We start from the raw sequence: 288,358 nt of genomic DNA on the forward strand, positions 1-288,358 counted from the left end.
GTCAAACAAACTGATTAGTGCCCATGCTGGTTCTCCCTTGGTTATACTTTTAAAATTCACCTGTTGTAAGACAATAAATTTAAAGTCAATAGGATTAAAAATTGCTGCTTTTCTTGGACTCTTTGAAAAAAGTTTGAGAAATTTGTGAAAACATGTCTGAAAATTTTAAAAAGTGCTGAAGATCACATCTACTACTAAGATGTAGTAGTCATTTGGTAGTCAAGAGGATCTGAGATAAAATGAGGGAAAATAAAATAGAATTAGGTCTCAGCCCAGCAGAGACTTGGGTAGAAGTAACCAGTCCTAATATATTTTTATTAGAATATTACAGGAGCACAGGACTGAAAGAGCCACCTGTGCTGCTGAGCTCTATTCCCAGAAAGTGCAGGAGCCACATGTCTAAACACATCCAAAGAGGCCAAAAGCATCTTACACATCTCTCCATAAGCCATTTCAGTGCTTTCTCACTGCAGTAATGATCACCATTCAACATCTTCCTATTTGAAGGAAATAGCTTTCTCCTTTAGTATCATTCTAGGAAAGTTAACCTCAGTAATGCTTCTTTCATGAATCTGCCTTCATTAAAATTGCTGCTTATAATGAGAAGAATAACAGAGAACAAAAAGAATTTTGTACCTAAATTCTGGCTGAAGGCATTAATGTCAGCAAAAGCATGATAAGTTTCTGAGAGCATACAGCAAACCTGATAATTTTTAACTTTAAAAATATACCTTGTTGTTTGCACACACAGCATTAATAGCACTCCACACAAACCTCTCAAAGTAACAAAGCATCAAATTGTCAGAACAGTTTTCCTTGATCAACAGTTTTTGTCATAACACACACACCTTGATGTTCCTGTGTGAGGTGGATGCAAGAGTGGGTTGTGCTTTTCCTAACAGACACACAGCTCCAGGAGCTGCAAAAACAGGCTCTGCACGACTTACAGCAACAAAAGTTGCTTGCAATTAAACTATTTCCAGAAATTCATTCAGAGCCAAGGACAGCACACAATGCTGACAGGAAGATACACAATGTCACAGCAAAGCAACTAAATCAAATAAATGTTTATGGTACAATACAAGACTGAGAGCTTTCACTGATGTTCACATAGTTCCAAGGAACTTCTTTCAAATGTTTCCATACTGAAAATGTAACTATTGCATCACACAAAGAACTACAAATTGATTTAAAAGCTACTTTATTTAACACGATAAAATACTAGTCTACCTACATGTGTGATCTTTTGTACAGATTTTATTGTTATTGAACAAAACACAATTTTTTCCTTCATGTATTTTGAATATATCTCTGTGGATATCATGAGGAATATTACACTGTACATAGTAAGCACCAAGAACACTAAATAGTAAGAATGATTCCTTCTTTATACTGATAGATTGTTTGTGAAATTAAACAAGTACTAACACTGTAGTAATAATAATAATAAAAAAATCAAATAAAGTGTTCCTTAAGTTAACTCAATTCATTATAATCCTTTAACTATTTCAAAGCTTTAGTTGTTGATTTTAATAACTATGGCTAATAGAATAGCTAGAAACTCAGCATTATTTACTGAGGAATTTCTAAGGACAGTCGTTGTGGTGAGGTGAAAGCTGTTTCCCCTGTTGTTCTGACAGCATCCAGAACTAAAGTCATTGTTTTACTCTCTGACCACAGGGAGAAGGCTGAACAATGCAAAAAGGAGACCACTTCTGCATTTAAGGATTCTACAACTGAAATTAAATAAATAAGTATGAAATGCAACGAATTAAGCTTGCATTATCAGTGACACCAGTCTCTGCATCTGCTCCCATTCAATCTCTGGAATGGAGGAGGGAAACCAGCAAAGCAAGGCAGAACGGTGATGTGTGCATTCTCAGTGTATACTCTGAAATACATTGCACTGCAGATGGAACCAAACCAGGAGATGACTCCTGTCCTTTAGAGAACCAAGCCTGTAATTCAAATCTGAATCATAACATGAATTTTATATCCAACTTCTCTAGTACCATAACTGATATTGAATCCAAACTTGTCACTGCAGGGAACAAAACTGAAACCTGCCTCCAAGAAGAGCACTTGAGTCCTTGCTGTGGCCAGAGTGCTGCTCAGAGTGCCTGAGCTGCCCTGCAAGCCCTCAGAGAGCCAAGCCAGCCTGCAAAAACACAGATTGGGTCTGTAACAGCCATTCTCTTACACTGATCCCAGTTCCCCTGCTCACAGAAAGGTGACAGCCAGGCTCAGAGATCCAGTCTATCAAGGCAAAGAACAGAATTACCTTGGGAAGGAAAAAACTCCTCTCATTACAGGAAGTGAAGGCAAGGAAAATTGTAAAGCAGGAACATCTATCACATGGCAGTCTTCCCCTCTGACTGGTGCTGACAGGGCAGCAATGCAGACTTGTCAGAAAAATGCTTTTCTCGCCAGGTTTGGACTAAAAACTGTATGGTAAGCTTTGTGTCAGGTGGTGATATAAAGTTATCGTTGTGGGACTGAAATGAAGGGAGAAGAGTAAGAAAAGGGAGAAGGAAATAACAAGTGAAAATTATTCCTACTGTTCAGGTCTTGACTGAAGAACAAGTTTTTAACATCTTAATTCACTGCACACTGCCATACTCTCCCCCAGCTGGTGAAATGAACCATGAAAGTCTGCTGTCTTTATAGAGTCTCTGAGGAAATACCAACTCATTGGTTTTATTAAACCCTTGTGAGAAAGCCAAGTTTGAAGCTGCTGGGGACTTGTATCATTTCCAAGGCATGTGGAGAGGGGGTGAAAGGAAACGTCACTTGAAAGAGATGCTTGGTATCGAGCATCAGCTGTGGAACCTCCTCACGGTTGCTCAGCAAACCCTGAAATCAGAACAGAAAGAGCGTGTAAACATTGAATTAAGAATCAAAGCAAAAGCAGTACATTGTTTTCTTCCCACTGCAAATCTTGCTTTTGCGTGATGTTAAGCAGATTTGTTTGCATCACTTTCAAATGGCTAGAAGATGAGTACATTAGTAATAATATGATGTAAAGGTCAAATACAACTACAAAGCATCAAAACTCATGTGGATGAAGCATCCTGTTAAGCTGAATATTAGAAATAGCAGCTGCAGCTCTTACCTGGACTTTCCGAACAAATGATGGAGTCACTCTTTTCTCAAAGTCATCTATTGGAGTGTATGAGTTCAGGATCTTAACTATCTGCTCAAATCACAAAAGACTATTTTAGTGTGTCATAAAAAGGGAGAAGACAATAAGAAGAAAGCCTTATTATGACATTCTTACTGATATTTAATTAAAGTTTCAGTAAAACGTTTTACAGTAAAGAGAGAATTTTGACTTGTCACCTACTAAGTTGTTACATATATGGTGATTGCTATGACTCATTTCCAGAGGTGTCAGCAGGATCAAGGAAATGTAGAAAAGGCTGAATTGATTAAAGGGAAACAATAAAAACCCCCTGTGACATACTAAAACAAAACAAAAAATAACCCCAAAATCCCACCCAAAACAACAAACAAACCAACAAAAAAAACCCACTGCGGAGCAAAAATGTGGGATACAACAAAGCAGAGAAGTATTCACCACAGGAGCAGTTAAAATGCTCAAAACAACCAGGAATAAAGAGTTAAAACTTCAGTTTAACAAGTGATGATGTGGAATGCTGAGGAATGCCACTTTTATGAAATGAAAGTCCAATGGCTTTTTATGATGACTCTGGCAATCAGTGCTGCCAGAAGAAAGCAGATGGTTCATTACCTGCACAGTAGAAAGAGATGTGCAGTGTTCACATATTTCCTTGGCATCATCATCTGTGATCTTTTTAACCTGAAGGAGCCAGGCTGCTTGAGACAGGGGCTCCAAAGTTTCTTTGGCATTGCTGCTTTGAAGATTCTTGTCCTTAAGCCATTCTTCCAAATAGCTGATATTACATCTGGGTTAAACCATGAACAAAGAACAGAAATGTCAGGTTCCCCTTGACAAGCAAGTTACTTTCATGACTTCTAAGGAAGAAATACTCTAATGCAGTGCTCAAATTAAAACATTTTAAGTTAAAAACAATACCCGCAGATCACAAAAATCAAACAGTTAATAGCTTGTTGAAATATAAATTAAATCCTTTGTATATTTCAATTTCTTTTTTTTCTTCATTTTTTATTTTTTAAAGCATGGCTAATAGAAAGCCAGTTATTAGTTTAGCTGTTGTTTACAGAAAATTACTAATATACACTGGCATTGCCTATTGCACTGTATGGCATCAAAAACCATTTATTTACAACTGAGCATGTACAGGGAATGGGAATAATCTTTGCCTGTTACAAAGCAGGGCCAGGCTTATAACTGATGGCCAGCTTTCTTCTGATAATGTTCCCATGTGGGCCAAGATTTTACTGATTTTCCTTCACCTGAGTCTGCAGTCTGACTAATGGCAAACAAATGCACTGTTTCTTCTGCTAAAGAGCTAGGAGCATGTTTCCCTGGTGCTTGTAACAGCAGAGAGGATGCTCAATGTACATCCCCCAAGGCTCTGTCCCAGGGCCTCTCTCATCACAGAGCATGAAACATGCAAGTCAGCTTTTGTATCTCTGCCAGCCAGGGGACACTGCACCTGTTTACTACAGTAAGAAAGAATTAAAAATACTGTTGGTCACATCAGGGATGAGCTAACATGGAAAGAATCCGAACCATGTCTGACTTTAAACTTCAGACTGTAATTTTCTCTGCCTTTTCCTCCCCTGGTGTTTCCATGCAAAGAACAATTTGTAATTGTCACGTCGAGAAAGCTCAGCCCAAAATACAAAGATTTGCTTTTCTAAAAGGAGTAAAAAACAATTAGCTACTTCCATCAGAATGGTCACAGAATATCCAGTGACTTAAAGGACATTACACACAAATGTTACAAATTCTTTCTGGAGCCTGTTGAAACTTTGCTGGCATTACCTTATCTGCATTCCTTTCCTACAGGAGCACATGTCCTTGCGCAGGAAGAGACTATTGAGGGTGACAGCTCCGATCAGAAAGAAAAGCTGCTTCACTGCCTGCTTGAGAAGCTCAGAGTCCAAGCCATTCTGACACATAGTGCTATAAAAATAGCTGAGCTGCTGCAAGATAGAGGTCATTGTGTAGGTATCAGTGTCATCTATACTAGAGGAGCGCTTGCGGAACCCCGTAGGTTTCAAGCCAGAAATTCCTTGAAGGCTTTCGTACTCCAGCATGCCTGGTACTGAAATACAACAGAAAATAACTGATAAAATCAAAATTCCTGAGGCTCCTTTCAGTTTCATTAATTATTGAACACAACCTACTTTCAGGATATTTTAGAAGTTAAATTATACAAGAAAAGTAGCCTTGACGAAAGCTTCCACAGCATGCAATTTTAAAAAAGCCTTTTTTTTTTATGATGTTGCCCAGATTCAGAGCATTATCCCACACTAGGAAGCATTTTGAGGAAAAAGTCTTTCCAAATCCTGTGGGGATATATTCAGTGAAATCTGTATGTGCAGAAACACACATGCAGGAACACACCTATGTATAAATATCAGGAGAAAGGAGTCTGTCCCACGCTTTGCCTCCCTGTACAATCTTTATTCACGTCCTTCACAAGCTACATTTAGGTCTGCTTGGATTGCTGTTGTCTTACCAATCATGTGCTGAATGTTGTTCTCCATCACAACAATGAATTGGTGATATATTCGAATGGCCAAATCACTAAGAATTTGTCTGTATTCCGAGAGATCAAAATGCTTCAAACAGTTCTTATTCTGACGTGGAGTGTTGAGCTTTGTAAATTCCTACAAGTGAGTTGCAAATGTAATTGTTAGAAATCACATAGCCTGATCATTATAAATTCTTATTGCATTGTATTGGAGTTACTCATTCCATCTCTGGCTGAACAGTGTCTCAGAATGACTCAAAGTTACAGCTAATTTCAATGGATGCTTCCTGTACTTAATTTTCCCATTTATGCTGACGTTTGCTCTGCTCCTAAAGCCAAAGGAAAGACATGCATAGATGTCAATGAACTTTGGAGCAATTCCTAGATCTCTCAAACAGAAAGCAAATTCTCCCTGCTCTCCCTTCCTCTCTCACACTACCCACTCCCCGCAAAAAACCCCCCAAAAACGCGAAAACAAACAAAAAACCCCCAACAATGTAGTTGTTTCAACTATGATGGCAAACAAAAAAATTTACATTTTTCTGTTGCAAGGAGATACTATTTTCTGATTTTTCATTAGCAAAGTTCTGATTTCAAAAGCCTACTCTGAATCCTAATCTGTGTGAGGTATTAAATATTCATTAGAGTCTAGATTAAAAGTAAATTCTGGATTCATAGCTTTCCCTCCTGCTGCAAGCCCAATTACAGAGTGCTGGTAACGAAGTTTAACAGGTTTGGGTTCCGTGTGGCTCTGGTGTGGCCACGAGAGGGAGTTTCTCTGAGCCAGTTCAGGCCACCTAAGTCTATAAAACCTCATCAAAAAACACAGTAAGAGGTTCCACTTGGAAAGAATTAAAAGAACTTTGAATCTCAGGATGAGATTTAGCTTAAAAATGCAAGTGAAATAAGGGAAAAACCTGAACATTTTATTGTTTTGCTCCTTTCCCGAGGTTTTCTTCTATTTTGGTGGCAGGAGGTATTTGAATGGTCCTAATTATAAAATAGTAAAACTGTTTTATATTTATACACAGCCAGATATCTGAAGGCCAGCTCAAATTAAACTCATGTGGAATAATTCAAATTAAATAGCAGTTTCCATCTCATGTCTTTAACCTACTTTAGCACTTTGATTTTCCTTCATTTCCCTTGATCCATTAGTTCTACACTGTCTTATTATTTGTATAAGACACATAACACCAGTGCAGGGCAATGTCAATATGCAAATACCTGAAAGGAACAGTGGTGAGCTGGTGAATAATTAGTAATTAAGGCTATTTTAAATTCCACTTAAAATCGGTCAAAAGTAATGAAATTATTTTATGAAATCAATCCTACCTCTTCCCCGCTGTACTGCTTCAAACAGTTAAGAAAATAATATGTATTGGAAAGCCAAAAGGACAACATCTCAAAGTCTTCTGAATGCTCCTGAAAATGGTAAGTAAAGCAGCCTTACTATGGTATTGTGCCATGAAGTTAATTCAATAATTAAGCTTAAGACCAGTACAGCATTGGTGTAACAGAGCCTGTCTATGGCAGAAGGAGCTCAGAGCATCTGTGAGGTCCTAGCTGAACAAATCCTGCTGTGTTTTCGGGCTAATACAGAGAAAAGATCCCTCTTTTGTTTGGTAAATACTGCTTAAGTATTCTTATAGACAGACAGGCCAAACATTGAGCCTGAACAAACAGTTTTACAATTCCTGTGGACATGCAGTGTGCTGGAGGGCTTCCTGCAAAGAAGTGTGAACAACACCTGCATTCACAAATGACACTGAACTACATATAAACACAATTCTAACTATGTATTTTGGGTTTTTTGTTAGCTAAGTAAACACAAGCTTCTCTAATGGATAAACTGTCCTACAAGTTTGTGAACTAACTATAGGCATTCTCTGTACAACATGTTCAGCTGCACAAACCATAGTCCATTCCTGCCTGTGCTACAAAGCACATCTGGTGTTTCATTCCATTATAAATCCTTGATAAAGCATTTACAGTTCTGAATTTGTTATGTATACAGGATAGCAATTTTAGTTTCTAATTTAATTTTGTACACTGGCTGGTAATTTGATTTTAATCATTGGGTTCTAGTGCTGCAGTACCAGATGACATGCAGAATCACACCAGCAGCCAAGTAGTGCAAAAATCTCTTCAGATTCCACTACCTGCTTGCTGCCAGACATACCAACCCTAATTTCTGTCCATCTGACTTCTACCAGTGCTGAAAGCACAGGTGCACTTCACCTAATTAGCCACTCATTATAAAACGTAAAATATTTTAAATTATTTTGTCAACAAGATCTTCAGATAAAAGTAACTTATGTTAATGCTGTGGATTCTGTGTTCAGCACAGCAGAGCCTTACCTGGAGACTTTATAGGGATGCTACTACAAACCTCAAAAAGAGTGTCACTACTGATTATCATTCTGTTATGGGAATATCAGCAAATGGACGTGTTGGCATTCCCCAGGCACCATGCATGCACCTTGTAAACCTTGTGTTAAAAATCAAAAATACAGGAAAGTACAATCAAACGTAACTCCTACCTTAACAACCTGTTTGATACCATCAATGGTTACATTCATGAAAGACTTCAGCATGTCAGCATCGTTCAGGTAATCTGCATACCTCACACACATGAACAGGATGTGAGCTGGAAGGCCAGGAATCATATTAACTACAACTCCACGTGGCTTTAAATCTGCACAGAGGAAAGTAATCTGGTTTATTATGTAAAAATTCAATGATTCAATGTATCATTCTGAAAAAGACAAGCACTGTGAGGCTCATTTCTGCAGTGACCTTTCACTTGATAATTGACTTACTGGTGGATTGCTTGTTTCTGAAAACTTCTGTAACACTATTGCTCACATATGAGTATTAATTACATTTCCCTGAGGGGTAGGAGAGCATTGTAGCAAATTCTAAGGTCCTGCATGGGCTATGCCAGGCAGGACAATTTCAAAATGCAAATACCTAACTACCCTCTGGATGCCACACCAAGTTCCAGCATTGCTTAAGGCCACACTTCTGTTCACAAAGACATAAACATTCACAAGGCTGAAGGAGGTGAGAATGAAAGGTAGGTAATTTAATAATGGTATTAATGTACATAGAAAATTTGTCAAGTTTACTATTAATTGTAAGCTAATGAAATAAGCTGGTTTGGCAGCAAGACTGATATTGTAAAGTAGCTCAGAGGAAGGACAAAATCCTTCTAACAAGAGATACATGAAGTACAGTTCCTTTCAGTGAAGGGAATGATATGGAAAGGACAGACAGGAGAGTAACCATCACACATGGATATAAGCACAGTGACTTACAGACTTACTAGATGAACAGGAAGAGAATAAATTCAAGTTCCTAGTTGTGCTCTTGAGATTTATAGCTTTAGAGGTGGATAAACAATAAGAAAGATAACAGAGTCAGCATTAGTCAGAGTCAGAGAAATGAGTTTTACACAGATAAAGCACTTCTGTACTTGATACATCTGGCAGTAGAAAGAAAGCAATATAGAGCCTCCAAATTGTATTGATGGCAAGGAAAGGGGGGAAAAGGCAACTTTGAATGTAAATTAAATATGGTGCCTTGTAGTTTTTATTACGGTGTTCTGAATATTGTTGATGACTTAAACAATTTTAAATTTGACTAAAATACCGAGAATCAGATTTTGAATGATCCTTTCTTCATCCTCTTTTTTGTACTCCATCATTCCAATGTACTCTTTGGGCACAGTTGGCACATGGGCTTCAGCTGTCAAACACAAAACCACTGTTACTTCCAGGTTAATGGTTAAGCTAATGGTCATGTTAGAACAAACTACTGGAGAAAAGCAGTTTTCTCTGTAATAAAGAGAGTACAGGCCCTGCTCACACTAATGTTCTCAGCTTATGGATCCAAGCACTATGAGTTAACTAACATTTCTATTATTCATAAATAGTTTCACTGGATTCAGTGGGATTACTTGCAGGAATAAGAAAAATAAACAGCAGCACATTAGACACCTCTGCATTGTTTTCAAGAGTATCCTATTGTGAAGAATTCTTCTGTCTAGAGCTTTGCCTGTTCTTTAGCTGGGGAAAAAACCCAAACAAACCAGGAAAGGACTTTTATGTAATTTGTGTGGATGATTCCCCTGGCACATTTTTCTGAGGTTTTAAATTTCTAAACCCAGCCCTAGCTCCACCTTTTAAAAAATATATTCTTCTTCAAACAGACACTGAGCATTCAAAGCCATTAAACAAAATAAATCACATAACAATATCGTACCTTTTTCAATAGTTTTGGTCAGAGTTTTGATCTGATCCTCCAATTTTTTTATTATTCTGTCTTTCATGTCTAGCTTTTCTTCAAGATCCTGCAATAATCCAAGTCAGTGAGTTCAGAGTAAACACAATTAAAAAGTGTTTTCTACTGCTCCATGTTATTTCCACAATTAAAGTGCACTATGATGTGCTTTTACCTATATTTGGTGGAAGAAACATCTTCATATCTTTTTTCTCCCTCAATTATTTGAAGAAACATCCTATCCATACCACAAAATCATTATTTCATTCTTTTTATCCTGCATTTCAGGTACAGTTTCTTAATGACAATTTCATTTCCTCACCATGTTTTCCACAGCAAATTGAGTAGTCACTTGCTTTATCTTGCTTTGTACTTCATCCTGACCTTCATCTTGCATCAAACCATTGCTCAGCCCTTCAATTCCTTGGATTGTGTCCTTCAGACTCTCTTTTTCTTTTAAGTCTACTTCACTCTGGGCCTCTGCAGTTCTAAAAAGAGAGAAGAAGTCTTGTCTCAATCTTCTGTGAAAGCACAGTCAGATCACACTTGTCCATTACCCATTAACTGTACACAACACTCAAAAGCAAATTTTAAGTAGGATGTAATACTTTAAAAAGTTTAAGTGACTCTGTTACCACAGCTTATAGTGACTATATTTCTTAAGTAATAATTTTAAAAAAATTTTAAAATTACCGTCTTTGTGTCCTATCGCGCTCTAGCTCATAATGCAGCCGATTTGACATCTCTGCCATGTTTTCAGTAATAAACAGCAACAAAACCCAAAACAAAACAGAAACAACAAAATGAAAGGTATTTACTGTTCAGTACTAATACTCAGTAAATCTTTCTTATACTCACCATTTTGTTTCATCCAATGAAATTTAATGACCTGCCCAATAATGTATCAGAGAAATATGTGACTACTCCATAACCACACAGAAATTATATGGGATGAAGAATTTTGATACTGCTAACTTCTTGCAGCTGGCAGTAAAATTGCTCATAAATTTAAAATCAGTTGCCTAGGAAGACACTGCAGTTAGAGAGACTCCAAATCCTCAGCAAAGTATACTTCCCTAAACTGAGAACTTTTCCTTGTCTGCCACTCTGAGTTTTTCAGCACTCTCTGAAGTTCCACCTGACAGAGTATGCCTTAAGTTCCAAATCATCTTTCCTTTTTGTGATTGCTTCCAAAGGACACATTCCACTCCACACCTTCTTAGCAGAGCTCCACTGAACACATTTGCAGACTTCCAAACCAGAGAACTGAATGACCTCAAAAAGGTAAAAAAGCATATATTTGCATGTATCTTATTCTTTAAGAAGAGATACAAACTATGCAACACGTTTTTTTCACTGTGTTTCCTTCACTTAACTGGAATAAGGAAGAAAGTAATAAGGCAATGAAATTGTCATGGAATATTACTTCACCTTTTAAAAGTTCAGTTCTAGAGAATTCATCATGTTCTTCTCAAACAACTGGAAGACTAGGGACTGTAGTGCTACTTTACCTTTCAGCTTCACAGTCTGCTCTTGAAGACGGTTTTCAAGATCTAATTTTTGATTCTCAAGTTCAGAAACTTGCTGCTTGAGGTCTGGGATTACCTTTTAGAGAATAAAGATATTTGTGTAGCTCAGCATCTTCCTTCTTTTAATATCTTTGCAATAGTTCCTAAGTCATCCTATGACCCTCAACTGCAAACAGTCCAAACCAGAGAGAGACTGAGGAGGTACTGCTGCCTGCTTGCCCAACTTGCTGCTGGCCACTCTTAAAAACTAAATAGTGAAATAATCAAACTGTTGGACTGTCCCAGTACTACTACTGTTCTGCTCTAGTTCAAAGGAAATTACACCATGGCTTTAATTTACCCAGTTCAATTAACAGTGAAAAAAAAACCCCTCAACATTCCATAAAACAATTTAAAAAAGAATAATTTTATAAAGCACTTTTCCTTGTATTTTCAATTTTTGTCACTCTGTTTTGAAAACATGTCTTCAATTATTTTTCAGAAAAATGACATGGCTTATGCTGTCTTCTGGAATAACTGCTCCTTGTGAGAGACAGTTTTGCCCAGCACAAGGTGTCAGGCTCTCCAGCCATGCCCATAGTTCCTTGGGTATCTCTTGGAATGTGTAGCTGCCCTCTGGTGGGGAGAGCCTCAGAACTTTGAAGAGGCTTCTGAGAAACATCTCAAATCAGGTTTATGCAAAGGAAAAGAGAAAAGTCTCTGTGAGGCTGCCCCAGCAAGCTGGACACTCAGACAATAAATTTGTCTGTCTCCTTACACACTACCCCAGCAGGCAGGGAGAGAGCCTTATGGATGTGCCATGCCTTATGGCCCCACTTGTTTGAGCCTGGAGATTCCAAAGGCATGACCACAATATTTTGAGTGCCACAAACACATCTGGATTGTACTTCTATACCTGGACCTTACCAGATTTTCTGAAGTTAGCCTGCTAACTTCAAGTCGAATGCCATCGTTTATGTCGTTTTCCTCTCGGAATAATTTCTGTAGATGATTAATGTCTTGACTAAGATGTTCAACTTTAAAGTTCAAACCTTCAATCTCCTTCTCATATATTTCTTTCTGAGACTGGAAATGAGTTTCCAATACTCTGTTAAAACAAAAGGGAGAAAGAACATTGCAGATGTAGAATGACCTTGATTAAATAGGTCAAATTTAATACAAAGTGAAAACAAATTACTGTGATTAACATAGAGATATTCCATTACATCATCTGTGCATTAAAGGAGTTGAAAGTTATGCATGATATCTCAGAGGAAACACATTTGCCTGACTGACACATACACACATCTCACTGGCTTAGTAGAAGTTTATTCAACTGATTTTAAACTGCTCAGTCCATCTTATAATATAGTGTTTGTTCATTTCCTTAACAGAAGTTCCATATTTCACTGTGAAATTAATCACCCACTGATCTCTTGATTTATTTGCTAGATCACAGCTTGAGTTATGGAAACATTGAAGAACTGAACTAACCTTGTGGCTTTTTTCAAGCCCTCGTAAGCAAACCACAATTCTCCATCCTCATTTAAGTGTTCCAAATCCTCTGTAGAGAGTCTACAATACAAAGCAGAACCATTAGTGTGCAGGTGAACATACAGGTTAATTTTTTAAGCTTTTTCGAAGAGACCTCAGAACAAAATTACCTGCTTCTTACATCTTCAAAATCATAACTTTCAAGAAGCTGCTGTGTAACTTCTGACATCTTTTCTGGAAAACAAACCCCACTAAGTTTATAAAAGTCAGTATTTTCTCTGCATATTTCATGTTAAAAATCAAACCCTTCTCTTCCTAAATGTACAAGGTTCTTTCCTGGTAATCAGTAAATATATCTGATTTACCACAAGAATACAACAAGGGATTCAGTTCTACTTTGGGACTTGTAGGAGCATTTGGGTTTTTTTCTAAACACATCAAACTTTCAATGCAAAGTTACATCTTTCTGGTCTGAATCTGGGCAAATCCTAGAGCTGTATATATGGTTTATCATCTCATGCATCTACTGCAAATATAGGTTTGCTCTATGCCATTGTTCCCATTAAACAAATTTCACAACAGTAGTGCTTCTTAAATACATTTTCCCAAAGATAACCCAACCCAGCAAGTTGTTTAAGCATATTTGACATTTTTGGACCTAGGACAAAGCACAGGATGAATGAAAACAAGACAATGTATTGTTTCTGCATTTTTGGGTCTCAACCAGGTACTTGTTAAACTTCAAAAGAAGTTGAAATTCTAGGTGATGTTTAAATCATTACTATCTATTTCCAAACACAAAGGAGAAATGTCTGAAACCAGAGTTTCCTCAGAGGGGTACCCCAGATCTCAGAATTCAGTGATCACTTTATAAAACTGTGTGTATGTATGAACAGCATGAAACCTCAATGGGATGGAAAAGAGAACTGGAGTTTTGTCAGAGCTGACATAGAAGAGATCAGTTTGAACTGCTCTGGCTCACACTGTAGTTAGCAAGTTCTCTGCTCACCTCTCAATTCTCGCTTCTGTGACTGGGCTTGCTTTTCAACATCCAGTTTCTGTGTCTGAAGCAGCTCAATTTCCTTTTGCAACTCAGGTATTTTCTGAGTCAGAGAGAAATCATATACTGAGACAAGGAGTGAAGGACAAGGGCTGAGTATCAGTTAAATCGTAATTATCATTAAGAACAAGTTAATATGGTGAAAGGCTAAAAATGTGTTGTGTTTAAAGCATCTGGTTCTCAGGCATCAGAGCAGAACAGTCATGTGATGTACTGAAAAAATAATGTTTTTGCCATGGAATTGACTCAGAGAAAAAAATGTGACTTTACACAAAAGCACTATTTTAAAGTTCAGTTTATAAACTGAAGTAACAGAAAATCACCCAAGAAACCAATACTTTTTCAGGAAAAGGAAGGAAAAAAGATTTATGTATTTAAGTTTATAAATATTCAAGCACAATTACTCTTGAAAACATGCATTTGTTTCTGCGAGCAGTAACTTGCATTGTCTACTACATGAAAACAATGCAATATAGTGATGTATCAAATACAGCTTATTAAATACAACTTCTAAAAATGCACTGCAGATAAAAAAGTTAGTGAAGATAATCTGTAAACAAAACATGCACATTCTCTGCTTGCTTTATCTAGCAAAGACTCCAAAATTAAATGTGTCATGCTTCACCTGTGCTTGTTTTGTAAGCTGTCCTACTTCCATTTTCAAGCCATCCTGAGTGGTAATTTCTTGCTGAATTTGTTGCTGTAGCTGAGTTTTTTCTTCTTTCAGAACCTTAATTTCTCCCTTGAGCAATTCAATCTCCTTTTCGTAGTCCTGCTTCTGATTTTGGAAATTTTTCTCAAGAATCCTAAAGAAGACAAGGAAGTGGTAATTTTATTTGTCTGCATTCATAAGTGAAGAAGTGGGCTTTGTTTCAGTTTTAATTTGAAGGACATGCTTCACTGAAGAACATTTAAATGAGCTATAATTACTTGAAAATGCTATACTACATCCTCAAAACCCCCCTGCATAATGGATGATAATGGGAGAACATCCCTGGATTTCCTTACATATAATATAATATAATTATAATGGCATGGAATTCAATGCAAAACTGAGTTTTTTCCACCTAAAGGCAAATTCTCTAACTCTGTGAGTTAGCCTACCTGAGCAGCTTTCCACTACATTTCTGGCCACAGTCAGCACTGCAGAAGGACACAGCAACAGCAAGCCCTTCTCAGTAAAACATTGCAGGAAGCTTTCCATTTTCCACCAGTCCCTGCTCGATTGGACTGGCTTCAGCATAATATAGAAAATGAGAGAAGTGGAAAAACTAGCAAGAGAAGTCCTCTTAATATAGTCTGAAGTTATTGGCAGCTGAAATCAGACAGAGCTGGAGCACCACAGAGCTTCCAGCCCAGCAGTGACTGATTGCTTTCTTCACACTTCAGACAACAGCATTGCTCTGCTGCTGAAGGTTCTCTGTCTTGTACTAGAAAAGAGTTATTGGGAAATAAACACTTGATCCAAGGAAAGCATGCTGCAAAGCAACAGCCATTTGTTGATAAAGGACAGGACTTTTATTGTAAATTAAATACCCAAGTGGGGGTGGGGATGTTCTTTCCCTTATATTTTTAACCAAATATCCTTTATAAACACTGCCTTTCCCTCACAGCAAATCTTTCAAATCTGTCTTTCACATTCACTTCACAGGAGTTCTGACTGGTATGGCCTTCAGCTGCTCTTCCAGTCCTGACCAGATTCTGAGGATATTGCAAAGAAATCAATGCAATCAGAGTTGCCTTTCAATTCTCAGAAAGACACATGAAAAGACAGGAAACTGCAGAAGAGCAGTCTCAGGATAACTTCCTGCATATGACTCACCCCCAAACAAGCAAGTGCTTTTCCTAAACTCTGCATGAAGTACTTCAGTACCAGCATTAATGTCCAGGAACATGGGCAGATTCATAAGTGATGTCAGCAGATAATACATTTGCAGAAGGAGAAAGAAAGGTAGAGAAAGAGAAAAAACAAGTGCTGTTTCAAAGGAATAAAATTTAGATTACATACATTCGCTGATTTTCTTCTTTTTGTACATCATGGAAGAGTTGCTTCGTGAGCTCATCCATTTTCTCTGTCAAAAAATATTTCAATATTTCAAAGACCTGCATGCAATTCTATACATTTATTAAAAAAGCATGACCACAATGAGAAGTTTTGTTTTAATAAGTAATCCTTAATATATTCTGAGACTGAAATTACTGTCTTAAATGCCAGAAATTATCACAATACATTTTATAAGTAATGCTATAGAAAGAAAAAAGATTCTGAAACACCAAATTGTTACTCCTCTATAGTATAGTTGATCTCATGTGCTGCCTGTGTCCTTTGAAATTCGATTCCTAAAAGGAGAGTATTAAAGGAACCAAGGGTGAAGCTACACTTTGAAGGAACACACATGTGTGTGAGAAAGGAAACAGAACAGGAGGAGAGCTTCTGCTATTGAAAGAACAAATTTAATTTAACTATTAAATAAAATGCATTTGTACACTTGCACATTCTAAGCAAGAGAAGCTTAGGACCAACTTCCAATTTACTACAAATTCAGCATTTATATTGCTTTTATTAGATTAACAGTAATTTGTTGAAAACCTGACTTCGCCCCACTATAACTCCTTTGAAACTCCCTTTAGTTATTGTACCTTTCATTTCCTCAGTTTTTTCTTGGAGCTTTATTTCTAAGGTCTCCTTCTGTTCTTGTAACTCTTTATTCTGATTCTCAAGTTTGAAGATTTTCTGTGCACACAAAAAGTAAGCATAATATACAAATTACAAAGGAGGAGGAAATAGGTCACAGAAGATCTTACATATCAACAAGTATATGTGGACTCCCTGCTGCCTCCCCCAAAAAGAGAGCATAGTTACTTAGAAACTCTCAAATAATGCATTTGATAAATCCAGTAACTGAAAAAAATATTTAAAAATAAAAGCACACTGATAGCAATTATAATTTACCTGTTCACTGTCCTCTTTACATTTTTTCCCTTTCTCTTCATATGTTCTCTTTTGGAGAGTTAATTTTTCGAGTTCTGATTCAAGTTTCTGAATTGTATCCACATCATTCATATGAGCTGAAGCCAGGTTGGTCAATCTTTCCAGCAAACCATGATTTTCTCTACTCTACAATGAGCAGGACAGGTTAAGAGAAAACAGGAAAATGCACTGAAATGGTTCAACAGAATTTTAAAGGGAGCACCTGACCTACTTCTGCTCACCATCCCATCTCAGTCATGATTATTTCAACCCAGGACTGTTTCCATCAACTGAATTAAAACTACCATTTTAAAGACAATTTGTCTGGAATGGCTCTCAAAAATAAGTTGCAAAATAAACATAATGTTGAATTGCCAGAAGTTACAAAACACGTTGCACCAGAGCAGTATCTCACACATCCTTCATCCTAACACAAGTAACCCCAGGCAGAGATTGGATGGACTAAAGACACAGTAAAAAACGAAAAAGTTAATTGCAGACTCTTCTCATTTGCATAATTAACCCAAAAATATAAGGAAACCCTCAATGATTTTTTCCACCCTGCAAGCCAAGTAGTTTACCATAAAGGACCATAACCTTTACATATTCCCCTGTCTTCTCTATTCAACATCTTTGACTAGAACAGATACAATAAAAAAAAACAGTACAACTCAGAAGCTGATTGCTTCCCCTCACCTGTTCTTCTATCTTTTTCTGCAGCTGCTGGACTCTGTATGAAAGCTGAATATTCAACACAAACCGCCGAATATTCTGGAATCTGCGCCTGGCAAGCCATGCACGGGCATACTTCTGCAGGATCACAGCCTTCTGTTCTTCACGCATCTTTAAAAAAAAATATTGTCATCTGTCTGTAATTAGCTCAGTCCACATCAGTTACAACAGTCTGTGAGTCTACATACACCAATGAGGACAATGCATCTCGTGGAAATATCAAAATACTGAAAGATCCAGGCTGCAGATACATTTGAGCCACTGTAGTAATCACAGTAAATGGTCTGCACCCAGTATAAACTAGACAGCGTTCTTGTTAAAAAAAAAATAAATCCAAAACAGAGCAGAAGATAAGAGAATCAGACATGGAAAAGGTAAAGCATTAGGGATAAATACCATTGCCTCCATCTTTCTTACAGAGCACAAGCTGTTTCCAGTTACCAAAATAAAATTTTTGATAGGCTGTACCTTCCGATACTTTTTTCTTGCCAGAAATCCTCTTGTGTAAGCTTGTATTGTTACAGCAGCCACATGGATGAGCTGGCAAAGCCTACGGACCAGGTAACCCCGACAGTACTTCTGAATAATTATAGCTGCCCATGTTTCCTTCAGGTTTCTTGCAGTTATAGCTTGCCTTAATTCAAAAGACAATAAAATCACATTGGATTTCTCATGTTCATTCCCTTGGTTGGTCAAATTACATACACACACCAAAAAAGAGAGAAGATGTCAAAAAGAGGCATCCACTATCAGAAATACAGCTTGTCCTTCAACCAAAGTGAAAGAGAGGGAGCTGTCCACAACTTTTGAGATCTCTCTACAAGTATTTGTTCTGATGGTCTCTTTATGAAAACCTCCAAGCCTAACAGAGCCATCTCTCAGTCTGCTTTGGGAATGACTGGTGCACTTTCTTTGAGTAATTTGTCCCTACTGATTCATAGACCCCTGATTTACTGTCTGGCTCTGAAGCTCAGCAGAAAGCCCCAGATAACAACTGGGTCACACATTATCAGCTAAGGACTGAGCTCACATGTAGACAGACCCCTTGGGAATCTGACAGACAACATGGAAACCTGTTGGAGTATTTTTCTCACATCAGCCGAATAATTTGAACACTTTCAAGTTCACAATTACAATCAAGAGGACATGGAAATACAACCTGAACTGCTCTTTCATAAAAACACTTTGGGCACCGGCTGGACCTCCTGTGAGCCTTCAGGCAGAGCCCAAGAGCCCATTGGTAGCTCAGCCCAAGTACCTGACGGTGCGCTGCCCCCGAAAGTATTGCTGCACTGTGACTGCTGCTCTCCTCATGCTCAGGAACCTCTTCCTCTGCAGCCAGCCCCGCACTCTCTTCTGGATCAGGATGCATGCACACCTCAGCCTGTCTGACCGAAGCTTTTCTAAGTAAGCAACCTGGCCTGCTCTGAAAAAAATTTTTGTTCTCCCAAACTGGTACTGGTTATGGTCCTGAAAAAAGAAAACAGTAGGTATGTTGAGTTTTTAGTTTATTTTTGTAGACCAGACGTTCTCTTCCTCTTATAAATTGTCACTTCAGGCAAGCTTTTCTTCAAGATATGATCTTCCCAAATAGGAATATCCTTTCTGCTTTCTTTGTAGGCAGGAGTATGCATAGGGGAACAATCCACTTGGCAGGAAAGACACAGAGAACTACAGCAAAAGTTGTACACTCATCATCTAAAATTCAAGGGAGGCTCTGGACTTATCATCAAGGCCTTAAACCTCCTCAACCCCTCCTACAAGCCTGGTTCCATGAACTCAGCACTACATTTTAGTGCACATTTCTAGCCTTGAACCAGTGAGCTGTGTGAGCAAAACACTCAGGGTGAGGCTGATTTTGAGTTGCAGCTCTCAGCCTTGGCCTGGGCCAGAGCTGCTCAGCAAGTGTGCCTGTGTTTGGTGTCACATCCCTGACCCTGAGCTCAGTCCTGACATGGTCTCTGGCTCGACTGGGACCAGCCTCACCACCACAGGCTCATCAAACAAACACAAGCAACGTGCAAAATAGCACCTTTTTAGAACAGCTCTCCAACATCCTGCATTCCACAATCAAAATCCCTCTTGTGCTTGTAATACTTGACAAATGTACACCATGAACTGTTTACTGGTTTATAAATACAGGATATCTTCCATTTTGCAAGTGACAGTATTAAGCACAAAGTGGTTACATTCTCTTTGGCCACATCATGAGTGTGTCACAGCACAAGGTTACTGACCCACGAGCCTGTGTACAGCACAGTAAATCAGGAAAACCAGCAATAATGCAAATACCTTTCCCATCTGAGGAGAGATACTACTCTTGGCAAAAGAGACCTTTTCTTGCTAATAGATGCTGTAATACATCTATTGCTTGGTGCAGACAAACCAACCTGGATTAGACGCTGCAAAACAATCTTGCAGATCTGTTTCTTGTCATTTATGGAGAGTTCCTGCTGTGTCATAAGAATGCTGTAACGGCTGAAAAACTCAATGTAAGTCCACCTGGAAAATTAGAAGTTAACAATTTAAATTCATTCAACAGACAGCTACGTATTTTTTGGCACAGGGAGGCCCATTGCTATCCCTACCTGGATGGGTAGCTCTGTGCACTAATTCGAATAGTTTCCAGAACACCACATGCTCGCAGCTGCTGAGCAACTCTTTTTGAATCAAACCTAGAAAGAAGCAGTGTTATACTTTACATTTCTGCTGGGTTTGGCATACTGTAGTAATTAGAATCATTCTGCTAACTGGCTTTGTATTTCTGTTCATAGGACACAAAGCTCCCTGCTTCTTATTTAGTGTCTTACTCCACATCACATATTTAAAAAAACAAAAAAAGCAAGGAAAGCAAAACTATCTGGGTTTTCTGTTTCTTTCTCAAAACCAAAGGAAGACTATATTTATATCTCTCATGAAAATTCCTGTTTCTTTTCAGTGTTGACTGTGAAGTTCACAGCAGCAAGTGGTAGAGAACAGCTCCACTCTCAACACAAAACAAGCACAGAAATAACCCCCCTCAGCAATCCACTAGGAAGCAACTCTCTAGGTATTCTTTAGCCCATTCATTATGAACAAACCAGGATTTACTCATTAATGCCTGGGTTCAAAATTAGGAACACAAGGCATGGAAAGGCCCTTTCCAATTCCAGACCAGAGCTGATATGCCCACGGAGCACAGCACCAGTGCCAGCCACAAGATTCCTGTGCCAACAGGTGACTGCACTGCTCTTTCAGAAGCTCGTGGTGCACTCCTCTAGGCTAATTCTGACATATTTTTACATCACCCAAGCTATTTCTGCCCTCACTGCAGAACCACTAGAGCTCACTGCAGTGATGGTGATGGAGTATCATCAGTAATGTGTTTTGCATGCAAAGATTTTGTCTGGCTACAAGAAAATGAACTAACATACTTAAAAGATTTAATTTAGAATCAAAGTTGGCCCCATCCCTCCTACTCATCTATGATAAAAGCTTTAATTTTGTTTGCCAGTGCACTGCCTTCCAGCTGGAAGTTCTACATCTGAAACCAGAGTGCTTCCACAGATCTGCCCACAGAAGAGACCAATAGCTGCATCAAAGTTAACTCCTACTCACAGGTTAGTGGTTATCAGTCTGGTCACAGGAATTATGAAAATTATTTGCCACATATGATTGTATTAAAACATTAAAAGTACATGAAATTTGAGGGAAAATCTGGGGCTATGTTCCACACTTTTCAGACCTTTTCTGACTTATAAAGCTCTTTTAAATATCTCTGCAGAAAAAAGGGAAGTTTGCAAAGAAAATGGCAGAGGTTTTTATTCTCTTTATAGGAATTGGGGTTAATCCATACTGTATAAGAGCTAACACACCTATACAAAATATTCATCAACTTAAACCAAAGGTGGACAACTTTTATCCCAAAAATGTTCTGACAAATGCATAAGCACTAGTACCTAACTTGAAAAATATTAGGTTAAAGAATTTTTAAGGTAACAACAACGATACTTAATTATTCTATTTTTGTAGGAAGGCAATGCATTTTTTTTAAATTCAGCTCTCTGGAAAGGAAAAATATGTTCTGCATGGGAAGTTTCTCAGCAACAAGAATTCAGCTTGCTGACACACCACTACAGTGAAATAGAAAACCACAGCTCAGCACCACCAACATACTTACTCAAAAGGCAACTTCTCATCGTTTGGCTTTATGCATCTCACATAATGAGGAGTGGTTGCATTGAGTGTCACCATAAGTAAAGACAAAGAATTTCGGAACTAGAAAATACCAGACAGAACAGTTTTGCTAATGAAACATTTCCAGTAAAAGGTCAAATTTTTGTCTTTTAATTATCTGTTAGGTTTTGGCTGGACACTGGGAGATATCCTTAGTGTTTAGATCTTAAATGCAGGGAATTGAAGAGTCTGGCTGTACCCAACAGCCTCCTATATATAAAATAAACACACCTACTATATCCAGACCTGGAGCACTGCTCTGTGGCTCCTGCTGTCCCAAAAACTGGACAGTCCCCCATGGAATGTAACAGAATCCAGGCTCAGTCTCAGACTGCCCAATACTCCCCAGAAAGCACAAACACCATGGAAGAGCAGGCTGTGCAGTACCTTACTGCCAACAGTCGTTCGGAGCTGTTTGTTGGGTGATTTCAGAACAGGTCTGGCAGATTTGATGTTTATAGCTGAACTGAAAGGTGAAACGGACACTGGACTGTCTTGAAAAAAATTTGCACACAGATGAAACTAAAAGTGTGGTGAAAGAACCAGAGTTAACCACTGTGTAACTGCAGCGACATTTAAATCAAAATTACATTTACTGTAATATAAAACACAAACTCCTTAATGCTTAGGCCAGGTATTGCAGAACTTGGAACCATGGATTTAAAGCACAAACAAACAACAACTGAAAAAAGAGTTGCAATGATCCTGAGTCTACTGAGAAGCACTTACACATTTCACACACAAAACTCAGCAGCTGTGGAGTCAGCCTGCAAGAGCTATTCCAATATAAGCAAATATGGACATAAACACAGAGCAGAGCTAAAAATAAGGCCACTTAAGGCTGTATTTTCCCAATATGCAATTTAAATCAAGAATATATTTTCAGGTCAGATGAAGTCAGCTTTTTAAGAGTAATCCTGAAGTCTCAAGGCTGCAGACTTCAAAGGGCCAGGGCCTCCAAGCAGATGGGAAGTGGCACACATCAGACACCTGATGTTTTCCTTGCCCTGGAATTCTCTTAATCTCTTTTGAAGAACAAACAAAGGCAGCTGTTAATGATAAACTACCTATCAAAGCTGCACGTAATGACTACAGAAAAAAAAAAAGTTTTTCAGTTACTAGCATTACAAAATGGTCTTCGAGGGAGATACTAAAAAAAAGCCAAACATAACTAGCAAAGTAAATGCACATATATGAAGAAGGTGAACACTGCATTTTTTCATCTTGTATATTAGTTCATGTTAAAAATATACACTTGTATAACATTAATAAAAATTAAGACTAAATTAATTGATTCAACCTATTAAAAATCTTTAAAATATCAGAATAAATATTTTAAAATCAGATCTGAATTAATTCCAGTAAAATCAGGTATTCATAAAATTAATCATCACTGTTTGTTCACAAACCTTGCTCTCTTTCAAGATTTCAATCAATACTTCATGTACTGTATCTCTGTTTTTTTCCAGAAATCCTTCACATTTATATTCTACCTGTGCAAACATGTGAAATCATTAACTTTTCAGCAAGACACAAACAAATGGCAAAACAGTAATTTTTACTCTCTCAGCTGTGGTAGCCAAGAGCTCTTTATTAGTTTAAACATGATGGCTGAAACTCTGCTTTTCCCAGTTCCATTATCTCAAGATCACACACATGCATACTGCAAATCTAGAAATAGGACAAACTGCCAGGATCCATTATCAACTGCAATTTCCTTCTGCCTTCGCTAGGAATTCCTTTTCTCCTTTCTTCATTATTCTGTGATTTCAAATCAGAACACCAAAAAGGAATACTACATTTGAAATGGAAATAACTGAGACTAAACTACAACTGTAACTGTTCTATTTATACATTCTACTATTTTTCTGCTTTTTTATCTTGATGATTTATTTTTATACTCTCAAATTCATTATCTCAAGCACTTCTTACATTTAAATGTGGTGTTACAGACAGTATTACCAATAAATAAATAGCACTATTTATTTATTGAAGATCGATTTTATAGAAGTTCCAAACAAGAGTGGTTAATATTTCCTATTTCCTATGTTTGCTTTTTTTCTGAATGAGCTACTGCTAGAAACATGGGGAAACAATACTGGGTTGTTTACACTCTACCTTATCAGCAAAGTGTTGAATGATGAAAGAAGTGTTTGACATCCTTGGCTTCTCAAAGAGTGCGTTTTTATTGACAAAATTATTGTATAGCTTCTGAAGCCAGTTTTCATCTTTTCCATGAGGCAACTGTAGAAATGAGAAAGGCAGTCTATTTAACTCAGTTGGGCTGTTAGAAGCAGCAAAGCTGCTGCTGCCAATAAATACTCTGCATAAAACATCTTCAGTGAATTAGGAGGACTGATAACAGCCAGGTTTTGACCCTCAGACTCACCAGAGGCTCCCCACAGCAAAATATTTTAGGACAGAAGGTTGTATTAATCCACAGATCTTTGTAACAAAATTAGTGATTTATGGAATAACCTTACTTTAAAAATATTGGTGAAAGAGACCCCTGGAGACTGAATAGTCCAAATTCCTGTTTGGAGCAAGACTACCAGCAACAAACTGCTGCTGGAACTCAACTGCAGGAAGTGTGAAAGGATGAGAATCTGCTGCACTTCTGCTGAGCTGTTCTGTCCCTGCATTGCCCCCCCAGACATCAGCCCCAGCTGCTGCCTGACCTCTAGAGGAGAATCCCGTTGTAGGGTCTTAATTCTATTACAGGAAAATAGACTAGTAATTTACAATCAAAATTGCCAAAGAGAAGGCAAACATCTATGTTCCTTTTATGAGGAAAATGTTCTACTTCTCATTGAAAAGGGCAAAATATGGATTACAAGCCCCAGTTGTAAAAATCTGTTGTTTTTTTTTTTCCTATGAGCTCTAAATGCAAGATTTTTTAAATTACCAAGCATTCTTCATCCAGAAGTTCTAAAATTCCCATTTTTGCTTCAATAAGGTCAATGACAGGCTGATTGTCATAAAAGTCTATTAAAGTCCATGGGATATCTTCCTTCATATATTCTTCTTGTTCAAGCTTAAAGACATGCTGGATTTGCAAAAATTATGAAAATATAAGAAGGTTACAATTAAGGAAGAAAATAAATATAATGTGTGCATGTGCATAGTTGTTGTTGTATATATAAGATAGAAAAAAATTATATTTTGGAGTATATTACATGTCTGTAAGAAAATTAACTTAGAAATTTTCATTTATATATGTGTACCTGTGTTTACATGTAAAAATAATTTTTTTTTTATTTATCACTGGATAACCATTATGCAGAAATATCCATTACTAAGGCACAAATAGCATTTACAAATATCCATTCTGAAGTAAAATATGATAAAGAACTGTAACAAAAAAAGAACATACCAGGTTAAATTGCTGCTGTAGTTTTTCATTAGCATAATTGATACAAAATTGTTCAAAACTGTTCACATCAAATGTTTCAAATCTGAAACATAATTCAAGTAAGAAAAAAATCTTTTGACATCAAAATCAAATGGTAGCATCTCTGAAAGACTTTGGAGCTAACCTAATGTTTCTAAGATAATGAACTAACCGTAAGGGTAATGAAGATATTAAGGAATTTCAAAACTTCTCTAGAGGCGAATATTACCAGACAGAACAAAGCTGAAAATTCCAGAGTTAAATCTAAAAGTATTATATCAGAAGGTAAATTTCAACCTCATCTACAAAAAATTCTGCTATTTGTAGTAGCTGAGTATTTCCACTAATCTGGATGCTAAAGAACTTCTGTGACCATGACCTCTTAGGAAAACAAGATTTCCCTCCAAATTCATTACCAGCACAAAAAAGTGCCTCTTTTATCTACTCCAAAGAAAAGGCACTCTGTTTCCAGAGACATCCTTACCCATAAATATCCAAAACACCAATGAAAGTATGTTGCTTGCCAGGGAACTGCAGAGCTTGGTTAATTCTTTCCACAATGAAGTCAAATAAATGAGAGTAGATCTTCTTTGCCAGAGCATCCCTGGCATTGCCAGCCTGAGCCTTTGTCATTGGCTTGATCACAGTCTCTGAGGTGGTGACAATCTTGCGGTGGCACAGCCACCGAGCCATTTGGTCACTGCTTAAACCCAGAAGCTCACAGAATATGTTGAGATGTTTATCTTCCGTCTTGAAAATGACAAATAAATGTTATTAGGTTACATCTAGTACTTTAACTGTTGTCTAGACAGTGAAATCCTTGCACCACTGACATCAAATTATGATTTTTATTTCTGGATAGGCAAGGGGCTGTGCTTACTTCTTTGTCTGGCAAAATAGCAAGACGAGCTAAAGCAAATAAAAGTGGATAGAATTCCTGATAAAAGAGAGAAAAACTTGGGCTGGATGAGATGCTTTGGGTTAAGACACTGGAAGAAAGTTACTATAGCCTATGCTTAGGAGCTCTTGCTTTTCAGGCTCACACAGCTTGCTGGGACACATTCTGAGCTGTTTCCTGTATCCTGCAGAGAGTGCCAAAATGGCTTTTCCAACAGCTGTGGATCAATTGGATATGGGGCACTCTCAGCCACATTTTGCCTTTTGTTAAGACTTTCTGAACTCAGACACAGAACAGCATCTGTGTGAACACTTGCTGGGATTCTGTGCAGATGGAGATGGAGAAATCAATCAAGTTTAGTACACCAAATTTAATGCTGCTCTGAGCCCCAGATATGAGAGAAACTCCTGCTAAAGAACTTCTGGCATAAAACAGAACAGAAAATGTTGGTATCTGAATGAGCTACTTCCTTACACTGATGGATGATCTCTCATCTCCCACAGCTGCTATTTCCACATTGCCCAAGTGCAGGATTGCTGCCAGCATTTTAAAAACATCCATCTGAAAATCCCCCTTCAGACCTGAAAAAACATTCCTTGATTATTTGAAACACGCAGAAACAGCACAATTAATTAAAGTAGAGCAATGCTGGATTACTTGCTTTGTTGTGCAGCCAAGAACTGTACAGCATCTCTGCAGGGTTCTGTGCAAATCCTTGGTTCTGCCAATTTTCTGCCTGTCTGATCCCATGACAGATTAGGCAGAAGTTCCTGTACCTCCCCAAGTGCCAGCTCAAGTCTGATTTAGCTTTTTCATAAGCCATCCAGGGGCAAAGAAGCTTCCAATTCCACTTCTGTCACAGCATGTGAGTTTAAGGGCCAAGAAGACTGCAGCCCTCAGTGATGCTGACCAGTAACAATTAACACCAATTGCTAATTGCTCCTGCCCAGTACTGCAAAACCAGACCAACACCACAATGGACAAGCTACGAAATCAAGTATTTTGGTAATTACTACTAATGTTTTGGATATTTCAGAAACAATCCACCTTTGCCCACTTCAGGGAAAGAAAAAATCTACTGCAAATGTACCCCCAGGAATTTACCCAGTAAGGTAAATGTCTTCTGAGTCTCCACCATATTTGCTCTGTCATCAACTCCTTCTATTACAGTGCTGCCACCCATTCGTGTGTAGTTAAATTCTTCTGCACTTCCTGTTGATAAGAAGCAAATCTTGTAATCCTGCAAAAATTAGGGACTGGGGATAGCTGCTTGTTAAAACTGTTATAACACCAAAAAATTAAAGATGCTGTCAGATGACAGCGTTGCAGTGATGAGCTGGAGGTCCTCTTTTTCTGAGGGAAATCCATGTGCCCAACTCACTTAAATGACATAAATTAGTATTCATAATTCCTAGAAAGCTGAATACTCCATCTAATAAACAAACAGGAATGGAGACTGAGTAAACATATACCTAAAGTCTGCTTCTCTCAGCTTCTCTGTAGATAAATGAAGCAAGTCAACATGAGAATGATGAGAATAAGATTTTCAAAGACATTCAGGTACTTGATTGTGCACTGTTGGAGTTACCAGAGATTTGCCACCAACTTCAAAACCAGCAGGATTAACAGCAAAGTGCTGTTAAAAATCCAGGTTCTGTTTTAAGGCTGTGAGATTTATGCTGTAATGCACTAAACATCCTAGCATTTGAAAACCCAACCTTAAAACACTGCACTGCCAAAGTGAAGAGCAGGTTATTTTCTTGGGACCTACCCAATTTGAGATGTTCATATTCAGGTTGCATAGCAGATGCACACAACTGATAAAATATATGGTAGTTCCTTTCATTCTCTGACTGTAAAATAAAGCAAGGAGTAGCATCACAGAAAAAAAAATTAACAACAAAATGAAGAAACAAACAGAAAAACATTTGATATTTAACACTATTGCAAAGTGATAATGATAACTGAAGGCTAAATTCTGATGCAACATAGTTTAGCAAAGAAATTGCTTATTATTAAAATGGCACATCTTAGACTTCAGCAAGAGCTTTATAAGTGATACATTAAAATATACTTTATTTCCATTGCCAATATGCTGAGGTCTTTCCCCAAGGATGTTAATAATTTCTACAGCTTGAACAACCATCAGCCAATAAGAACTGTCAAATACTGTAACACAAAACTATGTAGGAGTGTCAGCTAAAACACTGCCCTGTGGGAACTCAAAAGCTCTCCATTTTAAACCATCCTTCAGGCAGAAGATATACAGAAGTATTTTTCAGCTTACTTTAAAAGTTACAATACTACTAAAAAAGAAACCTTTGTAAAATCCGTTTTATAAAATTAAATACCTTCTTTAGTACATTATTATAATTATGCCATGACACTGTAGGGACAGGAAATAAGCCCTAGCCTTATAAATTTTCATCCAGTTTTTTACTGAGACTCTCTCTGCCCTGTATATGCTGTTCCTTCCCAGATACAATTGACATCTGTTACTGCTGTGACCACAAGTCACAGATTTCTCAAATATTTCTTGCACTTATCTCAGGGAATTGTCCCTGAGCAGCATTCTTCCCTTAACATAAGGAAGACCATGGAATAAAATAACTTTTTATCCTAAATAATATTAGCTCCTGTTAAAAAATAAATCAAATGCTGATTAGACACACTATTCAGAACCTCACATAATATTTTCTATATAAAACTAGTATAGTGCATTAGTAGCTATACTGACATTGACTATTTTAGACTTTATTTTACCCACCTGGAAGACAACTCTGGATTTCTCAAGCAGGTATGTTCTCATGTTAGCACCAATGATTTGGTAACGCTGATCAAAACTGATTTCAGTGTATTTTCCAAATCGACTGCTGTTATCATTCCGTGTGGTTTTTGCATTGCCCACAGCCTACAAAAATTATCAACTTTAACAATTTGATTTACTTGCCTCTCTCATAAGAATTACTTTGTCAAAACTTGGGTCAGTTACAAGTCTCTAAAATCAAAGGTGCTCAGAGGTCGACCTCAGCATTGAGCTGAGTTATTTAAATTTGGAGGCCCAAAACTGAAGACAAGCCATCAGTCAAATGCTACATAAACTGAAAATTAGACAAAGTATGTCTTTCTACCATAAGGATCCAATTAATAAAAGCAAACAACTTTTTCAATATTGTTATATCATCATCTAATTAGGTAATCAATCAACACTCTGGAGGCAAACCAGCACCTCCAAAGGGTCACTGGTAAATCAGACAGGACCAGGGAGCTCCTGATGCTCACCACCTCTTTCCATCAGCACCATTCAAAGGCTGAACTTCTAATTTAGATATCTACCTCACAGAGATAAAGCATCCCAAAAGATTCCACGTAAAATTACCAAAAGCTCTCAGAATTCTTCCCTTGATGAGTACAGACTTGACAGAGACTCTCCAAAACTCACCTCAGTTATCGGATTGGAAGCCAATACTTTATCCTCCACATGTGCATTGCTGCTTGACTTACTCACTGTGGCAAAGTATCTCATGGTATACCTTGCAGACACAGTCTTTCCAGCTCCTGATTCTCCACTGACTATAATGGACTGATTCTTGTTATTTCTAAAACCAAAGAATCAGAGAGATTGTATCAGACATGTCTAAAGTGCATGTATAAATGTAGGAATTACACATACAAAATGATGTTTGAAATCACAGCTGTGCCCCACTCTCATATATCAGTTACATATTTCACCTATTCTTCTCTTACTCCCCTTCAGCTGCAACCTCTAGGTTGATGTCATTGCTATTCACTGAGCTCAGCCAGTGTTTTACCCCTCAGCAAGAATGAAAATAGTGACGAGTTCTAGAAATTCCTCAGCTGCTTAAGGAAGTCCTTCTCCTCCTCTAGTTCAGCTACATGTTCAAAGGCATTCCTAATAGCCAGTGGCACACACACAGTTAAATTAAATGACAATTAACCCTTCAAGAATTATTTATGGACATTAAATAACATACTGAACCTTGCCATTTGCTTGTATGCTTCTTCTGCCACAGCAAATATGTGTGGATCCATGTCCCCCATGTTTTGCCCACTGTATGCATGGATAATGGCATCTCCATATATTGGCAACTGCTTATAGGGGTTTATTGCAACCAAAATTATTCCTACAACCAAGTGAACAAAACAAAAATAAAACACAGGTTAGTTACATGAAATGCCTGGTTTTGGCAGTGACAGTTAAAATAATACAAAGTAGATGTATTTTCTAGGTAGAAAATACTGATGAACAAACAAGTCTATACTCATATATAAAACCAGGTAACATGAATTAAAGTACACTTCAGGAAAACATTACACACATCATATTGCAAACTGAACCAAGATTAATGCTTTTTTAAAAAAACCCTTAATTTTACTTAGCTTACCACTATATGTGTAGATAAGTTTAGACTCCACAAAACGAATTTTCAGATTGTGTAGAACAGCAGGTTCGTGGAGGTAACTGAGTGCAGTGAGATCATTTTCACCAACAAGTATGTCAGGATTTCGCAGTGGTGGCAAAGCAGCTGGATCAACAGGGTAGTTCAGTTCCTGTCAACAGAAGTTACTTGAAAAATCATAAAATGCATTATGTTTGCATAAACAGAAATTCATCTTCTACCTCTACATGAAGTTACAGAGTTGATGGAGCCCTGTCTCATCTTCTATTTCTTTGATTCCATACATCCCACTGAACTGGGGGGACTTGGAGCTGTTCGTTGCTTATGAAAAAGGAAGCCTCATTCTCTTTATTTACAATATTTTGTACTGAAATCTCTAAAATGGGAAATGTGTTTAGCTCTCTAAACATATGCATATTTCAAGTACAGAGGAGAATGAGAGATCAGCTGCAACTGAAGGAAAGCAAAGACCTGGCTGGAACTAAAGTCAGCTCTGTAACTACCCTTACTTGCAACCCTTCCATCTTCTTTACAGAGAGTTTAAAACTCACTTCTGGTTCTTTCAACAAATCCATTTAATCATGCCTTTAATACTTGTCTTTATGGAACAGGAATGCAGAAATACAGAAATGCTTTCAAAGTATTAAATCTGCAAAGAACTTGGATACTAAAATTAACAGATCTTACATAAAGCAGCAACAAAAGCACCAGCTGGTTCTGCGAGAGAGAACTATGCCTGCCCTGCACTTCTGATTTGCTTCAACTAAAGATGAGTTTCAGGGCTTGTTTCAAAAGTGATCCTTGACATATGTTCTCCATACTAATGTTATACTCCCTCATTTTTGGGTAGCAGATGTGTACTGTACGAATTTCAATATGATTAAAAAAAGGAAATATGTGTGTGTTTTTTAGATCCCATAATGGTGAGTCCTGTGTTTCTACATAAACATATCTCAGCAAACCCCACAATAATTCAGGCTTTTCTCCTTACAGTTCCATCTTCTAATTGCACATGGAGAAAACGGTCTCCAGCTTTGTAGTTTTTGGTGATCTCTGCAGACTGCCAAACTTCTTCATTATCAGGGATCCAAACTCTATTGTACTGCAACAGAAAAACAAGACAATAATTAGCTTAGCTACTACCATAATACTAGACTAGCAGGAAAAAATATCTTTCAAATATCAAGTGCAACCCAAAAGCTGAACTGGATGCAGGGACTTTCGGGGATTATTATTAGCTCTGTACAGCAGGATATATTTTTTGTGGTTTTGTTATTTTTAATGAAAGTACAAAAAAAGAAAGCAGACTCATTAATTTCAGACATGCATATTCTGCTCCTGTTCAGTGCAGGGTCTGCAGAACAGCACAGCATGCAGGAAGGTGAACAAGGGCCAGACTGCTGCCAGATACACTTAAGGGAAAGACCTGGTTTCTAGAAGATTTCAAAAAAGCAAGTTCCAGACAAAGCATCTCATTTACCAGAATTCAGATAATCACTTCCCTGAATTCAAGTACAGGACACCAAACTCGCAATGCATTTTGCCATGGGCACACTGTCATACCCAAGAAGTTCCCTTCTGCACAGTTCCCTTTCTTTTAATGGGACTGAAGTGCAACCTCCAAACATCTTTCCCTGCTCTAGGGAGGATGACTGCTGGCAGGTTTCAAAGACTACTGGCAGGTTTCTTTCTTTGCCAGCAATCAACTGGCTTAGTTTAGCTCCATCCCAGCAAGGTATCCCTAACCTTCTGAAGCATAAATACTTGGAAGAAAATATTTGAATGTAAGTTATGCTGTTTGAACCATTTAGTCTCCTATGCTGAAGTTAAAATGATGAAGCAAAAGCAACTTCGTTAAATGCTCTGCCTGAGAGGCTACAGGAAACAACATTCCTTAAAAGGACATAACAGAGCTGGAAACCTCAGGGAATTACTTTACTGATATGGAGTGTGTCCTTCTCACCTTGACAGGGTTGGACAATGCAACATCATCTGTCCCTACTTACACAAGAAACTGTGATGTATACTCTTCCAGCATCTTTCTGTTTTGATAGCCAGAACCCTTCCTTTAATTCCTTCACCCTAGCTATATTCATGGTCAGTTGAAACAAGCTGTTTAAATAAACCTGTGAGAACTGCTGCAGCTGCTTACTTGAAAAATTGACATTAGTCATGATTTCATGGAGTGCTAGCAGACCCACAGATACCTTGGGGAGCTGTATTCCTTCTCATTTTGGTGCTGCAACTGCTGGTTTTGGCACAAATTACTTTTTCCCCCTCTAATTTGGAAGAAGCCTTAGAAGCTCCAATAGTTCCCCAGAACATGAGGGTCTCTGCCCCAAGAACCTCACAGAACCATGGTGGGTGCCTACAAAGGTCCCTACAAACTGCACTGTACAGCCATAGCTTCCTTAATTCTAACCCCCAAGGATCAACAGCAAACAATTCAGGGTAAGAGGGACTTGGACAAGAACATCCTGTGAGTTAGTCTGTGTTGCTCAGTGACTTCTCCAGTTTTCAGTATCTCTAAGGACAGAGATTGACCTTTCTAGAGACACCAACCTGCTGCACATCAGGGCATGAACACCCTGCTGCACATCAGGGCATGAACTCCCTGCTGCACATCAGGGCATGAACTCCCTGCTGCACATCAGGGCATGAACAATGATGACCATTGAAACCTCTTTGCTGGTGCTTTCAGCAGGATGGCATTTCTCACACAATATCCAAAATCACAAAGGTATTTTCTAAACAGCTCCAAACCACTATAATAGCAATGTTTTCATCTCTCTGACAGAGGGGACAAAAGCCCAGCTCCACAAGTATCTATTTAACGGCCACATGAAAGATATGGCAAAATTAGCTTTACTTTTCAGTTTTCCATGTGTATCTAACTATAAATTGTTATTTGTTATCATTCCTATACTATGCTGATCTCCTGGCTTACAAAGAGCTCTTGTTAAATTGAATTCTTTGTTTGCTGTTATTCTGTGTGAGTTAGAATATCACCACCAAACAGCCTCAGGGGCACAAAGCTTGTTCCCATGTAAAAAAATCAACTGCACTAGGTCAAGGACGACAAAGGGAGGGAGAAGAATGTGATAAAAGCACTGATTCTTCAGGAATGGCCCCTGGAGTTGCAGGAACTGGCAAATGCACCAGCCTAGAGAGTTGGCTGTCTCCAAACCCTGCCTCGCAGGTAAACAGACGGCAGTTTGCTCATTTCCGTGTCAGGTTACACCCGCACTCCTTCCCCCTCCACCTGCCTGACATTATTCCTGAGAAAACTTCTTCCAGTGGCACCAGCACCAGGACCCAGCAGCCCTGCAGCACCAGGCCCAGTGCGAGCAGCTGCTGTTCAACAGATGAGAGACACAGGCTAATAAATCACCTACATACCCATGTTGGTTTTGTTATTTAAAGCTAAGCAAACAAGTGATACGTCACAACACTCCGGTGACTACAGGAGAAGTGGGAAAAGTTGTGCAAAAGTTTCAGCAGGCGCATTAAGGAGGAAGAATCTTTGTTTCGGGGCCAAACACACATTCTCTGCCACACACATTCAATATTTGCCCAGCAGGACGCGCGGCGCTCCGAGCGCGGGGAAGGGCGGCTAATCCTTCAGGTTGCCTAATCACTGGCTGGAACAGCGGGAGCTGCTCCTGGAAGCCTAGAGGCTCAGAAAAGGAGAGTTTCTCTCAAGGTGTCTCCCCACGGTGCCCTGTGCTGTGTGCCCGCTGCCGCTCCCCGCGCTGTCCCGCACGGGCAGCTCCGCGCTCTGACCGCCAACCGCGGGCGCACCGAGCGCTCCGGCGCAGGTCGGCTCGGCTCGGCTCGGCTCGGCTCGGCTCGGCTCGGCTCGGCACGGCCCCAGCCCCGCAACCTCCCAGCCCCGCTCACCTGCGTGTAGAGCTCGGCCAGCGCCATGGGGACACGGCCGCGGCACGGAGCAGCCGCCGCAGGTTCCTCAGGTGGCCGCGGTCCGGCCGGCCCGCCCCGGGGCGTGGGGAACAGCCCTGCCCGCTCCCCGCCCGGCTCGGCCCTGCCCCGCTGACCGCAGCGCCGGCAGAGCGCAGAGCAGCATCCCGGTCCGTTCGGGCAGCCGAGCTCCCTGTTACCGCTGGGATACACCTTGGGGCAGCGGGAATGATGGGGGCTCCAGGGAGCAGCCCTGACCCAGCAGAGAAAACCAACAGAAACATTAATCACCTCCCTGCAAAGCACTGTAAAGGAGTTTCTGTAACAAACTCAAGATAAAAATTAACTCTGAATGCATTTAGTAGGCTTAAGGCACTAAATGGTAATACATTTAAATATTCTTTATGAGGAAGATTTTAATAACCACAAAGTGCCCAAGTTTTGGCAGGTGGATACCAAACCAGAGACCCCAGCCCTCCCCACCTGCACAAGGAGCTCTCATGGCACACAAGGTAATGGTTTAGTGGTTACTGAAATTTTATTTCAGGAATAGTTAATATCAGGTGACAATATATCTGAACAGAAACAGCCGAACAAAGTATTTTCCCATAAGCACAGTGGTTTATGGCACACTGCTGCTATCTGGGTGTGTATTTACACATCCTCAGATTTTAACCAACTCCCTTGGCAGTCAACAGCAAGCCTGCCATGGAGGCAGAGGGAAGGAAGGAACACTGTGACCATCTGGGGTCTATGCCAGCACACAGCTCATGAGCCACCAACCGACCAACCAACCAAAAAAATCCGAAACAAACTGTACAGTTGTACTTTTATTTGGACATTTTCCAGTGATAGCTATTAGGCTACAGTTTTTATGATGCATACATTTACTAAGTACAACATCAGACACTACAACAGATCAGAGCTCAGGTAATTCTGACAATGTTTTTTGTTTTTCATCTATGTACTGTAGTGGCATCAGGTGAAAACCTATGTTTAAAGGCTTTTACTCATCACATGAAGTATCAGCATCTTAAAAAACCCAAGTGTTTACTCATAGTTTTAGTATGGTATTTGAAATGTGTTCAGTTTAAATCACAAATTACATATAGACCTTCAGATTGCAATTGCTGGTGTTTCCAAGTTGGGAACAAAAGTTGCTGGATATCAATCCACTTTCAACAATGAGGTTGATGCTACTTTTTTCTGTGATAGAATAGATTAATCTCATTTAATGGACTTTAAGCACTTTTATGTTCCATCCCAGTTTGAACTGTGAGAAGCAATTTTTCAAAATTTGGATAGAAGACTGTGTCCTAAACATCAGAATAAAATGATCACTGGAATAAAAATACACCAAACTGAATGAGGTAATTATTGTGCAAAATCTGTAGAATAACTGTATATATTTCTAAGGGGTCTTTGACAAGTATTTTTCCAGCATCTGATAGAATCTATCATCTCAGTAGATAATAAATTAAAATATAAAAGATATGTCCACATTAAAAGAGCATAACAATGATTCAAAGGAAAAAAGAAGTTTTCAAAATAATTCTGCATTATATTCCATGATTAAAGAGATTTTTAGTCCTATGGTGAAAGTTATATTATACACTCACACTAAAGTTTTACCTCTGAAAAGTGCATGTAAAATACTGCCATGTAAAATGTTAGATGAATTACCAACTACACATCTATTCCAACTCAAAAATATTTTCCTTTAAAACATGTCAAGCAGCATATACTTTTAATGTGATATAAAAGAAATACCTGTCGAACCACTGAGTTTAAGGATGATACCTATAAATTACTAAACACTACTTTTTTTAAGGAAACAATACAATAAGGCTTTTTACAGGTAAACAAACTTTAAAAATAAACAAAAATACATTTAGGCATACATTTTAAACACTAACGCTTAGGTAATGGATACATTTCCTGATCTGCAGTATGAACATACTGTAATGCCAATTGTTTGCTTTTCAATAGGAGAAAGAAATTGGTAGGTCAGCATGTTCTCATGTGTTTTCTTTCCTAACCTTGTTACTGGATGTGAAGGCTTTGCCATTACATTCTCACAAGTACAGTACCCCTGACAGTCTGAAAATGACCTTACACCTTATCTGGAGCCACTTCACAGCAGCCAGAGCTTCAGAAATCAAGTAACATTTGAAAAAGGAGTGTTTGGTATATGGTGCAGAGGAAAACAATCCAAATCATTTAGCAAAGATCACTCAGAACTTAATTACAATGCAGTATTAGGTTCTTGGAAGTACAGGCATGATCCATCAAATGTAGTATGGGCCATTTGAATATAAGGTGACAGGAGCATCTTAAAATGATCCTGACAAAGGTTATGTTGTCTTTACTTCCAGTTTTAGCTACCATACAAACGGCATGTCTGCCTCTCAAGTAAAACAAAACTGAAATGTTTCAGTCTGCTTAACAGCAAATCTTTTCTCTGTGAATTTGCAGGCAAACAGAGGAGCACCACATAGTCTAATAGTGTACCTCTAGGTTATTTATCAATATTGTAAAATAAATTAATGTTAACACTAAGATGCAGATTATTATAATACATTAAAAATATTGCACAGTGCAACTGAGCAATGTGTGTGGCTTTATTTTTACATGTATATTTGAGCCACACACCACAGAACTGGAACCTTAAGGAAGGTTTCCACGCTTATGCCTCACATTGTGAAACGTGAATTTTACATAGCAGATCCAAGATATGTGAGACAGAAAAACCTTTCCAGTAACAATATCCAAAATAACTCAGTTTCTCATTATGCACTCTGGATTTCCAACCATTAAATCAGTATGAATCATAGTCAAGTGACAGCATCATAGTCAAAACCTACTTAACTTTCTTGTTAGTCAACCTTTCTAAGAATGAGAGCCTTGGGCTACTGCAGAAATATCCTATTAGAGTTTTTCCTCTCATATTCCAGTGTGAAAGAAGACTTTTTCCTGTTTTGGCTTTTTTTTTTAAGTGGCAAGAAATCAAAAGAGATTATACTCAAAATACACATTGTCATCTCTGGGGTCTACAAACAAAGAACAGCATTAGACAAACTCTATAATGTAAATAAATACTAAAATCATTACTGACTTCTGATCATTTGCTTCAAGATTCTGTATTTTTAGCTAACTACTTTTAAAAATAACATATAATTTCCAGTGTGCTACTTGTGCTTAGTTACCATTGTCCCCTACAGATGTTATTTGATACAATGTGCAAAAACCCAGTTAAAATAACAGACTGCAACAGACTAAATAAGGTTGACAACAAAAAATGAAGTATCTTATTTTTAGTGCTTAGTATGATACTGTCATACATTTAAAACAACAGAATATGCAGCAGCGATTTAGTTTGCCTGGTAAACCACAGTTCTAACAAATGAACACCTAAGTTAGAGCATATAGTCAGCTATAAGACTTATCACTACAGTTTATGTCAAACTGACATAAATGAGGAAGTGGTTTAAGAAATAATTTTATATATTGCCAGTTTGTGTTTTTCCATTCCAGTTTTTACAAATTAAATGTAACAGGCTCCCAAGTGACTGTGTGTTCTACTACAAAATGCCTCACTTTCAAGTCTTCCATCTCCAGGACTGTGACTATTGGTCCCCACCTACGAGAAGATTACATACGGATTTTAATTTACACTATTTAAATATGTTACTAAAGATCTAAAAATGTCTCTAGACAGCTGAAGACACTTTTTTTTTTTTGTCCAAGCCCGATTTCCATACTCTGCAAATGTATGAATCAGTGATGTCCTCATAAATGCAATGACCGAGCACAAGTGCACATCTTTCTAAGAGCCTTCAGCCTGTGGTGCTGCTGTGCAGTTTTCCAGCTACGTCAACTACAGACCTGGGCTTATGTAGGCTTTTGTTCAGAAAACGTGGGTTTAGTGGCTCGCTATGCTTAACAGGTAAAGATATCAGGCAACCAGTTCTCCACCTAACACTGACGGGACATCCTTGGCATCAGACACGTGAGATGAAGCCCAGGCCCAAGCTGGCTGGGATCTGAATGGTTTCTAGAGCCAGGGAGGATGGATTGAACGGAAAAGTGACAGGAAAGATGTGTTTGGCATCCATGAGCAACTGAGGAGAGTCCTTCCTGTCTCGCAGACGCACCTGCAAAGATAAGAAAGTGATGCCATCATCACCTGACTGATAATGATCCCCTTGCAAAGATGATCTGAGCTTACAGAAGTATGTGTGCAATCACACACTCTGTGCTACCCTGAGCTGACTCATTTACAACAACTGTGCCATTGAACTGGAGTTACTTTTACCAGCTTTGGTTCTGCACATCTCCCCTTACAATGCAATCTGAAAATATTTAGATTCTCTGCAAAAGGAAGATTTTGCCCAGTATCTGGTAACTGTCTTTTCAATATGTGGAATTATAGTTTTATCTCAGTTCTACCTTCCCAATCTCCCTTATCCTGCTATAATGAAATTCAACTTCAGACGAGAAAGTTCACGCTTGTTTCTTTTATTTTGCTCTACTGGCTGCCTCTCTTTAGAGTTTTCAAAACTGTTCATTTTCACCAATATATACAAAAAATAGAAAGTTTAAATTAAGAACTCTGGTATGGATACAGGCCTCAGTTTTCAAAGCACAGAACTTCACATGCAGACAGAGGTCTGAGTAAAGTAAATTTGCATATCTAAATCTAACTGCTTGAAAAGCTGTCATACAAGTGTGTTTACATACACAGAGATGTATAAGCACAAAAACCTCTCACCTTCTGAAAACCTCATACATACTGACAGGGAAACTAACACTTTCATGTAAGTCTGGAGGCAGTAACTTGTAATTGCTTAAAATTTTAAGGCAGACTTTACCTTTTCCGCACAGTGAAACAATGATAGCTAAAAACCATAGTTTAATTCATATTCTTGAGTGTATTTCAGGATGCAAGCTATTTTGGTTGCTCAGAGGTTTTCTTAGGAATAGTCAAATGGTTTTTGATGGAAAGATATAGACATACCTGTATTGTACGTATAAATGACACCAAGACTCTCTCTTCAAACTCGTTAACTGGAGTATACAAATTCAGAACTTTTACAATCTGTAAAGAAAGACAACCACCTTAGGATCATGTTACTGATCAATCAACAGATGAATCCATGGTTACTAAAAACATAATTTTTAAATTAGCAATTTAAAGTAGAAAATGATTTACAAGTATCTGTTATGTTTTGTTTTATTGATTCATACAGAATTCCATCACTTGCTCAATGCTCTGTTATATGACTGCCTCCTTCAGAACATGTGTTCTTTGGTGGTAGTAACTTTAAATTTCTATAAATGTGTGGAAAATACCAAATCATGGAAAAATTGCATGAGAAGTAACTGATTGTACTGCTGCCCAACCCCAGAAACATAATGTATTTCTCACCCTAATTTTGACCCTGTCTTCTGCAGACATGACCTTCTGTGGTCTTACACCTTTACTGTTTTTCAAGAGCGCAAGCTATTTTTCTAAAAATAGAGCTAAAACCACCAAAGGAAACAATTGCATAACAAAGACTGTAAATAATAATAAGGGTTAGACTTGTCAAACCTATTAGACATTCTCTTAGTTTTATTATCGTTCCCCTTTTCAGGAAACCAAATCACTTTGTTAGAAAGTTAAAATGCTTACAGCACATGGAATTCTAACTTACTCAGTAGAAAACTAAGTGATTTCCCAGTAATGTGAATTACTGAATTAAAATGGCTATATCAATGCAACTGCTAGTGCTAACACAACTGTGAAAGAAACAGAGAAATTTCTTCCTTTTCCTAGTGAGAATTGTTCAGTAAACACCAAAGACGCTTGGGTCCATTTATTCCTGTATAAGCTCTATGCAAATGCAGCATGGTTTGAAGAAAATGTGCAGCTTATCTGTACAAAATCTGAGCTTTCATAAACAGGGGTCTGTTTACTGAGATCCACTTGGTTCAGCCTTTGAGGCTAATGGGTACAGTAACTGAACACTTTTGTTTGCAGACTCAGAGACAACAGCTCTGTTAGAATTGTCCATTAACTTGGCTGGACACCAACTCTGATGGAAGAAAGATAATTTCCTACTATCCTAGGCATCCTGCAGTACAGAGATGTCTTTGAAAACTTTTCTCTAAGGATTTCCACAAACTGAGAGACTGTGTCTAGCACTGCAGCCTGCACAATCTATGGAGCTTCCTCTCATTTGTTCAAAACTTATCTCCAACAACAGACTCAAAAGGGTCTGGTCCTCTTGTCACCCCTCCAACTTCATCTGTTTTCGTTGTACTAATGCAAAACGAAGTGAGAAAGCTCCAATTCATGTGTGACAGCAGTGCTGGCAGGGATAGCAAACACCAAGAGAGCAGAGAGCTGCTCAGGAGGGACAGCAGGACACACAATGAGAGTTTGCTCACCTGGGCAGTAGTCAGTGCATTGCACATTGAACAAATGGCTTCTGCATCTTCATCTGTTTTCTTTTTTACTTGCAACAACTGAGCAGCCTGGATGAGTGGTTCCAGGGTTTCCTTAGCCCCACTATTCATCAAGTTTTTATCACGTAGCCATTCTTCCAGTTGACTCACATTGTATCTGTACAAAGAGGTAGGAGTATCAAGAATATTAATGCTTGGTTATGGCTAAATAGAAAGCATGTACAATTTCTCTTTCCCAGTGCTGCTTCACTGTCCTTACATGTTTTTCCTTTTGGTTGTTTTGTCTTCACATTTGTTTGCTTTTGATTTAGGCAGGAATTTTGATTTTCATAACAGTCAGAAACTATGGTCAAAGATTTCTACTAACCAGGTTTTCCCATTTGTTTCTGTTACTATTAATTGCATGAATGTGATAAGTAAAACAAGAAAGGCCAATGAGATTTCATCCATGTTAAAGTACAGTGAGGCTTTGGAAGGTAACTTGAGGGACTGGAATAAATTTCCTGACATATGCCAGTAGAATCCATTGGGCAACTGATGTGAAAAGCAGATGATTCAGATGGCTTTACCTCAGAATGCAGCAAACTAGCATGGACAAAGAGGTACCCACTGCACCACCAGTATACACAAAACCCCAGCAGGTATGTTTGCTATTCTCTAAAAGCCGAGAAAACAATTACCAACATTTCACCTACAGCTCAGATTCCCACTTGATAATGAAACACTTTTTTAGTTTGCTTCTACCACATTACCTTGATAATCAGGTAGGATTTAGCCTAAGTCAACCAAGCTCTTTTTAACTGAATTTCACCAGATCAGTTTAAGAGCATCTACACCTGTTTGTGCATAGAAAAATAAATATTCCAGATCTACCTGCAGCTCCATCAAAATGATGTTCAGCAACATCAAGAGCTCAGGAGGATTTCCAGCAGTGCATTCAAGAAAAGCACAACAAGCTTTCTCACCTGATCTGCATCCCTTTGCTCCACGAGCACATGTCCTTGCGCAGGAGAAGGTTGTTGAGTGTCACAGCCCCAATGATGTAGAACATCTGCTTGACAACCTGTTTGATCAGCTCTGGATCCATGCCATGCTGGCACATGACAGAGTGGAAGGAGTTCAGCTGCCGAATGATGGAGTCCAAGGTGTAAGTTCCCTCATCAGCAATGCTGGATGTTCTCTTCCTCAGCCCTGTTGGTTTCACCCCTGACACACCTTGGATGGTCTCATGCTCCAGCATTCCTGAAACTGCATGGGATTGACAACATTATTGGGATGACTGAGAACTGCTGATACACAAACTTATTGTGCAAGACAGCAAGACAGAGAGAGCAGGCTGGGCTTTCTGCTAGCCACCATTTATCATGATTTCCTAGTGTGTGTCCCCACTAGGTTCTGCAAAATCTAAGTTTACAGGGGTTTTACAAAGATTCCAGCATGTGTATTTGAAAGGACAGTCTAACTCCAGCTAAGGAAAGTTACTTTTTTCCTCCCAGGGTCCTGTGAGTAGCGGAGTCAGCAAACCAAGAGCTGTTCCATTCTTCTAAATGTTGTGATTGGAAAGCATAATGAAAATTTTTGTGGGGGTACTGTCTGAACAGAAAATGAAAAGTATTCTTAAGGAAAAAAACTTTCTCTGAAGCTTTATCACTGCCTGTGAGTTAACTCCTCGTTGCTGTCCATAATAACAGCTAAACATTTTCCTCCATGTTAATTTCAACTAAGAGTTCTCATGTGATTAAAGTCTAATTTTTCCAGGGAATATTTCCCAACAGACAGGGCAACAAATATCAGATTGTCCTGACAGCTTTTTCCTGCAAATGCCTGATTCATGACAAGCATGAATAAGGTATACCAATTCATTCTGGCACTGCCAGAAGAACCAGTCACAGTTCAGTTTTTCCTCTAATCCAACCTGCCCAGCATAGTCCTTGTAATCTATGAATAGAATACCACAAGAACTACTAATGAAACTCTACTGTTCAGAAAAAAATAGATACATCTACTACCACCATCATGTTTTTCATGTTGGTGCTATATTGTGAAAATAAGAAATTCAACTTTGCCTTACCAATCATCGGTTGCAGAATATTTTCCAACACTCGGACAAGTTGTTGGTAGATCTGAATAGCCAAGTCACTCAGTACTTGTCTGTATTCAGCTAAATCAAAATTAGTGAGGCAGTGCTCATTTTGACGAGGTGTATTATGCTTCATAAAGCCCTGAATTCATAAAACAACAGAAATTATTGCTTCAGTGGAGTACAAAAATAGTACAAAAATAAAGAGAAGCTGGTTCAAATCTTATATTCCCGTGCTTTCCACTGCTGTCACCATCATTCCAAAAGGTGCAGCCATTTTAAGAGACTTGGACTAGATTTTGGGATATTACAGGATTTTTGTTAAAGAGCAGTGCTGACAACAGTACTGGAGAGCAAGAGAAATCAGAGTAAGAGCACTGCTTACCTCTTCTCCACTGTACTGCTTCAAACAGTGCAGAAATCGGCAGGTGTTTGACAGCCAGAAGGACACTGTTTCAAAGTCGTCTCCCCTTTTCTGAAGATAAAAACAAACACACTTCAGCAAAGACTGGTAGGAGAAATAAAATAACAAAATGCTAGATAAACAACTAAGTTAAAACACACTTTCTAGTAGCTCCGCATTCTGATGTTTTGCAAAACTGTGTATTTCAGTAATGTGTTAGAAAAGTAAGGGTTTTGGCAAAATGCCATTAAACACCCTCCCTGTTTTCCTTAGTATTTTTCATGAATATGATTTCCTTCACAGGTATGACCTTTCTGTGTTTTACAGACCCATCCTAATTGCTCTGTGCAGAAATCAAAGGGCAAGGTGACTGTATTCCCAAAATACCCAGTGACTCTTGTGAAGAGCCCAGAGGGGAAGACTGAAATGATACAGAACCAGCAGGAGGAGCAGGGAACAATTCAGTTTTGATGAATGCCACTCACATCATAACCATTTTGGCAGCCTGACACAGAAAATGAAACAAAACAACAAACCCTTCCCACCAAAGAACACAGGATGCAGTATATGCTGAGTAGTTCTGGAGCTCCATAGAGTTCAACTCTTTCACTTAAAAATGTTCAAAAATTCCAACAGATATCTAAGCTCCTGCAGGATTGTTTACTAAGTATTTTTTCAAAATTTGTAGCTTGATTAAAGGCTTGGCTTTTGACACATCTCTCTCATTTAAAAAATAAAAATCCATGTAAGCATAAAACACATTTATGTCTTAATAATGCCTTCGAGATACACCTGGCCTGAACTCTCATAGCCAACTCATTGCCAAGACTTTGGGTACAAACATATTATCATCAGTGTAATCTGTAGGTGAAGCAAATGAGGGAATCTGTTAACCAAAACTGCAAATGAAAATTGTTTAATTAAGCACTCGGGAGAAGATTAACAAAGACTCACTCCGCAAACTTTGACTACATCCAAAATTCATAAGCTGAGCCTCAGAGGAGGGAGACTATCCCAAACAAAAAGAAATTAGTTGTTTTCCCACTAATTCGATGCATCTCTGGTTCTATATGGATAAAAAGCCAGTAATGTAATTTGTTGGTTTTCTAACACAACTCTTGTTACTGTAGTGGGAGTTCACTGATCACAAATCCAGAGCCATTAATTGAAAGCCTTCTCCTCATTTTTCTAACATAAAATCAACAGCAAATCATAAATTAACTTTTTTTTTTCTAAATTAAGCAGACTAACAAACCTTCAACACTTTTTTGATGCCATTGATAGTGGAAGTCAACAACGACCTCACTTTCTGGTCATCGTTCAAGTAATCTGCATGGCGCACACACATGAACAGAATATATGCTGGTAGTCCTGGAATCAGGTTGACAGCCACCCCACGTGGTTTCAGCTCTTGGGAAAAACAAACACACATTGTCTTGTTAAGTGTCAAGTCATTGGAAGATGTTGTACAAGGTAATTGTAACCTCCCTAGTTAAGAGCATATGCATATACTATATATATATATATATTTGGCCAGTAAAAACTGAGAGAAAAACTCAGGGCCACTTTCTTAGTAAAAGAACAGAATAAGAAAACATAATTGCCTGCTAAAAAATATTTAGGTATGTTAATATGTACTCTACTCATCAGGAAGGATAATTAAATTGCAATAGACATTTAGGAATTGTAGATAAACTGAACACTGCCAAGACCAAAATAAGCAATTAATTTCCTAATGCAAATTCTGTGTTTTTATCATTCATGTTTCAGAGTGTATGGGAGCATATGAGAAAGATGCTTACCTAAAATAAGATTCTTGACAAGTTTTTGTTCATCCTCCTTCTTATATTCCAACATCCCTTGGAAGTCCTTTTCTTTCCGTGGAATGTTAACTGGACGAATAGGTTCATCAATGATTTGTCCAGGTGATATGTTCTCCATTTGGCCCACTTCAGAGAGAAAATTGAAAGAAATATTACATTTTCCAGTGAAACCAATACATACCAGAAACATTTCTACAACATTTCTAAGGAAAGTCTTGGCTCCAACAGGACGGGGAGAGAATATTAAGAGCAAAAGGGAGAAAACTCGTAGGTTGAGAAAAAGGTGGTTTAGTAAGTGATGGAAAAGGGGCAGGGTGGGAGGCAGAAAGTAAAGGCAATCATTCATGGTAACTCCCCACCCTGAGGAGACTAATGTCCAGCCAGCCTCAAACAACAGCTACCTTGTGTGCAAAAAACCCTCTTGTGGTTCCTGACATTAGGAGGTGCACCATATGGAATATTCCTTTGGCCAGTCTGGGTCAGCTGTCCTGGCTGTGTGCCCAAGTGCCCTCCCACCTGAGCTTACTGAGGGGACAGACTGGGGAAAAAGAGAAAACCTTGACACTGTCCAGCTCTGTTCAGCAGTAGCCAAAACACTGGTGTGTTCCCAGCACTGTAAATAGCCTCCAATCCAAAACACAGCATCACATGGGCTGCTATGATTAAAGTCAACTCCATCCCAGTCACACCTACTGCATCTTTCTAAGTTAATTAGGCAGTAAACACAGACAAAACTATGTTTGCAGGAACATTTTCCCACTCTGCATTATGTATGAACATTACTGGGATCTTGTCCAGTGTAGTAACCAAACAATACTGAAAGATTTTTTATAAAAACCACTTAGTTTGAGTCCCTAACCTTCACGTTCAAAAGAAAACTGGGTAAATCATTCCTGCCTGGTTCATATTTAGTATTGCTTTTCTCTTGACAAAACCAGATACTGCCTTTGAGTACACAAACAGTCCAGGAAACATTCCTTTACATTTAAATAACTTCTGCCTTCAGAGAAACACCAATCTCCTTTTCTCATCTTCTAAACAAATCTTGTAAAGGTTCATAAAGGAACACACAGAGCTCTGAGCACATGTCCTGTTTCTGCAATCAACAGAGGCTGAAGCCACTGAAGACCTCAGGCCCTCACAACTACTAAAACAGATGGATATGATGACAATTAGATCACAAAAAGTAAATGAAAATCTTTCAAAATATAAAAGTACCTTCCAGTTCACCGATCTTCTTAGCAAATACTTTCAACTGTTTCTTTAACTTGCGAACAGTTTTGTCTTGCTTTTCCAGCTGCTCCATTAAATCCTGTATAGTAAAAGAAGGGAAAGATTAAGATATGAGAACAATCCTGGACCGCGTGCCAGAGACAAAAACAGTGCTGTTAGAGTTACAAGGCAGTGAGGAAAGCTGAACAGAAGTGCCATCCTCTGGCCAAGGGCTGTAAGCTGGTACACTGCCTATAACACAAGCCAAATATTGCAAATATTATTGAGTTATGTGCAGCATGACAAAGGCAAAGCTCTTAGGCAGGAAGATTCTGCAGACACCCAGAACTAGGTCAGTTTGTACAGCAGAAGACATTTTGCTGCGAACACATCTCCCTAATGCTTCCTCCCTGCTCTTCCAAATGCCTCACAGAAATTGTTTTCTTTATTATTTAACAGCTATCCTGTATTTCTGCATCATTTATTCTTGCCTTCAGTACTGACTCCTCATTCAGACCTATCAATGTTATGAGATAAGTAAGAAATCCCTAGAAAGACCATAACTTGCACTCAGATTTACCAAATCAAACATCCAAACACCATTTCTTGTGTTGCTCTGCCATTTCCCTTGCTGTCATCACATTTCCTTATACCAAAACTGGTTTCTTACATCTTTTTATTCTGCACCCAAACAACATCTAGCACCTAAAAGTCCTATTCTTTCAATAAACTTCTATTTTTCCTTCAAAGGAACACTCCCCAGAAATCTATCTTCAAATAATTTTGTGACATATTTATTGTAGTACATTCATAAAATAATCATAATTATTTAACTATTCATAATAATTAAAAATGGGAAAGTCTTTCCAAAGGAAGCAAAATCTCAAGCTCAAAAAAACCTGAAAGCCATTCCAGGTTAAGTGTGGGAAAGTAACTTAGAAGAAAAATTATCTAAGCATGATGATTCTTCAGGGCACTGGTAAGAACATGAGGGACCATGAACTCCCTGTATCAAAAGCATCAACTGGGAAACTACACCTCTTCTAAAGTACTGAAAAATTTTAGTGCAGTATGGGTAACAACTTAGAATTAGGCACAAATCTGAGTAATGTAGTACAAGAGTTTACAACCTGATATAACATACTTGAGCAGTAAGATATTAGGCCTGTTGACAGAACAGAATTGAGGCCACGCTTCACATCCAAAGCAGTGTTCAATTTTACAACAGAAATCCTTTTAATAACACTACATACTTGTTGTCAGATAAAACAATCTCTCCTGAAATTAATAAAAAGACACAGCTAAGTTCAACAGACAGTTTCAAATGTATCAGGAAAGGGATATGATTTCAGGAGAACCTCTACATGAGGACGAATGAAGTTTTTTCTATGGTTCCTATAAATAAATTTAACAGATTTCACATCTCATTAAGATCTGGAAACTCATAAATTATATTCTTTCAAGCTCACATATGGTGCTGTCTGTCCTTAATTACTATGGAAATATTTCCAATGTCATCCGTCATGTTTTGCACTTCTGAAAAATATTAAAATAAGAACAAATTCAGGCTATGACTGGATTGCTGGCATTATTCACCTTCATAAGGACCTGTATGATCAGTCCTCTACCTTGCTGAACTGAACCTAAATGTATCAAAGTTTTTAACCACAGAGTAGTTCTGAAAATTGAGCATCTCTTGCATCATGTACCTCTTTTCCAGTAATAAGTAGTATTCAAAAAGAAACTGCTTTGCTCACAGTGTAAGGCTTGTATTAGTAACAAAACTGTGCATCAAAAAGAAACACAGATTACACAAAGGACACTAAGACTAACAAAAAAGCAGTGAAGGAAGTAATTGGCATCGTGAAGCTCTCTGCAGGGGGATTTCCTCTGAAAGGGAGAAAAGGAGAGAGCCTGCTTTTCAATTAGTGCTTCAGAAAGAGCGACTGAGACAAGAGAGAAACAGGATTCATGTGAACTACATACAATCATCCGCTTGTAAAGGGAAATCCGGTACAACTGATACTTCTTGGGATCATCTGCATACAACTCCTCATAAAACTGCAAAAACAGGGACAGGATTGGTTTTCTCCCTCCCTTTGAGACACTGACACTTCAGTGAGCACCACACAGATTAAATCAGAATACAACAAGATCAAGAATCTCCTATTTTTAGGTAGTCTAGGCCTGAGCTGTGTTCATGCCAGCACCTCCCAGAGAGAAGCTGTAGATGAGCTGCAGAACAGTCAATCTTTTAAAAATGGGCTGTACCAGGACTGTGAAAGCATGGAATACAACCTCTGTGAGAACAGGGACAGGGCATTTTCTTATGCTAATCAAGATGGGATTGCAGTGAACTGCAATTCTAACATGGCATCAGGAAAGCCTGTGAATTGTTTCCACTGCAGGGCTAGGAGTGGAACAGAAATATACACCCAAGCTGGAGTTGACTTGCAATACTCAAACATCAGAAATGAAATACTAAGGAATGAGTCTATATTTAACAAGTTAAATTACATTCAGTGTATTTGAAAACAAAGAGAACTCCTCTGGGATATAATTACATGACTCTGTGTTGTCTTGGGAACACAGAATGTGACGAGTGCATCTCTGGGGGGAAAAATGGCTAAAAATTGTAACATATGACTGAGCAGCAGGAGGGAGCTGCTGAGACACAAACATTCACCATCTACCTTTGCTAGTGAGAGACTGCTGCTGCTCAGGCAAACTTGTACTTTTAGCCAGTTCTCCAACATCTATCAGCTGAATTATCTGACACTTTCCTCAAAATCTTTGGCATTAAGAGAAGAGCCCAACAGTGATAACTTCTGTCATGTACGTAAGCAGGAAACACTACACCTTGGCTTGTTTGGAGGAAGCAACAGCACTCACAGCTAGGATTTTCAGGTTGAAGTAACATTTCCCTTTACCAATAACAAGCCAATTACATTCCAACATGGAATCTCTTTGGAAGATTTCTCCAGAAATGAAGCAGCCCACATAGGATGAATATACTCCTTTGTGGAAGAAGGTAGGGAGTTTTGCCCAATCCTTCCTTCAACAAAAATGTTGTGCAGTACACATGGAATACCAACTATTAGCAAAGTGACTTCTAACCAACTTTCTTTTTATGGAACTATTTCTTTTTTCAAAACATACTGAATGGCTGGAGCTCATAATACAGTGAATTATCTGTGTAGCTTCAGGCAGGGAGGAGAGAAATGGGAAGATAAATTACATTAAATAATTAAAGAATTACATCACAGTTTTCCAACAAAATAAACATATTTCAGAGGAAACACCACTCCTTGGCACTAATAGTTTTTATGATTTCTCTGGATATCAACGTTCTATTTAGCCATGACTAAACCCATCAGCTGAAATCTGGATCCACAAGCTTCCTCCATGCCCCAAACTTCAAACAAATTCTCTCAAACATTATTACTTCAGGAGCAATCACAAGCCTCTCTCTCCCATTACCTTACACTCAAGAAAACCACTACCCTCATGCAATTTCTTTGCAGGAAGCTGCCATCTGCAAAGTGATAAGAACCCAGAGGTGTGGCAGGTCTGTAAGTGCCCTGGCCTGCTCCTGCAGCCCCACTGCTCTTACCAGGTTCTCATTAGTCAGCCGGGTGATCTCATGCTGCAGACTGGCTTCAATGCGAGCCTCGGGAGGCAGCTGCAGGTTCTGGGCCAGGAGCTGCTGCTGCCGGTTGTTTTCCTCCTTCAGACTCTGGATCTCACCTCGCAGCGACTCCAGCTCGTTCTCGTGGCTCTTCTTCTGCGACTGAAGCTGAGACTCCAGCAGCCTAAGGAGGTTGAGCAACAGTTTGTGTGAACACATTTGGGAAGTTACATCCCCAGTTCTCAGAGGGAGTGTAAAGCTTTAGCTGCTGCTCAGGAACAATTAGCCATGGCTTGCAAAGGAAAATGAAAAAGGCAGAGTACTCTTTAAACCCTTCAGTGTGCCTTCTAATTAAATTAAGCTTGCATGATCAAAAAGTGAGGAGAGAGAAGCTAATTGTGACACTGCTCTGCGTTTCCTTTGATTGAACACATACTGTGCATGGTGCCACTGTGGCAATAAATGTAAAGCTAAGTCTTCACAGATTGTCACTAAAGGGGCTTTAAAGAGGTTTTACCTCAAAACAAACCAAATAATCTAAGACAAAGATGATGCTGTTTTCACTTAAGCTAGCACCTTGCAATATTAACAATGGAAAATATTTTTAGAGTTAACTTTTTCAGTCAGAAACCATTTAGCTGCAAATGCACATAAATCATCTGTATTTTTACAATAAACCCAACATTTTTTAGAGGGCTGTCCTTAATGCACAGAAGGTCAACAACAGAATCAAACTCAGATCTGGAATCCAGGAGTTTTATCCTCACCACTAACTTGTTCTTCCCCCTTGGGCACAATCACATCTCAAATTCTTCTCACTGTGAAACGGGGATAACAGGTACCAGCCTCCTGCCAGGCACTGCTGGGGGATCTACTCCTGCTTGCAAGGCACTGCCCAAGTGCTCTGACTCAGAATTTGGTACATACACAGGAAATGACAATACTAGTGACTACCAGTGTTCAATTAGACAATATTTCAGGGTTTAAATATGCATAAGGCAGGAACATTTATTAGTAACTAGACTGATGAAGCACGCAAGGGCAAATAGTCATTTACCTGCAGTGCACTGCCATTTAACATAAAGTTTCTTGTCTCTGCAGTGCCAGGACAAGTGGCAAGAGGCACAGAGCAAACCAACTCCCATCCTGCTCTGCAGAACACTTGCTCTAAGTTAGATCTTCACAGGTTTACACAACAGTGTTAGGTGTAGAATGTGTTAGCACCAGAAAAGCAAAGATTTGAGTTAGTAGCACTCATTGCAAAATACCCCTCCTGTAGTTACTGCTACCAAATGCACACATGGAGAACATCAGCAGTGCTGAGCTACTGAATTAGCTGTCAGGGCAGGACTGGGAACCATTTTGGAAGTCAGGGACACAGATGAGCACACAGAGCCAGAGCTGCACTTGCTGACAAGGTGCCTCTTGCCTGCCCCATGCCCAGCACAGTCCTTGCAGAGACCACAGTGATCCCTCTGGGGCTTCAGCAGCACCATGAGGAACTAGAGACTACTTCTCTTTCTTGGTTATTTTATGACTTATATTTTGAATCTGGCATGGAGAAACATGAGAGAAGAATGTTTAATTTACTGAACTTGAGACACAAGGAGAGTAAGACCCATTTCTGTTTGAGATGTAAGAGTATGCTGAAGCTACTTAAACAATAGTTTTATAATTACTAAAATGATTGTACTTCTTTAGGCTGAAAAGCAGTAAGGAACATCAATTTTGAAACTTGGTGCAAAGGCACACAAATAGTACGTGGCTACAAATATTTTCCAGCTGAGGAGCTTCTGGTGTTTTACAGTCTATTTTTGTGCAACTACTCTTATGAATTATGTATTGTTTGTTGTGTCATCTTATCTTTGTAAATGATAAAACCTGACAAGTAGAAAGGTCTGGGGACTAGGTTTGAGGAAACTCCTTAATTTGTATAATTTGTGTTGAATTTTTTTCTAACTGTTAAAGCAATAGAAGTACTGTAGCTAAAGCAAACCCATAGCAAGGGGCACAGTCAGCTAGAAAAGAAGATGCAAATGAAGAAAAAAAAAACATTCTGAGAAGTCTGGTAACCTGTTGGCTTGTTTTAACCCTTCATAAGCCAGCCAAAGTTCTCCGTCCTCATTCAGCATATGACAGTCCTGGGGAGATTGCCTTCCAAAAAAGGTGTTTAAAAAAATACAAGAGATATATGTGATGGTGATGAGGTGACACGGTAAGGACATTACACACTACATTACAGTTACCATAAAAGAGAAATAAAAAATGTTCTAAAACAACATAGCAAATTTCTTTTCTTGTTTATGTGTTTTTCTTCTTAATGATGAAATTCAGCTGTCAGTGACAGCCCGACTGGTCACAGCATTCTGTGCTGTTCCAACAAATGCATTGCAACAGACTGTTGTGAGCACTGAGGTTCAGAGGTGCCAAACCAGCCTGGGGAATGGAACCCAGGCTGGCCAATTACAGGCTAAGGAGACGGAGATCCAGAAAGCTTCCTTTTACATTTCCCCATTATTTCCAAATCCTTTCAAATATTGCACACAACAATTTTACTAATGAAATTGAATTATAACCCCAACTCTGAGTGTTGTCTAGACATACATGGATGGAACTTACTGAACACAACATGCACAGTGTGTCACAGCAGACCCACCCGATCACAAAAAAAGGAAAGAGAACTTGTACCTGTTGGTTTCCTTCAGTCCAATATATGCTTGTGCTATTTCTCCTTTGTCTTTCATCTTCTGTACATCCTCCAAGAGGATTGTAGCATCTGTCATTGTATTCTGGAAAAACAATAATTTCCAGTAAATTTAACAACATAACTGCGCCTTGAATCCATGTTTTCTTCACTTTACCATGTGGAACATTAATCCTTGGGTAGCCACATTAAATTAGTGTGAGCAAGATATTGGTTCATAATTTCTATGTTCACTTGACTTATTTTTTGAAATAAATGCATACAAAATGGTCAAATACCAGTACTGTAAGTGGGTACATCTTAATCGCTTTCCATTTGTTCATCACATAAAAAGAACAAGATAAATTTCAAGAAATGTTGAATTTGCATTTTATTCAAGTTACCAGGAACAGCTGCTAATACTGAAACTGAAGCAGCATAGTTTTGCCAGCTTAATTCTATTAATATTTCTTAAACACCGCATTATATGGAGTCTTCCAAATCTCACATATTTCTCACTTCATGTATTTTAAATACTCTGTCAAAGCAGGAAAGAATTTACAAGGGCTTGAGATTTTCTGATTTACATAGCATTTTGTTTGTACCATTTTGTTTCTGTTTTGAAAGCTTTCTATTGCACTTTTGCTTTCTCTTCAGTAAAACTTGAAATACTTAATAGAGGTTGACAAGTCACCTTGGCCAGTCTGAGTCATTGCTGTGGAGTACCACAGGACTTCAATGAACACAAGAGATGGAATTCTGACTTTCTGACTTTCAAAACAAGCAGATGCTGTTTTCCTGAGCACAATTTTGCAAAGTATTTACAAAAACAGCTTTGTGGACATAAATTCTGGAGCCTAGATCTCTGTGCCTAGTATGATTCGTGTTATCTAATATGAAAAACAATAAAATATGTAAGCTTCTCAAAGAATTATTCCCAACATCTTTATGAGATCTTTGAGGTTTTTCCACTATTAATTTACTGCTGCATTTTGCCTGCTAAGATCTATCAAGCTTTAGCAGTCTGAACATCAATCATTTAGAGTCAGTTCAGTTTCTTATGCTTACATGTACTCAACTACATTTTCTAATCAAACATTCAGTACCTGCAGATCACAATATGAGTCCACAATGTTCGTTGCTTGCTGAGGACAGCAAACACTCTAAAGTAAGGAACTACTTCATACCATACACTTTTATTTTGTTGTGAAATTCATGGTTTTGTAAGTTAACAGAGGTCTGATCCCTGTATCACAGTGCTTACTGGTCCACTGTTCTTACTTTTCAAACATACTCAGCAAGAAACATTGACAGAGCTGACTAGACCAATTCCTAAATCTTTCATGTTCAGGTTGTCATAAACTAACAGTTCAAATCTGTTAAATCTGCTTGTTTTGAATTAACTTGTTTCCCTGCGTGGAGCATGAAATGGGGATGCAGAGGACACAGAATTATGAGAAAAGTTTTCCAATAATATCAAGGTGAAGAGCAAGAACAACTTCAAACGCATGTAGGTTACTTAAGAGGCAGGGAAATGACAGCTCAATATTGCTGAGAGTTATTTTAGCATTTAGGAAGTTCTGGTTTGTAACTGTAGGAGAAAATGTGTACCTTATCCTCCTGGCAATCAAATTGGCAGGCAAGAAAGAAGAAAAACAAAACATTAAAAAAATCTGTCTGTGCTGCAGCTGTCCAACCTAACAAGCAGAAGCTATCTGCAAACTGGCTGCTAGCCATCCCACAGGTCACCTTCCTGTTTCCCTCATACTCACAGCTGCTGTAAAATCAACACTTGCATCCCACCACTGCTGAGAACGTGTTATTCAAGGATTTACCACTCAAATTTTCCTTTACAATGCTCCAAATTCTACAGAAAAATGTGTTTTGTTTTCTTTATAGTCAATCATTTAAAGCAAGACTTACACATCTTCATGCATCACAGACTTGCAGTTTACTTAGGATAAATACAGACATAATTTTGCAGCAGCAAAGGAAAGATGACTTATCTGTTCATTCCTTGCTGCAGTTATGAAACACAAGATAGCTCAGTTCAGTGGAAATTACTAGTTCTTTGATTTACGTGATATCTTTTCAGATTAAATGCTTCCTATTTGCAAAGCTATTACTTCCCTAACTATCTCATCAGAGTCAGAGCTTTTTAGAAGATGTGCATTTCAGTGGTCATAATCTACTCTTCTTTCTATAAAAGTCCACATAAAAGCAATAATACAGAATTTATATATCTTCACAGGTAATCTTTATGAAACATTACTGATTTGCAATCATATCGATTTAGAAGAAATTGTTCCTTGTACTGACTATTAATTTAAAGGAATTACTGAGAATTCCTTGAAATTTTCCAGTCAAATCACACACTAGAGAAATGATACTGCACCCAATGAGAGTTATTTGTGCACTGTTAAAGGAGTCTGGGGGAATCACACCTTTGGCACAGCTTGTACATCTTTACATGATGCTGGTAGAGAAACCCCACACTGGTTTATTAATACAAGTTCCCAATTCAGACTGCTGTGATTTGTGCACTAATAATGGATCAGTGGATTACACTTAGAAAGCTTTTCAAACCTAGACCATTTTTCCTGCCATTTCAAGCACACTGTTAAATTCAAGCAAGCATGTCAGTGATGCAATGTAACTTTCCTTTCAGTGCATCTGCTGAGTGTGCTTTACCTTGGGCTGAATGGCCTCTTTCTGGCTAACAAGCTGAGACCTCAGGATGAGAACCTCTTCCTTGCGTACTTCAAGCTCTTCACTGACTGAGGTCAGCTGCTCCAGCAGGACTCTGTATGCTGGGGCACCAGGGGCAGTCACCTCAGGAGCTCGAGTCTCTGTGAGTGCCTTCTGCAGCTCATTCAACTCATTCTTCAGTTTTTTATTCTCAGATTCAAGCTCTTGGCGCTGCAAGGAACAGGGACAATTCTGTCACCCAGCAGCATTGCAACATGTCTGTAACTCACAGGTACAAAAGTATGGATAGAAATGGTAAAAATGATGAGTAACTGCAACAAATTCATCAGTCTCTCCTGTATCCCTGGCCTCTTGACCATAGTCAATAGTGTCAGGGAGGATTTCACTAACAGGACTATCCTTTTGTCTGAAGTGCAAAACCATAACACACAGACATGAATCAGACCTGATGGGAAAAAGGATTGCCAATCTTTTTTCCCTCTTAGTCTTCCCTCAGCAAAAAAAAAAAATTAAGTTTATAACAGACAGCGGTCAGCAGGCTAAGAAAATTCTGCATCACTATTAGGAAATATTTTTAGTTTTAGAGGTCTACAATATGCAGTAATTTAAATAATGTTTTCGAAAAAGAAGACTACATTCATCACTGTATTTTTGCTCAAATTAACTTGCAAGCTGTACTAAGTGTTTTAACAGAGAACTCCCCCTGATTCAGGGGATCTTTTTGTTCTGCAGCTCCAGCCACACATTCTACAACTCAAGAAGAGCAGTCCTACAATGAAATGACTGCTGGGGAATATTTGTTCTAGTTTCTCCAGCTACTATTTGGAAACAGGAGAGCTGAAGTAATTTTCTATGCCACCACAAACAACTGGTGGCAAGAGTCTCACTAGAAAATAACAGAAACCTCTGTTTTAGAATTACCTTGAGCGACTCATACTCCAACTCTGCACCTCTTATGGGAGGCCTTTCTTCCTCCTATGAAAGAATACAGACAAGTGTGAAAACTAAAAATCCTTCATTGAGGTAGGAAAACAAACGGGAACGGAAATTATTCTCATAATATTTTCAGTTAGTAAAACTGGAAAATGCTCATTCTGGTACTGCTAACTGCTGTAGTTTGAATATTGGCATTGTCTGCTTTACTTTTGAGTTTATGACACATAATTGGTTAATATAAATAAAATCACATCCTGTCACTGGCAATGAAACAGAGCAGGATGAATCCCAGCATGCTAAAGAAATTCACTGGTAGAAATGTTGTAAGAAACAATTACCAAAACTGGTTTCATAATTATCTAAGGACTTAGGGAGACCAAATGAGGAGAATTTAAATTACAATGAGCTAAATGCATCTAAGCCCAGTGCTTTGGGTCTACATCCTGGTTGAAACACTTCTTTGGCCTAAAATGAAGAATTACTCATTGTCCCCAACATTTAAGTAGATTTCCTTATGGCTATTCCTTAATAAAAACTGCCTTTCAGCTTTAAGTGAAGTCCAAGCACTTTTTGTTCCTGCTGTCTTCCATCAGAGGGTCTCAAGGACCTTGGAAAATTAAATAACCAGTCCCTAGAACTAAGTACCAGTATAAAACTTGTCATTAAACAAAGCAAGTGCTAGAGAAAGACAAAGATTTAGTGAAAGCCAGTCAGCATTCACAGAGCCACTGCTTCATAAGAAGGGACACTGGTGTCAGCATTTGATCAGCTGCAAGGAGTCCACCTTAGCTTTAGCACGAAGAGCCTGTTCTTCCTTTCTGTCCAGCTCATCCTGCAGGGATTGCTTCTCTTGCTCCAGTTCTGAAACCCGTTTCTGCAGCTTGAGGAACAGAGACATGTCCAGCGGTGCTTTTTTCTCACTAGGCTCCTGCTGTAGAAAGAACAGAGGCAAGTCAACAACTATTCCCCTCCCACAGCACAAGAAAGCACGACAGTGAGTAAAGATGGGAAACAGACTGGGGAAAGAGAGGAACACAGAAATGTTACTCCATTCTGAGAGTTGACTATCTAAAATATTTCATCAGCTATCAAACACTATTTTAGAAAAGGATTTACTAGTATAAAATGTTTCTAAGCCTAAAGCCTAGCAAAAGAAAGCACTAGAGACTACCTAGCAGACAGGAGGTCTATAACTAAGCATACCTTATATTCTTATTTGTTTGAAGGGGGTAAAAGGAGGAAAAAAAAGAAATCTGTGGTTAGACTCACCTGCAAACAACTGTAAATAAGGGCTTTCTTGGTTGTTTGTTTAGTTTCAAATTATTTCTATAGTAAGCTCTTCAGCTAAAGAGAAATCTTTCTGGTGATTTGCAGGTTAATTTAGTGGGATGTGACACAAAAAATAGGTACCAGGAAACATATTTTATCCATTTTTCCTTTTATGATGCTAATTATACAGCCTGTCCTGAGCGTAATCCACTGACTTCTTCACTATTTTCTGGGCAAGGACCAGTGTTTGCAATTTGAAGGGGCATTAAAAATTGTTCATCAGCCTTTTTGTACTTTATGTACTGAGAAGATGAAAGTATTTACTATGAACTGTACTATAAAATTTTAAAGCCTAGAAAAGGGACTAGAAAATTAATATTAATGACTGCAGCAGACAAGCAAGCACAGCCATTTCCACTTCACCTCCTTTTACTGTTGAGGGGAAGAGTCAAAAACCACACCAACAGCTCAGGAAAAAGAGAACAGACTTTTGAGTTTTCTGGCTTTACTGGTTTGCATTGAGGTGGGTCCTATTTTTTTAATGTGGTTTTGCATAATTAATCTATATTGTGAGTCTAGAGTCAAACTGGAGAATGTTAAGGTGTTAAACAAATACAGTGCTGCATTCATTCACTCTCTTGTGTGAGCTCATTTTTTCATTTATATTCTAAAACCCAAACCTGGCTCTAGAACAGCAGTTCACTAAGTCTGTCAGCCAAAGGAAAAGATGGCATTTGGCTCATATGTGAAATCCAATCACATGTAGTTGCACAGTCCCCTCCTGATTAGCCATGAATGAGCATCATGCTGAAACAATTACGAAAGGTGAAAACCAGAAGTGGGAAGGCAAATGATGAAAGAGTGAGCAGAGAGGCTGTGCCAACCCCAATGCGTCAGGATATTTGCATCCAGAGGAGAAAATAATTCTCTGTGGAGGCTTTCCAAAGCAGCAGAGACAGCCTGCCAAAAGCAGCTCTGGAGATCCCTAACACAGGTAGAGGGCAAACAGGCTGTGCTGTGCCCTGGCTCAGAGTTTAGGAGATCTTCAAAATGTACAGAAAAAGCTTTGACTCTAGGAAGTGCCAAGCACAGCCAGACCTCCACCCTGAGGGCTCTGTGTTTGCAGTCCCACTGTGCTGGGACTGGACAAAAGGGGGAATTATCTTGGAAAATACTATCAATGGCTTGGGGCTGCACCACAAATCATTCATGGTTATTATTCATTAGCTGAACCAAGTCATCTTTCTGAACATTTCTGAGCATCTTTCTGATAATTTCTCTGAACATCCTGGGATTTGTATCACTGCATATGCAAAGGAAACTCCCATTCTGGGAGTTTTATTCCTCATGAAAGAGAGAAAAACTGATCCAACACAAGCTGCTCACCCGTAACAAGAAACTCATTCCATGTAGCTACTAAGAATGCAGCTTGCAATTTTCAATCATTGAATATACAGTAGGGAGACTCCTCAAGAAATCTCACTGGTTTTCTAAATTCCCACTTTGTCCTGAATAAGTGATTGTGCTTACCAACACTGACAACCAAATGTTTCACAGATGCAAATCAGGTGGATCACCAAGTATCTAGACTATGCTTACTGTAATACAAGAAAAATTCAAAGCGTACTTTGACAAAGTCTTTTAACACAGGATCACAACTAACTGGGGAATCAGTGTCTTCTAAAAGGAAATGGAGAAAGTTTGATTAAAGCATTAGATATCTCAGTATAAGGATATGGTGCTCAGAAGCACTTATGGAAAAAAGGGATAGGAATGAGTTCAACCATGTATCAATGAGAAGTTGTGGGGGATTTTCAACGTTACCTCCATCCTCAATGGCAGGTCTTCTGCTTCTGTGATCTCAGAGCTGAAAGTATATTCAGATTCATTGCTACTGTGAGTTGAGTCAGTTCTTTTGTGCCCAGGCTTGGGGATGCTCTGGAATGCAAATGGGACAAATCAGTACCACCATATGTTTTTCCCAGTGACTGTCTCTCACAAACTTAAATCTAGCTTGTAGTATTTGGTGTTACTCCACAGCTATCAAAATGTATAAGAAAAGATTTTTGATTCTTGTTTCTCATACTACATAAAACCTATGAGACACAGTTAGCAATCAAATCTATGGAGATGGGTCAGATCCTCCACCACCAAAGATTGCTGCAGAAAGCAGCACCAAGTAAGGATGCAGCACTTTGTGGGAAAGAAATGCCCAGTTTACAGGGAGCACAGGCAGCAATTCTCTAACTTCCTCGACATTCTAATGAGGAATACTTTATATTCCTGCCACACAGAACATTCCTAGGACTATTTAGAATTTATCACTGGATGAAGGTGGTACAAACAACCCTAGCACATGTGAATAACTTCAGGGCAAAGTAAGGGTGGACAGCACGAGCAATGCCACCAGCAAAGTCACAGCAGAAATTTAGCCTTCTTCACAGCTGTGACAATCAAAACTATTGTTTTTTAAAAAAACCAACAACAAATTCAAAATGTATTTGTTTTGGCCAAACTAATTGAAATAATCAGTATTTAAAAGGACAAATTCTCTTTTCAGGTACAGCTCACCAACACACAGCTGACAGCAGTTACTAACTTATCCCACTGGGTACTGCCTAAATAGTTACAAACAGCTTTTGATTTCTCAGCTGTGGAGCCACTTACCACCATCAGGTTCATTTCATCCTTGAGGTCATCGTAGCGCTCCTCCAAGCGGCTGAACTCATTCAGCAGGTTCTGGTACCGTAACCGCTCATCGTTCAGGTCCAGCTCCAGCTGCTTTGTCTCCTCCACCAGCTTCCTTTCCATCGACTCTGCCACACACAGCAGGGACACAAAGTGAGAATTGCAGCCCTACCTACCATGCAGAGCATCCATGCTGGAGGAACAGGCCTGTGTTTGCACCAGAGGAACAGCTTGCCGTTTTGGGGTTTGAGCTCCTGTAGGCAAACATTATGACAAAAATACGAAGGGCCAAAGCATTATTGCGGCAGCCACAGAAGTGCTCACTCAATCAAGTTAGTTATTCTGCTAGCACCTTCTATTAGTGATTTCAATAGGGAGGAAGAAGGGGCACAAGCCCATTGCTGTGCTATGTAGAAATAAAATGTGATGCCTCAAGCATCCTGACCCTCCTCATCACAGCCCCCTTTATCACAGCTCTCACATCTAGAGTTATGCTTTCCTGGCTGCTGCCTACACAGTCACACCAGCCAGAAAAGTTGTAGCAGATAAACTGCATTAAATATCAGAGCTGTCTTTTAAAAATTGAAGTGTTTTGGAACAGTCACCCCCTCAAAAAAAGGCCTCAAACCCTTAGGATTTCATGGAAAATCAAATGGCAAATAATTCTGATGCTTGCAAATTCTTAAAACAAAGAAATGAATCCACAAAAAGGAATGCAAACTAAAGCAAATTAGCCCAATCTATGCAGTAGAGTGTTGCTTTACAAGGTAACATGAAGCAGAAAACCTGAATGAAGAGAACAGAGCCAACCTGTTATTTCCTTCGCCTGGTCATGGATGCGGCGGTTCAGCTCCTCCTTTTCTGTTTTCAGTAATGAGTTCTGCTCTTTCAGCTCTGACACCAGCTACAGAGATAATAAAATACTTGACTGAGAGTGCAGTTCATCTTTCATCAGTACGTCTAACAACAATGAAATCTTTGTTGTAACACTTCAAATACCTAAAGTGTTCTTCAGAGTGAAACTTGTGAACTAAGTTATATCTTCATTTCCAAATTACATTTCTTAAATGTACCACTGCAGACTTCCCTGTATGTTCTGCACCCCATTTCTGATCAGATGCTAAAATTGCCCTGAACCACTCCACAGTGGCATATATTTTTCAGTAAAGTCCCAAAGATGTAAATGGCACACTAAAACAGAAATATTCATAAGACAGTAACACATTTGGTAGTTGTATGGTAAATTCCATTGCACTGGGTAACACCACAATCTAACATCTTGCCTCTGCCCTAAAGCTGGGTCACTTTAACTGTGTTCAGGTTTGTCAGTTACTTGTCTGTCTCTGATTATGGTTACTATGCATTCCCTTTGCTTTATCAATTAATATTTCTCCTTATGCATATCTGACATTGAAATTTATCACTGCAGCATCATATAATGATGGATTGGCTCTTCAATATTGAAAACTTGCACCACTATCAGCAAGTACTCTGGACAAAAAACAACCTGTTAGATATGTTTGTGGTTAGCAAAGATAAGGGGTTAGCTGAAACCTGTTGAACTAGACTGTGCACATGTGTTGAATAGGCTGGCTGTTTACACGAGGCAGGATATAGCAGTACCTTTGAATACTGAAGATGGGACAGATTTCTGGTATCTGTGTGATTACTCTCTCTAGGCAGGTAAAACCATTTCTTGTTATGAGTGTGCTACCTCTGACTAAGTCAGAAAGTTTAAGGCTTTGCAAATACTTTCAGTACCGAAATCTGAATAGACTGGATACATAAACTTAAACACAATACATGGATTTAGCACATTCATCTACCACAGGTGTACCCATTTAGGTACCAAGCCTATTTAGGACTGCACAGCTATAAAAACCACAGTAAAACTATCAGCCACACAAGTGAACCAACTAAGCCTGGGCAAAACCTGAGCGTACACCAGGCCCCTGTAAATCCTCTCATGCATCTGACACCCCATACATGCCTGCTCAGTTTCATGTTTGTATTTGTCTGCCCGTTCCTCAATGCTCTTCTTCTCCGTCTGAGTCTGGTGCAGCTCCTTGCGGAGCTTGGCAATCTCCTCCTGGAGGCTGATGACACGGTTGGTGGCGTTCTTGGCCTCCTCCTCACTCAGCCGAAGCCTTTCCACATCGCTCCGCAGCTTCTCCGTCTCCGTACTGTACGTGATCTCCAGGTTGCTCATCTTCTCCAGCAGAGATTTGTACTCTTTGTTCTTTGCAAAACACAACACAGACAGAGTGGCTGTTGGAGTTCTGGTTTAAGGGAGCCTTCTCCTTCCCTACAGAATACACCCAGACATGGGAGCACAGGAGCAGCCTCCCCATTTCAAGAAGGTTTGGGTCTGTTTTTGCAGAATTGCTTAATGAGGTGGCAGAACAGTCCAGTCTCTAAGCCTGTACATCCTAAACTAAAATCAGATGGAGAGCCCACATACATCAGACACCATCACCCCACCTTCCCCTAAAACAGAGCAGCTGACGTGCTTCAAACGCAATACTGGCGTTAAGCGAGTGGGTGTTTTTTCACAGTTCTGCTGAGAGGAACAAATGGATGTTTGACTGCTCCAGTTCTACTCTGGCCTCCCCTTCTCTCCTATCACTCTTCTTCAGCAGAAAAGGGAACTGAGCCTTTGCAATGAAAATTCAGTGCATTCTGTGAATGCCCACAGTACTGAGAAAGGTAACCAAGGTTTTGACACACTTTCCCCAAGGCCAGGGAGCTTTTACCTGGTCATTGATCTTCCGCTGCAGCTGCACAATCTTGTTCTCCAAGCCAACGTGAAGCTTCTTGTAATGCTCCACGGAGCGAGCCTCTATCTTGAGCTTCTTCAGCTCCCTCTTGGCCATCATGCGGCGGTAGCAGCACTGCAGGTACACGATGGCCCTGAGCGTGCGGCGGTAGCGCTGGCGAGCCAGCCAGCCCCTCACGTGCTTCTGGATAACCACAGCCTTGTGCTGCCGCAGCATCTGCAGGGGGAGAGAGCAGGGCGAGGGGAGTTAGAGCTCCAAACCACACCTGGGCAGGGAAAAAGGTTATAACGATGGATATAGAGACAGCTTTGTCTGCAAAGAGAAACTTCTGGTGAAGAGCAACAAGAAATTTAATTTATTTAAAGAAAAACAAGAAGAGGGAAAAGAAGACTGGAATATGGGCAACAACAAGGAAAAAATGGAAAGAAACCAGAGGGAAAAACATGGCAAGAAGAACTGGAGGCACACTGAAGCACCAGGAATGCCTTTGTGTTGAGGTCAGATCCCAGCTAATTACAAAAGTATATGGTACCTGTTGGCAAGATCACAAATACAATCTTTTTTTTTTTTTTTTTAACTGCATCCTTACCTTGAAATGCTTTTGAATCACCGACATATGCTGCCTCAGATTCATCAATACAAACTTTAAAATTACCACATTTGGTATGCAATGCAGTCAGTACACACTACAACCCAGAGGAAATTGTAGCAGCTGTTAAAAGTCAGAGGCTTTTGGTTTGTGTTATTTTGTTTGAGGGTTTTTTGGTTCCCTTTTTTGAGATATCTTAGGCTTGCCAGCATGGAAAAGTTTTCATCTATACTAAAAAATTTACAGTGTAGTAATTCCAATTTATTTTATGGCAGAAATTTCAACCATAGCTCAGAGGTGAAAAAAACCCCCATAATATATTTTTAAAAAAATAATTTGTACCACAAACCAGTCAAGAATGCCAACAACTTGCACCTGCATGTTGACCAGAGGGTTCAACTAGGAAGAGTCTACCACTTGTTTTTGGATCCTTCACCCACTAATTCAATCAGAAATCCCCCAGGTCTGGAACACCTGAATTCAAGCAGATCACAGCTATGCATGGAGCGCCTGCCCAAACCCACCAGGCTTCCAGGACTCTGAGAGCTTTAGAGTTCACTTAAGAAATCTTCTGCAAATAAAACAGTTTATTATAAAGAACAACTTTATTTAATGTTTCATGCTAATGCTTGGAATTGATAGTTAAATATCAGGGACAGTTCACATTCTTACACTGATTTACCACAAAGTTGGTAAGACAAACTAGTCAGGTAACAATAATTTTATTTTCTTTTAGACTATTTAGCAAATGAACTGAAATGTGTTAGAAGCATTACAGTTCCAGATCAATTAATTTAAAATTCACTGGCAAAGTGGCAAGATTATAATATATACAAACTTTCTCCCTCAGCATTTATTCCTGAATGAAAAATGAGACTTGAAACAGCAGCATTCAGTTACTCAGCACACCAAAGTAAGGAAGCAGCTTTCTGAAAAGCACAGCAAAGGTCAAAAGGCAAAGTCCTTCTGACTGTACACCATGCAGTTGGCATTCCTGCCTCCTGCCTCCTTCTTACATGTTTCCTGGACCACTCCTTCAGCTTCCCTGCAGGTGCCTGAACACTTGAATACAACTAGCTTTCAACAACATTTTCACCTCAAGTTTGAAAGCAACAAGTCCTGTAAAATACCTCCATCGCGCAGGGATGGTCCTCATCTGCCAGTGAGTTCTCACATCCATGCAATCCAGAGAGGAAACAAGCCACTCCAAAGTCAGGTGAGAGGATCACAAAAGTTAATTAACCAGGCTTATCCCAGGAAAGCTCATGTCAAAGCTATGGAGGAACTAAACTCCTCGTCCAGCCGAGAAGCCCATTGCAATGTCTCAGGCAGGAGCTTTCCCCAGGATGTGTGAAACAGATGATTCAACCATACTAAATTCCTCGTCCTGCCCACGTGACTCAACACATGCCTACAACAACAACAGGTCCCTTTCACAATCCTAAGGAACAGCACGTGTACCACACATCACTGCAGGCAGGGCTCAGCCCAGCTGTCCTGTCACAGGGCAACCTTTCAGTTTCACTCGTCTGCAATCATCACCAACTCCAGAACAACCGTGTTTACCTTCCCACAGCACACAGAGCTCTGCTTCCCTCTCTGGCCATCCCTGTAGCTCAGCTTGAGTAAAATCCCACCTTAGGAGCACAAGACAAACACAGCACACCGCAGGGGCACTTGTCAGACTGTCATGTTTTACTGCAGTGAACAATTTACAGCTCGAGGGGGATCCTCCTGACAGGCAGGTCTGACCACCCCTTCCAGGGACTCCTCCAGGAACCTGCCATCTCTATTAAGAGGGAATATAACAGGTTTATTAAACTGTGCTTCAGGACAGATGTGTGTTACGTATGCGACTGACAAAGCACAGAGAAACATCTCCCATTTTCCTAAAGACTTTAGGCCACCTATTGCTGTGACCCATGTGCCACTCTGCCACATCTGTCAGACCACTGGTAAAAACACATCTTGTTTAACATAACAAATATCGTTTGTATAACAAGAATGCTAAGAGTTCCAATAAAAAGTGAAGTGGATACCCACTCAAAAGAATAGCCAAGTAAAGCACAGGGCTCTTACTACTAAGAAATTCTTATCAAGGATTTTTTTTTCCAATTTTGTGTTTAGCTTATGTTAGAATGCGACAAATGACTGTGTAGTAACTTTTATACAAATGAAAAATATACAGAAACTCTATTATAAAAGAGAAAGATATGGCACATAAGCATCAGATGGCTTTTGGATGCATGCCCTTAACATCTACATGCTTGGGAAAACAACAAAACTCCCTCAGCTACTTTTTCGGTGAAATATAGGCTGACTTCTGAGCCTGGTTAAAACAGTTCTTGTAGATGGAAGTGCTATGAAATATGTTAGCATTTTGCAGTTTGAATCATAATTCTGTTTCCAGCCCTGAGACCACTGAAAATGAAATTCTAATTTCTCAAATGAATAATTTATTATCAAGTTTAATCAAGAAAATATTATCAGTATCATTAGGACCGGTTTGTATCAATTTATCCCCAAACCAAACCCAACATACATTAAAAAAAAGAACAAAACAAAAACGCCCCACCCATGGATAATTTTCAATACCCTATTTTTGTGGGTATCTCTTTGCTAACATAAGTCTCCTGCAGTATATTCCATCAGCCATTTCAGAAACACTGAAACTAAGGATGGGAGAGGACCAGTAGTGAGTGCATCACATGTATACTGATGGAAGCAATACTGATTGGAGTCATGGAGGTAGATAAAAGCAAGGCCATTTTCAGTATTTAAGTGCCTTGACATTATACATAACAAATGAAAAGGTCAGAAATGCTGTAAGCTCCTGCTGGATTCTCCACTGGCTGCACTGAAAGTCCAAGTACATCCATATTAGATGACAATGAGAATATGTCTAAAATGATACGCTGATGGGAGTATTATGTATTTCTAATTTCCAGATGCTGTGTCCCTCAATCCATGCTCTGGTATTTTGTTTGTGTATCACACCTAAGAGCATGCACACAAAACATTTCAGATTCCCAAGACAACACCACAGAGCAGCGTTGTCCTGAAAGCATATCGAACTGAAGGTGGAGTGAAAAAGTCCATTATGATTTCTTACCATTTGGTACCTGTTTCTGACCAGGTAACCTCTGAGGAGAGCCTGAAGAGCAATGGTAGCATCTCGCATGCTCTGGTACCTCTTGCGCACCACATACATGCGCTGGAACTTCTGAATGGTGATGGCAGCTCGTGTTCTCCGCAGGAACTTGGCATAGCTAAGCAAGGAAAAGATTGCAAATAATACCTGTAATTATGTTCCAGTGATTGAATGCTTACTGGTTTTTTAATCTTCTTTTTTTTAGTTTCTTCTTAATGTTGTCAGTGGCACAGTATATTTACTTGCTATTCTGCTGTGTGGCAGAACAACAGAATGACAAATTAACAGAAACCTTGCAAAGCTTTACAGGGAAATGCTTTCATTTCCCCTAAGAACTGTACTATACAGCTGACAAGATAAACTTAGCCTAATTTGTCATCACCTCTTCAACCTGAAAGCTGTTTCCACTATGTCATCTTCCAGATCTCCTCTCCTAACCTCAACTAGTAGAAAATGTTTGCTTGTTCTTGGCTCTTGCAGTAAGACAATTACAAAGCATCTTGACATAAGGTTCTTTCTGAAGGTTGGTGATTATAGTCTTCATCACCACCTTGTCTTTGAACAATACCACCTGTATTCCTGCCCTTCTCTCTGGGCCCACAGCCATCCCTCAGAAGTCAATCCAAACAAATCACTGACTGATGTATGTCCCTTTACAGCTGCACCCTTGATGAGGAATGGCTTCTCCAGCAGGGCTGACCGAGCCAAGAGGGCACATGGAAACTGGGCAATAAAGACTCAGACAATCCTGCTTTACCTCACCTGCAACACATCTCCTAGTACTACTTGTTTTCTGCATCATACAGCCAGGGTACTACTGTCCTCTCAGAAAGGTCAAAACCAGGCAGGACAGACACCCTCATTATACTCAATTTCCTTCATTTCCCTGGAAAATCATTTCCTCTCAGGCAGTATAGGAAGGCGAGAACAAGTGTATCACATTTAAATGCCCTACTTAAAGGGCTCTGGGCTGAGGCTGGTGTGGGATTTCCCCTGAGCAGTGCTTACCATCGTGCTTGGTACCCTCTGACATGTCTCTGGATGGTGATGGCAGCCTTCCTCATACGCAGGTACTTCTTCCTCATCAGCCAGCCCCGGATGGTCTTTTGGATGCGGATACAGGCAGCTCTCAACTTATCTGCCCTTATTTTTTCCAGATAGGCTACTTGACCAGCCCGGAAAAATATTTTTGTCTTACCAAACTGGTACTTATCCTTGTCCTATTTTCAGAGGTAAAAAGAGGATAAGTTACAGCATTAAATGTTAGTGCATAAAAAAAGGCACGAAGGGCTAAATGAAAGTACAGTTAGCAAAGAGGCAAAATTATCTGTGTAACATTTTGGGTAATCTGAGACTTAAATTAAGTAGTGGAGAAAGATATTTTGTCTGTATGATTCTGTTAAAAAATTAATACAATAAGGCCACCAGCATGGCCCAAAGGAGCAATGTGAGACTTTTGCTTAGATGAGAATGCCATGAAGATAATAACATGGAAGGCTACAGGAGGTGACAAAGGGGCCCAGAGAATGAAAGCAATGCAGGCAGTGCACATATACAATTTTCTGCTTAAATTGTAGCTGACCCCTCTAAATGGTCCATCTTCAACCACATTACACAGTGCAAACAAAGCAGCTGGGGCTTCAGACATGTACACATCACTTATTGCATCAGGACTAAAGCAGAGCAAGGCATGCTGCTGCTGCTCAAACACATCTGAAATTTCAGAACTAAACCAGAAACAGAATAATATTTTATCTCTACAGGCTGTAGTACTCCTTTGAGGGAAAATCTGAGAATGTACAAAGGCACGTTGGAAAAAACTAATTTTGTTGGCTGTTTGATTCTAAGTTGAAAGGAACAGCTGTCAAAGAGCTACAGCTTAGGATACATCTGTGGCTTAGTACTTTGCAGAAGTACTAAAATAGTGTGGCTGTGAGGGAGTAAGAGACACTGCCTTTGTTTCTGCAGATTCCAAGTGCTCTCAGCACTAAGTCCAGTACCTTAATCAGCTTCTCCAGAACATTTTTACAAGTCTGCTTTCGGTCACCAAGGACATCCTTCTGCTTCATCAGAACACGGTAACGGCTGAAGAACTCTTGGTACGTCCACCTGCCCCAAAACCAGAGTGTCAGTCCCAACAATGAGCCTTAGCCTAAATAGAACTGCAGCTGCAAGCAATCCAGAGAGAGCACACACACCTGGAGGGGAAGCCAGCTGCACTGATTCGGATGGTCTCCAGGACACCACAAGCTCTCAGCTGCTGCACTGCCCGCTTCTCATCAAACCTAGGTAGGAACAAAAGGTGGGTGTGGGACTAGGTCTGCATTACCTGGGGCTCCTGGTTGTGTGCACACCCAGGACAGGGGTGGCACAGTGGGGAGCAGGGGTGGGATGTGATGGGTGGTGAACAAGTCCTGAAACTCAGGGGTAACTGAGGACAGCATGGCCAGAGAGCTGTCAGAGCCCATTGGCACTTCCTGCTGGCCAGCCCAAGAGCTACATGAGTCTGTGTGCCTGGGTTTGGAGAAAAGCTCTAAGCAAGTTCATATACAGAAAAAAAGGTAAGGAAAAAGGCTTTGGAATCTGAAAAAGAAAATTCCCACAAATTTCAAATGAGTTCAAGGAGTGCAAACCGCTAGTTACATTTAAAATTGCTAGCAACGAAAAGTTTGGAATTTTTTCTCATATATTGCCATAAACAAAAAAATGCTATCAAGAAGTATTTCTCCCTCTATTCATCCCCAAACATCTGCTGTAATACACACACACAATAAATCCATAACCAGAGAAAGGAGACACAGCACTTCACTCCTGAGTGAGCAAGGTTTAGCAAAGCCTTGATGCTTGGTGGCCCTGGGCAAACCCCTCCCAACACAGGCTACTCCAACCACACAGGAACATTCATCTTACGTGAATGGAAACTTGAAATCATTTGGTTTAATGCAGCGCACGTAGTGTGGAGTTGTAGCATTCAGGGTTTCCATCAGCAGATGAAGAGAGTTTCGAAACTTTTTGAAAAACAAAATGAAAATAAAAAATCAGGGAATAGCCTCGATAAGCTCAGTCATGTTTGAGATAACCTCAAAATGCGGACCTGATCTGCATACTTTTAATTTAATTATGGCAAAGATATGTGGATATTTTATGTTTGGCCCATTGATAACTTGAACCAAGATTTCTAGGGAGTGAACCCCACTCTTTTCCAGACAAAGTGGTACATGATCCAAAAGACCCAGTTTAAGATTTTCAAGCCTTCTCAGCATCCACGCTAAATTTGTTTTGAAAAGCATCAGGGGTTTGGCACCACAACAAGAAATAGGCCCCCTGAAACAGTGCCCCACAGTGCATTAGTAATTAGGAACTCTTTGCTCCAAACTGTAAGTTGTAATAAGCTGCACCTCTCAAAATCACAAGGGATCCCAAGAGCCAGCAGCACGCCTTGGGACCTGAGACAGGACGTAGAGATTATTTAACAGAGCTGCATCTTCAAACTCACCTGATGTCCCACAGTTTTCTTATGCTCCTTGCTGGCTTGCCCTGGCCTGGCCTTGGCAGGTTTGATAGGCATTCGGGACAGAGGCACACGCCCTGAAGGGGTAGCTGATGTGGGACTGAGGACCTTCTCCTCATCCTGGAATAACTCTGGTAGCAGCTTAAACTGGTGTAACAGCATAAAAGACATAAAGATGGTAAGAACCCAGCAAGTGACTGCACCTGTTTGTGTTTAAGGTTAAATTCCAGGCTTAGTTTTTTTAAGAACTGCATTTTTGTTGAACTTCACGGGGACAAATGCAAAAAGCAGACAAACTAAGTGGTATAGCAAGTGGGCCATGATTTAATACCAAAATTTTTGATCAGTGAGTTTCCTTCTGAAGATAAAATTCTGATTTGAGGGTTTTTTTCACATAGCCACCAATAGCTCCCATGTGAAACAGTTAGATACTGACAGCAGTTTCATAAGTGCTGGTTGCAATTATAAATGGCTGCTTTGATCTAGGAAGGGAACAACAGGGTCCTCTCATATTCCAATGGTGCATCAGTCTCCTTTGTGGCTGAGAGCTATCTGGGACACTGAATGAAACAGCAGGCAGCAAAGACGATTCCTGCTTTATCACTCCAAATTGAAATAATTATCTTAAAAGAGGAACCATCAATTGAAGAAAAAAAAAAACCTACTAGCCAAATTTATCTGACTGAGATCTACTCCCTGTCAGTGGGAGTGGAGGAAAAACGTGAAACATCCTTCCAAATACCACCCAGGACATCCGGTTCCCTTTCTCTAATGGCTACAGAATATACTGATAGGTAACAGTTCCTCTGAAGTAACTTATAACTAGAAGTAACACCACCAGGTCTTTCTACTGACAACTACAGCACTTCAGAACTGTTACAAGAGTAAGAGAATCTGAACTTCTCTACCTGTCCATGAATAATTTTATATCTAGTATCTGTGCATTTTTTTCCCAAGAGAGAGGAACATTCATTTTTCAGTACTAGAAACTGCTTGGGCAAAGTGCAACCTAAAAAATTTAAAAATTGGTTTTGCCTTATAAAACTTGGTGAGCAGATACGATAACCAATGGAACATGACACACAACCAAATGGCACCTGTGCTCTGGTTGTGCCAGACGGGTTGGGAGAAGGCATCAAATGTTCCCCAGCAGCATCCAACATAGCACTCCAGCATAATAGAGTGACTAAGGATGCTACAAAGGGATCCTAAATTCCTGAACTTAAAAGGAAGCTTGGCTTTATCTCACCTGAGTCTACTTCTGCAGCTGGTGGAAGAAGGACATTTTCAGAGGGTGATTTACTCTTCTTCCACTGACTCAACACAGAGTTGAGGGTGATTGCACCACCTCCTCCTCCTTCAGCTGCCTGTGATGCAGTGAGTTGGTGTGCACAGGCATCTGAGCTACACAGCCAGGTCTTTTCAACTGTACAGAAACTTACTCAAATGTAAAATGATTCTTCTGAAGCTCCTGATGCTCCCACACACCAGGGATGGAAGTAAGAATGGAGTCCTCATTGTCTCGACTGCAGATGGAGGAGTTCTTTTAAGCTGTCCATACCTAAGTCTCACTCCCTTTCTCCAACCCTGGGAAAATCTGCCTGCCAAAATGGGCAAGTGCATATCAAAGGCACTGTTTTCACAGACACTGGCCCAGTGACTCCAAGTAGAAGAAAGGAACTATGTCTGGCCTCTCCAGTACAGGTCAGCAACAGTGGAGCAGAGCTGCAACAATTCATACTGCAGGGTTATTCCTGTTCCTGCTTGGTTTTGGGTTTTAGTATCTTACCAATTTTCTTTGTTTTGCAGAACACTAGGAGTGTTCAAAGAGAGGGGAAAACACTGATCAAAGGGTAGACAATTCACATGATAGAAAACAAGCAAGCAAGCATTTCTTCCCTGTAACTTTTTCAGACAACTTAACAGACATGCTGCTAACAATCTTACAGATCAATTCTTTCAATACAGAGCCCCAACAGAAGATTTTTACAACCATGCCAGTAGCAAGCACAAAAGCCCAGGATTGTTGTATTGCTTTCATGATACATGCATGGAAACTGAACGAGTTCAAAGAGGTTCTGTGGGTGGATTTACAGAGAAGGCCAAAGTAAATAGGTGAACTCTACAGTGCCTGCCAAGAGCAGTGTGTGTCATGCACTTTGGAGAGCAAAGAGGCATCCAAGCTGTATGTCAGAGTGGGCATGGGCAGGATGACAGATGACGCATTTAATTTAGAATTACCTTCTGTTGGATGTGCACAGCAAACCCAGAAAACACCACCACCAACAAAATAAAATTAAAATCAGAAATGCAGTTCTACTACAATTACTAACAAAGAGGCACTGATGAAAAATAGAAATGAAACATTCTTCACACTGGTTTTGGCAAAACTTACCATGGGGTAAAACCATGTTGGTTTTTAGTGTTTAGATTGAACTGCCTCAAGCTACACTCAGCCTGCCCAAGCTGCTGTCATGCTCTTCTGGCAGCTCTGTCCCCACTGCCTGTCCCTCAGTCCCTGGCTGACATCCCCCAGAGCACCCTGTCCCTCTGCCCTCCACAGAGTGCCTGATTGGCCCCTGTCAGCTCCCCAAAGATGCCACCTGCCTCCCCCTCCACCCCCAGCAATTGGCTTCACTCAAACCATTTCAACAGTTCTCCCAGTGGAAACTCTGCTGTGGTGTTTCATTATACCACATGTTTTAATCATTTAGCTTCATATTATCTGCTCAGAATAGAAACCGAAGAGAAAAACGTTGGTTTTCCTGATAGAATAGCATATTTTAAATAGCCTGTCCTTGATACCCAGCTTCCTGGGCCATTAGAGCTAGCAAATTCCCAACAGCCAATGCTGTACAATGTCAAGTTAATTGCCTTCACATTTCAGAGAGCACAACCAGCATTTCTGCCATTACAAAGAGCAGACAGTGCCACTGAAGGCCTGTTCTATAATATTCCTTCATGCAGTATTTTTCAATTCAGATGTTATCTTCCTTTCATAGATATCAAGGAGACAAGACTGTAAATTCTGGATTGTGTCCTTCGGGTCTCTGTATTTTATTCCTCTGTCATTTTGTTTCTGGAACAGAACTTGTCTCTCCTTCAGAAATTTTCTGCTCAGTTGTCATGCCATAGACAAGGAGCTTCTGTTTTCAGGTTATAAAATTAAGGGCTTAACTGTTAAGCCTTCTTATACCACTACAGTACATCAGAAGTCACTGATGCCTCTACAGAGAATATAGAAAAGTTTTGTGAAAAAGAAACCTCCCACCCAATCCTCTTTCCCCCCACTCAAAAACCCAAACCCAACAGAACAGCCCCCAAAACAACAACAGCAAACCACAAACAGGGAAATTAGTGGCTAAATAGACTGATCTTACATGGAAAAAAATTAGGATATAGGACTTTCTAAATTCATACAGATAATCAAGTTAAACACAAACTATGCTCAATTTCAGTTGACCTGATGCTAGAGGAGAAAGATTTCCTAGGTTTATGAGAAGTTTTATATGACCCTTAATTCAAGGACACATAACTGCAAAAGAAGAAAAAAGAAATCCTTATACTAACCTTACTTGATTTTAGGACCTTAATTTGTTCTTCATAAACTGTATCTTTATTCTTTTCCAAAAAGCCTTCACATTGATATTCCACCTGAAAGCCATCATTTTACAAAAAAAAGTGTTAGAATGATTTAGTAAGAATATTTTGTACAGAATTCACCAGCTACAACATTCACATTTAAAATGTAATTCTTTCACATACTGAAAATATCAGCTCTCATGTGCATCTTTGTTAAATATAGATTTTCCTCAAAGAGAGTGCTTTCCAGTAAAACACAGAACATTAAAATAGAGAGAGATGAATACTGCAATTGCATTATACCAGACATATTTCACTGCTGAGAGATGCTCGTGGTAAGGCAGCATGACTGAATGGCTACTGTAAGGGTGAAGAATCAAAATGTGTGTTGAGCATCTCCTTCACCGAACTTATCAGAGTGGCAGAGCTGCCTGAAATGCAGATGCAACTAAGAACAAAGTATCTCGTCTCATTAGCTGAGAGGCAGTAAGCACATCTGCCTGCAGCTTATTGTGGAAATGCCTCATTTGTGCTCAGAAGGACTAACTTTACCAGAAGCAATAAAATATCTGAATGTTGTGGAAATACATAACAATCCTCTGTCACAGGGCCACAGGGTCTCAAGGACCAAAGAACAGCCAGCATCAGATAAAAACCTACCACTTTTTTCACTGTCCTAATTCAAGGCTGAAAGAAAACCAAAACCATTGTCAAAAGCCCATTTATCAGTGCTTGCACAATGACACTATACCCAGAGCTGCAAAACATTTCGAAGAATTCCTAGAGGGAAGAGCACAGAGGATGTCCCCAAGGTCTCCACTCAGGGCACTCCGTGGGGCACCATCCCTGTTCTCACTGTGGAGGCCATGCCAGGAGAGGGCAGCAGCATCCCTGCCTTCTCCAGGAGCACAACGTCAGCAGAGCACTGCCCTGCCAGTATTCCTCCTCCAAGATGTCTGTGTACATTCACATAAGCACACTGAAAACAGAAAATGCTCAGCACAGACAGCACAGCAGAGCTTTTCTAGCACCTGCTTGGAGCTACTTTCAGCTTGCCTTGGCCCTTGCTGCTCACAGACTAAGCATAGGAAAGCTTTCAATATCAAAGTTTAGCCTAATGAACAGGTTATGAAATATTAATTAATTCTTTCTTGTTCTCTCATCCACAAAACAAAACAGAACTCGGGAATCTGAACAGTTACAGAGATATTCTTGCTGCTTTCATTAACACTAGATGCAAAAAGAACAGGACCCTTCTTCCACACATAAATTCAGGAGCCTGGGAGAAACCTAGTGGAGGCAGATAAAGGCCTCCAACCCCCCACATTAGCATGTGCAGACCTACTGATAAGAATCCCAGAGCTTCTTGAAGCCTTTTTTGACAAAGCTGACAATATTCTAAGGCAGCTTTTCTGTATAACAGGACAACTGTATTAAATGGAATTTTAATTTTTTTTCGTTTTAACCTGAAGAGTGGCTCAGTTTGACGAGCACTGTGGGAGCTGAACACCACATGCACTCCACTGAGACACCACTCAGCCAGCTTCCTAGAAATAGCTGTTCCCTGAGCAGCCGAGGCGAGGGTGGGAGCAACACACACTGCTCCAGCAATAGAAAAGGGTGTGTTAGCCTCTCTCCTCTTTGCACACTGAGATGGCAGCAAAAACAGCATTAATTCATTGCTGCTCTTTAGCTTAAAAGAGTGAGGTACAGGATTTCCTATTTGGTACATTTCTGTTGCATAACTGGAATCGATACAGTAATGCTGAGAGCTGCAAATGCACTAAGCTGCCATGTTTGGAAAAAGGATGGTCAGTGGTTAGAGCATGTGATGGGAGTCGGGAGCCCATCTGTGTCCCTGGCTCTGCACTGTTCACTTTCTTCTTCTGACAGAAGGAGGGAGAAGTACCAGAGGAGAAGTCCTTACCTTGTCAGCAAAGTGCTTGATGATAAAGGCCTTATTTGACATACGTGGTTTTTCAAAGAGAGCACATTTATTCAAATGAGTATTGTATAGTTTTTGGGCCCAAGAGTCATCTGAGCCTTTTGGCATCTATGGAAGAGAATACAGAATACACTTAAAATGTTTTGAAAACTTTTTAGTAGCGAAAGCATCTGATAAGATGGGGGACAGCACTTGATAGTTTGCTCTCCCATTCCAGCTCCTGACAGGACCAAGGACTGCACTCGCTATCCTCAGGAAAGGGAAAACTGTTGAAGTCCAAACAAAGTTGATGAGAGACCCAGAAACAAATACAGATACATGATGTAAGGGAAGGGGGTTTTCACTACTAAAACCACTTTTTCTCCTCCTGCAATTGCCAATTCTGTTTGCATGCTTTCCAAATTCTTGCACTAGCACTGTCAAAATGACAACTGTCTGCAGATGATTTTTCCCTGTGAGGCTCAAAAGCAGGACAGCTGACGACCTCTTTCCCTATGAAAACCCTTGAACACACACCTTGCACTCCTCATCCAACAGATCCAGAACTCCCATTTTGGCCTCTATGAGGTTGATGCAAGGCTGATTGTCGTAGAAATCAATCAAGGTCCATGGTATTTGTTCCTTCATATATTCCTCTTGTTCCAGCTTAAAGACATGCTACAGGGCAAAAAGAAAACAGTTTTCTGTGAAATAAAGTGCAGAATAAATACATTGAACTCTCAGCTGAATTCACCTTGGCACGTTAATCCAGGCTGTCAAGTGACACACTAGTTCAACTGAATAAACCCTTTAACAAGTGTATGAAAAATAAACTAACCTTTTTTCTTGGCCTAAAAGCAACAGTCTAAATTAAAGCACTCCATAGTCTCTGCAAATATCCTATCTTTTTACTATATTGTCCCACGATTACTATAATCTCTTTTATAAAAAACCAACACAAAATACAGTAAAAGCTTCAAGTGCAGGAACAGCAACCTATAAAGTGGGATGTGCTTTTATGATTTGGAAATTACGAACACTGCTCTATTTCAAGCAAAATTTCACTATAAATACTTTTGTGTTTCCTTGTAAAAGAACAAAGCTCCACTTCCTCTTAAATGGCTGCTGATTTATTTCTAAGATGACACACTGCATTAAAATTTACTCTTCAGCAAAAGCCTCCCAAGAATGACTCTAGAAGTATTAGTACAAAAAACCCTTGAAGGAAGATTCTGTGACAGATTTGTCTGCTAGGAAGATCAGTAACCATGTAGTTGTATATTTATTCAAATATATTATCACAAACAACCTGCACAGCTTGAATGAAATGTGCATAAGAGATGAATTAAAACTTCAGGAAAAAACAGAGTAAGACATTAAACAGGCAAACTGTGGTCTTAATAGAACAAGTGCTCTGAAAAACCTAAAAGACTGCTGACTCCAGTTATTTTTGATGATGTTTCATCCCCCATTTACATTTTTCTGCACACTTAATGCTGCTGTGGCAGGTTGGCCCACGCTGGGAATGCCCCACCACCAGCACCAAGGCTCTGGGGGTACCCCAACACCTGCACTAGGGTGCCAGCCCCAGCTGCCCCGAGCTCAGCACACATCTGCCAGGCAGCAGAAAGCTGCCCTGACAAAGCTGTTTATCCCTCTATTTCATTAGCTTAACACCATCCTTCCCAACACTTCGCTCCTGAACCGCGCCCGCGGGAGCCATTCCCACCCTGCACCTGGCAGGAAAGTCCTGGCAGCGTTCTGCTGGTGATACACATCATATCCAACCTAAGATCTGAAAGAAAACAGAAACCTGTTTTTTCAGCATGAAGGAACTAGCAATCAGGTGGTGAAAAATGCCTTCAGAGCTGATTTTCCCTGTGGGCAGTGGGCACCAGGCAGGGCAGGGTGGTCAGGCCACTCCCAAGCAGCCAGCCCTCAGCAAGCTGCACATGAAGGTTTCCTGGCTGCAAACAGGAATTGAATTTGAGGCAACCTCCACCCCGTGTGCCTGCATGGCAGCCCAATGGGTCCATGTTCACCAGCATTGGGTTTGGCAGCTTGGCAGGCCACCAACACCACAGCCCTGTCACCCCTGCTTCATGAGGCAGGTGCTTCCAGCAATGGCAGAGAGGGAAGGGAACAGGGGCACAGTGATCTTTAATGAAGAACAGAACCATTGCAGCTCTTACTGCAACTAGATTTTGCTGTACAGTTGTGAAAACTCCGAGATACCCTGTGCCCAGCAGTTACAACATCCCACTCATGGAGCTGAAGCCAGCCATGGCACTACCCACACAGAAAGGGCATGCCAGGGCTGGAAAGCTCAGCCTCTGCTCCAGCACTCTGCTCACTCCCTGACACACTGGCCTGAACCACAGCACAGGAGATCTGGTCCTGCGAGCACACAGTAGGTACAACCATAACAAGGGCTCAGAGCCATCCTGGTGCTGCAGCAGAGCCTAGCAACAGACCTGGCAGAAATAACTTGCCTCATCATTATGCAGGTAAGATATGTAATTGCAAACGTCACTAAAGCTGAGGAGAGAATCGTGATCTCTCCGGAGGAGGGGGAAGAGCCGCCTTCTGCCACACGTCATTCATCAACTTCAGCATGCAGCTGAAAAGCCTCAAAAAATAACCCCGGGGAGGAAGTGCGGGCGGCAAATCTCCAGCAGCAAAGCTGTGCTCCTTCTGCCCATCCAGGGGCTCTCGGAGGTTACAGTGACACCACCAACTCCGACTTCATCCACACGGTGCTCTCACTGACAGGCAATCTCAGGGTCTTAATTGCCAGGCACTGCTTCTGCCTTATAATTGTTACTGTGATCGGAATTTCAAATAGTCCCAGAGCAGCAGTTAGTCATAAAATCTATTTCTAGGAGATAGTCGATCTTTCCCCATCCCTCAAAGCCCACGGCCAGGACAGCTGGTTAATAGACTGGAGGAATTCATCCTAACCACTGGGGACCCAATTAGCAGAATGGACTTGGGTAAGGGGAAAGGGAAGAGGAAATGCCAGTCATTTCCTACTTACCATATTGAACTGCTGCTGCAGTTTTTCATTGGCATAGTTGATACAGAATTGTTCAAAGCTGTTGATTTCGAATGTTTCAAATCTAAAATATGCATATATTCAAAATTACTAGTGTACTAAAAAAAAAGATAAAATTACCCAAAATTTTTAAATTCCCTCCCTCCAGTTAAATTCATTGAATTATTTCAGGCACTAGTAACACAGTCAAGCAAGAAAACACACGGAAATGGCAAATTGCACTACACAGGCAGTTCAGTGATGCTCCCTCTCTAGGCAGGGATGAGGAACTCAGGGAAAGGACTGATGTTACTGGAGAGCACATTAGTTATCTTTGTCCTCTCTGTAACTGCTGCCTTGGAGGAACCTGACATGAAAATTGCCTTGTAACTTTCCACAATGCAACAGATAGATGAAATACCACCAGCAAAAATCTGAAATCCCACTATAAAAGTCAAAGTCACAACAAAGATCTTAGATAGTGTGTCAAAACTAAACACCTACTTCCTTCAGCTGGAATAAGCAGCTGCTAAGGTTTGGGGATTTTGTGTAATCCATGCAGCGCTAGATGATAAAGACAAAGATGCCCTGCAGTCAGATAGTTATGTAAGAGTGTCATATCTCTGACAAAAACTCACCCATAGATGTCCAACACCCCGATGAAAGAATGCTGTTTTACAGTGGCATGAAGGGCTTTGTTCACATGATCTACAATCCAGTTGAAGAGATTAGCATAGATATGTTTGGCAAGTGCATCTCTGGCATTGATGGCGTGAAGTTTGGAAATTGGCTTGATGTAGGTTTCAGTGGCAGTGGAGAGCTTCCTATGGCAAAGCCAGTGGGCCATCTCCTCATACTCCACACCCATGAGGTCACAGAAGATGGTGAGGGGCTCATGCTTGGGCTAATAAAAACAGGCTCATTAGATATTGAAACAGTATTATCCACAGCAAACATACAATCATGCAGACAGAGCTGCCTGCCTGCAGTGATCCTACAATAAGCAGCAACAGCAGCTTCCTCAGCTCTTCCTCCTTCAAAATGTGGCAAGTTCCCTTCCCACTTAGCACATTCACATTGCTTAACTAAATCAGTGAATAAGTTTCCTCAAAGGCATTTATTTTACTATACTTGTGTTCACCAAAATGCTTCACACAGGGAACCTGCAACCTTCAGAAAAATGAATCATCTGGCTTCACTGGGATGGACTTGGTATTTTGAATTTATACAAATGTCTCAGGCCAAAGGGACTGCATCTCCCAGGCTGGGCTCTTGACTGATCAAATCCACCCATGGCAGGGAATGACGGGCAATGAAGCAATGCAGCCCAAGCCAAGAGCAAGAGGAAGAAGTGAGGAAGGACTTTAGTGCTCTGGTCTCAGTACTTAACAATTTTCTCAGTGAATTCTGGGGACAAACACTAAGAGACTGCAGCACACAAATGATGTTCTCTAGCTCTCAAACGGGACTGTACAAGAGAAAAAACTGAGCTTTGTTTAACTAAGTAAAATCAACCAGCAAGGCTTGCATGCTGAGATGGGTATACAAGATTTCTGCACAAAAATCAGTGCAGTGCACTTATCACTCAATAAGACACTACACCTTGTGACTAATATGCAAACTGATCACTAGAAGTCAAGGAGGACAGACAGGTCTTTCTTCCTAAGGAACTCCCCTAACACTTCTTCCCCATCACACTCCCACTGCACCTGGTGGCTCAGCAGCACACTGACAAGCAGTGTTTTGACAAGGACAGATGGCACAGGACTGTTACTACATGTCCAGTAGCTTCAGGGTATAACAGCTTTAAATATTTCCACATCCTTCTGACTTCTCTGAGGCTTTTTCTAGTTCTTACAACATACAGAGGTCCCATGGAGTTACACATCCAAAATCTAGTTAACTGAGCATGTTTTACTGGCTTGGAAGACAATAATAAAGTGATAATAGCTATGAACACTGCACAAAAGAGTGTCACATTAGGGTTGCTCAAGCTGACATTAAACAAGCTGATTCATTGCCACAGCAGCCTATGGAGCCCTTTGCAGAGAACCCTGCAGCACCACTGCTCCACCACCACACCAGTGCCTCCCAGCAGAGCAGTGTGCATGGCACAGAGCTCAGTGGTGACATGGCTACTGCCTCAGAACAGCACAGCCCAGCTCATGATGCCACTGAGCAGACACCCACCACTGCCTGCCAGGCATTGTCAGGCCAGGACAGGGCTGCACAGGAACCTGCAGGTTTTTAACAGCTCAGCCAGTGGGATTCCTGCACTGGAGATACTCATCACAACACAGGCAAGCTCCTCAAGTCCTCAGGCTCATCAGCTTTCTACCTGTGATCATTAAATCAGCTTTCTTTGTAGTGAAAACCTTTATAAGACACAACAAAGAGCAAGACTATTGCTGTGGTTTCAAAGCAGCTGTTAGATCCCACAGACAGATGGTGTCAGACCAGGAACACCAATCACCCCTTGCCCCATGAAGGACCTGTTGTTTGAGCTCCAGAAACTGCCACTGCAGATTCTTGAGAAAGGGACTGACAAGTGACACAAGAAAAAAAGTTCTGCAAGTGTTGCTGTGATTTCAAGAGAGAGAAAGATGAAAGATGGCAGGCCAGGAGTAGACATTCAAGGCGAGGCAAAAGGAGAAATTGGTCACTCCAAATCCAATGAAAAGTGACCAGCCAGATCTGTTTTGTTTCTCATCTCCAGAATATGGACTTGGATAAGAAGCCTGGGCCCTCACCAGTGAGGAGGGTTTTTCAGATCAGACTATAGCCTTGTTGCTGATCTCCAAGGCAAAAAAGAACTGATAAAACCATGACACTTGGCTGAGTCACACAAATTATATCTGTATATCCTATGCTCATGGCTAGACACCCCAGAGGACTTTGCAAAGCATTTGCTTTGCAATTATTTAGGACACTTTGGCATTTAATGTCAAAAAAAACCCCATCTGGCAAAGCATTTACTGTGTGCAGGGAAGATATTCATGTCAGAATATGAAGATCTAGACACCTGCTCAGGACTTCAAAGCTAGCACGTCTGGTAGACCTTTCTAGGACAGATCAATTACAGTTATAATTGTACACCAATGTTATAATACAAAGAGTGTTGTCTAAAGCTCTAAACTGAGAACAGTTGAATTCCTCTGCAAAAAACGGAAAATGTTAGCAAGTTATAAATAAACACATTTCCATTTTTATGTTTTTAATCTTTTTCAGAGGAGGTCCCTGCAAACAAGCAGAAGGCAGACCTGTCAGAGTGCAAACCACAGCCTTCAGCTCATCTACTACTCACAGGAACAGTGCAGCTGTCAGAATCCCGAGATGCAAACTCCACATTGCCCAAGTGAAGGATGCCAGCAAGGATCCGAAAAATTCCCATCTGGTAGGTATCACTAATCCCTGAAAAAGGATGAATAAAATGTTTTGAATGGAGAGAGCTGCAGCTGATGAAAAAATCTATTAAGGAGAGAAAACCAGTGACTGCTGTGTGTGACTTTGACATTTGACAGTACTAATTGGCTCCACTTCTATCAAAAGCATTTTACAACCAGATTAAAAAAAATCCATTAAAATGAATCATTTAATTTGCTGTTTCAAAGTGCTTTGTCAGTGACCTCCAGCACTGCTACACCAAGGGAATCCACCATTTATGTTCACATAATGTGTGCTCCTCCTAGATCCATGATTCCTCTACAGTTTAAATACCTTCCACATGCAAGTACCTCAGTCCTGAAGTTTATCAAACTCTCCTAGTTTTAAACACAACAGAGTGCAAAGAAAATAGACACAAATAATACAGAAAACAGTTGCTAGTATATCAGATTTGGGATATGACTGTGATTTACCAATTACCTAGCAAAGTGCAGGCCTGCCTGGTGTTCACCATTTCCTTGGCATCATCAACACCATCAATCACAGGGCTCCCACCTTGCTTCGTGTAGTGAAAGTAATTTGCATTCCCTGTAATAATAAAAACCAAGAATTTTACACACATTGATGCAGAAATTCACAGCACATCTGCAAAGCTGTGTCATGATTAAGTTGCTCTTGGCAGAATCCATGATTTGACATATGTATATTTTTACCTTCTGGCTCATAAGACACACTTATTCTGGAGAGGATTTTTTTCAAGATTTAACAGTGGAAATAAGTATTCTTTAAGCTACCTGGTTCCTACAATAAGTCCTCTAACATATTCTCTGCCTAACCTTGGTTCAGACTTCCACACCTGGGGAATAATCCCTTTGGAAGCAGTTACTCTCCAAGTCTGAGCCAACCACCCAAGCAGTAGGCGCAGAGTTGACAGCAGCAGCACTTTGGAATTATGCAACAGATATTACTGCATCAGGATAGTGTATTTTGCCCATTTTCTTCTCTTTTCTAATTTATGGCCTGGCTCAGCCTTATGATCATCAGCCTTATGATCCATTCAGGCTGAGAAGTCAAGGTTGGAGAACAGATAGCTCCATTCCACTCTGGGGACAGCTCTGGGCTCCACTGAGACACCAGTAGCTCTCCTGTGTGAATTCCTATGGTTTCACTGGCCATGCTTCCAGCTGCACTAACAGACTCCTTTTCTTCTGATCAGCTAAGGTTCCAAGAATGCTGAAAGAGAAGCCTGCTAAATGGCTTCTTTAGTTATAATTACATCAGTTCCTTTCTTTCCTGTGCTAGCAGATGTGAATCCTAAATGTGCCAGGATGGTGCAGAAGAGCAGAGAAACACTGTAAAACCAGAACAGTATTTCAGAAACCAGGACAGGCTGTGCAGTTTTCCTATGATGAAACCGACTTTTAAAAATATAGACGAAGCATTGAAATTTATACTGAATTTTTAAAATGATGAAGTGATTGTCTATCCTAAGGCCATCATCATACCTTTCTTTTACAAAGCACCAACTCCTGTCAAATGAGAAACCCTTTTCTATCAACATTTTAATTTGAAAAAAGAAAAAAATTCCCTTATCTGCTTTTTGATCATGAGGTTTGCAGATATTGTAAAGTAATTGCTGGTAACAGCCCAAGTAAAAGTATGCAGATGTAAAATAAGCTTTTCAGGTGCTTATACCAGAAAGGGTAAAATTCTCTAGTGGATGGAGCAATGGAAAAAAGGTTTTAAAGAACTAAGAGAAGAGAATTTCACCCTCCAGGACACAGTAAGTCCTACTGATTGCAACTGCAGTATATCAGAGTCTGCTGAATAAACAAATCTGTTACTTTTATCAGAAAACCACAAAGTCTGAGGTCTATCACTTTAGTATTTGAAGGTTTAAAAGTTTAGAATTTAAAAGCCAGCAGTTATTCTTTTGCCTCTATGGCCCCAAAAGCCCAGAGATGTTGCTTTGTCTCTACAATCACACAACACAACAAATGTGAATGTCATACCTAACCGCAGAGTTTTAAACTCAGGCAATGCTGCAGAGGCACAAAGCTGGTAAAAGATGTGGTAATTTCTCTCCTCTTCTGCCTTTAAAAAGAAAGGAATTTGTTATTTTTCACCGCTTAAGAAGTGGCAGAAACAACCATGAGCAGAAATGAATTACTATGTATAATGCTTTTTCTAGCAATACATTATGAGCACAGAAGCCACATGGAAAAAAGGATGATAAACCAGCAACTATCATTTCCTTCTTGGTTAATTTAATCCATTTTGAACAGCAAGAAACATGCAGACATTTTCACTTAAAAGAAAAAAGTATGATTTCACTTTTCAGAACTGTAGATTACTATTAAATATAGATCAGGATTCTGTGGGTGGATGAAATGATCATACTCAAAAGTTTTTCATTTTCCAAAAATAACTAATACCGTTCGTCTCAGCATTTATAGTAAGCTGGTAAAGGGAGTATCTTCCTTGCCAAGGCAAAGCTTGAATTTTAAAATGAAGGACAAATACAGCCCAGAAGTTATGACTCATGACCAACACCGTAATTCTGAACTTAAGCACTCTAAATTTCAAACCTTCAAACCAAATAGGAACAAAAAATATTCTCTTCCAGCTAAACCATGTGCAGTAAGTCTCTTAAAACACACAACAGCTTTTCACATAACATCCCCACATGGTACAAACTGAAATTATTATTTTTATATCTTTAGGCAGCCAGTCAAGAATAAGTCTATTTTTACTGAGCTCTCAACTATAAGGTAGGCAAAGATGGAGAGGAAGTGTGGGACACAGTAGATTGGTTCAAGCATGAAAAAACAAAAAAAGAGATCAGCATTACCTGAAACACCACCCTTGATTTTTCCAACAGGTAAGTTCTCATGTTAGCACCAATGATTCGATACCTCTTATCAAAACCAATTTCAATGTATTTACCAAAGCGACTGCTGTTGTCATTCCTGGTAGTTTTGGCATTTCCAATAGACTGGAAAAAAAGGGAATATTGTAAAGGTTAAACAGCTTGTAGAAATTATCACATCTATTTAATCATCTACATGGCTCATAAACACTCCACAACATTAATCGTGTCCTGGTTTAAAGATAATCAAGAATTTAATGAAGAACAATCTCTGCCTGATCAACAAGTTACATCAAAATATAGTTATTTCATTACTGGAAGATTGGGAGCTGATCTTTCTAGCAATTATTTCACTTCCACATAGTCTGATTTTACAGCTAAAAATCTTTTATTGTTCTCTCAATAGGAAATAAAGAGTCTAACAGAAAGTTCACATACACATGGATTTCTTCCAAGGATTTATTAAAACTGTAAGAATTATTTCACCTGGATATATTCATATATCCAGGTGTACAGATATATGTGTAGTACTTGCAACCTCTGGAACTCCACCTATCATAAACCCACAGCCCAGTCTGTTCTGCCTGGCTAACAGTTTATTATTACTATTACTCTCTAACCACCACATTTCCAAACTATTTCTGCAAGCATATAATTTAAAATTATTTACCATGTGCCCAAGCATGATCTAAAAATTAACATGCACAGACTCGTGTCATTTGCCTGAAACTGAACCCCTTCCACAGCAGCTTGGTTACTGACCCAGAGACAGACAGCCCTTGCTGCTGCCCTGCATCGTGCTGAGCTTTCTCAGATTAACTCAATACAGCTTCACACACAACAAACAGTATTTCATGCATTTCCTCCAGATTACATGTCCTGGGATGCCCAGGGCAAATAATGGCTGTGGGTTCTCCATGGTCTTGGTGCAATTCTGCCTCACCTCATCAGCTTTAGGGCTCACCCCACAACAGGTACCAGCTGGATACATCAGAATTCAAGGCATGCAAATCACAACATGCTGAACTTCAAAGAGAAATATTTTCTCTTCTCAATTAGACCATGTTTTAGACATCACACAGCAGTTCACCTTCCGAAAATCTCCTAAAGTTATCATTGTATCAAAAGCATGGCGTTTGGAATAACTGAGCTGCAGCACACTGCCTTCCATCCCATGCCACTGTGTGTGTTACTGAGCCCTAAGTGCACTGCTGTATCTGTGTCCTACTTTCCCAGTCCACGCAGCATCCACTGGAACTCTGTGCTGAAATAAACTTGAGAAAAACAAATGACAGCAAGCAGCACTGCTGAGTATCCCCAATCTGCAAGCAAAAGGCCAGTGAATGGGTCAGTGCCAGCTGGTGCAGCCTGGAAAGTGGGATTAGAGTGTCACAAACCCCATGGGAGCAGCAGCACGCACAGCCCACAGAGCAGATGTCAGAGTGGGCATCAGATGGACAGCTGCAGCAAAGGATCTAGGAACAAACTGCATCTCTGTAGCTCTAAGAAACATCAAATTCATTCAAACTGAATTGCACTCTAGTTGCAATTGCACTCTAATTGCAAGTTGGCTCTTGTGTTTTAAAATTATTGCTACTGTGATGTACTTTGGTGGTGGAGGTAGCAATACAATACTATGATATTTTAGAAACCAACTAGTCCTTTGAAAGGTATTACTGATAAAAACAGAAAGACTTTGGGATTATAACATTGCTTGCCAGAGCACATACAAAGCTGTACCTTTGCATAGCTATAGAGGGTAACGAAAAATAAGAGGCAGGAAATTACATATAAAGATGTGTTTTAAGACTTCCAAAAGTCTGAACTAACATTCTGTTGTCGATTTCTACATTTGCAATAGGGAAACTGTGTATAGTTATTGACTACAAAAGTAATCACTTAAAGAGTTCCTAGAAATGTACAGTGAACTCTTGACATTACTGAGAATTTAGTAGGCTAAGATAATGTGATGGTAGCTCATAAAACACTGATGTTTAGCTTGTCCAAATAGAAATTCAAAAATAAAATGAGATTCTGCTCCTAAGATTTTACAGTCAGCTTAGCAAGTGAGAAGTTTCCTGTTTCTAAAATGAACTACTCATTTTCTTCCTAAAATATATGGGTTAATTTGTGTTTCCACTGATCTATCAACTGAAGAATTCAAAACATTAATTATGCTATCATAAGAGTCTGTCTCAACATCAAATTTTACAACACTCACTTTACAGCTAATTTGAAGTTCAAGTGTTGGAAGTTAAATGGATAACTTTCATCCAATTATAATAATCTTTAAAGCAACTGAAATATATATTTAGATATACCCACATTCACAAAATTGTTATCCCTAGAAAATAAAAAGAAAGCACCACCAGTGACTTTTAGTGAATGAAAAAGGTGTAGATGGAAAGCTCTTTTAGTCCTTAATTTAAACTTCCTTGCCTTTGGAAATTACCTCAATTAGTGGTGAGCTGATGGCCACTGACTGGGAGTGGGGCCCAAGGAGTGAGAGAGCAGGATGTTTGCTTTAGCCTTTGAGACCAAACAAAAGAAATGGTGCAGGGAAACCTGCAGAGTCTGTATTGCACCCAGCAAACACCAAGCACAGAGCTGTCCCTGGCAGGCTGGAGCTGAGGACAGCTGGACCAGGTAGCACTGCAGGGCAGGGCAGGAGGAGGCTCAGCACCCCAGCCCAATCACCACACCAAATGTCAGCGTGGCAAACCCTGGATGGATGTGGCATTCACTGCAAACCCTGAGCAGCACAAGGCTCTCTGGGCTCAGCTCCCACCTGCAGAGCTGCCACTGCTCCCAGGGCACACACAGGCTGCCCCTCAGCTCCTGGGGCAGCTCCAGATCTAGGCAAGGCTCAGTTCCCCTGCCTTCCTGCCATGGCTGCACACTTGGATCAGTCACTGCCCAGCACAGCACAGCCTGTTTGACCCAACAGAAGGAATTTCCAAACACCACACAGCACCACAAACCAGGCACAATTACCTTGAGACAGACACACACAACTGTGCTGGGGCAGCTACAGTGTGAGTATCATGAACACCTCATGCCAGGAGGAAAGGAGGAAAAAACATAGTTCATTTTTTAAAATACCTAAGAAAAAAAACAACGGCAGCATTTTGCATTTCACATTTCACTGCATGCACTCTCTTTCCTCATGATCTTTCACACTGCTGCCCAACATCTACCAAGGTATCAGTGGTCCTAAGCATTTTCCTAGGCTGTTCAGCGGCATGGGCATGTGTGTGCTTCTGTACAGTGCTACTTCTCTCCAGAAATTCCCCCAAGACTTTCTCTCTGATGAATCATTTCTTAACATAGTTCCTCAACTTCAGCCACAACTTGAATCTACACATGTAGGCAAAGACACAAGAAACAATTCAGAGGAGTCTAAGAAATTTTTTCTGCTTGGCTTTGATACCAAAGTTACAGCTTCCACTGAGCTTCTGAGAGAACAGAGACCCTGAAGCAGGAAGAACTCTCCATGTCCTCTCAGAGTCTATTGCCAGCATCTGCCCTCCCAAGCCAACAGCTTTGGGACTTCACTACAGTTAGTTACAACCATTTCCAGAACTGAAATATGAGTCTGAGCTAATTATGTCTTCTGATGTGTTTTTCTCCTCTGAAAGAAACTGTGTGTAACTTTGTTTTATCAGTCTCTCTTTCCTAATTTTACTTCCTAAAATTTAACATTTGCTTTACTTCCTTTCAGACTACAATCTACTGGACCCCATGTTTGGTGGGTAAAACCAACAGTTTTATCATCTTTGGAATTTTACACACAAAACCAGTCTTCTCCAATTGCATTTGGCCAGCAGCCTGGGAATTACCAACTGCAAAGCTGAAGAGACTTAAAGTAGCATTCACGTAGAAATTACTTTGTTACACGAAATATATTAACAATATTGAAACATGACTTCCTGTCCTCTCTCTCAGTGTTTCATAAATGTTACACAGAATAAGCCTAAAGCACCTCCTTGTAAATGGATTAAACGCAAAATTTTTAAAAATGTTTTTAAAAGGTATGGATTGCTCCCTCTACTGAATGCTTATATTTGGCCCAGGGCAGAAACTGCAGCTGGAAGGTGGGGTTTAGTGCAGTAGCTCTTACCTCCATGATGGGGTTGGAGGCTAAGACTTTCTCCTCAACATTGGCTTCACTGGCAGATCCACTGACTGTGGCAAAGTACCTCATGGCATACTTGGCAGAGACAGTCTTTCCAGCTCCAGACTCCCCACTGACAATGATGGACTGGTTTCGCTCATCTCTGAAACACAAACACACATTAATTCCCAGCTGTTCTCTCAAGGACACTTATGCTCTGCATCCCCAGCTCAGCAACAACCCTTCCACCATAAATGTTAGCAGCACAGCATGGATGCTCCCCCAGGATGGATGTTCCTCCAGGATGGATGCTTCTGGAACAGCCCAGCCAGCCAGCAGAGCTGCTTTAGAGAACCTGGCTATAGCAAAGGAGCTGTTAACTGTGGGTCACTATGTGCTTCTGCAGCTGCTTCTACCCAGAGTCTGTGGTACTCCACCAAATTATCAGTGTTCATTAGTAAAGATCAGGAATGCCATCTTACAGATAGAGAAACCATCAGGAGTCAGCCACAGAAACCTCTCACCCCTCTGATCTAATCACCAGATTATCCCAGAATTGTTCTGAATCTGAAAACTTAAGCAAAAACTCAAGCATGGCTGTTCAGGACACAGATAGCAGCTCTGGAGTGAAGACAGTTCCTTTGCGTGAAACAACTTCTTCTCATGTAAAAAAGAATTATTTCCATTTACTCCTAAAACAAATTTCTCTCGACTCAAAGAGAACTCTGCATAAACCCAACCACATGAGTAAACAACACATTACAAAATAACACAGAAATTAACATCTATAGAGCCTGAAACTTTTAAAATAAAGACCATATGTGCTTTATAAAGCTTTTACATTTTCAAAGCAAATGAAGTTAAAATGAATGATATTTCAAAGTATTCCTATGAGTTGGGTGAACTCTATCTTACACACTTCTATGAAAAGAGGCAAAAGGAGGAATAAAACTTTCCCCCAAAGCTTTACAGAGCTGGGGCTGGAACACAGAGCATAGCCAAGGCACAGCCCAGGCTGTCCTTACAGCACAGGAACTGTGAATGACATTTCAGGCACATCCACGTGCAGGTAGCACAGTGCCAGTCTGCAGAGCCTGCCAATGCCTGCTGAGGGCATCAGGAAAGGCTGTGCAGGGGAATCAAAGACATATGCCTGGAAAAACTACCTGTGGTTTCTGTAGGCTAAATGTGCTCCAGAAGGTTCTGTTCTGGAGTTCTCTTTCTGGCATGGTAAAAAAACTGCTAATGAAATAATGACATTATTTATCAAGCATGTATAAATTATATGTGTTCCTTTTCTGTTTTAAGTACAGGAGGCCCATCTACCTTAGTCAAAATCTGTGATTTTGTCTCAAATTGGTGTTACAGGTGACATGTCATGTTTATGAGCCCACTGGTATCCCTTCACACTGCCAGCCCCAAATGGAAACTGGATTGTGTCCATGTCCCTCAGCATGGCTCTGCATGGAGAGGCAAGAGCCCCTCCTCTTCCTCCTCCCTTCCTCTCCCTCTCCCAGGATGATCTCAATGTCCATGATAACCCCAGAGGTTGGTACCTCAGACACCTCTGGCTACACCTGGCCAGGCCTTCCCACCTAGCAGAAGAATGGTGACCACCTCTATCTCCCACCCTGGAGTTAAACACTATTCTCATCAAATCAGTTTGTTCTTCCACTGGTTCACGGTGGTTTTTGACGGAACTCCTGGCCAGATATTCTCTCCAAGGGAGGGCTGGTTTGTGTGGTCATCAACACAAACATGGTCCACATCAACTGACCTACTCTGTCAAATCAAGCCAATTTAAGCCCTGTCAGATATGAGGACACTATAAACTGGACATCACCTCACTGCTGTTACTCACCTGTGGGCACAGGCTCTGATAATAACTATTTACAGACTCCACTGCTCTTCTCAAGCTGCTACCTATCTTCAAAACCAATGCCAAGCCCTCAGATAAGAGCACAGCTGCAGCACTCACTTCATGCTGGTCAAAGCCCCAGGCTGAAGGAGCCTCTGGTTGTGTCACCCATCCCTGGTGACAAATGCCAAGGTGGCATTTGTCTAACCAAATTAAGGTACCAGTTGAAGCAGATTTTCCATATTTTGGTAAAAAGAAATTACTTAACACAGCTGAGTGCTGCTTCAAATTTAATAGCAAAGTGTTAAGAAGATCAAAGCAACCTAATTTTATGTTCTCAACTTCCATGTAACATATGCAATAGGTGTGAATGACTACAGCACAGTTCTCACATTCATACACACCAAGCTGTCAGTCTCAGTGGGAAAGTCGTGGGAAAGCAGAACTGTTCAGCCTGATAACCCAGGTTATGCAGTCCAGGTCACACAGACCCAAATGCCAGAGATGCCAGCCTTGGACACAAGTCTCATCCCACCATCTGATAAGACCTCATGTGACAGGGGCCATCAAGCCTCTGTGCAGGATCTCGAGGGAGGTTTGTGTGTGTGGGATGGCTTGCAGTGGCAATGAAGATTTCCAGCTGGAAAATGAAGAAGAAACATTCTTGTTTCTCCCCCATTCCCCCTTGCAGAGTTCACTGGTGGTAGACAGAGGTGTGTGGGAGAGAGCCTGTGGCTCAGGAAGCTGCGGGAGTTATCTGGATCCTCCTGCTCAAAGAGAGCAGCAGCAGGATGCAGGAGAAATCCAAGCAAATGCCTAAAATCCAGGCTTAAATGGGACAACTGGTAACAAACAATTTCCTTCTCCTACAGACAGTTCCTGCAGTGAATCAAAACCAACCATTTCTTCATAGGATTGGCACAACTCTCTCTTTTTTGCTCCTGTGCTCTTTCAAACAGAAGAAAACCCAAACCATGCCATTCTAAAATATGAAACTTCTGGTCTGATTTCAGGGGCTGCCTAACACAGGAGACAGGCAACAACAGAACAAGCTTTTCATTTGTAGATCACCAGCTGTTTAATGTATTAAATATATGAAGACTGAAGAAGCTCAAGTCTATGAAATGGATCCTCTGATGGTTGAGCTTTTTTAGTTCCCAAAGTACAAAAGGCTTTCAGAAAACCAAGGAATGTAAATTCACCCAGATTTCTGACAAAACAGACTTCTGACAAAACCACCAATAAAAAACTTTATTTCCATGTTCCTTTCTTTTGCCAGGAAAGGAACATGGAAATTCTAACTCTCATATCCCTGAAGGACACATGTGGGAGCACGGGAAGTGCACACTGCTTTTGCAGTCCTTAATCTCTTCTCAGGAGCTCCACTTTTACAAAGACATTAATGAAAAAATGAGTTTTAAAAAATTTCTCCTTAAGAACACTGTTGCTAATTAGCCAGAGTTTCTTTCCCCCATGCCATAAGATATGAAGACATGCCCTTCTCCTTAGCACACACTCATGTGCCCAGGAATAAGGGATCCATTCTTCTATTCCTGTGTAAGTACATACACACATACACATTGCATACATTGGACTGGAAGAGACAGGGCTTGTTCTGTGTGAGCTGCAAACATTGCTGCTGTCCCTCCTGCAGTGTCTGTCTGTGTCTGCAGCAGCCACCATGGCAAACAAAGGGCTCCCTCACTGGCTGCAGCAGCATCCTCTTGCCAGCGCTCTATCCACGCTCAGGGCAGCTCTTGTCTCCAGCAGTACATTAATCCATTGTTCTGCTTTAACACACTGTAGTGGCCATCCTCTAGCATATTATCCTTTGTGCTTTTTGGCAGAGAGAAAGGAAAACACAACACAACGCCCGAGATCGCACTCGGCATTTGAAGGAGAAAGGATGTGTAACACAAACCCAGAGAGCAGCAGGGGATGAGCTCTTAGTGCCACAGCCCCAGGGAAGCCTTGGCTTGTGGACATCCTATCCCAGGCAGCAAGATATTCAGTCTTGGAGGAGGGTGGAGTGGTCCTGCCAGGCAGCTGTGCCAGCTCAGCAGAAAACTCTTTAATGACATAGAACTTTAAAGCAACACAACGCCACATTTAAAAGCAAAATAACAAGTAAACTAGCATCAAAGCACTTTGGGTCATGTATGAAATGCAGTGAGAATTATTTTTAATGATTTGGTACAAGCAGTGGTCTGTCTAAAATATAACCTCTGTTTATGTCAAATGAAATTTTCATAATCAGGCTCCATTAGAAACAAAACAAAGGAAAAAATGCCCAGAAAACAAAAGTGACACCATCCAAGTTCTTTCTCAGCGATATAATTCACCTTTGGAGTTATTTTCAGCTAAATCATTAGCCCCTGACCTTTGACCTTTAATTTTGAGCACTTAACATGTCACCAGCCAGGAAAAAAAAAGCTATAATTAAAACTTGCAGCCAATGAAACAAGTAAGTAGGGCAACAGCTTTATGTGTGACACCACTTTGCAGCCAGATGCCACATTTTATGCAATACTTCATCTTCTTGCAGTTTTTTCTCTGCATAAAACATGTAAGTAGATGATTTTAAAATTAACATTACTTCTGAATGGAGGGAACATTTTAATTACGCTTTTGCAAACAGAAATGAGGGAAAGCAACCTGGAAGATGAGAGGTGGAAGAGTCCTCTTTCCCCCAAAGGCAGATAGCAATTTGATCCTAGTACACAGAACTACATCACAGTGATGCAACACCAAGCCAAATTATCTTGAAAAGATAAGATTGAAATAGTTTTACTGGATGCAGTTTACCACTCATGGAAACACCACATTATGTTCAGGCACTGGTCAGGATCACATTCAGCTTTTGCCATTTCTGAACAGTGCAGAAGAATAAAGGGATGACAAAACTACATGAAAACTGCCATTTTAAGATGACAGGTCCAGACACTTCACAAGCTGAAATGTGAAATGATATGCTGAGATTGCTTGCAGCATTAAAGGATTTGGTTCAGAAATCTTCTATATAAATTCTCACCGGCCTATCACTTGGGAATCATGTGAGGGTAACAGCTATTTCTTGATAAATAAAAGAATGTGAACATACTATGAAGATACTAACTGATAATTTTAAGTAGTGTTCTCTATCACAAAAAATACTGCAGAACCAGATTTTTGCATAGGCTGGTAATTTTTAAAGGCAATTTTATTTTAGCTAGAAAATTTTGTTGACAGGCAATATGTATATGAGGAAATTCACTGTCAGAGTGCCAAAACTGAATAAATGTAGTCTTACCTAGTTCCTCCTGGAAGCTTGAGATTACAGCCTACGTAGCAACAGAGGCTTCTTATGCTTTGAATAAATGGTGCAAAATTTAACACTGAAAATAGCTTCTTATCAAAGAGGGTTCAGCATTGAGGAAGGCAAAGGGCTGCAAACTGACTTGAGATACCTTACATACAGAAAAGGGTTTTGCAGATTATGAATGAAACAACAATGCACAAGAAACCAGCAAGTGGTTTTAAAAAAACCACCTTCCTTTCAAGAGGTGAAAAAACCCTTTGTTGAGGATCTGCATTTAACTTAATGCAATGCTTTTCACAGCACTGGCTACTTTAAATTCTGTATTTCATAAAAATATACGGTAGATGTTTTCAAAAGAGCTCAGTGTGGAGGAACTGCTACTCTCATGAGGTCACAGCTGTCAGATACATTGGAAGCAAGACTGTCACTGGGCACCTCCAATTTGTACAGAGTGCTGCAACAACACTGACTAATCACTGATAGCTGTCATTATCCAAGGTAGCTTTTAATGATTTCAGTTGACCAATGGAAAAACTGAGGCAAAACCAGAAAAACCAATGCAAGAAATGAAACATTAAAGTTGCTAATATTAAAGGCAGAGCTGTCAATTTTCAAACAATTTTCATTCAAGATCACTGCACCCACTTAAGCTGCTTCCCAAAAGACCCAAAACAGCTTACTGCATCACAGCCATTACTTCCACAGCAAACTGTCCAAACAGATCAGGATAATCAGGACATATAGACTGAAAAATCCTTACAGATATCTTTGTTTACTTTCCTCCTCTAGACCAACTGAAATTCCTTCTCTGAAGCAGGCACACTAAAAGTTAAAAACCTCTCTATCAATAAGCATTTCAGAGAGGATTAAAGAAGCCCCAAGCTATTCGATTTAATCATCAAAGCACACTTTTTTGTGCTTTTTTTGCTTCCTATGACTGATGCATCGGATGTATCACTTGATCTAGGCTTTCAGACTCATGACTCCACAGCAAATAATGTCAAATAAATGTATATAAGCACACCCCTCGCACAAATACCAGCTTGGGAAAGCAAACAAAAGGAATACAGAATTACTGACAACAAAAGGAATACAGAAATTATTGACATCAACCTCAATATTCCATTCATACCCAAGCTACCAGCATCTCTCCCTGGAAAAACTGTATCACTAACAGCTGATTTTCAAAGATTCAGATATGGACCTTCAAATGCTTGCCTGTGATGAACTACTTCAAAGTTGAGTTGTCTCCATGTCATAACACAGAAGAGATTGGCAGGGAAGATCAGAGTGAAATACTCTCATATATAATGAAGAAAGCAAATAACAGGGCAATTTGATGGGAAGAACATTAGTGCTTACTTTGCCTTTGATCCTAGATGGTTTGTGTTTGTTAACCTTGACGACACTGCCAAGGTGCTGATGCTTTTAAGGAAGCTTCTTGTCAGGGTGGTTTGAAGGCTACGACCTCCAGGACATCTTCCCTCTTACTGCTTCTGTGCTAAAAGGTTCATTAAATGTCCTAGCTTTTTTTCCCCCTCATTTTGCTTTGTTTCCCTCCTCTTGTGGAGGTGCTACTGCTTTATTCTTTTCTTTTGGATTAACAGGTTTAGGTTAGGGGTAAGGGCACCAACCCCATTGCATATGATGGTTTCATTTTTATTTAACTCAAAACAGCACAAACTGCTTCTAAAGGCCTGATCCTGTGATCTTCAAACATTAAAATCCCCTACTGTTTCAATGCAAGTACACAATAAATAGCTTTTATTTAATCTAGCAGTGACAGTTTGGTCTTTTTTATCTCACTACTATTTTCCTGCAGCAGTTCTGCGGTGATAAGATAGACGTGTAAGCCTGAAAGTGCTTTACATTTTCAAAACAGTGAATTTTCAATGATCAAAGTACCTGACATAAACTCCTAGGGAAGAAGCCTGTGACTCAGGGAACATTTGGGATAGATCCTGTTCTCAGCACACACACATAACTACCACTAACATCAATGTGCGTCACGCCCATCAAAGGCAGAAAAGTGCTTTGCCATCCTACAGCTGAATTATGGCAGCAGGAAATTCAACCCAAGGAAATACTTAGAAACTAATGACAGTGCTGAAAGGTCAGATAGGATTCACTCTGAAACACTGGCAGATTTGAAATCTTGCAGTGCTTTCATCAGCCGCAGCTTCTCTGAGAGCCATAGGATTAACCAGGGACCAACAAAACCTCAGTTTAAGCTATGTTTCATGTTTTACACCTTAAAGCAGATCTCCAGACCTGTCAAGGATGCACAGACATATATGCAGCTGACATGATTCAGTGTCTCCAGAAATATAAACAAATCTGACCTAAGTAAACATCCTATTTTTGCAATTAACCTCTCAGCATCCCCATTGCATATTTGTGACAGCATATGACCAAAATAACCTGCAATATCTACAGTCAGAACATTCACACATCTTTGTATCTGACAGCATGACTAAAAAAATCTGTTTAATAATGATCATTTTCCTCCCATGAGGCACTGATAACAAAACCAAAATAAGTTTACACAATGCACTTAAATCAGTGTGGAAGTGCTAAATATCATTGTAACTGCTTTGCTGATGCTCCCAAATACCTTAGAAGTACTGCTGTTATAGAAATCACAGAATCAAACAATAGAAAAACAAATTAATACTCCACATTTTCCAAACAGTTCATTCAGTCTTGGAATAATTACTCACAGAAAAGCTTTTTAACTCCTTTCTTGTGAAACCCATCAAATTTTATCAGGTATCAATATAAAGCCAACAGTTCTCTCTAGTATTGAATGTTCTGTGAGCTTCCCAGGAAGTAGATTCATTAACTCATTAAGAAATTTAGGAAGGACCTTGCCAGCTGCAGGTGGGCAGCCCCAGCAGGCTAAAGGGAGCCCTGTCTCCAAGGGCCTGGCATCTTCCAAAGCAGGAAAGAGGATGCACAGCTGATGAGTGCAGGCAAAAGAATAAAAGCACCAGAAAGATAAATCCATGATATGAGATGAATGAGGTTTTGCACAACTCATGTGAAGGCTCACTGTCAGTCTGATTTCCATAAATGTTAAAATAAATAGTGTTTCCTGAAAATACCAGTGATCGTAAACTTGAAACCAAAACACAGCCATATTTTTTTTCCCAGGACATTCTCCTCCTTTCAGCAGAAAATGTGGTTTCAGAGTGATAAAAGGACTTGGATTTTTTTTGCAGACTCACCAGCATGTGCTCTCAAGACCTGCCCTCCCAGTCCTGTGCCACACTAGGTCCCAGGCTCATTTTGGGGCAGCTGTGCTCCACTTTTCTGTGATGCACCCACTGTTACAGTTACTTGTTTTTCTAGAAGACCAAAATTGCTTCTCCACTAATCCTAAAATAAAAGGGAGATGTAAAACCCACCAGTGCTGGGAGGTTTAACACGAGTCAATGCAATATATTTAGCTTCACCTTTGCCTAAGGGCAGCGTTGTGTGGCAGCAAACAAGGCTGTGCATGCTCAGCTGCACTCCTCCAGTGCAAAGGCCTTGGAAACTCAGCCCAGGGCATGCAGCATCTGCTAGGAGCCATTATAGAACCTGGCAACTCTACAAACCCAGGATTTGCTTTTCAAACAGAAGTAATTGAACTGTTCGATAAATAAATAAATAAACCAACAAGAATTCATTCAGCAGTTTTCTAATGCTCTTGGACTGATGGAAAGCAGCAGCAGCCAGCTCTGGGCTGCCTTCCCAGCACCTCTCCCATTGAGGGCAGGAGGCAACATCTTGCCCTTCATCAACCTTCTGAATAAACTATTTTAATCACAAAGTTCTTCACAGCCTTAAACAAATTCTGTTACCCCCTGTTTCTGGATTTGGCTGGTGACCTCCTTAAAATGGTTAAGTTCCCCTGCTTTGTCTTCTTACTTTCCAACTGCTTCCAAGCCCACGCTGCACAAGCACACCTTGCCCTTCTCTGCAGCTGCTCAGCTGCTCTCCCTGGCAGGTCACCTTCCCTGGAGAAGTCTTCCCTGCAACCAGGCAGACCTGAGAAGTGCTCTACCTTCAGTCCTACCACCCTTTCCCTTCATTTTCCAATGTTTCCTTCTTGCAGTGGTGTTTGAAGAGCAGGCACAGCCCCTGTTTCCCTGCAGAGCCACGTCACCGTGGCATTCCCAGAGCTGAAGCCTCCAAATCCACTTGTATTGGCACATCCCAAAAGGTGTGGCCTGACACAGATAATTTATTTTTTCCCCCCTCAAAGGGCTGGTGTGTGGATTAACAAGGTAACTGCTGTAGAACACCCAGAATGTGGGAAGTGCTATGTAAACACCAAGGATTATTATCAGAAACTGCAGTGCTCTGAACCATTCTGCAGAGGTGTGATGGGGGAACAGGAAAAGAAAAGGTGAGTTACAAGTGTTTTGCCCCAGAAGAAAGCAGAGAACAGCAGCCACATTTCTGGGTCTGTTCCACCTTTACCTGTATCCACTGGTTTATTCTGACTATCTGGATCTAACATGCTCTAGGCTGACACATCCCAACCTTCACAGATGTCACATGTTAATTCAGAGAATACTTCAGCTGCAACCTTGAGTCACAACAAATGCTCCTGACTAAGCAGCAAATTAATTCCTTGTAAAATCATTCACTTTTAATAAGCATGAAACATCAGTCCAATAAACCATGTTCTTTAATCACATTTCTAAATATATTTCCAGTTTAACCTGTTTCTTTCAAGCCTAACAGCATTTCTCCCTGACATCTTTAGCTGCTGGAGAAAAGAGGATATTCTGAGCAAAGGAAGCTCAGTACTGATCCAGGTATGGCCACAGCACACCACCTCTGCCTTGTCTTCTATACAAGCAGAAATTGATACACAACTATTAGAGGAGACAGACTCTGGTAAGGCTTGTAAAGTGCCTGGAACACATGAAACCTTCAGTGAAAACAAATGTTATTATGCAATAGATGTTACCTGGCACAGAGACCCCTTAATGCTGCAGGAAAGGAGGGCATGAAAAATGCAGCATGCTCATTTGCACATTTTGTACATCGAAAGCATTGAACTGAAGTGAACTGTCAGTTACATACTCTATCCTCACATATTTTATTGTCAAGCTGGTGTCATCAAGGCCCCAGACACAGGACCAGCACTTCTGATACAGGGGCTCAATGCCCTCCTTTTGCCACCTTGGTGAACTCACCAAAGCTGCCCTCCCACTCCCCACATCTGCTTCCACTTATAAAATGGAAATAATGATGCTGATCTCTCCTGTAAAGAACTTTGGGATCTGCTCACAGAACATGTGAAACAAAGATGAAATATTATTATTCACAACCTGAATTCTCGTGAGTCTGTTCCAGCTACAAACTCAGCCACTTCAAAACAGCTCAAGTTCTTCAGAATCTTTGTTTCTCTTCAACAACAGCTTGGTAAAAGCATTCTGCAATACTCTCACAACCAGAAGATGTACTTTTTTTTTTTTAATTAGCAAAATGCACCACTTGTCATCATAATTGCATCCAGGAAACACAGCTCTTGATTGTAAAAATGTCAAAAGGTGAAAAGATAATGAATTGTCAGTAACATCTCCCAATACATACAAATGAAGAAAACTGAGTTCAGCACATGCTGCAAACCCATGACAGATTGCACTCCAGAGGAGCACAAAGATGAGCCAGCACTATGCAACTGATTTATCTAGGGATTAGTCAGAGGTCACTCCTGCAACAGTTTAGGAAAGCTCTTTGCTTAGCTACCAGCAGGACACCTCACATGAACTCCAGCTTCCAGCTACAACCATAGTTAACCCTTTTGTTGCCTAAAAACAATCTCTGCTTAGACAGGTAGGTCCCTTATATCAAACTGATCCCCCCATCTGCTATCTTGTACCTTTAACACCATAAAATGTCAAAGTATAAGAGACTACTCCAAAATCATCTCATCAGAAAGGACAATTTTGCCTTTGGCATCCCAACAATAGAGGCCCAGAAATACTGTATCTTTTCAAGGTAGATACTTAATTCAGGAAGTTCTGTGTCAAGGCTGTAAGTGGAAGAAAGCCATTGTATGTTTGTCCAGCACCCACCACAGCAGGCTCTCATTCCATAACTGGACACAGATCTGTGGCAGGTTGCTACTCATCCCTGCCTTGCCTTCTGCCAGGGGAAAATACAGTATCATTTTATCAGACACTCAGAAGCAAAGCAGCAGCTGATCAAATGTGCATTTTTATAAGAGGACATCATCTTGGGATGCCTTGGATAACTGGAGACTGTCAGTAAAGATGCTTTCAAAACACCTACTCATCAGCTCACCAAACTTCCTTTTGAACAAAAAGTGATAGAAAAATATCTTCCTGTAGGTGAAAGCCACCAGACACATGCTGAAAAGCTGACAAAACAGAGAGGCAGCCTGCTTATTAAAGGCAATTTAATGAAAAAGATGTGTAGTACCACAGAATAAATCACTATACTTTGTCCAAATAGAAAAAGCAAAACTTGGGAAATTGATGCTTTAAAATGTGGTGTTTTCCACACTGGTGTTTATTAAGGTTTGTATGGATCTCATGAGTATGCAATTCTGTTTGCAAAGGTTACTTTCAACTGGAGCAATGCTAGACAACTTTACTAATTACTCAGAAGGAAATCTTGAAGTTATTAAATTGAATCTGCTGTACCTGTCATGAACCACAAGTAGGATGGAACAAATCAGACCAACAAAGTGCTGATCAAAAAATACATTATCTTAATTACTGCAAGGTACCCTTACTAGGCAGGGGAAAGAATCCTGTGAAGGAGTGATTTTGAAGGTCTTTCCCTAATAGTGTTAGGAAACCGATAATCGTAAGTCTCATACATTAATGCAATTTTTAACAGTTTGAAGAGTATAATATAATCATCAACATCCTCCTGCAAACCATAGAGTTTAAAATGTATTGAATATTCTACTGAATATTACACAGAAAATGAGCTGCACCTGCTGATGGTTATGATCCCTACTGAAGTTGTAATGTTTTCAAAAAATAGGAAATAAAATGTTTGCCAACTGAAGCTTTCCCTCAATTTTCATAGTTACCACAGAGGTGTAACTAAAGACTGAACTTGGTTTTTTGTTAATAATTTGGAAATACTGACAAACAGAAGTTGCATGCTTTGCAGTTCAAAGGGTTCAACACATGCAAACACCCATGTGCTGACACTGAGGTTTATACTTCTGGGACTAAAACATATTCTTCAGTAATAACTTTCTACCTTTTAAACCACTCATCGGCCTTAAACATTGTCCCAAACCTGGATATATTCACTCAAATGGAGCAAACTATCCGTGGACAACACACCTATCAGTGAGGAGAGAGACCCTGAGCTCTCTCCAAAAGCACAGCTTGTTAGAGCTGTACCTGCAGAACCAAACCACTCTGCACAAAAGCCATGCAGACACATCCCCATCCCAGTGATCCTGCTCCCTCCCACCAGGACACACTCCTCAGACAGAGAGATCTGCTCCAAACCCTCACATCTGCAGTCTGCAGGCTCCTACAGCCCAAACCAATACAGTTACTGCTAAGTATGAAGCACTCATAACCCTAACACAATGTAAGTGCAGGTGTAAAACTAGATCATTGCTTATTTTAGGCACAGCAGAGGAAAGGTGCTGGAAACAAAGCTGTCAGTCTGTGCAGAGGAGCAGCAGGAGATGGGGAGAGAAAAGGAAAAAGGTACAAAGACACAGATGACAAGGGAGGAAGAGAAGGGAAGGGGGCAAAGAAAAGAAATAATCCAAAGTGAGATTAGTCTGAAGATCTGTGCACGTTTTCCTGCACCAAAAGAGACAAGAAGCTACCAAGCAAACAGTAACCACTCACTGCACTGTCGGCTATGGGTAAACACAAACCATGCTCCTTTCCACTAACCCTCCAGTGGAAAGTGGTGCCAGAAGTGCTGCTGGAAGAGGAATAAGGATGCTCAAACAGGCCCACTGCTCCCCAGCAGCAGGTACATCATTTGGCTCCCACCAGGCAGAAAATGTCACATGCAGAGGTATCTTTATGTGCTGCTTCATGCTGCAATTAACCCAAAACAATTGCTGTGTATCATTTCTGGTGTACAAGCCAGATGTGAGCTCCATCCCTGTCATTCCAGTGGTGAACATTTTGGCACTGTACTTCTTCTGAAAACACAATGCAAATATTTAATCACTGGCTTTCCAGATTTCTGCCATGGGCCATTTTCTTTGGCTGAAGAAGGCTACAGAGATCATTTAGTTATAACCATGGATGGAGCTTGTCAGCCGCAGTAGATGAAGCAACGAAGCTGGAAAGAACAAATTCTAAATCACTAAATTATAAATTAACAAGAAGGCCTAAGGAATAAATATTTAGAAGAGCTCACTGAAGCCTTAAGGATAGGAGCATCATGACTAATTATTCCAGTGATTATTTAAACATGGAGCTAGGAAAGATTAGGAAAGAAACAAGAAAAAATAAATCTCACCAATTACATACATAAATGCAGATTAATGCCATATGACTAGCTACCATATGAATATGCAACACACTTATTAAAGTGTTAATGAAACAGCCCCAGACAATCTGATTTTCATTTTTAAATAGCCAGCTGTAGAAATGCAAAACTGAACTCTTCTTTCTCTAACTTCATAATTCAGGAGTAAAAGGTTGTTTTCTCAGAGTATAGAAAATACCAGTGAAGTTAAAGGGTGGGATTTCATAACTGTAAGCAGCAATAGAAAACTAAATTCAATGAGGAAAACCAGTATGTTGTAATGACAGAAAAAGTTCTTAAAAACAAGCCAAAAAAACCCAAAACAAATAGAAAAGGAAATAAACACTGAAAAGCTAAAACAATTAAATTGTTACTTCAGTGTAGAGAAATTATTTTCAGTTGCATTGTGTGCCCAAATTTCATTTTGCAACTATGAACGTACTGTCAGTCATAAAAGAATAACAAATTGTTTATAACATGCAGACACAAAAAGTAATTAATTAAATAATTCAAAAGGGCTATTTAAGCTAATCTCCATAGTTATACAATTTCTCATCATTTGTTTCAAAAAGGAACTCCTACAGCATCTAGTTTGTTGTTATTCAGGCCAGCAGAACTGCCGGAGGGTGCAGCGAGAGCAGAAGAGCAGGTAATTAACGCAAAAAGGAAAAGCCACAGAGGAAACTCCAGCCAAAATCTCAGCCCCCTGAGTCTTCCTGATGGCAAAGAATGCCAGTGGTGGCAGACTGACATCTCCATTGCCCAGGCTCCAGCTCACAGAACACAGGTGACCCAGCAATTTGACACTGCAGCACCAGTAAGAGGCAAGCCCACTTCAGACAGTGGTTAGTCAGCCAGTGGAGATCCCTCTCCAACCTCTTACTTCCACTGCTTAATATTAAGAACAAAAATTCCATGAATTTGGATGACAGCCATCACTGACTATAATTTCAGGCCACTGTACCAAGCCTCAGACACAAGGTTAATAAATTTTTATGTTTCACAGCTTTTAGAGGGACTTGAGCACCAAGTTTTTTTAAAACAGCCGTGATGGAAGAGACAAAAAGAAGACGCGATTGTCATAACACACAGCTTTGCCTTTGTATTTCCACACCAGATTATATGGCTATTTTCTGGGCAGAAAGGAAGTAAGGCCACTCAACAGTGTGGGTGTGGAGCTGTCCTGGCTTCAGCTGGAATAGAGGCAATATTCTTCCTAGCAGCTGGTGCACTTTGGACTTAGTATGAGAATAATGCTGACACCTCAGCTGGGGCTGAGCAGGGCTTACCTGGAGTCAGGGACCTGTCGGATTCTCCTGCTCTGCCAGGGAGCTGAGAGGGAGCACAGCCAGGACAGCTGACCTGAACTGGCCAAAGGGATTTTCCACACCAAGGAACGTCATGCCCAGTATTTAAACTGAGGGGAGTTGGCTGTGAGCAGCTGATGGCTGCCTGGGGACCAGCTGGGCATCGGTCAGCGGGTGGTGAGCAATTTTACTGTGCATTGCTTCTTTTTCTTGGGTTTTACTCTTCTTTCTCACTTTCCTTTTCATTGTTATTATTGTTGTTGTTATTATTTTCTATTATTTTACTTTATTTCAATTATTAACCTGTTCTTATGTCAACCCATGAGTTTCTCTTCCCCATCTCACTGGGGAAGGAGGGAGTAAGCAAGTGGCTGCATGATACTGAGTTGCTGGCTGGAGTTAAACCCAGACAAGGGTATTTTTGAAACACTCGCCCTTTGCAATTGCCCTAAGTCATGAAATGTTGCACTGTACTGTTTTCTTTTGAAATTATCTATTACCTGGGTATTGTGGATCACTGTATTCACATATGCATGTGACAAACATTTTATCATTCTAGTTCTCATATAGATTCTTGAATGAACAGATAGCTGATTTCAAACATGAAGATTTTATGACTTTCAATCCATTCTCCCCTTGCCTCCCCCACTTGCAGTATAGCTTAAGGGCCATCACAATTAATCCAGAAATATTTACACATTTACTTGATTAATTGGATCATGAGCTGTATTGCCAACAAGGAAAACGATACCAATAGCTTGAAGCCAACCAGCAAGGATATCAGGGAGCATCTCGTTAACCAAAGACCACACAGTAGTCTAGAATGAAGCATTTCAAAAGCTCCCCCAACTGCAGGCTCTTGGGGCAAAGGGGAAGAAGTTCCTGATAATCAACTGCCCTTGGGTGACAAGTTCATTTTGACGCAACAGCTACAGAAATGAGGATTTCCTGCACAGCTGTTACAGTGTCCTTAGAGACTCAGTTTCCAGGAGCTCTTTGCAATCGTCCCTCTGCTCCCTCTTAATTCCAGTCAACAACAGCCACAGGCAGATTATGTAGCTGGGGCATTACTGACATGACCAGCAGCCTATAATAGCTCATAAACCCAGTGATTTCTTTTCTCTTGTCAGTACCACATATAAACACAAAACAGCTAAGAACTTGGCACTTTTCTCTTTAATGATCCACCTATGATTAAAAAGTATCGCCTTATTCGGCTAATCAAATTTAAAAAACATTATCATATAAAGCACAGGGCTAATTTTAGACCTAAAGACTGACGAGATCTGTGGTAATTCCTGGTAACTGTCAGTGGCCATGATCTCCACGGCATTTATAAAGCTTTTCTGTTCACTGACTTAAGCAATTTCTCCCCTTGTGAAATGTACAAAACCACTGGATAAAATACAGACATTGCAAAATATTTCACAAGCTATAAATTAAAGAGAAGAGCATCAGCCAGAAACTTTGGTTTATTCCTTTCTGAAAAACAATGACTTCAAGACTCTGGTCTACAAACCTGGCCATCTGCTTGTATGCTTCTTCAGCCACTGCAAAGATATGTGGATCCATATCCCCCATATTTTGGCCACTGTAGGCATTGATGATATCTTCGCCATAGATAGGCAGTTGTTCATAAGGATTTATGGCCACTAAAACAATACCTACAAAGGAAATTACACGAAAGGAATTATTAATAGTTGTTTCAAAATAAACCCAACCTAAAATGGCTTTAACATAACTGTTGTTCTAATCTTTCTAAAAATATTAACTAAAGAATAACAATCTGATATTACTGACTTCAAAACATATTTATTCTGAACACAGTTTTGCACACATGAAATGTCACAAGAGCTTACTTCTGTCTTGCTTTGGTAAACACATCAGGGACAACTTTTTACTTTTTCTTTCTATCTGCCTTTTCTAAAGCTAACATGCATAAACCAGAGAGATTCAGCATGAGTCGACTTAAAATACTGCCTGTTCAGTGCAGTAAACCAATGAACATGTTCTGTACTTCCCTGTGTGTTACTCTGAATTACCAAGGACGCTGTAATTTGTGAATTATAACTACTACATGGTCTCACTGACGGCTACTTTGGTATGTGAAGTGTGTTAACCCTTCAGCTGTTGTGAAAGAATAACATCCTCAGTTTTTGTAACAAGCAATGAGGTACAGACACGGTGCAATTTGGATTCCAGGGCATCTCTGCCAGCCAGGCAGGACAACCTCCTGGTCAAAGGGATAAGAAGAACAAACAGCAGACATATTTCATAGGGCTGACACAGAACAATACTCAGTCATGTCAGGAAATTAGGCAATTACAGCTCTAGAAGGCATCACATCACCCTCATCTGACAAATCTGTGTGTGTACTTACACCTCCCATTTTCTAGTTTTTCCATACCAATTAAACACATATTTGGGGTTTTTTTAACACCACTCATCACTACAGCACTTCTAAACTCATGCCATTCTTTTACTCTCCCTGCACAGGAAAACTTAAGCCTTACTCTTTACAAACTTCCTAGCCACAAACAGTGAGACCTCAAATGCTTTTGGGACAATTCTCTTTTTCATGAGAAATGAGGATTGCTCCACCCACGGGGATAATCTGACAAAGACTCCTCACACCCTTCTCTCCTGCAGCATTTACACCAGTTGGGGGACATTTATTTGCTCCATGCAGGGGTGGAAGCACTCATCACTGCCATGTGAGACCCAGCTGTGACAGGCATACTGTGCCTCTTGACATGGCAAGACCTCCTCACCTTGACAAGGCGAAAAGGGGGAGAAAGAACTCCTCTGATTTTAACTGTGGGCATTTTAAAACCAGAATTCCTTCTTACAGAGATGTATTTTGGTGCTTAAGTGTGCCAATGCAGTTGCAGATGGTTGCACGGTGACTACATCAAGCATGCTTTACAATCCATCCCTGAAGAACTTGCACCAGAAGCGTTTCCATAGCACTCAACTTGCTTCTAAATTTACTCAGAAATCCACTCTTACTCACACAGACTTCCTCAGTGCTGATTCCAGCTCTCTGCTCTGTGCAGATTACAGTGCTGTGATGTCTAAGAAATTTTCCATGGAAAAACTGGAAGAAGGGAAATGAAAGCATCTACAGTCTGGCACTGCTGCTGGGAGCATCAACCAATTTTTAAACCCTTTCATGCATCTATAGATCAAGCACAAACCATAGCAAAAACATTAAACGAGAATATGCTTTAGAGAGAGATCTGAGAGACCTTGATCTATTTCCTCAAATACACAGCAAGTTTTATGTCTCGACACGCCCATGTGAGCAGAGTCAGTGTTTTTCCATCAGCCACGACTTCACTGAAATGACTCAGGAGCTCCAGTGAAAAATCTCTATAAACATTTATGCCAGGTTCTAATGCTGTCATGATCAGCCAAAAAGTAAGAGTGGGGTTAGGGACAGGAAGCAACCTCAGTACTACAGCACTCGAGGAATATTTTCCGTGTCAATTTTTAACATCTGCCCTTAGAAAAAGTAGCAAAAAGTAAAATACAGCACACCACTGAGCTGAGCCTCTCAGGCTTGCAAGCCTCATCAAAGAGATGTTACAAAAATCTGTGTGAGACTTCCGACAATTCCCTCCTGCTTTTGGCTACGCTGGCAAAAATAAACCCTTGAATTGGGAACAAGCAGCCCCGTGACAAGTCTCCAGTATATTAAAACACTTAACTTCAGTAGCAATCTGCAAAATCTACAAGCAACTACCATCTGCAAATAACCGAAACAAGTGAGTTAGGAATTATTTGCTCTCTGTAGAACTTTGAAATCAGTCTGCCTCACAGGGCTATAATCCAGATTAATTTACATATAACTTCTATTTATCTCCACTAAATCATATTACTATTTTAAGAAATATGGCCTTTCCTAAATCAGATTTATGTGTGGTTTTGTTCCTACAATTACACTAAATTGAACTCTGGCTACTCTTTGTGCCATTCTTCTTCCATACGCCCAAAGTAAGTGTATCTAACTCTTATCTGGAATGTACTCACCCATCTGTGGCCAAACTGGACATAAACGTAAGTAATTTATTAATTTAAGCTGAAGTTTGCTCTCCTGCATAGCAGACAGTATTTTTTACTAGTCTGATCTAACCAGCAATATTCACTGAGTATTCATCACAGCCATAGTAGTTTTTCCATGTCAGCATTCAAATTTTCCTTTGTAACTTTTCAAATTCATTAATTCCTCATTTCATATTTCAAACAGTAAAGCAAAATTATAAATCACCTCTGAATTGCTGGTGAAAGGCTGACTTGAAATTAAGAAATCAGGAGGTTTTCTGTTTAAAATTTTGAATTACTTCAAAGTGAAATTTTAAAGAATTTAATACCCATTTGAAGAATTACACTAAGACAGTATGGTTGAATTCATTTTTAGGGCCCTGGACACCTATCCATCTATGCATTCCAGTTCTAGGTTCTACTGTTGAGGATGTTACTGTGATTCTCTTGATGGATTGAAGTGGTTTTAGTCTCCTTTGGGCTGCACAAACTGGGTTAGCTCAAACCACTTTCACAGGGTATTTAAACTAACCTGGCTAATGTGAGAGTCACATTAAGGAGGCAAATGCAGTCCCTCCCTCAGGCCAAGCTCCAAGGCAATAATCTCTGCAGAGGGGAAGTAACCTGCAGTCAGGATGGGAACTAATGGAGAATTTGAAAGGTGGAGTCTGTGGCCAAATGATCAGGTGTTCAGAGGCTGATAAACCAACTCTGTTTTCCTTAGCCTGTAAAACAACATACACCTGCCCACACCCCAGGTGAATAAATCCACTGCACACCACACTCCTCAGCAGTGCTGAACCTCCAACACCTCCTTCTCTTTGAGCACCAAGAACTCCCACACTACTGGATCCACACATTTCTAACAAGCACACAAGCAGCTCCCAGAATCACTTGGGTCTTGTTTGGAAGGAAATCAGCCAACTGAGCTCCACCATCCCAGGCCCTTTGGCAGACCCATCCATGGAGAGCCAAAGGCCTCCCAGACCCAGGAGACATGACAAAACCAGCCAGAACCACAACCCCAGCTGCACTGGGGAATACTTGAAATGTGCTGTTTTCATGTTTTCCCAAACACAGCAAAACACAACCACCAGACAGCACATTCCTTTTGAAAGCCTCTTAAATGCTGCTCACCACAGAGCCTGTCTGCACACAGCCAGAACACAACCCAGGCAGGCTGCCTGAGGGGAGGGGGATGGTGGTGTTAGGAGACCACAAAAGTGAGACTGAAAAGCCCTTCCAAGCTCAGGCCATGAGGCTCCAGTTGCACAAAAGCCCTTTCACACCTGAGCTTTGCCGTGGGGGCACTTGGGAGAGAAACACAGATCATGTCTGTACTGGGGGAACTGAGGTGGTTTCCCAGTGCTGGGCCCACAACATGCACCTTCAGCAGGGCTTGCCCAGAGAGGCATCTCTGGAGATACTCAAATACCCAGATCCTGTGACTGGTCCAAGCCCTGAGCAACCTGATCTAGTCAGATTTGTATAAGTAGAAAGCTTCACTGCAGACTTCCAGAGGTCTCCTCCAACCTAAATTATTCTGTGCTTCAACTGCATGATTGGATGAGATGTGTGAATCACCACTCACTCCTATGGGAGTGAAGTGGCTGCAAGCAGGGGATGACAAAGTCTGATCCAGTCCCCTGTGGTCTGGTCACTGCTGAGAGGACTGGGAACAGATGTGCTCTGCCAAGCATCTGCAGATCAGGAGCAGCCAGAGTGAGCCAAATGTGGCAGGATGTTAATGCCTCGGTCTGTCCGTCTCAACGTGTTTAACGTGCTGCTTGTCTTATTGAAGTTGTGTTAAAAGCTAGTACTGTATTTTGACTAAACACTGAGATTTAAAAGAAACACATGCAAAGAAAGAAAGCCCAGAAGCTTCAAATCTAAATTTGAAACCTAAACTACCTCACAATGTTTTTTTTTCAAACAGACCATTCTGTTGCAATTTTGCACTTATAATAAAGTGATCATTAAAGTAAATTTCCTCCATTCTGGCCATCTGAAAATACCACAGGCAATTACAAGTTTGGGTAACCTCTGCTGTGACTTAAATGTTATTTTTAAAACCAAGATCAATTGTAACTGTGCTAAGACAAGCATTGACTCATGAACTGTTACAAATTCACTTCTGTAGTTGCTCTGATACGAAAACATGAAAAAGAAAATAAACTGATGTATTCCAAAAGAGATGGAGGAGCTTAGTGCAGAGGTAGGCAATTATAGGTGGGCAACAAATCCACCAAAGAACAAGGCCAGTTCTTACACCTGCACCATGTGAACCCCTTCCCACCCACACCAATCTGAGTAAGCCTAAGGGGAACACCAACCAGACAGCAATCCCACTGGGAAGCAAAAATAGCTGAATAGACATTTTATAAACAGAGTCCATTGGGGAGCTAGAGGAACACACAGTGAAGTCAATTTTCCCTGAACCTCAACACCCTCAAGTCTACTTGATGCACTTAATGACCACAAACACAGGGATTTCCCTAATAGTCCAACATGCCTGATCATTAAATCATTTTAAGTTAAAGGCAAACATATCAACAAACAACTTTCCTTTCCATGCCTAGGGCATTCTCTGGAAAGATGATGGTGTGAAAAGACAGTACTTGCCACAATAGGTATAGATGAGTTTGGAGTCTATAAAGCGGACTTTGAGGTTGTGCAGGACGGCAGGCTCGTGGAGATAGCTCAGTGCTGTGAGGTCATTCTCACCAACCAGGATGTCAGGGTTCCGCAGCGGCGGCAGCTCCTTCGTCTTCGGATCTAGGCTGTACTCTAGGTCCTGAAAATCAAACAGACACACTTGCAAGACCTGCTGTTTAGGTTCCCTCATTCAGCCCCTCCAACTACTCCTTCCCAGCAAAACATGCCCAAAGTAAAAAAACACAATGCATGATTTCAATTTGAGTTAGCAGCTCTTTCTCCAAAAAAGTCATTTGAAGTTTCCCAGAAGGGTGTTCTACACATACAATGGGAAACTGTACAGAGATACCATCTTTTTAGACTATTACTTAAGCAAACCCCTGTGCTTTGGCTGCCCTATCTTTTTATTAGATAAACCCAAATACACTGTATCATAAATCAAACCAGCTTTTCTCTATTGTTTTCCTCTTGAGTGGAACAGGCAGAGGAAGCAGATTCCCACCAATCTATAGCCAGCTTCATACGCAGTAACACAACATGGGAACATTGACAGAACATCCTGAAGAGCACAAAAACTGAAAAAATGCTACACAGATTTTTTTTTCAGATATAAATTAATCTCTAATGTAGATGTAATTGCATCTGTCTCTAGAACTAAAAGCACTTTATTTACCTGCTATTTCCATGAAAAAATACAACTAGAAGGATGTGAGCTTTTCATAGACATGTCATCATTTCTCAACACAGTACACAGCATCTTTTTTGTAATGTCCTTAATCCTTGCCCTTTTCATCTTTATTAGTTTTATGATGGTTATGCTCAACTCAAAAGTCACAGTTCTTTCTCTGCAACACAGTTCTCCTAGCAACCCTGTCTCCCTGGAAGAGGAAACCAGGGTTGTAGGTTTAATGGCGTAAGTAGAAAGAGATGATGCAACTGAATATAATAGGCAGTGGATAAAAGCAACTGCTTTTTAATTTATTTTAAAAACAAGGCAAAATTGATTTTTGGAACTAAACAGTAAAATTCATCACACCAAAAAAATGCTGCAGGAAGTGACTGGACAAGACCAATTGCACACACTGAAATGCAGATACATTTTGACAATACAGCTTCCTGCAATAGACACATCAATCTGTGGCTGAGAACAAGAATATCAGCCTACAAACACACAGACTCACCTTGCCCTCTTCAAGTCGAAGCTGTAGGACTTTATCTCCAGGTTTATAATCTTTGAGAAGTTCTGCTGACTTCCAGACCTCCTCTGGATCAGGGATCCAAACCCTGGCATACTGCAGAACAACAGCAAAACATCAGTGAGCTTTTGTTGCGCTATAATTAAACCATCAATATACATGACGCTAATTTTTTTTAATACATGTTTAACAGACAAACCCTTAAGCAAGAGGCAAGTTAATTAGTACATCTGAGGTGAATAACTTATTCTGTTGATAAACAGCTACACAAGCATAATTTTATTGCCTATACAGGAAGAAAAAGGCATTTTCCATGCAAAAGGTATCCCAAGATACACGTTCAATGCTAAAAATCAACCAAAAAAAAATTAAAAACAATGTTTTCAGAATTTTACAAAAATTTGGCTATCCAAAAAAATTACTTGGAGTAACTCTTCTGAATAGGTTCTAAATGCATTTGTAGCATAACATTATACAGCCATTTTTGCCTTTCTTTTTCCCGGAGAGAACACTTTGGCCCATCTGTGTTAATTTAGGCAAAGCTGCCTGATCCAGTGTTAAAAGCTCTTTCCTCTGTAGGTACAGAGTAAGTTTAAAATGGATTATATCCAGAATGTCAAAATAAAAAAAAAGAAAATATTTGGTTGAAAAGGCCTCCAGATAACAGAAAAAAACCCCAACAAACCAAATTCCCCTCAATGACCATTTTCACACAAACTTTGTTCATAAAAGTAACACAGTGCAAACATATAGTTTGTTTTCAAAAACAGCAAAAATATTCCTATTTTCAAATGAGTGAAGATGCAATGGTTACCTCATATTCAAGAATCAGTTAAACATGTAGGGAAACCATCTGGTTACTTATACAGTCACATGGACATGCAAATACACACACATGAAAACTGCTCTTGAGTAGAACCAGGGAAAGGCTGTGACATTTTTAATGTATTAAAGCTCCTGAATCAATGCTCTTGCAATGCCTAGAGAGCACTGAGATCACACCACACCCACCACCTTCACAAACAAACAGCTTCCTGGCTCTGGAGGTGCAGTCATGCACCTCACTGCAAAACACTCTCACTCCACTAACTTATTTCAAAATCACTATAATGGATTTGTCAAAGCATGGCATTTGATGGCAGAGAAAACTGCATTTGGTCATACAGCTTCACTACCTAATCTTACACAACTTATTTTTGTGTAGCTTCCTCTCCCTCAAAGAATGCTGAAGGGTTTTTGTCCCCCTTATTAACCCAGTTTTCCCACCACAGAAAACTACAAACTGCTTGTGGCTACACAGATTCTTTCCCATGGGAACTTTTCTTTTTCTATGTTTTATATATAAAGATAAAGCTTTTATGTTATTGAAACAGCTTTTTGGATACAGGCCGTTCACACCTGAGCCAATCAGTCCCTGGGGGGAGGATTAAATTGGTCCAATCCAAACAGCCCTCTGATGTCTATATAAATTGTTAATAAATAATAAAATCAGACCTTTTGCTAACACCCAAGAGGTCTCGACTCTTCACTCCACTAGTGGTCCAACAGCAACATGTCCCCCTTATTAACCCAGTTTTCCCACTACAGAACACTACAAACTGCTTGTTTCTGCTAGGGATTTTCTGAAAGACTTCGTGAAAAACTTCATATTGCTTTCTTGTTGCATGATAAAATGTGTTGAGCAGTGTTTGGGGAGCGAAATCCATGAAGCCCCTGGCCCAGACAAGGGATGTTCACCTGCCCAGCTGGAGACTGCCAGGGAGCCCCAGTGCCTGGAATAGTTTTAAATTTCAGGAAGCAATTTGTTTCCCATACTCATGATGATCCTCAAGAACAGTGCACATGAACAGTACAAAAGCCTAAATCAATGCCTTTCACCCTTAACACATGGCAGCCTTTAAAGCCCTGCCTTCATCCCAAAAGCTCCTGAACTCCTGAAAAGCTCATCCCACACATAAACCAACTCTCTCTACTGAGTGAAAGGAGAAAAATAATGAAATAAATAAATGACAACTCACTTTCATCATTCCCACTAAACACTATGTCATGCTGCAACACCTGGCTTTTCTCCATCATCACTGGGTGTTAATGCCAGCCCTAAGAACCTTTATACAAAGCTTCATACAAAGACAAGAAGCTTTGCTCTGTGTAGCCAATTTATGCTTGTGTGGCTTATTTTTACCTTTGAGCTTTGTTGGTTTCATATATATTTGCTAGTATTTTCAGTGCTAAAATGCTGCGTTACTATGTTAATTATTTAATCTTTTCCCCACTCCACAAGAGATAAATTATTTGAAAAATGGAAGATCCCCAAAACAATGTTCAGTATGTGCTCCTATCACAGAGCACTGGATACAATGGAGGAAAGTAGCAGCAGAAGGCATGGTTTGGGCACTTGGATTAGCTGTTTTCAGCCCTTCTGTATCCCCAGTTCACAAGGCAAGAAACTTTGAGCTGAAACAAAGGTCTGTGCTAACAACTATATGTGCAATGCAAGTACAAAGCCAGAGAAACCACAAAATAATTCCAAAATAATTAAACAGAACTTGACAGTAGAGCTGCAGTATTAAAGCAGAGCAGCATACTAAGGAACAATGTTTTCTTTCCTTTCCATTTGGTTTTAAACAAAAGATACCCCGTAAAACTTCACAAACCATAAACTCATGATTTCATATACTACTAATTTCAGATCACAATTTCATAATTTCACATAATAAAATCCACAATTCATAAACTCCATATATCCTAACATACCACAATTACACCTGTTCACAGACCTCTTTTAGTCAAAAATAAAAAAACAAACCCTGAAACAAAACGCTAAAACTCAAAACCCTGCCAGAAATCAGGGAAGTTTTTTCAGTTTAACAGAAGATGCTCCAGCATCAGACACAGCTGAAGACTGAATCCATACCACACTTTGACTAGGTTCCATCCCCAAGATGCAGCAGAAGCTCCCCATCCCCAATACTTCTGACTGGATATTCCTTCCAAGGAAAATGAACAGAAAGCAAAGAAAATGTGAAAGAGGAAAGCATTTAAATGTTGTCTAACAAAAAGAACCAGCAGGCTGGTTTCCTTTAGGCTACGCAAAGCAAAGTTTCCTGACCTAAGAAAGACAGACACAAATGCTGTTAACCTGAAGCAGCAAAAGCTGCATAGCATTTTCTAACTATGTGATCCATGGCTGCATGAAATAGGCATCTTTAATTTATACAGCTAAAACTGTACATTTTCTACTGTCTAGAGAAGGGAAAGAGAAAGCAGAAAACAGATCACCATAGAAACTGAGCTACTACAGACAGCTGAACCTTCTGTGACATAACCCTACAGATATTAAAGCCATCCTATGAGCGCTAGGCTGCAGGTTTTCATCTCCAGCATCAGTGCCTAGCCTAAAATCCCTGCCAAAGAAAACACCTGGTAAAAGGAATGGGTGGGAGGAAAAAGAGAGATGTTCCTAATTATAAGTACTGAATCATTCCACAGCATTCTCACCTCATTAACTTAGCAGAATGGTTTGCAAAATGAGATTTTCATGTTATCTTTTATATAATCAGTTGATACTAAAATTCCTTGCTGCCTAGCCTTTACTGGGATCCAACCCTATAGAGGAAAACAAAGTACCAACACTGGTGGACAGAGGACCAAGGGCCTCTCTTGGGAAATACTTTACACTGGCATCTGCTATCCATCCCTCTTTATCTGCTAGTACATAAAATAGAGTTTAGGACAACACTAGAATAAGGCTAAAATTATATAAACTTCTAGACACTGATTTACAAATCAGCCTTCCAAAAAGAGAAGGAGATTTTAGTTTAAAAATGACTTTAGTTTAAAAATGGTGTCTAAAATTCTAGCACTGAAATGACAATATCAATTACAGCAAGAATCAAATGAACTTTAGTTAAATCATGCCTGATTATGATCCATGAACACATTACTCTCTGTGGTAGTTCAAGGCAAATTTTGAACTACCAAAATAAAACTTCTGACAGGGGAGATGCAAGTATAATTTACTCAAGGAAAGGTCATGAAATTAAATTTTACATAACTACCTTTCATGTCAGCCCAAGCTTACCACTCGTGTCACTTGCACTTATATTTCAGCACTGATTTGGCTCAAATAAACTGAGCTTTGCCATCCATGTATCATTGTTGTCCTTCCTCTGTGGGTGTGACTGGCTCAACACTGATGACTTCCTCTCCTCTCTGGAGGCGTCGGACAGGAAGAGGCATGAGGAGGACATGCAGTGTATCCTCCCACCCTACCACAAAGGATACCTCCAGCCCAGCAGCCACAGGACCACTGCTTAACCTAGACTGCTTTCAAAGTCAGAATGAAAATAGAAGGGATACAGATGAGATGCCCTTGAATTCAGAAGAAAAAATAAATAATTAAATGCATAATGAGAGGACTGTTTCAAATCACAGTTTCCTGCCTAGACTCTCTTCCAGCCTCAGGAGACCAACATAAAAAACCCAGCATCTCCAGAATCCCCTGGAAGTGTGGAGCACCATACTTCGTTCAAGGAAGGACAAGATGGGCAATAGTTTGTTGATATCTATAAAGCAATTAAAAGAGCAGAAAACAGTTTGTTTTCATGGCAGAAAACAAACACAGTTTTCACATCTTACTGGTGGGTCAGAAGGTTGGCTGGATTACTACAATTTTACATAATAAGAAAATACAATAGAAAATCACAGTATTCTGTCATACCTCATGATTTCATCTTAGATCACATGAAGAAATCAGCAGACTATAATAATTATCTATCAAATGAGACCATATGACTCACAAAGCCTCTCTTCTGAGATATTAACCTCTTGAAGTACTAATTGACATTGCTGACAAAACGGAATTAGCAATGCAAGCGGCTCAGCAGTCTCGTCAGCAGGCAAATAGTTTTCTACTTCCATTGCACAACCACAAACACAGAAGGAGGAGATACAGCTATCTTCCCAGCTCAACAGCTCTTTGGGTAAGAGCTGGAAGAGTTCATTAAATGATCTACACAGTAGAAAGAAAAAGGACATTTCAGCTCAGAGAAAGCTGTCCCTAGTTTTGCAGCAAGATCTACCCATACAGGTGAACTTGTATGATTTTCACTCCAGCAGAGATCATCTCTCTCTTTATTTACAAACAGCCTCAAAAGCCACAGTCTTTCACATGAAAAGAATAGGCTAGACATTGCCCCCCTCCCTGTCAAGAATGACCTCGGGTTTGGGTAGGAATAAAGCAGCTCATTTATGTCTGGATCAAAGAGACACCGTCAATTCTGGTGGCACTAGCTGAAGGAGCCAGCAGAACAGCAACAGCTGGTGAAAGCCAAAGCCAAATTTCACCAAAATTATTCAATGTGAACTTGTTGCTGACTGAACATGGCCAACTGGAGAGAGCAGGCTGCACTGTTGGGCTGGAAAAAGAAAAGTGTCTCTGCTAGGAAGGTATAACAACAAAACAGAGCACAAAGTCATCAGAGTTCACACTGCAGAAGTATTGAACTCATCTATGCAAAATGCAAAGTTATTACAAAAGGATTTCTGAGCCAAGGGATTTCCTTGGCTGGGGCTACTCTGAAAACACAATTTGATGCTATTAGAATAATTTCCTTTCAGCTTTATATTTTCCCCTATGCTTGGTTCACAGTGCCACCACCAAAGATAATAAAATTGAGCCCAGAAATACTTGAAATAGTGAAGTTTAGTTTTTATAAGATCTGCATAAGCAGACTGACAGCCAGATGAATAACAGGCAAACACAAGTCTTAACTTGACCAACCTGGATCTCCTACAAAGAGATCATGATCACTCACACAGGAGGTGGGAGGAGGTTCTGTTTCTTCCACTGCTGAAACCACTAAAATTTGTGCCACCCATCAGAAACAGCAATTTTTTCTGTGACTTTCTGTCTTGTTGCTCAGCAACAGCCATTTATAAACCTCTTGTTGAGTTTAAGGCCTGATATTTAGAAAAAATATTTTAAAAAGAAATTTTTATCATTTTATACAGGAAACACAAGTGACAATTCATATTAATGTTTTATCTGAACAACAATCCCACACAGTTAGCTCACCTCACAGAAAATCAAAAGCCCCATGTTATTCTGTCTCATAGGGATTCCCTGCCCAGCCAGGAGCAGAGCTCACATCACTATCCAGGGGACAGCAGTGACCCAGGCTCTGAGCTACCCCCTAAGATATCACCCCTATGAGTTTCCATACCCCTGATTTTGGGTTTGCAAATTTGGCTCAGTTATGCAGGTAAGGCACTGCATCCTTCACCATACACAAGGAAATTCCTTGAATTACAGCTCAATGAAAAAAAGTCTGTTGTACTTGAGTATTTCATCTACCCTATAAATATCCACTACATTTGAATCATAAGGGTATAAAAGCTTTTTTTCTCCCCCTCCTTCCTTTCCTTCTTTTAAGCATTTTTTGTATTTAGGGCCTGGGGACTTGCAACAACAAAAGCAACTTGTATGTCACTTGCCAAACATGCCTAGATTGTACAAGGTACAATCAAAAACTATCAGCATCCCACACAGAATCACTGCAGCAAGATCTGTATCTTCAGCCACTGGAAAAATGTCCACTGACATACATTTAGCTGAAACTTTACCTTACTTCAAAGGGATGCAAAAAAAGCTAAATCCCAATCACAGGTATCTACACACAGTGAAATTCAGAGAAAATTATCACTCTGCAAATCTACACCTTGGGCCTGACATCAAGGCCAAAAAACTCAGTGTTTTACTATAAATTATCAAATCTATCAAAGAAGAGTTATATTCCAAGGTTGCAATTGATAAAATTTTCCTAAGAAACATTTTTAAGGAGTTAAAACACATGAAATGTTTAAAAGCTGTGCATTTTCTTCATCTTTAAAAACACAGCTTTCTACATTTTATGCTGATTGTACTTGACCATCTCTTCAAAATGTCGTACAGAGGGAGACAGATGTGGTTTATAATCAGCTGTTATTAACCCAGACAATACTTCAGCTATCAAAATTCTGCCCATTCTCCCCCTGAGCTGCTGCATGCGGGAACAGCTCTTGTTAGCTCCTGTTGCAATCACAGATCTCCTTTCACAGGCTCCTCTCCACCCTCCCCAAGCAGCCAGCCATCCTCAGCCAGTGGCCATGGCTACCTCTTGTACTCTCTGGCTTACTGTGTGGTGCCAGCAGCACCCCTGAAACCCACAGCTGGGCAGTGATGGCAAGTCACATGCTTGGGTACACCCTGGATTTGCCTACATGATGCTGCTGAGAGGGCTTGATCCAGGCTATCTGATCAATTACAGAAAAATGAAGCATGTTTCTCCAAGTGGCCCAGCCAGTCTGCTAAAAGAAAAGCACATCCCTCCCTCTGTCCCTGCCACTGCCGTGAGGCTACCCAGGATGGCACAGAATGATGCTCCTGCACCTCTGCCCTGAGGCTCCCTAGCTGCCCACAGGACACCTCATATTCCAGCAGGCATCAGCAAACCTGCAGGGTAACAACCCACCACAAACCCTCTGTGACAGCAGCACTGCTCTCTTGTTTCCTGCAGTATGCTATTCTCGTTTAATTCAGTATGCTTCTCATAGAAAAAAATGTTCATTTAAAGCAAACAGGGCTTAAAAGACCATATTCACAGGAACAACAATGCTGAAGAAAATTTTGTGTTTGGAAGAGTTTTGATTTCTATACCTGTCAAAGGAATGAATGTGGCTCTGAAGGATCTTCAGAGGAGATGGCAGTAACTGCTAGATCAAAACCACCAGTGCTCTGGACACTGCTTGAGACACAAACCAGCTGAATAACCACAAGAAGAGCTGCAAAAACACTGAGCAGAAGTGTGACGCCTACCCCAGACTGAGTGACAGGAAAATACTCTGACTCATATAAAATTTCATTTGGGGTCATACCCACACAGAGAGGTGAATGTTGTATTGCATTTTGATCCATACCACCAGAATGAAGGCCAATGAGGAATTATACGCTACTGATTTCAAAAAGAAGTTAATTATAAGTCTGCCTTAAAACTCACAGTTCATCCAACCTGAAAAACATGTTACAAGAATTGTACAAGAGTGGCCACAAGAAATTTAAGGGGAAATGGAACAACTGCAGTTACCCTGAATATTAAGCTAATGAGACATATGGCACTGAAGAAAGAGCATCAGGAAAAGGATGCATGATTTCATTTGTGTGCTTACAGTGAACACTGCTCCAATTTAAAAACTTTTACAAAGCCTACACCTAAGAATACAAAAAATATTCAATATGTCACAATTATCTGTATGGGTATCTAAATTGAAGACTGAAGAACACAAATACTGTAAGGGCAAATAACACAAGTGGTTGCAGGATTTTGTTTTAACATTAGGATGATGCAAGTCATAATACAGACTTGATAGCATAACTAACTAAATGCAGAAATAGACATAATTTCCAGACTCCTGCTACAAATTCAGTCCAGACCTCCCTGTTTCTTCCGCATTTTTCAGGCTGATGTCAACAATGAAATGCTGATCTCACTTTGTCAAGTTCTTAGATGGATTCAAGATCTCACAGACGCTTTTTACAATGATTTTCCCCAAAGTTTCTAGAAACCTCCCAGGCAGAAGAGAGAATCCCTGGATCACTGCCCCCAGCACATGGGCAGCCCCAGTTTTGCTCCAGCTGTGGTTCACACCCAGCACCAAGCACTGCCTTCAGTCTCAGTGTCTCTGCCTCAGCACAGCCATCTGCAGTGCTGCCAGGACATTATTTGGGGTACCCAGTAGTTGCTCATGCAGGACGGGAAAAGCAAGGGCTGTAGTGAGCAGACAGATGTGCTGTGCTGTGCCACAGCAACACGGTTTGGAACAAGGACTTACTGAGAAAGGAGCAGTGGAGCCATACCTGCTCACCTGGCTCACAGAGGTGCAATAAGGCCACATTTGCTGCTATCTGTAAGACACCTGGAGCATGGACAATTGCTGACCCAAATGAAAGTTTAATTTAAAAGTTAAAAATGAAAGGTAATATATTTGATAGTAGATAAGGCTGTACTTCTCTGAGTGTCTTTCTGTAAAGTTGAGCTCAAGTCCAAAAGCACCATCTTGTTTTTACTTAATCCTAGCCCCTCAAAAAAGTCACATTTAAAGTAAAACACCAATTTAAGGTGTTTTACACCAATTAAAAATCAAAGATTAAATGAGTATTTTTTGTTAGGCCAACACAGAAGCCCCAGGCTGAGATGTAGTTGCATCATTAAAACAGAACTTTTACTGACTTGGCTTGAGTTATTCAGGGAGAACTAGTTTTACTTGGATAACCCAGACCACAGCTGTCATCATGGACCAGCCCACACCACAGACACCTTTCTGCTATGCTAGAACAGCAAACTGACTCCAGTGAAGCACATCTGATGAAGCCATATTTAGTTCTACCACCTTTTCATGGGAAATTAACAGTAATTAACAGCAAGTCGCCACACAAAGAAACCAGAGTGACCTGGTATGAATGACCCAGCAAGCTCAAACTCAAAACCAGTGAGCAGAGTTAAATCTCCCCAAGAGCTGCTCTTCCTCCACAAGAGCTGGGGGAAGCTGTGAAAGCAGAACTGGGGTTAGTAGCCACAGAGCTGCTCTCGGAAATTCCCCACAAGAGCAGCAGCAGCATTTCTTCCCCTGGACCTTCAGCCCTGCCCTTACCAGCCCCACACAGGCTGTGCTGGCTGTGAGCACCCCAGACACATCCTGACTGTTTGCAAAAATTCTGCATCAGCTTTATATTTCTGATACTTAGGACTGTCACAAGGAAAAAGTGCACTCTGACATGAAATTCTAACAACTTCTGCAAATGCTTCTCCTCTTGCAGATATTTTTCCAAGTGAGGCAATCTCCTAAACAATTAATTTAGCATCTGGCATGTTTGAAAAAGTCTTCTTTATGCACCTCCAAGATCGTAAGTCCAAACTCCACTTACCTTAAATCTTTCTCAATAAATTCTTGTACTGTAATGCTATGATATTAATAAGTACTTATATGCTTAGTTATACAGACCTATGTGCCTATGTTAAAATCAAGAAAACAACTGAACATATTCTACTTACTTTAACATACATACACTCTAAAACATCTGTTTCCATCCCATATCTCCTGCAACACAGATTTTCAGCACTTTCAGAGGCAGTTGGTGTTTCCTTCCCAGACAAAATAGGCTCAATCTCCACGGAACATATTTCCATATCTCTTGTGTTGGTGTATACTAACTCATAAGGCAACTTGGGAATCTCTCTCTCTGGTTTCCTCAGCAAAACAACTGAGGTCATCTGCTTTAAAGATACTGATGAATAACCCATGGAGTCTGCAGAGAGTAACGTGTGACAAGCCATGTTGGGGCAATGAATTCCCTCATTGTTAGACTGACTCATAGTATTTTTTAGATTATTTCTCTGGCTCTACAAAGCACAAGAGTGTCCTCCTGTAAATCACCAAGTAGTTGCAAAATTGTCTTGTCTTGTGATAATCAAAGGGAAGAACTCAAGGACGCCATTGGTAATTGGAGCAAGAGTTTATGATTTTTCATACCCATGGGTATGTACATCACTCAGATGAGAAGTCCCTGTTTTTCCTAATTTAGGACTGTCAAACTAGGAACATGCAGTTTACATCTACCCATACAGCAACCCTGGAAAACAACCAGACAAATCATGTGCCATACTTACCCTGTGTTAACTGCTACAAACACAGAATGAGAGCTCTTCAAAGCAATGCTGCTTTAGCCTTTACATTTAATCTTACAGCGAGGGATCTCATCAGACCACGGTGTAAGTAGCCAGGAAGAGTCTGCTCTCAACCCTCCCCACTGCCTCCTAAGAGCTAAATAACTCAGCAAGGCACATCTGCTAATTGCCAGGGGCAATATGAATTACCCTAACAGCCTTACCTACCTACAGCCACACCTGAAGCACCTTGAAAAAGCAAAAATGGAGGAGACTTGATGAGCAGTGAGGGAAATGCAACAGCTTTCAAGATGTTGAGAAGGTAGCTACAACTTTCACCAAACAGCATGGAGCTGACAGACACAAAAGTATAGCTGTATTCTGCATTCCTGACTGATTCTCTTCCAGTTTAATCTTCATATTGCTCCCTCAAATCGTTCATGATCATGGTGACTTTTCATTTGTGCTTGTTTTTTGGTGTTATGTTTGTACCTTCTTCTCCCTTAACACTTCAAGAAGCTTTACCCCAGTGCTGAGTGCCTCCATAGCATTATTATTCAGGGAAAGATCTTGCTATTGTTCCTGACTAGCAGGCCAAAGAAACTAAATCCATGCCACTAAGGAGAACAGAAGATGTAAAACACAGAACATCTCTGCTTCTGTAAGTACTCCATTTGCACCTTCTTCAAAATTTACATTAAAGTTTGCAGATACATTAAAAGTTGGGTCAGTATCTGCAATCCACAGACATTCAGGAGGGAAGTCTTTAAACTTCATTAGCAGTGCCTAATGTTTCCTGTGCTTCCCTTGGTGCATCTTAATACCCACAATTCAGCAAGGAAGGCACTTTCTAATGTAACCACACTAACTACTTAGCCTCTTAAAAAAAAACAAACAAAAAACCAAAACACGCAGAACACACACAAACTGTTTTAACAGCGTTGATCTCTTCTTTATATTTTATTTGTATATAAACAGACTGATACACAGAAACAAACTACTAAAAGCTGCAACTAGCTGCAAGCAGCAAGCAAAGCAGCTGTACTGCAAGAGAAAAGGTCCAGATTATGACCCAGATGACCAGGAAGATCCCAAAATCACCAAGAACATCAGCTCAGTAACTGAGTTTTCATGTTTGTGCAGTGCTGGGCAGTCCAGGTTATCCATCTCACACAGTGTTTCACATTAGGCTGATGCCTGGAGCAAACTGAAACTATGGACTGTGCTAAAAGATGAGTGGCACCATGAGATGGCAGGGTCCTGAAAGTGGAAGCTTCTGCTGAAAATACACTCTGCCTATTAAACATGAAAACTGGGGTTTAAGTAGACAGGTGCTAACTCATTGCAATGCTGCATACACAGAGCTTTCCTCAGAGAACTTGACAAGAGACATCACTAGGATGTTTTAGTTTGTTTTCCTGCACAAATCATTCCTAACAGCTATAGGACAGCAAAGTTATTTCCCTACCATAAGAAGAAATAGAGAATAAAAGGTTTGATCTTTCAGATTGACGTGCTCAATTTAAAAGCATAAGATTAAGCAATGTGTGATTACGCACACAAGATAAAGAGAAATCTTTGCAGAATCAGGCTTAAGCAAACTCAGGGTTAGGCACAGCCAAGGAACACTGAGAACAAGGAGGAAATGATGCAGTCCTAAGCAAAGGGTGGCACTGGCACAGGCATGCAGCACTGCTCTCTGCCAGGAGAGTCACCAAAAGCCTTGCCATTAGCATTGGTAAACAAAGCCTTAGCAACCCAATCATACAACTCTGCACTGTGGTTTCAGCTCTGAAGTAAAGCCAGCAATAGGGAAAGTTACTGTACAAAAAGCCAGAGAATTCAAAACAGTTTGAATTTTCTCTGTCTCCCGTGACTTTTAGATAACAGGTTTAATTTCATGCCTAATGCACTTCCACTTACTTAAAAGTTTTGATACCAATTTGAACCAGTCAAGCTCTTAGACACATCCCTGTTCTAGCATATCTTGAGTGAGGTTATGGCCCATGGAAATAAGCAGAAGAACACAATTTGATGAAAAAGTCAATGTCACAGACACCGTGCTAATTTCCAAGAATCATGGGTTTATTTCTGACTGTAACACTGTATTTTCCTGCAACAACAACCACCTATTATTAAGGACAGATAGGAAGCTCTTCCTTGCTGTTTCAGTGGCAGAGAAGACAAGCAGAAGGTGCATTCTGCTGCTTCACCTCATTCGAGTAGCCTGCTAATGAAGCATCAGGAACAAGCCTTGCCCAAACTCTGCTCCTTGGCCCTCAGCCACATGTTCAACACTCACTGTCAGAGTCAAGCACGGTGCATGCAGTAGTAAACACTGCTCCACTACGGTGAGCACACAACCAGAGCAGACAGAACCTCTGCACCTTCCAGCACACGCAACAAAACCAGCCAAGCAAAGAGGTCAGGCTCTGCTCATCCCCAGCTTCACACAGGCACACCGGGGTAAGGTGACTTTAACCAAGAGGCAGAAAACAAACCCCTGACTCACTTTTATCAGAGAAGCTCTTGGTGCTTGACAGCACAAAGCCAAACTGGGTTCATCATCTTCCCTCCAGCCAAGATGCCTTTCAAACCAGCAATGTCTGTGCATTTGCCCATATAAACATGCAGGGGTCAAAGGCCCCACTAATACAAGCAAAACTTCAAATAGTTAAATATTTGCTTTGTGTATACTTTGTGTTGTCAAGGAATGAAACCTGAATTCAATGAATGTGTAAAAATTACCATATTAATGTAATCAATAATTATACATTAGTGTGTATAAATATCTATAAATAATAGATAATTTAAATTTCACAATTGAAATTATTTTAATTATAAATTTTAAATGTATTGTATAAAATTATAAATTTATAATTATAAATAATTTTATAATTAATTTTCTATTAAATAATTATAAATAAAATCTTATCATTATAAATAATTATACATTAATGTGTACAAATATCTAAAGGAGGGAGTGCCAAGAATGGACAAGGTGCTTCTCAATGGTGCTGAGCAATAGGACAAGAGGCAACAGGTAGAAACTGATGCTCAGGAAGTTCCATCTGAGTGTGAGGAAGAACTTTACTGTGCAGGTGGACTGAGCTCTGGAACAGGCTGCCCAGAGAGGTTGTGGAGTCCCTCTTACTCCAGATACTCAGAACCAGCCAGCTGCAATCCTGTGCCATGTGCTCTGGGATGGCCCTACTCAAGCAGGGAGGTTGGCCCAGATGACCCACCCTGGTCCCTTCCAGCCTGACCCATTCTGTGACTCTGGGAATGTCCCTGAAAGCCACCCCAGGCTCCTCCAGGTCTGCTGCAGAGGCTAATCCAGGCACAGAGACACAGCAGAGCTGCCAGCTGCACACTGCCTTCCCTCACAGCAGAAATCATCTATGGTTAACCTCACTGTTGCTTCTTGCTTTTTTTAAATCCTATTAAAAATAGACCATCCAGAAACAGTGCAACCACGTGATAATGCACATTTGTGTGACTTCCTCCAATTCTGCTGGCTCAATGAGCACATTTCAATAACAAAAATGCTTTCTTTAGTCCAATAGAGACTAGGCAATGAGTCTCATACAGAGAGAGACAAACTACTTTGCTATTAGAACACATGGAGACAATTAAACTCCCAGAAGTCCCACAAAAAAACCCCTAAGAGCTAGGTACATCTGTCTATCTCTTACAACTCAACCTGGAGCTCTGTGGCCCAACAAAAGTCATTACAGAAATGTGTGCATTTTCTGACATAGCAGGAGCTTGGCAGCACTATATCTGATCATTTATTTATCTAAAAAGTAACAGTAATCCATTACTTAACCCATCTGGCACATGCTATAAAATCCCTGCAGTAGAAACAGAAAAAACTGCAAATAATCAGCAGCAGCTTCATGTACAGATATTACTATTCTGCATTGCCGGTGACAATTTGGGGGAGGATCCCACATAATCCACTAATATTAGGTAAATGTTTTAACATGATACCCAAAGAATTAAACAAACAAGACCAATAATTATAAATGGGACCTTCACAGTTCTTTACATGTAACAAAAAATTCATGCAACTTTCACATCTACAGAAAAAAGAACAGCATTTTAAAATATAAAGCTATTATCACCCCTTCCCAAAAGTAGCTCCCAACGATGCTACACTTTCAGTGTTTTATCTGAACTACAGGGTAAATCCTCTCAAAAACTATTTGTGGGCTGTGAGAAGCATTCACAAACAGCTTGGTTACCTCTTTGACCCCAGCAGGGTGGCATCATTTCCTCCTCCAGACACACTCAGCATCCAGGGGAGCAGCTCTGGTGCAGACTGGGCTCCAGCTTAAACCTTGGCTTGCCTTGCTTCCCAAGGCTCACAGTTTATTTCAACAACAGACTGCTGACATGTCACAAAAATGCTGATAGAAACCTAAGAGCTTCTGCAGCTTCTTAGGCTGCTGTGGTTAACATCTGATTACAGAGAACAGGTTTTTTTTACAAAAACATAACAAAATGTCAAGGTTGGGTTAAACCAAGTATTGTCAGACTGCTGGGTAATTCTACCCTCAGCACCTTTAGTTTAAAGGCAATAGGAATAAAATGGGTGCACACCATTGTGACTTGTCGCAGGCAGAGCTGCCATCGTGGTTATTCCAGTGACATAGCAGGTCCCCCAAGCAGAGAAGCAATTGAAATATTCCCTCCTCTGCTGCTGTGTTAAATTTTAAGAAGAGGCAGAGCACAGCTATAAAGCATCCTGTGAAGGCTCACTGCCCTGTGCAGATGCAATTCCTTAGTAGTTCACATCTGACTCTGCAAGAGCCTCTCTGCTCTGAGCTGTGCAACCCAAAGCAGATGTGCCTGGAGATGAACAGCTCCCATCTCTGCACTGATGGGCACCAGCATTCTGGAAGGACTAAGCAGTGACCTACTGAGACAAGTGGTTACTGTTTAATGCTTAGAAAACACTCAGATCACATGCAGTAGTTTTGTTGCAAAATGCGGAATATGTAAAATTTTTCCTAAGGATGTTCTTTGATGTTTGATCTTTGTATACTTTCAAGCCTAATCAACAGGAAAGGAGATTTAATCTGTGAAACAGATAGCAGCTAATAAGCTCTAAGTGATGTCCAGGTGCTTGAAAGACAAAGCATTAGCTGGTAGAATTGCCTTGTTAAGATTTAGGGATTAACATGCTTCAATGATCTCAGGCGCATGGGGAGGCTGACAAAGCCTGGGAACAAGGATGTCCATGACAGTGGACACACAGCATGCAGAATTTAGGGGGCTCAAGGACATGTGACAGAACCCCCAGACAAGGAAGAATCTAATAAAGGCAACTCAAGCAACTGTGCTGAAATCAGCTCTGACTGTGTAAAGGTAATTCCAGCAGGGGCAGATCCTGACCAACTCATGGCCACCAACCCAACAAACCACCAACCCCAAAGAAAAGAAAGACTGAGCATGCAAGACTTAGCATGAGAAGCAAGAGAATCATTAACCAATAGAAGATAGAATACTAATTAATAAGAGAACTAGGTAGTCAGTGAACATTAATGCCTCTGTTTGCTAAACTGTGCAAATAGTGAAAAGTTCTGGCAGTTGTGGTGCTGGCTTTGTGGATTTACCACTCTTCCTATGCAGAACTGTAAGTAAGTCAAATAACTCTGTGTGGATTGGCCTCTTGCACACGGGGTGAAAGAATCTATTTTAAAACAGCAGTCTGCACAGCAATATATGGGACTAGATAATTAAAGCAGCTTTTTTTAAATCCCCGGAAAAGCCCACAAAGAGGCACGGAAATTCTGAAATAGTTGTATTTTCTCACTTATGTTCAGGCTGTTTTTTGCTGAATTTCTCTCCCCGTGTAGCACTAACACACCCAAGCAGAGCCATGATGTGGTCAGAATCTGCCATTTACCATTTTTGCTTGCAAGGACCCAGCACAAGCCAAGGAGAAGACCAAGCATTGTAACACCCCTGGCTTCCCCCCCAGAGCAGCTGCTGCAGACAGCCACAGGAAAGCAAGAAAGAGCCACTTGCAATGCTGGGGACAGCACAAGCAGCTTTTTGTTCTATGCAGTCTCCTCTCACACTTCCCTAACTCAATTTATTGCTCATAAACCCTCAAACTGAACCATTTCAAGGTCAGCTACTGAGTTCAGCTTATCCAAGCTTTGCTCTCCAGTGAAAATTGTTTACTGATTTCTCTGTGTTCAAAGGAACACTTCCATTCACTTGAACTGAAAATTGGATTAGGCCCTATGTTAGGACCAAGCTAGCTGGAGCTAGCTCCCCCTCATCTCAAAGATAATGGACAGGGAGGAGCATATTGATAGCAGAAAGAATGCAAATAAATGAATGTCTGACTGAATGGATAAGTAAATAAATCAGTGCACTGTACACAGCCATACAAAAGTGAAACAGAAATCCCGAGAGGGCAAAGCAGCATGCTCTAGGAAAGCACAGCATGAAAGAGAAACAACTCAAACACAGGGGAAAATAGATGGGAACGGAGAACAAAAACGTCACCTCTTCATTCTGACTTTAAAGGAGGCAGCATAAACATAGTGTCTGATCTGTTTGATTTTTGTGTACAGGCAAGAAGAGCATGTGTTGGGGCTTGATTTCACAGCCCTGGAACTCACAGAGGTGATGTCTAACAGAAAACACAGCACTTTCAGCAGAGCAGTCAGATGAGTTCTAGTTCTAGGCAGAGCATTCTCACTTGTTCTTAATTTCCACAGAAAGCAAATTACACTTAACTAAAGCCAGCACATGGCCTAGATTGTCCCTGTCAATTTTTATGGGTCAGCCGCAGTAGGTATGTATCTGTTGTTCATCAACAGTTACTGAAATGCTGGTCAGCTACATCCAAGCATCACTCAGTGGTGCTACAATGATCCACAAACCACACCCAGATTCTCCTAAGTTTGTTTCCAAAGTCAAAGAACCAAAACTTTAAGAAATTAACTTCCAGCAGGACCACCAAACTGCTAGTGATACATATGCAACAGGACAAGGCTCAAAGGCATAATATTTTTAATAAGAATGCCTGAGATATAACCCATGGAAGAGATTCAAGCTGCTGCAGCCCAAAATTGAAGCTAAAGCCCTCAAGCAGAGTCTGCATTTGCAGTGTCACTGGGCACAGGAATACAAGGCCTGGCATGGTTTGGGCTAACAGCTCACAACTAGTTTGTGAGTGCACTCGAGCCACTCCTCTAACTTAAATCCAAATTTCCAGATTAACTACAACCATGTCCAACTACAAAGCTGCCTATACAGCCATCAAGTTTAGAAACACACCTGGCTGAATCAAAGCAATAGGGCTTTCACAGGAGTGGCATGACTTCTTCAAAAACCTGTAATTGCTGGTTTCTAACAAAAAATAATTCAGCTTGGAAAAATAAGAGCTCCTGTCAGCAATTTCAATGTGTGGTTGGGATAGTGGGTGCTGTTTTTATGCTGGCATGCAAACAACCCAAATATGAAGGCATAATATACTAGCAAAGCTGGACACACAGAGAGCCCCACTCCCCCCACCCCCAGCTGGAAATCACTCTATTCTCCCATTCTCAGACAGCATCTGAAGAGATGCTGACAACTTTTGCAATACTGGCCATCCAGTCATTAACATAACTTTAGCAACTACTGTTGTAAGTTACTCACACCAGCACAGCTACCTGAACAACACGGGCAAGCTGGGATGGGGGTCTCCAGTGGGTCAGAGAGCTGCCAGGTACTTTGCTTCAGAGCACACACACAGCAGCAAGGATGTGCTGGCAATTCTCACCTGACCCTGCTTGCCAGCAAAATATCTGTGCCAACACCATACAATTAAGAGCTGATACTCCACTGGAAGCTCTGGTACTTTAAGCAGCTGCCCTGAATGACAATCTCTGCTTAGCAGTTAAAAAAGATGTGAAATTCACTCTTTCTGTGCCTACGTATTTCTCTAAAGAGGACAAGAACAGCCTGTGGTGTGAGAGAAGCACAGAAGCAATCTCACTGGCCTTCATCACCCAGTAACTTCCTACTGCAGGATCATCCCTGCTCTTCTCTGACTTTGTGTTTGCTCTTTTTACCTCTGCATGCTTTGACCTTAAATCCATTATTTATGTTACCTAATCAAGGATGAGCTACTGAATGCTACTCAAACAGCATGCTGCCATTACTTGAGGAAAGAGCCAGCAGAGAGGGAAGACAGCAGAGAGTCTCTCTTGAACACCCAGCAGGTTTCCTACCCTGACCTGCCCCACTCTGAGCCAGGCCCTCCTCAGGAATTATTAGGGGCATTGAGCTTTCACAGTCCCAAGACAACAGCACACCCACATTCTTGGAGCAGCTTCTGACCAAAGGATTCAACCACTCAGTGAAGAGAATTCAAGGTCAGATGAGGTTGGAAATTAAAAAAAAAAAAAGAAGAAAGAAAGTATTCTGATCCACACTTTATAGGACATTTTAATTCCATAAGACCATCAACAGAGAGAGAGGAATAGAAAACACATTTCCAAAACAACTCTTTATGCAGGGAAGGTCTATTGAGTGCCTGGAAACAACTCTGCAGTACCATGGCTCTCTTGGCCAGAATGGTAACTTTCATCCCTTTGGGACAGTTCAAAGAGATACTCTTGCATGAGACACAAAACACCAAGGTGTGCCATATTATGAATGTGTTTGGTACTCTTTAGGGGGTGCAGGCCTGCTCCTCACCTCTCACATTCACTCTCTCCTACACAAATATGCTCTCAGATACAGGCAAGCCTGTTGAAGGGACTGTCCTGTTTGGTTTGTCCTGATGCACACTGTGCTGTCCCACCACTCCTCAGTGGGAGGACTCCACAAATAAGGTGACCTATTCATGTCTAAACAAAAAGTCTGTTTCCTTTCCTTCCTTGCAGAGTGCTAGACTGGGGATAATTCGGGAGTATTTCATCAAGTGGCTCAAGGATCTAGATGGCATGGCTTTCCTAACAATACTTTTGACTGCAAGGCTTTTGAAAGAAGGACCTGGAGTTTGCCATGTTGTACCACTATGCCCAATTCCAGTGACCTCTGCCATCTCTTCTGCCCTCAGAGACCTGTTGTCTGTCATTTTTTTCAGATTTATGCACTAGCTCAAGGCAGAGCAATGAAAACAATGCATTGCTAGGGGTGAAAACACTGTTTCAGCATCTCGATTCGCAGGCTTTGCCATCAAGATGCACAGGACAGTTACTGTTTCCAAGCAGAAGCTGACGAGATACTAACACGCAAGACTAAAAAGATTAGAAAAATGTCTGATTAAAGAGCATATGAGAGTCACGCTGCGCATCACTGCTGACTGCAGGGCTTCTGAACGGCCGCCAGAAGAATATAATCCAAAGGTGCAGTGTCACCAAAAAGCGTAGTTGAATATCAAAGCGCTTATGCCGTACAGCCGTTTCTCCTCCAGGAGCGGGACGGCGTTCCCGAGGCGATAACCGAGCTGCCCCACCGCGCTGCTGCCCGGCCGCGGCGCATCCCCGGCGGAGCGCGGAGCCGTGCGGGTCGGCAGGGCGGGCAGGGCGGGCAGGGCAGCCCGGCTCTCCCCGGGCCCGCCGCCCCCCGCCCGGCCCGGAGCGCGCAGCCCCTGCGGCACGGCGGGCCGGCACTCGCCGGCGGTGGGGAGCGGCACCCGAGCCCGCCGGGATGAAGGCCCGGCTCGGGAAGCGGCGCCGGGACCCGCCGGGACCCCCGCCCGCGCCCTCCCTGCCCCGCCGGGCCCGCTGCCCCCGCCCCGCGGCCCCGCGCAGCCCCGGCCCCGCCGCCCTACCTTCGTGTAGAGCTCGGAGGCTGCCATGGCGCAGGGCGCGGGCGGGCGGCCCCTCTGCGGCAGCCCGGCGGCGGGAGGCGGAGGCGGGCGGGAGGAGGAGGAGGAGGAGGAGGATGCTCAGGCGGCGGCCCGCGCCATGTTGCTGCTACCTGGCGGGCTCTGTGCATTGTGGGAGCGGCGGCGGGGCCGGGCAGCCGGCAGGGCGCGGGGCGGGCGGTGCGATGCCTCCCACCGGCGGGCGGGACGCTCCCCGCCCGAGCAGCGGGGCTTGGCAGCTGCCGGACGCCGAGCGGGGCAGGCGGTGGGGCTGCGCGCTCCCCGCTTTGGGCCACAGCCGGTATGCATCCCCTCCCTCACCATCCTCCTTTTCTTTTTTAAATTCATTTTATTATTTCTCTCCTGCACTGCACAAATGACTCGTTTCTTCATCACGGATGTCTATAAGCCTGGGTGGTGCCCAGCCCGGGCAGCACGAGGCGCAGGGAACGCTCCGCTCCTTCCTTTCACAGGCGCCGCTCCTCGCTCAGCGCACTGGGAGGTGAGGCTCCTCTCACTGCATCTCCGTGTGTCACAGCTGCCGGAGCCTCTGTGTGCCCGGCTGCCATCCTGCCACCCATCCGCTTATTCCCATTGTGCATTTGGCATCTGGTTCTCAGGTGCCAACTCTTCCATTTTTTGGGGTGTTTTCTCTCCGATTCCGACCCCATCCTTCAAATTGTTTACAGCCTCCTTCAGTTTGATTGCATCTGTCATTCAGACCATTAGTGAAAGCACTGAAGGGAAATGGGCCCAAACCAGTTCCTTCAATAACTAAGTCCAGTTCTCACCAAGCTATAGAGGTACACATCTTTGAAGTTTAACATCCGTGCCAAATGGGATTGAAAAGTGTAGTGTATGTTCCAGGAAGGTCTCAAGATTACACCCCACTGCTTTATGAATCGCTAATAACTGTTTTTTTACAATTCAGGTTATGGCAAGAGTTTTTTTGATAGCAGAACGAAGCTATTACTCTCTTTCTGCTTTACTTTTTCACCTTGTAAATGCATCTTACTAGTCCAAATAGTCCAAAACAAACCAAGTTTGAAATAGGTGTTTGCCACAGTCACCACCTAAGTGCTTTTGACTATTTATCCTCTCTCAGAATTCAGCTGCTTAGCTAACAGCTGTGTATTCAGCAGGTAGTATCTCTACTGCCCCTGAAATTCACCATGACTACCAAAGAAAGACAAACCTGTTTACAGAGAAACTGAACCATGAAAGACATGAGTCAAAAATCACTCATTAAGGACAGAAATGTCTGACTCCCAAAACAAACACCCCCAATAAATGCTTAGCTGTACTTTATTGCTGCTATCTAAAAGGACGGAGATGGAGAAAGTAGCAAGAACAAATAAAAAATAGCCAAGATGAAAATATGGAGCCCTACCCAGAGGTGCAGACATACGGCCTTCTTAGGTAGGAAACTAAGGTTAGTAAATTCAGAGAATAGGGATTAAAAAAATTCTTGATTCTGCTGGGAGAGTTCAAAATAATGTGAATTGAATTTAGGAAATACTTTCTTCCAATGTTCTAGTAATATGTCCAGGATTACCAACCACGATTGCTGTTGCTGTCCCACACCAGGAGTCTCACTCCCATCAGCAGAACAGGACATTCACTCACAGTGCTATAAAAAGGCCAGAAGGGCGTCCTGGGAACTGCTGTCCAGGTCAAAGGTGAGGTTTTGGCTAAACTCTCTTCATAGCTGCTCTTCATCTGTATGCCAAGGCAAACCACAGAGATCTATACTAAAGCTACCAGTCATCTTTCATGTGCAACACTGGAATTGTAAACAACTGAAATTTCAGGGTTTATTTCAGAAAGGACCTGGATCTCTGTGTGATGCTTCATATCCAACCTTTCCTCAGGTTACCTATTCTAAATTCAAAGACATTAATTTCAGGAGTTCGCCTGGACTGTGGATTACTGATCTCAGCCATTCACAGCTGGAGCTCAGGAGCCAAATGTAATTATAAGCCACAGCAAAAATAGATATCCGAGTCCAAAATATGCTATGATTTGACACAATTTGCATAAACCAGGATTTCAAATCTGCCATTAAGGACAGGAATTGGGGGCACTGAAAGTTGCCAAGAAACAACCTGTTTGTAATGTATCCAGAGCAACTACTTATTAAAGATGCATCTCCCGCATCAAATGTTTGCCAGCAAGATTTTACAAGACCTCATCTCTTACCTTGCACAACATGTTTGCAAAGAAGGCATTTTATTTTCAGAGTATAGATCCCAGGGTGTTCCAGATAACAATGTATAGCTGATGTAACTGACACAGTCCACATGCAGAATTTTATAGTGACTTTTTAAATGTAATTTTTCAGCAGTTAAAAAGCATCTAGCCTATCTTTTTTCTCACATCTATGTTCTGCTCATATCTATGATCTGTTCAACTGTGGCAGAGAAATTTCCTTCTCATATGGGACTTCCTATTCTGTTGCCACACTGCACCACAAGTGAGCATTGACTTTTCTGCAAAGCCCATATTCTCACACTACAAGGACCAGGCCTGAAGATTTCAGCTGTAGAAAACAAACAGGCCAGTACTGATGGAATAGTTAAGACTCTGAAATCTAATGAAGAGATGTGTAGGAACAGAGACAATCATGTACCAGGCAGGTATGCAGAGCACAGAGGGTGTTACTATAACCTTGGTGACTGAGCTGATTGTGTAAATAGCACCCCATGGATCTTTGAAGCTGTGCAAGATCAGCACCTAAGCCTCGGGCTGACTGGGAAATTAGTCAGACTTTTCCCAGCATTGTGATTTCTGGAAACGTTGCCATATTTAGGCCAATGCAAACTTCTTTGCACCAAGCTGGTTACCAGACATCCCCTTCATTCAGTGCAAGGGACCAAATCAATCATCTGTTACGGAGTTTTCAAACAATAAGCTTTAATTGCCTTAATAGAAAAATAAGCACTGAAATATATATAAATGTGATTACATTAAAGTAATTCTGTAGTCTAACATACTAGAAACCAAAGCCCAGTCATAGTTTTAATGATACAGAGTAGCAAGATTTAGGGTTTAGAAATTTTCCATAGAGAATACCGAAGTATCCAGTATCATTTAGGAAACCACAGTAAAGATGAGACAAACCTCCACGTTGCAATAAAAACTAAGTAAATCAATTTATTCTGTATACTATACAATGTGTAAGTTTGTAAATAACAATTGACATTTTTATCACCTTAACATCTTGACTGGGTGTAAATATGTCCAACAAAATGTACTCCTGTGGCCTTAACACAAACACTGTCCTACTACATCAAGAACAATGAGCGGGAAACCTTTGGTGTTACAGATTTGGGGACATATCCGTGAAGTTGTAATTAATCCACTTAACTATCTCAAATAAAATGTTGGTGCTATCTGCTATTACAAGCCTACATGAGTACTACTCTAACAACTAAACACTGTCAATCTTTAAAGGCAAGATATGAAAGGGACTGCCAGTCTACAGTGTGGACAGGATTTTTTTGAAAAAGGCAATTATCAAATGGTAAAACTCATATAATACATTATGTACATCAGTTTGGATAGCTGAGTTATCTTGCTGGAGTAAGCTGAAAGTAAGCATCGATTTGCAGTCATGTTCCATTTACTGTTAAGTGACTATTGGACTTAAGTTTTATACAGTGTATAGAATCAAAATAGCTGTGCCTGCTGCTGAGGTCTGTCAGATGTGAAGGCTCATAATCAGTCACTGACCTAGTTAGTATTACAGTACTTCAAATATACACATGGATAATATATTCATAGCTGAATCTGTAGTAATCTTAGGAACTGCAAGTCACCAAGTGAGCATCGGAAGAGCTTGTGTTGTCCAACCAGCAGGACAAGCTGAGTTGTAGCTAAGTGAGTGGAATGTTTAAATTTAAATGGCTATCTTTTTAAACCTTCCCAAACATCAAGAGAACTCACCTTAGGGGAGCTACAGAATAGTGGTACCAGACAATACACAGCAAGTCACCTTAAGTTGTTCAACATTTGTTTCAGGCCCAGTCCTATCATTAAGTTTGAGTTCCATTTATACATAGAAAAATAAAGAGGGATTTTCACATTAGAACAAACATCTATAAAATGCAGCTTGCTTCAACATTTCCAGTTTCCTTGTTATTCTTCCAGCCTAATTTCTTAAAGAAGTCAAGCAGGTCTATTTCTTCAAACTGTTCTGCAAAAACCACAAATTATTTATAATACTAGTGGAGAATAAGGAGTAAGGACAGGCTTGACAAAGCCCATCTAACTACTACAAAAGGCCTATACCAACCTGAAAAGAATCAGGTTAGGAATTCTGAAATTCTCTGGAATTGCTTCTCTGTATCAAAAACATTACAAAGACATATGTTCTGATCAAAACACGACCAAATGAAGACTATTAATTTTCTCTTGACCATTTTGTTTGCCTTTAGAAGAGAGCACTGCAGAAGATATGGGTGAGTATTGTTTTTGACTAGCAGTCCTTTATACCTCAAGACCTTTCTGAATATGTCAGCACAAAGTACAAGCTTCTGAAAACATGCATCTTTACGTGTTCTCTTACAATACTCACATTGGCGCTTTGTTTCCAATAGGCTGTTTCAGAACTATTTTTTAAAAGAAAAAGCTACTCAGTAAATTGATCTTTTTTAAGAGTTTCTTGTTCTCCCAAAGAATGTGAAGGCTGTGACTACCTATATGAAAATCAATTATATTATGCATCATACTGCACTTTTAATATTCTAATTTCACTGAATTAACATACTTTTAAATGCATCAATTCACCAGGCTAATATCAACTATGTATTTTGGCTGTCTAATACTTACAACCTTCATCATAAATGTGAACTGGAGTTCATTCCTATTTTCTGATATGAAAAGTTACCTATTTGTCAATAGGTCATTATAGAAAAAACATTTCCAGATATTTGTTTCCCCAAAGCCAATGAGGGGCTGCTGTACAATGAAGAAAATGAAATAGTTTATGACCTCTTCAGGAGTCCAAGAAAAAAAAAGATACCCTTCTGCTTCCAGAAATTGAAAACAGCCCAAAGACAATTGCATATCAAACATTAGCGAGCCTAGATTTGGTGTTTGCCACACAGGGAACTCTCTTGAACAGTACACTTAGCCACATTCCATGCCAACAGACAGAGCATTTCTGCTTTAAAAGCTTAAACAACTGCTGAACAGAAAGGGCACTTGCCTGCAAATATAAGTACAAATTCCAGATTTATATTCGAATGTTGGATATTGTTGTGAAACAAAGTATACATCTGCAAAAGCCTAAGGTTGAATCAACTGTAAATGTACTTCACAAATTTCAGGTATACAACTTTTACTTTCAGTAGCAAGATTCTGGGCTCTTAGTTTCAGGACAAGACTTTGAAAGATACAGAATCACTTGTGCTTTGATTGGCACATTATCTGCTTTTTAAAATGTAAAACTAATAGACGTTTGCAAAAGGTTGTGCAAAACTATTGTATTTACAAAAAATGGCACAAGAGTGAATTCAACAGTCTATGCACATGCACACTTCATCCACATCTTCAACAAAAGTGTGTCCTAAGCTACGGAACTGAAAAGAATACCAGCTTCAACAGGCAGTTGTCAATAAGCACTAGGTTCACAAGAGTTACACCAGAATGGGCAAATATTGCCCAAGTAAAAACTCTATTGTTAAAGCTGAAACAGGTTTAAGGCCGTTCAAGTTCAAAAGCAGAAACAAAATTCAATCAGAGCCCTGTCTTTGTTTTTGTACATGCTTTACCATCTAGCAACTTGTGGTCTAAACCTCTACTTTAGAGAACAAACCCAAACACGGAAGAAAAACCCAACACAACTGGAGGTTATATTAAATACAAATATGCTGTAATTAAGATGAAATAACAAAAGCAGAAACATTAGAAGTTGTAAAACTTGCGATGTCACTTGCTGGAACCAGTCCTACACTAGGAAATGGGCAATATGTACATTTTCAAGTAGATTACATTGCTCTAACCAAACTTGTCCTTTTTAATCAGTGCATTGTTCTCAACTAGTCCAAATACTACGTTTTACTCTTAACAGTATTCCCTTACAATAGCAGCACATGCTATCGCTACCTGCAAAGCTGTCAGTCTCATGACTTAGTGTAAGAAAGAAAAAGGGGGATGTGAGGGTGAGAAATAACTATTAAGGAGAAATAACAGGAATGAGAATAATCATGCAGTTCAGCTGTTCTCGTCAGCCAGCCAGCTTGCTGGCAACAAGAGATGGTTTCCGCTGTGGAAGATCCTGTGGAGTAGGAATATGGTCACCAGTGACTTCTGTCTTGTCAGGAGCTGCAGTAGGCAGTTGCTTATTCTTCATCTTTGCTTTAGCCATGTTGTAATCACCAGAATCAAAGTATTTTTGCTAAAAGACAAAAGACATATATTTAAAAGCCTGAAATCTGAACAGATGTATACACTGAATTACATTGTTAAATACATATTTTAAATTTTTAAAAGTTACAAAATTTCCCTCATTGGTCAAGGTAGCTCTACATTGATTTAGAAGAGGTATTACCAAGACTACTAAGCACAGACAGCTGAACTCTTCTCATCAGCTAAATATACAGTTAAGGTTCAACATATACCATTAAATTCACACCATATGTGAACATTATTTTTGGTCTTCTCAAAAGCTCATTTCCCACAGATGAAATCTTGCCATTTGTAAATTTTATTGCAGTGAACAAGTTCTGCTGCAAAGAATAACCGAACAATGCATAAACTAAAGCTGGAGGACAGAGCCTGGTCTATCACACCAGAGATCAAAGCAGCATGAAACTGCGTGCTAACAAGGATACCTCTTATTTGCACACATTAAAACAGTAAAAATATAATCCCTGAAGTTCACAAACCAATTATTTAGCAAAGTCAAATCTACTGTACAGTCCTTCTGAAAAGCCCTGTGACAAGGAAATTCTTATCCCACATTCCATTTTTTTTCTGAATACAAAACTAAATCAAGTTTGAAATTCTAAAACAGTGTTCCTTAATATATCAGCAAGTTTTTATTAGCATTACCTTCAAGAATTGCCACATTTCTCAACATATTAAGCTATCTATGTCAAAGTCAAATGACTGCTATTTATCCACATCATGGTAAGACGAGGCATGAAATTTCATCCATGCTCTACATCAAGTCTTCAACTGCTCACTGAAACATTTTATAGGAAAAAATTGCATTGTTTTTACATCTTACCGTGAGGTCTACCACTAAGATACTTGTAATGATTTTGAACAGATTTCACATGAGGCAAAAAAATTAGACACAGGATTAAGATACACACCACTAACTACTGTTTACAATCACAACCACCTCTGAAGAGGCCTCCCAGTTAGCTTTGTGTAGGCTTAGTCCTCAGTCAGCTGAACAACAGCCATCCCTTCCTGACAAGTCTAAGTGCTTCCAGGCAGCATATTGCCACGACAGTCTTTATTCTGTATTAGTACTAACCCACTGCAAAAGGCTCAGCAGCAGCAGTTGCTAGACAGAAGCAATTTGAACACCTCACTTAACAGGCCTTACCAAAAAGGGAGGAGGTTGTTCAGGAGGCCTCCTGAAAATGGCTTTAAATGTTCCCTGCCAGAGCCCTGAAGTTACCAGATCTACTTCTCCCATAGTCCACTGTATATCTGAACCACACATTTTTGTTAATAAACCTTCCCAGTTCAATCCTTTGGATGGTGTATTTCCTATTTTCACCACAATGTTCTAGCACTACACCTGTAGCCTAGACCTCAAGGTAGAACATAATCTGATTTAGAAAAAGACTTTCCCATTTCGCCCTTCAAGAAGCAACCAAAAGAAACTTTTAAACAGCAACTACGTAATAACAAAACCAGTCAATCTTTGGATGTGTTACAGCTGTTAACAGAGATCTTTCTGTCCATCTGGGAGTTCCAAATAGAATCTCTCCACAGGAGCATGATGTAGTACTGTTCTCATCTACCATTATTCCAGAGAAAGTGTGTTAATAATGGTGTGTGCATAAAATGCAGAAGATTTCTGGACTGCAAAAATGAATTGGTAGAGCATTTCCTGATTGCCAGACCAAAGAAGATTTGGGCTACAGCTGACCACAGAAGAATATCTGAGAAAACCCACCATCTCCCATGTTTTTGAATTAATCCATTCTAAATGGATTTCTTCTTTTTAAATCCCTTTCTTCCTTTAACTTATTCCTGTATTTTCCTGATTTATTCTAGCTTCTCACAGATGGCCTGTATTTGATCACCCCTTTCAAACCGATTATAACACTCCAGGTGTCTTCATGAAAGAAACATTATCAGAAAGCACACTCACTACCCTCACTCACTCACTCACTCTATTTTAACCTTCATCAGTGCAGGCAGCCTGAAGTACACCAGAGTCTCTATCAAGTAAAGATGCCTCCTTGTTTAAGACACTGAGCACACTAAACAGAAATAATAAAAAATAAAATGAAAGAAAGCTATCATCACCACATCAGGAACTGCAGAAGGCATATTATGAAGTGGAATCCACACGTTTATGCCAACCTTCATCAGAGTAGCAAAAGTCAATTAAGATGGCCATTGATCTGTCTCTGCTCAAATCTGAAAGTACATGCTGCATGAGCCTTTGCATTCAGTAGTGTATAATTAAGACGAAGATATTGTACGGACTGTTATTGCTGGTGGTGAGATTTTCTCACATTTGCACCAAGTGCAAGCAGTCATAATTCCTTTATGGCTGTCAGTCCTTGCTGAGTGAATGCTGGCTTGTTTTCCTGAGATATCATCACAACACATACTTACCACTCCCTTCTTTGTCTACACACACACTGAACCCAGTGAAGTCTCATTTAGGCTGCCTTTGACCACACAGCAGTGTAACTCAGAGGGAGTCACCTCATCTACCACCTGCCCAGGCCCAGCAGCCGTTAACTCTGCTTCGTATGTTCCCATTTATGAGACAAAGATTATCCAAAAAACCTGCCAACAGTAACGATTCCCAAGAGATGTTACCAGATAGCACAGAATTAGATCAGCACTGAACTCCACCAGCTGGTTTGTGAAGGATTTATACTTGGAATCATTGCATGTACTGAAAGGGCCTAGACAATAGCAAAAAAAACCACAACAGTGTGACAGCGATGAAAGCACCATCAGAAGCAGTGACATACTAGGAATATTCCAAAAACAGAGTTCTAGCATGCCTGAAAGGCATTACATAATCACTCCATTAATAATTAAACTAAAACCCCAGTCAAACAGCTAAGAAAATAAGAGACACTGGTTAGATGTGGAGCAATACTGAAATGTTAACTCACTCTTTGCTCTTCTATCATTATTTTTTGGTCTGGGTATATATTGAGAATTATACCACCACTCTCAAACCACTGATGTCAGATGATGCCTGGTCTAACAGCAGACACCAAACTTTCACGTGCTAAAGACAAGGATAAAAGGAGAGGACATCAATTTTAGGGACATAAGAATGCGCAGGATAAAATCACTACAAAAAAAGGATGAGTTTCTATCCCTTGGTTTTTACTACAGCGTTTTTTACATTAAGTCTATCACAGCAGCTTCTAAGTTTAATTTTTTGTAACAAGTGTGGTTGAGCCACTGATGCTGTAAACAGTGATCTTGCCAAGCTGGCATTTGTTTTGCAGAGACAGATTTCTCTTCCTTGTGCTCTCTCAAAATTTAAAGTTCTTAGGACTCTTTTACCATGCAAAGGCCTGTGTAGTGGGGAAAAAACCCACAGAAACAGGAATTTTGGATTTTTTTGTCCACACAATAAAGAACTCACTCCTTTTTGAAGCCTCTTCCTCAAGAAGTCTGAGCCTCCTGGTTTCTGGCCCAGATGAGGGTATCTTGCTTTCAATTTTGCTTCTTCAGCTTTCTCTGGACTTATCACCTTATCCTCCATTTCCTGAAAGGCAATGATTGATACTGTAAGTGAAGCATACAGCAATGTATATTTATGCAGAATAGCTTTGTAGGTAATACACCCACATGCTCATTGCTGCTACCAAGTGAGCATAACAATTATCTGATTAGACATTTTCACACATTCCTTTCTCAAATGCTGACAGCAACTGTAGGAGTTCAGCCTCCCATTTTAGATACCCTTCCTGGAGATGCTGAAGATGTGCGCACTTCCCTTTCAAAGAAAAGTAGTCTGAATTATTTAATTTTGAAAAATAAAAAAGCCGCAAACAAAAATCTTTTTTGTTTTGGTCAAAACAAGGGTTCCACTAAGAACAAACTAATGTTGAATACTGAGCAAGAACCACAGGACTTTTTTCCCAAATGCCTGTTTTATTGTTTAGTTGCACAGGCAGACTGGCACTTCCACTGCCACACTGATCTGTATAGCTGCTCCAGTTGTAATGTGTTGATATTCACTGTAAAACAGTCTCAAAAACATGCCTGCTGTTACCTTAATAGCAATACTGTGTTTCTCTATATACGTCTATAATTATCCTGAAATTACGAGGATGAAGACAGTTGGATAGTGCATTTGTGTAAAATTAAATGCCTATTTTATGACTATACTGTAAAACATGGATGCTCAAAATAATAATTTGAAGATACTCATTTGGCAAAACTGCAATTTGTTCACTGGCCTCTACTTCCCACTCCATGTCCATGCAGCAATTTCATGTATGAAGTACAATATATTCTATTGGATCATTTCTAAAATATCTTTCATTCAAAATTCTTGTTTTGCTCTTTCCAGTGTTTGGCCACAGCATTTTTTTTTTTTTAATGCAAACCATTGCTAGTTCAGAGAAAGTATAATGATTTGCAATGACTGCTGTGGTGTAGAATTGTTATTATCACCTGAAGTCACAGAAAGACTTTCAGGCAGGAAGTAAGAATTGCCATTGAAACCAGGAGGGCTTCATTCATCTATGACTAAGATTTCATGTCCACTTAGAGCTGCTCAGGCAGCCCCTTCATACTCTTTTCCATGCCTGTCATCATCCTTTACATTGCATCAATCAGCGTGACTGCCTGTACTCCCCAGCAACGGGTTACAGAAACTACTTCAACAGAAAAATAACCATTTATCTTTTTTTTTTTTTTTCTTCTCCCCTTGTTGGGCTGTTTCATTTGGATCTGCTTGCACAGCCTGGACAACCAAGCAGCTGCACAAACAGGTATGTTAACACAGCAGCAGGGAGGACAAGAACACAAGGAAATGGGAGCTACTTAAGCCAGAACTGCCGAAGAACAAGAGCCACCACCACACTCGCTTATCACTAGGTGCTCTTCTGTATCTCTTATAAAATGCTCCAGGTTGCGTAACATTCAACATCTTTCTGGTAAGATGCCTCAGAAACAAGCATTACAACAGATTTAGAATATAACATTTTCTAGTGGCTCCATTAGGCCAAGACACCTCAAGGACAGCTTTACACAATACAACAGGAAACTGAACTAATAGTTCTCCCAAGGAAAAAATAGAAACTCTCATAACAATTAAAAAGAAACTTCTGTGACAACAGGAACCAATGCTTTTTATTTGATGAAAATGCAGCTAGGCAATACAATGCAAAATACAAACCCAAATAAAGGGCAAAGTTTTCCTGGCACTGCTGAACACAGAATTATACCATTTCTCACTAGGCAATATCCAGCTAGCCAAGCCCACAGTTCTCGTGCGTTACAAACATCATGCAACTGCTGCTCTCCCTATTGTGGTTCATCAGAATGCTGACACGGACTGGATTTGCCCAAAAGTAATCCTTTTAGCTCAACATTTTCAACAGCTAATGCTGAATCACTGGGTACTCACTGCTGAGCCAACAGACTAAGTATTTGAGGGTGCATTATTTTGCAACTAAAGACCGAAAGGAGATATTTTTTAAGACGAGAGGACCAACAATAAATAGCTTATATAAATATGTATTCACGGTGCATCAAAGAGACATTTATGCAAACTCACAGGGCTGACAAATTATGGCACAGCAGGCAATCCAAACACAAACACCACGTTATGCATCAACGCAGCTCAAAAGGATACAGAGCACAGCCGCTTCCTCTTGATGACCATCAACAACTAAGACTCAAAAACCCACGGAACACAAATTAAAGAATTTCAATACCACAACTTAGGGTGTCAAACAAAACCAGGTGATGGCAGGTTCAAAAAATACTTAAGGCAACAGTTCTTCACGTAAAATACAGTTAAGCTGCAGAACTCCTTGCTGAAGGATACAGGGGTGCCAAGATTTTAGATTCAGAAAGCAATTCGATGTGTTCATTTGCAGCTCAGAAGCCTTTTAAACCAGATTGCTGAGACCTTGGAGAGTTTTCCTGAGACGATCACTGCCTGCACGTTCTGATCTTATATTCTTCTGAGGACTAGAAGGTATTGAGCACTCTCAGAGATGTGCTGCTGAGCCCTGAAGACTTTAATCCAAGCCACTCCTACATTCAGAACATTCTCCCTTGAATTACAGAAGCAACAACCAAGTGACTAACAAATGACTGGGGAGTGGGCAGAAACCAAGATACACCACACTCTTCTTCCTAGTGACAACCACACAAAAGTTATAATTTTAGTTCTCTACATGAATCTGACACAGCTCATGAAGTCATTAAAATGATCTACCAGGAAGGCAGTAGTTACCTAACTCATTTAAAGATACCTTTTGCTTTTAATCGTTTCAGAGGTCTAGCACCATAACCTTCTGTATCCCCTGGACAACTAACCTGCATGACTAATCAGCCTTTAAAAATTCTAGTATTAACGGATCATCTTTAGCAGAAGACACGAGACAAAATGCAAAGCAGAAAATGGGGAAAACATGGCAACAGCACAACCCTATAGCAAAATGATGTGGCAAAAGCCAGTTCAGCAACAAAATGCACCACCTCTAACAGTTTCCTGAAAAATACAGGCTTTTAAGGCAAAAAGAGTCAACCAAACATATGTTCCTCTATGTCCAAAGTTTCTTTGTTTCTGAACTTCCTCCTGCCACCGTCTTGAGTTTTCACGCTGAGAACAGGAAACACTGGTCTTTGGCAGATTTTCAGTTTATATCACTCTGTAGTTCAAAACCTTTCTCGCTCAGCACAAGCTCCTCACAGCATGTCAGAAAAGTTTAGAAAAAAAGCTCTGATCACGAAAACACTGCCTCAAAGTTCATTTAGGGGCGTTATCTTTTTTAGGCATACATATGAATAAGTACTGCAAAATGGGTTGTTTATGTAAGTGTTTCAGAGCTAAGCATTAACCGAGTAAATGTTCAATTCTGCCTACTAAGACAAATAGTTTTAGTGGAAGTTAATACTCCAATGTCATAATGGCACTGATACCACAGTATCAGACCACGACATAATCTCGCAGAAAGCAAAGTTTTATTTTATTGATGTTATATAATTTTTCTTGAACATCTTATCAGAATAAAACTAAATTGGGAGATCAGCAAAGAACTCCCACCTCTCAATTAAAGGGTAATTTTTCCCAGCAATGCATAAACATGACATTTCAAGACTTCAGTTTGAAAGTTCGTTAGGAAAATCAGCCCCAGTCACCTGACTTCATCAGAACACCCTAGAAGGTATTACAATAAACTTGCTGCCACATGTTTAACTATGCTCTTATTACAGAGCTATTCTAGGAGTGCTGCATAGGCCAGGGACTTATTTTTATAGGCTTTGAACAGGAACAGTATCCCTTCAGCAGCCTACCTAACGTTAAGTCACGCTGCAGAACACACCTATTTAAGAGCAGATTACAGACCTGCCAAAGCAGCTGATTCTGATTACTGCACCTATTGAGAAGGTATCTCAATTCCATATTAACCCGCACAGCTCTACTTGCACGACTAACTCATATTACAAATTGTAAATTATTCAACAAAAAGGTGGCAGCTGAAGTAGATTAAGCTTTTTCTTCTAGCGTCCTTCAAAGCAGTACTTGTGTTTCATAACTTCTCCGGATCATAGCCGCGGGGATTGCAACCGGGCTCCCCCAGCAATGACAAGACTAAAAAACAAACGGCCTCTTCAGCTCACAGCAGAGTCATCTATGAAACCAAATCCCACTGAAGAAACGATACAGTTATTACCTACATAGATGACATAAGAGGGACACCGCAAGATAACCCAGCCAGTTATTCTTTCTAAAAGCCTTAACTAGCTCAGGTCGCGGTCGTTGTGATTTGGGTATTTCTGCTCCTGAATTGATTACATCAAAAGCTGAGCGTTTTCTGAAAGTGAAACAAACGTCCAGCCTCCGGATGATGGCTGGTCTGCATCCCGCCGCCGCGATCCTGAGCCGAAGCCCATGGCGCAGCAGGGCGCGGGCCGCGCTGTGGCCGCAGGGAGCGGGGCCGAGGCCGGGGAACGAGCGAGGCAGCGCCATCGGCCCGGCCAGGCCAGCGCACAGCAGCGATCGGCCGCTCCCCAGCCATCGCGGTGCTGCGGCTCCTCCGCCTCCAGCCCCGCACGGCCGCACGGCGGGGCCCGTCCTGCCCGGGAGCGCCGCCAGGCCCCGCTGCGCGGCGGCACACAGCGCGGGGCAGGCGCTGCTCTGAGGGGCGGCCGGGCCCGGGAGACGCTGCGGCCCGCGGGGCTCCCTCGGCCGAGGGAGGGAGGGACGGAGAGGTCCGGCCGCGCCGATGGAGGCGAGAGAAGCCGCGCGGGCCTCCCTGTGCTCCTCGGCCCGGCCACCCACCTTCTGCTCCTCGGCCGAGGCGGGCTCGGGGCTCTCGGCAGACATGGCGCCGCGGCAGCGGGACGGCGGGGCCGGGAAGGAGGGAAGCAGGGAAGGAGGGAAGGAGGCGGGCGGGAGGCGCGGCCGCGGCTCCTCCGCGCTGCTGCTGCTGCTGCTGCCGCCTCCTCCCGCACAAGATGGCGGCGCCGCGCGCGACGGAGCGTCGGCGGGGCCAGACTTCCTCCGCCTCGGCCCCCGCGCGCGGGCTGGGCAGCTGGCAGCGGGGCGGGTCCGCCTGCGCGCCGCGCGTCACGTCCGGGGCCGCGGGTTCGGGGCCGGCCGCGGGGACAGCGGCTCTGCGGGGCCGGCGTTACAACCGCAAAACATGGGCCTCCGAAGAGACGTTGGAAGAGGGTTGGCAAGTCCAGCCGTACAGACATCACTGTAACCGCTAAAGCACGTCAGCCGGCGCCAAAGCTAACCGTCTCCTAAGCACCTCCAGGGATAGTGACTCCACACCTCCCTGGGCCGCCCGTTCTAGTGCCCGACCACCCCAACAGGGAAAATTCTTCAAACACCTAATGTCAATCTCCTGTGTCTCAGCTTAAAGACATTTCCTGTGGTCTCCTCACTGCCCCCACCCCCCTACAGTCTGCTAACCCCAGCTCATCGGCCTGCATGGCCTACAGCATCAGGGTAAAGGGAAAAAAACCTTTACTGCTTAGCTAAAGTTAGTTCTTTTGGCCACTTCAGTGATCAAAACACAAGGAGCCGAGTCCTCAGCAGCACTACTCGGGGATCTCATGAGTCCCAGACAGCAGCTGGCAGGGTAGGAGGTCTAAGTCCATTGGAACTCCTTAACAGCACAGTATCAAGTTATACAGAGTATTTTATTCCCTCCCCATCTACTTTACACTGTCTGGCTCTTGGCTGAACAATAACCTTCGACAGACTCTCTTTAGGAGCATAAAGTAGGGGTTTAAATAGCCCACCATAATAAATCAATAAATCTTCAGGGGTCCCGAATTCTTTAGAGATACCTGAAAACATGGATTATGTGAACAGCAAGGTATGGATTCTTCTTAGCACAGCTCAGGAGGGACTGGCCAGGACAGGCTTTGTGCAATTATGGTTGGGAAGAACATAAGAGGCAGATCAGAGAGGGCTGTAAAAACAGAAGCTGTCAATGATTTTGCCACAGCTGAATTGTACTAAATGCCCCGCAAGCCAGTAGTTGGAAGAGGTTTTTTGTGCACCTGAGAGATTCATCCAGACACCAGGATTGTGTAGCTGCAGGGAAGCCAAGGAATGTGCACATCCCTTGTTCAGAAAGGGATACAGCTGGGCAGATTGCACAGAAAAAACATCGCAGAACACACTAGTGGCTTTTTAACTGATGATGGGAAAAGGCATGATAGTGGTGGGTGTCCCACAGTTCCTTCTAGCAAAACTAGGGAGAAGCAGAGCAACATAGAAAAATAATCATAAAAAGGATGAAGTTCATAGATTTTAAAAGGAAGCAGAACAACAAAGCAGAGACAGCAGACAAGAATGCAAAACTTTAAGAATTTCTTTCAAATCTCTTATGAAATCAATGTGAGAGAAAACAGTTTCAAGGATTCAGCAGTTCCTTAATGCAGTTATTTCTTTAAGGGAACACAATGCAGAAGAAAGATGGGAAATAAATTCAGAACCTAAGGAAAAGCCCAGGTTCTTCAATGGCCTCAAATATAAGAAAGCAGCCTACAGAAAGTAGGTCAGTTTTTAAGGACATGTATCTAAAGCAGCTCACGAAGACAAGGGGGCACCGAAATATTACCGAACAAGCTTTGTAAAGACCAAAGAGTTTGATGTTTCTTTTTTTTTTCAATCTAGCATGATCAAGGTAAATATTGTAACAAACAAAGTATAGCCTCTAGCTGGAATAAAGAGAGACTGGTTTACAGGTTACTTTAATTAGTTTTGGTAAATATTTTCAACTTGGATGAAAAAATATCCTTAAGAGATTAAAGAATGACAGAAGCAATTTCCAGATAATTACTGGTGATTCATATAGGAACCTGTAAAAAAAGAATGGGTTTCCAGGAATCACTTTTCCTGAATTTGAACAGGAGTATGGGGAGGACAGAATACAAGCTATATAATTAAGCTGTCAATAATGACTGGATAAATCATCTAAAATAAGCACTCAAAAGAAACTGAGTAGCTAGGCAGGAATTCACAGTTAAGAACAAGGGTTTCACACAATCATCTTTCCTTTAAGAAAAAGGAAACAGACCATGTGGAGAAGTGGGTGAAGGTGGCTGAAGTTCCAAATGCCTCCTGGCATTAATAAGGCTTCTGACACTTCCCCATGCAAATTAGGGAAACTTAATTATATGAAACTTTAAGGTGGTGGATGCAAGTTTGTTGGAAACAGCCATAAATTCTTCCAACAGCAATGCTGTGTTCAGCATATAAAATCTTGGGTAGAGAGAGAATGAAGTTCAATAAGGAGAGCTACCATTTTGGGAACAAGCAGGTAGGACATCTCTTATATTGGGTAACAAGATGAATGCAAGTTGACATCTCCTGATACTGAAAAACAGTGTATTACAACAGGATGTATGAAGAGGACTTTAATCCATATGATTTATCAACTGATTCTTCCAGTCTGATTGGCACAGAGAGGCCCTGGCTGGAGTGCTGTGTCCAGCCTCAGACACTTCAAGACTGATTCAGTCCAAAAGAAGAAAGCAAAGAGCCAGAATGATGAGAGATGCAGAAAATAAAAGCTGACTGAACAATCTGGGGTTGTCTTAGTTATCAAAAAATAAGACTGAGAAGGGAGATACAAGAACTAAATTGTTTTCTTTGCTCATAGTGAAAAGGCTAAGTAGTATTTAGCTCAACTTCAGCAGGATTTAGTTGGATGTTATAAATAACTTTCTCATTATACACATAATTTGTCACTGTGAGAGATTAGTTGTAGCAGCCATCACTGGAGGCCCTTCTAAACCACCCAAACATTTATTTAAAAAAATTCTATATTGTTGAGCCTACTGAGGAGTAAAGAGAAAAAACCAATGACTTCTCAAACATTAGTCTAGTCTTAACCTGTGCATAGGAAGTAATGTGGAATTTAGTTCACTGTTTATGAGATCCAGCATTTCCCCAGGTGTGTCCCTAATGGAAAGTGTTTACTCAGATCAAGCTGTAAATAGAGAATGACTCAGTAAAATCAAAGTTGTGCACAGATAACCCAAGATCACTTTCATTCCAAATCCATGCAGGGACTAAGTGTAGTTTGACTGTTAAAGTGAATACAAATTTATTTCCTAGACATGACTTGTAGTAACCACATATTCAAAATCCACACTTCTTTGCTGTTCAAAGCAAATTAATGAAAGGAGATGGCTTGAAGAAGTCTATTTAAATAAAGTTGTCAAGATACAAACATTGCATAATGTCAGTGCAAAATAAACGGTTAACCTACAACAGGGGAATGGTGACTTTTAATTAAAAATGTGTCCTTTCCTCATGCTTTTTTCATTGAGTATGCAAGCAGCTGTGCACCATGACACAAATAAGTAGTTTGAGGATACATGCTGTTTGCTTATGACTCAATAGCAGCTACACAGAAACTAGGACACACTCTTGACATCCTAGTCCAGACCATAATTCTGTACACAGTAAAACTGCAATTGTGTTTGACTCTTCTGCTACCAAAAGAAACCTTTTCTCAGCTTTAAAGGGCACACAAATAACTAGAAACTGCAAACAATTTCTTTCTGTACAGTTTCCCCCAGTTCTGTCTAAAATGAATGCTAGGTAACCTTTGAAAAGGTGGTTTAACAGAGTGGAAAACACTGCTGAAGAGGGGAAAGGACTCGGTAATATCTGAGCTTTGCCCTTTTGGAGCGGCAGTCATTTGCATGTACAAGATAGTTGATAAGTATCATCTGGAAAGTCCAGTCTCCCTTACATTCCCTGGCAGACTTCCTGGAGATTTCATGATACACTGACTTCTCTCATCTAGGGGCAGTACTGAATATACAAGATGCACATTCATCCTTTCTCCAGAGTCGTCATCAGACAAGCATGTTATAGGTCACTTTGCATATTACTAATGCTCTGAAAACCTACAGCGAAGTAAAGAAAAACACATAAATCAAGGTAAGACAGTTGAGAAACTCAGTCCTTCATCAAACATCACAAAGCTTCATTTTCATTATTAAATATATAGCTCAAATATAATCAAATGCTTCTAACTTTATTTCTCTCAGTTACACAGTTTAACACTTAGCATAAACTGTTCATCTGACTGTTTTGTTTTAGGAATACACACACGTATCGGAAAATAGTCCTATGCCCAGTGTAGCATTGCTAGTAAAACTTCCTATGGCCACCTAGTGGCCTACATGGAATTGACCTATGAAAAATATTTAGGATTACATGAAGATCCTCTCATCTAAAAATAAAACAAAAAGTACAAGTTTCATAGCTTTTGCATATATTTAAGATATAAATACTAATTTGTTTGCACAGTACATCCTTTAACACAATTTGAGAAATAAAATGGGGGAGGGTGCAACCTTTATGTGAGAAAAGCTAATAACAGAAATCAAAATTAAAATGGCCCTTAAGGAAAGAAAATAAATGGAGGGAGAAAAATGTGAATTGAATTAATGATCTGAATGCACGAGTAAGTAAATAAACAATCTGCATGGTGGTTGCAAGTGTTATTAAATCTGGATGTGAGAAAAAATGGAAAAGGGTACCATTAAAGAGAAAAAACAGCTAAATGCTTGCATAGTATGAAATGTTATGGAAATTCACCTGTTGTCCCCATTTTCAATAACTTAAATGAATATCACTTAAAACAGCACACAGATTAAAGACATCTGTATATATTTCAGATTTCAATATTAATGCCAAAAATACATAGTATGATTTTACATAGGATTTATGCTACATTAGAACACTAAAGACAAACATCACTTGAGTATTAAATGAAACATTAAATATTAAATAACTGAAAAATAAAATAAAAAGTGTAAACACTAAACTAACTTGGGAATTTGCTATTGCAACACATCCAATGAAGTGGTTTTAAACAGTACAAAAAGATTAGATTTAAGTATGTTTCCAGTCTACTTGGAATACACAAAGCTCATTCCAGAAACCTTTTAAAAACTGGTCCAGGATCTCATAGAACCTTCTTTTTCTTGAGCGCTATTTTTATTCCTTTACAGACTTAACTTTATACTGTTGTCTCTACCAATCTTTGCTCGCAAAGAGTACTCAACAGTAAAATGAATACTTTAGTTTGCCATTGTTTGCTAGCATCTTGGTGAAAACTGAGGATTTGTAGGAGATTCAGTGTAAGATTTGAGTTCATATGCAGCGCCGCTATCAACTTCCATGGATTTCCGAGAGAATAGGAGCCTTACATCTCTGTGGAGGTAGATCTTTCCAGATTTAGAACTCTGGAACCTGAAAAGATACAAACATCTGTATTATCGAAAACAAAAGATTAATCTTTAAATATTAAATAAAATGCACTCTTTTAAAACATTTAAGGCCAAAACACATTTAAGCAAACAAAATTAGTCAGTTAAAATGAATGGAGAAACAATATCCTAACGCTTTCACTCTGCTTTGTTCCTTTTGACATTTAAAGGTTCTGTTCCTAATCACCAATGCAGTGCACAGCTTTGAAAGTGGCATGGAATATTTGAAGTTCACACTGCCATTATGTACATGGAAGATTAAAGTCCTCAGCAATCTGGAATGACAAAAAATGCTCTTCAGTGAGCAGTCCTGAAAATGTCCAAAGGGTGGCCTAAGCATACACAAAAGGGAATTTTCAACTATATACATATCAAATATACATTTCAGTTCCAGCAATCATATAGACAGATTTCATTGCTCTCTTTATGAACATTATACCAGGAAGTTTACTTCTGCTTTATACCACACTCCAAATATAGGAAGAATTTGTCTTGAGAAGCAGTAGGTACAGGGATCTCTGCAGGCAGACAAAGAATTTTTTTTGCACTGACTAGGGAGCTTTTCAAAGAGACTACATTTCACTGGCCCAATCACCAAAGCAAACAGTGGTCAATTCCTGGGCCCATTCATCTTATATGCTCAGCTAAACAGCCTTATTCAGGTCCTCCAAACCTGCCAGGAATGTGCCAGTTCCACTTTCCCTGGGATTTAACAACTGTATAAAGAGAGACAAGATCTGCATTTCAGAAAACAGTATTCTATAGTTTTCATGTGGCAAAACTCCCTAATTTCCTTCTCCCCACCAGGAAATGTACAAGAGCCTAAGGAGCATTTCTGACAGCAACTAAACTTAACATCACTACCATTATGTCACAGTGAGGGAGAAATGCTATTGCTGCTGCAATAGGAACAGAAAAACCATTACTGTTGTTACAACAAGATACCATTGCAAATACTGAGAGAGCAGTGCATGCTGTATTATCACATGCATCACAATTTGCACAGACTTTTAATAGGCATTTACTTATTGACCCCATTGAAGCAAAAGCAGTATCTCTAGAATAAACCTATTCAAAATTCTTCTGAAATTCTGAGAGGTAGGAGAAAGACAAGTACAGAAGATCCATCAAGGCTTCATCATCTGAGGAAGGCAGGTTGCAGAAATGGATTCTGTGGCACTGTTCTGTTCAGATGAGTGATGCAGAATAGCCTGTAGTCATCCCCACAGCCAGACAAAGGAAAACTCTGTTCTCCTAGATACAGCTGTCAAGGACATTAAATGCAGCAGGGTCCAGCAGAACTCCTACTGGCTCCCACAGAACTCCCATCCATCACTATTTATTTGCTTGGTGCTGTCAGTGTGAAAGCCCTTTAGCTGATAGGCAAAAGGGAGAAGACACTATCTTAAGAGAAGACTGTGGAAGAGAGCACAAGGAAGAGTCAAAGAGACAAGGGACAAAGCAAACACCACACTTAATTCAGAATGTAGCTCAAAACACATATTAAATGGAAAAATTTTACTGAAAAGTCTATTGTAGCAAAAGCATGATTGAAATTAATTCCTATAGATCTAGTTATCAATGCACCATCATAAAATAGATCTCAACTCCTGTTTTACACATGGATCTTTCAAAAGAATTATTTGCATAGTCTATTTTTAAACTTCTCAAGCTTGCTCTTTTCTATGAGTGATAATCCTGCAAGACTCCCTTTGCTCAGTAAATAATGGTTCCCTGCAACATGACTTCTCTGAGTATGACATTTTGAAAAGATTGAAGAAGGATAAGTGGGAGACAGCAGCAAAGTTCAAGGGATTCTTCTTATCTCTGCATCCATTACCTAATGTTTTTCTTTTAGACATGTTTAACCTAGTAATCGGGATTTAGAAATGTTGCTTTTTATACATGCAAATATATTGGAATAATCAAGAGACAAGCATTCCCTACACCCTTGTGGGGTGGTGATGGAGTGGCCAGCATGAGACTGACTCCAGAGCTGTGACAGCTCCAGTAATTTTGCCTAAAGAAATTTAAAAAACCCAAGAACCCAGGTCTCTGACAGATGGTGTCCCAGGAACAGTAACAACAGACAAATACAAGAACACACAAATATCAGATGCTAGAAAGTCTGGCAGAGGAACTTTACTCAAGAAATGACAAATAAAAGCACAAAGTCCCTCTATATTTTATAGGCCATCAAAATTCACGAAGAACAGAGTAAGTCACAGAAACAGGATATAGAATAAGAGATAATCATGAGAATATATGTAGCAAGATGCATTTTGTAAGTGGAAAAGTCTATACAATGCAATCTATAAAATCTGTAAGTAAAATCATTAGGACGAGGATAAAAAATTGTGGATAAAAAATGCTGAGAAACCAGAAAGATCAAAAGCAGCTAGTAAATTAGTAATAGCAGGTATCTTCAGCTTCCACTAATAAAGATATATGTCACATTAGGAAAGTATTTTTAAAAAAGTTTCTCAACACCTTGAGGAATCACTAGTTTTAACAACCAGTTTCAAGCTTACCCTTCACCGAGCCCTCAGTAACAACCCCTGTTTAGCTGTTAGGCAACAACAACTATGCTCCATGCAATTGCCTCCAGGCAATGTGTCAGTAACTAAGGCTGTTGACCAAGCTTTAAAAACTTGAAAAATGCTGAGCTGTGGGCAGGTTAGCTGTTTAATTGCTTTTTACAGGGGTGCCAGAATGTGACCTAGAAACCCACAGATGGTCGTCATCCTCCCAGCCGGGCAGAAACGAGGCACAAGCAGAGCTGAGCTCACAGCTCTTATGCTCAAGTAGGTTTAATTACAAGACAAAAAGTCGTTGCTTCACATGCAACAAAAAAATTATCCCCAAAGCATCTTCAAAAACCAACTTAAACTGCAGGTGCAGCTCTTGGAGGTTTTTAATAATGAATAAAGCTCTGAATAAAGCCTGTGCAAGCTACATTTGGTATCTCAATCCTGTAGCTATGGGTACAAGTACAGGCTAATGGCATATTGAACAGTACCTCAAACATCCAGAACTGCATGCAGAAGCTGCACACACAATAAATCTGACACTTTAAAGTCTGTTGTAGAAAATCTGGCCGCCAATGTTAAGCTCCAGACCTATGCAAGCATTTTTGCTGAATTACCACTTGAAAAGGAGCTTTCATAATGCGAGTGCTGACAACTGTGATTAAGGCCTCGCAAGCAGATGCGACCACAATGCAGCTCACTGGTGGTGACTTCATTTGTTTTTTTGAACAAAATTTCAATACGTAAGCTTAAGATGCTTGTGTGCTCAATAACTACTGCAACTGAAACTGAAAGGCTGTTCTAAGTCAACTTGAATAACAAACAAAAATAAATCTGAATCGTTAAAATTTTTAGGTTTGGGTAACTTTTCAGTAAAGCAGGCTTGAGGAAACGCTGCTTTTAAAAATGAAGTTTAAAACCAACTTACATGTGAATTAATATACTACTAAGGTTTTTTAAGCCCTCCTAATTGAAATCCATCTTTAGTAAAGAAAGCTACTAGATGGACAACTGAGTCTTTTGTAAAATCTTAAGTGCTCAGTATAATAAACCACAAAACAGATCAACATAAGCTACTTTATTATTTAAAGGAGTTTTGCCATTCTTACATTATGAGAAAGGAGCCACTGCTTGGGTTTATCACTGAAGAAAAAACTTGTGGCATATTCTGTAGTTAGTCACTTTCTAAAGTAAGCACCTAAGCATCGTAACTATGATTTTGGTTTTTCCCATCAGAAATGGATGTTGTATTTCCAATTACACATCATAAACCCATGAACTGATCCCTACCAGAGGTCTGAAAGCTGAGCTAAATTGTACAGATATTTCAAAATGAGAAGCAACAGAATTGCAACATTTCTCTCTTTCAGCAGAAATAGGAAGCTCTTAAAGACTTCTAGCTGTAACAGATGAGAGAGCAGAAAGATTTGCCTTCAAATGGAAGTAATGCTTGAGTCTGTCAACAAGAAATTTACAAACGACATTAAAGTAGAAACTGAAAGGAGACACAAGAACACTACTCTTCATGCAGGTATGCCAGATCCAGCTGGCCGCAGACTTTTCCCCACCACTGCAGCTGAGGCTTATCCCCAGCTCCCCTGCCCAGTCAGACCATCCTGACAACTGCATACAGCCTTCTACTGGGGCTACACACTTATTGAGGATTTGCCCCAAAAGAAAAATTCTAGGTGGTTAGGTTAGACATTGCAAGTTAATGTGGCCTGAAAGGATGAATTTCAATCCAGGCTGAATTTCAGACTGAAAACACTATTCAACAGCCTTATCATGACACTATTTTCACACTCCAGTAAACCAACACGCTTTTTTTATGACTGTCAACTTTCATTTAATGGGAGAGTCTGGCTTAGAATCACTGCTCTAGACAAGGCTGTGTTTCAAAAGTCTGTTGGATAGAAATCAATGACACTAAATAGGAAAAATAATATGTACCAGAAATAATTGTACAACAATAGAGAAATGTAAGATATTTGATTTTGTTCTGCTTGCTCACTTCACAATGTCAGCTGCTGGTGGGTTTCCAAGTGCTTGAGTGAATGCACTGGGTCTGTGTGTACAGGCATTTCTTACTACAAAAACACAGGCAAAAAATCTGCAAACTGCAGGAGGACAGAGCATATCCATCATTCCTCCTTTGTTTCCAACTGCAGTCTCCAGAACACCCCAAGAGCAGCAGCACAGTGTCTGGTTTCAGGCAGTGCTTTGTAAATCATTTAAGGAAGATTGAGTGAATATTTTATAAAGTAAAAGGCATTATCACCAGTATTGCATCATGAAACAGATATTTACATTTTTGCCACTAAACACTGTAATTCAGACCATTTGTCATGTTATAAGCTATTCTGGTGAAGAGGCACATGTCAAGCACCTTCTCTTCACTGATCCTTAGTTTTGGCTTTTGCCCATATAACATCCACATTCACTGTTTCCTGTAACCTCAAAAGTGCATTGATTCAGCCAGAATAATATGTCTCTTGCTAAGAAAAGATTTAAGCTTTACAATGCTATACATAATACTTTAATGCCAAGAGAGAGTTTTATGTTGTATTTTAACTTAATTTCTCCCAAGGAGAATCCATATTGTTTATTAGCTCTTCTTCCTCTACTGTCTAGATTAAAGACCAAGTTAGCATTTTCCCTTTTTTGTTTTTCTTTTCATTCTTTCTTATTTCTGTATACAGAAAGGCTGTCTGGGAAAGAAATTATGAGTTAAATTTTGGCAGATACTTTTTTGTGGTTTTGGCTTGGGTTTGTTGGGGTTTTTTTTGTTTTATTTTGGTTTTTTTAACTTCAAGGAGCTTACCTCAGATGTATGAGGTAGCGTAGTAGCTTTTCTTCCGTCTGGTGACTGTTTTCTTTATTGACAGATCGCTTGACTTCTCGTCTCACAGGAACAGAAAAAGTTCTTTGCCGTAGGAATGTTTGATGATTAGCTGGCATTTCTCTCAAGTCATAGATCACCACAAACATCTTCACCACAGTTTTGTTAGGGTTAAATAAGGTCTGAGAAGACAAACAGTTAAATACAATACTCTTTAGAGATGACAAATTAAAAAAAACAACAAAAAAAAAAGACCTAACCCAAACTTGATCTATTAAAATAGTTCTCTATGCACTTTGTTTCTGTGCCATACAGAAAAGTTTATGTAAAAACATTGGGAAGCTTTTCTGGTTTTCAACACTTCAGCTACCAGCAATTCCCATTTTTAAATATAATGCTAAACACAATCTAATCTGAATGAAACACTAGTATATGGCTACTCTCACTTTGCTAATCAGCATCCCCATTTTTGTTTATTTTTCCAGTCAGCTTTTTGTCTACACTGTTTTCCACACACAATACACTTGCAGGAAGCACAGTGGTGGATTCCACTTTTAAACATGAAATTATGAACATGTTATCTTTGACTGGGTTCTTAAAGTCAGTTCTCTGGTTCTAAGCAATCACTGTGATTTACTTTGTGGTTTTATTACAAAAGTAAAGGTGGTGTTAAAATACTACAAAAGGTAGATTATTCAATTCAATTATTCAATCTTAATCGCTTTAGAATTTCAGGATTTGGACTGTGGCCTAATTACTTCCCCATCACTTTTTCAAAGCAACAGTGTCCCCAAGTATTCTGAATCTCCTGTAACTGATTTTAAGACTCCTCAGAGCACAGAAGTGTTCAAAGATTGGGAATATCTTTTGTCCCACACACAGATTTCTACTTTGAATTACCACAGTACCTACAGAGATGCACATTTCCACAGCTAGCTCCATGCTCATCTCCAGTAACCTCATCTCTGCATGACCTTCTTGCTATTAGTGGTTTCAAGGCACCCTTATCTGCTGAGTACGTACCACTTGGATTGTTCCTGAAGGCGGTACCCGATAACCCCTCTTACCAAGGGACTCTAGAGTAATCACACCCTACAAAACAAAACACAGATTTAGTTCACAGAGATAAACAAATCAAAATGTTCTAATCATGTAATTGCATTTATTTGAAACACAATCAGTAATGTATAAAAACTAAAAATAGAGAAGGCAATGCATTTAGGATGCAGTTAAAAAATCAGCAGTAGGGGCCTTACAGATGCTTTGGCAGACCATTAAAAGCTGTGCAGTAAGAGGTACATTCTCCTCTTGAAATATGATTCAAGTTTCCACATCTCCAGATCAGGGAGATAGGACAAAACAGCTTTCTTTTCAAAGCAGCTGCGAGGTTAAAATGAAACATTTTTCTCCTCCTTTCCATTTCTATATCATCTACAAATGCACCAATAACACTCCAAATCTCACAGAACTCATTTTTGCTTTTCAAAGGCAGCAGATGCACTTAATCCTCCATTCTAATCCAAACTTTAGGAAGGATGACATCTGCTTTGGTACCAGCTGTGATGTACAGAGCACCCCACAGGGCAATGTGACACTGCCGAGGCCACGCTGGGGACACTGCCACGTGTCTGACCAACCTGCAGGCCACCACTGCTGGACCCCACACACTGGACTTGAAAAACCCAACCCAAACAAACAGCCCAAAAAAGACCCCAAAGCAGAGAAACTAGCTATACAAACAGAAACAATGTTTCTGATGATGGAGGCACTACACAAATGCTGTATTAATCCTGGGAGACTCAGCCATAATAGCATATTTAGAGCATGTGGGAAAGCCTGAAACAATGAAACCTGGCTAGGAAAATAAGCAATGCTATGTTAACCATTTGAGGAACATAAGAATCTCTTCACCTCCTGGAAAATCACATGAAATAATCTAGAAAGATGAAAGCAAAAGGATACGTTTTGCAGTCGCTAAGACATATACAAGTTTAAAATCAAAGCCATTACTTAAACTCTAGGCAATTTAATTTTCTGAATACTTTCTAAAACAGAAGGTCAGAAATATGGTAACTGGTATGGATTTAAAATCTAAATATTGGGATACTCAGATATTCATTGCTTGACTTATATATTTAAACAAACCCTTTAGCATATATTAGACAGATGTACATGTACAAAAACCTCTAAAAATTGGATCTGTCACCTACATAAAATTGAGTTTCCTTAACAGGCATTCAGAACTAATCCAGCCTCTGATTCAATGCCTACAAGACACCATTTGCTTTTTAGAGAGAAGCACTTTTAGACATGCAAAACCCGTGCTGTCTCTGTAGAAAGGTGGAACAGAATTAGCACCCAGAGACCAAGAACACAAACACTGTGTTGCTGCAAACATCAGCAAACCATGCAGCCTATGAGAGTCTGTGTGTCACCACACCTCTGACAACATTTGCTTCAAAAGAAAGGGCTGAATAACTTCCAAGTCTAAGGTCTCCATCAGCAAAAGCCCCTTGGCCATCACCTAAGCCACTCTGCAGTGTGGTTAGTTGCCCAGAGCAGCTGCTTGTTGGGACAACAAAATGTATCCTGCTAAGTCCAGCTATTGCCTCACTGCTATTTTAAGTTAGATGGATAAAGAGAGATGGTGGGGGTTGATCACTGCAGTGTGGGGGGAGACAAATATATTCAATATCTCAAGAGAACAGTTGAATCGTGGGGCAGAGAAGTGGAAGGAAAAGCATGAGCTAGGGAAAGGAAGGAAGGACAAGAGAACTCTGTTAGAGCAGTTGAAAATAAGCCAGATCCCTTCAAATCTTCACTTTCTGAACCCTCTAATCACCAAGCTCTTGCTCTTCACCTCCACACATCAGAATTTATTTAAAATAAATCCAACCACACACTTACCATGTAAGGAGAGGGCGCATTGTCATCTGAAACGCTGTAGAACGACACTTCAACTGGCAGAGTCATGTGTGTGGGACAAAAGACTCCGCTGGCTCCCACCTCTGCTGTGAAACCCTCCACCACACCGAGCGGGTCCAAGCGGAAATTCAGGACAGACTCCTGGAAAACAAAGCACACACAGCTTCAGTTGGCAGCACCTCGAATAAAACAGAGCACAACTAAGCAGCAAACAAGGAAACGAGTCTATGTAAGGATCTGGGTGTTTCATAAGGTGACCTGCCAAAAACAAAAAAATAATTAAGGCAAAAGTCATGAACATTCAGTAAGATGATAATGGTTTAGAAGAAAGTGTTGTCCAAATCTTGTCTTCATCCTGCTGAAACTGTGCAAAAGCCCATGGAGAACTTTACTGCAGCAGGATCTATGCACGATTTTTTACATATTCTATCTGAAAAAAGTAATAACCTATAATCTGTAATCTTCCCCAACAGATTCAACTCCATATTTCACAAGACAGTATAATACAACCCATTAATACACTGGCTATTAGTTGCTGTTATTGGATATGCTACATGAAGGGAAGAGCTGGAGCCTATACTTCAAACTTGTTCTGTTTAATACCCTGCTTTAATTCAGCTTTTGTGATGTATTAAGTAGACTTAAGAGTGAAGATGTAAATCCTTTTTTCTAGGTAAGTACATTATAAACATGAACAATTACAGGTTATTAAGTCTCATTTAAGGGAACAGAACATCTTCTAACTTGACCATAGTGGGAAACAAAAGCTTAAGCAACTCATTGTATTTGATTCTCTGAGACAGAGGATGTCTGGGGCATGAAATAAGTGCCTTTACAGCTGGAAATTAAAACAAATTTTATTCCATTTAGTTAGGAACTTTTACATTCTAATAAGGCTGGAATTGTTCACAGTAATGTACTTTTAAAAGCAGTAAAGAAGAATATTAAAAACACCACAAGAATTCTAGAGAATATGCAATACCTCAAAGTTTCCCAGAAGGCTAAGACTTGTTACTGGTGGAGCACTAGAACTTAGAAATGGTTTCCCATGGTTGTCTGGATCACCGTCTCTGTTTATACATTGTTGTGGGCTATTAAAAAAAGACAGAATAAATATAAAGGATAAACACATTTGCTTTTGTCTTCTGGGTATAAAGAGCTCTAGAAAGAGTAATTTACTTACTGTACTGTGAAATGTTGTCCTAGAGAAATAAAAGTTGAACATTGCCTATTAATACTTTAGCAAAACATTTTCTAGTTAACTGAAAAAACATTTTCACCAGTGTTACATTACAAGGGATAAAAATAAAAATTTTGTTCATTAACTCCATTAGCAGGAATCATAGTATCTGATTATTTTCTCTGGTATGTGGGTACTTTTTCTCATATTCTGAAGTTTCCAACATCAAACTACCATACCAAAAGCTGTTTATGTTACATCTATTAATGTATAAAAGGTCATGATTGGCCCTGTTTAAAAGTTTGGTTCTCTAAACAAGTTAAAACAAAATGCTTAACATGTTCAACATTAAGAACAAAATAGAAAAATAACATTGATTTGAAGAAGAATCAACAAATATTTTTCTGTCTGAAAACTCAGGTGTATCTGACAGCATATTCTGTCCCTGCTTGGGACAGAATTCATTCTGCCAGCAGCTCTCATTCCATGGTCATGTCCAAGAGCTGTGCTAGCCTGGAATCTCCCAGGGCAACTTGGCTGCTGAACCTTGTATCAAAATAAGGATTCTTTTGAAAGTATTTTCTGTCTTTGTTTTTGCATTTAAATATATAGATATATACATTATGCCTCCCTTTAAAATTCTCAATGTTTCTGGTAAATAAAACATACCTTCTTGCAGACAGACATTTCAACTGCAGCAATGATGAATCAAGATCAAAGCACCCAGACTGTGTTTTCCTTTGAGGAACCTCAACAAGGAAAGAAGATGCTAATTTGAAATCTGAACTGCTACCACAGGCAATTTAGCCGAGTAAGCACATTTTGCCAAGAGTTTTCATGACATTACAAAATTATAAAGACAAAGCAGAGAGAGTAATTCCTATACATTTTAAACTTAGTACAGAAAGTTCTAGGATTATTAATGATGAGACTGTAAATTCTGATTAACAGGAAGTATTTCAATAAAGACATTCAGGAAGCTGATGTCTCTTTGGAACAGAACAGAATATTATTAATAAACAGTCTGTAACAATTTCCAGCCAATTTCCCCGAAAATACAACAGCCTTTACAGGCACTGAAGAATAAAGCACATCATGTGTTGGTTACAGGACATCACTACTTCAGTAGTTTTAATAGGGACTGCCTGCTTTTTTAAAACTCTAAACAACCTACCAAGAACTGTAACAGTTCTCCAATGTCTGCCTTATCAGCAGCTTTGTTTCACTAAGTCATTCCCTGACATCTCTGGTTACTGAAGAATGTACAGTACAAATTGTTCACATAAACAAAAGCTTTGGAATAATAGGCAATTAGGTATTAAAAACTAACACAAAACCTCTTAAATGACAAAATGTTAACTTACACTTAAACCACTCATCTCCAAAATGCTTTCTTTTGGGCTCTAAAATAGCATCAAAGCATTGTTTCCATCAATTTTTCTAATGCCACCTCTTGTTAATCTTGATAGGATCTCAACAACTATGTTTTTAATGTTTTCTTTTCCAAAATTATTGTTCAGCTTCATTTACATGTTAACTCTCATTTAAGCATTAATTTCCACTCCTAAGAGTATTCACAGTGACACAAAGTGAACATGCACACTTCACCTAGGTATTTTGTCAAATTTTATACCATGCACAGGCATTAGAAGAACAAATACCCCCTTCCTCAGCTAAAAGCATTTCAACAATAACTTACAGGACTTGAAAGCAGAGGGAGTCCAGTTCTGGGATGAAAAGCCTTGGTTGAAGTTCCATCCAGGGATCGAAAATTGTGTTTCCGCCATGTATTTGTGTGTTTTAGAGATGGTGCTTTCTGCCAGCAAAACAAATTTACTCAGGTTATCAACAGGATATTTCAGTGACCTATCATGGTAACACTCGCTTGCTGTAAGGGAGAAGACTCCTGACCCAGGTGGAGCTACATCACACCAGCATGTGATGAAACATTCAGTGTAAATTCCCCTTGACTCAATATACAATTACACAGACTGCTCCCCAAAAGATCCCATACTATACTCAGACACAGTGTATTTATACAAACCAGGATGTCTCACTGCTTATGGAAACAGTGGTTCATAACTCAATCACCGTGAGTGGAACAGGACAGTGTTCTTCTCCAGGTTAAAGTTAGGAAGTTTAGGCACCACCAGCCAAGTTACTCAATCACATTTGACAGGTCACCTTGTCAGCTAGACCATGGCACTGAGCTGTTTCTTGAACACCTCCAGGGATGGTGACTCCACCACCTGGGCAGCCCATTCCCATGCTTAATCCTACCCATGAAGAAATTCTTCCTGAGTTACTTCAGGCCAAGGTTACAATGGTAACATGCTGCTACCTATGAGGTCAGGCTCTAATTCCTCTTCTTAGGGGTCCTTAGCAGATACAGGATACAAGCTATCTGACAAAGGGCAGCTATAGGAATTCTAGTCTGTTCCCATATGGATTTACCTGTACATCTGGGTTCTTCTGCCGCTCAGACTTAACTACATTGTCATCTGCAGGTTTCTTCTGAGAAGCGCTTTGAAAATCAAGGCCTGTTGGGTCTTCATTCTCATCATGTGCAGTTTTTGTTTTATCTTGTTTGGTTTTGTTTTTGAAACTGTCATGGTCTTTATTTAAATAATTTTCAATACTAACAAGCTGAGTATTTTGCTCATAAATGTTTGGTTTTTTGGAGTCTTTATCTAAACACTTGAGCTCGTTTTTGTGCAAAGAGTCAGATACCGGCATCACAGTTGCTTTTTTTGTACCTTCAAGTATTCTGCATTTTTCTATCTGTAAATTATTAAAACCATCTGTGCCATTGTTCTCGCTAACAACTGTTCTTTCTTTAAATTTATTTGTGCAAATCTGTTCATCAATGCTGCTGGAATTTGAACCCTGTTTAATTCTATTGGTTACCTGGTCTTTCTGTGCATTACCAGAATGTATTTCCAATTTATCTGGAGCTTCAGATTTATTTTCTTTAACACATGATGATGATGTGTGAATGCTACTAAATGCATGAGAAGTTTTATTTGAAGTCGGATGAAATGCATTTTGGACAGCTTCACCGGGTTTTGCTAAAACTAATTTTCTTCTTGCTTGGAGTTTCAGAGAAGTTTTCGATTCTCCATCAAACCTAGAAGGACTGATAGGAGTGTCAGGTGTCTTTGTCCCTGATTTACTGCTGTCTTCTAACAAAGAAAAATTGGATTTAGCAAAAGAAACAGAAGATGATTCCTTGCCTTTCTTCAGCAAATTTTCGTCTTCATATGTACTTCGGAAAATTTTCGAAGTGACTGGACTGGCCTCATGCACTTTGAATGGACGTCCAGCAACATGGGAAGTAGCTGGGTCACAATGAATCAAGTGCTGGGCAATCCTTGCTATCACCTCCTGCCGCTCCTGGAGCAGGGAATCGATCAGGGGGTTACTCTCTCCTGCTGACTGACGGCCACAGTGGTTCCCTGGAACGCGAGCGTCGAGCAGTCTGACCTCTGGCACTGCTCTCGTTTTGCCTTCACCACCATCTTCCTGTATTGCATTGTCTAAGTTGGCAACAGAGACAGGGGAGCTTTCCTTGCTTTTCCTTGGCAAGTTTTCATCTTCGAAAGTACTCCGAAAAGCTTTTGGTGTAGCCGAGATGCTTTCATGCGTGTTGAATGGACGCCCAGCAACAACTGGTGAAGTAGCTGGATCACAGTGAATCAAGTGCTGAGCGATCCTTGCAATGACTTCTTGTCGCTCTTGAAGTAAAGAGCCTATCAAAGGATTGGTTTCTCCTGTGGGCTGATGAGAGCAATGACTATTTGAAACACGGGAATCAACTAGAGAATAGGATTTATAAGTTCTGACTGGTGTTTCATGAGATTTTGTCTTACTGTCTGCTGTAGCATTATAGCACTGAACTTTGGACTGCGATGCCCCGAAGTCAGATCCGAGTCCGGTAGATGGATAAAGTTTTAAATTTCTGAAAGATGCCGTAAATTCAGGCATCTTTTTTCCATTAAGTAGGCTTTCAGGTGTCATTGTCCATGTCTGTTTCCCACGAAAACGCTGTGGACTGGAAGTACTGCATTGCTGAGCAGCACTGGGATCGCTGTGCTGATGTAACTTACGCTCTTGCATTCTCTTTTCATAAAAGCTCAGGTTGGTGTGAATACTGCAGGTCAAAACTGGGTAGTTGGATTGCCTGGGCAAGGACTGGACGCTGACTCTCAAGGCCACATTGTGAGAAACATTAGGGACAGGAAAGACATGCTCAGTGGGTGTCTGGGAGAACGTCCATTGCAAGTCCACATCTGCAGCGCTCACCCTGAAACAATACCGAAGGGCATTTACAAAAATAGCTGAATTAAGAGTTTTTAACTATCTACTTCATAACACAAACATCTAAGAAAAAGCATTAGAAACATCAGCAGCTGCTGTACTTTGCAGAGCACACAAATCCTACAGAACTGCCCAAGTACCAGGCCAACAATGTGGCACCTTGTAAAAGCAAGCAGGAAACAGGAGAGAAGAATGATTTTAAGACAAGCTGCAGCAATCTGCAAACGAGATTTTTTCCATTCCAGGCGTACCTGTACAGGATGTTTCGGGGAACAGCACCATGTGAAACACTCAGCCACGCGCTCAGCTGAGAGAAGAAAACAAAGGAGCGAACAGCCAACAAAAGGGTCTTCTCTTCAATAAATCGATCTCCACTCCTAAGACATTTAAAGACAAACACATGGGTGTCGGTAAGAATATTCAGAGACCTATTAGAACTAGAACATTGTCAAATCTTTGGTCAGAACATAAAATACAGCTAATCCAGCAAAACAAAAACTCCTCAAAATATTTTGAAGATTCCAGAGCCTGATTTGTTTTTAAATATGTTAAATTTGACAAAATTTGACATAACAAATTTTAAATGTATTAAAAGGACCATTTGCAGCCAGGATCATTTCATACTCTGCACTGCACAATATGCACTGGAGGAATTTTGAGTATAAGAAGATTAAAACAGAGATGCTTCAATTTCACTAGCAAACAGTGGTTTTCTTAGATCAGTTCTCCTGGCAAAGAGCCAGTTCAAAAAAAACTAATTGATTTCATTAAGAACTTTAATATGACAAGATTCTTGCAATTACCAGCTAATCCTCATATCCAACTTACTGTCGAGGAACTGGCTCCAAAATCCACCTTTCTAACAGCAATGCATCTTGTTTGATTGCAGGATCATTTAAATCATTCCCCTCAGTGGTGGGACCTTCATCACTATAGCAACAGTCTGGAAGTAGCATCACTTCTACCATGATTGGAATATTGTTCTTCCACAGTAGCATAACTTCAGATCTGGTTCGCCTGGCCTGACGACACTGAGGGAAGGAAAAACGTCAACAAACACAAGCCACAAAAATACTAGCCAGATTTAAATCTAATTTAAAAGCACATTCCCAAGCACTAGAGAAGGATAAGGGTCAAATTCTGTAAACCAGATTTCACCAAATCAGAAATAAGATTCCAGAGTTATTAAATTAAAAAATAATTAACAAATCCTTTACAGCTGCCATTTGAGCAACTTTCTTGAGAAAATTGCAAAAACTTATAAAAATACATTTCCCCAACCACTGCACATTGCTACCTTGTAGTTATCTCTCCACAATGCACCCTCCTGGACAGACCCAAGCAGTATCTTTATAAATTCTGTGTCTTGGAGCAGGCTAACTTCTGCGTGAACTTAACTTAAATTCCCACAGTACTTAAGAACTTTCACTTGAGAGATGGGATGCTGCAACCTTACTCCCAGACAGACTGGCTACATTTGGTGTGCTTGTGTTTTTTGGATCACTAACTTTTCAAGAACACCTGGAAAAGCAAAAAGTTAGGCAAGTCAGCCTACATTTTCTCAAAAGAAATCCCAGACCAAGAATGCTAAGTATAGTGCTTGTCATTTGCATAATAAAGATTCAAATAGGTACTGCATTCAGGTAGTCATGCAGAACTTCATGTTCAAGGATAAAAGGCTTAATGATCTCTCATTTTAAGGACAGATCTATTATTAGTAGGATACTGAATTACATACTCATTTAAACGAAGGACTGACAGAAAGCCATTGTTACTCATGCTTAACTGAATCCACTGCGGGTTATTGGCTGACTTTAACCATGGTAGAAGGGATTTGTGACATGAAATGGGTACCACCACTGTACCTGAGCCAATTTGTCGCTGCATTCATGCTTAGTTGTTGGTGGCTGACTTGACTGTGCTGGTGGGCAGTGAAAGCCCTCTGTCCTGCCCTTGATTGAATACTCTGGTGTCCGGCCCTCCGTGATCAGCAAGGCCAAGGAGACCAGGAACTCCTCAGCTTCATACTCAAAGTATTCATCCAAAGTATCTGTCATTTCAAAAAGACAAAAATTAATGACATTTGATGTATAACAACTGTTGGCTGACCCTGCAGCTTGTTTCAATTTGCACTTGAAATGAGAGTGGGCTATGGGAAATGGATCTTTGTGTCAGACTGGCTGCACTCCTCACAAAGCCCACCGCTCCCCACTCCAGCACCACAAAACAACTTTCCTCATCTCATAACGTTGTCACTACAAATACACAAAGAACTTTGGTTTTCTAAAGCTTTTCTAGAAGACAAAAGGTTTCCTGGGCTCTTATGGGAGAAGCCTGATGACAGTATGACTTGGCATTGTTATTATTATACGACAGATGGAATAAGAAGCCACAATATATCATAAAATAGATTAAAAATTGAAGAAAAAGAAAAAGAAAATATTTACTTCTGTTAGAGAAAAAGTGGGACACAATGTTCTTTAAGATTTTTATTGCGAGTCCCTCCTGCTGAGAGCAAGGCTTACTTCAGAGGTCCATTTTTAGTTACCATTAGCACATAGGAAATGTTCCTAAGAAACATACAGAGTATTCATTGTTTTGTACCACGGTCAGTCTAAACTTGTGCAAAGAATGAAAACTCAACAAGTCTCTGTAGACAAAGCAGCAGCTGGCATTGCTCTTCATGAAGAGCCCTGGCACACTCAGCTCCCACAGAGTTAAGAAGCACCATTTTATGGTGTTTTACAGAGCACCCTTCTCCTCCTCCTCCCTCATCACGAGGATGTCACCCATCATTCAAACAGATTTAAGTACAACCAGATCATGTCGTTCCTCACTCTGCTTCAAAACACTTCAAGTTTCAAAATTATTTAATTACTGAAGAGGTTACAGAAAACTCTCTTTTCCATGAAAGCTAAAATACATGCACTTCAAAGTCTATTTTAAGAGCAGCAAAGAAAAGCGGGTGGAGGCAGGGCTGCCAGCAGTTCTTCACCTTTATTTTCATGCTTTAGGGGAACAAAAGCACATGACATCTTCAGAATTTTAGCTTAAATGTCCTTTGTCATACACCAAAACAAAACTGCCACAGGGACAGAGTTAATTTCTATTCATGTTTCAATTATCATGCATAAAACACCTTTCAGAAGTCTTTTTTGTCTTGGTTCCCTAATAGCAGAGCATTTGGCAAACATTGCAACGCAGACTTCAGAGATGCATACAAGAAAGGATGCATGAAACAAAAGCTCCAATTAAACGTGCAATTATCTGCATATGCAAATCATAAAGTGTGTAAAACTAGCTTTTGCATGTACATATTTGCCCAGCCCAGGCTTGTACACCACAGACCCCAGGGCTTACAGCCTATTTGAAGGGATCTACACAAGGTAAATAAGACAAGTCAGCCCACTGCTGAGGAAGAGCCAGAGGACAGATGAATTACCCTGGAGGACCCCATATGGCATGTGAGCAATACATTAATTCATCTGGCATAGGCTGAAATGGTCATTCACCTGACGAATGGCAAAAAATATCTAATAAAGGGTGTGTGAAAGATTAAAGGAATGGTAAATAACAGAGAAGACAAGACTCTTAGGCAGTGATATGAGTCACCTACAAAATTAGGCAGCTGCAATTTTTTTTTCAGCTGGAAGTCTGGTGAACAATGGGCAAGTCATACTTGGGAACAGGAAAATGGGATTTGGGAAGACTCTGAAAAGGATTTGGATATACAACAGACAAAAAAAAAATAATTGCAGCATTATCTTTCTGCTAAACTCATCTTTGTATGTCCAAAGGCCATGGTAATTTCAAGAAAGCCACAGCAGAAAGGATCACTACTGGAGTATTTTGCCTACTCTGACACAGAAGTTCAAAAATCTAGAAAGTGTTCAACAGGAGTAAAATTAATTTCAACAAGAATTGTCTCATGCTTAGCAGACTAAACAAACCTAATTCATCCCTAAGAAAATGTGCAAGATGGATTCTTTTTAATTATACTATGTAAAAACATGTATGATTTTAAAGAAAAATAGTAAAGAGTGTGATCAAGATCAACATGCACAGAGTAAAATGGGATACCTGAAAATTCACCCTAGAGAATTTTAAGTGGCAAGTAACAGTAAAACAGATGTACCTTTAATTATCATGAGCAGCTTACCATATGAAGCAGTAGACTTTCTATTATTTAGCTCTCTTTTAAAGAAGATAATGCCCATTTTATAAAAATCTTCCAGACTTGACACAAATTAATGGATAAATCCTATGGCCTGAGTGCTTCTGCTGAGCAGTTGGATTTAGGCAAAAAAACCCCCAAAAACCCACTCCTTTTTTGTATTAAAAAGCATCTGATATCAAAGATTATGTTGCATACTTAAAGTGTTCAGTGCCTTCACAGACATATAGCACAGGTCAATGCAAGACATAGACAGTTTAAGATGTCCAAATGCAAGATCCAGTGAATAGTAAATAAGCAAGATCTAGTGAATAAAGCCAGGTACATATTCTGAAATAAACATCACTTAAGATTCAGATTACAAACACAATATTGCTTTATGTAAACAGATAAAGCTTACTTCCAAGGTCAATTTACAAATACTGCCTCTCTTCCTTTATCAGACCTATTATTTCAGAAGCAACCAGTTTCTTGTCTTAAGGATGGAAGAGAAGGCCCAACTAGCTGAAGAGACATATTTATGTATTTATATTGGCTGCAGTCACAAAAACACCACATTGTTTCAAAACAAAAACGGCATCACTTTGAAGGATAATAAAAAGCAAGTACTGAACTAGGAAATGCTACAGCATTACAAAGACAGGGTCTTTATAAAGACAGCACTTTAAAATGATGTCAGCAATGTAACCAGTTATTTGATCTGGACTTTAAAAAAAATAAAAGCACAAACAGCAATAGATATAAAGAAATGTATTTTCCTACAAAGTTCATTATGGCATAATATCGTTTTTTAGGTCTACTAGATTTCTATATCATTTAGCAGCTTCTAAGAGTTTTCGTAAAGAAAAAACCCTATAACCATTGAGAAGCCTGGTAATTGTTCCTATACAACAGACACAGATGATGCAAGTTGATGCAATTGAGGACTAGGGTGGAATGACATTTATAGAAACAGCAAACTCAGTGTTTAGTTAAAAAAAGTCTTACTCTGTGTGTGCTGTAACTGCTTGGTTTTGTGTATGAATCAGCCCTAGGACACATCATATATTGTGTACAGAATAACCTCAATCCTATAACCTGACTATACAAATATGATTATTGTTCTGCTCCATTTCTAGCAATGCAACATGCAAGTATGTAGCATAAAATATGCATCCTAGCAGTGTCTGGGGTTTATTCCCCTTAAAATAGAAAAAAATCCAGGGTCTATTCCCCTTAAAATAGAAAAAAAATCCAGTTAGTTGACACAAGTAAATATGAATTAAAGTAAAAAGGCACTACAGCCCTCTAACCAATACATTGAAATGAAAGGTTATCGACCAGGTGGTCACAAGAGATAGCAGCAGATGTCAGACAACTCTAGGAGGAAAAAAAGAGAAATTAAAATTTAGACTGAAGCTACTGTGCATAGAGCAAAGCATACAATACTGGAGAATTGAAATCTGAATGCACATAATTCTGTTTTACTTTGCCTCGTGCACATACCAACCTCAACAAAGACTGATTTTCTACACCTTCTGGACAAACAGAAAAGCTCATTTAACCAGAAATGTCAAAGACTCTTCAAATCCTTGTCCTCCCCCCTCCATTACACACAGGTGCACAAGCACTGGAATACAGAATCAGAACTCACAATCCCCTCCATCCCCCACACCCCCTCAAAAAATGAAATTGGCTCACATCCTGAAACATCAATTAAGGTTAGTTATGTGGTAGTAGGGATTCACAAATCCACTTAACTGTAACACAAGGACTCTCCCAAAACTTCAGTTAATCGAGTTATGCCCAGCTGACTCCTTTCCCAGCTAGGTCATGCTTGTGCAGACCAACTCCCTTCCCTTTCCTATGACAGCTTTTTCTGCAGTAATTACAGAAAATGTTTTCCTGAAATACATGTTTCAGAAGAGCGTTTAATCTGTTTTCTAGGCTTAGGCCAGGAAACAAAGATATTTGGTATCATGTAACCCATTGTGTTCCAGGTGCCACCAGGAGACACATCTGGAAGCTGCTGCCCTGTCCTGCCTGGGGACAGTGAGGCAATAAATGCCCCAGCAGAGCCTCTTCTGCCCTGTGCTACCCTCCCATCATGACCAGGCTGCGATACAACTGCAATCTCTCTTGTCCATGCTTATTTTGTTGTCCTGGAACCTCTCATACTGCGCTGCTCACCACAAGTGTCTATCAAGCTCGTCCTCTTCTCAGAAAAAGAGCTCATTTTTGCAGAGACTTTCTTCAAAGAAAGACAAATTAGTTCAACTGGAAGTATCCTTTAATCCTGACCTTCACTGATTGAGGGCTACTTCCTTCGAGAGTCCATGAAACAACTAATAATTACCTTTGAATATGCTCTGTAACAGTCCAGACCTTTCCTGGAAAATCTTTAGGCACTCATAATGGGTTTTGAAGGCCACTGATTTAAAGTAATCACATTTCTATTTCACTTCTTAGAAAACTGAAACCCAGTGAGGAAAACACTTAACGAAATATGGAATGCATGGTGTAGGCTGTTGGGATTCCCACCCGAGGCAAGCCCTGCTCCTGCCCTAGCCAGGCTGTCCAGTGGGCATGGTTGCCCACATCTGCTCTCTCCTTCCTTTTTCAAAGACTAAAAGCACTGCTTAAGTATTTAGATCTTATTTTTGTACTTTCAGTACAGGCATAAGGAAACACTTCAGTCCAAGTTTCCTGTGGCAGGAGAATCAGGTACACTGGAGAAAAAGTGGCTGCACTGTCAGCATTCAGAACCCATCACCTCCAGCAAGAGCATTGCTCTGCACTGAAAGAACTACAGCAAAAGCTCTTCCCCCAAAACAATCAACTCTGAGGAAGTTTTATTATCTCGCTATTCCAAGTAATAGGTTAAAGGTACTTCCACATTTTAAGAGCAAGGCAGGGATTCAAGAAACTACTGTAAAGGAAATGAAACACAATGTAAACGTTTGACTAACAGCTTCTCTTCTGGAATTAGAAACACCTACGGATGCTTTGGTTAACTAATTCCACATTGTGCTTAACTTCAAAAGAAAGTTGCCCTTGAATCCCCCAAATTCAAGATTCTCTAAATGAGCAGTCATGTTGTGTCTGCATATTACAAACCCATAATTATATCTGAAGTCACACGCTTCAAAAGCTTTGCAATATTAAGAGTTTAGGTATAATTTAAGTTATCAAGAGTTAAAGTCATGAGATGGCCTACTTGTTTCAAGAAACAAGGTATTAGTTACTTAAACTTGAGCAAAGGCAATGAACTGGTTACTCAATTTAAGAATAATCCTATACAGACTGACGCACATTGACAAACTGTCTTATACTCTTATGGCTCAAGATCTTTGAGCTCAGGGACAGTCATTGTGAAAATACGAGGAGAGCAACACAGTAATTCATCTTATTGTTACTGTCTGCTTACTTTTTCCAGGGTACCAAACTGAACCACTACCTGGATATCAAAGCAGTTCAGCTGTAGGCAGAAAATGGCAGCATAGGAATTTATGCTACAGCTGATGCATACCTGCTATTCAAATAAAGTAACAGTACAAGCTGTAAAAAACCTCTGGTCCTACTTAGTTTCACATAGGAAAACAGGAAGAAATTCACCTGCTTCTGTGTTGTTTTGCCAGTTTATAAGCAGAAAAACAAACCAAAGCACACCGTCTTGTAACTGAGGGGAGGATTTTTAAAAATCAAGACAGAGCTACGTGGAGCTGATGAAGTTATTCCAGAGTTGCAGAGAAATAAAAATCAATCAGTGCCATGAGCTCCACTGCAGAGTGCAGTGCTGCTGTAATTCCCTGGCTACCTGTGTATCACTGCTCATCTACTGCACGTTCCTGCTGGGTGCCTCTCACAGCACACAGAGCTAATCTGGAGGCAGCTTTACTGTAAATAGAGAGACTAGCTTTAAAACTGGGTTGGAAAAAAAAAGGTACAATTCACATTTCACTAAAACTTACTCAAGTTCAAACAGCTTAATAAGTACAGACATAAAATCCATTTAAAGCTTAAGTTTCCTGCAGTCATCTCAGAAAGTACCGCTCTCTGGGAGTGTAAAATGCAGACTGTTAAACTGATCTGGGTGTTCCCATCTTGCTTCCTGCGTTTTGGCTGACATCCTATTTTGCCATCACCATACTGCTTACTGAGTCACTTCTCTTCGTCCAACTGTAGCTTCTATTTTTATCTAAGCAACAACAGTTTAATGTGCTCCTTTTGATTTTTTGGCATTAAACCAGTTTCTAGATCCAGTATTTGCATTTTGATGAGGGAAACTGGTTTTGTTTTCCCTTAACTGGACAAAGAAGAGGAGTAAGAACAAATGGTATAAGCTGAATTGTTTCTTACTCCACAATGAAATCACAAATTGTAAAATAGGTCAATCATTACGATTTCAACATCTGCATTTAGTAGAAGGAAAGCAACACCTAAAAACATGAACTTTGAGGCTTATTTCAGACATCAATTCACCAAAAGTTACAAGAGAACACATATATTGTAAAATACAACTGTCCCACTCTATCCTGACATGGGTACATAAGTGCTGAAATGTCAGTGTAAAGCTGTGAGATTATCAGTGCTGCAATGGTTAGCATTTTAAATAGAAACCAGTTGTGGGAAGAGAACATTTTCTTTTTGCTGACCCCTAAACTAAAGGTGGTGCTTCTACCAACATACTATAACTGGACAGGTCCTGAAAGCAAAGAGGACTTGGCTCAGCTAATGCCCTTAAGAGCACATCAGTTTCTGTTTTCCTTTATGTTACATCCAAATGCTTGGTTGGGGGTGCTGAAGGAGCCGTGTGTCATCCTAGAACAGAAAGCAGAGCACACTTAAGCTTAGAGACCATGTGAGAATTTCTTCCCAAGGTCTTTTCTTGGAAAAGAACTGAGAATTTTTCACTAAAACACAGATTTTCCTTTACAAAATTTCTACATATATTTTCTTTTCCACGCTTCCTTCACTGATATTGATGACTTTCATCAAGGCTTTCCCAGCCAACAGAACTTTGGAGATGACAATGATGACAATCTTCATTATGGTTACTCATTACCTCAAGGAGCTTAAGCAGCTCCATGGCTGAAGACATACAGAACAAAGGCTTTCATCAACTTATTCAACTTCATGTTAGCTGTAAATATCATACTGCAGTGACTCCATAGCTGCTGCTTTCTTTTCAAAGGAAATCCAATGGGTATTAACAATGAAAAAGCACATCTATTTAGCTAACCCTTATCTCTTCCTGAAGGCACATCATCCATATGACAGTTGCAGCAATTGAGTACTGGGAATTCTAACTCCCAAGCCAAGACATCCCTCCCATTAAACAGGTTGATGGCAGCTCTGCATTAAACTCCAGCTATGATAGCATTTTTATAAAACATAAATAAATGTGTGTGCCAGAAATTTTATTTCAGGCCCTAAACACAATGCAATACAGGATGACATATATAAGTTTTAATTTGTTCAACAATCCAGCCTGACAAAGATTCAACTACTTGCAGACTTCTGTACTATTTTACACAGAGATTGGTTTAGAGACGGAAAGCAGTAATTTGTGATAATAAATCACTTTCAGATGTTACTGGAAAACAACAGAGACCTTTTAAAAAAATCCTACAGTAGGTATTTCAATGCCTATGGGAGCTGCCAGAGAGCTCAGCCCTCTACAACACCACATTTTTGCACCTTTTGATAACCAGATTTTCATTAATTGTCACTCAGTTTATTCCTCAATGTATCTTCACAAAAACTCAAGTATCTTTGGGACTAACATTCATAGGGATGTAGGGTTATACTTGGCAAAAACCACTGGTTTCTGCCATTTCCCCATTAACACCAAAAAAATCTCTCTTTGGGGTATTTCATGCTTTATTGCATCACCTTAAGTACTTATTGTGCTTAGAAACTTTGACAATATACTTTCAAGTGGTTTTGTGCTTATTTTTGTACTAATATAGATAAAATAATACTTCTTTTCTGAGAAGAAATGTAGAGTAGCCATCAGCTCTCATAAGGATTTTGAGCAAATTATTTGGAAGAGTCATTAAGAGCCTGAAAACATTGCAATGGGAACAGAAAAATCTCACTGGGAAAGGCCAGCTCTGCTCTGTATGTGCACGAGTTCCATTCTGGTTTAGAACCACCAGGCACAATCTGGTGTTGTCCTTCCCCAAGACCATTGCAAGAAAAAGAACTGTTACATCATGTGCCCTTTGCTTCAGACCATAGTTGGACTTGTTGGAAAATAAACCAGAGGGAATTTGAAAAGTGCTGTGTGAGAGCACTGACTCACTTTTGGGTGGAATCAGCCACAGCTGCTGGAGTCAGGGAAACCCCCTGCTAAAAGTACCATGTTGACTTACGGGATCACATGTTATGGAAACCTTTCACTAAGCATTCAGCCTTCAACACAGTATTGTTGTCAAGGCAAATGAGGTTTTATAAGCACCAAAACACTCAGCCTTCCACACACTCAGAAAACTTTCAACAACCAATGCTCAAACACTCTCATCTTCACATTATGGTCAGGTACCAATGGGCCTGACAGATGGTTTTTGAAAACCAAACTACTGACAAAGCTCTTGTATGTTGAAAATCTCCTCCAAAGATATCTATCAGTATCTATTTTTTTAATAGATATTGCAATTTCTCCGTTTTACTGTGGTTACAAAAAAAGCCAAACAAAAATAAACCAGAGGAGTCTGTAGGACAGAGATGAGCAAAAGTCTACAAGTTTTTGAAAAAAAACCCCTAACATCTATGACCTAGTCCAATTTTCTAAAAAGTAGTGTACTCTATTAGAAGACTACTAAAAAAAAAATAAAACCAGACAAACAACTAGGACCTCTCCCATACATGGTTAGTATGCCATTTCTTCAAGAGCAAGAATTTTGATCATCTACATGTAGCATGTTTTTAAAAAGTTTTGGTTTTGTTACTTACACTACAAATTTGGTAAGAGTATAAAATAGGTGCTATCAGCAACTCACCAGTGCAGCAATAAACCCTGCACCCACCCAAAAAGCACCCTTTCTCCCTCAAGGACAGATAACACTCAGTTTCAAATATCCTGTTGTCCTAGAGGAACCTGGAAAAACCATATAGTTATGAATGAATGCCAGCACTGTTACCTAGGTCAGCCAATGGCCCTGATCCAGATAAATGAAGGTTAATTTGCTTTATTTTTAAATTCCAGAGAAGAAGACATGTCATCTGTGCAGTTTTCCACAGGGCTGAAAAGACCTCTTGGACTAGGAATTAAAAATCTGCAACTGCTTGGGCAGTAATAAACTTTTAGCTCAATCCAAATCATCAAAATAGTCATTTTACATGTTTAGACATATTTCATCTGTGCAAGTACTGAATAGCTTTATGTATGCAATTTTTCTTTCTCTTCACTTTCATGCAATTTGAAGAACTGACAGGATGTAGCTGAGTGACATTTATCTTGTTACAGAGCAGATTTTCTTGAAGATTTTAAAAAAACAATCAATCAGACTAATGAAACTCTGGAGCATCAGATCTTGGAAAGCACCTTTTTAAAAACTGGGCCCACTTGAACAGCAAAATTTCAAACAGCATACTTGTTTGCTTACAAAATGTGTCTGCTTTCCCTCTCCCCTTCATTCAACCATCCTGCCAGGCTTGCACTGCAGCTTTGAAGGCTACCAGAAACATCAGCCACCGGGCACCTCACAGAACTAAACGAGCTTATGACAATCCGAGATGCAAGACACTCGTACAAAGTGCCAGAATTAACACTACTGGAGCAGGAATAATAGCAGTGTGTTCATCATGTATCTGCTGAAAACAATTCTCCCTTGAAGGGAAAAAGTGAGTTCATGGCTGACTGCGCTGCTGCTGGCACAGGCACAGGCAGGCACGGTGAGGACAGCAGGCAAAAGTCTCCCTGCACAGCTGACCTCGAGTCACCCAGCAGGCTGGCCTCTGCTCCAAGCTTACTGGCTGCACGTGTGTTTTGTAACACCCTGTACTGCGTATTCTTAGAACAAACTTTCCAGAGAAGCGAGGGGACAGGGCTCACCCCTCCACGGCCACTTCCAAGCCAATCTCACCCGCAGCAGCAGCATCCTGCTCCTCGAGATAAGCTATCAGTTTAGAGAAGAGTAAAGGATCCAAGCCCTGCTCACGTGCTCTGAAATCAGGTGACCTGGGAGTCAAAGGACAGAGCAATAAATTATTAGGAAAAACAAAACACTACACTAAAAATAGTGAACACGAGCAGCACATGAAGAATAACAGTTTTTATCCAGTCAGAGCTTAAGGCCCTCCCCAGCCTCTTTTGTATCTGGGCATAAGCAAAGACAGATAAACAAAACCTAATTTTAGTTCCTCCTTGATATTTGCAAATACATATTTAATTAAATGTACACAGCAGGGGAAAAAATCCTGAGTTTTGGACCAGCAGAAAAAGTATTAATGTCCAAAGTAAATATCCAATGCAACTTCAATCAGAAAATACCAAAATTACTTTCTTTCAGGGAAAATTGCTCCAAGATGAATACAACTCAGCTATGCCAAAAGCTACACTTCAACTACTTACATAGTTCAGACAACATTAAGGATTTGCTCACTTGTCAGGTTTAACAGATCTAATAAATTATTGTGAATGCTCAAGTGAAGCACCAGGTAAAAAAAACAAAAGCCCTTCACAAACATTCCAGAATCCAAGTGCCTGATACCCATAACTTATTTTGTCAACCATCCCATTAGCAAAAACATTATACAGAGATTTTCTACTAGAAATCAATAAAGAAAATAAATTTTGTTATTATCAAGGGACAACAATGCATAATTTTGTTGGAGGAAGAGGATTTTTTCTAGGAGATAAAAAAATAGCAAGCACAGAAGAGTACAGTCAAAAATACTTAAGTTTCCATTTAGAAATATCTGACTACATTGGCTATTACTGTAAACAGCTGGTTTTTTGCAATCACTTATCTTCGAGAGCTAATAAAAAACACATCTGAGAGATTTTTAGCACAGAACATTTTATTCTTACCATCTGAATTAGTGGCTGATCTTGAAAGGATCAGAATCTGGCATGGGAATCCAGACAACAAGCAACCTGCCCTCTTTATCCCCAGAAAAACATGCAAACTGGGTTCACTACACCCTTCTTGCTGGGCTGAATTCCTAGGAAACAGCATTTAGAGAGTTGCTTTTAGCACGAGTTAGAGTCCTCTTGAGTATGGAAAATGCTTGTCTGAAATCCAAAGATCTTCCTCAGAGATAAATTCTTCACAGTCCAAGCTGTGATGAAGCTGGAAGGCTGCCCTGCCAGCGGGGACCTCTGGGCTGGGCACAGCCCACGTGAATGCCACCCGCCACCAGGGCTTCAGCTACCAGATGGCAGCGCTTTATCTGCCTGCCCAGGGAGGAGTCAACAGTGCCTGCAGGATTTCTCATGGAATTTGTGGGGAAAAAGGCACAGACAAGATTATGCCTCACCACCATCCAGCCTTGTAAGGTACGTCTGGTTGGTGTCTAACAGGAAACCGTATTTTCCTGTTCTTTTTTGTCTCTTAAAACATCATCCTTCATAATAAGAAAATTACTCTTTTTTTTTTTTCCCAAGATCCTCAAGATCCTCTGTGGCTTACCACCGTTCCTATTGTCACCCACTCACTACTGCAGGAAACTGGCCTCTGATTACTTTAATCACTAGTCCTTACTCCCCCTGTGTTGTCCTGCACTCTTGATTAAAATGACTCTGCTTTGCAGCTTCTCTGTTACGGTGATAAAGGCTTGTTAGCCAGTGGGAGCACAGTTTATCTGTCTCCATCAGTATTATCCCTTTGTTTCCTCACAGCCCTCTGTTGGAAGCCATTGATTTAGTGTTTGATACTTGCATAAGGTCTGAGGTGAGGATAGTCTTTTGTTCCATGCTTGCATAATACCCAGCAAAACATGATACCCAAGTGTCACTCTTAATTTGTATCACAGATAAATAATGATCTTCAGGCAATAACTCCATGAATTTGCTTCCCTTCTCTTTAAGTCCTCTTATGACTGAGTTACCTGGAAGATGAAGAAGTCCTTGATCCATCTAACACCGCAATACAAAACACTCAGGAAGCACAGCTTGAGAATATAGAGGCTTGGTACACAACTACATGAAGTAATTCCTTCCATCTGTAAAGAAGCCACTGCTGTCATGCCAGACCCACAAGCATAGATGTACCTCACAAACACAGCAAAAGCTGAGGAAACAAGTTCTTAACAGCATTGGTAAAAAGTCTTAAACAGGTTGTTTATGCTTTATGAGGAGTGATCTGGATTCAGTTATATACAAAGATCTTGCTTGTGACTTCCCAAATCAAACCCCACCCTCCAGTACTTCCAGTGCCATGAAGTTCAGTCTATACCAACAATCCCTCAGATGTCCTATCCTAAAAAGAGATATTGACACTTCTAGTTTGAATTTAACTACAGTAGGTGCAGCACCCGTGGAGTAACCTTGCTATAAAAATAAGAGAGCACTTGGGGTGCTTCCAGCATCCTGCTCACACAGCCCTGGGCTCAGCTGCACGTGTGAGGCAGATGAAAAGCCACATCCAGCCCAGTGACTACAGGCTCCTCCTTACATGTACCATGCCCAGGTCAAACACACAGAGCTTCCTGCTCCCTTTACCCCTTGCAATGCTATTCAAGTTGCATGAGGCAATGCTCATGTTCAGTTAAATGAAAAGGACTGAGAGAGATCTGCTCAGATTATAAACTTTTGCATTTAAACCAATGTTTTAACTGCCAGGCATTTTAAAGTATACAGTACTTCAGACATCTTTCAGAAAGATGATATAGGAATTAGAATACGCAAGGCCTCTAGGAATTCATATCCACTTTCTCTTAGTTTACTTTTTCTCCTTCTCCAGCTGGTTTGCTTTGCCTTTTAAAATTTATTTTAAAGTCATAAAACCAACAAGTTATCTTCAGTTTCATAAACTTTGCTAAAACTGGAGAGTAAAAAGTGTTAGTTGGCATGGTAGTAGTGAGGAGTCGTTGGGTCAGGATGCAGAGAACTTCTCTTGTTCTGTCTCATCATTTGCATCAGAAGTTCAGCCATCTGTTATTAACTATTTAACAACAGTCTTGCTTGTTAGCACTGGTGCTTGCTATTTAAGTCTCCCCACCTTCAGCCCTTTTGTAAATCTCCTAATTAATGTGGAAATTCATCAGAGGGCTCAGTTATCTTTCAGGTAGGATGACCACCATTACTTCAACTTGGCCAATATTCTCCTTTCTCACCAAGGAAAAAGCAAACGCATATGCAGACACCAATCTCTAGATGCAGCAGCTTTATTGTTAGACATCAGTTTGAAAAGAATTTCATCAGACAGTAGATGATATGGCTGAACTCCAAAACAGGCTATATCCCTCCCATTTAAGTATACTCCACTATACATTATCTCCCCAAATTCCACAGTATCCCTCAATCCCACCTTCTTGATATTGCAAAAGAAGTCTAGTAATTTTATTTCAGAGGATGAAAAGCATCAATTCAACTATGTGTTGCTAACAAGTAAATACTGCCTTTTATCCTCTGAGAGAATCTGAAACATATTTCTCTACTTGATGCATACATGAAGAAAACAGAAACTTAGTTACACATTTCCAAGCTTAGAATTTTGGAGTTAAAAGCATTTTACCTTATCTTCACTCCACTGTCTTCATTTAAATCTGCATGACCTAAAGAAAAATACTGACTCGTTCTGAATCTTGTCCTAGGAAAGCAAGCCAGTCTTGTTGCTCCTCACTCATCATACCCTCAGAAGAAAGCAGGAGGCTATACAGCAACAAAAGGGAACAATGTGACTGTCTCATTGACTGTTCCTAAAACTACTTCACAAAAAATAATAAAAATCAATACTATTAGGAGCAAGGAAGAGGCCTTCAGCAAGAAGCAGGAAGTCCTTGTTACAGTCATTTAACACCCTAGCATATGCTAAGAGCACTCCATTCACAGGTACAGCCACTAAAACTCAGATCCTCCAAAATAATAAAGTGGAAGAAAAAATTGAAAAATACTTATGCAGAATACGGAAAGAGAATTGCAGGGCATCAGAAGACTAATTCAGACATCCCAATAACAAGACAGTATTTCCCAGGCTGGTCTTTCTTTCATGATGACGAGCAGACCAGCAGCCTGTTATATGGACAAGCAATTTCAGTGCAGCAGGACATGGCTCAGAGACAGCACTGGCTAAGATACCTTCTCAGACTACAGAGATGAGAGACTTGGTAGGTACAACCACACCTGCATAGGATAGAGCTGATATAATGCAATGGTTTAGAGACCCAGAACAAGGACCCAGCGTCATTACTTCTGGTTCCAATGAGAATGATGCAACTGAACAGGCCAGAAGTGCCTGAAAAGCTTTCCTCTCAGCATGTTCAGGAACATTCTCCATTACAGACATTTGACTTCACATGTGAAGGCTTGGAGAAATACATCCAGGGCAGCTTTCTGACTATCAGACCATATCAACTGAAGAGGCTTGGTTCAATTCCAACAAGTATGTGAACACTGATGGCAAAACTAAGCTCAAGATAAATACAGTCATGGGGAAGAACTGTTTAGCACATTCTCTACCTACATGCAAGGCACCTTCTAATGCCACTGAACTGCATTTTTTACCCCCCAAAATAACTGAATAAGAAAATGAGAAACAAACCCAAGAGTGCAAATGCACTGATAATAATAAAGCTTTTAAAGAGCATTCACAAGGAGAAGAGATAGAAACACTCAAGAATTCAATACTTTTATTTTAATGAACAAGACATTAAACATTATAGTATGCAGGTTAAGCAGGAGCTGATACTCCTATAACTTTATTACAACATCATGTCAGTTAGAAATCATATCTACAAGCTGAAAACTTCTGCAGCACTGCTGCTAGAACAGAACTAGCTACCAGGGCGATTAAAAAAGCACACAGGAGAAAAAGCACAGGACTTGTTAGGAAGTGTCCTCAGGTGAGGAATGCAGATAAAGAATTCCATTATTTTATCTGAAATACAGAAAAAGACAAAACAAAAAGCCCAGAGCAATCTATTTTCATAACATCTGACCTCTTCCTACTGCAGTTTCTTTTTGTATTCGTCTTCTTTTTGTGCTACTTGATCTCCCAAAACTTTGATGTTACAAACCATTCATTGTCATCTAAGTGGTGGGTAATTTATCTTGTGGGACTTTGTCAGAACATGCCTGACCACCCAAAATCCTCCTCCTAGCTAGTGAGGCTACCTCCACAGCTTCAGTGGGTTTGTCTCAGTATTTGCAGTCCAAATTATTGGGGTGAAGGGAGAGGCATAAGGCTAGCAGACCAAAGACAGAGGCTGTACTTCTTCATGAGAAATGAAAGGAGCTCTGAGAGATGAAATTGATGATGGTGGAGCAGCATGAAGCTCCTCAGGTCATTTTTCCAACGCTATTAACCTTCACCTACAAGGTCTGCCCTTAAGTGGTTAAACAGTAACCTGCAAAAGTAAAAAAGTTACAAAAGAGACAATATATGGTTCCCATCTAGAAAATTTCTGGGAGAGTGGCCAGGCCCATAAAATTGTTTTTAAATTTTATTTGGGAGGATAAATGAGGACATTACAACACTCAAGCTGTGTAAAACACTGCACATTTTAAAATGGACACTAGAGCCTACTATGGAATTTTGAATGCATTAAAAACAGAAGAACATTTTTGATAATTTTAGAATTGAGCTGTGTCACACAGCACAATTCAGCTATTTACAAGTTTCCACACTGTAAGTCATGTTATTAAGCTGTAATAGTCTTCTGGTACTCCAAAGAATAAAACATCACATATGGTCAAAACTGAATGGCTTAACAGAATTTCAGCCAAGAATTTAGTTTGCCTCTGTCTTCCCTAATATATAGTAACTTTCCACATAGCAAAATGGCAGAGTCACATATTTAAAATTTAAAATATGCAATTATGAAATTTCACTTTGTCCTCTCAAAAATTCCTTACTACTTTACAAAGCAATGCTTCAGTGATTCAAAGCCAATATTCCCACACAAAAAACCAAGAGTTCACTAGTGGAATCATTCCTCCTCCTGTGTCAGGAAGTGGACATCCAATGTCAGCAAGCTCACTTAAACTAGAGCTCTTGTAATTTTCAGAGGAATATCAACAAGCTCTAGACACAGGATGAATATATATATATATACATATGCAAGTATTTGGTCAGAGCAACATTCACATTTTTAGATAATAAGTTTGCATAAAATGTAATGGATAATCCTCAATTCTGCATTGAGTTTAGTATGCTATTTAATTAGCTTTACACATACCATATAGTCGAGCAACCACTAAGCTGCTAATTAAAGATACATATTTTTATTGCCCCCAAAACTGACATATTTGCATCAGCCTCATTTGCCCCAAGACAAACAAGTAGTGGCAAAGGGAAGATAATGTTTCATGCATTGTTTCTAGCAGAAATCAAAATACTGTAATAGTTTCCTCCTGCTGAAGGAAAAAAAAAAAAGAAAAAAAAAGAAGAGAGAGAAACTTGACCTACATAACAAGGCACAGAAGAAACTCAGTTAAGCTTCAGGGTGTTTTTGGGAGAGGGAAGAGGTTGGTTTTTTTCTCCATAACAATGAAGAGTCAAACAGTTACATATGGCTACACTAACTACAACTGTTAGCACATCTGACACTTAACTACTTGTCTCACTTTTAAGGCTTAAAAATCCTCCTCTCCTCTTCCAGGACATTTAATACTCTTGCCCTAACAGCCTAATTAATTAACCGAGTTAATTTTTAGGCTGTCCATTACTTTCCTTTAAGGGGAGGTTAGGTTAAAAAGCAGAAAAAAACCCCAATCCCCGGCTCACAGCAATTCAGCCTTTCATAGGCTCAGCATACGGAAGGAAAGGCAGAATGTCTTGTTTGGGTTTCTAAAGGAACTGTTTACAGACTCAGCCGCAGAGGCAAACTTCGGTACACTTTAGCATAGGTGGATTTTAAGTCACCTTTCACAGACAAACACCACCAAGCACAGCCGGTTACTCGGAGTTACACAGCTCGAACTTGTTCCCCGCCCGGGCAGCCTGTCTGGGCCGGTGCCACCGGCCTGCCAGCCTCCCCCCGCCGCTCCGCTCCGCTCCGCCCGGCCCCCTCCCCGAGCCCCGGCAGCCCCGAGCCGAGCGGAGCCGAGCCGAGCCGCCCCGAGCCGCGGGGCTCGCTGCCGTACACACCTGGTCGGCGCGGCCCGGCGCTCCCGCAGCGAGCCCCGCAGCGCCGGCGCGGGAGGGTGGGAGCCCACGGCATCCTCCACAAAGGAGGCAGAGTAGGGGCGCGCATAGCAACAGGGCCGGGCGCCGATTGGCCCCGCCGGCCGAGCGCCGGCCCCCTCGGCACGGCCCGGCACGGCCCTCGCCCCGCCCGCCCGGCCCAGGTGAGCGCGGCGGGGCAAACCCCCGGCACCGCGCCGGCGCTGCGGGACCACAACCGGCGGGACGGGACCGGGCAGAACCGCCGGCAGCGCGCCCTGCCCCGAACGCCGTGGCGGGGCCCTCCGAGGGGATGGCAAGGGACGGCAGGGCCCGGCAGCCGCTCCCCTGCTCCGGGCAGCTGGCACCGCGCTCCCCGCACCGAGCCACACCAGCTGCCGTGTGTCTGTGCGCTGGCACCGCGCACGGAATGTGCCCGCACGGCACTGCTCTCAAGAGTCAGCCCGAGCTGCAGCGGATGAGGTGATGAATATTTACATCTGGAGTGGAAAAAGCTGCTGGCCCGTCCTCCTGCCAGCCGGCACCAGCTAACTTCCCTCCGCACTTTTTCCACTGCTCAGCCGCTCGGGAGTGGCTCCCTGCCTCATGGCTCTGCCCCTGCTGGAGCACACGGGAGGAGGATCCCGGCACAGCTCTCCTTGCTCTGCTGTAGTTCTTACTTGAGGATTTTTAATGGGCACTTCTGAGGACTCATTACGAGGCTGTTTCAAGAGAGTAGTCTCAAAACAGCATGTACTATTCTAGATGTAGTCTAAACAACGTACTGGCTACGTTAAACAATATCATCCAGTTCTGACGTATTTACAAGTATTAAAGTCAGATGACAGTCACCGTATTAACATAATCAGCACAAAAAAACAACTATCTTACTCTCAGCTTAACCACATCACAAAACAAGACTAAAACCCTTGTTCTGTAATTAGATACCATGAAACTATGAAAAGTCCTGATTAAACTAGACTACACAACCACATTCAAAAGCCAGGATCACTCACTAACCCACTCAAGAGCATAGAAAACATGCCACTTCACAGAATGAGCTTTCCCCACTCGCATTTTATATACCAGTATCATTTAGCTGTGGTCGCAAGAAAACACAGTCTATACAAGATTTTTAAGTAGACATTTTATCCGAGGAAGGTCAGATACCTTTTTTGTAGCTGGCCCCATTTAAAGATCTCAGATACAGATAGTGCCTTACAGAAAGTTAGACGCAAAACATACCATTTCATTAGTCACTGACATTCAAGCTTCCTGTATATTTTATCTGTTAGCTTTCCAAGTATTTTTCCTTCATGGAACATTTACTTCTACAAAAACACAGTGGTTTACACAGTTGTCTGAAAAGGCAATTTCAAGTTTTCTTAATCAAGCAACTACCTAGCCTTTGAGAAAAGTAGTCAGATGATTTTCTATGAAACAGTTATTCGACAGCGACAGGAGGAATGGGAGGGGTAGGAGGAATATTCACCACACTAGTAAACACGGTATGTTTAAAAGTTTTGCTAACAAGAGGCAGGAGGAACAACACCCGAGTCAATTCCCACAAGACGAGCAGAGACAGCATTCAGGAGCCACCAGCTGTTTTTACAGGCCAGCTAACAATGTTTGAGTGATGAGCAGCTGTCTCTAGATGACAGGCATACCTACCCACCATACTGCTACTGAACAGTCTCCCCACACTGGGCTACTGCAGTGCAACCGCAGAGATCCTTTTCACACCACATATTCTTCAAGTACAGTAAAAGTAGGACAGCATGTTGACACTCCAGCTTTTAAGCTTACAGTCCTAAACCAGCTGTAGCTACACAGAGCCGAGCTCTGTGCCTGTCTGTGAATGAACACCCCAGAAATTAACGCATCCGGCCTAATAAAATGCTGACTTTAGAAACTGCAATACTAGAAATCCTACCGAAACAAAACCTACCTTGAAGCATGTTACTCATTTATCAGTTGGATCTCTTTCACTTCCAGAAACTCCAAAGACACGAGATACTAAATATAACTTAACATAAGAGAACATGGTAGCACACAGAGGTATACAGGACTTTATCCTAGGATTCATACTTCACCATCACCATAAAGTACCTGCACTTCAAATACTACTAATATCCTCGCAGTTTTGACACTGCGCAAAACAACAAGTAATAATCAAGATAACCAGACTGTATAACCCACCTTCTGCCACAAATAGGATAACACTTCTAAAAATAGAAAACATGAGGTCTTAATAAAAATGGATTTTATCCCAACACTTTGGGAGTAAGCAGTCCTATGCATTTCATAAAGCAGGGAATCAGAGCCAAGTGTGGCTCATCTCAATATCAAGTGAATTACACATCAATTCAGAGGCACTTGCCAATAGACATAATTGGCATCATCCCTACATGATAAAAAACACTTAACTTCAACCTTTGAAGGGCCATGCCAAAGCACAGGATGTCTAGTAATGAGCCAGTTCAGAAAAAACACTCTAGTTCAGATTCCAGCCCTGCTTTGTGCAGGAAAGGCAAGGTGTGCCTGTGATCCCTAAGGAGCAAAGCCTAAGTGACTCCACAGCACCTTATGTTTACACGGCCTAGTCATAGAGACAAGCTAAAAATAAAAATACACTTCTACTAGTACATCTCTTTCTTGAAACAAGCATCTTGGATTGAGTTATTAATTTGCAGAACATAAAACTGCCAAGTGCTCTCGTGTAGACAGCCTTATTCCCCTTCTCCCAGTACAGATGCTCAATTCCTCAGAACAAAGCTGAGGTCAGTTCTTGATGCTTGCAATGCATGTTAAAGAGATGGCTAGATATACCAGTCACACTCAATTTATGTATAGTTTTCCTTCTACTGATGTTGAAACTCAAATTTCTTGAGAAAGACTACATACAGCATACCTAGAGATGTTGAAAGCATCAGATGCTAACAGTCCCACTATGATTTTTAAATCAAACACACAAAAATTAAAAACAAATAAAATAAAAATCAGTGCGTAATATAAAGCTGCTCAAAATTGCATACTAGAAACTTAATAATGAATTCTGCCAGCTTACTAAAAGCATCCTAAAACATTTATAATAGGCCATTATGTCTGCTCAACATGAGGATAGGATGAAAGAACATACAATGCACATCAAGCACCATCACTTTTTTCTCTAGTGGATCCAAAATACTTTCTCATAGAAACTTGTTGATTCAGCAAGGCTCTAGTAGGAAACATCCAAAAGCAGTACAGTAACAGCCAGTCATGACTGGCTTAAGTTCAGTGAATTTAACCACTTGATGCAAGATGAGGCAGGTGTGCATTCCAGCAGTTTTACATTGATCTTTGCTTTCAAACATGCCCAGTATTATCAATTATTCCTCCTGTTTCACCTGCTACTTGTTTCGGTTCCTTTGCTCTTTAACTGCAGACTCCTAAGAGGGGACGGTCCTCCACACCTCATTTACATTAGCAGGCGTAAGCAGTTACACTGTGAGTACTGCTAGTAGTATAGCTATGGCAGCAACCATTACCCAGGCCTAACCTCCAGTTCTAGCTCTCCAGATACTTTGTTTCTCATGGTTTCTCCATGGTAAACAAAATTCCTCAGGCGATTCAAATAGCATGTGCTTCAAAAGGAAGAAGCTGTTTCCCCCTCAAATTAAAACAAAGCAATGTCATACTTTTCACTGAAAGGCAACTGAAGTGGGAAAACTTGCATAGAAAATATGCTCGAAGCCTCAGTTTTAAAGAGATTTATAGCAGAGAACAAAGGGTTTACCTTTGAGCAGCGTGAGTGTTGATATCAACCCCTTTGACCTAACTGTGTGTTTCCAGTCCATGAGGATCTTGACAATTTTGTCCCTATTCAATTCCTATTGATAGGAAGCTCCTCCTCTTTTACTCCACATAACTATATCTACTATATAATATTTACTAAATTTTTCTCTTCTTGATGCAACTATTCTCTCTTTCCCGACTCTCAAATTCACCTGCTTAATAAAAACTAAAAAAATAAAAAAGAACAAGTAAATAGAAGTCTTGAACATTCAGGAGTTTTAGAGATTCAGATCTAGCACGCAAAGGAAATGCACCGGTACTTGTGACTTTACAGAAAACTGCAAATTAAAAAAAGCATCAGCCCAACATATCAAAACTTCACTCTCTGCTAACACAGAAGTTATGGCAAGTAGCCATCACAGACATTTACTCAGATACTGCTCTTACACACCCTCTCTGCCCCCCCAAGTCTGCAAACAAAGCCTTCCACCAAACTTGCTGACCTGCCTGGAAGTGTGAGCTTGAGCCATGGTTTGTTTCATTTGTATTGCTGGGCTGGTGGCCTGGCAGGGAATCAAGGAGAACAATACCTGGCAGGGGAGAAGGGCTTCCCATTGCTCTGAAAAAAGAGTGTGCTGACCACAGCAGCTCTTCCTGCACCTCTCCTTCTCCTTCCCTTGTCCCTCAGAAGAAGCCAGCTACCACTCTACCACCTCCCACCATGGTGCTGACTGTGCTGAGGATGTGGGATAGTACTTGCCATCTTCAATTGTACTGAAGTTCTCTCTCTTTTTGCCCTTCCCTCCCCCTTTATACCAAACAAGATGATACTTGCACAGCACCCTGAGAAAGAAGCTTAATTTGTTGCAGCACAGAGAAGTGTGAAACATGTCCTAGAAATCCTGAAGGCTCATCACTGGGCAAAAGGAATCCCTGCAAACACAGCAAGCACCATTAAGAGGTTAAACTACCACAAGCAGTCACCTGCTGATAGATTCCCTAAAGTAGTGCACCATCCAAAATGGACTTACTCACCAACCTGGTTCCCAGGGATCTTATGGAAAAAAGATCACTAACCTGAGTAATGTAAAGCAGATGACATGGCTCATGTGCAACCAGAGAGTCTTTGTTTCAGATACATTCTCCTAGTTTTATGCCTCAGAAGAAAATCCAAGTCGTTTTTTTCCTTTGGAAAAGCCAACAGGTTTGGGAAATGCATTGATCTTTGCTAAGAGGGAAGCATAACCATAGTTACTGGGTACTACATACCTGGACACAGAGATTGCATGCCTGCACACATTAAGGAAAGCTGCCACACCAAAATAAATATCTATGGGAGGGGAAGAGCTCCCCTTACTACTTTTAAAGAAACAAAAATTTTCGGAAGATTTCTCAGTGAGACTATTTTGGTTACTTTTGGTTACTTTTACTCATTATGAGGACCCCTACATCAGCACAGATGTGAAAGTGTCATTCGTATTTCATGTATGCAGAGTGCTTCCCTCCCCGTGTGCTGAGCTGCCTCAAGCACAGCTTCCTCTCCAAATTATCCCCAAGAACATCCTCATACTGCCCTATTATATCTTTGCATTTTGAGCCAATGTAATGTTGTAATACCATCCCAGACAGCAACTTGAACCAGCTTTGGTCCCAAAGCTAACATTAGAAATCACTAGCCAAAAGAAGTGGTCAGGCCCATTTAACACAGAAGGAAGTGTATTAATACAAGTGAGTTGATTTTGACTTGATCAGAATAACTCTAAATTGTTAAGAAAAAATGGAGAATTGTCATGACTTACAACTCAATTATACTGTTTACAAATGGCCTTTATAAAAATATCCCTTCCAATCTCAGTACAGTTCTGATTGCAGAGCAAGAATAACTCACATGGCTTCAGCCATGTGCTTGTAGCTATAGTCATGCCACCCTGCATGGGATCAGCAGAAAAAGAATAGGTAATGAAAGTGAAGTCTTCCAAAGTCCAACTACATACCCAAGTCCAAGAGGCACTCTTCTGTATTCACATTCATCCTTAATTGCCTACTTATGCATGGAGTTTCAGTACTGGGTACATGAAACTGTACATGCACTTCTAAAACAATTTTAACTTAAAAACTGGCTGCTGTCTAAATGTTAAATTTAAATGACCTGCAAAGACTGGAAAAATTATTACATCCTTGAAAGACAATTATGTGAGACACTTTCAAAAATCCAGAAAACATAGTTTATCAAGTATCACATCAGAATGCAGATAGTAATTACAGCTATATTTACAGTTAAACTACAAGACCTTATGTACTCAAAGAAACTGGACTGTTAGCCTAAACTCGCTGCTGAGAAGATAAAAGGCTATAGCTATTTCACCACCAGTAAACGGTTGCTATTAGCACAAGTTTGTCAAAATAACAAACATTTTGTAAACAGGGAAGCAGGCAGAGCAAGTCCTTTTAACAAATGTCATATAGCTGGTTTGTTCTCATCAGTTACTCTGTTTTCACAGAAGACTTCTAATTTTAATAAGCAGAATTCCATTTGGCAGCAAACTCTTGTCTCTCATGAGAATCTGTATTTATAAATGTTAGCTTATTTTTAAAAACGTTTAGAAGCTGGCAGACCTCAGATCCAATAATAGTTTCAACACTGCCCTTAACAACAAAGTCCAGCCTAATATGTTTCACCCCAGGGATCTGATCTGGCATGCCAAAATTTCTCACTTCAGCAGTAAAGATACAGTCAGAAGGGTCAGTTTATACAGCCCAAGCCTATGGGCTTGGCATATCCACAATCCCCAAAATACCCACCTAAATGCCACTCCAGAACATCTGTTTCACCAACAGCTAAAGGCAGTTAGTATGGACAACACCAAGCAAACAAGAAAATGGCAAAGCTGTTACCAGGACGGCTCTCTCCAAGAAACAGGTATGCCGTGAAGAACTCCCACTGCTGAACATTAACAAAAACACCCTTCCAACCCAAGAAATACTTTTACAACAGGAGGACTCGCCATGCTTTCAACAGCTAGGTACAAACTTCAGAACAGGTAAGAAAATTATAACATAAGCTGGCATTTCAAATTAACACTTGAGACTTTCCATTCTACAAATTAATACACTTAGGGTTTTTTTTGTGCCTAACACTTAAAAAAAGAAGCACCTAAAAGCTAAGAATTCTTCCAAGTTATATTTTTGAGGCAGCAATTTAATAAGAGCTTATATTGCCATTCTTCAGGTATAAGGACAGAGTTGTATTTAAAGCATCTAGACTCCACCCTCAATTAAAAAGAAAAGGTTTCTGTTCCTGTTCACTCATATCCTGCATCTATAGATTATCTGTTATCAGGACAAATCTGCCCTCCCCAAAGATTAGAGCTAGACGGCTTCATGCCTTATGAATGGAATCAGAGTATAATACCCGTCAGTTTGGCTGGGTCGGTGGGGGTTTTTATCCTGAACGGTTTTAGGTTTTCTTTCTTTTCCAGAATGAGCTGGTTCTATCTGCCAGCACTCCAGGCAGGAGGAGCAGCCTGCCCAGGCACACGCACCTTGCCGCACGTGCCCGCGGCAGAGCCTGTTCATCCGCACAGCTTCCCGGGGCAGGCACAGCGTCACCGCTGCTCATTAGCACCCAACCTGCACTTACCTGCGCAGGGCAACCCAGCCCCAAGCATTGCCCAAACGCTTCTGGAGTGACAGCTCCACTGAGCAGGAAGCAGCTCATTTCCAGTTTATTACTTTGTTTACTGGCTACATCATTCTGCCATGGAAAAGTTAAAGTGCTTTGTGACATTTCACCGAGAAGATACTATAAAATTAAAGTGTCTGTATCACGCTGCCATATAGGACACTAAAGCAACACTCAACCTTTTTCAATATATATTTTAATCTCCTAATACACATACTCTGTAGGACATCATCTTTGTTAAGAAGTTTTCCACAAAATCTTCCCCAGTTATAATGAGGCAAGTGTTATGCTTATAAAAACAAGAGCCTTGTCCACATCTCCTACTTGAACAACCAACTCCACAACTGAACACACTGGTTCAGCTCACTTCCCCCCAGTCCCATACCTCCTCATCCTTCCTCCTAAGAATCTAAATTCCATTAACTGTTCATCTTCATTAATCTCTCCTCCAGCTTTCTCTACAGATACATCCCAAAACATTTCAGCTGTGTTTCCCACAGGAGTTAGTAAACAGACTTTTGCTGAACCAAGAGTCAGCTCTTTCCATACCAACCCACCAAGCAATGTGGCAGAAGTCCCTTAACCCAGTTACTACAAACAGACCCAGAGGCACATATCCGAGTTTGACTTGCAAAGAAGGAAGGAAAAAAAGCAACCTTCAGACTGCTTGTTCCTCTTGTAGACAGAAAGTAATTTCTGTAAATAAGGATAACCTCAAGGAGGGAATTAATGCTTCAGAAAGTAAGAGGACTGCTTTTTGTTTAATCTGTAAGTGAAAACAAAATAGTCTCTACACAGAGAACACACATAGAGGAATTAACAAAGCAAGGCAATAAAAAAGTAAGAAAAGACTAGAATAAGGTGATAGAAACCAGCCAGCATGCATTTAGAGACAAACAAGCCTGTCTTCCTCCTTTAACTGATCATTCATGCAATGAGGGGGAGGGAGGAGGAAGGAGCAATAACTCTCAGCTATTTAGACTATAATAAGACTTTTGATGTCTTGTAACATTTTCACAGTAAAATATGACTATACTGTAGATTCATCTAAACCACAAGATTTTTTCCAGTTGTGCACCAAGTGTACTCTAAGAGTATATAACAAGCTTTCTGAGTTTGGCAGCAAGCTATCACCCTGACATTATGCAATGTTTTCATTAACGCTGATGGTGAAACTGTGTGTTTATACAGTTTAAGAACAAAGCTGAGCTGGAAGAGTTTGCAAGCACTCTGCTACGAAGTCTAACTCTGTCTTCCAAACTCAATAAACTGCCGAAGAGACCAGAAGTCATTAGAACGAAGTTCAATAGAAGCAAGAGCAAAGCTCTGTACTTGAGAAAAGAAACAGCAGTCCAAACATGCAGCACGAAGCAGCTGACTAGGCAGCTGTACTGCAGAAACCAAATCGTGATGATATCATGGATCAAAGCCAGGTAACCTGATATGTTGTTACTGCAGAAAGACAAAAAAAAAACAAAAAAAACAACCAAAACCAACCCAAAACCCAAACATCACTCCAAAAACACTGTACATGAGAAAGGGAGATAAATCATTCTTCTCCCTGGCACCAGTGAAGCCTCAGCTGAAGAAACATGACCGCTGTATTTTAAGATGCTTCAACGCTTCACCTGAAGAATGGCAGCACAGGGAAGGTAAAGCTGAGCAGCAGCTATCAGTATTGCAGTTCCTGCATTCCCTAGACCCAGTACAGAGAGTTCTGTTCCCTAGACCCAGTACTATCTGTTCTGGGAACTATGTGCTTAGAGCAACCACTGTCCTTCCACACTCACACCCCACCTGATGGCTACATCCTGAGTGATGCTCATGAAATACATCCTGGGAATGCCTCGTGGCTTTGCATGGCAAAGGAATAAGTCCACATTTTTACCAGCACTTTCAAAGCTCTCTTCCTGCTCTCCCTCACCCACAAAACTGCTCTGCAGGTTTGCTATGCAGAGCTCCATATTCTATCTCCTATCTCCTCTGTACTGCTCCCACATATTACATGTTTATAGCTGCAATTTTACAACCTTCCTTCCTGTAGAGACGAAGGTAAGTACCCTAGGGCCAAATTTCCATGTTTTCTTCATTTCTGTCCATCCCTCTCACCTTCTTGAACACTCTATGATGCTTCCCACTGATAAATAGTTTCCCATTTAGATCTCCTCTTTCTTCTCCTGCATCACATATTTTTGCTTGGGGTAACAAGAACCTTACTGGTAGTACAACAAAGGCTAAATCATGCCTCTCCCAATGTGCCTGGGCATTACAGTCTTCAATGTAGTGCTGAGCTTAATACTAACAACAAAAACTGCATCTCTGCTCCAAATTGATTCAGATATCATTATTTGTAAGAATGAAAAAACAAAACCCCAAAAACAAAGGAAAAACCCCCACAAAAACAAAAACCACACAGACAAAAAAAAAACCCCACCAACACATTGCAAGCCTGTTTAAAGTCTGCTTCTTTATGCTTTACTTAGAGTGTGAACTTCTCAGGATTTTGAGGCTCTGTAGAGAAGTGAAGCCTGCGGGAAGCTGAGTGGTCTGCTTCTCCTCTGCCCTTTGCTATTAATTTGTGACGATTGGAAGCAGGTGACTGCACACTTGACTGCCTGTGTCCTGTGGTACAGCTGCTCTGCAGAAAGCAGCACATGTAAACATTTGCATGATTCGTGCCTCCTAAGAGGCTCTGTGGGCTGCATGTGGCATTTAGGCAGCACTTTCACAACCCCCTTTGTGCACGGTGTTGCTCTATTATATTAGCACACAGTTAAGCTAGAGGGATTCACTAAAATGGCTGGAGATACTATCCAATGTTTGGTAGGATCCATGATTTATTTCAAGACTTTTGCTAATTATCTTAAAAGAATTTCAAGACTTAACTTCTGAAGGATTTTGCCCAGTTTGTGGTAAACACTTTACAGTGAATAAGAATCTCAATTTATTAACTCCCAGCTTGGGGTAAAAAAGAAAAAAAGCCCATAAAAAATATCCCAGCAACCTAATAACTTGCTTTCTGTACAAATTTGGTTCCCTCTACACCAGATTGGTTAAAAAAAGGCATCTGATCACTTATCATACAGCAAATGAAAACGTTTCCAATGCTATAACCCCTTCTACCTAAAAATTAAAGAAAGGAATACACAAAGGTCATGTAGATGTGGAACTGCTAGAGCAGAACATTTTAAAACTGCAAATATTGACTTGGGTTTTACCTGGCTATTTTGAAATATAATTTCACCCTGACAGTAAATAGTTTTCAAACTTCAAGGTCTGGTATCAAAATCTAAAGCAATTCTAAAAGCAACCAGTCTTGCTGCAGTAGATGGTGTGTAGGTTTAAGCAGTTAAGAAACAATGAGGAAAGCAATGAGAAAGGCCCATTTCAAAACCCTGGTACTTAAATCCCATTAATTTATGAGCGCTTCTATACTATCTGTATACCATAGTATGCCAAGGATTATACCATATAACCCTTGCAGCATACATAGACAAGAAATCCACCTAAGAGTGGTCATTTATGCAGTGTTGCTATTAGCAAACATGTCATTAACAAACCTAATTAAGATGTGTATGTCATGTAAGTGTTAGCATTTAATACATAAATACCTGAGCTATATAAAAGTGTGTCTCAAAACACCGAAGTGATTATAACAGAAACAGGATGTGTTTTTAAACTGAAAGCAACCAGTTAATCAATAGAATAATCAAAACTTTAAGAAACAAGGATTATTGGTTTTAATTAACATTCTGAATACTACAATAAGCACTTGTAAGATTTGCTTTAAAAAATAGTCTTGCTTTAACTAACACGAATCAATAATCACTGCTCCTGTGGATCAAAATAGAAGTCATGACATATTTCCAACTGTAGGGGCATCAGCAGCTGTTGCTATACGGCAAAAGAGCTCAAGTGTTATAAACATATACGTAGACTGCCGTCTTGATTTTTCTGTAAAACCAGATGTCAGTAATCCGATAAAATGTAACCAAATAATCGTGAAAAATTTCTATTTCACCATGCTTGTTATGAAATATCTCCATTATAACTGGGAAAAGAAGCACTGTCAGTTCATAAAACAACCCAGATGTAAGTTATGGTTATTTCCAGGGTGTTTTTCAGCTATATTTGGACATTTCTGTACATCTGCTGGCTTTGTCTGTCGATGCCCGCTTTGCCTTTGACCGACTCTCAGCACTGCAGGTCTGTGCTAAGGAGCCGGCCGTGTCTGACACACGAACTGCAGCATTCCCACAGCAAAAGCACTTCGCTACGGCGTTTGTCTCCCTTCCATCCAGCCAAGACAATGGGGAGCCGAAGGGCAGGCAGGACACGGGGCTGTAACCCCCTTCGCGGGCACCTTCCGCATCCCATGGCATTTCCCGAGTTGAGCCCCAGCACCTGGATTCCTTCCCAGCCCCCAAAATGACAGGGGAGGGGACAAGGAAATAGAGCGATAACATCGAAACAAAACACCGGGCTACTTCTAACCCTAGAGACAAAACAAACAAAAAGAAATGTACCGATAAGCCGTTTACCTCGTTCCGGCTTCATCTTCCCTGCTGCCTCAGCGAGGTCTGACAGGGCCGAGGTGCCGTGCGGCTGTCCCCGCGGAGCCGGGCTGTCGCTGCCCCGGGCGGCGGTGTCAGCGGCGCTCCGGGAGCGGGCACAGCCGGCGGGAGGCGCAGCCGGCGGGAGGGAGCCCCGCCGCTACGGCAGCTGGGCCCGCGGGCGGGCGGGCTGGCGGCGGCCGGCCGGGGGAGGCTGCGCGCCGGCGGCCTGTGCCCGCGCCCGGCCAGGGTGTCCTTCCGTGACACGGCGCCGCGCGGGGCTATTTATAACCTGCCGGGGAAAAAATCCCACAACAACAGACCTCGGCTCACCCCCGGCCGCGCCGGCTCTGAGTCACCGCGGCCCCGGGCGACGGCAGCCCCTGCTGGAGTCCCCTCCCTCCCTCTCTCCCGCCCGCCTGCCCCGAGGAAGGCAGCGAGCGGCCCCCCGCCCGCCCCGTCGGGGCCGCGGCCCCCGCCCCGTCACGGGCCGGCGGCTGGCGGCGGGGGGCTGCGCCGCACCTCCATCCCCGCCCCGCCGCTGCCGCCCGGGCTACCGGGCCGTGCCCCCGCGATGCGCCCCGGTCACACAGCCCGCCCCGCCCGCCGAGCGCTGCTCTCCATGGCTCTGCCTCCGGCCCTGCCTCCTCCTCCTCCTCCTCTCCGCTGACTAACTCCCCTCCTCTCCGCCGGGCACTCCCCGCCTCCCGCCGAGCGGGCCACACACATCACAGCCCGGCGGCGGGCAGAACGGGGCAGAGCGAGCCAGGGCAGGGCAGCTCGGCCGGGGGTACCGCCACGCTCGGCCGCCAACGCGGGGGGAAACGCGGCCACCGCCCGCCAGGACCGCGGGCCCGCTGGGCGCCCGCCCCGCGCCGCGCTCATCCCGCCCCCGGGCGGGCCCGGCCGGCCCGCGCCCGCCCCACGTGCCGCACGGCGCCCAATGCCCGCGCCGCCTCCCGCCCGCCCGCCCGCCGTCGAGCAGCTCGGTTGTCACGGCAACACAGCGCGGCCGCCGCACGGCTCGGCACGGTCCGGTCCCGCCCGGGAGCTGCTCGGGGACACCTCGTGCCCTGCGCTGCAAACGACGCCGCTGGGTTTATGGGTTCGCACAAACGGCATCGTCCCTTCGCCCCTAACACACACCCCCCCCACCCCGCCGACTGTTCTGGCAGTCAGGCTCCCGCCCCGGGGAGGGGAGCGGCCCCTCGCTCACTCACCCAGCTCCGACGGGGCTGGCGCGGCCGCTCACCCGCGCCTTTCCCGCAGTGCCGTCAGCCGCGGCCGGCCTTCCCTGTCCGCCCCGCACACGTTCCTCCCGCGCTGGCGCTCCGTGTGCTCCCAGGAGCCCGAGCCGTGACCGCCTGGGCTTAAGTGCACGTGCGAATGGCGGCCACGGCAGGTGTGAAGTGCCCGACGGGCGCTGCTGACCCCGCCCGGCACACCGCGCTGCGGGGCGGGGAGAAGCGCTCAGGGCGTCCCTGCCCGGGGGCAGCGCCGTGCTCGGCGCTCACTTCACGCTGATAACTACATTGTGCGGAGGAACAATGGAGTCAGCTGGGCTGCGGTTACACAACCGCCTCGATCCAGCAGAAATTCAGGTTTCCCTGACAGGGACGGGCCGGCGCCATCCCTCACGTCAGGCCTGCGGGGCTGCCGAGTGCGGGCTGCTTGCCCCGCCCGTGCCCCGAGCCCCCCGCGGCTAATGCACCGCGGAGATCGGGGGAACAAACCGCCTTGGCGATGGGGAGCCATCTTACACCAGGGGTACAGATCTAGGCCGGCTAAAGTGGCCTCTAGACAGCAGAAAGAACTGACTGAAAGGGGAAGCTGTACTGCAGAAGAGCTGGAATGTCAACGTGCAGCTCGCCTGGAGACTGCACCACGGGCGGGCCCGTGGACAGCTCGTTACTCGGATTTGGACTCGAGCATAAAGACAGATGAGACAATACAGTGCTTCTCGTGTTTTAATGTGGTCCCATAGTTGTGATGTGCACAGACATTGCCACATCTCCAGTAAGTACACTGGTAATTCCCTGCACTATGATTGCTTACAAACATCCTCATTTTATAACCTGAGCCCTATGGGAAGCACTCACTCCCTCGACAGGGTGGCTTATACATACAGAAGTCTCCTGATGCCTGCGCATGGCCTAGCCCAATCTCCATTCTTTCTAGTGTGCCAGGACCCCTGCAGATGTGTGTACATCTGGGCTCTGTGTAGCCACTCTTTTCTCACAGCTAGCTGAGCAGCCACTAAAGGTCTTGCAAAGAATGTAAAATTCCAGAACACCTCAGGTCTGTACTGTTTGGCTCGATGAACTGCACCTATTTCCCTCTCTCATTTATCAGTTGTGTATCATTACACTGGAAGGGTGCTTCACAGAATAAACTGTGCAGTAAACACCTCTCAATTCAGTCATGGGCAGGTAGGAGGTGCAGTGCTTTGATTTTACACTCATAAGTACATGAGTGTCACTTCTGTTGCTGTGTGACTGCTGCAGACGTGTTTGGTAATTACAGATCGCAGAGCTCTCTGCCGGATGCACTGTAATTGCCAATGTGGCAATCCAGAATTATAAAAGGAAGAATTTGACTGAGCAATAAATACTGTGGGTGCATGTATATGAAGTTCAGCGTGACTGCAGTGGGCATGATTCAGCCAACTGTCAGATCCTCCTAGTCATCCTAATGAAAAGTCACATCCTTTAGGACACTAATTGTTGCTGTAGGACACTGCAAATTAGTTTGTACCTTGTTCTAATATTGGTTTTACAGCCAAAACCAAATCTGCCTTTCTACTATTTAATTTTCAATCATAGCTATTTAGCCATTAGGCTTCACATAGTATTCTTTAATAGTTTTAAAAGTTTTAATCTCACTTTGGCACTTTTTATAAAACAGCTCATCAGACACAAATGGACCCAACTTCCAGGAAAATGCTCTCTCATTTCTCTTTTCCATTTTCTTAATTAATGAGCTAACCAGCTTACCATTACCTTGTAGTTCTTAGGAGTGCAAGCCCATGGGAAGTTAGTTGGCAGCCTGAAAACCACTTATTATTAAAAAAGTTTTAAGGCATATGACAGGAGAAAGCCACATCTGGTGTGCAGTCTTACTCTATGTGAACATGTAGGAGACTTCAGGTTCAGCTTCCCCTCTTAAATCAGTGTATTCCTGAGAGCCATGGGTATGTCTGAGATACATGCTTCAGGTCCTGCTTACTTCAGATGGAGAAGGACTGTTTCCCTTTTGACCACACAGACACATAACTGATCTGAAAAAAACCAGAACACACAATTGAAAATTATCAGAGCAATCTAATCATACAATATTCCATGTATAATAATAAAAGCAAATTAGCAATAAACATCCTGAACAAATTTGTCAATTTAGTTTGGGTAAAACAGCTAAAAATGTCCTTGAACTCATAATTTCCCTCCAAGTGACAAAAAAAATATAAGCACTTCATGAATCGACAGAAGAAATATGGGATAAGGGGCTTCAACCACAGGAATTCAGTTACACACACGCTTGGGAATCTTATGAGACCAGTGACAATACTGAAATGTATTTCTGACCTCAGAAGCTTAACATCAACTTAAAACATCCGAAAAGCACATGGTTGCATTACACATCACACAAAAGCAGGATTACCTTAGAAACACAAACAGAACTTTAACTGCTCTCTCACTGCCAAGTCTAGACCAGCACATACTTCTGGGAGCACAAGCAGGGACAAAACCAGGTTTCTTGCCCATTTCTGTCCCATGGTTGCTTAACCTCACTGCCTAAACAGGTGAGAGTTTAGGCTGCAGCTTCCATGTGGATAAAGTGGCTCTTGTGCATACAGTGCATGAGTTTTGGGTTTTGGTGGCAACCTCTTTCTTGGTGGAAACTTTAACAGAGCCCCCCTACCTCCTTTTCCTGAAATGTGCCAGACCTCTATTTCTCTTGTGAACAGTAACCACGTGTGAAACTTGTCTCAGACTGGCCATTGGATTTTAAAATGTCATCACTTGGGGCAGCATGACACAGTGGTGTTCCATAGATTTTATTCATACAGAAATTAAGTTTAAAAAAAGCCAAAAAAACAAGATAAATGTATTGCTATTTTCTTCAGCACTTCAGGCTTTTGGCACTGTCCCTGCAACCTGAAAGAGAGTGTATTTTAGGTTCCACCCCAAGTGTCTTGTCAGCTTTAGCTGTCAAAGAAGTGATGTCTGATGCAGCAGATCAAGATTCCTGTGATACCTGGAGACAAGTACTGCCTGTTAGGTGATGTAGCACAACTGCTTTTGACATGGCTGCCACCTCTGTGGTATCATGCCACCACACTTAGGAGAATATTATTGCAAAAGGATGAAGACAATCAGAAATAGACTGGAAGGTACAGTATGCAATGGAACAAATTTGGAGTGTGCTAAAAAAACCCATGAAGAACCAACTATCACTTAATTGTCACCAGCAGTAACCACTTTGTAAAGAAATGAGTTATGTGCTTATAGGAATGTATTAGTTCACAAAAACTAATAGATTCCTACAAGCTGTTACTGAAACTGAATTATAAACCCCTATCTTATACAGATTAGTGGATCTAGTTGAATGAAAAAGAGTTTGTCATTATTCTTTCTCAAGACACCTATAACCCCAACAGCAAGGATAGCCTGAGACAGTTGTCCTCTCTATGTCTGCCTACCTTTGTGTTGTGCTGTTGGCTTCAGCTTCCAGCCCTTATGAGTACATATTTTAGCCCCACTGATCTCTTTTCAACAGCTTGATTTAAGTGTTTGAATAGCATCAACCCAATAAGATTTAAAAATACATTAGAAACACCCAAACTGTCTTTCCCATCCTTGTAGATTTCAGGTAACCTGGCTCATTATGTCACACAGAGACACACCAGTGGCATTAAGGCAGTGCTTTCAGAGCTCATCTTGCTTTGTTCCCCACTGCTCTCAGAGGCAGGAAGACCTTTTCAGTGGGTGCTGCGGAGGAAGTTTTGTTCTGTACCCCTCTCCAGCCCATGCAGAAGTTCCTCCCCAAAGCTCCTCCCCAGCATCCTTTCGAATAGCCCTTAGGCCTCTGTTATGTTTGTGGCTTGCCTCAGGATCAAAGAGTATTCTAATCTTTTCGTTTTGAATCCCCAAACACACTCATACAATAATGTCTGTCAAGATGTTGACAGACATTACAATAACTCATGTTCTAGAGTACTACATGAGTGTTCTGTGCAGGGAAATTTGAACCTTCAACCCAGGATGTCCAATATGCCTGTAACAATACCAGGCATTTAAATAAAACAGCCTGATTTTCAAAGGAAAACTCGCCTCCAGCTCAAATTGACTTCAGCAGAATTTGTCACTCCTGCAGTGTATTTAAAAACCAGTCCACCTCTACTCAGGTTCCTAATTATGGAATTAGGCACCTAATTTTAGATACTTATTTTTGGAACTTTTGACCCATGGGCTTGATTCTCACCTTGTTACATCAGCTCTCCCTGGTGCAAATGCATCAATTAAGAAAATGGAGTTACTTCTACAGGAAGCCTGTCCCATGTCTGGAAAATCAGGATCTGTGACACAGTAGCAACAGCAACATTTTAGTTTTCTTTCTTAGACATACACAAATTGTGATCATAGTGTTAAATGTTTTGAAGAAAGTGAACAAACATAGAAAGTGTAAACCAACAGGTGCTCTACTGTTAGACTTTGTTGTTTTCTAACTTACAGGGATTTTTTATTTCCATGCTGTTCCTACCAAAATCCTCCATTGCTTAATTTCACTACTAATTGTCCCTTTCAAAGCAAAAACATATAGCTATTATCATGTTATTACCTGCTAAATTCACTTTTTGAAATCAGTAAAATGACATCTTGGGTTGTTTGGTTTTTTTCCTCTGTGTGTTCTCTCAAATTCCTTTATTTTCCAAGTAGTATTTTCTCATTGGAGACACAGCCAAGACTAAATTAAGGAGGAACTAGGAGAACAATAGAGAAGTAATTGCACTCCTCGCAGAAGGAAAGCTTATTCTCCCTACCAGAAATGATTTCCTGGACTCAAGACTTTGCTACTAAACCTTGTTTACATACAGAAGATTCCTTTAGTTGGAAACAACCTGGTGGATGTCCTGTGCTGCTCCTCGAGTTTCCCATGTCACACGGGTTGCCATGTGCCTTCTTTACTCTTCTGGCAGCAGCAGCAGGAGCTTAGCACCTCTCCGGATGGAATCTCTTGTGCCAGTCTTGCAGAGGCTGAGGTCTAGCAGTCAGTCAGGCCTTCTTGCCAACAGAAACTGAGCCCTTCCTGCATGTCTGTAATTCACCCTGGGAAAAGTAACTTGCATCATCTCTCCTCTATTTGGAGCAACTCCTAAACTGATATTTCATAAACTTTGCATGCTTCTTTAGTAGCTGATCTGTGATGTGTAATTAGACACCAGCTCCAAATGAGAATAGTGCAGTCTCATCTGAAGTGGTGACTGGTAGCAATGGAAATACAGAAATCTGATGGTAAAAACAAAGAAAGGTTCTGCTTTACAAAAATACTAACAACCCATTCTTTTTAAATGTCAATCTAAGCAGACACCTACTCAGTGAGATCATTAAGTTTAATTGCATCAGCACTTGACTAATCAGGCAATAATGCACTGAAAAGTAAATGATTGACTTGTGAATAGTTCATCAATCTCTAAAAGAGGGGAAAATTATTCTCTTTTACACAGAAGATCTTTTCTGTGGCTGAAATACTCATTCCAGGCTGAAAGCAGGTTTTTGAAATATTTTTTCAAAATTTTTTCAAGGGGATTGGGCAAGTTCACTGATGAATGCTAATGTTATACAATGTTTACCTAGGACTAAGCTTGATGGAAATATTAATCAGAAAATATATAGGTTTTCCATATTAAAGTTGAAGTTTTTGTAGCAACAGCAAGCCCTGACCATAAGCTGGAGATGTACGTTTGCCAAGAAAAACAGCAAGATATTGCCAGCAGCAGGTTTGGGGGAAAATGGAAGCACAAGAACAGTTTTCAGTCTAGGTCATCTCTCTCCCCTCATCACTCTGTTTACTTATGAGCAGGTACATCCAGGAGCTGTACCCCAGTTACTCAATGCAGTGATCTGTCAGGAATCCAGGCACCCCATCTGCATTATTTTCACTAATTTCAGTGGAAAGTGAGTGCATAACACTTGGAAGGAGGCGATTGGAGTTTTGCAATGCTGTTTTCCTATTGTTAATTACTTGATCTATCTTGCAATAATTTCCAACACAGTTGTGCAGAAGTAATTGCCCCAAATTAATTGCTGGTGTAACACCATCTGGTAGGAGTTCACGAAGTTCAGCTCCTGGTGCCTCTGCCAGCCCTGTTTACTTTCCCTCTCCTACTGCAGCAGCTGGGTGATGGTTTTGCACTGCAGCGATGTGGTGGCACATCCCAGGCCGCTTCTCCCTCTCAGGCAGCTCCCTCATTTACAGCAGGGCTCAGGCTCACAGCCTTTGCTCTCAGATGCTTCCCCTGCTACTGGAGCTTGTACCACAAGTACTGTTCATGGAGTTTCTCTCCAGGGCTCTCTGCAGAGTTGCCATCCTGGTCAGCCTGTCAGGAAGGCCTTTGGACTTGCCATCTTCAGGCAATGCTCATCCTGTGTCCCAGCAGTACCCATTTTGTAGGGGAGGCCAGCAGAGAGGCAGGGCCAGCAGCCGTCCAAAGGGCCAGCTTGTCATACATCTCACCCTGCAGCAAAGCTGTGGCACCAGGGACAAAACCAACGCAGTGAGCACGTGCACAACATACTAAAAGATTGCTACAGCTACGCTGCTGTGTGTTGAAATTACACACAACTTTCCATGGGCACTGTAAATGAAAAGCATAATTCATTTATGTTGAGAAGCAATTACCTTGCTGGAACAACAAGTCCAACCCATAAGTTCCACCCAAGCTAAATTAAGGCCACAACTCCTACAAGACTTATGAGAGTAGGGCAGGGAAGTAGCACGTTGTTAAATACAAGGCAATATTTAATGTGACCCCATGCCAGGTTTACAAGAGAAGTTGTGTATCATTTACTAAAGCAGTCAGTGGGTTGAGGCTTATTAGGTAAATGTCAGAGCTATGGAAAACTGCCATGGCCTTGTTCTAAAAATTTTAATTACATAGTTATTAGCCATAGTCCATTTCATATATTCATGGTCATTTAGTGGCCTATACTACGTGTCAGTAGTAAAGGCTGAATGGAAATGGCACTGAACAGAATGTGTTGCACATAGTCATCAGGACTGATTTTTTTCAACACAGAAATGTGAGATATACCCAGATTCAGGTTTAATTGGTTTCACATTTTTGTGGGTTTATTTTTATTCTTTTTTTTTTTTTTTTACATAAAAATGTTCCCAAAAACTCCACTCATGAGCTGCTGCCCTGTAATTCTATGAAGAACACTGTGACTCACCTCACTTGTCGGCAAGGTCAGTTATATCAGTCCTGGGCCCAGCTTCACTCTCTTCATTCATCAAATTCCCCTGATACACACAAAGCCTATGTCTCTCACCCCAAGCACAGTGTTTGTAAGCTTTACGGTACCTAAAACAAAACAAATACTCTTTTCAGGAGTTTGACATCCTCAAAGTGAGAGCGTAATAGCAACTATAGCAAAAAAATGAGCATTAGGGCTGAACACTGAAAGTCCTGATTGTGCTTCACTGTGTATGAATAAATAAATAAATAAATAAATAAACCCATAATAGAAATAGATAGATAGATGATAGATAGATAGATAGATAGATAGATAGATAGATAGATAGACAGACAAATAAATAATATCTCTGTGCCTGTCAGATGTTATCAGTGGTTAAATCCTTGGCCATACACAAAGGTCAACTCCCAGTCATACAGAAGCATTTAGAATTTCATCTCAGGCTTTGCTGGGTAGAACTTTCCTACTTTCACACCAGGTCAATTATAATTTTAATCCTTACAGTTGATTTATTCTCATGTTGCATAATATTATTTGAAGGGGAAGGGAAGTTTACATTCATTCAAGGATCTCAAAGGCAATAAAGTACAGTATGTATGCTAAAATAACAAACAAAATTGCAGAAAGTTATTAAATTGCTCACCTTTGGATGTCAATTAGGACTTGAAAACTAGAGAGATTGGTGTACACATTTATAGCAAAGTCAATATTTCCTTGATTAGGCTGGATATTTTTTTCAAACTAACAATACAGTAGGAATATTGTAGCTGTATCTGTGCTCATATTGCTTTTGGCCCCTTCTGAATTTCTTGGTTAATTTCTTGGTTAATATTTCCCCTTTAGGTTGTTTAACTGAGTTTCTTTCTTTGCACAAAACAAGCAGCTTCCCTGCCTGGAAAACACAGAGCCCGATTGTTCTTACACCAGTGCAAATCAGCAGTGATGCCACCAGTCTATAGAATTACATAAATGTAAAGATGATGTCAGAGAGATAGTAATCAAGGCCCTTGTTTCAAAGTTAATTGTTTTTGCTTAAAAAAAAAAGAAAGATGAGTACAGAGCACATTTGTTCTCCTTCTCAACTGAAATGTCAAAGAATCACTGCAGTTTTGGCATCTGATCTGTGTGGGATTTGCACACACGGATCACATTTCAAAAGCAGGGCTCTAGTCACAACCCACCATGCTAAGGGTCCATTTTCTTGATCCAGTTTGAAGGGTGGGGAGGATTTTGCTGCTCTTCATTCACTGTCATTGAGACTGCTTTCTCCACTGTCCAGAGTCAGTAGCAAAATGCTATCAGCTGTCAGCAACAGAGCTCCAGCAAGGAATACATGGCCCGTTCAAAGCCATTGTCCAGCTTTGATTCACCAAGGCACTCTGCACATTTAATGCTTCAGATTTTTCCTTGGCAAGTGAAAGAACACCGTAAGACTTGCAATCTTTTCCCCTCTTTAAATACATAGGTCTATTGCTTGTGAAAAGGACCAAGCAGGGATTCTGGTTTGCCTTAGGAGGCTGCTATAGGTCACAGCATCTTTAGGGCTGCCCTGACTTACAGCAGGTACCTTTCTGCCATAAATCATGTAAAGTTGTTTTCCCTCTGCATCCTCTGTGTCTCTGGTCACTGTAGCAAAGAATTTAGTCACTGTTTTGCTATCAGCCTTCTGGATTCACCTCCCTTATGCTTAAAAATCTGGAAGTCAGCTCCTCATTGCAGTGGAGCAGGTGGCAGCTGTCCTTGCCAAAGCACATTCAGCCATGCGTGGCAGAGGTGGGTGGCAGCTCAGGCACAGAGGCTGCTGCCAAGGCACCTGTGAAATGCCACCAGCACTGTGCCACGCACACCCTGAGTGCCACCCAGCTCTGCTGAACCCGAGTGCTGCCCAGGAGTGCTGGGCTTAGCCTGCCCCGTGGGATTTCCCCTGCTGATAACAGAGCCCTGCAGCTGCACAATGGGCACCCAAAGGCTTTACCTGGCAGCAGTTCCAGGTGCTTGTATAACTCTGTCTCGACAATGCTTGCAGGGCATTAGCAGGGATTAAGCCTCTGCTCATTACACAAGTCAGAGCCACATGATCTGATTGACATACCCTGTCCCTCCATCAGCTTTCATTTGAAACTTCTGTTGGAGTGGTTTAGAAAGGACATTCACAGAAAAAGGACATCCTTTAGAAAGGACACAAATTGAGGAGTTTGCCTGTTTTGCATCATTACTCAAACACCAAAAGTACTCGGGGTGCTGATCAGTTCTTAACATTCTGATCTAGCAGAGCAGTAGCTTGAAATTTATTTATATAATAAAGCACTTGAGCTGCCACAGTGTGAGAAGAAGCTACAGCATTTGTTGAAGAGAAAACATAGAGATTTCCTCACACTTCTCCAGGGTGAGGGAAGATATATTTTCAATAGTATAGTTACAAGGAGAAAAATGGACAAACCAGAGGTGACAAAACCAAGGGGAAAACACCCTAAATTACAGATGAGAAGAAGCTGCTGAATATAGACACAAGAGCAAGACTCATCAGCTCTCACCAGACAGTGGTGGTCCCCAGTGGCCCCCAAATTCTGTTCTTACCCACAGTTGCTAGGAATTGCCAGTGCAGCAGTGCCAGCACTGCCCTCAGAGCTGTGGAGCTGGAGAATCTCGGGGAGGCAGGAGAGATTTCTTCTCTCTTTCGGTGGAAGCCAAACAGCATTTCATCCTCCTCAAGAATTTGTGTGGAACACCAGGCCACATCCCATGCCAGCCCTCATAAAGCCTGTCTTTGCTGAAACAGAGGAAAACACGACTGAACATCTGCCTAGCACATGTAGGAGCTACAGCTCTAGAGGGTCCTGGAGGATGTACAAACAGAGCTTGGTTGCACACTTCCTCCACCTTTGTCTCCCCCCAGCAGGCAGTGAGCACTCCCACCCCAGCTGACCCCCTCCCTTTGCCCAGGACAGTCCTGGGGTGACAATGACAGCACATTGAGGTTCCATTCCAGAGAACTTCATGGAGGCTGAATTCCCAGAGGAGATCTCTGCCAGGTGTGGAACACTGGCTGCTTTATGCACAGGGGTGAGAAAGGCAGTATTTACCTACTGAGGTAGCTGGAGTTTAATTATTTATTTTTCGTAGCACATAGAGTCTCTGTTGAGTAATGAGACTCCATTGTGTGCCAACTGCAGCAGACATAGAAGAGGAAATATTATTTCCATAAAGAGGTTGTATCCTGGAAAGCCAGGGCACAAACATACACAGAGAAAGGAGTTGCCTATTGTCATATTTTAAACAAACAAACAAACAAACAAACAAACTCATTCATTTATTAATTGCTATTATTACTTTTTCACGTACTTTAGAGATTTGTTAAGACTCATTTTCATTGTAAAAAATTTATTAAACAGTAAACATTAAAAATGCCAGAGTAGCTATGGTTCTTGATATTTACTATGTGGTAGTTTAAGTATTGTCATTGAAAGAAGACAAAAATAGGAAAAAACATTAAGTTTAGTCAGAATATAACGTTCAGAGCTATAGGCAGGAAATAAAGATTCACAGCAACTACCTATTGAAGAGCTTCATATTTTCAGCTTCATATTTTCAGTCATTTGCATTTTATCTGGGAGGTAGTTTGAAGCAGCACTTTTTCACTCACTTTGAGCATCTGTTTTTGTAGACATTACAGGATACATGTATTCGAATGCATGAAAAGGCAGAGGTTAAAAATACCTAAAATACCTGTGTTAGCTGTACTGAAATCAGTGAACCTGAAGGAAAATGTGTGTTGCTTGCAATACTCTGTCCTGAACGGCACTTTCAACATGTTTAAATGCAGAAGCACAATTAGAGGGTTTTAAAAAAGCTCCACCCTGCCCTAACCTCGCCCATGCTGGCCTCACTCGATGGCTTCTTCTTGGCAGCAGTTCCCTTGTCTCCACTTAACTGCAGCTGCCTCTGAGGTCAGATCCACATTCTTCTCAACCTAGTGAAGAAAATTTGAAATAAGAGAGCAGTGTAAGAGTACAGCTCGCTAACTCACCAAAGATCAGAAAAACTGAAAAGGGAGTAGCAAATGCCATGAGAAACAATGAGGAATAAAAAATAGATTATGGAGAAACAGCCCTTTTCCTGTTGCTGCTCTGAAGACACACAGTCTTCAGAGTCTTCCCTTGTTTTTGCACTAAAATGCCTAAAAAACTCTGTCTTTTCCATCTTTTCAAGTTTGGATTTGTCATCAGGCGTTAGCAGATTACATGGACCACAAGTCCAAACAGCCTCTTTGGGTTTATATACATTAATTGATCCTGCTGTCAGCCTGAGGGAGATGCATCACCACCAGGATAATATATAAAGCTAAGTGCTGTCTTGCAAGGGAGTGTAGAATAATATTCTGATTTTTATAGCACCTTTTCCCTAAAGCCCTCAAGGCATTTTACAAGGAAGATTGAATTAAGCTTGTCAGCACTCTGTATGGGAAGTGAATATTTCTTTTCTATGTTGGAGAAGGGAAACTGAGGCATTAATATTAAGTCCCCAGCAAAGGATTTAGCTGCATGCTTTCCAGCCCTTTAAACTTCTCACATGATTTAATTATGCACACACTCAAGTGTTTTGCTGGAATAGTGCCTAAGAAAAATGCTACAACCACACTGCCAATTCAGACTGCAGCTGGGAAAACACCATGGGATCCCCGTCACTCATCCTGTAACAAGAACTTTTGTTTTTTTAAATCTGCTGTTTTTCCTAAAATTAAGATCACATCTTTCAAGTCCCACCTGCATGTGCCTGAGCCTGGGTGAGTCCTGGGACATGACATCCCAGGAGACCATTTTGTCTCAAACCTACTCTTTGGTGTCTCTTCAATCCTGCTTTTCCCAGGCCTGCCTTACCTCTGATCAAACAGATGTGTCTTTCCATCTCCAGTTTGGCTGTTGAAGGGACAAACAAGACTTCAGGTCCTACCTAGGGCTGGTACTCAGCTGGAGAGCCTGTGGCATCTCCTTGAGGAGCAACATCCCCACCCTGTGCCCATCCACACAGTGCTTCAGGGCTGAAATCCTTAAAAAACTGGCAGCAAAACTACATCAAGTACCATATCTACTCTGTCCTCACTTCCCTAAAGGGTCTGATGGTTAATGGCAGGAGCCTGGTGGGATTGTGGAGAGGCAGAGTTTACAGCTGTACATTCATTTCAGATGCTCTCATTCTCTTCATCATCATGTCATTGACCACGCTAAGAGCCAAATAAAGTGAACTTGTTTCTGTCCCTTATTGCACATGACTTCCTGCAATTTAGTGTTTGCCAAGTGAGGCACAATGTAAAAAAATTAGTGGAACATAAGAAAGGAGCAATCTAAAGCACTTCTAAGGTCAAGTGCTTTGAAAAAGCAGGGCTGTATAACTCTTCAGGGATTTTAAATCTGGTTTTAATGCATATCCTCATACCAATGACCCTATATAAGAAAGCCTGACATCAAAACAACCCTTTTAAATTAATATATAGATAATACATCATTACTAACATTGTATACACTCTAATTAAAGAGATAAGGAACATATAATTTCTGTTAGAGGTGAAAGAGCTAATTACTCTAGGTAGGCCTCCTTCAGAAGCCAGTGACACTGAAAAAGCTGCCAACACCCAGCTGATGCAAAGCCCACTGAAGTTAGTTAAAAGACTGATGGATCACAGTCAGCCTTGCTCTGGCCACTAATTTCTCCCCCCAGAGGTACATGGAAACCTCCATCAACCTGAGAAAACTATTATTAACCCAAAATGTTAATATCGCTCAGGAAACTTGGGGACCACACTTTTCTACAAAAATCCTTATACCTTTCCCTCTCAGGTTGTGTGGGCAGAGCAGTACAGACAGGGTGCCCAGGGCTGCTCCCCAGCCCCTGGAGCAGTGTGTGCACCCCAGGGTGGCTGTGCACTCCCAGCATGGGAACTGCCCCTTCCCAAGCTGCTGAGCTCAGCTCTGGGAATGGCTGGTGTTTTCCAAAGCACATCACAACTGCTCATTTTCTATTTTCAGTGACTGCTAAAAATATGACAAATTTTCTCTTATTCTTACAAGTCCAGCAACCACATAGTGTTTCACTCACCATAAAGAGTAAAAAAAAAGTCCAATACAGGATTTAAATTAGATCCAGGAAACCTCTGCTGCCTTTTCCTGTATAAAAGATGATTTTAAAATAAAAAAAACAGTTTGAATGTGGCTTTACAGTCCCAAACTGCAGCCCTAGATCTGTCATTAGAGGTGTCAAATTTCATGGAGGGAAATTAAAGGGGAATTACTGAAGTTATTTGTATGTTAGTAATATGCCTAGATGGAGCCAGGATTTTCCCAGATGGGTGGAAGTGAAAGGGTTGCAGTGAGCAGGAGGACTCCCTGTGGGCAGAGCTCTCCCCTTGCCCAGCAGGGAGAACCAGCCTCAGCAGCACAGCCCTGTGTGGTGTCCAGCCAAGGGAGACACCATGGGGCACTAAGTTCTGCTGGCTGGGTGCTTCTACACCATCTTCCTTTTCATATTTAATTTCTTTTTGTTGGTGATGTATGAGCATTTTTCTCAGATGAAGCTAGAAGGTGGTCAGTGGGCTGGGGAAGCTTCAAGACTTCACCCTCCCACTACATTGGCAAACTCCTTCTCAGGTCGCTCAGCAAAAAATCTGCTTTGCCAAAATAGATCATGCCTCACCTCTAATTTGAGCAACTAGGGATTCTGCAAACTTACACTTGCTCAACCCAAGCCTGAGATAACACTGCAGCCTGTTCTGCCTGCTTTTGTGCTCCTGCAAATGGTTTAATATTTTGCCAATGCAGTAAATCAGAAAACCTTCCTATTGTGCGTGTTCATCCAAACTGGTGCTCACCTGACAGCAGCTCTTGTTCTCATTCTTAGACCTTTGCAAACCAATGATTGGCTTGGAATGTTTTTCCAATACACTCTTAGATATTTTAATTACTTTATTTGATACTAAATCTGTTTTACTAGTGATTGGAAAAGAAGAATTAAGCATCAGTATCCAAAATCCATATTAAAATTGCAACCTTCCTTGTAGTAGCTGAAGCATTTGGAGACAACTGAAGGTTTTCAGAGCCTGCATAGCAGCATGTGCTTGTTCCTACATGGAATTTCCCTAATTCCTCAATCAATTACCTGGAAAAAGCGGCCATTTTAATCAAAACCCTAAGGGTAGATGAAATCATGAGAAAACACGAGCTTTATTGCAATGGATATTGACTGTAACTCATTAAGATGTTAAAGTATTGACATCCCGTTTGATGAGAAAAATGTCTGATAGCGAGTGTACATAACTGTGGTGCAGAGAATGCCAGCATCAACACATCATAATGAGTAACTAATGATGTCTGTGGCCTAACGAGGTGATTAAAGCAGTATCCTTTGATCTATGTCACTGACTTGATTTAATGCCAGGCCGAGATTGAATCTCTGTGCACCACTGGGGAGATTCGAGTAATTTGAGTAATTCACTCACCTTGTCCCTGCATCACCAGGGATGTTTGTGATGAACACAGTGGCTTCTGTAGCTAAGTCACTGCAGGCAGCACACACTGCTGGGGAAGAGGCCACTGCTCCCTGCCTCTGGCAGCCCCTTGCAGGAGGGCAGGGGTCTCACACAGCCTCCTGCCAGGGCTGTGCAGCTTGCTCTTGCCTCACAGTGCCCTCACACCACTGGCAAATTTTGGGAGCAAAGCTCAGTTAAGATGCTTTTCTACCTTTCACCCAAGCACAGCAGGCAAGGGTCACACTGTGCAGAAACCCAGGGCTTTCTGCCAGGCACATGCTAAGCATCCTGTTCAAATCCCTGTGCTTGTCCAGCAGGACAAAAGCTTGAGCACCTGTTTTTTGGGACAGCAGAGTGCCAGGAGCCCAAGCTGCAGGTGACACCAGTGGTATAAAACCTTTGCCCAGGTTCACAAAGTGGTGTAGCCTGGCCACCAGCTTAGAGCCTGTTTCAAACTGTGAAAAACCTTCTCACCGTAGCAGGGGAAGGGCTTGTTGACCCTGTCACATACACCATAGCAGCTCTTTCAAACAGCCTCTCCTACCTGTACAGACACACCTTGGCTGAGCAGTGCTGCCCTGGGGAGGGAGTTGTTACGTTTGGGGTTGTATTTTCTTCATGAGGACACACCAAAAAAAAAAAAAAAAACCAACCAAACAAAAAAACCCACCAAAACATGGCCACCCTTAGCCAGGCCAAAGGTTCATTTGTGTGACAGGGAGGAGACTGGGTGGGCATGTGGAGTTGGCACTCCTTGGTACTTTCCCCACTGCCAACCACTTTCAGTTGATAATCTCAGCTGTGTGAGGTTTAGCAGCCACTGTGGATTCATCTACACTAAGTGCTTATACTTTACATTGCAGTACTTCTTCCTAATGAAGCCAGTAACAGGGATTAATTTTCCCTCCCAATCATCTTTAACCTTAAGCAATAATTAGTACCAAAATCATAACTGAGACTTAAATTCTGGGCACCTCCCTTGGGCAGGAAATTATTTTGCTTGATAAATAGACCATTTTTTACAAAGGGCTTTTTCCTGTACATAAATAACTGTGCTGGCTCCCAGCTGCAAGGGCTGATACTGCCACCCCCAACCCAGCAGGGACTATCACAGGGGAGAATAATGGCCCCCCTGCCCCAGCATGGGGACTGGGCACTGTGCAGCTTCCTCTCCCCCCAGCAGTGCCCCAAAAGGAAGAAAATTGTCCAGGACTTGTCTAGGTACTGCTCCAGTGTGCAGGGAGCCCCAGCACAGCCACCCCTCCGTAGCTGCTGGGTCCTCCCTGTCCCTGCCATGGTGACAGGCCCAGCTGCAGCCCCAGCAGCACATCCCTGCAGCTCTGTCCCTGCCTCATTACCCACCTCCCCTCCATGGCCCTGCTCGAGGCTTTCAGCACTTATTGGTAATTTATAACTTTGACAGCAGCACTGCCCTATCCCACACAGGGCACCTGAGCCATGACACACCTCCTCCCCCACACAAACACAAAACCCTAAAGAGATCAAACCTGAGCACAAAGCAGCCCATATTTCCTCCCAAACATACCAGATCTTCCCATATCAGCAGACAGCTTCCCAGCTCCTCTGGCTGGGAAGGAAGGGCCAGCTCAGGCAGCCTTTATTGCCCTGGGTTAGCCCCATGCTAACAGGCTGCAGCTGCTGCATTACCTGTGCTGCCCCTGCTGCCACTCAGGCTGGCCTCATGCCACACAGGGTGGCTGAAGGCATCATCCAGCTGCTGCTGCTTCTTCATCCCTGGAAGGGTCTATGTCCAACTGAGGCAGGAGCTCTCCCTGTTCTGGGGAGATGGTTTGCACTGCTCTGCTCACCCTGCTTTCTGTCAGTGCTCAGAAAATAAAGTTTGGGAAGGTCATTTTGGTGTTTGGTTTGTGGGCTTCTGTGCTAAGCCTGGCTAGCTCACCTGAGCATGCTGACATGAATGGTGCACACCCCAGCGTCAAATAGAGCTCCACTATAAACATGCATTTCTGATTTGATGTAACTGGGAAGCTGTGCAGGCTCCTGGGCACCCCAGCTGTCCCTTCTTGTGACTGGCCTGTCCCTACAGCATGGGCTGGTGGCCAGGGGTGCCCAAGGACATGGGGCAGGGAGCCACTGTATGGGATGAGTGCATACCAGGGGCACTCTCCTTTGCAGAGGTTAGTGACCAAAGTGACTCATGTGAGAAGGAAATAAGGGATGGGAGGTGTGGATAGAGGTACAGCAGAGACCTGCTGTGGCTGTGACAGGCTCTGCTCACACACTGCCCTTTGTCATCCCCTGACCTGTGGGATGAGAACCTGGGAAACAGTCCCACATCTGCCTGAGGTACTTCAGCCCTTGTGGCATCTCCAGATTATTTTTCTTGGAAAAAGCATTTTGCTGTGTCCCCTTCTCTGCCAGGAGAGGATGAACACAGCTGGAGCTCTCAGCTTGCAGCCTGGCCAGCACCATCCCATGGAGAGACTGACCTGAGCCAGTGCTGAGTTATCCCAGGCCTGGCAGGTATGATGCTGCAGCTGAGCAAATTCCAGAGACATTCCTTCTGGGGATGGAGGACATTTCTGACTTCCTATCTCCCCTTTGCCTTTGTGCTTGCCCTGGACAGGGTGATGCCTTGGTTTCTGACATGGTCTTGGGATACCAAGCCCAGGGGGAGGCCTCTGAAGGGATGCACTTGGTGCCTCTCTCAGCTTAGCAGTAAAAAGAAATTGCACATCAGGGCACAGGCTGCAGGCGCTTCCAGAGATAAAATATTGTCAGCAGAGTCCAGACCATCCATCAGAATAAATGTAGCTGATGCCATGATTTATGGGACAACGATGAAGGTTTAATCCTCCTCTCAGCAGTGCAACCTGATTTGCCACAAAACCCTGTTAAATTTTGTGGCACACGCTTCATCACTTCATTAGGAGATAGAGAGAAAACGGTTCAATGCATTCCTGAATCTTTTATGGCTGGGACTCTCCTCCCACCACTCCCGAGTGATGGGTAATCTTTCTGATCAGATCCCCAGGAAAAGACCCCGTGGGATTACAGAGAGCGAAGGCATTAACAACAGTGACAGGAAAGGAATACAATATCCCTTTAAACAATTAAATATTGATCCTGCAGGCCTGGGGTGGACTCCATCACACAAAAGGAAACACCTCTGTGAATTAGTTTGGTGACATCCATACCCTTAGATGATATAAAGGAAACCAAGATTATTTGCTTCACTTATTTTCTTAATGTTTTTTCCCTCAATTAGAGAAATGCATCTGGTATGAACTGGACTAACCTCTCAGACACTTGGTGCTTGTTTTTCCGGAGCCCACCATGATGGGATGGGATGGGATGGGATAGGATGGGATGGGTTGGGTTGGGGAGCCTGGGGCACTGCAGGCAGATGGGGAGTGCTTGCTGGAGGTGGGGGCTGCAGACCTGCGTGGATGGAGGGAAGAACACACAGTGCTGGGAAGCCCGAGGTGTCCCTTTGTGGGTTCCTCCCCACTTCCCCCACCCCTGGATGTCCCTCCCAGGACTCCACCGACGCTGCCCCTCCCATGGCAGAGCTGGGGCTGCCCATGGGGCTCAGGTGTCCCCCTTGGCTCAGCCCACTGCCTTGTGCACACGGAGAAACAAAAGAAGGCAAGAAATGTCTAAATTTAAAGTGCTGGAAAATCCAACCTTTTATTTACTACATTTTTGTGACTACATAAACGCTGAAACATTGTAACGCTGAAACATTGTAACACTGAAAAGCATGATGACATCATCACTTGCTTTTTTCTTTTTTTTTTCTTTTTCTCTTTTTTTTTTCCTTTTTTTTTTTTTTTTTTTTTGCTTAGCAAACACAGCAGATGATATTGCACGGCATAAAGTGAGAACAGTAGCAAAGCTTAAAAAAAGTAACTTAAGGAAATCTTAACGCAGTACAGGAGATACTCATACCCAACCCAGGGCAATGCCTAGCGCACTGCACTTGTCATCGCTACACACAAAAATACAGAAGAAGCGCTTGACTAAGAGAGAGAGTGAGGAAATATCAGCAATCAACCGTAATTAGGTACAATAATCACTTAGTCTGAAATGCAGATGCAACGCATAAACTACTGCTGCTTCCTAACGGGCGAACTAAAGATGGCAGCAAAGGGCTTTAGCAAAAATCTTCGCTTAATTTTCTTTTTTTTTTTTTTAATTTTTTTTTCCTTTTTTTTTTTTTTTTTTTTTTGGTTTTGTTCCGTTGCTCTGGAAGATAACTCCCACTTGCTCTGGGAAGATTTCCTACCCCTGCGGAGCTGGGAGCTGTGATTGTCTGTGGCGCCCTGTCTGCGGCGGGTGGGCAGGGTGGGCAGGGTGGCTCCGCGGGTCAGTCCCGGACACGGCTGGACCCAACCTCCCCCGGCTCCGGGGCAGCCCGCAAAGCTAACGCGGCCCCACGGGCAGGATGCAGTCAGGGCAGGAAATGCAGAACGTTCCGTGAGAAACCCAACTAAAGCGCGGCTCCCTAAGCACAGTTTGGGCAGTGCTCGATGGCTCAGGCTGACTCACACACTGATACTTCGCCTCCCCCTCCACGTGAAGCAGAACTCATTGCACAGCATTAGCTCCTCTATTAAAAGCAGACATTGAGCCAATGCCCACCGATAGATCATTTAATGATCCTTCACTTCAGAGTGTCTTTATTGCCCCGTTTCAATATTTGAAGTATAAAAAGGTACCTAGAAAGTGTAACTCCCGACCAAAAGCTCAGGCCCTACCCTCGTCCTTCCCTCCCTCAACCCTTCACTATCCCCTCCAAGGAAAACAAGGTACACCTGGGGCTCAGCTACTGCACGGGAAAGGAAATATTTACAGCCATCACAAACTGTGTCAGTACACAACATTTAGTTGAACCAGAACCTATCCTTTATGCAAAATAAAACACAAATGTGTGGCATCCTATTCTCTGTGCCATGATGCCATCATCAGCTTTGCAGAAGTATCATTGTCATTACTCTCTTTTTTGCTTTTCAACTCCAAACTGCCTTGTCCTCCCCGGAGCTGTGGGGGTGCTGGGGCAGGCTCTGTGCCCCTCCTGGGGACTCAGCACAGTTCCCTCCGTGCTCCCCGCAGCCAGGGCACCACGGCTCTGCTGCACCCCTAGCCTGGCTGAAACTGCACCTTCCCAGGGCACCCAGCTGCGCCCACCGACCCCATCCCATCCCATTATCCCATCACCCCGTTATCCCATTATCCCACCCCACCCCATCCCTGCCTGCAGACCCTGGCTGGGGCGCAGGTGACCCGGGGTGACCGCGGTGTCCCCAAGCCCCGCGCTGTCCGAGCCGCGCTGTCCCACCGCCCGCCGCAAAGGCCTTTCCGTGAGCAAGGTTTCCAGATTCAAGTCAGCTTTTCTCCCGAGGCCCGCGCCTGCTGCTTGCTTGCGCTACCCGTGCGAATGGCGAAGGAAAACAAAAACTCAGCAAAATCTCTCACAAATGCCAGTGCTTTTAAACATTAAACGACTTTTAAATTCTTTGGATGTGCGGGTCTCACCCACAAAGCAACCTTTCTAGAAAAAGACAAATAAATTAAAGAAAAAACACACTAATAATGCCTTTCTGCTTTCTAAGTGACAAAAGTACTACCTTGAAACACTCATTTTGGCATGTACAAGTTGGGGGGAAGGGAGGCCTGGGGGGGTAACCTGGCAGTGTTTGTAACACGGGTGGAAGTGCATGCCAAGACAAGGCTGAAGATACACCCTGCAGTCAAGAGAAGCACTCTCCTTCAGTTCATCTCAGCATCAAGAATGAAAAGATTGTAACATAAAGCTTTGGCCATTTTTGAATCTACTATATACAATTTTTTTTTTTTAAACTACATAGTCATAAATTAAAGCAGTGATTAAATAAGTGTATACAAAATGTAATTAAATTAAAAGTCACAGCACATTATAGAGAAAAAATAGGAACCATTTATCACAGCAGAGAATATTTTTTTTTTACCCTGTGAAAAGAACATCGACTAGCAAACACAAAGCATCCTAGTTGAAACAAAAGTAATTTAAGCCATGTTTCCCTTTCTTGCATTCATTGCAAAAAGCGATGTTTACCCACTTTGAAACATTCCCAGGAAAAAGATCTTCCTTGAGTATAACAGAGAAGTTCTGCCAAAAAAAAAGGAAAAAAGAAGAAACCCAAACCCAAACCAAACAATACAAAAGGAATATACAAACAAAACAACCCCTACAAAATAAATAAGAATTATAAAGCTTTTTTTAAGTAACCTTAACAATTATCAAACTAGTAAGTTCTGCCTTATCACATAGACTCTCTATACAACATAACCCTAAAGATTTATTACTATGAGGTATTTGGAGGAATTGGTAAAAGCGATGCACGGCCTGTCTGGGCTGAGGGACTCAAGCTGCTTAGGGGGAAAGAAGAGGGAACCTTTGGTTTGTCAGCAAGAAAGTGGAGAAAAACATTTTCCTTTGGTATCAAAGAAAGTTTCATTGCATGGTTGCACGGCAAAAAGCACCACGGTGAAGAATTATTCCTTTTTCTCATTAGTGGCCTTTCTAACAGGCTGAGGTATTCAAAGAGTATAAGGTGAGAGATAAAGAGGTCAACAGCGGTTTAACACTTTGGTTCAAGCAAGGCACTCGTCCTATGAGTTTACAAAGTTTGCAACATGTTTGCCTAGAGCTTTATTTATTATTATTATTATTATTATTATCCTTATCATCGTCAGTAGTAGCAGTTGTAGCAAGAGAAGTATTCGTAAGGTTATTAGCATTACCACTAAGAATGAAGACAAGGTTACACACTGAGTGAAGGTGAGGAAGGGGGTCAAGGGGATTGGGGTAAGAAGGAGGATGAGTTCCCTTTCCAGACCAAGGCCGTGCATGAAAAATCTTTGGTATTCTTTGGTATCATCAATGTGATTAAAATCACCAATGGAAATCGAGTGAGGTAGCGTCTTTGGTTCACACTATAAATAGTAGATCTTTACACACTTTTTTTTTCTTTTTTTTTTTTCTTTTTTTTTAACACGTGGAAGTAGCTATTCCTTACCTTTTGCTTCTTTGTCTTTAGCAAATAGTTACCAAATGTATTGTAAAGCTAACCACACCACAATAATAAACCAGGAGGCTAAGCAAAGTCTCAAAATTAGCCCCTGGGCCTTTGAATGCACCCAAACGCAGTGAGATAGAAAAGGGTAAGTGCTTTCTCTTTGTTTGCTAAATGCATAGTTTTCATCCCTATGTACAAAGGAGGAGGACGAGGAGGAGGATAGGAGGAAGAGTAGTAGAAAGAAGGAACGTTTTTTTGGGGTAAAAATGTCTTGTTTACAACTCAGGTGAGGAGAGGTGTCCTAAGACTCTTTGGTATAAGCTCAGCAGTGTTTCCGAGCCCTCCGGGCAGCAGCAGCCCCTGGGGCAGTGCCCAGCACACGCAGCCTCATCCCGGAATGCCAGGAGGGCAGCGGTGCCCAGGGCAGCCCTGGGGCTGCTCTCATGCCAGGCCACCCCGGCCACTCGGCTGCTTGGGAATTTGCTCCTGGCAGGCGTGTGCAGCAGCAACTTGCCAAGCGAAAGCCCTGTTGCTGGCTGGCTCGCTCTGGTGGGGTTTGCTTTACCTGAGTAAGGAGAGGAGGCTGCGGCCCTGGAAAGCCATGCAGGGCTGACGGAGCGGTGTGGGGTGGTCTGAATGGGGATTTTTTTTTTTTTGTTTGTTTTGTTCTTTTTTTCCTAGAAATCTAATGATGCCATTTACAATGGGGATGGATGCGGACAGTTCACCTCTTGGCCAGCCTCCCCCTGTGGGTCACTGCGGTCAGTTTGGATGCAGCCTGTTAGCCGAATGCATGTTCCTAATGCCCTCTTGCCCATGGAGTCACCTTCGACTGAAGCCCCATCTCCTGATGCTCCCAAACTGGTTCAGGTTCTGCTCCCTCTCCTAACCCTTCCTGGCAGAGTTTTGGATCCTCTTGTCGAAGTCGAAACTAATTTCCATTTTGTCAGGAATGAAATGGACTGAAAGACTAACACTAACAGGACAGAGACAGGTTCCTGGGTAATGTTAAATGCAGCATTAGAGAAACTCCCCTTCAAGGATGCCCTGTTGAGTAATGGCACCAGTCAGAGCAAGGGAGCACCAGGTAACCTGTCCATGCTTCAGTCGGTGTGGCCGGGCAGTCTGCTCAGAGGTAACACAGCTTTCCAGGTAGAATGAGCAGTTCCAGAGTTATTTGCTTCATGTTTTGAAAGAAATTTAAAGAAAAGTGTGTTCTTTGCCTATTCAGAGCATGAGGCGCATATTGCTCATGGGAAGAGTGGTTTGTTCCTAATGGCTTAGAGAAAACCAAAAGGTTTATATATACTTAAACAGACATGTAAAAAACCCAAAACACTTAAAATCTATAACTTGTGCATCAGTTTTAGTGTGTGTGGCCATGCGTGTGCACATGTATACATACATACATACATCCCACAAACATGTGTGTGCATGTACATATACACAGTCCTGTTTAGGGGCTTGCATGTGTGTGTATCAGAGATCCTGAAATTGCATATTGGGTGCAAATTTAATGCTGGTATGAAAGTTCTCTTTGGTTTCAGCAAGTAGTCTATAAAGACAATACTATGGAAATACTAAAAATGCGGCAATGTACTTTGAATTTCCCTGCATTTTTAAATTCTCAAGTTTTAAATAAATAAGGCTTTATTTTCTAAACTATAGGTACGTTACAAAGCAGTGTTTTGCTGGAAAAAACTAAACCGTTAGTTATCACTGTCCTTTATTAACCTTACACTAATGAGACTGCATTCATAAGGTACTTTATATGTGAACTTATTAATGTTTCCATGTCAATTATGTCTCTGTGGGGATGAAACATTTCAAAAGAAAGATTGCTAAAATTTAAGGTAAGCTAGAGACTCAAAAAACTTCCAGATTAGATTCCAATTTTCATAGACAATTGCTTTGTCAGTCTTAAAGTGGGTTTAACATACTGAAATACGGAGAAATATTCAGTGCCAAAAATATTGGGTTTATTTCACTTTATTTCAATAAAGAGATATTTCATCTGTATTTTTCTAAACACTGAGTGGAAATAAACTGTATACCCTGAACCTTCACTAGACCCTGTCCTCTTGGGAAATAACTGGTGCTACAAAGTTGCTCTACTTTGGTGTCACTAGTATTTTAAGTGGACTTCATCCCCCAAACCAGCATCTGCTGTTTACAGCGGTTGGATTCTAGATTACCTTGAATTTTCCTTTTTCTTTTTTTTTCCTTAAAAACAAAAAAGGTTGTAAGTAAGATTACCTATTTCTAGTTCTTGCTTTGGGCCTATACCTGCATATTTGGTTACTTTGGAATTTAATACACCTAGCATAATTACTACAGTAATTTGAAATACCAGTTAGAAATCTAACAGGCACAGGTATGGTTTTTAAAGTCTATTTTCCCCTTACACTAAAATTTAATATGCAGATGTTGCACGCTTTTAATTTTATCAGAGTAGGAACGGGATGATTTCTCTCCTATGGGTCTGTTAGCAACAGAGCATTTAAAGCTTTTCAGCTACAAACGATTTCATGCATTATCCTGACTAAGAGATGAGCAAGAAAGAATGCATGGGACAAAAGCTCAGCCTGCTACACATAGATACAAAGCCACAAAACATCAGGCTGTATCTCGGTGTCATGGGAAATTTGCTCTTGATTTCTGAGGGATCACAATTCCTCCTTCCAAAAGCACTACTGGGAGCTCCTCTTGGCGCTCCTCCCACCGACATTAACTGATGTTGTACCACTGTTTTCAAGAGGAAAAGACCACGAGCCTTCAAAGCTATTACTATTGCTTTGCCTGGTAAAGTCGATAGGTAAAAAAAAGCTCACTAATGTCAATGAGTATTGATCAGACGCTGAGCCCTGTGGTTTTGCATCCCTCAATTCGTTTCGTTTTTGCATCCTGAGTGCCTCAGGTCTCCTGTTCGCAGGCTAGATGGCAGAGCTGAGCCACTCTGAAACACAGCGCCCTGTTCCAGCAGTGTCACACGCAGTGTCACACTCGGTGTCACACATGGTGTCACACTCTGTGTCACACTCTGTGTCACACTCTGTGTCACACGCAGCTCCTTCTTGTGCTCCCGTTGAAGTCAGTGAGGAAAGAGCTCACTGAATTCAATGGAGGCAGCATCCATTCTCAGATCTCTGCCAGGGGCTGTGATCTCCTCGGGTGACATTCTTTCTTGCCAATCACGGAAAGAAACGATAATGTGGTTTTACTAATTGCAAATAACAGTCTTGATTACAAGTTTTATGTGTTATACAGTTAGATTAGTTTATACCTATAACTCTACATAGTATTTGTGTAAAAATAGCTTTGGAATATTAAAATCATTGCAATAAAATACCTGCAATATAATTATTAAATGTGTTCTTTGGTAGCTAGTCGATTTTTTTATGGATGGAATAGTTTTCCTTTTTTAAATCTGAACATTCCTTAACAAACAAAGAGAATGCACTGGTTTAGGTACCATTCAAAATTTCTTTGCCTAGTTTGAACTCGTTTCCAGGCATTGCACCAGTTAAGTTCAAACTGTGAAACAGCAAAAATCACACTACCGTTCCAAGGAATTCAGACGACTCCACGCTTCATAGCTGTGCCCTGGCACAGCCCTCTCTGGAGACCAGCCCTGCCTAAGTCCCTACCCACCGGCGTGTCCGCAGTACGGATACACTGTACACCTTCACGGCAATTGCTGTGGACACCAAGAGCTGTATCCAAAGAGATGTCTGTTCAATGACAGGGAATCACTATGCTCCAAACCACTAAACAGCCAAGTACGGTGAAGATGATGATGGGCAAAGGTGTAAGACCAGTGGTCTGCTCCTCTTCTCCTTGCGTTCCGTTTCGTTCCCTCCGTTTCGCTTTCTTCTTCCTCTCTGTTTTTTTGCAAGTCGTCATCCTACTAAAGTGTGTGTCTTAGAACAAAGTCATAATGCAGGTGAAATAAGTCTTTGGTTTCTTTGGACTTATAAATATTTTTTTTTTCAAATAGTTCTAAGTATAAACCTGCTATTTTGAGGTCCTGGTCTGTCTTTATTTATTTATTTATTTATTTTTTAAAGCTTTTCCACCGAGGTTTTAGTTCGTGGTTATTCCTTCATGCTTTGGTACAAGTGCTTGATGAAGAAGATGAGTTGCCTGAATTGGAGCTGCCCTCGTCTTGCCACTTATCCAGACTCCTCCTCCGTGCATTCATGAAAAAGTTGCTGACGGTGCTCAGCTCCAACCCGAGCTGCTGGGAAATGGTGATTTGTAATTCTTTGGACGGACGCTTATTTTCCTTGAATATTGCATGTAGAGTTCGACGCTGGACATCAGTGAAGACCAACCGAGGCTTTTTGGGTGTATTCCCTCTATCCTTCCCGTGCTCTTGTTCTTTCCTCTTGCACGCTGCAAGAAAGGGGAGGACAGTTAGAGAGGGCTGGCAGAGGAGTCTATGGGAACACAGTACAGGGCAAACTAGGGGAAAAGGACTGTTCAGGTCAGCTTCCAAATGGATGTGGGACATTTAATTTTCTAACTCATTCTAAACTATAACAAAGTATAAGGAATCAAGCTAGAAAATACCTTTGTTGTTGTCTGTTAAAACTCAGCAGATGCTGTTACTGAGAACTTATATTTTGATACCACCCATTAGTGCAGAGAATTCAACTATTTAATATCCCTAGGAGGTACAGTGGAAATTCAGTACACTCTAAAGTCAAACTCAGCCACATTTTTTACCATTATTAGTTGCTTTCAATCCATTTCAGTAACTTTTTGCTGACTGAGAAGTAAGGAACTGTGAGAAACCAGAGTGCAACTACAGTCTTACAGGCCAGATGTATTCTGAACAAAAGAAAACATGTTTTCCCATTAAAATCAATGGTATAGTAAACCTTCTTTATAGAATTGCACCTTATTTCATCCATCATCCTGTCTTTCCTTTTAGGAATATTATTTTGCTCTACATTATTAAAGGGTGCTTGCAATTTGAAATCTGCATCACAGATCAGCTGCCAGGCAGAGTCCGATGGGATGTGAGGGAGACTCCCAGATCCCCCTGTCAGCCTTTGTCTGTCTGCTGGCTCATCCTGTTAGCATTTTGCTAGGATAAAAGCTTCCTTGGGAGGACAGACTCCTCTGTCTCTTTCAAAAGTGTCTGAAGTTGTCTGTTTCCCCTTTGTACTCTAACAGTGTCCTTTAATTCTGATTGAGGAATACATTTCTGAAGGCAATATGAATGTTCTTTCCCTGGGTCTGTCTAGTCCAGGCTTCTGTGAAGATCAGTACTGATTATATGAAGAATTTTGTGCAGTATCTCCACTTATGCCTGCTTATTGGAATGAAAACAGCAAATTACTTTGCAAAGGTCCTTCCTACAACTTCTATTACTACTTCTATTAATCCCCCCGCCCTGGCATGGGGATTTCATTGTTTGAGAGACGTATAAAAATAGTCATCCACCTTTTGTACTTGAGAAACAGGAGCTGCACAGATCAGGATCCAGGACCTGTGAAGGCTCCTTCTGCTGGCCCAGGCAGGGAACAAGACACTGGTGGCTCAGTCCCCTCTGAGGAGAGGCTTTTGAAAAGCTCCCTGACAATATACATTCCAGCCACATACACTTTCACAAGAAATGACACATCAATCAAATAGACTGGGATGCCAAACTCATATCTCCTACAGGTATTTTTATCTGAAAACCTTTGAAGAACTCTTTGAAGTTACATCCTGACCTCTAAAACACCGCAGAGCTTCTGGGCTAAAAACCAGCTTTCCTCATGCATGTGAGTCCCTTCTAAAGCCAAACTGCTGAATTCACTGTGGGGATTGGTGCTGCTGAAATAATCTGCATCCCCACTGGAAGGTAACATTGACAAATCAAGGGTTAAAAATACTTTTGCAAGAATAGTCTGTTATTTACTGACAACTATTAAGAATGAGGAGCAAAGGAGGTACCAAGAGATACCAAAAAGTGTTTCTAGCTCTGACTGCCCCTGCTAACAGGCTCAGGCAGAAAAGAACACAAACCAGGTGCAGACAACATTTGCTGTGCCTAGAGCTTCATTTCTGTTCATGCCACTTTACACCTTCCTTTTTCAAAGACTACACAAATTCCATCTTCTGCCTAGGTACTCTGTCCAGATCATAATTCGTCACAAAATCCTAACGGCACAGATAGCGTGCTCTGAGTCAGGGCTGTGCAGTGCTTCAGCGTGAATCACCACATCACAAATGACAGTCACAGCAGTAGGTACAAAGCCAGCTCAATTAGCGATGGGAGCCTCTGGGGCTTCGATCACAAGCTACTACATGAGTTCCCTGAAATAGCAGGGAATCACAAAAAAGCAACCATCTATTGTGAAACTGGCTTGCATAACACATTGTCTTCCCGAACTTGTGCTCATTTCCTGAAATGTGATATTCCTGAACAATTATCTCCTCAGAAAATGTCCCAGGAGTTACAACATACCTTGTTCCTCAACTTCAACTGTATCAAAGACCTCCTAATTAATGCTAGTGACACCACAGAGGTAAGAAAAAAGTGCTCATTACTAGGGAGAAAAAAAAATAAAACCTATTCAGTCTATGATACAAATAAGCCTATTTTAGCATTTTGCAAATATTTTCAGCTCTACTTCCATTAGCATTTGCCAGAGGCAGATTGAGGGCAAAAACTTTCCAAAATGCTCAGTTGTTCCAAGAGCTCTTGCACTGCCAGGCATCAGGCTGTGAGCAGCAGAGGTGGATACCACCTTTCATCTTCTGTCTTGTCCAGATTCAGGAATATTAATAGCACTTAAAAATAAATAATGGTGATAATGAAAAACTGTAATAGGGTTTCCTTGCGATCGTTTTCCCTGCACTGGAGCCAATCAATTTTAATAATAAATTGTAGCTTCCAGCTTGCCAGAGAACAAATGTACACCATGGGATAAAATCTGCTCCAGCATGAGAGTGGATGCAGAGCAGGCACAGAGAGTGGCAAAGTGAGGCTGCCAGGCCCTCTGACAGCAGCCTGAGCTGGGTCACACCCAGGCAGAGAGGCTGTGCCTGCTCTGGCCATGTCCTACCCTAATATCCACTGAGGTCAGGCCCCAGAGACATCAACTTCTTTGGAAAAACACCAGAGCCTGTCTTCACAGCACTTTATCACACACTCCATCTCTCTTTTATCTTAGGTGGCAGAAGATAATAACAGTAATTTGCACTGATGTCCTTCTTGTGTCCCTGCCCTAGAGCACTGTGAGTGGACCCTCTCCCACAGCACAGACACTGAATTTGGGGGCTTTGCAGGGTGCTGTGCTCCCTAGAGACTTGTGCCTCCCCCAGGACACAGCAGCTCACACCTTGCCCTCACTCCCTGCTGCAAGCAGCCCTGCTCTTTGTCTCTGGGCTGCCCCAGCTGAGCGATGCTCCATGTGATGCCTTTTGAAAAAGCCTTTAAGAAAACCTTGTTAAGCAAAAAAAAAAAACAACAGAGGATAAAGGAAGAGTCACCCTGACTCCGGCAACACACGTGCAGATCTGACAATGTAATATTATCAGTGCCAGAAGGAGCCTTATAAATCCAGTCCTGAACTCTGGCCTCTTCCAGTCACTTCCATCTTCCTCTGCCCTGAGCAACAGATATTTTTGACACTTGCAATTCTCCTGACACAGCCCATCAATCTATTTTTGTCTCCCTTTGTTCCTCCTGAGTCGCCCGAGGGATTTGGTCAAGTAAACTTGCCAAACCTTGTAAGGTCTGTACATCCCACAGAGGCCCAGCTGCCTGCACATGGTACAGAGGTGGGCTCTCACCTCTGCAGCTCCTCTGTCTGCTGATGCTCTCCTGCAGCCCCAGCTGGGTGCAGCACAGTGGGATTTGTTCTGCTCTGCCAGGGCTGTGGACAGGATCGTGTCCCCTGTGGAAATGCACTAATTGCAGCTTTAGGTCAAGACAGTGAGGAGGATATTTTGCCTGTCTGTGATATGAACTACACTATTCAGTCAGTCTAAAAGTCAAGATTACAGTAAGCTCAGGTGTTAACCCTGATGCTTGTTCTAGTGTTTCATCCCTAGAGGGTGGATTTATTTTTAAAATCTAAAGAAAAAGCCCTGATTACCATACATCAATTTCCAGGAGCGTGTGGTGTGTATACGTGTGCCTAGCTGTTTCTGGCAAACTTGAGTTTTTGTTTTTAAAAAACAGAAGCAAAAAGTGAAACCAGTAATGCTCTCAAGAAACCTTATTTCTGATAGTTTCTGGTTTGGTTTGTGTACATAATAAAATATCACAAGTTCTGCTGGCTCCTTTTCTGGAAAACTGTCACTGGTGCAGGGAGAACAACAATGGAAAATTCTGCTTGGGCAAATCCTGCCCCAAGCCCTGTGGCTACTTTTGTGGCAGAGGGCAACTCTCCCTGAGGGAGGTATTGCTCAGCTGGTGGTGCCATCACTGAACAAACTCTCTGACGGGGTGGAAAAGTGCAGAGACCAAGGAAGAAGATGGATTTGGGAGGTCTCAGGCCTGGCATTGGGAGAGCTGTGCCCTTCCAAGCACAGACAGGCTGAGGCAGCAGCCATGAGCTCTGAGGGTCACACTGCTCCCCAGCTGCCTGCAGCAGCTCCCATAGCTCCAGGACAGGTGCACACAATGGCCACAACCAGGATTTTGCCCGTACAAAGCAGCTGGAAGAGGAGCAGGGACACAAGACAGTGGAGGAGAGCACCAGCAGCATGGCAACACAGCTGCTCTTGGACGGGAAGGGTTCAGCCTGGGCATGAGTCTCCTCGCCTGTGGAGCAGAAAGCCAATGCACACACTGGATCTCTGCTCACAGGGAGCACTTTTCTCCTCTCTTTGCACCCAGAGCAGGTCCAGACCAGCAACAGAGAGACAAACACACACACACAGTGTCTCTAGCCAGGCAGAAATCAGAGCCTGTGGACATGGAGAGGAGACTGTGTGGGTCACCAATGACAGGATACAAGGCCTTTCTCCCTGAGCTGACAGGTCACATTTCCTGCTCTGGCCTGGCTCACTGCTGACCACAAGCCATTATTACTTGATGGCCACTATGTGCCTTGTGTGAGATGATGTGGTCATCTTTTACCCCTCCTTCTGCAAAAACCTGGTCGTGTAGTTATCCCAACCTCATATGTACAGGACTGTCTTAAAGACATGAAAATCCCTTTTAGGAGTCTCTCCTTACATGTATTTTCTGATTTCTGCTGTGTTAAGACTATAAAGGCTGGGACCTGCCTCAGCTACAGTCTGAACTGTGTCCACCTAGGAATCCCTTTCCAAATCACCTGCTTCTAGTTTTGAAACATCACACAATATCCAATAACATGTTTCCAATATATGTTCAATAACATGAAAATTTTTCACTGGTATAAACTAGAGAATATTCTGGAGGACGTTCTTCTGTAGGAGGCTCTACCTTTTGGTGGAGAAAGCAGCAGTATTTCTGCAGGAGGCTGAAACTGCTGAAGGACTTTGGCCATCACATAGTTCTAATCATGCTGGCTACAACAGCTCAGTGCAAACAGGTAGCCAAAAGCTTATGGTGAGTTCATGGTGGCAATAATACATAATAAAGTGTGATAAGTTCCATCCTTATCATGTGAATAACACCTCTGGGGCATGCAGAGAGACACACAAATGACTGATCTTTCCCAATCAAAAACTTCATATTTGGGGGAATATGAAAGCAAAATAAAAGGGCACTAAGACACAGGCTACCTGAGGGTATTTATCACCACATGAACTCAACCCAAACAAATCTGTTTGACCTGAATAATAACCACAACTGTTGGGTGGCATTCACTGTGATGCATCACCATTCAGTGGTCCTCTGCACTACCCCATCCTTGTCGCTGCCCCAGGGCCTTCAAAGGTGCTTGGGAAATGGAAAGGTGCTGTATGAGACAGCCTCCACACACTGAGGCAGCTCGTGGCCATGAGCTCCTGCTGGAGCAGGCAGCACACAGCATTAATGCTTGAAAGAGCCTTCCCTAAAGCTTCAGCCCACTGTGGGATAAGGCCCTTCTCAGCTTTCTAGGGATGAAAGCCTACCTGGGTGACACAGGTCACTGGTCACTCCCCAAAGCCTTCTCCTCTCAACTGAGAAGAGCATTGTCTATTCTGAAATGTCTAAGCACACACGAAATTATTCCTTTTAATTCTGGCATTATTCAGCATTTGGCACTTGTTTCTCTAGTGATTTGTATTTATGCTTATTCAGTGTGTAGGTGTTTCTGTATACCCAGACATCTTTTGATATTTGCCTCTGCCGTCAAATCCTGGGAATATTCTTTTGTTGTTTCATAACATGAAAAGATGTTCCTATATGGGAAGCTCACAGGATGACATCAGCCTGCCAACACAGATCCCAGCTGAGCCACAACGGTAAACATCTCACTCCTGTGCACTGTATTAAAATGAGTGACCTTAATTTGCTGCCCCTGGAATAATGAAGTGAATCTGACTGAGGAGTGCTGACTCAGCAGTTCGGGATTCAGGGGTTTACACAAACTTAGAGTTGATGGATCTGTAACCACTCCAGTGAACTGACATCACCGCTACAGAATATGCTGCTAAGTGGATCAATCAGGGGAAAGCACCTGATTTCCCTGCGATATCATTTAAAGTAAATGTTAAAATTCTTTAGCTAGGTCTTTAGTTAACCATATTACTGTGACAAATATTTCTTTGCCTAGCATAAGTAATTAGAATTTAATCACTTAAACTGCATCTTAATTACCCCAAATGAATTGAGAGGACATTTAATAGCAAAGATTAAATTGCCTTAATGAACGATTTTTGCGACTACATCAATATTTTAATCGCGCCAGCCACGTCCGGCCCCCCCCGCCGCAGCGGCACAGGCGGCGCACGGCCACTGGGTGGCGCTCGCTCTCCGCCGCTGCCCGCGGGAGAGGCGCGGAGTGCCCAGAGCTCCGTACAGTGCCCAGGGTCCGCAGAGAGCCCAGGGCTCCGTACAGTGCTCAGGGCTCCGCACAGTGCCCAGGGCTCCGTACAGTGCCCAGGGCTCCGTACAGTGCCCAGGGCTCCGTACAGCGCCCGGGGTCCGCAGAGAGCCCAGGGCTCCGCACAGCATTGCGGGCTCCGCACAGTGCCCGGGGCTCCGCACAGCACCGCGGGCTCCACACCGCGCCCGTGGCTCCGCACAGTGCCCGGGGCCCCGCACAGCGCCCGGGGTTCCGCACAGCGCCTGCGGATCCGCACAGCGCCCAGGGTCCGCACAGCGCCCACGGCTCCGCACAGCGCCCGCGGGTTCTGCACAGTGCCCAGGGCTCCGCACCACATCCCACAGAGCCGAGAGCTCAGCACCGCACCGCGGGGTCCTCACCGCACCGCACCGCACCGCACCACATCACACCGCGGGTTCCCCAAGGCATCACACCACGCCCTGTGCTCCGCACCACGCCATACGCTCCGCTCCGCACCCGCGCTGCCGCTCCATACCGCACCAAGCCGTGGCACCCCGCTGGGGAATGCCCGCCGTTGCATACCGCTAGACTCCGCATAGCGCAAACTGGAAACACCACCCACTCTTGCTGCGCTCTGCTCCGCGTATGCGCCGCGCCGCGCCCCGCCTCTGCAGCCCGGCCCACCCGGCCCGGGCAGCACCGCCCGCTCCGCACCTGGCCGCTCCGTGCCGTGTCACACCGCTCCGCGCCTCCGCCCCGGCCCGCCCCCGGCCCGCCCCGGAGCCCCGCCCCGCCCGTGTCCCACCCGCGGTGCGGAGCCACACCGAGCCCGCCGGGCCCGCTGACGCCGGCTCCGAGCCGTGGGAGCGAATCCGTCCGAGCGCCTCCGAGGAGTTCGGGGGCGGACTCGGCGTCAAGTTGTGTCATTCCGCCCCCTCCCGTAGCCCCAGTCCGGGACTCTGCTACGGCAGCCGAAAACTGAGTTTCTGAGCGGTAGAAGTGACGCAATCCGTTGCAAAACCGTCACTGCAACATTGAGGGTCGCCAGATTCACTGAAAACTCGGGGAGCTTCTCTGGTTCCTCCCCTAAAGACCTGCCTGCCCGCTCCCGCTTCCCCGCCTCCAATTTTTAACATCTCCGGAAATTCAAATAGATTGAAAATAACGAGATATGTTTCAAATAAAGGAGAAATGTGTCAGTGATGACATAAAGAAGTTTCTCCGGTTGGGGGGACGTTGGGGAAGCCCTATGGCAGCTTGCCTGTGCGGGGTAAATGGGGAAAAGGGGCTGCGGGAAACTCTCCCACCTGTGGCTCACTTCTTATCGACGGGTTTGTAATGCATGTGACAACGAGTGCAGAATTCTGTACCCTAAAAATATCCAAACCCTGGGCCCCGGCTCACTTTAGTGGCTTCTGAACCCAAGCGCTAAGGAAGAGCCCCCTGTGCCATCCGGTTCAATACTTCCCTCTGTCTGAAGCAGCAGCATTTCTAGCTGCACCAGCCAGAGCCGCACACGCCGGCGGCACGCTCCGCAGCCCTTGGTGCTGCCCGCACACCTGCGGAACAGCAGCCATCCATCGCGCTTTAATTGCCGTTTGGGCTGCACGGAAAATGTCACCACTGAGGCTTCCTATCGTCCTAAAATGGGAAAAAATTGAAAACTACTGTTGAGCTTGTAAATTGCTCCTATAAATTAATCTTTCGGCATTGTAAAACTGACTTCTTAAGCAAAACGGCTCAAGTTAGCTGCGTTTCCAAAGAGAGTCTGTCAGCACTGGTCACTTCTCTGTCCGTGTATGATTAATCCAGGTAGATTTATGACTGAAACGCCAATCGACATTTATCGATTTGATTATGGAAGCACCCGACGCGCTGCCATGCTGGGTCGCAGTCGGTCCTCAGGAAAAGCTTCCCTCGGTGCCCGCAGTCTTCAGGGGAAGCTCACCAGCACTTCGGCAACAGCTTCAGCCACCTTAGAACTCCCTGGAAGCTAACTTGTCCCTTGTGTGGAGCTTATGCGGACGCTTCGGCTACACGGACACGTGAAGGCTGCCTGAGGCACAGCAGGAGCTCTGGTTTAATGCCGGCACAAGCAAAGCCAGGCACCGAAGCATACCTGGCCTGGGGATTTCCAGATGATTTTGTCCCAGTCTGACCATCACGTTCTTTTCCGACTGTGTAAAAGACAGATCACACACGCCAGCACCCAGCTGTAGCACCGGCAGGCGCCCGGGGTCCCTTACGGGTGGCACCTGCGGAGGGCACAATCCTGGCGCCACGCACCTCTCCTCTCCTCCTGGGGTGTCCCGACCCCTCCGGCTGGCTGAGTTACCGTGCTGGGGGGAGCTCGCTGCCGCTATGGCCACGCACCCGTTCGAAGGCACTCATCCCCAAAACAGGCGCCCTGAGGGCTCTGTCCTGCCAGGAGCCGAGGCGCTCCCGTGGCGGGCAGCTCGCACGCTCAGCCCTGCGCCCGCCGCAGCACCGCGGCACTAATTGCCGGCTGCCGCTACATATAATCGATGCGATGCTCCTTCCTATCGGGGCCGGCAGCCGTGCAGCGGCTCAACAAGCACCTGCGCCCGGGCCACGGGCGGCTTGCTCCATGAAGCGGGAGGGGGCTGGCGTGGCCCCGGCCCGCCGCGGGGCTCGCCTGGGAGCGGGGCTGCCGGGGCGGAGGCGGAGCTGGCCGGGAGCGGGGTCGGGCCCTGCCGGCGGTCGCTGTCCGCGGTGCTGAAGGAGGGCAGGGCCGAGCTCGCTCCGCGCCCGCGGGGAAGGAGGGGACGGAGCCAGCGCGGGGGGCGGCGCGGGGCCCTCCGCCTACAGCGCTCCCGGGAGCCAGCGCCTCCCGGCCCGGGGAGCCGCCGCTGCTGCCCGGTGCGGGTGGGGTGCCCGGGCAGGGGGGTCCGCTCCCGCCCGCCGGCGGTCAGTAGATGGCGCAGAGCCCCCGGGAACCGAGGGGCGACGAGCGAGGGCTGCGGGAGGCGTGATGGCCCCGGCCGGTCGGGGCGGGCATCGCGCCCACAGCCCGGCTGTGAGACCCCCGGGGCGACCCCGGCGGCACCCGCGGGCGGGAGCGGCCCTGTTTTGAGGCTGTTCGATTCAAACGGAAGCGAGGGTGGGACCGGGGCACGGCCCCTGGGTGCCGCCCCGCCACGCGGCGGGTAATTAAAACAAACAAACAAGCGGGCGAACGCACGCACGAACAAACAAGCGGGGGCCGAGCCGTGTGCGGGGCGGGGGCTCTGCCAGGACGGGAGCGGGGCGGGCCCGGGCCAGTGCGGAGGAACGCGGCTCGCCCGGCCCCGCTCCTCCTCCTCCCGCTGGGCAAACATTAACGAAGGGCAAACGCGGCTGTAAATCAATCCCGCCGAAGGACACGGCCGGCAAACAAGTGCGTCCCAGCACTCTCCCGGCTGCACACCGGGCGCTGCGGTGGCGGGCACGACTGCTCCGGGGGCGGCAGGGGGGCTGCTCTCCCAGCCTCCGATCCCGTCGGGACGGAGCCCCTCGCCTCGGCCCAAGCACCGCACGGGCAGCAGAGGAGGGGCCGCTGTCATTGCCCAAGGCGCGCCGAGCCAGGCCCGGCCCGTCACCGTCCGGGCTGTCCGCGGGGCCAGCAGGGCCAGGGCCTCTCCCCCGGGCCCGGTCCGCGCTCGGGGTGGCGCCGGTGAAGGCCCCGGTCGATGCCCCCCGCCTCCCTGATGCAAATGTCTTTATGCAAAGTGCCCGCAGGGCAAATATTAAACAGCCCCTAATGAGGCCACCGGGGCCGGGGCGGCCCCGACCTTCCCGGAGCGCTCGGGGGCGGCGGCGGGCGAGAGGTGCAAACGGCGTCATTAGATTTCATATTTAATGTGGAAAACGCTCTGATTACTCCATCGATTTCTTTACAGTTAGTTAATTTGGCGAGAATTTCTCGCCGGCTTCCCAAGGCTTCAGCTTAGCCGGGATTCGCATTAGGAGGGAGAAAGGATAAGAGGAGGGGAGGAAAAGAGGTGCAGCAATGAAAAATACCAGTCAGGTCGCAGGCAAACGTCGAGCAGCTTTGGAAGGATGGGCCTGAGAGCCGTGGGTGAGCGCGGGTTCCCCACGGCGCCTTTCCCTGTGACACCCGCTCGGGGAGCCGCCACGGAGGGACCCTTCGGGACGAGCTCGCACAGGGGGCTACCTCGGCAAAGGAGACCCCTCCGGCAGTAGATCTAAGGAGCCTTGGGCTCCCTCACACTCCTCTGGTCGGTTCGCACAACGTGTCTTTGCCACGTTTCTCCTGGCCCCTACCCTTCTACCCGACTGGCGGGGCAGTGCGAGGCCGAGGGGCAGTCTCAGTTCCAGCAATGAATGGCTCGAAGCAGATTATTTTTTCCTAAACAAGACAAAGTCGGGTTTTTTTGTCCTTCTTTATGTCCTCCTGTTTCCTCTCTCTCACACACGAAAAAAAAGAGAAACAAATCCAGCCTTAAATCCCAGCAGGCTGCAGAAGGGGAAGGGATGTACTTTTTCTTTTAATTGTATTTATTTTTTTCGGTGTCCCTTCACAGCCCTTCCAAATGTCAATGAAGGAGCGGGGAGGGAGAGAAGACTAACAGAGAGACAGTCAAATAGATAAATATTCAGTGATAGAGAGGAGAGAGAGAAAGTGGGACAGACAAAGGAAAAGAGAAGAGAGGGGAGATGGGATGAATAAGATGGAGGCTGGAAGAGGTCAGCTTTGCAATTAGCAGTTCTGCTTACATTTCAAGAGACAGCCCAGGAAGTGTCAAGACCTCAATCCTGCTTCCATGTAACTACCAATTTTTCCTCTATTTGTCGGAGCTTCTGTAATCTGGGAGGTAGGAATCCCCCAGGGATGGCTGGAAGGGGCAAATACTCAAGATAAAGTGCAAGGCGAGACCGCGAGGCCTAAAATAAGCAGGCTCCATCCCCCTCACTGCCTCCCGGTTGTTGTCTGCAGGAAATCAGAAAGGGAAGAAATGAAGGCGGCTCTGGGTATTTATCTACCTGATAATTCTCTAAACGCCCGGGAGTGAGTTATAATTTGGACGTGAAATTTAATTTGCGTCGGCTGCAGTAATTTATGTTATTTTGAATTGATGTTCATACATCAATATCAATCGGGGCAGATTTTTACCACTTAGTAAGATCATCACACATTTAAAACCTGCACAAAATAAAATCGATACTTTATGCATTTACAGCCGGTCGCCGGCAGCGCGGCGCGGAGGGGCGCGGAGGGGCGCGCAGCCTGCGCGGGGCGGGGCGGGGGCCCCGGGACCGCCCCACTGACTGGGACGCAGCTCTATGCAAATGCCCACGTGCTGCCGGCGCCCAGGTGGGCAGCGCCCGGCGAGGCCCGGAGCCCCCGGTACGCGGGGAGAGCCCCGCGGGGCTCGGCCCGGCCCGGCCCGGCTGCGAGGGACGCGGGAACGCCCGGCTGCGGGCGGCCAACCCCGACCCCCCCGGGCTGCCAGCCCCTCTTCGCCCCGGGGAAGCTCTTTCTGCAAGGTGCCAGCTTTCGGGTTTCATCGGAAAGGGAAGGCGGAATAATGAGGCTTTGTCTCTCTAACGGGATTACCGGGATCCGTTTATGAGACGGCAGCGCTGAGGTGGCTGGAAGAAGGGGCGGTTTGGGGGCAGAAGCGAACAATGGGACCCGCCGGACCCGGCAGCTGGGCAGAGCTCGGCCGCCTCCCTCCCTCCCTCCCTCCCTCCCGGCCCTGCAGCAGCCGGGGCTGGCAGAGCTTCCCGTCCGGCAGCGCCAGGAAAGGGATGCCAGCAGGCTCCGAACCGAGGGGTTGTTTCCAGTATCGATCTATGCAAATGAGCGGAGATTCAGGTCGACCAAATTGTCGTAAAAATACGCTCCAAATCGAAGAAAGTTCGCCTTAGCAATCGTTACGGGGATATTGGAAACACGAACTCCATCCTCCTCTCGTGGGTAGCGCCAGCAAGACGAGGGGTTTTTCCTGGTGGGGTGGCTGCTGAGGAAGGGAAGGCGGAAAGGGCATTTTCTGAGAGCTCAGACCTTTGAAACTGCCTCCGCAGGAGTGGTAGCCAAAGAGAGCAACGTCCTCCCGCCGGCGGGCACCTAAGGGCCAGCTACAGCGGGGAGGGAGGCCCTGCCCCGGAACCTTCCTAGCTCTGCTTTAGGTTTCTGGAACGAGGTGGTCGACTGAAAATAGTCACGGAGCACGGTGGTGGCCCAGCTGCGTCCCCGCACACTCGGGAAACGGTCGCAAGTTCTCCCTGTCCCGGTAGACGAAAGCACAAGACCAGTTGTGCTTTTGAAAGGAGAAAGATTTGGCCCTTCCCTTATTTTTGTCTGTGAAACGGATCAGTGACCCCGGCTCCAACTCGGATTGACTGTCTTGCATTCTCCAGGGACAAATTAATGGAGACCTATCACTTAATTAACAAACCCTCACTCACGGCATATTAAACCCGGGCTCTGCACCGAGAGCGCAGACGGGAGGGTTTGGGGAGGCGGCGGAGCACAGGTACGGACCGGGACGGCCATCTCGGAGCAGACAATACGGGACCCGCTCGGGAGCACACCGGGCAGCAAGCGCCGAGAGCGGGGTGAAGCTCCGGAGCAGAGAAGCCGCGACACGGATAGTTTGTCTCACGCAGAGACACCCACGCGAAACTCGAACTCTGCGGCCTAATGATAACTACAACGAGTTAAAACAAAAACAAATCCAACGATTTTAGCCAACAACATTTCTCAGCCACCATTGCTCACCCTCCGCGCTCGGCTCATTCGCGCCAAACACCTGTCCCAGCTCACCCAACGCGAGCGGGACGCTGGCCCCGAGCCCCGCCAGCCGCTGCGACCCGAGCCCACCGTCCCCGACACAAAGCAGACGCACCGACTCCTCTCGGCGGCGCATTACCGGGGCTCCCCCGCGCCCCGTCCGTGGGCCCGGTCGGGCCCGGTTCAGCCTCCAATTCAAGCATTTCCGCCTCGCCCTCCGCGCTCCGGGCAGCGTTGCCGCCGGCCGGTGCGGCGTTCGGCGGCGTCCCGTTACCGGGCGCGCTGGGCGTCCTTCTGCCGGCGGCAGGCGAGCCTGGCGGGTGCGCCCCGGCCGGGGAACGGAGAGAGCCGGGGCGCCGCACTGCGCAGCCCGAGCCCCGGCTTGGCTTTGTCTGAGCGCGGCGCAGAGAAACCGGACGGTACCGGTGCGCCGAGCCGGGAGAGGGGACGGGAAAGAAATGGAGTGGCGGAGCGGGGGATCGGTGCTGCTCCTCAGGGACAGACAGGGACTGGGACGGCCTGCCCAGGCCCGAGGCCCCGCTCTGCCGCTGCCGTGCCCCGACCACCCCGCAGCGGGCTCACCTGCAAGCCGCAGAGCAGACATCCGCTGAAACTCCGGCTCTTGGAGCCACTTCCACATTCTGCGGAAGGTCTCCCGGCCGGATTTGAGCTTGCTCCAGGGCTTGGGGTTCCTCAGCAGGTCTGAGAGCGTCCCTTGAGAGCGGCACAGCACCCTCTGGGCGAAGATAGCCTGGGGGATGCTGTACCGCTTGAGCTCGGTGGTGATCCTCTGAGCTACTTCTTTGGTATTGATTTCTTCCATTTGCCCTGAATTACTTCCACTGTTGACCTGCGAACCAGTTACAGAAGAGTTTTGCTCCCTGGCAGAGCCTAGGATCTGCCCGTGGCTCTGGGCATTCAAGTGGGCATGGGGGTGGTGTGGGATCCCGTTGATAGGCACCATGCCAGCGGAGGTGGGGGTGAGATGTTGGTCGCCATGCCTGGCTAACATGGCAGGGTGGTGGGCTTCAAATCCGTTTGGGGTGAGCATTTTCTCGGCGGGCATGGTGGCACTGGGGTGAGCGTAGTGGGGCAGCCCTTGCTGGGAGTTGTGGATGCTCCCCAGGCCCGATCCAGACAACGGAGAGAGGCTCTGCCCCATGCCAGTAACATCCTTGTGGTAGGGGGTGTAGAGATTGTTCATAGACGCCAGACCCCTCTCGTCCCGCATGAGCGTGAAGCTGCCGCTCACGTTGCCCGGTATCCGCTGGTGGGGATGGTGGTGGTGGTGATGGTGGTGGTGGTGGTGAGGGAACTTGTCCGAGACCGTCGAGATGGGAGGTAGAGGCTGCAGAGGGGTTAACGTGGTGTAGGTGCTGCTCATGCTCATGCCGGGGGGTGTCTCGCAGGCCATGGTCATGGTGGGGTGCAGGGGGCCCGTCAGCGCGTGCTCGGGCGGCCGGTGGTGGTGGTGGTAGTCGCCGCCGTCGAGGATGGACGCCATGCCCATGGAGCGCGGGTGGGCCGGCAGGTGGCTGCCGCGGTGGGCCACCGCGCTCCGGTGGTGGGGGCTGCCGCTCATCAGGTCGGCGGCGGCGGGCACCGGCTCATGGCTCACCCCGTGCAGATCGCCGATGTTCTCCATCGCCAGCTGCGCGTTCATCGTCGGCCGTGCGGGCGGCGGGACCGCACATCTATCTGGTGGGCGGCGGGGCGTCCCGGAGCTCTTGGCGGCGGCCGGTTGCTCCCGCGGGCCGGCGGCGGCGGGCGGGCGCTGCGGGCTGGTGGTGGCGGTGCTGCTGCTGCTGTTGCCGGGCTGCTGGCTTTCCCGGTTTTGGTTGGTCTTTTTTTTTTTTTTTTTTTAATTTTTATTTTGTGGCAACGTATTTATTTGTTTTTTCCCGCTGCTGGCTGGCGCCGCCGGGCCGGTCCTAGGGCCGCCGCTCCCTCAGGCCGGGCCCCGCAGCCGCGGCCGCGGCGGGTGTGTGGCCGCGTCCCTCGCCATCCCCAGCCATGGCTCTCTCTGCGCCCCGCGCTCCGACACCGCTCCGTGCTGCAGCGCCGCCGCCGCCCGCACCGCGCATGCGCGCGGCGCCCCCACCGCCCCCACCGCCCCCGTGACGTCACCGCCCCTATGAAGCGGGCGAGCCCCGCGCGGCGGCGCGCAGAGCTGGCGGTGCTGCTGCTCCGCGCCCGCGGCTCCTCGGCCGCCCGGCCCCCGCCCCGGGCACAAAGGCCGCTCCGCCCCCGCCGCGGAGCAGGGACACCCGCCCCGCCCCTTCGGTGACTCCGCGTTTTCCGTGAGCGCGGAGCCTCCTCGCCTCACTGGGAGCTTCCGGGGGTGACACCGGACCGCCCTGCCCCGGGGCGCCCGCGGGCCGTGCCCGCCGTGTTCCCCGCACTGCCCGCCGTACCCACCCACGCTGTCCCGCAGCCGCCTGCCCGGGTATCGCTTCTCTCAGGTGCCCTGCTGGGAAACTTCCCGTTGCCCGGCCTGGGTATGGGCGGTGTGAGCCCCACGGCGTTGCGTCCCGGGGTCAGCCCTGCGGCTCAGCTCCCGCTCTCCCCCTCCCCCCCAGCTCCCGGAGGTCCCGGGGGATCCGGCCAGGCAGTGCGATGGGAGGGACGCCCCCCTGCAGCCCCCGCCGGGGACCCCGGGCGTGCCCGGCAGTGCAAGGCGAGCATATGTCCCGAGGCGCCCAGCAGCCGGACATGCCGCTGGTTTTCTTTTATTTTTTCTTCAAAAAGAAAGAAAAGGAGGCGGAGGAGAAAGAACAAGCGAGCTCACCCGCCAGCCCCCCTCGTTAGCTAAGGTGCCTTTATGCTGGAAGAAAGGGCAGATGTGCCTATTGTTCGCCCATTAACAATAACGAACCACGCCGGGCAGAGTGCAGCGTGTGCGCAGCGCCGAGCGGCGGGAGGGACGGGCCGAGCCGAGCCGAGCCGCGGGAGAGCCGCGGGGCCGCAGCCGGGCGGCACCGGGCCGGCGGCGCACAAAGGCTGCCGCCGCTTCCCCCCGCTCCGCCGTCGGGGACCGCGGTTGCTCTCGGCACCCTGCAGAGCCGCCTGTCCCCATTGCCCCGGAGAAGCCCGGGGACAGGGAGCGGATCTCCGCCGCGTTGGGGCTCAGGCAGGGACCAGGGTGTTTTCCGTGGAGGGGGTATGATAGAGCTTGAGCACCTGTCCTGGCAAAGCCCCCACCGGCGGCACGCAGAGAGAGGGCAAACCGCTTTGTCCCGCGGGACCCGTGCAGAGATCTGTGACGGGGGGGTTGTCACCCTCCCTGCGTTCCGCTGAAAGCCTCATGGCCCCCTCCCTGGTAGGAGGCAGGAGTCACTGCCAGCGGGCCAGCAGCCCCACGGGGAATGCAGGCTGCAGGGACAGAGACAGCAGTGGGTCCTAAGGGCAGAGTCCCGCTGGGAGCCAGTTGAAATCAGCCCCCGGGGTGACTTTTCTCGGAGCTCTTGCCCTAACTTTACGGACGAGGCCTGCGGAGATTCCTCTCCGTGCGAGGGGAAGGACACGGCTCGGGAGCCCCTGGGGTCTCGCTGTTCCCCGGTTCATCGCGGCAGCCAGACTCCTCGCTTTGAGCCCAAAGTACCGCAGCAGCGGCCGAAGCAGGGACAGCGGAGGGGCCTCGGCGAGGAGCCCCATCACCGGAGCCAGGCCTGGCCCTGCTTCTGCCCTGCTGATCCGTCCACAACCCCGCGGGACCGCCGCGGGGTGCTGGTGTGGGGACCATGCCTGCCACTGAATCGTCTGGCCCGTCCTCCGGCACCCCTGGCCCGCAGCGAGCCTCGCAGCTGAGCGGGAGCACCCGCTGCCTCTCGCCCAGGCACCGCCGTGCCAGGCAGTGCTCACTGATGCCCTGGGACATCCCCCGGCGTGACATCCCGGCTGCTGGCCGCGACCGGCGGCGTGAGTGGCTGCGAGTGCCCAATCTGCGTGTGCCCAGTCTGCGTGTGCCCAGTCTGCATGTGCCCAATTTGCGTGTGCCTGCGGTCGGGGAGCTCAAAAATCACCAGGCGTCGGGAGGCTCGCAGGAAACTTTCAGAATCTCACACAACTATCGTGTGTGTGTGTTGCGTGTACGGCCCTGGAAGCGGGTATACCTTTTCCCCTCTATACATTCAGAATTTCCACAGCGACTTTATGTTTTTCCCGCAATAAACACACACACACACACACACACACACACACACACACACGCATACGCTTTTAAGAATTCAGAGCTACTGAACCCCGTCTCCGAAAGAAATCAGTTGCTCACTACCGTTCATTTTCCCTGGGTGCAAGGAGCTCCCCCGTATTTTATTTTGTGCTAAAAAAAAAAAATCCCACATACAGATATCCCACACTGCTCCTATCGCCCCAGCCACCCCCACTCCTAAACACTTCCACAGCTCTCTAAATTTTTGTAACGTTAATGTTAACAGTGTCTCAATTTCTGATAGCGAGGAATAGATAAGGAAAGGTGTATTTGGGAAAGAAGAAAAAATAAACCTGGAACCTAATCAATGATCTCAGAAAATGTTTAGGATTAAATAAAATAAAATACAATAAAATATAAAAATAAAATAAAATACAATAATAAAATAAAATTATCGAGAGCGTTTCAAGACCGAAGTGAACAGCTGTGATTGTTTCCCAAGCCAACGCAAGGTGATGTCACAGATCTAATCGAAACATTGTCAGCTTCTTCATTATCAATATCTGTGTACAATTTACAGTTTAATTAAAAATATTTAATCTCCTCGCATTTATCCATAAGTTATCAAAGCAAACATCATAGCGAATATGTTACTCCCTCGAGTTTGTAGGAAATCGCAACATCAAATTTTTCTTCAAAAAAGGAGTATAAACCCTACCCAAACAATTTGGAGAGTCCTGTGACATGCCGGCCTCCGTCGAGATTCTATCTCTAACCTTAGAAAAGAGTGGCCGTACAAACGCACCGAGCTGCCCCCAGCCCTACACTCATCTTTTATTTTTAAAATAGTTTTTTTCTGTTATTCTGGGGGTGACCCAACGACGAAGCGGCTCCGGTGCGCAAAAGCCGCCGGCGCGGAGGACAGCGCAGGATCTCGGGCCCGACGACGCCCGGTCCCGTCTGAGCTACAGGGTTCCCCGGGACCCCGGGGTGAGCTCGCAGGAGCCCGGGACAGGGAAGGCGAGGCCGGCACACCTCCCCGCAGCCCCGGTTCTCCGCCGTCGGGGGTGCCCGTCCATGGGCTCCCCTGGTCGCGGACCCCGGCACGGTTCCCTCGATGAGCCTGCCGCCCCACTGGCGAAGGGCGAGCGCCGGAGAGAGCTCATTTCGGTGCGCTAATCAATTACTGCTTGTGCAGTCAAGTACCATATATTTAACAGAATAATCGTTACCGCCCTTAAGTCTTTATTTGATCAGCAGATACTCGGAGCGGACTTAAAACGCAACTTTGCTTGTTTGAATTGCGTGGCGTGTGTGTGCTTTTTAAATCCGAGCTAATGACACCATGAAACGGCCGTAATCTCCCGCCTGACGCCAGCAAACACCGCGCGGGCACCGGGGCCCGCCCGACGGGGCGGCCCGGCCCGGGGCAGCGATCACAGCGCGCCGCAACAGACCGGACGGAGTTGGTTTTCTCCCTTTTCTTTTCTTTTTCTTTCCTTTTTCCTTTCTTTTTCCTATCTTTTCTTTCTTTCTTTGTTAATTTTTATTTTTATTTGTATGATATTTTTCCATTTCCATTTTCTTTCAATGGGGTGTGAGGGGGTTGCCGCCGCCCGCGCCCTCCCGCGCCTCCTGTGCGGTGACAGCTTGCGGCACCGGGTCCCCTCGTACGGGGAGCGTGTCAAAGGTGACGCTCGAAGGCTCCCAAAGCCAACAGCTGCCGGGGGGGATTAACTTTTCCAGACTTTCCCCTGTCGAGCTTCTTGGAAACTTGCTTGGCGACAAAAACATATACATCTGTCGGGGGCAGAGAGAGAACAGAGGGCTGCGCCGGCCGGGGCAGGTGGGGGAGGGCCTGGCTTTCAGGGGAAGCTGCGGCGCGGCGGGGGCTCGCTGCGGGTGCCCGCCGGGGGGGTCCTGCTTTTCCCCCTCCTTCAGCCCTCATCTCCGGACCCGGACTGCTGCCCGAGGGGAGCCCCGTGGAAGCCAGGGTCGGCAGCGCGGTGACTGAACTTTATCCAAGCCGGCCCCTGCCACCCGCCTGAGGGCTCTGTGCTCTTCCCTTTTCCCCTCTGGAGCCCCCAGGCTGGGGGTCTGGGCGGCTAAAGGACGCGGGGCTGAGGGCACCGAGCGAGCCCCGAGGGCTGCAGGGCGCTGCCCGGCCGAGCCGCCGCGGTCCCTCTGCAGCCGCGCTCTCCCGCACCCCCCGGAGCAAACCGCAGCGCTTGTTAATGAAGGAACTTATGGAAGATTGCAAAACACCGTAAATAATTTAGCATTGTATTTCAGGAAAAAAAATAGCTTTCTTAAATCATCTCCTCAGTATAACTTGCAGACTTACAGTATGGCCCTGGTAAGTCTAAATTTTTAAAGTAGCAATATTCAAAGAGACAGAGATGTCTGTATTAATTATTTATCCGCTGGTGCCTTCCTTCGTTTCTAACTTATTATTAATTAGGCGCCTCTAGTCTTTCGCAGAGAGCTCCACAGAGCCAGTTGCAGCTTTAAATATGAATTAAAAGCAAATCCAAGCTACTGTAATGCGAAAATTATTCCGTGTCTTCTATGGCAGAGATGAATAGCTGCGCAGATCAATACTGTGAAGCTATGCTCCAAACGACAGGGTTATTGATAGCTTATATTAATGATGTTAATGATGGAAAAAGGAAAACAAGAACCCGACCAACTTATAAACTTTTTATCTGCTGAAACCCCGCAATCAAGTGGACAGGAGCATGAATTAAGGGGGCTGGAGATAATAAGAACATTATTTATGAAACCGGATAAATGACTTCTGATAGCTGGATGCGTTTGAACTCCACACTGCTGCCTTCTCGGAGGCAGGCTGGGACCGGCCGGGTGCTGCCCCTCTCCGGGGCGGTCCCCCGGCCCCAGGAGGGTGTGTGGTACACGCACAGTCCACGCGTGATACACGCGATGACGGCGCAGCGGTCCGCAACCCTGGGCTTTAGAGCCTGCGAGGCTGCCTTGGAAAACCCGCGGGAAAACGCTGCCGGAGCGCCAAGGACGTGCTCCTGGCGGCCACCACCGCCAGCTCTGCCCGGCCGATGGCCCTCGGAACCCGCCCCCGGCACGGCTGGCCCTGCTGCTCCGCCGGGCAGAGCCGGGGGGAACTGGCAGGAGGAGAAGGGGAAGGAGCCGCGCTCCTCCTCTCGGGGAGCTACCGCCCACGAGGTGCCCCGGGCACGCGGGGCCGGTGATTGCGGGCAGGACACGCCGTCGGGGTCCACAGCCCTTCCCACGCCAGGCCGCCGCTGCCCTGCCCTCCCTCCCCGCACCGGGCCGGCCCGAGAGGGGCGCGGGGGCTCCTGCCCTCTCCGCATCCCCTCGCCCGCACGGACACGCCTTGGTACCCCGAAACAGAAGTAATCCTTGAGGACACAGCAGCTCGGGCTGTCCAAACCCACGGACGGGAACACAATGGGGATCAACAGCGCTGTGGTGCACGCTATTCATCGGGGTTATTATTTCGGGAAAGGTGCTATTAAATCCCCGCCGGGTGCACAGAGGTGATGCTCGGCCAGGCCCCGGGAAGGGCACCTGCCCGCGCAGGCAGCACGTGGCTCTGAGTTAGCAATTAAGTCAGGGACACGTTTTAATCTGGCAGCGCTGCTCGCAGCGCCCTGGATTTCTCAACTGAGATCTTTATTAGTTACACGTATGAGCGAATATAGTCGCTCACTTTTTTTTTTTTTTTTTTTTTTTTTTAATCCTTTTCCCCCTTTCCCGGACGCCAGACCGAAGGCTCTGTGAACTCTTCGCCTCTGTAATTATTCGTACTAGACATTTTTCCATGCAATGCTTTTCCTGTGCCCATCTTGGCACATTTTATAAAATTATTTGCCTAGATGCCATCTCAGATATACATGATCAGTCTCACAGATAATTTTTTCCTACTTTAAAAACCTGATGCTTTAAAAAATACTTTGAAAAAAAATTGGTAATTATTATTTTATAAAACAGCTTCCACCAGGAGAAAGTCGCACTTGTTTCCAAAAACAATTCACAGCAGATAGTGTAGATATCACTTAATTCCTACAGAAATCAATGTGAAAATTAGATTTATTGGCTACTTACATTGTTAAAAATGACAAAGTGCTCCCTTTTATTTTCATAAAACCACAGAAGACCGAAAATCATTTAATAAAGAATCCACCTAGTTTAATTTCACTGTAGGTCTCTTGCATCGAAACCAATTCTTCGAGCCTTTCCCTCATAAACCTGCCTTCTATTCTAGTATTATGGGCAAAAATAATATTATCAAAGAGAGTTAAAATAGTAGCATTTGTTTGGTGGCTGAAAAACCTTTCACGCTGTTAGCTAAAAGGGATCATGTAAATGAAACAGGATCTGCGTTTTCAAACCGTTTGGTGTTCTGCATTAGCCCCAAAGATTTGCTGATTTCTGTCTGTATTTTTTTAAAACAAAATTTCCGTTTAAAATATTTATTTAGTGTATTTTTTAAAAAAAGGGAGAGAGAAGAGGAGAGCGCCTGGCTGCCGGCGCTGGGGGGGTGAGCAGCGGCCGAGGCGGTGCGGGGCTGGCGGCGCGGCCGCTTCTCCTCCCGCTACTTGTTGGCTTTCGCTGCGGGGGAACGAAAGCGGCGGGCAGTCCCCGACCCTCGGGCAGCCCCCGCACCCCCGGGGTGCTCCGTCGGGCCCGGCGCAAGCTGGGGGAGCTCTACCTTCCCCCCAAGGCTTCCTGTCCTCTCCTCGGCAGGGCCAGGGCGGGGGGAGCGCTGCGGGCCCCGCCGGCGGGCGCAGGGCCGGGCAGGGCCGGGCAGCAGGGCAGCAGCCGCGGCTGGGCAGGGGCAGGGGGCTCGGGCAGCGGGCAGGGGGCTCGGGCAGCGCCCACCCTCTCGTCCTGGCAGCTACGCGGCCGCGCAGCGCGGCGCCTGACGACGCCGGGATTTAGGATCCGCGCTCCGGCCTGGGAGAGCGTCGATAAAATTCTGCGTATCAAATGAGCAATCATTTGTTGTGGTTACGTGTTGGGTAATGAAAGATGTTAGCAGGATCAATAAAAATGAAAACACTTTTACTTACATCTTGAATTACTGTTTTAAGGAGTGAGCTGTGGTGATGCAACAAACCAGAGAAAGATCTACAACCATCAAATGTCTTCAAATGAAATCAAAATGAACGCGTGTCACCCTTGGCTCACCCCCGGCCCCCGCCCGAAAGCTCTCCCTGTCCGCGCACCCCGCCAGGCCCGGGCGAACCCCGGCCGGCCGGGGCCGGGCCCGTCTCCCCTCGGCGGACTCATCCCACCACGTCGGTTTATTTCTATTTCGAAAGAAAAACTCAGCTATCTTCCGGGGTGTCTAAAGGTCAAATAACAGGTCGTAGCCCGAGGCAAATGGGAATTTTAGAGGGACGAGGAACCAGCCAGCTCCACGGCATCCTAAAAGCTTTCCCTCGGCTGCCGCTAAATAATAAAATATCTACGCATCTATCGTTTATTCCCGAGTACAGCGAGCCGGCAGGCACACGCTCGGGAATCGGTGCGAACGGGCTCTGCAGCGCACGAACCTGCGGAGGAACCTGCTCGCCATCGATCCCCGACCCGCAATGGCCGTCCTACCGCTGCTTAGCCCAACTGAAATAAAAGCGGGGCCCTTATTAGCAGAAAATTATCGGGATCGATTTCGGGGACATTCACGGTGAATTTAGCAAGGAACAGCCCCAAACATGGAGGCTGGCAGGGCTCTGGGACCGCTGCCGCTTTCGGACGCGCCGGCGGGCAGCGGCCGCAGCCTGCGCTGGGCTGCGCGGCGGCGGAGCGGGCGGGGGCTGGAGGGGCAGGAGGTGAGACTGCTCCGCGCTGCCCTACGCGCGGCCCCCGCGCTGCACCGACCGCCGCTCCCTTCAGCGCCGGACGAGGCTCCCTTCCCCTGCTGCGCGCACCCCGCTCCGCGGGCGCGGAGGAGGCCGCGGGCGCGCACGGCCCCCGCTCCGCTCCCTGTCGCTGCGCGGCCGCGGCCGCCCCGGCGCGCCCCGCCCCGCCCCGCCCGCCGGCCCTCCGCCCGCGCCGTGCCCCGCTGGGCACGCTTACCCCGCCGTCCGCCGCACACCGCCGGGACGGCCATCCGCTGCGGGCTCGCCTCCTACATTTGTCCCTAGGAGGAGAAAACTCAAAATAAAAAAAAAAAAAATCTATCTGCATAATTTCAAATGAGAACGAGAGGAAGAAAAAGAAGAAAAAAAAAAAAGGCAACCGCCGCGGCTGCCACGCCAGTCCCGTTAAAAAAATAAAGCACCAAACCCTCACAAGGTGTAGGAGAGATCTTTTATTGGACCAACTTAAACGCAAGAATTTACAGCCAGAATTACACGATCTTCATCAGCCCAACAGGCACCAGAGGCAGAGGCACAGGCAGCAATTTGTGTATTCCCTGGGTCTGCAGGAGCTGAGATGGTTTTGGTGGAGAAGGGATGGGAGAGAGGATAGACACTCTTTCCCCCCAAAGAGCCTCAGTTTGTGGCTCAGGTAAAAATAAAAATAGGAAAAAGAAAAAGAAAAAAAAAGCCACAACGAAAAATCTCTTCAGCGCCCCATTTTGCTCCATCTTTAAGTCCAGTTCAGGATCAATTCTTTCCCTTACATCCCCAGTCATAAACCAACAGCTTCCAGCTAAATCTTTTAAAGGTTAAAAGGAACAAAAATAGAAATAATAATCAAGGGTTTTTTCTTCTCCTCCTGCTTGTAGGACAGCGCATTTTGGTCAGTCTAGCCTTGCATTTAGGGATGCTACTTGCATTTGAATAGCTGCCTGGCTGGTTATGGATCGGGAGGCTATGAGAGGAATCAGTATGCAAATTGTTTCAGTTACAATCGAAGGGTTCGATCTGGAGAAGGTGCCTGAGCGGAAGTCGCTGTCAGCCAGCGGTGCATTAGGCTGCCATTGCCTCCGCCGTCTGGGCCTGCTCTCCCTTTCCCTCACCCTTTTTTATGCTTGTGTACAGGTTTCTCCGGCGGTAATTAAAACATACACACAAATCAGGGGCTGCTGCATATCACGTAGGTGCCTTTTGCAGGCTGCGGGCACACGGAGAGGGGGAGTGGAGAGAATATATCGCCGTGCTGCTGGGGTTATTATTATGCAGCAAGGGTGAGGCGATCAGTGAAATAAAACATTTATAAATGGTTTCGTGCTTACAGTAGGAGAGGTGGGCTGGGTGGGGGGGCCGCCCGGGCGCTGATCACACAGTGCAGGCTGCAAATCGATAACCCTTTCCTTGTAATCCCAGTAATTGTGGGAATCACGGCTCTCCGTTAAAGGGACAGAGGGCTGCAGCGGGGGCCGTGGGGGCTGCGCTTGCACAGCCTCTGCTCCCCAAGGGCCCAGCCTGGGCTCCCCAGCTCTGCCGGGAAGGCAGCTGGCAGGGCTGCGGGCAGAGGCAGGGGCAGGCTCTGGCCCCACCGAGCACCATGCCCACAGAGCCCTTGGCGGCTGCAGCGAGGCCCTTCCTGTCACCTGTGGCATCCTCCTCCCAGGGCAGGACGTCCAGAACCCCCGGCTAGAGGCATGGAGAGAAGAGAGAGCAGCGCCCCGGGCCGCAGGCAGGGCAAGGGGCCTCCCACAGCAATGCCTTCCCTGCCCAGTGTTCCTGCGGCTGCCCGTCACCCCACGGAGCCCTGGCAGCTCAGCCCAGCTCCTTGCCTTCCTCGGTTCTGGCACTGCCAGGAGCAGCGGGAGGCCTTGGGTGCTCGGTACTGGTCAGATCGCCACGGATTTAGCGATGTTTTGTCGTGTGGCAGAGGGATGAGAAGGACTGGTGAGGTGCTGGCTGGAGTCAGGCTGGCCTGAGCTGCCCCTGGCCCCGGGTTGTCCCCAGCGCAGCACCCCAAGCCCGGCCCTGCCCACTGCCCCGTGTCCCCCAGGTGTGTGGCTGCAGGGTGGGGTGCCAGGCAGCCTCCAGGGCGGCCGGCAAGGGGGGTGCGTGGGCAGGAGCAGGGCCCCATGCCCCCGGCGCTCCTGCCCTCTCCCTGCCGCTGACCATCTGTCATTCAATTAGGGCTGGGAGGCAGCTGAGGGGCTGGGGGGAGCGGGGCTGGGGGTCAGCGACCCCGCGCACAACGGCCTGCTGCCTCGCAGACGAGAAGAAGTTCAAATGTTAAATGCTCTCCGGCCCCGGCTCATCCAGGGCACTCGCCTTTGGAGGCGGCGGAGGGGTGAAGGGCATCAGTCATTAGCACTTAGATTTCAGCTCCGAGGCTGACCCTGCCTTCTGTTGGGGGATTTTGGCCTGAAAAGCCTTAACCCTTCCAGGGCAGCCCCCACCCCTCTCCAGCCCCCACCCGGGTAGCCCCAGGCTGGTGCTGCCTGACCAGGCTGCTGCTCCGGTAGCGTGGGGCTGCCCCCCGGGCAGGTGGGTTTGGGGGAGAGGAGGGATCCCCGCAGCCCTGCCTACAGCCGGCCTCTTCCCTGACCCCGTGAAAAGGGTAGGGCAGGGCAACAAGTCAGTGCCAGCAGGGAGCCACACTGCAGACCCGTGCTGCAGGCAGCACACGCGCCCTGCCCACCCACGGCTGCATCTCCTGCAGGGTGCCTGACACCCCCTCTCCTTCTTACAAACAGACCAGAACAAATTGATGAATTGAGTTTCCACTATGCTAATTTGGACATTATAAATATTTAACTATCAGCCCTAGCAGCCAGCCAGAGAGGGCTCCTCTCTTCTTTACATGCCACTTAATCTAAAGTAAATGTTTGCCCCAGAAGAGGCAAGGGCAATCTGAGCATCTCATTCCCTGCCCCTTCCTGCCTCAGGGGAGCCCTGTGGGTCCAAAAGGGGGTCTTGTCACGTTTGACTCATTTCACAGAGTCTCCCTGATGGCCTTTCTCCTTGTTTTGAGTGTGTTAAGAAGCTAAGCTGAGGCAGAGATAGAGCTGTGGCACTGCTCTGGCTAGGAGGATTCTGACATAGTGCCCAAATCAGAGGTCTCTGGCCACATCTCCTGATGCTGGGCTGCTCTGCCTGGAGCAGATTTCACATGTATTCAGAGATGGAGAAATTCCTGACTTTGGATCGAGGCAAAGAAGAATGAGTTTTCATTCTCTTTCAACGGATTCTTCTGTCTCATGAAAACCCACAATATTTATAATTTCAGTGGGAAATTATACCCAGCAAGATACCTAGCAAGTGAACTCCCCATAGCCTTCATTTTGAGGACAGATTATACACCTCTCATGACATCAGCATTTGGTCTGTTTGGTAGATTTTCTTGTTTGACATGCTTACCATTTGCTGCTGAAGGGCAGTAATTTTCTCTTTCAACATGGTAACGCATCACAAGTGTTTGTTAATGGCAGCAGAATTTTGTTTTTCTGAAGGGCTTGAGCAGCTATTTGAAACTCTTGTCTGTGAGTTATTTGCCTTAGAGGCTGTAGAAGCAAAAGAAAATGTCACTTGGACTAGTCCAGTGGGTTTGTGGGGCTCCAAACATCTCAGCTGGGGCTTGGTCTGGCATTTTTAAAGCATTTGCATGGTAGCTGTGCCACTCACATGAAGCAGCAGGTCTTGGGAAATTGCTTTTCTGTTTCTGAGCTCTGTTAATTTGTTAATGGGAAGCTTAGGATATCTGTTACTTATGCTGACTTGGTCTCTCACCTGCTAGCAAAAAGTGAAGTTCTCCTCTAAAGAAGAGTGCCCAGGTGCTTTGGCATATCCCTGGGGCAGACACTGTGTACCACTGCACACTGTGAGCTCACATCCCTGCTGACAACCCCTGGCCAAGCACAGAGCATGGCATGATAAGACAAAGGCTCGTACTGTGCTAGGTGTGTCAAGAAAATATGAGAACAGCCATGGGTGGTCATTACCTGAGCATGTACAGAAACGTGATATCAACCCCTACACTAAAATACACACAAGAACAGGAGATGATATCCCACCTGCAATGATCCTTTGTGGCTTCCTTCAAACCCTCATCCCTCAATTATTTAGAAACACAGGGAATGTTGGTGTGGTTTTGTGCTCTCTTGCTCTCTCTTGCCTGGGACAAGCTGGCAGCATATTGGTAAGGTCCTGGGAGAAAAGAAAATGCCACCCATCAGGCTGTAAAAGCAGGGTAGGTGCTGCACTGGAGATGTGAAACACTAGTTATTTTGCTATAGGGTCAGATATTGGATTATCAGCAAAAGTTGATCCCAGTCACATGACAGATCTTGCATTTGCTGTCATAAAATCTATCATTATTTAATAGGCATGGAAATCAAATTCTTCTGTGGACTATGCAGCAAGAATCTTTTAAAAATGTCTGTTTACCACAACAGACAACATATTGATCATTAGTTTTGAGACCTCACAGACAATTCAGAGATGTGTGTGAACACAAGCTGGCAGCTTGTTTTGCTCTATTCACTGTCCAAAATCAAAGCCCACCAAATGCCACACACTCAGCTTTCCAGTCAGGTAGACTTTAATTTCTTTACTTTAAAGACTACTGTTTTGTTAAAGACAAATAACAAGAAAATCATATAGCGCCAACCTGCCTTCTGGTTATGCTGCTGTTTGCAGTGATACTCACAGGTACACACAGTGAGGAGATACACTCCTGTCTTTTGCCACAGAGGAAAAACTGTTTTCTCTGGATGCAGCTGACCTGGTATTTACCACTGTGAACAGCCTCATCCATTTGGCAGCACAAAGGGGCTGATCTCCTCCTAACTCGAGTCAATGCAATTTTGCTTCTGGTATTAGGGACACTGGAATGGGTGGAAGGTGGACCAGGTTGTTTTATTCTTTGCAAGGTTTACAAGTGGTTCTATCCTTCAGCCTCCCCATTTCTGCCTTGGGATCCCTAGATGGGCATTCTGCAATGATATTAAAAGGAAAAGCTGCAATGCTGGTGTGGGGCATGTAGGAGCTCCAGTGGGTTACAGCACCCTGTCAGAACCTGTTCTCCTCCAGCTGGTGACAAAGGTGTGCCTGTCACTCCTCTGTGGCCTGGCACGGTGGTTCAAGTCATGATAAAGGGCTCTCCTGGGTAAGGATTATTAATGGCAAGTCACTGATTTGTGATCTCTACCAGATTTCCTGATGGAGACAGTAAGTCATCTCACATGGACTGCAATAGGGTATTTATAGATGTGCTTTTCCAAGTCCTTGTTTGTGGACACCCCAGGTCACTCCATGAGCTGCTGTGACTCCATGGTCCCCAGACTGAGTCCCCTGTGCCCCTGCCAGCCCAGTGGCACCTCTGTGACACCCAGCACTGAGGAGAGGAGGGGGAGCGAGCACTATCTCCCTCTAGCTTTAGAACTAGCACAGTCTTTAATCTGTGCATATTTTAAGGTGTGGGGATCCCATAAATCCTTCCACATCTGGGATCGCTTGTAATGGCCAGTGTCAGGAGTTTACAGAGGAGCTTTCCTAAGATCTAGTGCCCAGAATCAATAGCAGCTGCAATTCCAGGCATGGGGATAGGCTGAATCCCGATTTGATTCTCAGGTGTTTTCAATTGTATTTCCAGCAAAAAATTACTGTTGTTAAGTGATTCTGTTGGTATGGTTGTGCCTTTTGAAGTTGCCTTTATTTCTTTGAGCTCAGATTCCTTGAGATCCTCTTGGTGCTCCGTCCCCAAGCCCGCATGTATCTAATAAACCTGACAGCTTCCCAGCAGATGTCTCCATCTTCTCCATTTTCTCCTTTATTGAGGAGACAGACTTCACTGGAGAGTGCACCTTAGCAAGTGGGGCCAAAGCAGTCTCTTTAGAGAGCTCCCAGTGGCCCAAGTCATCTGCTGCAGCCATGAAAGAGAAAGGGGACCTTGTGTGGCAAGGCAAAGTTTGACACACCCTGCAGCTCACACTCCTTCATTCCCCACTGTCCCTCTTGCCCTCACAGAGCACATCTGACAGCATCAGCTCCCATCTGCCTGCAAGCATGCTGCTTTGGGGTGAATTTTTGAGGTTTCAGCCACCCCACGTCCCTATGGGGAACACCCCATGCCATTAACAGCATCACCACTCCTGTTTGTGCAGAGCACTGCCTGGGAGCACCAGGAAAATGGAGTCTGGAGACAAGGGCTCTGTTGTACAGCATGCCAACACAGTGTGCTGGCCAGGATTGCTGGCTGGACTCTGCCCTCTCTATGAGGTGCTCCTGGGTCTGTGCTAAATCACAGGCGAGTTGGGGCCAGACTTCCCTTGGCTGTGCCTGTTTGCTCTGAAGTGCCTACATCTGAATTCCTTGTGGGTGGAAGAAAGGAACATGGAGGTGATGGGCAGCATCTGTAATAGGAAATTGCTGTCTGCAGATGTGTGTGTGAAGGAAAGCCTGTGTCAGACAATGGTATCAAGGGATAAATTCCACAAGTGAGTGAATCCATCTGAGTGTAAGACACAGGTTGTGCATTTTCCTCAAGAAGGAGCTGAATAGCTTCAAGGATATTAATCCACTTTATGAATGACATGGTTTCCCCAGCATTGCCTATGCTTATTCAGTAGGAGAGAAGACAACAGGCAAATAAACAGGTGTTTGGACCATCTTGGACCAGGTTTTGAATCCTTACTCCCTTTGCATTTGGGTGGAGCTATGCTGGCAGTTTTGCTTGAGTAAGGAGTTCGATTACGTTCCTGTTTTGAAGAAGCAATATGATAGTGTCCAAGCTGAAACACCTCCTGGAAAATGCAGCCTTCTCTCCTGGCTGGCTCTGCAGGTGTGTGTTGTGCAGTGGGAGATGCTTCAGCTCTCTTGAAATAAGGCTTTGCCCAATGACTACAATGAAAAGCCTCTTGTTACCACCTCAAAGTATAGAAATTTCTCCTGCCTTTGCTTTGCACAAATGGAAATCTGATTGCTCCTTCTAATCTTCCTCTGTACACCTGGTGTTGTAGGGACCAGTGACAACCTGGGCCTGATAAAGACTTCAAGAGTGCACCTATTATCTATATCCCAGAAAAACTCCAATCATGTGGGAATAGTTAAAAGTAAGAATATATATAACAGGTCATCTGTCTTTGAGCTCCAGTCAGCTCGGAGGTGGGAACAGATTGACACAGCTGGGTGCAGCCATCCTGCTGCAGCCTGCACAGGCTGGCCAGCAGAGCTGCAGCTGGACACAGCACAGCCTGTGCTGTTCCCTTGGAAGCTGTTTGTCTGCCCAGGCTTGGCTGCCAGCTTTGGGCAGGCCAGAGCACTGAAGCTGCTTTCTGCTGAGTGCACCCTGCTGCGATACTGAGACCCGAGGCTGGGTTTGGTTCTCTGTCCTGCAGGCACTGGGCTGACATGACCTTTTCTTGCTGCAGCAGCCCCTGCAGCCCTGGCACTGAGCTGAGGCCAGCTTGCTGGCAGAGGCAGGGAGCTGGCTGGTGCCTGGGATGAGGGCTCTTGGTCACTTCAGGCAACGCAAAGCCTCCCTGCCACCCGGCCCTGGTGCTGCACAGGGTGTCATGCTGGGGAAGCAGCTGGATGCTGAGCAGTGCAAGCCTTCCTCTGCACACTGCTCTCTGGGTATTTGCTCGTACACAGTATCGTTGTGGGCAGGGTGTAACCTCTGGCCTCTAGTGCAGATGGTTGCATGAAAACAATTAATCTTTTGGAGAGCAGTGAATGGAAACATTAGTGCCTCGACCCCTAACACAGGTGAGCATCACTGCCCAGCATGAAGGTTTGTGTGCACAGGGAGCTTTTGCTGACTGCAAGATTTTGCAGGCTTGTGGGTCTGTAAGAAAAGGCAGAGACAGATGGAGAAATGGATGTAGGGATGCAGAGAAGAATTGCATTCTCCTGGACAAGCACTGGGGCAGGAGCCCTGGGAAAAGCCAGTGAGCCCTGATGGGTGTGGGCTGCTCAAGGGGCTGGGAGAAGTGGGCAGCAAATACCCCTTGCTCTGATTCCTGCTGTGGAAAAGGAAGCATGACATGACTGTTTGCTGCTGGAAGATAACCTGGAAGCCATCTAACAAATACCCCAGCTTCACCTATTATCCCAGGAGGAATCAACCATCTGCAGTTTTTCTAGCTGTGCTGGACAGGAAGGGATAGTTCATTAGCAATTTATACGTTTGGTTTGTCTCCTAAAATGGATCTTTCCAGCAACAGGGATGTGTCATTTCCCTGTTGAGATGCTCCTGCTTTCCCAGTGGTGGCTCCCAAGCCAATCACTCTCAGCGTGAGCTGGAGTTACCAGTGTATGTAAATGACGTAAATAAGCTGCAGGAGCAGGGTCACGGAACTGTTTTGTTAGGTTCTGCCCTGTCAGTCCTATTTCATGGATTCTGACAGAATATTAACATGTTTGCATATGTAAATGTGTTAAAGAGAGCATCAGCTGAGGGAATACATTAAACCCAGTCGTCCTTCCAAGTTGATTTAATCTGACAGCACCTCCATTAAAAAAATAAAAAGCATCAGTTTTCCCTTTGTGACTTGATGTACAGTAATTAGCTTGTTAGAGCAGGAAACACCTCCTTTCATAATTGATTTTGCACCCCTTTTACTTGGATATCTCTGACAAGCTGTTTCTTGCTCCCCAAGGACACCATCAGTACTTCCCATGTGTTTGGAATTTCATGAATGTGAATAATGAATATGATTTATCCCTCCCACACTCCCATGCACAGATAATATATGTAGCCAATTTGTGAACTGGACCTCACATCAGAAGGATTGGTGTCAAAGTATTAATAGTGCAGTGACCAACAGTGCACAGGAATTAGGGCCCAGCTAAGAGAGATTTTTGGGGCATTACTGAGATGGGAACAGGTTGCACCACATGTTTGTCGCTGGGGAGGTAAAAAAGAATGAAGATTTTCTGAATGGTCCTGTGTATCTCAGTTAGCATGCCAAATTGGTTGCTTATTACAGCTGGCACAGTGCCTTAGTGGGCTAATGTGTTAATAATGTGTAATGTTTCTCTTAGGCAATGGCACCACTCTTCATTAGCACATCTCAAGCCCTGTCACTGTTGCTTAGCTCGACATTTTGTTTCTGATGTTCGAGTGAGGGTATTTGAAATCAGGGTTTCAGATCTGCTAATACATGTCACACACTCTTTAAAAATGGATTTTAAAAGGGCCTCAATAATTTTATGGCTACTAATAACATTTGTAGCTATGTGAGCTAAGCTAATGATAAGACTAATCAAATTTCATGTTTCACGGCATAAAATGAGCAACTGTAGGGGTCAGGAAGGTATTCACTCCCTGCCCTCCTCCCCTGGGAACCACTGTCTTTTCCGGTTGGCTCAGTAGATGAGCAGTGTTTGGGACATGAAATAGCACAGTGCTGCAGGGAAGTTCAGGTCTTGCACTGTACAGAGCAAGGATCTTATTTATAAGCACCAGAATTCTGGATCTGGTTGGCAAATGGAGCAAAACACTTGAACGATACACTTGTTTCACACTGATTACCTCTCGTTGACATCAAATATGTGGGGTTGAGTCTCCCCATTTTTGTGGCTGTTTACTCAAGTGCCCTGAACTTGGACATGTGAGACTTATATTTCGGAGTGGCCCCTAAACAGCCACGTAATTCACATCCTAATTTTTCAATCAATAAAGGTGCTTGCTTAGACTCCCCTCAAATTTCTCTTTTCACTGACTGTATTAGCAAGTTTGTTTTGAGCATTTCTTTAACACTGAGAATAACTAAGAGGCATCCAAGAGAGCCTGGAGTCACTAGCAAACACCTTCCTTGGCAGCTTCCACCCAGGACTGCAGCAGGGAGAAGCACTGGTGCCAGCAGGTCGCCCTCCCCACACCCCCAGCCTGGCTGCAGTTTGCCCAGGTGCTGAACAGCAGAGCCAGAGCCAGGAGATGGATTTGGCAAGGCAACAAACTGTTTAACTGCTGCCTGGTTTTGATAAAGACTTTCCCTCCAGTGCTTTGCCAAATAGTGCCAAGTGCACTTTGTAGCACCCATACTTTCAGTGTGATGTGTTTTCTAAAGCCTTTTAGTGTGTTGCACTGGTGATGCACTGCTGAGCCTAAAAGGACTCACTTAACACAATGTGTAATAAGCCAGATAGGAGATGTGCTGAATAAAATAATCCAGCAGAGACAGTAAAAAAATCTGTCTGTATTTTTTGAACAGGAAAAGCAGCTTTTATTTTTTTTAAAAAGCTATTTCCCACAGAACCCTGGCATCAGGCATTTTTTGAGGCTCAGAGGATATTGCCACGAGGAGAGGGCTTCCTGGTACATCAGGGAACATAATGGGAAAGGCTGAAGTTAAAGACCCTTTAATTGAGGCCTTCAGAATGGTAAGTATAACACTGCATGGCTCTGTTTAGGGGATTTTGAGTATCTCTACCATCAAGGCTACATTTGTCTGTAGGATTAATCACTTTTTGATCCAGAGGGTTTAAGACAGACAGCTTACTAGGAATGTGCTGCATGGCTCTCCCAGGCTGGCAATTAGCTTTGTTTCTTCATATTGTGTTGTTTATTATGCCCTTCTCCATCTCTTTTTTTTTTTTTTTTTTTCTGACCAACACGTTAATATGTGAATTCATTTTAATTCATTTAAAATCCATTTTTAGTCCATCTTTAACTGTGCAGAGGACTTTTAATAAAATCTCTGTGTCAACTAAAGAAAATGAAAAACTCCTGCTGAGCAGAGAACAGGTTTGTATATAGATGATGCTGTAAAAAATCCTTGGAAAAATGCAAAGACATAATTTTCTCTCTTTTAGGGCTCTATCTCTAGACTTGCTGAGGTTCTCCTACTTGCTGCAGGATCATCAGGAATCTGAATTATACCCATTACATTTAACTTGAATGCAAACAGGGTGGTTTTGGAACATTGTTTGTACCTCACAAGAAAGAAAAAATATGTTATGGGAGCTGTGTGTGGGCACCCACTCAGGTTCCTTCAGATGCCAAGAAATTATCTCCTGCTCTTGACAGGCTGTTTTCTCCTGCATATCAGTGGCCCTGAATGGCAGAGAAAGCACATACCCCCATGTCCCATCACACAGCCTTTTCTCCCATACTCCTAGTCCTTTATGGGCTAGCACAGAAGATGGGTGATGTCTTTATTTCCTTCTCATGTGTGCTGTTTGAATGGAGGGGACAAGCAGGAAACTGTCCTTGAGCCCTTGATACCAAAAGTATCCTTCAACAGTGTGTCTGGGAGGTATCCCTGTGAAGTTCTCACATGGGATTGCACATGTATGGGACTTGTGTAAAGCCCCCCACACCTGGCAGCTTGCTTTGGGGCTGGAACCAACCCAAATGTACTTGAATGCTACCTAAGGGCTCAGACTTTTTCTGTTTCCAAATGTGGCTTTGCCCTGAATCTGCTGGGTGGCCTTGGTTCAGCAAGTTCACTGCTCTGCATCCATTCCCCACATGGGGACCCACGGGAGTGATGCTGGCCACTTTTATCCAGCATTTTGCCCTGAGGACAAGCACAATCTCAGGGCTGAATATTGCTGTGTAAAACAGCACACGGCTGATGTAACTACAGAGTCCCAAGCCAAAGCTTCTTCACATCCATGGGGCTGTAATGAATTAACTTTGGTCAGTTTTGGATCAGATGCTCAAAGCTGTAAAATTTTTTTGACCTTATAACATCCCCAGTGTGAAGTTACTAGCACAGTCAGAACTGGATGCGGCATGAACCGTGCTTTTCTGTCACAGGCAGTTTGTCTTCCTTTTTCTTGGCTCTTCTTTTAATAAATGTAACTTCTTCTCCTATGGCTCAGGCATTGTGTTGAACCACGCCGACAAATGTTCTCAGGTTTTTAAAATATTCGGTATTAAAGAGATCAGGCCAGATGTGTTCTGCTGCCTTCATCACTCTAGGTTGTGTACTCTGTGTTGAAATGATTATTGTCATCACCCGGTGAAAGGCAGCTGATGAAAGACTCTCTCCCTCTGATGAGCTATCTATCCACCCATGCCTGGTGCAGAGTGCACAGGTTTTGTTTTTGAATGATATATTGCTGTGTCAAAGTGGCTTATGTGCTGCTTAAACTTGTGCTGGTGAATGATAGAGAGTGTGTATTAAACACTCTCACTGCAATGGGAGCTGTATTTTCTCATCTCCATCTTTGGGAGCACCAAAGCCAATCCCCTGCTGCAAGCCCAGCAGGCACTGCTGGAGAAGGGTGTCTGGGTACGTCTGTGTTCTCACTGGACATTTTTATAGAAATTCAACTGGACTCCAACCATTTGAAGTCTTTCTAGAAGACATAACTGTAATGTAGCTTTTGTTTTCCCACTTGTCCCCCTTTTACTCCCCTTTTTTCCTCTTTTTTTCCCCAATTCTTTGCAAGGTTAGCAACAATAGCTAAGAAGAGATAGGAGAAGGGGAAGCTTTGGTCCATTTTGCATCTACTGACAGATTTCCAAACCATCTTCAGAGGAAGCATTTGATGAACAAAACATATTAACAATATTTTGCATTGAAAACTGTTTTGATTGGAAAACTCAGTTCTCAAAGCCTTCCACTCTTGCACAGTCCTTCAATCTATCTGGTAAATTCCAGCATCGCTGAGCAGAGCCTGTAACATGGATAAGACCTTTCCAAACAGCTGAGAATAATTAAAAAGCCCAAGACACAGATATTTTCCTTGTGTAGTGACACAATCGAATACTTAACCAAAAATAATGTAATGAAAAGTCTAGGTCACAAAATGGAGTGCTGCAGCCTGGAAAAATAGTTTTCTGACCTTCTGGATTTCCTCTATTAGAGGACTACTGTGCAGTGAGCAAACCCTATTTCTTACAACAAAGAAATTTAGCAATCTGGAGGCTGTGTCACCTTGCTGGCAGAAACACTGAGCGGCAATAGTGCTGAAAGTCAACACTAATAGCTGACACCAAATTAAACTGCCAGGGTTTGTGTGATGTAGTTCTGTCACCCTTTGACACATTTGATGTGAATTCAGAGGCTTCTGCTGTAAACTCATCAGCAGAGCTCATGACGCATCATCTTTACATATCTGTCCATCCACATTTGTCAGCAAACTGTGAGCCTCAAATGACTCCAGCAATTGGGATATAGATTGCTTTACCTTCACATATAGTAAATAGAGTGTTTTAACACTTGTGATACCCTCAGCTCCAGCTTTCAACTGACAAAGTCTTGTTAGCTGCACTTCAGCCTTTCTGCATCCACGCTGAACGTGGTGATTGATGAGGGCTGATTATGGCAGTGGGGTGGCCCAACCCTTCTTAACTTGTGGCTCAAATCATCTCCAGTTTGCCCATGCAGAAGAGCAGCAGGCACACTCCTAAGTGTCTTCATGAAGTGCCTGATTGAAAGGCCACAGCCAATTAGGTTGAGCTGAAATGGACACTTGCAGGATGTCTTTGCCTCTCAATTCCCCGCGTGGTGCCTGCAGAGAGCAGGCACTAGAGAAGTGCTGACAGTCCTCACATCTGCTCGCATCACCCAACAGCTCTCAGACCCACGGGCCAGTGCTGCAGCCTGGGGAACATGGCAGGGTGGCTGTGCCCTCATTTCATAGCTTTGGACTAGGAATGGCCCCAACAAGCACCAGGGCTCAGCTCCTGATGCAGCAAACTGCTCACAAATGCAAGTCGTGCTGCTGAGGCAGTGGCTGACTAGTGACAAATAAATAATCTCCCCCTAAAATAACCTGGCATTTCAAAACACAAACAACCCCCCACAAGTGCTTCTCCCTGGGCAATCCAAAAGGGATTTCTAACATTTGGTTTTCTTTAAACCAGTTAGTGTTATTGTAGTTTCAGACTGATGCTTTTTGGCTATGAGCTCCTAATTTTCCTGTTAATTTTGGACTTACTGAGGTAATGAAAGCAGGTCTGCTCAGATGACAACAAATTCTGCTGGGGTGCATGTGAGTGCTGGACTTGATGTGATGCTCTGAGCAATGCTGAAGAGACTCCCCAGGTCTGTGCCAGGCTTGTGTCTCCCCTATGGACCAGAAAGGAAAAGGGTCTGCAGTTTCTCTTAATGTCTCCATGGTATTTAACATACTTGCTAGCTTCAATAGCATCTGATTTGCCACATATTGCCCTAATATGTGTAACATTTTGTTCTACTGACTGGCTTTGCAATCAGTTTAAATTTCCATGGACAGAAAGCTGTATTTAGGTTCACAGGAGGAACAAATGCACCAAGAACAATAAAACAGATTCCTTTTTTCAGAAGTCCATTTTAACATATGGTTTAAAATACACCTTTATAAGGTAGTATGCGTCAAATCATATTTATTCAGGTGTGAGCTATAACAGAATGGGAATAGAAACATGATGTCCTACAAGAAAAACCACTCTATTTTCACCCTGTGTCTCCAAATCTCCTGCTTTCATAATAACTGGCATAAAAATATTGCATAGTGTCCCATGTTCCAATAACCCTTTGTACCACTAGAAGTATTTCCAAAAATGGTAGCAGAAGATTACGTTTGCTCTTAAAAATTTCAAACTCCATAACTTTGTAAAAGATTAGGGCAAAAAGTATAAGCTTTAAAAATATTTCCCATAAACTTCCATTGCTGCTTTTGACCTGCTCCATTTGGAAACTGCTGTGGAGTGCCACTTGGTTTGTGTGATGGAAGCAGCTTGAGATCTTGGACCAAGCACCTGGGATTTAATTTGACACCCTGAGCATCATACTCTTGTCCTCTGGAAATGTCTCCTTGTTAGGATTTTTTTCAAGGTCTGCAAGAACAGCGAACAGCATTAAAACGCAACTTGGAACAGCCAATTCTTTCTCTCCTTGGTGTAGAGTGGCTCCCATTCTGGGTGCCTCAGGAATATGTGGGTGGCCCAGGAAGGACCCAGAGTGGCCAAACTGATGCAGCTGAGAGATGCAGCCTCGACCTGCACTAGCCTCGGGGCACCCGGGGCTTGCTCCATGCACAGGGGGATTGTAATGGAAACGCTGACAGATCTTAATAATTATGACATCTAGGCATCTCTGTAATTACTGCACAGAGGCTTCTGGCATGCAAACAATATTAGGCTACGTCTTGTGCCTGACTTGTTTTATCTCTGTGGCAAAGCTCCTGAGGACAGGAAATCATGGCTTCTCCTCATGCTTTTTAAAACACTGGTTGTGCTCTCAGCAGTTTACAGATACTAACAGCAGTGGCAGTCAGACTTATTCAATGCTTATTCCAACTGCCAGATTTCCTGTTAATAGGCTGTAGAGTCCAGATGCTCAGTGCAAGGTGCTCAATGGACAACAACTCTCTCTGCAGTGTCCCAGAGAAGAGAAACCTTAAACCTGCACCTAACAGAAACTATTTATAAATGCACCTGACTTTATCTTTTGTGTCATGTCATCACTAGGACCAGGGCTCTTTGTCCTTTCCTGCACCTTCCTGGCTGGCAGCAGGGAAATATAATTCCCTGACTTGTCCCACCTCCTGTATTTGGCACTTTCTGAAGTAATGAACGATATAAGTCTTATGAATACATTTTATGGTACTCTTGGTCAGGTAAAGGTTTAAATCAGATGAGTTAAAATGGGTCATGAGATGCAAAGCAGCCCTCTCTGACATTACCTGGACTATGGCCAACACACCACAGCATTTCTGCAACTGCATTGCTTGTATGAGCAATAACTACCTGGAGATAACACTACACGACAAGCAAAAATACAGCAGCTAAGCAACAGTCACGTGCCCCCCTTTAAACCTCACCTCTAAACCCTGAAACCATCGGTGCTACAACTCAAGTAAAGCAGGCAGGGGTGACCAGGGAGGTGATGAGGCCCAGAGATGTGTTCCCCACTCAGACTTCAGCTCTCAGTGTGATTACTTTATCCTGCATTTTCTTCCCCTTGGGTGCAGCCTCCAACACGAACTGCATCAGCCCACACTGATCCCTGAGGAGACTGGATTTAGAGCAGTGCCTCATCAGGACCCATTGGGTTGTGTGCATGACAGATGGAGGGTTTCACCACACCCCTGTCAGTGAAATATTTAAATTAATTTAAATAAGTTCTCTGGATAATTAGATATCGCAGCACCCTCTTCTGGCTTTCTGCATTCCCTGGGTTGTGGCTGTCTCTCCTCTTTGAGACCATTTGTCTCACTTGGGTTTGCTGGCCATGGTTTTGAAGTTGCATCCATTCCAATCCTCTCCCAATTTCTATAAACACATGGCTTTCTAGGACTCCTCAAACTCATGTTTCCCACACTGAGTCACTTCACAATTAACGTTTCTGTGCAACCTTTGTAAGAAGAATCTCTTTTCTTATTTTTTTCAGTTGGTGATCATGGAAAAACCCTGACTTAGCACATTTTGTGTAGTTCTGGCCATAGTGCTAAGAAGAGGGTTACCCATGAAACCAGAGGGAGAGATCCTGTGTGAGGAACAGGGACTGTCACAGCTGGCAGTGGCTCGGTGGCCTCAGGAAGCAGCAGAGTGGCAGGGGCCCCACCACCCCCAGTGCTGCTGCTAAGGCATTTGGGGACCTTCACACAGGTTCTGGGGGGTGCTGCTTCCTCTCTGGTGTCCTCACTGTGAACCCACAAAGAAGCAATTATAATTCATAAATGTGGGTGTTCAAAATTCCCTCTAAGAGCTAATTAACCATGAGGACAAATATTTCTGGTTAAGGGTCAACAAATGTCATTATACCATTATAAAATAAACTCTTGAAAAATAATTCACTTTTAAAATAAAACATTGCTTTGCTTTTACCCCAAAGGTTAAAGTACTTTGTTCCATGGTATGAGTTTTAAATTTTTCATGTCAGGGTGAAAAGCAATTTTTAAATTATAATTTTAATGCAGCTGACCATAATTTGTAATGATACATTTTGAACCCAACTTGTAAAGGTGTCAGAAGAAAATATGTCTATTCCATAGAATAGACATAGAAATATCTGAATCATAAGAACACAGTTGAAATAACATAGTGCTTTTAAAAGTGCCAATTAGTTATTTTAACTGGGATGTTACATCTGTCGTTAGCACCGCGTGAAATATTTGCTGCATTATTAGGAAAGTTTCAAATTCACCGGTTTCAAAAGTCACAATTTACAGGAATACAAGGCACCAGGTTATGGCTCCTCTGAAGCAGGTCTGGTGGCAAAATTCAGTCTCAAATCTACTTTAACTAGTTTCCTTTGCTTTCTCCCTTCAGGTGAGAAAGCAATCCTCCTCTGCCCTGCACCATCCCACATCCTTCATTCCCTCGGGGCACTGGGCGGGTCAAACACTGGGAAGTGTAAGTGGGAAGGGGATTATCTTTGCTTTGCAGGTTTAGCAGATGATGATCAGGAATCGTCAACATATCCCAGCAGCAGTGAGCTGGGAGAGGTGACAGGAGGCGCAGGAGGAAGGTGCCACCAGCACCAGGGCAGCAGTGGCACTGGCCCTGCTTGCACTGGCACCAGCACAGTGGCTCTTTGCCCGGGAGCTGCTGCTGTGGGTCTGTGTGCTCTGAGTCCAGCCAGCTCACAGACCCTGGGCCTTGGGCTCATGGACAGTCACTTCTAGTGCCAAGATTGTGTGTGGGCAGGGAATGTGGCTGCAGGCTCAGCTGGGACTGAGGAGCTTTCCAAACGCCCTGAAGTGACTGGCTGTTCTGCAGGGCTGCCCCTGCCAGCATGCACCTCTCACGATCATGGGCTGCTGCTCAGATTGCCTAAGTGCATCTGGAAACACTTGGCAAATGTCACCTGAACTAAACTCTGTAGATTTTTTGAGGCTGCAACTGCGTTTTGCCTGCCTTGGCCTCACTTCCATAGAGCGACCCATGTTTCTCCCCACTCTCTCATTGCAAAAGCAGCAAAACCGTTGAAGTTATTTTTTCCCCCCCATTTTGGCTGCCTAGCTCCATCTATGGGGCTTTAGAAACCCCTTAAATCACAGCATACTCATAGATCAGTGATGGCAGCACCACTCTGACAGCGAGAGGAGATGGCAATGAACACACCAAGGGGACATGTGTGCAGCACCCAAGAAAAATGTATTCCTACCAGGGGGATGCTCTGAAGCTGTGAATGAAAGCACAGCTTCATCACTCTCCTGAGCACAGAGCCAGTGGGAAAAACTGCATTTTTTAGATGCTCAGCAGTCAGACAGGAAAATGAGTGCCTCTTGGAGAGCAAAAGAGGAGAGGACCAGAATGGATAGGATGAGGTTGAGTTCAGCACAAGTAAAACATTATCAGTAGCTTCTTCAGCTGTGAGAAGAAAAGGATATTACAGATTTAGATCTTCCTTTGTTATTTACACCCTGAAACTTGGACCTCCCTCAACCCTAAGCCAAATCAGAAGTCTCTGGTACTTTGTGTTTCCTTAATATTTTCTGTGCCCAGCTCCTCAAGGCTCTTAAAAACCTCTCTTTGAAGCAGGACTCAAAGGACCTTTGGCTTAGTACTGATATTCACTCAGCCCAAATCACTCCTCAGCCCTTTTTGGTGGCTGCTTTTTGGCATCTCTTGCTGGCAACTCAGTATAGGTTATACCCCAAAAGGTCTAATCAGGGTGCTCTTCTCAAATGTCTCCCTCAACAGGGTTTGGTGCAGGCATCTTTTGGTGTTTCTGCCTCAAATTTTCCTCTGCACCCTTAGGTCACTCAGTGCACCTCCCTGGTGGCTGTGTGAGCCCCACAAGCCAGTGCTGGAGGAGCACAGCTGACAGGAGGCTGCTGCCCTAATAATAGCAGCAACAGCCTCCAAAAACACAGTACTTTCTCCCTTTCAGACAAACATCTCTTTCCCCATTTATGATGGTCCAAAGGTCAAAGATAGCCGCTCTACCACTTCCACAGCTCTGCTGAAGTTTTATGCCCTGGAATTGCTGTCAAGTTTAATGTTAGCATTTTATACAATGAAATAGCAATTGTTCCAGCTCTGCAACCTGCATGAATTCACACTGAAAAGATTGAAAATTTCGGGTGAATTTTCACAAACTGCTCAGACCTTTACCAATGGTCTTACATTGAATTAAAGGCAGAAGTAAGCAGTATTTACTTGGGAAACTGAGCACCAGACATACCTGGAGAATTCTTTCTGAGCCTAATATCAATGTATTTGAGAGGAAACCATCAGAATATTTACCCTTTTGTACAGCTTCATCGACCTTTTCTTACAACCTCTTGTTAGCTTTTCCCTTTACAGGTTTTTGGTATAGATTCTTGGGTTATAAGTCTGCAGTTCTCTGACATGTTATTGCTTTGTAGAAAGGAAGGTCTCTTTGTTTTACACTTTTAAAATACAAAACCTCAAAATGATTGCCTCTTCAGTAGTATTTTTACATAAGCATGGTCTCATCGACAAAACACCCATTGACTTCGATGGTTACAAAAACCAAGTTTGAACTTTAAAGAGAAAATATTATTATTCTTAAAGGTGAGAGTCTGATGTTCCCAGTACCTTAAAATCTGATATAGCCAGTGGTTTACCTAAAAGCCAAACATATGTCCCTTATGGTAATGAGCCATAACTTGGGGCTGACTGGAGGCCCCTCTGAAACACCTCAGGACAATTTCTAGCATTTTCAAAGCCAACTGAGAGCTGATGGGTTGCTTCACAAATATTTGCATAGTTAATTTTATAATTGCTGTGAGCAATCCCCGAGGAACACACTCTTCAGTCTGGTGGGGGAAGGTGCACTGTAAGGTCTAGTACATTTGCAGATCTTAGCATTTTAATTCATTCCTCTCTTGGCAAGTGGCAACTGAGCTAAGCCTAAAGGCACAAGGTGTAGCTGTGATGCTGAAGCAGAGCTGATGAGTGGAAGATGCTCATCCTGCTGCAGAGCCCCAGAGTTACCTTTGGTCCCTCTGAATTCACTTGCATGTCCACAGCAGTGCTAGGGGTCACAGGTTCACCGCTGCGGCACCAAACCCTCTGCAGAGCTGTGCCTAAGCCTGTCCCTAGGGTGTCAAAGTAGCTTATGCTGCACTAGGAAGAGAGGAAGAAAAATGTCTCCGTGACTAGTAAGTCTAAAATCTGTACTATTGTCAAAAAAAAACAATAGCAGCATCAGCTGCTGCTGCTGCCCAGGAGCAGAGCAGCATCATTAGAGGCGCAGGGCACCTCCGGGGCAGGCAGTGCTGCTGGCATCACATCCCTGTCCTCTGCAGCCCTGGGAGGCAGTGGCAGAGCAGCTCAGCTTGTGGAACAGAGGCATGGCAGAAATTTGCCAGTGGGAAATACTTTTTCTTCTCCAAAGGATGTAATGAACTGACTCATAACTGACCACTTTGGAAAACACAGCAGGCTGTGGTGCTACTCTAGTTCATATTTAGCTGGCAATTTGCCTCATGCTTTTCAGAGGACTGTTAGTGACCATATTTTCAAGTGGCCCTGCACTGCTGATTGCTACTGCCATGCTTCAGACATGTTTGAAATGCCCTTATTTGAATTATTACTCGCAACATCTGTATTTAAAACCATATACTTCACCTTCACTTTCCACAATCAATATTGTTAACAGGGATAAAGTTATGGAGGGATGACAGAAAATATTTACTCATTTCTCTCTGCACAGTCTCTCCCAGCCCTCCATTACCACATCCCTGATCTCACTGACTCTGCACTGAGGGATGCAACTCACAGCTGGGCTCTGGCAGCAGTGGGATGTGCTGGTGGCACTGCTTTCAAAGCAGCTTGGAAAGGAGTTTCCAGAGGACCAGGATCCTCCCTGTGCATGCAGCCCCTGCCCGTGGGGCCTCAGAGGTTCCTCTGCACCTCTCAGAGGCCTCACCAGACAGGACCACTGATGTTCCTGCACACCTGGGTGCCACTGGACATGGCTGCAGGGGCTGAGGGGGGAAAGTGTTCACCTGTGGAGGGTGCTGCTCACTGGGCTGATGCTCTGTGTCACCCTCTCTGTCAGGTGCCAGGGGATTACTCTGCCCACTGCATATCTGGCTGCACCACCCTGTAAAACTACATTGTGCAAAGATCATCTAAGTCCTTCCCAGATATTCTGGCAAGGCTTTTAAGACCAGACTTATCTGATGTAAACTGATGCAGCTCCATCAAGTCAATGGAGTGATGTTGTATTATAGCTAAAGCCTTCATTTGTTAGTTTTTATAATTGAATATACAACTCTTCCAATTTCAGGTAACAGACACCTTCATTTCCACATTGGCAAGGGGTTGATTTATTCCAATAAATATTGACCTGCTGTGATGAAGCATTCTTATTATCAGGATGTATTGGTGCAGCACAGATATATTGATAGATTTTCAGCTCAATGTTGTATAAACATTTTACAATGACATATTTTGAACTTACACTGACAGATTTCTGAAAATATTTGTGCTGGTGAGGAAGCTGTGAGCTCAGTCAGTTATCTCTGACATGGCAAGGGCTGGGAGGATGACCAAAGATTCACTAGAGTTTCGGGCTCTTATCAGTTGTTTTGCATGTACAAACCCAAGCATGGGTCAGGAGTCTGTTTGCAGTGGGAACCCACTTGCAAAATTTGCTCCATGAAACATCCTTTGTTCTATTCATCAATAAAAGAAGAATTAACGAAGCCCAAAATTTTCACACTGATTTGTACAGAAAGGTTGGTTAATTCGCTTTTCAGAAATGTCCATAGTGGTGTTTTGCTCCTCCCAAGGGCTGGGTGGTGGAGTTGGGCACCCACACCTCCTACCCACAAGCAGTGTGGTAATTCAGTCCCAAAGCATGCTGCTGAGACAGCCTTCTTCCCCTACTATTTGTGAAACACAGACATGAACTGCAGCGCAAAACCACTCTGAGATGACAAGCAGAATGGTGAGGAGAGTAAAATATGAGATCTAAATTGTTTTAAGCATTTTTTCCCCAAGAGCAAGATACTCTTCTTTTTCATTAAGTGACAACTAAGCTACCAATCCCATCACTGAGCAGGGGACATTTTCACCAGAGTCACCAGCCTGGGCAGGGTTGGAGCTCCTGCTCTGTCTGTCCCACTGCACAAGAGACACTGAACACGGCAGAGGAACAGCCTATTTTTAATCGCCATAATGGGTGGATTTTAGCTGCTCATTGGTGAGAGGCAATTCTCTAATCCCAGAAGAACCAGTATCATTTGAGCTGTCAGCAACTGGCAGGCGGGATGGATTGTGCCTCTGGCAGTCAGGCAGCGCTGCAGACCTTGCAGGACTTCCCTCCCTGATGGCACGTTGGCATGTGGGATCCCCAAACTTTTCTGAACTTGTTTGGGTTATCTTGGTTAATAAGCTCAAGTATTCATAAAGCTGAGGCCTGCCATTAAGGAGGTGATAAGCCATAATTTGTAATAAAAGAGCTACCTTTTCCAATTGTCTTCAGCTGAAGCAGAGAGCCCCCCGTAATGATTTATTGCCTTACTGCCAGGCTCTTGATAAGTGGACACCAAATGGCTCCTCATTACTCAAAAGCTCCTATGATTTCTTGAACCAAAGTCCTTTCCAAGCTCCACTTAGTCCACTTTCTTTCCGAAGAAAATGAATCAAGGCCCTTCTCTCAGTAGCCCATAAACTATTTTAGCATAAAAAAATATCATAAATGAGAAAGGAGAAAATCTTGTTTGCTAAAGGGCTGCTGGATGAACTGCCTCTTGCCCTTTTGATAGCATCTTTGAAATGGAAATGGCCAGCTGCCTGACCTTCTGTTCAATGACCCTTTTTGTACAAAGTCAAATTGCAGTGGCTTCACAGCAGCAATTCACCTATGGACATAAACTAGATTTCAGGGGGGTATGGAAGAGGAGGCTTCTATCTGCAGTTTCTTTAGAATATTTCTTCCGTGTTAGTATTTCCTACATACACATCAAGGATCAACCTTATAAAATAAATAATTGTTCATAAAAGGTATTTAGAATTATACTTCAGTAGCTTACATCTCTCTACTTTTTTATATTATGGATGTAACAAGCCTTCTTTAAAAATCATTAATCAAAAAGATTTAGTATGTGAACAGTGCTACATGCAATTTTGAAAAAATTCTATAATCAGTTATTGGATTGTGGCATTAATTATTTAACTCATTTTATTAGAACTCAAGGAAAAATATCATTCTAAGCAGAATGAAAGATCAGCAAAAACAAAAGAACAGAAAAAATATCATATTTTTAAATTCGTTAAGACTTAGGTGCCCAAATTTAGAAACTGGCTGCCCATGTGAAATGTCCAAGTACTGTGAGTACTTGGATACACATTTGCTGTCCAATTTATGCCCTCACAGCTTAGTTTATCCGGTGATACAATTGCTTTTTAAGAGCAGTCATTCGTTGTTAAATGTATTTGCCAAATTCAAACCCATTCTTCCAGCTGAGGAAAATCACTCATGCTCTATTATGCCAGCTGAGAAGTTGTCCAAGGAGGTTTCCCAGATATTCACAGAAGCATCAGGCTCAGGGTGCTTGCTGGCAGGAGCTAGGATGGGCTTGGGCCACGGTGGGGTTTCCCTGGCTGGAAATCTGTGCCTTGCACCACTGTCACAGCAATGCATCCTTTATCTCCCAGCCCCACGTCTGTCTCTGCCAACTGCCAAACGTCACCCAGCCGAGGAGAGAAAGAGTGTGATGTGTTTGGTTTTTTAAGCAGGACATTTAGCAGTATTTCAGCTCCATCTAAAATTATGCCTGGATCATGTAAGCATAAGAAATCACTCATAGTTGTCAAAAAAATTAGACCCTTAAGGTACCTAGTACATTTTCTGATTAAAGAGCAGCCCTGATTGTTGTTTTACAGCTAACAGCTGGTATGTTAAAGCTAAAATCTGAGTGTCAATTAATTCTGTATCAGATCAGCTGAGAAAGACAACTGTGCACAAGCATATGGTCATTGCAGGAATAAGGCTGCTGAAAGCTGAGGGTGTTTGATGGTTTCAGCCTGTCGCTCTTCACTTATGATATTGTAAATGAGGCTAAAACAGTTTAATTCGTGTAACTGGCAGTCAGAAGGAGTGTTTAATTGAGGCAGAGGGGAGGGCTGGCAGCACTGTCAGGTTCTCCTGCGGTTGCTTGATGCACAGTGGATTGTGCCCAGTGGCAAGTTGCCCAGTCCTGTAGCACACACAAAACCAGTTCATAATTATACCATAATTCAATCTCAGCTCTTGTTTCCAATAAATCCCTCATGAAATTAGTATTCTACCCAGACAGCCACCAGCCCTGCCACCCTTGGATGCAGCATGGGAGGGACCTTGCAGCCTGAATGAGTCCCTGTCACTCTTGGCCAGGGTGTGGTGGTGGCCAAGGCTCCTCTCAGCCACCGGCAGGGACCCTGATGTGCCACTGTGCCCTGTCCTCCTGCTCTTTGGCAATGGGGAGACACAGCTTTCCTATTTGGGATACACTAATGGCTTGGAAATTTTCTAGTTGATTGGTTACAATGCAACCTCAAAGGAGAAGGAAAAAACACGCAAAATGAATAAATGGAATACAGCATGAGAGATGACCCTACCTCTGCCCCTGCTGGCACAGGTCAAGCCAGGAGAAGCTTCAAGACATACTCTTGGGCCACCAGGTTCAAGAAAGCAGCTGTGCATTTGCTTAAGTTTTAAGCATATACTTAAGTCCATTCCTACACAACACCGCTCTCAAATCATGTAGAAACGCTGTCAAACCATAAAGAATAAATTTTTACATAATGTTTTGTAGAAACTGTCAAAGGCTTGATACAGAAAGTAGTTCAGGTGAAATTCAGGTTCCTGATTTTAGAAATACTACCTGGTTGTATTTTCACTTCTGAGGTGCTTAAACTTAATTTTCAAAGTTAAAAGTCCAAGTGGACACAGGTCCATGCTGCCAGAAGGTCCTCCAGCATGACCAGGTTCAGTAGGTTGGCACTGCTTGAGGTTCAAGAAGGGGATGATCTTCCATCTGCTGTGCTTTCATTCATATCCCCCAGCCTTGCCTGTGCTGTCTGGTCTCTCTTTGCACAGAGCTGGAGCAGGAGGTGCTGCCTTTTCCTTGTTTGTTTGTTTGTTGGTTTTTTCCCCAGAGAAACCCTGTGGCTGAGGCAGAGGGAGACCTGGGCTTCTCTTCTTCTGCCTGAGAGGTTTGTGTACAGGGTGTTGTGGCTACTGAACTGTACTCTTCTACGGGAAAAGCTTGTGAGGAGACCAGGGGAGAAATTGCTCTTCACCCCTCCTGTTGAGAAATGCAATTTGGAAAGGTCCCTGGAGGCAGTGAGAGCAGCCATGAGCCTGACCATTTCACTGAGAGGGTTAGGCACTCACCTAGCAGGCAGGATGGGCCCCACTGGCCCAGCACTTCATTCAAGGACTGATGTAATTAAAAAAGACACAAGCAAATAGTCATCTGATGTTACTCCTTGTATAAAAGCATCTGAAATAGTACTGACAGAGAAGGAAGTGTCTTTTCAAGTCCCATATGTGGAGGACTCTAAAATGGCCAAGAAGTATTTCACAGATGTTTAGAGGAAAATAAAAATCCCTCTCTGAGCTGAGAACAAGGATGAAACACTTAGACCAAAGGTTAGTGTCCTCCCATATATATAAACCTCCCGGGTCACTGGCTGTTAAGATAGAAATGGTTCCTCCATACTGAAGCACCAGAAGCTGTAGGACTGCTGCAGTTACAGGAGAAATAGCAAAGTGTTACTGAACAGAGTCAGAACAGACTCAGAGTTATGGGGAGAGCAGAGTGTGAGCCCAGGCTTAGGGGTGGGTGCATGGCATGGGCAGCTCAGAGTGACCCCAGGCAGGAAGGTTTTTGGAGTTTTTAGAAACTTTTCCATAGAGAGAAAGAGAGAGGTATTTTTCCCCCATTTGGAGTTAGTCACCATAAGCACTGCATGTGAGCAGCTCCAAGGAAATGCCCAGTGCCCCACCTGTAAGACCAACACAGATGTGGTGAGCCCCCCAAAGGGACACTGCCCCCTCAAGCTGTCCCCATGATCCAGCAGCCAAGGACAGGCTTGCCAGCAGCTACCAACCATTACCTCTACAGCTACAAAACAAAATGCTTATGCTTCCTTTTCATCCATGCTGTCCCAGTGAACATGAAACTAAAATAACCCCAGCAGTGCCTTGTTTGAAATGAAAATGGCAGCACTTTTTCTTCAGGAAAGTCTTTTATCATCTCCCTTTTCACCAGTGGCACTGTGACAGTGAGAATCAGTTAATGCAATCCTCACAAATCAGCACTAACCCCACAGATGCCAGGAACCTTTGACAGAAGAACTTCATACCCTGGAGGAAGTTACCTAATTCCTAAAGGTCTTTACAAGTTTGGCACTCCCTGTTGTTTCTGCACGGCAGCAGAGCAGGATTAGGGGCATGACACAGACACCACTGCAGACAAAAGTGCTGTGCTAATACCCCTCTGAAAATTATCTGTTGGCTCTGCTTAAAATCCAAGGCTCCCAGATTAGGGAACAAAGACAGTTGTACTCATATTAAATATCTTTGTTTTCTAAAAGAAAATAAATTATGGAATACAATATTAATTAAATTATTTTTCTTGAAACAACAAGTTGATTCCTGCAGTGCAGCTTTACCAGACTAATGAGCACAACAGTGAGGCTGAGCAGAATCCTAGCTAGGGGAAAGGAAAAACTGGTTCAAAAACCAGTGTGACAACATGCAAATAAAACACCTCCCAGGTTTTATGCTTTGCCCTTATAATCACTGCCTTTGCTCTGAAAGATTCTGTAATGCACAATTGCTTATATATGCTTATTTCCTCCCAAACATCAGGTTGTTTATTTTTTATGGCAGGAGTATCATGCAGACCATAGCATGTGGATTAAAGATGCTGCATCTATATCTGCTTGTTGCTATTATTCCTGGCTTGTGAATATTTTAAAGCATATGCCAACTCCTTGCCTCTGAAAATCAATGAAAGTTTGGCCATTGACTTTACAGAGCTGGATCAGAACTGAAGGTCTGTGCCCCCACCCCCTTTTTAAATAAGTGGGAATTTTATAGGATAATGGTCCTGGAGCATATTGATTGGCCTCAGCCAGGCTGTGCATCGCCCTCACTGGAAACTGTAAAACCTGTAATGGGCTGAACACAATGGGGATGTGAGTGACATGTGCCGAGGGCATTTGGGGCTCAGGGCTGCACTCTGCTCAGGGTGCTGCAGTGCTGGGAGGTGTCACCAGAGACACCCGGCAGGCCTGGCATGACACCACTGCATGGAGCACCAACATCCATAACCTTGCATCTGCCCTGTGGGGATGGTGAGCTCCCTGTGCTGGGCTCTTGCTGCCCTGCAAGGACAGCCCTCGAGTGTCCCTGCCCACGCTGAGGGGACAGTGCCTGTGCTCAGGGGACAGACAGCACACTGCACAAAGTGCTGCAGGACTCAGCAAAATGGTGATGTGGAAAACTGGCAACAGCATTTTGTCTTACTGCCTTCTTCATGTATCAGTACGTTGAATAAGGTAAGTATTAAGAGACTTTTGGGGTTTTGCAGAGGTGTGTGAGCCCTAGAGAAGTACTGATGAACATATCAACCTTGTGCCAGCCTCACCTTTAATCAGTCTGCCTCATCTGGTGGCTAGCTATCTCTGTTTGTTGCTCTGTGCAAAGAACATTCAAATCAGAACTATTGTCCTGGAAAAAAAAATTTCCAATATAACAACTGATGATGTGAGCCCACGTCAGTGGTAGCCTCTTATTGACCGGTGGGGGTTTTGGATCAGGCCCTCCCCTGTGGTCATTTCCAGAGACAATTATTCTGATAGCTCCTGCTTTGCCTTCTGTCACGTAGTGCGATTGCTCTGGGGCTGGCCAGGCTACTGTGCTCTCCTGGAAGCCATTTCCCTTCACTGAACTTTGATTGTGAGGAATAGGTTATTGTCCGGGGTTTGAAAAGGAGACTGTGCAGAACCCTTGCTGGATCGAGGCACCCACTCTTTTCACAGTCAAAATCAAAACAAAACACTATTTTCTCCCAACACCCCATGTGATTGCAAAACAATCTACACATGGGTGCCTGTTCATCTGAATATGGGAATATATTGTGAGAGACTTTCTGTTAAAAACATCATGTATTTGCTGCTTCCAAGATTTCAGAGTGCACACAGAGGAAATAAAATCTTAGTTTTGCAAAAATCAAAGTATCTTTACTTTTCTTTTTAACCTGACTTCACCTCACTAAAAATAATGTTTTAGGTACAGTATTAATGAAAATCTACTATCATACAAAAGCAGGAACACGGGTGTCAGCCAGTGTAATAACGGTAATGTAAAAATCATAGAAAGTTGATGTGTGACATGTACTAGCCCTATTACACAGGCTGTGCACGCACGTGCATGATATTCAGGACACCCTCTTATCAGGTTTAATTATATTAGTACCTGCTGCTCATCTATATCCTGTATAAAAGCAGCAAAGCAATCATTAGAAATAAGCATTGCAAGGGAAAGCAGAGAATGGAGCACAGCAGTGGTGTCTCTCTTGCGGTTTGATTTGACATGCTTGCATAAACACGTATGGGATGGCTCCTCATTGTTTTATTTTCAGTAACTAACAAGCAAAAAAACTCCTAACCTGAAATAATAGGATGACAATTTTCCATAAAGGAAGAAGCTGAACTACTTATGGCTACAAAGACAGAGGAGATTGTATTAAAGGACTGTGAATCTAGATCTCTTTGTTGTGTTCGCAGGGATTTTCAGGGTGATTTAGTGTGGATTGATTTGCAGTTTATTCTGCAGCCATTGTTTGTAATGTGCTTTGCAAGCTCATGTACTCTGAACCTTAATTGTTCTAAATTAAACTATGGGGACCAGACAGAACACATTTCAATCAGAATTACAAAATATTGCACCAAATTCCTTTGGGATACATAATCTCTCACTGTGTCTGCAGCGCTTGTATACATGAAGGAGGAGTGAGAAAGCATATTTAGGAAGACATTTTACTATAATTTAATTTACCCTTTTCCATTGGTAAAGCAAACAAGGACAGAGGTATTGGCAGAAGCAAGCGAGTGAAGTCGTTCTGAAGCTGCCTCACTGTGGTATTTTTCGCACCCTGCGAAAGCAGCTGCTGGTGCACAATGCTCTGCCCAGGGCAGGCAGAGACAAAAACGCTGCCAGCAGTGAGTGCCTGGGCACTGGCTGGGATCACAGAGACTTGGCAGGGTGGAGAAGGTAATAAAGGCTTACTTGGGCTAGCATGGGAGAAAGGAGCAATATAACTTGCATTGATTTGAACGATTCTGAGTGAAAGAAGCTCAGATATTAGTAGGGTTGGAGCCCTTTCAAGCCAATATGCCTTTACTGAAAGAGCTCTGAAATATTTGCTTGAAAAATACCTTTATGTATCCTTGCTAGGACTGACCTGGCTCCTGGCAAGTTGGCAGACAAGGAAACCCCCCTTTTTTTTCCTCTTATTTTTCTTCAGCTTCCCCAGCTGAAGCTTCTCTGAAGAACCATGATAAAGAAGTTATACATGAAGACATAATTTGGGAGGAAAACACTTGGTGAGGATGAGAAAGAGTGTGAGAATGCAGGGGTGATGGCAAAAGCAGGAAAGGATTTTGGGGAAGGGCAGGTGATGCCAGTGTCAAAATCATGGCCACAGAGAAATAAGGGCTCAGGACAGCTCTGTCACTGAGAATCAGATGTCTGGCCTGCACAAAATCTCTAATAGAAGTTTAATTTTCTTTTCAGCACTGAAGTGGGTTAAAGTAATAAAAGAACTTATTTTTGGAGTTTACTGTAAGAATATTCTTTCTATGCCCATGTCTAAACAAGGCAGAGAATGGCTTCTCCAGAGCCCCATGGATAGCTCAGCATCCCATGCTCAGAATAGTTTCTTCATCATTTTAGGCTATATTCTGCATTGGTATTTGGGAGATTTGAGCTGGGACCTCCCAGCAGTGGGCTATCTTGGCACCTTTGGGGGCAGAAGCAGTGTTGGGATGCTAAGCTGTCCCAGGTTGCACTTCCAGGAGACCACCTGAGCCTCCCTGGTGTGGGCAGAGGGGGAAAGAGGGGTGTCCCCAAGTCGTGGGGTGGATGGTGTAAGATCTCCTGAGATTTTCCCTGAACAGCAGTGAAATTCTGTGGCAAAAGTAAGGAAGGAGATGTGATGGACGACAGAGCCCAACAAGCCTTGGTGTCAGCTAAGGGGTCAGGAGCTGTTTAGGTGTTTATGTCCTTGGAAGGCACCATGATTTTGGGATAGGAATTGAGGTCCTTTTCAAGCTCACAAGTATCAGTGCCTCTTCCTGTCACTTCCAGTCTAGAGAAATACGGATCAACCGAACAGCAGCTCGACAAGCTCTGGAAAGTCACAAGTGATTTGTCAGAGCTTTTTTGCTGGGAGGTCACAACGAGCAGGAGTGCATTTAGGCACCGTATGTGTCCCTATTTATTGACTGCACCTGTGCTTCCATGCCGAGCCTGAAACAAACCCGCTCATACTCAATTTAGCATAGCAGTCTGAATTAGTTAATTTTAGTCAGTCGGTGATTGTTATTGCTAAGATCCACCACTGTTCTGCATTGCACAGGCATTAAAATTAGTGTGAAGATTGACAGCCTTTTTCCAGAAAGAATAAAAGTATCTGCACATTCATGATGAATATAAACAGAAAGGTCAAGACTCAAAACCCAGCAGTCACCTATATAGTCTCCAAACAGTAGACTGTCTCATAAGGTCACAACTCATTTAAGCCCAATGCCTCCTATGAATGCTCTGGCAGATGTACATAAGTGAATGGCTTATTTATCATCAAAGCCTGAGCTCAAATATAACTTTATTAAAAACACCAAGTTTTTACTCCTGTTTTAATTTAGACTAAGAAATTAAATTCAATAGTACTAGAAGAAATGACTCAAATGTTCAGAGCAAGATAATACTGGCTGAATATATTGTTCTCAGTGCCTGCAATGGTCTGACAGCCTCTCTATATCAGTGATTCTCAATCTCTGCAATGTTTATGTATCTAAAATCTTCTGCTGGAGGTAGGGACTCTTATACTGAAAATTTAAACCAACTGACAAGAGATTTGCTATCATTGCTTATCTTTTATACTACTCTCATTCACAGACCCCAGGTGAAAAAACACTGAGGTATTTACATAGCCCTCCTTCCCACGGCACCTGAATACCCACCTCACCATGGATTTATTTTTACTGCAACAATGTGAATAAGAAGAGCTTTATTTATGCTCATTCCACCTACCCAAAGAGCAGAGACATCAAGGGAAAGATTTTAAAACCAGAGAGAAATCAAAGATTAGCTGCCCAAATCCATCCTTATGAACCTACTTAATGTAAAGAAATCCAGTAACTCTTTTTTCACACTATCCATGGGCAGGCCAGGACTCTCAGCCCTATTTATCCTTTCCACCAGTGATTTGATCTGCTAGATCCTTATTTACACGTTATTATTTGTTCAGCTTTGAGATTTGGTTTCTCAGCATTTCAGAGTGCAAATGAAGACAGACAAGAGGTGAATGGTAGGGACAGAAATGAGGTAAGAGAAGTCATTTATAGCAGTAACAAGGCTATCTCATGCAGAGATTTTAGTTTGGTGCTAAGTTAAAAAAAATTTTAAAAAATTGAAAAGTCTGCTTACAGCTAAAGGCACCCTGTGCATCTCCCTTGTCGGTCTTTGTGGGATCTCTATTGCAACACTGCTTCAAAAAGGTTGACTCTTGTTTTTTACCACTGGCTTGTTTACAGAGAGTCATGGATAAAGCCAGCTACACTGAGAGAACTGCTATGTGCTCTGCTGGTGACCAAATGAGATGGTAATTTGGTGACTTAAAAAAAAAAAAAAGACTTCCCAGTGGGTCCATCACAGTGTAACTCCTATGTGAAAAACAAACCAGTGTCACAAGTGGCAGCCTTGGCACAAAAGGAAAGGCCTGGTAGGCACAGACACAGATTTGCCCATGCTAAATGCTGCTGAAATCCCACTTTCCAAGGACATTCCCTGTGCTCAGAGTGTCAATCCCACCCCCACTGCAAGATGCACAGGACAATCCATGGGTGAATAAAATATATGCTGATTACAGAACTGCTTCCTTTTCTTTCCTCTAGTATTGCCATTAGGACAAAAGGCAGAAAAATATTTGTGTGGAGAAAACTCAGCAGCCACAGTTTCTAAGTAAAGCCTATTATTTGTACAGCAAAAATCAAAACAACCTTTTATTTGTCACTGCAGGGAGAAGAAGAAATATGATTCCTGTCTCCTGGCTCTGTAATGTCCTCTTCAGCTGTGCATTTTGTCCAGTTGTGCCTTATCACGTTAGTGAAAGGACGGTTTCTGCTTCTTTCTTTCTTCCCTTTCCCCAGTCTTTCTTTCTTTCTCTACCTCTTTTTATTTAATACCTCCCTGTTCTTGACCTGACCTCTTGCTCACGTAACATCTGTTTTAAAATGGTCATTCACTATCACCATTTCTTTTGGGAAACACGTTTCTAAGCCTAAGCATACAAGATTATAGCAGATTTCTTAGCTTACTGTGTAGTGTGTTTCCCATGTGATAGCTTCTCCTCAGGAAAGCTATTCTTTCATGCAGCCATAGCACCAGCATTGATCAGTGGAAAAGTTCAAGGCAGCAACTCATCAAGCACAGCTTCAATACTAGATTCCAGACAAGGTCTGCAATAAATAAGACCAGTAACAAAGCATCATATTTCCTCCTTACACAGAAAACCAACAGTGACACAGTTCTAAATTTCAGAATATAAGGACAATTTCTTCTCTGCATTGGAGCAAGATGAAAGCTGGAGGTATACTCTCTTTTAATATAAACTATCTTTAAGTAATCATGAATTTTTAGGATGCTAGTCTTTGAAGTGTGCTAGCATATCATTTTAAATGCACAGATTCTTACTGTAGGAGATTTTTCAGTGCCTTCACTGACTGGGACTTTGCTGTCTGAACACCATGATATTATTGAATATGAGTGTTCAGAATATATTGTCCTGACCCCAGTGTTAGTTACTGCTTTTTATAAAATATAATAATGGTTCCAGGATTTCAATGTTAGCTAACAGAAAAAGAACAATCTAGTGCTGTAAGCAGATAGGAAAAAAATTCCAAATAGCAGTGCGATAAAAAAATATACACCCTATGAGGCCCTCACAGATTATTGCTATTGATTTCTTTCCTGGAGACGTGGAAATGTTACCAGATGGGGTGTTAGGCAGTAAGTGTGTGGGTGCAAACGCAGTTTATTGCTTGCTGTCTAGAAATCACTGAAAACCTTCACAATTCTGTTTGGCTGTGTCACATAAAAAGGTAAATTTTTTGCCCTACACCAGTCCTTACAAAAAGCTACATGGCATGCCATAGCAGTGAGCATACAGTAAATTTGTCTCAAAGGAAAAAAAGATCAACAAGGGAATTAAACACACACAGATACATGCACACGCTTCCCAGGGACCGTAAAATGCCTTGCTCATATTTGAGTATTTGTCCTCATCTTGGTCATATCCTTGCACTATGTTGATTTAAATTCATTTGAAAGACTAAATTGATTTATTTCATGGTTTTTCTCTTTTACTTCTGCCTGGAACATTGGGCTCTGTCCTGTATTTTATGCTTATGGAAGTGCTAATAAGATTTGCTGTAGGTTTCTAAAAGTCAGGTACTGGAGCTGGAGTATAATGCACAACTGTGTCTGACCCCCTCGGGGATGCACCCATTAAAAAAAAAAAGGCTGACCTTCTGTCACTTTCTTCCTCCTCCCTTTTAATGATTCCTTCTATATCCTTTTGAGAAGATCTTTACAGCCCTTTGACCCCTGTTAGAACAGGAAGACTTAAACAGCTAAAAGTACCCTCAATATCAGCGGTTGCCAACAGGAGCTCAAGAGGCTTTTTAGGAAATGCCAGAAGACAATAACCTACAGTTTCAATGCATTTAGAGACAGGTCCACATTCAATATTGTATAATTCCCCTTTCGTTTGCTTTAGCACAGCACATGCTCGCGCTGAGCCGAGGCCTGACAGCACAAACAGACATTCTCCGGCAGCAAAGCTGTTGTTTTGGCAGCAAACCCACTCCTAATGACAAACCGGCAAAGCTCTGTTAATTCTGCATGTTGTGTTACTTCTCATTCAGCCTTCAGAAAAACAAAATTGTGTGCTTTGGGGGGATCAGGCGGCTCTGGCTTTGCTCTGGCAGCAGTGCCGTTCTCCACCTCCCCTCCTCTGAAACTCCTCCTGTCTTGCTGTTTCTTGAACCTTATAAAATCCCCCACTGCCCCTGAGCCCGGCACGTGCCACTGCCTTCTGTGAAGAGAAGCAGCTCAGCAGCAGCAGGTTGTGCCAAGCCAAAGCCAGGCTTTGGGTGCTGTCTGTGGCTGTTTCCCAGATGTCAGGGAGAACTGTGGCAATCTGCAGCAGAGCAGAGCCGTGCTCACAGCTGGAGCACAGCTTGTCACTGAGCTCAGGCCCCAGGAGCATCCGGTGGGAGGGAGCCTGCATGGGCTGACTGGAACAACAGCTAGATGAGCCCAAGGGGTGACAGTGCCTTGGCAAACAATTGCTTAAGGGGGCTTGGTCAGGGAATGCAAAGGAGTCTTTGTCCCTTTCTGCAATACTTAGATTTGTCTCTCTCTCCGGAAGAACTGCCTCTGATTCTGCTCTGAGCCCCTGCCTGATCAAGTCAAGCAGGAAGACTCACCTAAGCAGAGCAGGGCAGAGCAGAGCAGAGCAGGGCAGAGCAGAGCAGAGCAGAGAGTGGCCAGTGCTGAGCTCAAGGTGGGGTCCCGAAGAGCCATGAAGTAATGGCGGAATGAAAATCACATCGAATATTCCAACGGTATCATATGATCTCCTGGACATCTCACAATATTTGTCATCAAATAAAATATCATTTAGAAGGGTGATGTAGCCATCAGCTTTAAAATTCAGGGAAGAGTGTTTTGTGGTAACGAAACAGGAAATGAGACAAACCCGCTCAAGTCCTTGATTCTTATTTGCATCTGTTCTTTGGGGACACTGACCACAGGAGGAGCAGGAGCTGTGGTAAAATTAACCTGAGCCATCTCAGTAAGTTTGCAAAATGTTCCCTGATACAACCAAGCCCTTGTGGTGTCAACACATCCAAAAAAGGAAAGAAAGTGAAACCTGAGTTAAACTGAGTAAATTAAGTGAGCAGTGGGGATGTGTAATAAAAAGGTATTTCAAGAAGGACAATTAAACACAGACACTTGGTTTTCTTTTGGTATCTCCCAAGATTGGTTAATGTTCATTGCTCACAGTGCATACTAACTTTGATGGCTCAAGTAGTTTTCTGCTAAAGTGACTTAAAAGAATTTATCCTGATGCAAGTGTGCCTGTGTGCTGCAGTGGAGTTCAGCCCTTGGCTGCTGAGGGTGAAGCTAGTCTTGCAAGCAAATGAAACAACGGCCTCTGGTCTGAGGGCATTTACAATATGGAGACTGAGGTGCTGTGAATGACCTTATTGGGTCACTTGTAGGCCGATAGGCTTGGAAAATTGATGAAGCTAGTCTCATGGTGGGGATTTCAAAGACAGTAATAAGGAGATCCCCATATGAGTGATGTTCAAGCCCTACAAAATGAATGGCCATGAATATAATTGGGCAAAATCCCACCTAATGTGTGATCCTCCAGACAAGAAGACATTTTGTATACAATTCACTCTAAAGGAAAGAAACCTTTCTGTTATATGTTTGCATGACCTAGTGGACAATGCAATAATAACCAGGTGGCCTTGGTGTCACACTGACAAAGCACGAAACGTAGTCTAATATTTTTCATAAGGGCAGTACTTCTATAATTTCCAGTGAAAAAAAGTAGCAGCCTCAAGGAAGAGGAAAGAAAGAAAGAGAAAGGTAAATTTTTCCTGCAAGCTTCTTGCTGCAAATGAAAAATGAATCACAACATGGGTCTGATAAGCCTCGTAGGCCAAAACAAAGCACAGCCAAGTCCCCAGCTCTTGCTTTGTCCTCTCTGAGGCACTGTGTCCCTTGGGGACCAATTGTGCAGCTCTGAGTCCTTTTGCCTGGTGGCCTGTCATGGAGTCTGTTAGACTATAACTCACAGCTGCTCTTTCAGAAACATTTATTTTTGTTTGTTTGAATTTATTTCATGCACACACACACACACACACACACACACATACAAAAGCCTGGCCCTGTTTTTTCAAGGGGCCTGGAGTACCCAGGCATTTCATTGTTTTTCATGCATTAGCTTTGGAGGACTTCAGGAGTAGAGGAGTATTTATTTATGGATTAGACTGACAGAGTGCTCCCTACAAGTGCTCCAGATTCATCTCTATTGAACTCAGTGCACTTTACTCTGAGGTCCCAATCCTGCAGAGCAAAGGGAACCCACCCCAGTGATGTTCTCAGTCCAGATGTTAAAGCTAAGAATATGTTTAAAGTGTTTGGGGACTGAAGCTCCAACCTCTAAATATCACATGAAAATAAATGCCCTATGATTCTCACCAGCTCCTGAAGCTGTAAATCTTTTAAGTTTATCATGAAATATTAAATAAGTAAAGCCAACATCATAGTCAAGAATGAATCTGACACTCAAGTCAGACCTTCCAGCCAGCAATCTTCATGGAGAGCATATTTACACAACCTGTAGAAATTATAGTATTTAGGAATTTTATAAAGCTCTTGAAACCATAAAAAGGCAGGAATATTCCCTCAATTTGCATCAGTACTTAACTAACCAAGACCCACCAAATCTTGAATTTCTCCTAAGTACATAAATCTCCTGTATCAGACAGAATAGACTTCATGTTAGCAAAAAGGCCCCAGTAGAACCAGTCAGTACCTCGTAATTGCAGTCGCTTGTTAATGAAATCCTTCCTTCAAAGGAGTGATTTTAGAATTCTGCAATAGCCAATGAAAATTACATGCAAACATTATGGTCATTTGTTATCATTATAAATTGTGATAATGTCATGGCTGACTTACAAAGATGATGACCTGAAAGGCCATGACATTATGACATTACATTTTATCAATAATGAAAAATTGCTTCTTTTGCATGATTGTACCGGAGGTGAGCCAGGACCCCGGAAGGCTCCAGCAGACCAGCCTGAGCTCTTGAGAGGAAAACAGACCAATAAAGAAACACTTGGGGAAAATAAACCAATCAACCAGCTGTAGCAAGGCTAGAGATACAGATAAAGAATACAGAGTGTATTTACCTCACGGTATTTAATTTGAATTTCTGAAGGCTTGGATGATCTATGATGTCTGGAAAACAACACAGAGGAGATTCACCCAATACCAGGAGCTTACAAAAGGCTCTTTCTGGTAGTTAGTTGGCACACTGAAAGCCTTGGAGACCAGTGAAGCCCTTAAAGAGGAATTCAGTGTTTTCAATGGCATTAACTGACAATTCTGTTTCAGTTGTTTTCTAATCCAGCCTCTCTCTCCACTGCCTAGAGTGCCCCTCTACCACACAGCTCCAACAATCAGCTTTAAGCTGGATCTTAGTGATACACAGAGCCCTGAACTGCCTGCCAGCGAGAGAGCTGGGATGAGCAGGATGTTATTCAAGGAAGATGGTTCAGCTGTTACCACTGATGCACATGCTTTAATTTGACAGCTACTCCAAAAAGCTGGAGCCCTGCAGGAGATGCAGCTCTGCCATGTGCAGACATGTGATTTCTCCTAACTGTACTGAAAGCTCAGCTCTCAGGCACCTGACCCTGGGTGGGTATTCACACCTGAACAAATGTGTAAAGTTGAACCTCCAGTTTCATCTTTGCTGAGGCAGGGCAGAGCTGAACACCCTGAAGACTTGCTGGAGATGTGGTGACCTCACAGCACACTGTGAGGCCCAAACCACTTATGGGTACAGCATGATCCCTTCTGCATGCTTCCCCTACACAATCTCCTGCCTCCACTCCTGAAGCACAATAAATATCTGTGCAGCAAGATACAATACAATAAATATCTGTGCAGCAAGATACACCTGGCATCGACACAGTCTGGAAGGGGGAGAGTTTTGTACAGCCTCAGCACAGCCATGTGCTCTTTTCCAGGACCAGGGAACAAATTAGTGAATCTCACAGACTCACTAAACTGCTAAAATCCTCTGTGCAACTGGCTTCTGCTCTGCTGCCTGCTGTTGCTTCACTGCAAGAGCACTAAGTCCATAGCAGGATCTCCTATCAGCTCCCCCACGTCCCATCATCACCACCCCAGGCAAAGCCCTGAGCAAACAGATGGGCTTTGCTCTGTGCCTGATGCTTTCACTACAAGCAACAACCTGAATTTAGATCCAACCCTAAATTTCTCAAGCTCCTGGAGGCAGTGGGGGGCACATTTAACAAGCAGAGCTGCCTGCCTTGCAGCATCCCCTCTGTGGCCCCCATGTGCTGCTGGTGGGACAGGGCTGTGCTCCTCTGTAAGAGGGGTGCATTAATAATGCAGAGATGCCTGTGTGTAAAAATGTGTGCTCACTGTAATTGTTTTTAGAACATCAGCCAAAACACCACTGCGTATTTGTAGCAATATTTATGAGGACAGTTTTATGGTGAATATGAAAAGAAATGCCCATAGTGGTTCTCTTACATACTACAATATGTAGAAAAAGGAAAGTTGATCATTTTACTTGCTGGTGTGTCAAGGCTATAATGTTTCCAGCAGGTCTATGCAGGGATAGTTTCTCAGTAAATCAACACTTAGCTTTTTGATTTTTGTAGAGCTTGAAAAACAGAATTAAAAAAAGTTGGAAACACTGTGGTACCTTGTCTGTTCTCAGCTGCACTTATTCTCTCAGATGGCAGTAGAGAGGCAAATACACATACACCACAGGCTGAAATTCCTAAAATAAAGACTAGAGGATATCTAAAATCTTGATGTTCAGGATGCAAAGTAGGTTTTGTTTTATCTTTTATCTGAGTATTTTTACGGCAGGAATTTAAAAGACCTATTTCTTTGATGCCATTGCCTCTCAGTAATTGCTCCAGTACCTGGTCTCTTGATGCCACCATTTTGAGTGATTTTTGTGGAAATTAAAAGCAACAGCAACTGATACCTGAAAATTACAGAAATTGCCCTAATTCTAGCAGCAAGGATGGTGGTAGCAGCCGTGCAAGACAGCTGCTTGCCTGCACACGGGGCAAAAGCAGAGAAAGGCTTGACCAGTTTTCACCTAAGAGATTCACTTTTTGTGTGCATATGGGCTTCTGCTGGTGGTGTGAAATCCCAGGGCATCAGCCAAGATGTATTGCTTAATGTTCCCTGCTCTTCAAAGGTTCAGTAAGCAAAAGGGGTTATTCTGAGCAAGCTGCTATGACCATGACAGGAGCAAAACACCTCTGTGTATAAATTTGAAACCTTTAACCTCCTAACTGTCAAATTTCAATATTTCTGGTCACAGTGTTAAATGCACCCTAGCATTTTTATTGAAAGAGTTTTCAGTGTATCCGGATGGAAAAATCAAAGTTTCCTTTTATATTTACACACTGTTAGTAAGTTGTTAAAAGAAGAATAAAACAAGGTGACTGCCAGTGATATTTTGTATTATTGTAAGCTTTACAGCTTGAGCATAATAAAATAGCATCCCTAT

General features: G+C 42.8%; 5 protein-coding genes and 1 long non-coding RNA gene across 18 annotated transcripts; all 6 read right to left on the bottom strand.

Annotated features, from left to right (window-relative positions):
• Window positions 1–1,184: 1,184 nt before the first annotated feature.
• On the bottom strand, window positions 1,185–34,607 carry MYO5C (myosin VC). 2 transcript variants are annotated; one of them, XM_085070652.1, is made up of 41 exons: window positions 34,523–34,607; window positions 31,614–31,724; window positions 30,608–30,773; window positions 30,202–30,346; window positions 29,644–29,800; window positions 28,969–29,112; window positions 27,973–28,054; window positions 27,306–27,413; window positions 26,676–26,782; window positions 25,788–26,053; window positions 25,286–25,367; window positions 24,818–24,958; window positions 24,031–24,156; window positions 23,322–23,405; window positions 22,300–22,434; window positions 21,857–21,954; window positions 20,286–20,372; window positions 20,088–20,199; window positions 18,956–19,167; window positions 18,166–18,331; window positions 17,662–17,808; window positions 16,948–17,112; window positions 16,635–16,728; window positions 16,003–16,066; window positions 14,620–14,800; window positions 13,944–14,037; window positions 13,105–13,168; window positions 12,935–13,015; window positions 12,368–12,548; window positions 11,444–11,537; window positions 10,626–10,677; window positions 10,255–10,420; window positions 9,915–10,002; window positions 9,303–9,398; window positions 8,192–8,346; window positions 6,984–7,073; window positions 5,634–5,784; window positions 4,934–5,216; window positions 3,752–3,926; window positions 3,113–3,193; window positions 1,185–2,853 (listed from the first exon to the last, which is right to left on the bottom strand). In XM_085070652.1, the coding sequence occupies exons 1-41, from the start codon at window positions 34,547–34,549 to the stop codon at window positions 2,701–2,703; spliced, it is 5,211 nt and encodes a 1,736-aa protein (XP_084926778.1). In that variant the 5' UTR covers window positions 34,550–34,607; the 3' UTR covers window positions 1,185–2,700. The 2 variants fall into 2 exon arrangements, with proteins under 2 accessions (XP_084926778.1, XP_084926779.1); XM_085070653.1 differs by lacking the exons at window positions 1,185–2,853; window positions 3,113–3,193; window positions 3,752–3,926; window positions 4,934–5,216; window positions 5,634–5,784 and adding an exon at window positions 6,156–6,875.
• Window positions 34,608–35,053: 446 nt separating this feature from the next.
• Window positions 35,054–132,874, bottom strand: MYO5A (myosin VA). 8 transcript variants are annotated; one of them, XM_085070655.1, is made up of 41 exons: window positions 132,695–132,874; window positions 112,190–112,300; window positions 110,976–111,147; window positions 105,829–105,973; window positions 89,363–89,519; window positions 85,225–85,368; window positions 84,386–84,467; window positions 82,854–82,961; window positions 82,294–82,400; window positions 79,628–79,893; window positions 78,993–79,074; window positions 76,493–76,633; window positions 75,959–76,084; window positions 74,020–74,103; window positions 70,435–70,596; window positions 69,849–69,946; window positions 69,137–69,223; window positions 68,939–69,047; window positions 67,947–68,158; window positions 66,900–67,056; window positions 63,175–63,414; window positions 62,412–62,660; window positions 61,232–61,325; window positions 60,401–60,549; window positions 59,558–59,671; window positions 57,249–57,392; window positions 56,450–56,503; window positions 55,511–55,738; window positions 52,825–52,925; window positions 52,210–52,290; window positions 50,122–50,320; window positions 48,495–48,569; window positions 46,515–46,608; window positions 45,276–45,422; window positions 44,729–44,883; window positions 43,456–43,545; window positions 43,062–43,212; window positions 41,956–42,238; window positions 40,973–41,147; window positions 39,558–39,638; window positions 35,054–38,694 (listed from the first exon to the last, which is right to left on the bottom strand). In XM_085070655.1, exons 1-41 carry the CDS (start codon window positions 132,719–132,721, stop codon window positions 38,542–38,544), a joined length of 5,634 nt encoding a protein of 1,877 aa, XP_084926781.1. In that variant the 5' UTR covers window positions 132,722–132,874; the 3' UTR covers window positions 35,054–38,541. The 8 variants fall into 8 exon arrangements, with proteins under 8 accessions (XP_084926781.1, XP_084926780.1, XP_084926786.1 ...); XM_085070654.1 differs by having other exon boundaries at window positions 57,249–57,395; XM_085070660.1 differs by lacking the exon at window positions 52,210–52,290.
• Window positions 132,875–135,857: 2,983 nt separating this feature from the next.
• Window positions 135,858–147,617, bottom strand: ARPP19 (cAMP regulated phosphoprotein 19). 2 transcript variants are annotated; one of them, XM_085070662.1, is made up of 3 exons: window positions 147,426–147,617; window positions 142,542–142,664; window positions 135,858–139,130 (listed from the first exon to the last, which is right to left on the bottom strand). In XM_085070662.1, the coding sequence occupies exons 1-3, from the start codon at window positions 147,468–147,470 to the stop codon at window positions 138,960–138,962; spliced, it is 339 nt and encodes a 112-aa protein (XP_084926788.1). In that variant the 5' UTR covers window positions 147,471–147,617; the 3' UTR covers window positions 135,858–138,959. The 2 variants fall into 2 exon arrangements, with proteins under 2 accessions (XP_084926788.1, XP_084926789.1); XM_085070663.1 differs by lacking the exon at window positions 147,426–147,617 and adding an exon at window positions 145,044–145,199.
• A 4,018-nt stretch (window positions 147,618–151,635) lies between these two features.
• Window positions 151,636–198,521, bottom strand: ATOSA (atos homolog A). Of its 2 annotated transcripts, none has more exons than XM_085070666.1 (12): window positions 198,111–198,521; window positions 168,551–168,735; window positions 167,514–167,716; window positions 166,937–167,062; window positions 164,823–166,671; window positions 164,068–164,184; window positions 163,038–163,117; window positions 162,171–162,279; window positions 161,171–161,329; window positions 159,287–159,355; window positions 158,246–158,445; window positions 151,636–152,879 (listed from the first exon to the last, which is right to left on the bottom strand). In XM_085070666.1, exons 1-12 carry the CDS (start codon window positions 198,124–198,126, stop codon window positions 152,726–152,728), a joined length of 3,267 nt encoding a protein of 1,088 aa, XP_084926792.1. In that variant the 5' UTR covers window positions 198,127–198,521; the 3' UTR covers window positions 151,636–152,725. The 2 variants fall into 2 exon arrangements, with proteins under 2 accessions (XP_084926792.1, XP_084926791.1); XM_085070665.1 differs by lacking the exon at window positions 198,111–198,521 and adding an exon at window positions 179,876–180,057.
• Window positions 198,522–200,081: 1,560 nt separating this feature from the next.
• LOC146432752 (uncharacterized) lies at window positions 200,082–209,458 on the bottom strand. Of its 3 annotated transcripts, none has more exons than XR_014854313.1 (4): window positions 209,174–209,458; window positions 206,573–206,703; window positions 203,604–203,697; window positions 200,082–201,399 (listed from the first exon to the last, which is right to left on the bottom strand). It is a non-coding gene; the product is annotated as an uncharacterized LOC146432752 (long non-coding RNA). The 3 variants fall into 3 exon arrangements; XR_014854311.1 differs by lacking the exon at window positions 209,174–209,458 and adding an exon at window positions 208,572–208,667; XR_014854312.1 differs by lacking the exon at window positions 209,174–209,458 and adding an exon at window positions 207,240–208,553.
• Window positions 209,459–217,757: 8,299 nt separating this feature from the next.
• On the bottom strand, window positions 217,758–240,908 carry ONECUT1 (one cut homeobox 1). Its single transcript, XM_085070667.1, has 2 exons — window positions 239,426–240,908; window positions 217,758–225,553 (listed from the first exon to the last, which is right to left on the bottom strand). Exons 1-2 carry the CDS (start codon window positions 240,504–240,506, stop codon window positions 225,261–225,263), a joined length of 1,374 nt encoding a protein of 457 aa, XP_084926793.1. The 5' UTR covers window positions 240,507–240,908; the 3' UTR covers window positions 217,758–225,260.
• Between the last annotated feature and the right edge of the window lie 47,450 nt (window positions 240,909–288,358).

The sequence above is a fragment of the Lichenostomus cassidix genome, chromosome 10 (genome assembly GCF_008360975.1).
Source record: "Lichenostomus cassidix isolate B80296 chromosome 10, HeHo_3.0, whole genome shotgun sequence".
Classification (NCBI taxonomy): domain Eukaryota; kingdom Metazoa; phylum Chordata; class Aves; order Passeriformes; family Meliphagidae; genus Lichenostomus; species Lichenostomus cassidix.

Excerpts from the sequence above, each read along its gene's own strand:
- MYO5C (XM_085070652.1), bottom strand. The coding sequence starts at position 34,549 with ATGGCGCTGGCCGAGCTCTACACGCAG. Across the intron at positions 29,113-29,643 it reads CTTCCAATCCGATAACTGAG|GCTGTGGGCAATGCAAAAAC; the intron begins GTGAGTTTTGGA and ends TAATTTTTGTAG. Across the intron at positions 3,194-3,751 it reads CATCTCTTTCTACTGTGCAG|ATAGTTAAGATCCTGAACTC; the intron begins GTAATGAACCAT and ends TGATTTGAGCAG.
- MYO5A (XM_085070654.1), bottom strand. The coding sequence starts at position 132,721 with ATGGCAGCCTCCGAGCTCTACACGAAG. Across the intron at positions 57,396-59,557 it reads ACCTGCCATTGAGGATGGAG|CAGGAGCCTAGTGAGAAAAA; the intron begins GTAACGTTGAAA and ends TTCTTTCTACAG. Across the intron at positions 45,423-46,514 it reads GAAGATCGGTGAACTGGAAG|TGGGCCAAATGGAGAACATA; the intron begins GTACTTTTATAT and ends TTCTCTCTGAAG.
- ARPP19 (XM_085070662.1), bottom strand. The coding sequence starts at position 147,470 with ATGTCTGCCGAGAGCCCCGAGCCCGCCTCGGCCGAGGAGCAGAAG. Across the intron at positions 142,665-147,425 it reads CCTCGGCCGAGGAGCAGAAG|GAAATGGAGGATAAGGTGAT; the intron begins GTGGGTGGCCGG and ends ATTGCCTTTCAG. Across the intron at positions 139,131-142,541 it reads GGAAGAGGCTTCAAAAAGGA|CAAAAATACTTTGATTCTGG; the intron begins GTGAGTTCTTTA and ends TTTGTCTTTTAG.
- ATOSA (XM_085070665.1), bottom strand. The coding sequence starts at position 180,023 with ATGCTGTTTCCTAGGAATTCAGCCCAGCAAGAAGGGTGTAGTGAACCC. Across the intron at positions 167,063-167,513 it reads TTGGAGCCAGTTCCTCGACA|GAGTGGAGATCGATTTATTG; the intron begins GTAAGTTGGATA and ends TAAATGTCTTAG. Across the intron at positions 158,446-159,286 it reads CTTCAGGAACAATCCAAGTG|ACCTTATTTAACCCTAACAA; the intron begins GTACGTACTCAG and ends TTGTCTTCTCAG.
- ONECUT1 (XM_085070667.1), bottom strand. The coding sequence starts at position 240,506 with ATGAACGCGCAGCTGGCGATGGAGAACATCGGCGATCTGCACGGGGTG. Across the intron at positions 225,554-239,425 it reads GTCTGCTCTGCGGCTTGCAG|CGTGCAAGAGGAAAGAACAA; the intron begins GTGAGCCCGCTG and ends CCTTTCTTGCAG.